Below are 288358 nucleotides of genomic sequence, written 5' to 3'. Positions count from 1 at the left end.
GTACACTAAAGAGATTTATCCTTCTAAACTGACTTCAAGTAAAGCAAATAGTAACAATGAACACTATTCTTTCCTGGATCTTATATCTACATATTTAACGGGACGCTTAATACCAAAAGTTATGATGAATGAAGGCAACAGTAGTATATTTGTACTGTGTGTTCTTAGTGAGGGCCGCAAGGTAGATTAGTGAAAGCTAATTGAGTCACCCTCTTTAAATAAAGTCATTATTTACTTACTTACCGCTGTTCAAAAATCATAATTAAATCGATTGAGAGGAAACGAATAAAATTTGTAAGGGTTCCGCGGAACCCGGTGTCTCGCCTACTTTTGCTATAAATCGCAGGCTTGACAAAAATGAGAAATTTTTTTTTTTGATTGTAAGAAGCCTCTGGCCAAGTTTGGTAAAAATCCAGGATAGTTTATGAACCTTATAAATAATTTTAAAACTTTAACTGCAGACTTTATGTAATGTTAACTGGAAGAAAAACTAAGTCCATTTATAAGTAAAATTCAGATACACAGGTTAAAAATATTAACAAAATTTCCTTTTAGATACTAACTTTTGATCATAAACAAGCTCCTGTCCAAGTTTGGTACAAATTAAAAATAGTATAAGAAAGTTATTATTTTTTTTTAATTAACCACAAAGTGAATGTGTTGTTTCCTGGCAGAATATCTAAGTCCATTTAAAAGTAAAATACCGAAAACATGGATTTATTTTTTTATAAAATTTACTGTTGGATATTATCTTATGATCATAAACAAGCTTCTGTCCGAGTTTGGTACAAACCCAGGCTAGTTTAATAAAGTTATTAAAATTTTAAAAACTTTAGTCACAGAGTGAATGTAATGTTTCCCGCAGAAAATCTTAGTTCATTTAAAAGTAAAATACGGACAAAATGGTTTTATTTTTTTATAAAATTTACTTCTGGATACTATCTTATGATCATAAACAAGCTTCTGTCCAAGTTTGGTACAAACCCAGGATAGTTTAAGAAAGATATTAAAATTTTAAAAACTTTAACCACAGAGTGGATGTAATGTTTCCCGCAGAAAAACTAAGTCAATTTAAAAGTAAAATACGGAAAAAATTGATTTATTCTTTTTACAAAATTTACTTCTGGATACTATCTAATGATCATAAACAAGCTTCTGTCCGAGTTTGGTACAAACCCAGGATAGTTTAATAAAGTAATTAAAATTTTAAAAACTTTAACCACAGAGTGAATGTAATGTTTCCACCAGAAAATCTAAGTTCATTTAAAAGTAAAATACGGACAAAATGGTTTTATTTTTTTATAAAATTTACTTCTGGATACTATCTTATGATCATAAACAAGCTTCTGTCCAAATTTGGTACAAACCCAGGATAGTTTAAGAAAGATATTAAAATTTTAAAAACTTTAACCACAGAGTGAATGTAATGTTTCCCGCAGAAAAACTAAGTCCATTTATAAGTAAAATACGGAAAAAATGGATTTTTATTTTTACAAAATTTGCTTCTGGATACTATCTTATGATAATAAACAAGCTTCTGCCCAAGTTTGGTAGAAATCTAGTACAGTTTAAGAAAGTTATTAAAATTTCAAAAACTTTAACCACAGAGTGAATATTTATGGACGACGCCGATGACGCCGACGACGACGACACTGACGACGACGGAATGTAGGATCGCTTAGTCTCGCTTTTTCGACTACAGTCGAAGGATCGACAAAAAGCAGGGTTGTCAAAACCCTGGTTTTGAGTATTGTCCAGCCCAGTGGGAAATACTGGGAAAACCCCGGTTTTACAGGGTTTTTTGGGCAATACTGGGTAATATTAAATACTGGACTGAATTTTAAAGAGGTTTCATTAATCAAATGCAATGCATTTGAGATATTTATAAACATATTTTGATTTATAAATAAGTTTACTTGTTCAAGAGTCTTATAATACAATTAAGTGTATACATTTGAGAAAGTATTATTCTAAGCAACATTGAGAGAACATGAAGACACAGTAAGCAAATATTACTCGAAAAAATGCCATTCTCAATAATTTCCGTTAAAATCACCCTTCTGTCTAGATTGGTAAGACTGTTAACATTAGGCAAAAAAAACCATTATTTTCAAATGTATATAACTAATATTTAGAATTTACAATAACATGTAAGAAAACTTACTTTTAAATAATTTATATGTACATCGCTAATTAATAAAAGTAATAACTCAGATAAAAACACAGATATGTTTATATAGAAAAAAGTAAAATCATAAAATACTGAACTCAGAGGAAAATCTAATCGGAAAGTCCATAATCACACGGCAAATCAAATGACAAAACACATCAAAAACGAATGTAATTCATCGTGTTTTTTTTACTTTCAGTTTATTTCTATGATTTTGAGTTTAGTATGAGGACCTTTTCATTGAACTAGTACATATGTTTTTGTTCTGGTGACAGCTGAAGCGCACCGGGTGTGGGAGGTTCTCGATGTTATTATTTAAGCTATATTTTTTATCATTGTCATAAAAGCGGGAGGTTTAGCTAGCCATTTAACCAGGTTCAACCAACAATTTTAACATAAATGTCCTGTACCAAGTCAGGAATATGGCAGTTGTTATCAAATAGTTCGTTTCTAGTATATAGGCGTTTGTTTTTGTTGCATTTTAGTATTCCTGATGTTCCTTTGTTTTGATGTGTTTCCCTCAGTTTTAGTTTGTAATTCGGCTTTGTTTTCTGTCAATGGAGTCGACTTTTTAATATAGGTATAATACTGTTCTTTATCTATCTCAGTTCTATTGAAATAAAGTATAAAACTCATATACTCTTTTAAATTTACAATAAGGTTTTAAAAATTAAAAACTTTCCTGTATTCTTTTTTCATTTCTACATTTTTGTGTAGTACCTTTAATCTTGCGATGGGTTATGCCTTTCCAATTGAACACAATATTCTAGAGCTTATCTTTCCAATGACTTTCTGAATGAATAAATATCGGAAGGAGAAACCAATCAAACCAAAGATTTGATATGGACAACTCATCTTTTTGCAATGTTTGCAGATGATATATTAACTGATAAGACATTAGGAAATATGCATGTCATAGATGACAATGCATGTTTAATTTGTCAAAGGGACAACAGTGAATCTGTTTTGGGTGTGTTACGCAACAAAGAAAGTGAACTGTCATCGAATATTGACTTACCATTAGCAACACTCAAGTTGTGAAGTAGAAACTGCTTACCTTTCCTGGGCATCCTTATTCACTCCTACATAGGGGTCAACTTGTACTGTTTGATATAGGTATCTTTATCAATATCGATTTTGTTTTCCCTGGAGGAGTTTTATACAGCCTTCATAATTAAAAGAAAGCAGTCTCTATTTTAAGTTGGACATTGGGTTGAATTAAAAATTGTGTACTGTCTTAAGGTAAAGAAAGGATAATGATCAATACTCTTTGTCATTATAGATATAGGAAGATGTGGTGTGAGTGCCAATGAGACAACTCTCCATTCAAATAACAATTTATAAAAGTAAACCATTATAAGTCAATGTACGGCCTTCAACAAGGAGCCTTGGCTAACACCAAACAACAAGCTATACAATGCCTGTCTTTACTTATATGTTAGGGTAGGGCGACATTGCTTCCTCTGTACTATATATAACCTAATTACTTGCACTTTTACAATTTGACTTTGGGGGTCAGTCTAGTATAACAAATGGTATATCTAAAAAATTGGATATACTTTAAGCCTTGTTCAATTATATAAGATCCTCGCTGTTTGTAATAGATTTTGGATATACCAATCTTTTGAACTTACTATTTACTTAAAAGACATCTGGTACTTCATGAATATAACATAATTTCTTTACATGACCTTATGGTACTACAACAAGCAGGCAATTATGAAACAGCAAACTACAAATGTTAAATAAGGAATTTATTGCACATTATAAATTGAATGTAAAATTATTAACTCCATTATGAAATGCTTTTAACTTTAAGTTGGTGTTAATATAAAAAAAAATTATTATTTTAAAAATACAAAAAACAAAAGAATAAAAAATAAACAAGATCTTATTCAATGAGATTCTTATCAATAAAATACATGTTATTACACACACATAGACATCAATAGGTCATCATACATTATTATATAAAACACAAACAGACGTACCACATAACAAGGTTTGTTCACTTGAGAATTTTATTTCAATTTACAGTGAAAAGATATAAGTGTTCTTTACAATCAATATCAGAAATGTTTTGAAGGTATTTTCAATAAGTTTTACACAAGGTGTTCATTTATTTATTCATATATCTTTTTTGTAACTAATTGGTTTTAATTTATTCAGTTGACCATTTGATTTTAAATCTTACAAAACATTTTTGACAATTGGAGTTGTATGTCAAATAAAATCATCATAGAAACAATATTAAAATTTGTTTGCCACATTCACGTTTCAACCTCAAAAGACTCATCTGTGACACTTAAATCAAACAAGTGAAAAAGGCCAAAATAATGTAGATGGTTGAAGAGCATTGAAGACAAAAAATTCTGAAAGGTTTTTCAAAATCAGCCAAGGTAATATATTCCAAATATACAGTAGTAAATTCAGTCCTATGATATAAAAATTTGGGTGTTTGAATAATTTCTCTGTGTTATTTAGGTCCATGAAATAGAATACAGAAGAATCACATAAAAGAAGAGATATTACATGTTGATGTCAAGTACAGTTCAGCAGTTTTAAAAATTGATGCATGTATATAATTTTTTTTTTTTATAAAAACACTCTTTCAAAATCAATACCACATAAAAACTTCATAGATGGAGAACATTTAACACTGTAAAATTAACATAGAGAAAAAACATGGAGATGGTAATGAAAGAGGCAACAATTAAACAAAAACAGAAATGTGTAAAAAAAATATACATATCTTAAAATTACATTTCACAATCCTAACAAAAACTATACATTGAAGGTCTTAAATAAACATAATGGTCATGATTATTGGTAAGATGCCAAGAACAAATACTTTTTCTTTCCATTTAAGTTAAAAACAACTCTGACATGCATAGTGCAGTATGAATAAAGAAGATAGAAGAAAAAATTGTCAAAATGTAGTTTTTTCAAAAGTATAATAAAAAGAATTGGTCACCATAATTTTTTACAGATTAGCATGGAAACCCCAATTTTGTGTGATAATATGAAAAAAAAACCAGAATTTAAGATATGAAGATATAGCTGTAATAATTTGCTTTCAGATAAGAAACAAGAGGCTCCAAGTTTTGGCAAATTTTAAGATAAATAATTCATAAAAGATTTGAAAAGTGAATATATTTTCATATTAGTCAATATCATATGTTATGTTATGGTATTACAAAAGAATTCATAATATATTTTGTTATATTCTCCATGGTCTACCCTGTTAATAAATGGAATTTAAAACATTTACTTCCTATTTCTACATGTATACATACAGCAACTCTTTGACAAATAAACAACTTGAGTGTAGATTGAAACACAAAACAAAATCAGTTAGACAAATAATTGAGTAGAAATGGTCAGATGAATAATAATGTCATTAAAAGATACTAAAAAATATTGACTTATACTGAAATTGAACAAAACACTGAAAGTCATGTTCATGTTTGCTCCCATTTACTTGTAATACCCATTTCAGAGGGAAAAACTTTAGAAGGTTCTATGTAGTTTAGTATATATATGTAAACTGAAATTCAGAATATTGACCATATTTGAGCATCTGCAGGTTGGGACTATACATTTCTGGATTTCAATTTTAAGACTTTTACAGATTACTATATATGTTGAGCCAATGGTAGGGCTTGGTTAATTATGTAATATATCTTTTACTTTATAACATGGAAAAGACATCCCTCAAAACATTTGATACATTTGGAAACATACAGAAAAAATATCCTATTCAGTTCTTTCTTTAAATTCTATAAGACAGAACAGCCAAAACAGCTTTGCTGAGGATAGTCAGGAGCATGCACTTTCTTGTCTAATCCATACACTATAAAGTCAGAGTCTGTGTCATCCCATTTGTAACGACAAACTGTCACTGGTACTATCCGTACTCTGTGTCTCTGTAAAACATAAAAAAAATGACATGTTTACTTAAAACTAGCCAAGACAGGATATTCCACAAACAAATATCAAACATTAAAAGATACATTTGCATCTGTCTTAATTTAAAAGATGTGCTATTTTATATGATGTATCTTTCACCAGGAATCTGTCTCATTTGTGATATTTAACAAGATGTATCTGCACATGGAATCTGAGTCATTTGTGATATTTTACGAGATGTATCTTGCACCAGGAATCTTTCTCATTTCTGCTATTTTACAAGATTTATCTGCACAGAGAATCTGTTTCATTTGTGCTCTTTTACAATTACCATATTTGTGGCTTTTAAAACTTTTTGTCTATTAAAAGTGAACATGATGCAGGATTTTATCAGATACATGTTTTGTGCATACAAAAAATGTATTGTAAATATTAACTCTAGTAAGTTTTGTTATATTTTGTAAATTAACATCATAAATTTAAATGAAATCAAGTTAGTTAATTATTTATAGTTAAATCAGGTCAGTAATATTTAGAAGGGATAGATCTCTTGGTATCATCCCAGAAATCCTTCAGGACTTCATTTTGATAAAAGATATTTATAAAAAGTGTGGGGTAATCCCATTTGTTCAAATCAAGAAAACCAAAGGTTAGGGAAAAACACCACGTCCTCAAGAAAGAAACAACAAAAAACAGAGTTTGGACAGCTAAAGCAACATGAAGCACATTTACAACTGCTCTTTAGTGTTAATGTTATGGTAGGTACCTGCATGAGAACTCTCTCTGAAGGAACTCAGGTGTTTAGAGAGAAGACAATTTAAGAGTACCTGCATGAGAGCTCTTTCACCCTGAAACTTGTGTTTGGATATAAGAATATGATATAATACTTGCATGAGAACTCTCTCAATGGGATACTTGTGTTTGGATAATAGATAATGATATGTTACCTGCATGAGAACTCTCTCCATGAGATACTTGTGTTTGTATATAAGATTATGATATGTTACCTGCATGAGAACTCTCTCCATAGGATACTTGTGTTTGTATATAAGATTATGATAGGTTACCTGCATGAGAACTCTCTCTACCATGCACTTGTGTTTGGATAATAGATTATGATATGTTACCTGCATGAGAGCTCTCTCTATCATACACTTGTGTTTGGATAATAGATTATGATATGTTACCTGCATGAGAACTCTCTCCATAGGATACTTGTGTTTGTATATAAGATTATGATATGTTACCTGCATGAGAGCTCTCTCTATCATACACTTGTGTTTGGATAATAAAATTATGATAGGTTACCTGCATGAGAGCTCTCTCTATCATACACTTGTGTTTGGATAATAGATTATGATATGTTACCTGCATGAGAGCTCTCTCTATCATACACTTGTGTTTGGATAATAGATTATGATAGGTTACCTGCATGAGAGGTCTCTCTATCATACACTTGTGTTTGGATAATAGATTATGATATGTTACCTGCATGAGAACTCTCTCCATGGGATACTTGTGTTTGTATATAAGATTATGATATGTTACCTGCATGAGAACTCTCTCCATGGGATACTTGTGTTTGTATATAAGATTATGATATGTTACCTGCATGAGAACTCTCTCCATGGGATACTTGTGTTTGTATATAAGATTATGATAGGTTACCTGCATGAGAACTCTCTCCATGGGATACTTGTGTTTGTATATAAGATTATGTTATGTTACCTGCATGAGAACTCTCTCCATAGGATACTTGTGTTTGTATATAAGATTATGATAGGTTACCTGCATGAGAGCTCTCTCTATCATACACTTGTGTTTGGATAACAAGATTATGATATGTTACCTGCATGAGAGCTCTCTCTATCATACACTTGTGTTTGGATAATAGATTATGATATGTTACCTGCATGAGAGGTCTCTACATGGGATACTTGTGTTAAGATAATAGATTATGATATGTTACCTGCATGAGAACTCTCTCCATGGGATACTTGTGTTTGGATAATAGATTATGATATGTTACCTGCATGAAAGGTCTCTCCATGGGATACTTGTGTTTAGATAATAGATTATGATATTTTACCTGCATGAGAACTCTCTCCATGGGATACTTGTGTTTGGATAATAGATTATGATAGGTTACCTGCATGATACTGCTCTCCAGGGGATACTGATGTTAAGATATAAGATTTTGCTACTTTACCTGCATGAGAATTCTCTTCATGGGATACTGGTGTTTGGATATAAGATCATGATGTGTTACCTGCATGAGAACACTCTCCATGGGATACCAATGTTTGGATATAAGATTATGATATGTTACCTGCATGATAATTTATTCCATGGGATACTGGTGCTTAGATGTAAGATTATGATATGTTACCTGCATGATAACTCTCTCCATGGGATACTGGTGCTTAGATATAAGATTATGATATGTTACCTGCATGAGAACACTCTCCATGGAATACTTATGTTTGGATATATATATAAGATTATGATATGTTACCTGCATGAGAATTCTCTCCATGGAATACTGGTGTTAAGATGTAAGATTATGATATGTTACCTACATGAGAACACTCTCCATGGGATACTGATGTTTAGATATAAGATTATGATATGTTACCTACATGAGAACTCTCTCCATGGGAACCTGGTGTTAAGATATAAGATTATGATATGTTACCTGCATGATAACTCTCTCCATGGGATACTGGTGTTTGGATATAAGATGATGATATGTTACCTGCATGAGAATTCTCTCCATGGAATACTGGTGTTAAGATATAAGATTATGATATGTTACCTGCATGATACTACTCTCCAGGGGATACTGATGTTTAGATATAAGATTTTGCTACTTTACCTGCATGAAAATTCTCTTCATGGGATACTGGTGTTTGGATATAAGATTATGATATGTTACCTGCATGATACCACTCTCCATGGGATACTGGTGTTTGGATATAAGATTATGATATGTTACCTGCATGAGAATTCTCTCCATGGAATACTGGTGTTAAGATATAAGATTATGATATGTTACCTGCATGATACTGCTCTCCAGGGGATACTGATGTTAAGATATAAGATTTTGCTACTTTACCTGCATGAGAATTCTCTCCATGGGATACTGGTGTTTGGATATAAGATTATGATATGTTACCTACATGAGAACTCTCTCCATGGGAACCTGGTGTTAAAGGGATAATTCGCGAATTTTTACTTTTCAGCTAATTATGTCCATAATACCATAAAAAACATATTCACCAAGTTTTATCTGGATATGAACAGCAATAAAGGAGAAAATTAAGAATTAATAATTTTATTTCTTCGAACTTCCTGACTTATGTGACGTAGTTTAAGTCTTTAAGCATGCCGGGAGTGGAAATAATCTCATTTTAAATCTTAATCGTTAATCATCTTATAACGCTATTTAAAGCGCATAGACGACGTTTGGTGTAGCTATTAACCAACTAATAATTAAGATGGAACAGCGCTCAGCTTGAAAGTAGAATGTACGATTTATATTTTAATATTTTCTGAAATGATTATAGTGATACAAGTAAATCATATAAAATATTTTTTTATGATTTTTTTTTCAGACGGATATTTTGAACTAACACGTATAACTGGTAGTGTTTTAAACATGCATGTTTGTACTTTTTACCTTTTACGTCAGGCTAGTAAATATGTGCTGCTAGTACATTTGTAGTGTGTAAATACGGCCCCGCAAATACAATGTGTATTGTACTTTGGCACATAGTGACTACCTGTTGAATGCGTTGTTAAATTCAAGTTAATTAAAAGATTAGCATTTTGTATCTTTTGATCTTTACTCAGCGAATTTAAGCCGTCACGGTTCACTTTTCTAGGTGTGAACAAGATTTCTTATGAATGATAAACGGGGGAATCTTAATATTTTCCATGAGCTCAGTTTAATTAAATATATTATTGACGCTGAATATTTTTTGTTAAAAAAAAAGAAATACTGATTTAATTTAATTGAATAAATTTATGAATAATGATGTCCCTATAAACACGAGTAAATGAATTAAAAATTCTAAATATGAATCGGTGACCTTGAATTTTTGAAATAGATAGTAATTACCAATTGCAGTTATATAATTGGGTCGTTCAAAGCGATCTTCTTCTTCTTTTCTTTTTTTTTTTAAATATTCAGGAAGTAATGTCCTTATCAAAATAATTTAATTCTCACCACGTACTAATTCTTCAGCTATTTGAACGAAAATATCAAAAATGTTAACAGAAAATTTTCAACTTTGTCTTACTGGAAGGGAGGGAGGGCTTCAGACGTACTTATTAACAGACAAAGCAGGCTTATGGCTTATCGTCAGTTTGTGTGTTGGGTCAGGAAAGGTCAACCACTTGGCAAGAAACACAGAATAATCCTACCGGCTTGTGTAGTAAACATAATTAGAAAATAGTTTCCATCGTTGGATGGGGTATACGAATGATTCAAAGAATGTGAAAGTGACACTTCAGACTGAATAGTTTCTAAAATCATTTAAACGGTTTACCAATACAGTTTTTCACCGAATGTTTCAGATTCATTTCATTATTTGTGTATTAATAAACCTATTTTAATATGAATTATTTCACTTTCAGGTCTAATGTTATAGATTGCATGTTGTATTAACATGAAGGTTTGGTCTACCACAGTACCACGGAGCGTTGATATGATTTGACCCGAGATCCTCCCGAGATGTTGTTGGGGTTCTTGTTGTGCAATCTAACCAGTTTTCAATGATGTGTTTTTTATCTCTTTGTTTGTCTTTCGATCGTTTATTGGTTATTTTTTGCTATGACGTTGTCAGTGTGTTTTTTAATACTGAATATGACTATCCGTTTTGGTACCTTCTGCCTTTTTACAAACAAGACCATGAAACTGAAAATTGGAAATGTATCATGCTACTACAATAGAAAAAGCACTGATGGATTGTCCTAGAAGCATATTTTATGAGAATAATAATGGTCTATAAGCAGTTACATTTATTTCATGTTTGAAGCGGTGCATTTTTTAAAATTTAATTTGACTTTTACCAAGAAATGCATTGTAGCAAAGGGGAAGAGTAATTGTGGTCTAGTGTCAGATACTCGAATATAATGGAATTTAACAGAAAAGGAAACAAACTAGAGGCTCTCAAGAGCCTGTATCGCTCACCTGATTCTACTTGGGTTTTTGAAATCATATGAAAAAATAAAAAATTTGGCTAAAAGTGACAACACAACCTCATTGATAAGGAAAGGAACATGTTTAATTTCATTCAAAATTCCCCCACTGGCGGCCATCTTGGATGGCGGATCGGCTACAAAGTAACAACACTTGGTCAGCACCTCATAAGGAACATTCATGCCATGTTTACTTTTATTCCATTCAGTGGTTCTCTAAAAGAAGTCATTTGTATGCATTTCCCATAGGGTCCTATGTTAAACTAAGTCCCCTGCTGGCGGCCATCTTGGATGATGGATCTGCTACAAAGTAACAACACTTGGTCAGCACCTCATAAGGAACATTCATGCAATGTTTAGTTTTATTCCATTCAGTGGTTCTCTAAAAGAAGTCATTTGTATGCATTTCCAATAGGGTCCTATGTTAAACTAAGTCCCTGCTGGCGGCCATCTTGGATAATGGATCGGCTACAAAGTAACAACACTTGGTCAGCACCACATTAGGAACATTCATGCCATGTTTGATTTCATTCCATTCAGTGGTTCTCTAAAAGAAGTCATTTGTATGCATTTCCCATAGGGTCCTATGTTAAACTAAGTCCCATGCTGGCGGCCATCTTGGATGATGGATGGGACACAAAGAAACAACACATGGTCAGCACGGCATAAGGAACATTCATGCAATATTTGGTTTCATTCCATTCAGTTGTTCTCTAAAAGAAGTCATTTGTATGCATTTCCCATAGGGTCCTATGTTAAACTAAGTCCCCCGCTGGCGTCCATCTTGGATAATGGATCGGCTACAAAGTAACAACACTTGGTCAGCACAACATTAGGAACATTCATGCCATGTTTGATTTCATTCCATTCAGTGGTTCTCTAAAAGAAGTCAACTAAGTCCCCCGCTGGCGGCCATCTTGGATGATGGATTGGCTACAAAGTAACAACACTTGGTCAGCACTCCATAAGGAACATTCATGCTATGTTTGGTTTCATTCCATTCAGTGGTTTTCTAAAAGAAGTCATTGTATGCATTTCCCGTAGGGTTCTATGTTAAACCATGTCTCCCCACTGGCGGCCATCTTGGATGATGGATTGGCGACAAAATAACAACACTTGATCAACACCTCATATGGAACATTAATGCTTTTATTGGTTTCATTCCATTTAGTGGTTCTCTAAAAGAAATTAAGTCATTTGTATGCATTTACCATAGGGTCCTATTTTAAACTAAGTCCCCCACTGGCGGCCATCTTGGATGATGGATCAGCTACAAATAACAATACCTGGTCAGCACCTCATAAGGAACATTCATGCAATGTTTAGTTTTATTCCATTCAGTGGTTCTCTAAAAGAAGTCATTTGTATGCATTTCCAATAGGGTCCTATGTTAAACTAAGTCCCTGCTGGCGGCCATCTTGGATAATGGATCGGCTACAAAGTAACAACACTTGGTCAGCACCACATTAGGAACATTCATGCCATGTTTGATTTCATTCCATTCAGTGGTTCTCTAAAAGAAGTCATTTGTATGCATTTCCCATAGGGTCCTATGTTAAACTAAGTCCCATGCTGGCGGCCATCTTGGATGATGGATGGGACACAAAGAAACAACACATGGTCAGCACGGCATAAGGAACATTCATGCAATATTTGGTTTCATTCCATTCAGTTGTTCTCTAAAAGAAGTCATTTGTATGCATTTCCCATAGGGTCCTATGTTAAACTAAGTCCCCCGCTGGCGTCCATCTTGGATAATGGATCGGCTACAAAGTAACAACACTTGGTCAGCACAACATTAGGAACATTCATGCCATGTTTGATTTCATTCCATTCAGTGGTTCTCTAAAAGAAGTCAACTAAGTCCCCCGCTGGCGGCCATCTTGGATGATGGATTGGCTACAAAGTAACAACACTTGGTCAGCACTCCATAAGGAACATTCATGCTATGTTTGGTTTCATTCCATTCAGTGGTTTTCTAAAAGAAGTCATTGTATGCATTTCCTGTAGGGTTCTATGTTAAACCATGTCTCCCCACTGGCGGCCATCTTGGATGATGGATTGGCGACAAAATAACAACACTTGATCAACACCTCATATGGAACATTAATGCTTTTATTGGTTTCATTCCATTTAGTGGTTCTCTAAAAGAAGTCATTTGTATGCAATTACCATAGGGTCCTATTTTAAACTAAGTCCCCCACTGGCGGCCATCTTGGATGATGGATCAGCTACAAATAACAATACCTGGTCAGCACCTCATAAGGAACATTCATGCAATGTTTAGTTTTATTCCATTCAGTGGTTCTCTAAAAGAAGTCATTTGTATGCATTTCCAATAGGGTCCTATTTTAAACTAAGTCCCTGCTGGCGGCCATCTTGGATAATGGATCGGCTACAAAGTAACAACACTTGGTCAGCACCACATTAGGAACATTCATGCCATGTTTGATTTCATTCCATTCAGTGGTTCTCTAAAAGAAGTCATTTGTATGCATTTCCCATAGGGTCCTATGTTAAACTAAGTCCCATGCTGGCGGCCATCTTGGATGATGGATGGGACACAAAGAAACAACACATGGTCAGCACGGCATAAGGAACATTCATGCAATATTTGGTTTCATTCCATTCAGTTGTTCTCTAAAAGAAGTCATTTGTATGCATTTCCCATAGGGTCCTATGTTAAACTAAGTCCCCCGCTGGCGTCCATCTTGGATAATGGATCGGCTACAAAGTAACAACACTTGGTCAGCACAACATTAGGAACATTCATGCCATGTTTGATTTCATTCCATTCAGTGGTTCTCTAAAAGAAGTCAACTAAGTCCCCCGCTGGCGGCCATCTTGGATGATGGATTGGCTACAAAGTAACAACACTTGGTCAGCACTCCATAAGGAACATTCATGCTATGTTTGGTTTCATTCCATTCAGTGGTTTTCTAAAAGAAGTCATTGTATGCATTTCCTGTAGGGTTCTATGTTAAACCATGTCTCCCCACTGGCGGCCATCTTGGATGATGGATTGGCGACAAAATAACAACACTTGATCAACACCTCATATGGAACATTAATGCTTTTATTGGTTTCATTCCATTTAGTGGTTCTCTAAAAGAAGTCATTTGTATGCATTTACCATAGGGTCCTATTTTAAACTAAGTCCCCCACTGGCGGCCATCTTGGATGATGGATCAGCTACAAATAACAATACCTGGTCAGCACCTCATAAGGAACATTCATGCAATGTTTAGTTTTATTCCATTCAGTGGTTCTCTAAAAGAAGTCATTTGTATGCATTTCCAATAGGGTCCTATGTTAAACTAAGTCCCTGCTGGCGGCCATCTTGGATAATGGATCGGCTACAAAGTAACAACACTTGGTCAGCACCACATTAGGAACATTCATGCCATGTTTGATTTCATTCCATTCAGTGGTTCTCTAAAAGAAGTCATTTGTATGCATTTCCCATAGGGTCCTATGTTAAACTAAGTCCCATGCTGGCGGCCATCTTGGATGATGGATGGGCTACAAAGAAACAACACATGGTCAGCACGGCATAAGGAACATTCATGCAATATTTGGTTTCATTCCATTCAGTTGTTCTCTAAAAGAAGTCATTTGTATGCATTTCCCATAGGGTCCTATGTTAAACTAAGTCCCCCGCTGGCGTCCATCTTGGATAATGGATCGGCTACAAAGTAACAACACTTGGTCAGCACAACATTAGGAACATTCATGCCATGTTTGATTTCATTCCATTCAGTGGTTCTCTAAAAGAAGTCAACTAAGTCCCCCGCTGGTGGCCATCTTGGATGATGGATTGGCTACAAAGTAACAACACTTGGTCAGCACTCCATAAGGAACATTCATGCTATGTTTGGTTTCATTCCATTTAGTGGTTCTCTAGAAGAAGTCATTTGTATGCATTTCCCATAGGGTCCTATGTTAAACTAAGTCCCCCGCTGGCGGCCATCTTGGATGATGGATCGGCTACAAAGTAACAACACTTGGTCATCACTCCATAAGGAACATTCATGCTATGTTTGGTTTCATTCCATTTAGTGGTTCTCTAGAAGAAGTCATTTGTATGCATTTCCCATAGGGTCCTATGTTAAACTAAGTTCCTGGCTGGCGGCCATCTTGGATGATGGATCGGCAACAAAGTAACAACACTTGGTCAGCACCTCATAAGGAACATTCATGCCATGTTTGGTTTCATTCAATTCAGTGGTTCTCTAAAAGAAGTCATTTGTATGCATTTCCCATAGGGTCCTATGTTAAACTAAGTCCCCTGCTGGCGGCCATCTTGGATGATGGATCGGCTACAAAGTAACAACACTTGGTCAGCACCCCATAAGGAACATTCATGCTATGTTTGGTTTTATTCCATTCAGTGGTTCTCTAAAAGAAGTCATTTGTATGCATTTCCCATAGGGTCCTATGTTAAACTAAGTCCCCGGCTAGCAGCCATCTTGGATGATGGATCGGCAACAAAGTAACAACACTTGGTCAGTACCTCATAAGGAACATTCATGCCATGTTTGGTTTCATTCCATTCAGTGGTTCTCTAAAAGAAGTCATTTGTATGCATTTCCCATAGGGTCCTATGTTAAACTAAGTCCCCCGCTGGCGGCCATCTTAGATGATGGATCGGCTACAAAGTAACAACACTTGGTCAGCACCTCATAAGGAACATTCATGCCATGTTTGGTTCCATTCCATTCAGTGGTTCTCTAGAAGAAGTTCAAAATGTAAATTGTTAACGACGACGACGACGGACGACGACGACGGACGACGGACGCCAAGTGGTGAGAAAAGCTCACTTGGCCCTTCGGGCCACGTGAGCTAAAAACGGACTTTGGCAAAAATGTAGAGGGCTTTTGATACCTTTTCTCCAGACATAAAATCTTTTACAATAAATCATCCTACAAAAGCTTAAAAGCTTGAAATGCCAGCGATTTCGCGGGAGTGTTTTAGTGTTCTCAAAATCTTATATTGATAAAAATGACACTCCTTTAAATAATTGAATGTACATGTACAGGAAGACAAACGATTACCGCACGTTCTAGAGACATGCCACGAACTAAGTATCATCTTCGTTTCATAATTGCGCATGCTTGTCTCTTCACATACAAGTAAACGCAAATTTTCTAACAGGCAAAATATTTCGTAAATGTGCCCGCTCATATCGGAAATAGGACAAGAAAGTATGAAAGATAGTGATCCGTATATTCTCTCGGTTAAATTCTCCAGGATTTACTCCAAACAATGTTGTAAAATGATGCAGTATGTTTTTTCTTTCTTAAATTATTCATCACAAATCTAGACCGCATAACGTAAATTAAACATTTGCTAAGCAAATAAAACAAGCTGACAAAACATTATGTAAGCTATTGTGTACAAAAGCATTGGCGGATCCAGGGGGAGTGGTTCCGGGTGTTGGAACCCCCGTTTTTTTTTTTTTGCCGATCAATGCATTTGAAGTGGGACATATATTTGGAACCCCCCTTTTTTAATATGGCTGGATCCGCCCCCGAAAAGTAAAATTGAAATTTGAAAAAAAAAATCATTTTACATGGTACAGTACCAGATAATCTTCTACACATGAATTTTGAAACAGAAGTCAAAATTAATAATTTACGGTCTTATTATTTCTCTCTTAATTTCATGTTTGGACGGCTTTGTGTATTTCAATCAGGTTAGGGACATACATTGTTAACAGAATGTATAATACACCCGACAGCATTTTCGATGGTACTTTTACCTGTGCACACCTGGGTCAAACAGCTGGGAAGCGATGCATGTACCTGAATTGCGTAATGTCACCAGTTTATTAGCCCGCAGGAAGTCACTAGAATACCCGAATGTGACACTATTACATGACCTCTGGCAATAATTCAAAAGATCGACGGTTTTCATATTAGAAGTACCCGAAATGAATAAAATCTATTACATAAAAAAGATTTTTTTTTTGGCAAGCATTTCGAAAAGTCTAAAGCCGCTACAGATAAGAATATATTAATGCTTTTACAACTTCCAAATTAGTGTCCGCCCCACTAGATGTATTCCTATCTTTTATCTTGTTATCATGAATTTAGAAAGAAAAAATACTCCTACTACGATTGACCATAAATCATTACAAACTTCACTAGCCTAGCTGTCGACATTTTATATCCCGAAACTGCTCAGCCTTAACTTGTAGGACTACGCAACTGCGTTGACCTAGTAGACAGTTATAAAGCATAACAAGGGGGCGGTAAGATCTATTAAGTTTCCACACAAATCGGGGAAGACATATGCTCCCATCTACCTATCACCTCTTCAACCTTTTATATGGCACAATATGGAAAGGAAGGGGGGGGGGGGGGGGGGGGGGGGTAAACAGCATCTGTAATTATACTACATGTAAATAAATAAAGTCTTATTTTTAAACCATTATTATATTAAACAAATGACCCTTTAAATGTTTTACGTAATTTTTTATGTATACTAGGTTTTTTTGCACCTTACAAATATATACTTCATTGAACTTGTGAATTTACGACAGAAAGTCACAGAACAAAACGCCATAATTCAGTTTCGAGTTTATTTTTCTTTAAACGAGAAAACGTAAATTAATTAATTCTTTTTTGGTTTGTTCTTGAAATATTATTTTTAAACCAAGTTTTAAACAGAATTTATTAAATAAATATCAATGACATCAAATAATTGTTATAAAATCAAAATGCCAAAGTGGCTATAGGTACCTTAAATGGCTTCATTGTCCCTAGAAATATATGGTGTCTTCCTCCTATTCCCACTTTTTAAAAATACTATTCCTTCTATTCCCACTTGCAAATAACAATAGATGTTTTGATAAATAATTTGTTTTTATAACAATCAGGGTTAATTAGAATTTCACCTAAGATTTACCTGTATTTTTTTTAAAGCATAACATATTTGGTACACTGTTTAGGCATAATACCTTGTTAATTTGTAATATGTTTCTTTTTTCATCAAATAAATACTTAAAAATAGAGAAAGATTTTGATAAATAGTCTAGATGGGAGTTAGATTTATTTTTAAACTTTTGAATTTGTACTTAAAAATAAAGTAAAAATATGATAAATAGATTGGAGTCAGATTTATTTTTAAATTTTTGAATTTGTAACTTTAAAAAATTGTCTGCTTTGCTAATAAATTATGATATTATAAATAATATTATAACCAAGTATAATCTTATATATATATATATATTATCTTTATTCTCACAAACCAAATTACAGAAAGGTATAGAGATAATTATGCATATTTCAATACAATTTCATAAATAAATAATGTACGAAAGTAGATAGAGGCATTCACAATTGTTCACCCAGAAAAGTTCAATTTGTTATTGATCTCCTTAATAAGTTTACAAAATTCGTTCAGTTGTGTACATTTTTGGAAATTCAATAAGTCATAAAACTTCAATGTGTTTGTTCTATTTCTATTGTAAAATGCAATACATTGTTTTCTACAATTATCGAAAGCTGAACTAAAAATGTAATGGTATTCATCACAAATGGCATCTGAATAACACAATACACATTTTCTGTTTTCTCTTTTCTATGTTTTGCCATCTTCCAGTTTCTATTGGAGATTTCATGTTCAAAGTTCAAAATCTAAGAAATAAGGATATCTGCCGGTCATCCAAAATAAATATTTCTCAAACTCCAAAGTAACTTTAAATAAACGATAATCAACTGTGATAGGTTTGGTTAAACAGACTGGAAATCAGAAATATCATATAAATGATCCTTAGCAAAAAGAGGTTACAGATGCATTAATTCAGCTTATTGCCAGTGATTTTAAAATTACTTCTGTTTGCTACAGTTGAAAGCCAAAACTTTAGGAACTTTGTTGAAAAACTTGACACATTTTTCTGTTTTATCTTTCTATGTTTTGCCATCTTACAGTTTCTATTGGAGATTTTATGTTCAAAGTTCAAAATCTAAGAAATAAGGATATCTGCCGGTCATCCAAAATAAATATTTCTCAGACTCCAAAGTAACTTTAAATAAACGATAATTTAATGCTTTTGGTGATTCCTGTTGGCTTAAAATGTGAAATAAAAGTATACTTTAAAATATAATTACTTGGACCAATAATCAAAGATATAAAATAATGGGTGAAAACTTAACTTTACTTCATTTTTTTATTTTGTTTTAAAAAAAACAGAGTTCATACAGATGCAAAAATAACTTATTACCTGTTCTAATAAAAAAAACACTGGTCAATTAACAGTTGATTAAAAAATGTTTGTACAGTATAATCCTTTGTTTGCACAAGTTTTCCTTCTATTCCCACATGAAATTTTACCTTTTCTTACCAGATTTATAAAAAGTGGGAATAGAGGGAATGAACCGAAATATATATCCTTTGCATGATTGAAATCAAATATCTTTTTATTTTTAAGGCTTGTAAACATGTTCATAAACTTAAAATGTAATAAATGTAATAAATAATGTAATATTTGAAGATGTTTTTCCTATATATATTCAACATTTTTTTGTCTGTGACTTTTCATCCGTGTACTAAACTTCTACTTGTAAACAACAAAATCTGTTACTAATGCATGAATGCAGAAATACTGAACTATATTAATCAAACAATTTCCTTTCAACCAGGCTTGGAACGAAATAGCAATAAAAACATTCATGAGAAAAAAATCATAATTACTATCAAATTTCAATCGAAACAAGATGCTTCAAAATGGTCTGCATACACTTTCTTGAACTTGTTGTGAGTTGGTTGGTGTTATGTTGAGGTTAATCATCCACGTCTGGTACAACTCTTTTTTTTTGAAGGATCTTGGAAAGTGTAAGCTTATGCCATGTGAACTTCGATTGAACATCCGTACGCTTGACAAGTCATTTTGATACTGAATATACGATATGCCATGCTTGTTTTTTGGCTTTGTGGTTTTCAGATATTTTATTCAAATATACTCATCACGTGACAATTTGTATCGGAGATGCCGTCAAAATGGCAATAAGTCGAACAGTGATAGTGGGATTTTAATTATTATTTTAATCACTCATCTAGAAGAATTGAACAATAATTTTAATGAATATATGATTATTTATATCAAATAAACATAATATACAATTTTCATTTTTTTGCGAAGTTTCCCTTTAAGATATAAGATTATGATATGTTACCTGCATGATAACTCTCTCCATGGGATACTGGTGTTTGGATATAAGATTATGATATGTTACCTGCATAAGACTTCTCTCCATGGGATATTGGTGTTTTAGATATAAGATTATGATATATTACCTGCATAAGAATTCTCTCCATGGGATATTGGTGTTTTAGATATACGATTATGATATATTACCTGCATAAGAATTCTCTCCATGGGATATTGGTGTTTTAGATATAAGATTATGATATGTTACCTGCATGAGAATTCTTTCCATGGAATACTGGTGTTTGGATATAAGACTAGCTGATGCGTTATTGATTTCTTGCTCTGCAAAATGCTGGATTGGATAAACCTTCAAATATAAAATGATTTACAACCTATGTGTACATATAAGAATATTATGCCACTTAAGCATGCTTTAAAGATTGACATAAAGACAATTTTCAGTCTCTGTTATTTCACACAATTTGTGCTTCTACATATATTAAGTAATTAATTACACACCAAATCACAATGGCATAAGTTCATTTTTTATGATAGCCTCATTGGTTTCTCCATTATTTGGTGATTAGACTTTTACTTAAGAAATAATTCATGGAAGCCATAGATTGTTGGAAATTTACACATGGCCTGGGCTGTGATATTCGAATTTTATCCTGAGCATTAGCGAGGTATAAAATTAGCGAATATCACGGCCCAAGGCCATGTGTAAATTTCCAACAATCTATGGCTTCCAAGAACTATTTTGATTTTAATAGGACAAATATGGTTATAAAAAAACTGAAGCGATGGTAGGAATGCTATGTGTGTTGCTGCTCTTTTTTTACTCCCGGTTCGATAAAGCTCAAACATTCATAAAATCTGTAGCTTGCATGGATTGTTTCGTGAATAACAGCTAGAAAAACAATTGTTTAATTCTTTAAATTCTCAAACCCAACATTTGCCATTTTTAATTTACATGTTTTTCTCGTAAGATACTGTCAAATCCAAAGTTGACATTTCGTAACTAAGGAGCCGCCATGTTGACTTGCTGAAATCGGTAAATATGCAAAAAATGCAATAGAATAGAAAATAAAACAAAACCTACCTTACAAATCAGTTTTAATACAATATTATACGAATTTCGATGGTACACATACCAGAAAACGTTCAACTGTAGCGTTTTCATTTGTATGACGTCATGTTTTGAAATGACGTAAATGTGTCAAAAACATTAAAAGACTTTCGCTGAATTTTATTTTATTTTTATTTTGTTGATTTCTCCAAGCTCTTGTGCATTACTTCTTTGTATTATGCATCCGAATAAGAATAAAAGTTATTTTGTCTTTATTTAACTACAATTTTTAAAACAATAAAATCGGCAAATGGTTTGTAAATAGGTTCCAATACATGTTGATTTACGTGGGAAGTATATTGTAACAGCCATTATTATGTATATCTCTGAGTCTGGGCTAAGTATAGATATATGGAGAATTTTATCACGGTGTTGTTTACAAAGCGATAGAAGCATGTCATATTAGAATAAATGTTTACTCATGCATCTGAGGTCACACCAACCTTCACTAAGAGACAACATGCTTTGTCTATCATTATAAACTTTAACATAGCCAAAGTGTTATGAAGCTGTCAATTTATTGGTTATTTAGCCAAACAATCTCTTGTTAATAAAATAATACAATAATTAATCTATCAACCAATCTTTTTCATGGCAAAAATTTGCACACAAAAAAGAATCATGTAAGACATATCTATTAATTAATAAAAAATATATAATTAACAATGCATTTTATATGCTAAAAGATTGATTCCGTCAAATATGGCTGAAATATCAAAATAGAAATACACAATCAATGAACCAAAGAAGATATCTGTATGAAGGTGAGCATAATGATAGAATAATCAGCATATTCCTTTTACTACAATAATAAAAAGTTACCCTAGGATAAGTTTCTTCAAATGCAGTCTGTCCTTCCACCTTCTTCACAAGTTTGTCAGGTAAACTGGTTCTTTCTACAATGTGGTTGTCATCGTGCTTATGCCTATCAACATTGTAAATTTATTATTATAATGCATGCTGGTATTTATGACATCGCTTGCGCTGAATTTGAATCTGATTTATAATTAGATGTACAGTGAAACCTGTCTAAACCGAATCTTGCATAAATCCAAAACCTGTCAAAACCAAAAATGTTCTCAGGTCCAGTCATATCAAACTAAATGCATTGTGAACCTGATTAAACTGAACATCTGCCAAAACCGAACAAATCTTTAGTCATGATGAGGAACTTGACATGTTCCACTGTACTTGGAATGGTGGACCATGGGATCCATCAAATTAGGAAGTCATTAATACAGTTATAAAGTGTAAAATTTCCCATAAGGAAAGAAAATGGATTTGTTGTAGTATAACAACATATTAAATATAGTTCAAAAATGTTTATTTAAAGTGATTGACAAAAACAGGAAATTAAAAAAAATCCATGAGTATTACTCAAATGCTGTAAATGGTCAACCATCATCATGTTGTGTGAACACATTAATAACATACTTTTATTTCATAAAATTATCTGTTTGTGTAGTTTTACCCTTACCATTTTGTGTAATGTGTGTCCAAAATTAGGGAAACCCCTATTCTGAGAGTTCCTCCAGTGTCCGGTGAATTCGTGCATGCCTTCCCAAAATAGCTTATTTTGAATATAGGAAAGATTTTCTGCTACGAAATATAGCTGAATTTGAACAAAGCACACTGCCAAGGATGCAGAGCAAAAATTATTTCAACCTGATATAAATTTGACTTAAATAAAACAAATTTCATCCGATGATGTAATTTTTTTTAATGGAAATTGGCCAAATATTGTAAATCACGGGATTGCAGTTATTATTAAACTCTTTAACTTATATAAATTTTATTCTCTTTTACCCCTTCGGAATGCCAAAACAATAACAAGAACAATTTCATTTGTGTTACTGTGTTGATATGACGAAATCAGCTAATACACGGTATCACCAGCCGCGTGGACACCTGGGACTCCTCTGTAACTAATCTATTGGTACTTACCATTTAATGGTCAGTTGTATGAAGTATTTGAGTATTCTATGACCTTGACATATTTTACAAATAACATTGCCTTTACTGTGACAGGTCAAACAACTGTAAATCAAATATTGTTTCTTTATAAAGAATCAAAAACAACAAAAAAGATCAAAGGAATTGTATTGTAATTTACATATGCAAGGTTTTTCATTTTACTGAAAATGTTAACAAAAACCATATACAATTGTTAATTTTTATATAAATTATGGAATACTTTTGTCACCGAAGAAGGCCATTTGTTGAGCCGAAATATTTGCAATTATTGTAAAATTTATATCATCTGTTCAGTTTTTCCATCTTTGTGCAATGATATTCAACACTTTTTAGTGTTTTGTTTTCCATCTATTTATCGGTATTGTTACACAATCTTTCAGACTCATATATATATATATATATATATAAAAAATAAAGGGATTCAGGGGCTTGTGTTACATTCATAAAGCAATTGTCTTGGAAGAAATGGAAAAATATGCAAAGAGTAGCCAACTAAAAATTAAACTTATTTTGTAAATTATGAAATTGTCCAGATTTGAATTTTTCTTCTATATCACTTTATACAACAGAATACAAACTTACTCTCTTTTACCTGTACCATTACAAAATGGACATGCTTCTTCATCATCCATTCTTTTCCCAGATCCAGAACAACTTGTACATCTATTCTGAAATTAAATAGGATAAATATATTTGACTAGAAATCAAGGCAATTTCACTATCTGTACAAATCTATATTCATAAGGAAAACTAATAGACTTAAAATAAGAATGTGTCCTTAATACACAGATGCCCCACTAGCAATATCATTTTCTATGTTCAGGGGACAATGAAAAGGGCATCAAAACTCTTAACTTAGAATTAAAATTAGAAAGATCATATCATAGGGAACATGTGTACTAAGTTTCAAGTTTTTTGGACTTCAACTTCATAAAATACTACCTTGACCAAAAAATTTAACCAAAAAAATTAACATGAAGCTGGACAGACAGACAAACAAACAGGGGATGAACAGAAAAACATGGCACAGACCTATAATTATTATGCCTCAAAGTGGGCAAGTGATTTGAGCCATAAGTAGACTTTCTACATTTATTGTGTCCTAATGCTTACCCATACCTGTCAACCTGTGACGATGAAAATGCAGGTCATGACCTGCATTGAAGAATCAAATCTCAGGTCATAACGCGTACAAACTTTTTCAGCTGAATTTCAGTATTCATGGTACATTTTCTTATAATGTATATCAAAGATACCAAAACATCAATGCATGTTCACTTGGTTAAGTCATTTTAAATCTTATTTATTATTATTTCATTGCATAAGCCTTACCTGCCCTCTACCATGGCAGTGCCAACATCTTATAAAACCAACTGCAAAACAATTGTGGCAAGGCTAAAATAAAAAATAGAGAACATTTGTGAATCATGCCTCAACTATTAATGACTTGATTTCATAGAGTGATGAGTTTTGATTTGTTTATCATATATGTATTGCACCTGAAACGGTAAATGGATTTCAGTACAGAAATATTATCCTCAATGATTTGATTGATGTCAGCCTCTGTTCAATATTCTTGCATTATTATTCTGGAATTTCTGTTGTAACAACCTACTTTGTTTCTGACATTGTTCAATTGATTTAATGCAAAAACAGACAGTCAAATTCACTTTTAAATCCTTCATCTTATTTTTTAGTCAAATCTGATTTTGAAGACCAATTATGTCTATGCTATCTATGCTATCTTTCAACCTAAAAATCTTGACACATATTCATGATGCTATCTATTTCTGTCAAAACTTTATAGTGCGTCTTTCTATGTTGTGATGTTACACTATTGCTTCGGGTAAGGGTGAAGGTTGGTACCTATTAAAACATTTAAAACCACTGCATTTGTTTGCACCTGTTTTAAGACAAGAACCTGATGTTCAGTAGTTGTCGTTTATTAATTTGGGTCATAAGTGTTTCTCGTTTCTCCTTTTTTATATAGATTAGACAATTGGTTTTCCTGTATGAATGGTTTTTCACAAGACATATTTTGGGGCCCTATATAGCTTAATTTTCAGTGTGAGCCAAGGCTCTGTGTTGAAGAACGTACTTAGACGTATAATGGTTTTTCTTTTATAAATTGTGAAAAACATACCACATCTTCTTATATCTATTTACATGATTTTGTAATTTCTCTTCTATCAAAGCAACATGTGTGTCCTCATCCCATTACTTACCTTAGTTGTAGCTGTATGTGGAACTTCTGATTCTCTCTTTTCATCTTTAAACAATTTTTTACACTGAGCAGGAATATCCCATGGTCCAGGGGCTGGTCCGTTCTCTGGTCCATCTAATGGTCCTCCTGAATAGTCAAAATAACTCTTTATACTAAATAAGCAGGTACACTCCTTGGAACAGGGCTAATCTATTATCTGGTCCAGCAAATGGTCCTCCTAAACATTACACTGAGCAAATATATAGCAGGGCCAAAGGTCTATATAAGCTAAAAATTCATAGAAATCAATCCTTCACATGAATTTTCTTCTCCATTTTCAATTTTTAGTAATGAATTTTGTGTTTTTTAAAGGGTAAAGTGTAATCTATAATAATTCTTTAAGATGATATTAAATGTATCCTTAAAACAAATTTTGGTAACAAAACTGTTATCACAGAGATATGTCTCGCCTTTTTGTAATTTTGATTATGCAAATGTTGAAATCAAAATAGCAATACTTTAACATCTCACACAAGTTATGAAAATATTCAAAGTCAATGAACCATGACTGAGTTACATGGCTAAACAATCTCCATGTAAATGAGATGTGCCAATGCTTATACAACTGCATACCAAATACCACCATGACCATTGACTTATTATAAGTCGTTCCCAAATCTAAATACAAACATTAACTTAAGTAAACTATAGAAAAGTTTCAAAGTCAATAAGAGGAGGTGGGGCTATATAATTTCCATGGAAAGGATACTTGCAAATGATAATAAATTTGCATACCAAATATCATTTTGACTTAACATATTATTTAGCAGTTCATCTTAAACTGATCTAATCACAAACTAATACATGTAAACTAAGATAAGTTTCCAAGTCATTAGACTGTGACTGAGGGGTGAGGCCAAATATTCTCCATGGAAATGAGATGTGCCAATGCTTATACAACTGAATACCAATTAACATTGACCTACCACTAATGGTTTCCCTTGAACTGACCTAATCACAAACTAATACATGATAACTCAGTAAAATTTTCAGTCAAAAGACCATGACTTAGGGGGGTGGAGCCAAATTATCTCCATGGAAATGAGATATGCCAATGCATACACAACTACATACCAAATATCATTGACCTACCACTTGTGGTTCCCCATAAACTGACCTAATCACAAACTAATACATGTAAAATAAGCAAAAGTTTTGAAGTCAAGACCATGACTGAGGGGGCAGGGCCAAATAATCTCCATGGAAATGAGATGTACTAATGCTTATACAATAAGTGAATACCAAATATGATTGACCTACCACTCGTGGTTCACCATAAACTAGACCTAATCACAAACTAATACATTGTTGACGCCGCTGCCGCCAACGACACCAGAAACAGCTTACCTATATCTCGCTTTTGACTCCGTCAAGGTGAGACAAAAAGGGTCTTTTACATTATTTTTATATCTATATAATTTTTTTGTCAAATTGTCTTTTATTTTTGATGACAGAGACAATGGACTCAACTTTTAAAATTACCTCATAAAGATGATGCAGGCCATGTTTGGTTTAATTGGCCCAGTGATTGTAGTGTTATACTGTGGATTCATTTATTTTCGTGGGTATCAATTTTCGTGGATTGCTGAAAACTTGCATATTCGTGGATATTTGATTTCGTGGTTTTGCAAATCTCTGTATATAAAGCCTATTGGAAATATGTTATTCGTTGAACATTTGAATTCGTGGTTTACCTTTACCCACGAAACCCACGAAAATTGGTATCCAACAAATAATAATGAATCCACAGTACATGTAGATCTCTTTTTAAGATTGAGAACAGGCTCTCAGTGACAACAAAAGTACACACTAGCTCTTTGGTTGTAGAGCATTAGGAAAACAATCCTTATATTCATAATAACATGTTTGAATTAACCCCTTGCTGTCTGTATCTTATTCTTAAAACTCACTTACCCGTGTATGGTACAAAAGTCCACTCTGTTGATCTGGCTTCTGTGTATGTGTCTAATTCGTACTGTAAAAATGTAAATCTCATAAGCATCTACAGAGGTTTAAAGATACTGATATCACTTTCACTAGGTGTGTATATATACAATATTAGGTCAATGTCAGAAAAATATAAATTTTTTGTATGAGGTTGAGGACTTGGTAAGGGTGAGGTTTTACCGCACCATTCACCAGTTTTGTGCTGAGTACAAAAAAGTTTAAACATTGACCTAACATTGTTTTAATACTGCAACCTAAATAAATACATTGATAGCTATTTAAATGTAAAACTCATTTCAAACTTATTATCACCCCTTAATGAACCCCTGATTGTAGGATAAAGTGTTCCATGATGAAATTGACATTGCACAAAACATAGCTGTGTTACTATATTTAGGAAACACAACTAGTTGCAGTATAAATATATTCTATGTCAACACCTTATGTTTGTGGAAAACATTGTGGCCACAAGTTAATAGACAACTTTCGAGTTCGATGCATTTCCGTCAAAAACTCTGGTTTTAGTGAACGTCATTTGTGCGTTTAGGGGCGTCGTCACTTCCATTCCAATGTTGAGCGAGTGGTTGCAAAACTATAATTCTATATTGTACGAATTATACGACAAATTGAATTCTCAAAATTGACAATCAGCATTGATGTCATTAGGGAATTGTCATTAAGTACCTACAGAACAACCATTATTTCTAGTTTATCCTGCACAATGACGATCACCAAGACGCTTGATGAACGTAAATAGTGCAGGGATACAGGCGACCCCCTCTATCTGGTAAATGACGTCATAAAGGCACGTATAATTGACGAGTTTTTTCCGATGACGGATGAACTCGAAAGTGGTCTATTGTTTTCTGTTTAGTATTAAATTTATATTAAGATCCATTTTGTTACATCTTGTGATCAATTTTATTTGGCAATGGCCAATGGCAGTCAGCAGGGTTAAAGAACATCAGTTGTTCGACCTGTTAATCAAATGCATTTTGTTTAAATATACTTTTTCACTTTTTTGGTCTTTTGGAAAATGTTGTTTGTGCTGTATTTAGACCCTTCTACAACGAAATTTGTTTTACATGCACACGTATAAAAATTGCTGTTTTTATCCAACGCAATCATAGGTTTGAATGTAGTTTTCAATTTAGACTTGTTTATTTCTATGTCATACACAGTCACCGACCTGGTATCACTTTTCCTCCTGAATATTTAAATAGAACGTGTCGAAGTTGTAATAAATTATTCATACGACCTATTCAACCTGTTCTTGTTTCCAATGTATACAACGACTCAAACTTATTTCTGATACAATTTTTAGAAGAAAAAAATATTTCACTTAAATCATTATGTTTTATGCTTATTGTTGATATTTTAGTTCATCTCAAACAATTCCTTCACCATCGATTAAGGGTTTCATCAGGAAATGTACATTTCATTGTGTTGTATATTTCTCCGCCTGCATGATATGAGGCCTTTTTATTAAAGGGGGAGTTTCCCAATATTTAAATCAAATAATAAAATTAACACATTAAACAACAATTGAAATGTTTTTTTTAGATTGCATTATATAGACAATAATAGTGCATTGACTTGACATATCAACGATATAAGGATTCGACACGAAACGGGGAAAATGCTCGGCATAGCCTCGCTTTCACCTTTTCTAAGCCTCATCCTTATACCGTTGATATGTCAAGTCAATGCTCTATTATTGTCTATATACTTATTTATAGGGTTGTAAAATTTGTGTAAACTTATTTTTAATGACAACAACAATTTATCATACTTATCTGAAAAAAGCATTTGTGGCATCCCATCCAGGAATTTCCATTACAACTTTATTTCTCATATTGGTAACATGATTTAGACAAACAGGCTAGTCTTTTAAATATACAGCTTGACTTATTTTTTTCACTCTCAGATTTATTGTGGGAAATAATGTTCGGGCTCATTGCATTTGCGCTAATTTTTACAAAATCCAATCTTTCATTTGCGCCACAGGGTTATATTTCATTTGCAACAAAAGATATAAATTACATTTTCACCATTTCATCTGATTTTTCTATTGTGACATTCTGAAATGAAGTGATCATATGATGTCACATATAAAGAACACAACTTTCTTAAAATCTATCAAAAGGAAGGATAAAAATCATTAGAGAAACAGATTCCACCACTCTTGTATAAAAATATTTCTACACTCTCAACAGTTAAATTTTAATTATTTAAAAGCTCGTCAAATCTCGTGCTTAAAATATTAAAATCTAACTGTCTCCAGTGGAGAAATATTGTTACACACTTGGTGCAGTGATGGAATCTATATACAGTATATATAACCTTACATGAAATGCGTTAGATGACTGTAATTCTGTAAATGTTAATTCTTCTACAGGCTTTTTACCAAAGCAACAGTTCTCTCCAACATACAGTCTCAATGCTTGTCTGGCCTCATCTTCTGATATAACTGATAGACTATTAAAAATAAATAAGAGTTCAAGTTACCATAGCAACAGTTCTCTCCTACATACCATTCTAATGCTTATCTGGCCTCATCTTAAACATGTAAAATAACTGCCAAAAATGATAAAACAAATCCAAGTAACCACAGCAACAGTTTTCTCAAAGTTTATACAAATATCATTCAAGTACCTGTACTGTAAAACTGAATTCCTAACTATTAACTTTAGCAAAAGTGTTTTCACTTTAAACATATGTCTTTTAAGTTTAATTCTTACTGTATATCTCTGATACTGAAGGTAGATATTTTTCATTAGACAAATGGCTCAAACAACATGGGCTAAAAGGGAATAGTTTAGATTGTATAGAGCAATTTGGAGTTATTTTTAAGAATGAATTATGTTGTTTTGACTTGGAATAGACAGTTTGCTGATGATACCTTCTTTATAAACTTTTTTTATGATCCTAGAATAAAGAAATGAACACACAACTTGATAATCATAAACCTAGCTTAAATAAATCTCACAAAGGAATCTAATGCAGATGATATGGATGTTCAGCACTAAAATAAATTATTATGTACCTCTGATGGCATGGATTTTCATCTTACTAAAAGTTGAAAATTAAACAAGTTTAAAGACAAGAAACCTAAGTGAACTACTGCAATACATATTCCAAAGATCAATATATTCTTGTTGAATCTTTTTTAGAAGATTGTCAAAACCCGTTAGAAAAGCTATCAATGGCTGGCACAATTGTTCATATATTCAGCTATGATAGCAAGAACCAATTTTAACTTTAATTATGAGGATACAAACACAATTTTCAAATGACACTTTCGTGTAATCAACAGATATTTTCATGCCTACAGAGTTCAGCTTTCTCCAAACAAAAGATTCAGAGAAGATGCTAAAATTACGGTCTGTAAGAAAACCATTTAAACCATGTTGACTTATTTGTAGACCATGTATATAATAGTTAAATGCCCAAAATATTGAAGAAAAGGACCTTGAAAGAGTGGTCTGACAGTTTTAGTTGAAAGAATAGCATGTAGACCTTGACATTCAGAACATTTTCTGCCCTGTTTAATTTTCTCTATTATATTATGGCTTAAAACTTGCATTTTACCCAAATCTTCTATTTTTAACCATGGCTGCCATGTTTGACAGTTAATAAAGAAAAGACAACAGACAAAAGAAGCCATAACATATAAAGAGCTTACACATATACCAGGTGAGCTAAATTATAAAATTAGGGATTTTCTCTCCCAACAAAACAACAATCATCATAATTTTCTTTCAAAATTGTTTTAGCTCTGGAAACCTAACTTTTCTGTTGATGTAGTAATGTAGATTTGGAGTCAAGTCTGATGTCAGAAATTAAACTCTACCATAGATTTGTAAACATACTTGGTTATATCTTTTCTTTCTTCCGGTGGCTGTACTACATTTTCAAATGGAGGAGGTGGTAAAAAATCTGAACGAAAAATTATAATTTCAATTTTAGTGGCAATAACCTTATTATGAACTGTTAATTGAACATAACTGCTTTTTAAATTTTTTTTAAAGTCTTTAGGGTTGTAACTCAATGTGGAAGTTAGCAGAGAAAGTAGATATTACAAAAATATTTTTGAAATCTGGGCAATGGGAGATAACCCATGCTTAATAAATTTAATCAAGGACAAAATTTTGTCAGGTATTACATTGTCACTATATCTGTAGTGGAATTACATGGTACAATATTTTATCCATTTCCATCAGATATGTTTTTTCTTAAATGTAATATTTTTGATGAGCACTAAAATCAGATGTTGTTTGGTAAATGAATAAAAAATCATATCGTGATAAAAGAATCCTGTATGATTTTCCTGGACAACAATATCGAATCAAATGAAAAATCTTTTGGAAAATGGTATCTTATGACAGCACCTTTAGGTACCATTTTCATGCATAATGTAAAAAAAAAAGTTTTATGGATACCATATTTCACATTTGTTTTCTTCTACCTGTTGTTTTTAATATACTGAGTATTTTTTTGTATCAGTGATCTGTGAAATAAGTATATCTCTCTTAAAATAAATTAATAACAACATGAACAAATAATATTTCATCTTTATATAACAATTCTATAAAAATGTAGTATTATTTTTTTTATGAATTGGTGTTAAAAGATCAAAACACCTGTACATCAGATGAATAAAAATTTAAATATCAATATTAAAGTTTCTTTGCTAATAACTTTTACTGTCTTTTGAAAAAAAGCATAAAATATAGAAATATATATACTTTTAATTATGTTATAAAAAGGCAACATACTATAGCTATTTTAAATTTACCTTTTATAAAAATGACTGATTACTTGTAAGCTGCATTAACTTAAATAATTTTAGTTCAATAGTTTATGTGATACATTTAAATTGAACTTTAAAAGGACTTCAATGTATATAGATTTATTTGCAAATTATCAAAATAGGAATTTAATTCTAAATTACATTTGAAAATTATTTATTATATGGTCTTTGATCATCACTTAAAAAATAGTTCGGTTTTGAAAGCTCAGTGATTATAAATTTATTAAAAAATGTAATAATTTTTTAAAATAAATATCTACATTTATGCATGATAAATTGTATTTTTCTTTTTCATCCAGGAACTTCAAATATGCACACACATGAATAAATCAATATCCATACTAAATGATTCAAATCCATTTTAAAAGATTTCTTGCATAGAATATATCAATTAATCAATATAATCAATCAAATTTTAAAATACTGATTATCTCCCCTTAATTATATTATATGTAATGAATATGTTTGGTCTCTTGTCTATCCAAGGTCATAGGAATCACAAAGAATTGATAAAAGATGTGTTGTTTTCAATTAAAAAAAGAAGAATCATTTGATATTTTCTACAAATTCACCAATATACTTATATTTTATGAACCTGTTCTATGATCATATTATAATTTACTATTTACAAAAGTACATTTGAATTATTAAATTTTACAGTCATCATGAATATTTTCTTATCATTGCCATATATAAAAACAAAAATACACCCCATTCATCCCTTCCCATTATTTAAGTCATGTTATTAGTATGATTTAAATGTCTAAATCTTCAATTTCTGCAGACAAATGATTAAACTGTAAAATGTTCTACAAAGATCTTACCTCCGGAGAATCCAATATTCTGGTACCCAGGTATTGGGCTCAACCCATCCAGAGTAGGTGCTGTAGGCTCAGGGGGTGCTGCATCTGGATTATGATCTACATCTTCATCTGGCATGTCCCCTGCATACTTTGGCACCTCTATTTTAGGGGGTGGGGTAGAATGTAAAGGTAAAACAATTGACATAGCGAACAAAATAAACAGAATATCCAATGGTTACGACAACAATATTTCTCAATTATTCAAAGACTTCCGTCATGAAAGAATTTTTTTACGATACAACAAACCACATTCCATAAATTGATTGCAGATTATACTGATCAGTCACTGCAAAATTCATTAACTGTTAAGGTATGAAGCAATCAAATAAAAATCATGTTTGTGTCTCACATGGGTGGTTGTTATACTTTCACAGAGGATCTTTGCACCATAAAGTAAATAAATAACATTCATACTTTACAAGATGTTTGCAGATGAGTATTTAACTCTACATGAAAGGTCAACTAATTTTAATTTTTATTGGAATACTTTCATTCATGTTTTACTTATAATACCGTTAGTCATAATAACCGCACCTTGATATTTCAAAATACAAATTGAATTTTTTTAATTCTTTCTTAATAAAACTTAAACTTGTGGTTTAATTTATTATTTCAAAATCAATTTCAGCAAATTCAGTTTATGGGTGAGATATTCAGTAGTAATTGAATATAATGATCTTTTCTGTTTATTTTATAAAACATGTTTTCAGGACACAATAGTAAAAAGGTCCCACCCAAGAGACAATACACCAGACAAAAGATCAACTGATCATGAATAATACTATACACAAATCTTTTACCTTTTTCATATTCAAATATTCAATATACAGGAAATTTATATTTTCAAAAAAAAAAAAATTTCATTAATAAAATGTATGCTTCCTTAACTTTTAAAATTACAATGAAAATTTCATACAAAGCAAATATTCCAAACAAGAATGTGTCTCCAGTACACGAATGCCCCACTCGCACTATCATTTTCTATGTTCAGTGGACCGTGAAATTGGGGTAAACCCTCTAATTTGGCATTAAAATTAAAAAGATCATATCATAGGGAACATGTATACTAAGTTTGAAGTCAATTGGACTTCAACTTCATCAAAAACTACCTTGACCAAAAACTTTAACCTGAAGCGGGACAGACGGACGAATGGACAGACGGACGGACGAACAGACGGACGGATGGACGAACGGACGCACAGACCAGAAAACATAATGCCCCTCTACTATCGTAGGTGGGGCATAAAAATACAAACAGAAAATTATTTTATAATATTGAAAATTGAAATTGATAGTAGAGAAAATTTGCCTTCAACAGTAACATGTAGCTCTAAATAGCATTTTAATTTCAATGAAATATGTAAAATTATGAAACAGAAAATATATTTATCCTTCACTTATTCATTTTACTTTTCATAGTATTAGACCAAAGTTAGGTCATATCCAAACTTGAATAACACTGTTTCTCAAAATAAAGAATGGTTATCACAGAGAAATTCATGTTAAAGTGGATAAATTGTACAGCAAATAGTTTTTACTAACCGGGAAAAACTGTGGATTCATGTGTATTTTTTTAATTATTTTCAAGGGTACCAATTTTCATGGATTAAGGAAAATTAGCATGTTTGTGGATATTTAATTTCATGGTTTTATTGTAGTCTGCATATAAGCCTATAGAAAATTTGATTTTCATTGACATTAAATATTGTGGTTAACCTGTACCCACAAAATCCATGAAAATAATATGGTATCCATTTATAAAATTACACAGTTTGAATGTTTTACATTTGTCATTTCAGGTTAATTTATGGCTTACTCTGTGATATGGGGTTTGCTCATTGTTAAAGGCCGTACAGTGACCTATAATTATTAATTTCTGTGTCATTTGGTCTCTTATGAAGAGTTGTCTCATTAGCAATCATATCACATCTTTTTTATTATATCCAACAAATAATAATGAATCCATAGTAGATACTTTTTGCTATAATTTTTTCTTTGCTTTGAATACCTAATTCTGGTGGTGATGTTTCACAGTGAACAAGTTTGATAGATTTAGACTACAACAGAATGGTTTCTGGTACAGGGTTAATATAAAAAGAAAGATGTGGTATGATTGCCAATGAGACAACTCTTCACTAAATGACATGTAAATTAACAACTATAGGTAACTGTATGTGTACTAGTAATACTACTTAAGGTGACAGATCTTATTAGAAACATCCTACAGTTGAAACCAAAGTTACAAGATTATCACTTATCACCAAAACTGACAACTGTCATTTTCACCAACCAAATATACTAGCTGAGTAAAAGCTCAGACAGAAATTAACATGCATGAAAGTAGGTTGAAATAATTACACCACCCACCTAGCCTGCCTAGCATTTACAATGAGAAGAGGGTAAAACTACACTGCACAGACTGCAGTGCATTGGGCCATTCCAGAGCAGTGTTTTCAGTGGCTAGCATTATTTACCTATAAACTTTAATATATATCTCTTAATTTATCACTTATTATAAACAGCGAAAACAAATAAGCTTTGACAAATACAAAATGAATGCTTGAAAAGAGTGAGGTTTACTTTACTCAAGCATTTATTTGGGCAGAGTTTTGCTTACAGATACAGTAAGCTGGTGAAGTTGAAGCCAAATTCTGCCAATAATAAGCTAAAATAAACTAGCAAATTCAAGTGCATATACAGAGAGGGTTGTGAAATGGTGGGTTATAAAGAATGATGGTTTAATTTCTAAATGTCTTTCCTTCATTCTAAGTCTAATCATGACAATTTCCATATAAATCTATAGGTAACTTATGTAAAAATTTCAGAACAGGGATATAAATCAGATTGTTTCTACATAAGTGAAACGTTTCAAATATTTGTGTTTCAGGTTTCTTATCAGCCTGCTGTAAACTCTGAAATTTTTGCTATGATTTTATATTTTTTTTTTACAAAAATAGCACAGAAATAGTTTTTGCCCAAAAATTTTGATTGCATTATTTGAACCATTTTCTGAAATCATTATAATTTAAATATTGCATTTATATTTCTGTCCATTTTTCAAGAATCCAACAGTATAAACAAGTGCACAGAATTTGTGAACTTTACTTTTTTTAAGTTTCATACCTTACATGTGTACATCCTTATCATGAACTTTCTAAACCTTTCAGAAAAAATTAAATTTTGTTGTTGGGCTGCTGTAAGTTTGATGTGAAACTTATCATTATAAAGATATCAAGCTGAGTTATTAATTCCGAAAAAAAAAGGAGTTGTGATGAAAGACATCTACTCAACAACACAAACAAACAAACAAAAAATAATTACAAGTAAATATCACAAAAGGACCTTACCTATAAGAAACCTGAAACACATATACTTACTTGTTTGGCCTATGACCTATAAAGCTATGAAAATAAACAAGTTCTGATGAGACACTTACGCATGAACACTGAAGAGGTAACCTAGGTTTCAACATGGTTTCCATTAATTAAAGAATTAAAATATCTTTTGTAATAACGAAAAAAAATACTTTCCAGTTCGTACAGAAAAGAGTTATACAACAAGAACATATATTACATTTTAAACAAAATTACAAGCTTTTTTATTTGTTGCAGTTGTTATTTCAAGATAAATAGGGTGATTCTGCAAATTAAGGAACAGGTGTTTTACTGAATTTATGAAAGAAAATGTGGAAACAAACAACAAATTATAAGACACAAAATTGGAAAGGTCTGGATATTGTTGCATTTTGAAAGGACTTACTATCTATATTCAAACACATGCTCTCAATGTGTGTTGGGTGGGGTATTAAAAAGCTCTTGCCTTGTTGATATTAGACGGACAATATCTATGATGAAGATTCTTACCTCCTGTCTGTCCACCCTCTGCAGAGTTGCTAAAATATAAAGACAGAGTGGTAGTCAAAATATAAGTTATAGTAAACATGTTATTTAGGTGGTACCTAACACTACAGGGAGATAACTCTGTAAAAATCAGCTAAAACGTTTAAATCATGTTGTATTCCTAAGGAAATACTAAGCGTCTTAATGATCAAAATTAGTGTTTGTCAAACTGCTGTGTATCCAATGATTTTTTTCCGAGAAAGTCTGTGGTTCAATGTTTTTGAAGTTTTTATATTTTTGTCAAAGGGTCAAAGTAAATATTTTGTTAAAATTTTATGAAATTAAACAAACCAAATTTATTTTAGTCCAGGTGTTTGGTACCACCTTAAGTTTCTGACCATGCCAGACCCATTATTGGTAGTCAAAATCTTTTAAAAAACCAGGTGCTCCGCAGGGCGCAGCTTTATACGACCCTAGTGGTCGAATCCTGAACAGTTGGGGCAAATTTGGTCACAATATTCAAGCTTGATACTGTCTGAATTTGGATTGTGATCAAATTTTTGACATAATATATGTTTTTGTCAAAAAATTAATGAGGTCAAAGATCTAACAAATCTATTGCACAATACTGTTCAATTGAAATTTCTTCTTGAAACTTTTCAAAATTCGAAATTTGAAAAAATTTTGAAAAAAATGGAATCCCTTAAAATAATGGTAAACAAAAAATCCATCCCCAACTTATTGAAAACCCCCTTGGAGCAATAACCCTTAAACTCAATCCCATGCTTTCCTTTGTAGTATTGAACCTTGTAGTACAATTTCAGAGAGATCCATACAGGTAAACACAAGTTATTGTCATGATTATTTGGAAACTAAAAACATGCTTCTTTTTGGCCCTTTTTTGGCCCCTAATTCCTACATATTTTGTGCAATTAACCCAAAACTTAAGCCTCTTCTTTGTTACATGGTACATTGTGGTACAATTTCAGAGAGATACATACAATTACACACACAAGTTATTGTCTGGAAACTAGAAAAATGCTTGTTTTGGCCTCTTTTTGGCCCTTAATTCCTTAACTTTGGCCCCATAAACCCTAACATGAATCCAAACCTTCTACTTGTAGTTTTCAACATTGCGGTATAATTTCAGAGCAAATGAAATACTTGAACACAAGTTATTATCCTGAAACTAGAAAAATGCTTATTTTGGGCCCCTTTTGGCTGCTAATATTCCTAAACAATTGGGACCATCATCCCCAAAATTGATCCAAACCTTCCTTTTGTGGTATTGAACCTTCTGAAAAAAATTCATAAAGATCTATTCACTTAAACTAAAGTTATTATCCGGAAACCAATGTGTCTTCGCACGATGACGCTGACGACAACATCATACCATTTTACGATCCCAAAATTTTTTAGGGTCGTATAAAAAGTGATGTAGTTGTTTGATGCTAAATCATTTTATATAATTAATCCAGAGGGTTTAATTAAGGGGGTTGTGAGTTAGAATCCCTCACAGTGCAGGTGAATTTCTAAACGGTTACCTATTCAACACTATAATTAGATCATTGAATATTGTTTTTATTGGTATAAATACTGATTCTGTTATCAGTAAATCAAAAGCAAACTAAATATTATTTTTATATACATATACACATTCATGGATCGACAATCTGTCGATACCTGTATCTTGACATTGCACAAGGTCATGTTTTTCTCTGACTGTTTATGATGTCTTTACATTGGATGTTGGTTATGTACTGATTGATAACTTAGTCTTAGATGCATGATTTTTTTGATTAGTTGTTAGTGGCTTTAAACTAGCTGTGAGTAACTGTCAGTACTTTCAGATCAATATAAAGCATCTTTTTGATGTTGGGATATACAAGTACCCGACCAAGTCCTCTCTGTGTTTTTGTCAGATGTATTTCTATTTGTATCCAACTGATGAGTTAAGCCTTTTTCAACTGAATTTTATAGTTCGTTCTTGTATGTTGTACTGTTACAACACTGTTCCAGGTAAGGGGGTGGGGGGAATCCCGCTTACAGGTTTAACCCTGCCACATTCTGTATATATGTGCCAGTCCCAAGTCAGGAGCCTGTAATTCAGTGGTTGTCGTTTGATGATGTGTTACATATTATATATCTAGCGGATGCTAGGCCTTAAAACTTTCCAAACAGCACAGGCAAGTCTGTACACAGAGTAGTTTTTGAGGTGAAAATACGGCCATATTTGTCAATTTGTTATGATGAACCTTAAGAGTTTTTTTTTTTACATCAATAACTTTGTTAAACATGTCAAACCTTCATGGAACTTTGGCATTTTTATGAAGCATGATAGGAAGTCGAACTTGTGGCGAACAAATTTATCAAGTAGAACGAAAGGTCCTTTTTTCTGTGAAGACAAAACGAAAGTGAAAATAGGTCACATGATATGGTGTACAGGTTACACTAATGACTGGACCGAATGACAGGACCAAATGAAAAATACTTATTACTTTTTCATTTCTCAAAGGATTGATCTAAAATTTGAAATTTAATCAGATTTCATCATTTAGTAAATAGATTTAAGAAAAAAATTCAAAAAAATATGTAAGAAACTTTAGAAAACTTTTTTATTTTTCAAATGAATTATCTCAGATTTGAAATATAAAATGATATGTCATATTTTAAAACCTAAATGTTATAAAAAAATACAGATTTTTTTCAAAAACTTTCGAAAACATGACATGACCATCGCTAACTGACATGACCAACCTCGACAATGACCGGACCAAAGGAAATTGCTAATTACTCTTTTATTTCTCAGAATATTTCTCTCAAATTTGACATGTGTGAAGATTATACCATTTTATACATAAATATAAGAAAAAGGTAAAAAAAAACTTGCTGTTATGTGACTTGGTCAACGTTGTCAATGACAGGACAATCCTTGACAATGACAGAACCAAATAAAAATGCTAATCATGCTTTATTATTTGTCAGAATATTCCTCTCAAATTGGAAATAATGACAATTTAGACCATTTTGCACATCATATAAGAAAAATATAGACAGAGAGTCACAAGAAAAAAGACACAAATTATCAGTATATTTAAGAAAGAGATTTTGAAATATTTACATGTTATTACATATAATCATTTTATAGTTTAACTTTAAGAGATAGTTCATTAAACTAAAGATCAGATTATGACCTGTAATTAAATAAATATACAAAATATTCTGAATGAATGAATGAATGAATGAATGATCTTTATTCTCATAAACCAAATACATAGTTACAGAGAATAAAGATCATTGATATATATAACATATATAACTTAATTCGTTGTATGCTGGTTCATATTCTGGACGCCAGTCTTTTCTCCTTTCTAATATAAACAGGGATGATTGTGCCAGATATTCATATGATGAAGACATAATTTTTCAATCAGTTTAATTGAAGTCTGGAGCTGGCATGTCAGTTAACTGCTAGTAGTCTGATGTTATTTATGTATTAATGTCATTTTGTTTATTTTCTTTGGTTACATCTTCTGACATCAGACTCGGACTTCTCTTGAACTGAATTTTAATGTGCGTATTGTTATGCGTTTACTTTTCTGCATTGGCTAGAGGTATAGGGGGAGGGTTGAGATCTCACAAACATGTTTAACCCCGCTGCATTTTTGCGCCTGTCCCAAGTCAGGAGCCTCTGGCCTTTGTTTAATAGTCTTGTATTATTTTAACTTTTAGTTTCTTGTGTACAATTTGGAGTTTAATATGGCGTTCATTATCACTGAACTAGTATATATTTGTTTAGGGGCCAGCTATAGGACACCTCCGGGTGCTGGAATTTCTCGTTGCATTGAAGACCTGTTGGTGACCTTCTGCTGTTTGCTGTTGTCTGCTCTATGGTCGGGTTGTTGTCTCTTTGGCACATTCCCCATTTCCATTTTCAATTTTATAAGATATAGCATGTGTGAAATATCAATTAATATGATACATATTTACACAAAAGATAAATAAACATATAGTTGTACAATGTACTAACCAGGAGGATAGACTTTCACAGAAATAGATTTAATAAATCTACAAAGTTTCTCAAGCTCAACACTATTTCTACAACTCGGTTTAATACAAAATACCAATAAAAAGTTCAAATATTAACGCGTAGGGCGTTACCAGACCTATCGTTTTTCCCCAAATTAGTTTTTTTCCTTATTTGCTAAAAACTTTTAAAATCATTCAATCTTAATGTGTTTTTAATTATTAATTTCAACCAGGATTTGTATAGTAGGAACTACATGAACTATGGTCATTTCACATTTTCGAAATAAAAAAAAAAAAATTCTTTAATATGTATTAAAAGATGAGATCATATTATATCTTAAATCTGAGATAATTCCTGTCAGTCAGCGATGGTCATTTCGCGTTTTTGCAATAAAAAAAATCTAGATTTCTTATTTAATTGATGTATTAAAAGATTGGATCTTATGATATTTTAAATCTGACATAATTCCTTTTCAAAATAAAAAAAGTAAATAGCATTTTTATTTAGTCCTGTCATTGTCAATGTTTGTACTGTCATTGTCGCAGTGTTGGCCAGGTCACATTACAGCAAGCTTTTAATAGTTTTTTCTATATTATTCCTATCTTTATGTATAAAATGGTTAAATCTAATTATATCTCAAATTTCAGAAAAACATTTTTTATAAATAAAAGAGTAATAAGCAATTTCATTTGGTCCTGGTCAGCGATGGTCATGTCACGTTTTCAAAAGTTTTTGTAAAAATCTATATTATTTATAACATTTAGGTTTCAAAATATGACATATCATTTTATATTTCAAATTTGAGATAATTCCTTTGAAAAATAAAAAAAGTTATTAGCATTTTTATTTGGTCCGGTCTGAGACTACTATAACACAGTTATAGTAGTCTCAGGTCAGGTCATTGTCGATGTCGTATGTGGTCCTGTCATTATCAGAGTTGACATATTATTTTATATTTCAAATCTGAAATAATTCCTTTGAAAAATAAAAAAAGTTATTAGCATTTTTATTTGGTCCGGTCTGAGACTACTATAACTGTTAAGACTACTATAACCCAGTTATAGTAGTCTCAGGTCCGATCATTGTTGATGTTGGTCCTGTCATTATCAGAGTTGGTCATGTCACCGTCGTTTTCAAAAGTTTCTTATATTTTTTTTTTTTTCTTAAATCTATTTATCAAATGATGAAATCTTATTATAATTCAAATTTCAAAAAAATATTTTGAGAAATAAAAGAGAAATTAACAATTTCATCTGGTCCGGTCATTGTTGATGTTGGTCCTGTCAGTCAGCTAGGGTCATGTCAAGTTTTCGAAAGTTTTTGAAAAAATCTATATTTTTTATAACATATTTTGTTTTGTTTTTATAACATATTTATATTTCAAATCTGAAATAATTCCTTTGAAAAATAAATAAGTTATTAGCATTTTTATTTGGTCCTGTCATTGTCGATGTTGGTCCTGTCATATTATCAGAGTAGGTCATGTCACGTTTTCTTAAGTTTCTTACAATTTTTTTCTTATTTTTTTTTCTTAAATCTATTTAACAAATGATGAAATCTGATTAAATTTCAAATTTGAGATCAATCCTTTGAGAAATGAAAAAGTTATTTGCATTTTCTCATTTGGTCCTGTCATTCGGTCCAGTCATTAGTGTAACCCATGGTTTACTTCACGGGTGAAGAAATCTGGTACATCTGACTACCAGCTAATCACTTTAGGCTCTTCAATGTTTGCCCTTATCAATAATCAAGCTTTAGAAAAAATAATAATATTTGTTTCTTGCTACATTGCATAATGTAAACGTCAGCATCTTTTTATGAATCACGAATGCATTTGATTATCACTTTGTAATATACTTTCCAAAACGGAAAACTTTTATGGGCGGGTCTATTTTCGTTTTTGACAAGTCCCCAAATCGCAACAGTATATAGTGTTGTAAATGTATATTAATATAAACGAATGAAAGTATGTTTGTCATGTTTTACCTGTTATCCATTTTACTACAGCTCTTTTTCTGTTGGTTTTCTTCAAAGTGGTCACTCTCCAAAACAAGAAACCGGACACAAAAGTATGGTCAGTCTCAGTACCAGCGAACCACAATTTTTAAAACAAACAAGTAATAAGTTGCTTTCTTAAAAGAAAAAGAAATGCAATCGTGAACCTAATTAATGCAAGTTAGGTTATATAAGATAATTTTTTTTATAAAAATGCATGATTTCACCTTATTCATAGAACTTGTTTATAAATGTACTTTTAATAAAAATATAAGTATCAAATATCATAAAAAGTAAAATCTCAAAAATATTGAACTCCGAGGAAAATTCAAAAAGGAAAGTCCCTAATCAAATGGCAAAATCAAAAGCTCAAACACATTAAACGTACGGGTAACGACTCTCATATTCCTGACGTGGTACAGGCATTTTCTTATGTGAAAAATGGTGGATTAAATATGGTTTTAAAGATAGCTAAACCTCTCACTTCAAGCTTGTTTTACAGTCGCATCAAATTCCATGATTATATTGACAACGATGGATGAACAAAACAAATAGACATAGAGTATAGATAAAAATGTTAAAATAGGGATACAGCAGTCAACATTGTGTTTTAATCTTAATCACTATAAAAACCACCAAATATGTAACAAAGAAGTACAAAATGGCATATACATATATAGACCAAGCATCATGATTAGCTAAAATTAAGGAAGAATACACATATTTACCATAGTACAACACATTAGGATAATATGGTCTTAAGCAATGTCTAGCTTAAAAAACAGGTTGTCAATTTATACCGTTTCCCATATTTGCATATTAAAACGCATATAAATGATGATATTGGAGATGGAAAACTGCTTCTTTTAGCTCAATTCTTTTCTTGGATAAGATGAAATTTCATGTTCACCGACTCCAATTCTCATATTTGATTTATAACCTACTAAAACGTATGTCCAAATTATAAAAAAAAGTCTGCCAAACTAAAACCAATAATTAATAAGGAATGTGCTCTATGACATGTATCAACAATTCGTTTGTATTTTTGTCTAGACGCTGTCTAATTAACCAAAGGATTTTTCTATGTCTGTTAGATTCCATATTAACGGTTAATTATGTTTTGTCACACATTACTGATTGAACAAACACATCCTATTTCGCGTTTTTTTTTATATCTCGTAGCTAATGTCCCTTTAATGTCTTTAACATATTAAAAATAAATCAAACATTTAAACATTCAGCCTTATTTTCATAATTTGAGAAACGCCACTCTATATGATTCTAATGAAGGCAATTGATACAAATGGACAAACATGCAATTCGGTTCTACGAACACGTTACTGATGAAGGCTTTTTGATACAAAATTGCAAATAGAATTGGCTTTGCAGTCAGTAAACTTAACTAAATCTTTGAAGTTTTTATTTTAAATTGCCGCTGTTGAAAAAAATAAATTCAGGATGATATTGGTCCTATACCTCATTGATTTTAAAGTTAAATCTACCTTTCATATCAATACACATTTATGCATTGTACTACGAATAGGCAAACATGTTATCCAGAGGGTGTCTGTTTCACGTTTGCCTGAAATCTTATGTACAGTCACGTACGGCTTATCGAAAGTGCGAACGTTTATTGAGTTCAGACATTGTCATGCACCTTTCTCTTGTGTTGAACATTCCATTCGATGACAATCTCTATGGGCAGGGCGTAATAAACAACTGCAACTTTCTTCTAGTGGTCTACACTGAAATTAAGCTATGTATTCAATTTGATTATTTGCTAGCCATCAGATATTAGGAGTTAACAGTACGAGTGTGCTTTGATTTTTCAAATCACGATTTAAATTTACCGGAATCACTCATGCGAATGTGTGATATAACCGTTTAATAACCTACTTTACTTTACAGTACACAACACTGTTATTGAAAATAAAACATGTCGTAGTTTATAATAAACTTTCGCTCACTTTGGACAAGGACATTATATACACATGGGTCAGAAGGGAAGCAAAGGAAACAAAGGTAATAATTAATAAGACATTGAGTGTCGTCTCTGTTTATATTTAAAATAGGTCAACCGAAACATATTGAGATAATACACTAACATATATTAGTATAGATTGATCATTCTAATCTTATTTATTATATTGACACACCACAACCATATGTTTGTTTGTTGTTTTTACATATGGCTATACGAGTTGTATAATGTGCAAGAAAATACTAATTATAGATGTTTCATGCTGTATTTCTATTTGAAGATTTTTTCCATTTTGCTCTTTCAATTACTATTTTTAACCCCCCCCCCCCCACCCCACCCCCAAATGGACGCAATAAGGTGCTCTGAAATGGTACGTGCGCGAGTTCTATCTCCAATATTTTTCTTTTGTAGTCTTGTCTCTCGATGCAATTTAAAAATACAACGATAATTAAGTCGTATTCGACCGTATGCCACAAACGACAAAAATAAAAAGAATGGAGCAAGATTGACTGTTCTTACGGAAAGTGAAATATATCTTTATAAAAGTCATGGGTGGGTCCAGGTAAGGGCGTAATGGGCGTATGCCTCCTTTTAAAAAATAAACAAACAAAAACCTATCGTAATCTGCTTATATTGTATTGAATATGACAATTTATCATATTCATTAATTTATGGAGAGAATTCGGCATACAAAATTTCAAACTCTGACACTTTAACTATAAAATTTACATGTTCCAAGTCAGGAACCGTTGCATTAGTGCATTTCACTATTAATTTATGTTTTTAGCCACAAAAAAAACGCCCCTGAAAGTGAGGTTATATGTGGTATAATTGCCTATGAGACAACTACGTATATATCCACCAGAATTAAAATGAAGTGGTAGAATAAAGCAATTATAGGCCACCATGCATGACCATTTGTTACACATATAGACCATATATATCAGTATTGATGTGAGATTGATGTCGTCCACAAAATATTCTTAAAGTTGACATATGAACGATTTTACACTAGACAAATTAAAACGTAAAAAAAATTAGAATTCAACAATACGAATCAATACGTATCTGCTCAAAATCCGATGTGAAAACTACCTTTCTTTTGTAGGACCTTCAGTTAATCCACAGAGTGGCCAGTATGAATGGTTTACATTTCTTTGTGACAGTTCAGAAGAGAATATTTTTCTATTTCTCAAAGAAAACTCTTCGATAGTAAACATCTCTATGAGAGTTAGTAAGTTAAATACTGTTGGTTTATATATAACAATGCCAAATATATCCTGTTATACCAGGGAGAACTATACTCATACTAAGATATTTACACATCCATATAAATAAAAAGAAAATCACCAAAGGATTACCAAAGATCTAATTATTTGTAACAGAGACATATATACACATGTATATATGTCTCTGTTTGTAACATATTGTTCGAGGCCTGCTGTTAAAGGAGTAGGTTCAGTAAGACCCCTTTTTGGCCCAAAATATAGCAGTTTTAGAAAATTGTGAAAAAGTAATCTTTAAGCTATATTTTGGAAAGTAAAATGCTTCTGCTACATAAATATGAGCTGTTTTTGACAATACAATGCACACATATCGCGTTCTAGCATCATTAAGTCATGCTAAATCACTGAAATCTTCAAAATCTTAGCATTTTGGTTAATTTTTACACGGTTTCCGTCTAAAATGAAAGTGGCCGCATTCGTGTTCATTCATAATATTGAAATGTAAGTTGTATTTGATAATAATACAAACCATATATAAAGGTTGAGGATGAACACGGATGCGACCACTTTCATTTTTGACAAAAACCATCTAAAAAGTGACGTTTTTTGGCATATTTGATATATTTTTCATATTTAAGCTTGAATCAGCGTGTTTTTAATAACTAAATCAGTTAAAATCTTTCACCTAAACTAATCGAATCAATTGAAATAGACACTTAAGTGTTTATAAAGTTGTCCAAAAACTTTCGTTAGATGAACCTGAAATTTGAGGCCAAAATCGGCCCTTACCGGACCTACTCCTTTTATCATGATAGAGTTATTAATTGCAAGGAAGCCATTGCATTAAAGCCATTCCAACTGACAAAGTTGAAGCTGTTCTTAAATGATTTTACGAACGCCACCATGATTTTGTTGCCCGATTTTTAATATACCGAATGTGACAGTGTTGCCACTGTATTTTTACGCAACACGACTGGTGCTACTAGTGAGAAGTAACTGCTAACGTTTCCGGAACACACGAGTTCCACCCCGTTGAGTGGCATAATTCGATGTGGCATCTGGCATTGGAATTTCCAAAATGGCTGCAGTTACCATGGAAAATGCAAAAAAGGTCAAAATGCTGCCGAAACCTTAAAATACAATTTACTTCATAAAAATGGTAGGTCAAACCCAGTGATGGTTTTGATGGTATGTTCCCTCTCTTGTACAAAAGTGGCATCTGTTATTAAAGTTTTGGAAATGGTTACCGTTGGAAACAGCAAAAAAAAATCAAAAATCAAAATGCTCAAACTTAAGGAAATGAAATAGCAGTTTTAGTTGTTATTGATGTTTGTCTTTTAATTGTATGATTTAATTTCGCTATAGTGTTTTTTTTTCTGTTTTTATCGGACTTATAGCAAACAATAACGATCACCTAATGTCTGGCAATACCCTTTTGAAAATCTTTACTGACCTCCAAATGTTAGGTGTTTCCTAGATCTTCCTTCTTCCTTTCATATATATATATGCTGTAGAAGAAACAGATAACATTTTAGATTTGTTTTATTCGAGCCCTGACCTATAATGATCTATAATAACACTGTTACTTAGTGCTATTATTCAGACGTACGAATAAGACGGTAACATTAAAACAAAATATGCTTTAACTTTCATTATATTTTGTATTTCAGATGTGTATAAAGACTTGTCATCTGGGGAAACGTGTTCCTGTGCGTTCTTCTTAGAGCAAGGATTACTTCCAGAGTCGATGGGTTCCACGTCAGCTATTAGAGTTCTAGGAAAGTGCATTATGCGTGGCATGTGTCCTCATGTTATAATGGATTTGTGTGGTGAAACCGATATTTTGAAAATCCCATCTTTTACAGAAAAGATTTTTGAACAAGATGTCAGAATAAAAGGCCCATTAGAAGAACGAGCTTATGGTGGTCTTTATCTCATACATATACTTGTTATTCTTGGCAAAACAGAAAAATTGAATGAAATTATGTCATATTTTAAGCCCTCATGTTCTGGAGGCTCTATGGAATTAACTATGATAACAGATGCTCATTATTTTACGCCATGTTATTTAACACTTGTACATAACCAAACTAAATGTCTTTTTGATCTCCTACAGTATAACGAAAAGATGATTGAGTATTGGCACTATGAGAAAACAACAGAAAATACTGATCATGATAAACAATGTACATTGCTAGTGTCGTGTGTTAAAATGGACAGACATGACATTTTGGACATGTTATTATCAAGATTTGACCGAAACCCGTCTTTTCACACAAGATATCTTGAACGCATTTATTGGGCAGAGAAAAACACAGCATTGGAGTATGCAGTTGAACATCGAAAAATTGAAAGTATGAGAATTCTTAACAAATATGACACAACAGTTGATACACACAGACAAAATGTACGAACAGCGGCGGATCTATGTGTTATCAATAATGATATGGAATGGATGCGTGCATTTCTTGAGTTAAAGAGTAAAAAAGAGTTAGAAGTATGTTCTATCTTCAACTTAATAGCAAAAGGTAAATTATTACAGTTTGTCTTATCTTAAAACAACTAAATATATAAAAGGTAAATAACTGAAGACAGTATATCCTTTCTTCAACTTAATATTTGTACGTTTTTCGATCTCGAACTTAACATCAGCAAATAAATCACAGAAGTATGGTCTATCAATCTCCAAGTAATCATCAACAGGTAAATTACAGAAGTATGGTATATCAATCTCCAACTTAAAATCAACAGGTAAATTACAGAAGTATGGTCTTTTTATGTATTTTTATGTGCGTATTGTTATGCGTTTACTTTTCTACATTGGCTAGAGGTATAGGGGGAGGGTTGAAATCTCATAAACATGTTTAACCCCGCCGCAATTTTGCGCCTGTCCCAAGTCAGGAGCCTCTGGCCTTTGTTAGTCTTGTATGATTTTTAATTTTAGTTTTTTGTGTATAATAAATTCGGAGTTTAGTATGACGTCCATTATCACTGTACTAGTACACATATGTTTTGAGGGGCCAGCTGAAGGACGCTTACGGGTGCGGGAGTTTCTCGCTACATTGAAGACCCATTGGTGGCCTTCGGCTGTGGTCTGCTCTATGGTCTGGTTGTTGTCGCTTTGACACATTCCCCATTTCCTTTCTCAATTTTATCTATCAATCTCAAACTTATCACCAACAGGTAAATTACAGAAGTATGGTCTATCAATCTCAAACTTATCATCAACAGGTAAATTACAGAAGTATGGTCTATCGATCTCAAACTTATCAACAGGTGAATTACACAAGTATGGTCCATCTTCAACTTCACATCAACAGGTAAATTACAGAAGTATGGTCTATCAATCTCCAACTAAATATCAACAGGTTAATTACAGAAGTATTGTCTATCGATCTCCAACTTAACACCAACAGGTAAATAACACGAGTATGGTCTATCGATCTCCAATTTAAAACCAACAGGCAAATTACACAAGTGTGGTCTATCGATCTCCAATTTAAAACCAACAGGCAAATTACACAAGTATGGTCTATTGAATTAAAACTTAACATCAATAGGTAAATTACACAAGTAGGGTCTATCGATCTCCAACTAAACACCAACAGGTAAATTACACAAGTATGGTCTATCGATCTCCAACTAAACACCAACAGGTAAATTACACAAGTATGGTCTATGGATCTCCAACTTAACACCAACAGGTAAATAACACAAGTATGGTCTATCGATCTCCAATTTAACATCAACAGGTAAATTACAGAAGTATGGTCTATCGATCTACAATTTCACACCAACAGGTAAATAACAGAAGTATGGTCTATCGATCTACAATTTAACACCAACAGTTACACTACACAAGTATGGTCTATTGATCTACAAATTATTTAACATCAACAGGTAAATTACAGAAGTATGGTCTATCGATCTACAATTTCACACCAACAGGTAAATAACAGAAGTATGGTCTATCGATCTACAATTTAACACCAACAGTTACACTACACAAGTATGGTCTATTGATCTACAAATTATTTAACATCAACAGGTAAATTACAGATGTATGGTCTATCGATCTACAATTTCACACCAACAGGTAAATAACAGAAGTATGGTCTATCGATCTACAATTTAACACACAACTGTTACATTACATAAGTATGGACTGGTCTATCGATCTACAATTTAACACCAACAGGTAAATAACACAAGTATGGTCGATCTCCAACTTAACACCAACAGGTAAATTACAGAAGTATGTTAATTCATGAATACTTGGAAAGTACTTTTACTTCAGTAATTTGACCCTGAATTTATTTTGGTGTAAATTAGAACACTTTAGAATTGATTTAAAAAACAAATTAATAAAGTAACAAATGAAAAATAGAAAAAAAGTCCAAAAGATATAATAAGATCAGATTTACTGCAATAGTTAATTGTATAAGGTAATTGACGTTGATCACCAGTTCTTTTTTTTCAGGTTCTCTTGAAATGTTAAAACTTATTCTTCAAACTCTTCAAAAGAAGAACACATTTTTCGGAAGAATAAGTTCTGACGAGATAAATGTTGCTGGAAGGAAAGAAAATGACCTTTTAGTGGATGCATTGTTTCTTCACGATACACAGAAAGTTAAGATACTGTTAGACTACGGTTTCAACAGTAATATATTCTATAATGGATTCAGTTTGTTGTGTTGGGCTCAAATTTTGGGTCTGGATAACATATGTCACCTTTTATATGCCAAAAATGGTAAATGTTTTCGAACTGAACATTCACAAGATTGTTGTTTGTTTCTAGGTGTTATTTCACATCCTTCAAATACATTAGTTCATGTTGTGTCTTTGGTAGAACAAGATTGTGACGTGGATTACTGCAGTCTGAAATGTACATTTCCTTTAATGATGGCCGTTCGTTACAAGAGATTTGATGTGTTCGAGTACTTAATAAAGGCAACAGTAGTATACCGCTGTTCAAAACTCATAAATCCATGGACAAAAAACAAAATCGGGATAACAAACTAAAACCGAGGGAAACGCATTAAATATAAGAGGAGAACAACGACATAACACTAAAATGTAACACATATAGACAAAATCCCACGAGAATAACAAATATAACATATATATATAACATCAAAACCAAATACATGAATTTGGGATAGACAAGTACCGTGACACGTCTTATCGCAATGTGAATTTACACTCAAAAATAAGAGAAAACAAACGACACAACGTTATAATGTAATACACACAGAAACGAACTATAATATAACAATGACCATATTCCTGACTTGGTACAGGGCATTTTTAAAGGAAAAAATGGTGGGTTGAACCTGGTTTTGTGGCATGCCAAACCTCGCACTTTTATGGCCATGTGAAATATAACATCAAAATGACAACACAGGACTACAATATAAATAAATTGGAGAACACAATTGACAAAGAATCACACGAACAACAGCCAACAAAAGGCAACAAGTTCAAAATTTTAATACGCCAGAAGTGTATTTTGTCCACACAAGACCTATGTGTGACGCACAGATACAAAAGTTTGAAAGCCGAAACGAGTACAAAGTTGAACAGCATCGAGGACCAAAAGATCAAAAAGGTTGTGCCAAAAACGGCAAGGGTTTTCCGTTAAGTTACCAGAAAATCCCTATAATTTAGAGTAATTTATACTTTTGCAAACAGTAAATTTAATAAAATGAACATTCAAAAGATGTACATGATAAAGCTGAAGTATTAACTAATTACAGGAAACAACTGAAATACATTTACATAACCAGACATTTGAAACACAAAAGTAGACACATCCGAATACGTTTAAACCTCTACGCCAAGTGACGTCCTATTTGAAACTGAAAAATGACGAAAAAATGACGTCATTAGAATTAGTAAAACAGAGCATCAAAAAATGAAAAATGACGAAAAAATGACGTCATTAGAATTAGGATTAATTTAAGATTATATATTTGAACTAAATACTGATATTGCATTTAATAACAAAGCACATTTTAATTCTTATTAATATAAAACTGAGGTAGCAATTAACTATATTATAAAACTATGTCAGGTTTGTTATGAATCTAACTTCAAACGTAAAATATCGTACTGATTACTTTGAACGAAATCAAATCTGACAAATGAAGGCGGTGATTAATTTTCTTTACCATAACACATAAATATAATAGAAAAGACGTCAAAACATTTGACAAAATCCGATGAGAATTACAAATATAACATTAAACATTTAAACTAAATACATGAATTTGGGATGTATAAGTACCGTACCACGTCTTATAGTAATGCGAGTTCACACTCGGCAAAACAGTCACAATCGGGAATAAGTCACGTTTGGTAATTAAAAGATTAGACGACATTATGACAAAACACAATCTACCATGTGGTAAAAATGTCCTTAGCTAGTTTGGTCAACGAAACATCGTATGGATCCACCAAATCGTGATGGTGTCCATAAAATTTACGGAGTGTCAATTTTAATCTGTCCTCCTCATAACTTTGTTGGAGCAGTTTCTGCGTAAGGAGCACACTCCTGTATATGAAGTCCGTATAGTGTGAACAAGCACGTGAATAACGTATCAATTGTGATATGTAAACACCATACGAAGGGGCAGAGGGTATGTTACTGCTGAGAAATGGGAAATTGATAATTGGGAAGTTGAAATCGTCCCGTTTATCATAGATTTTCGTGTGAAGTCGTCCATCTACGTCAATATTGAGGAAAAGATCAAGGTATGAAGCAGTCCTTCTAGTATCAGTGGTATCCTTAATTTCAAGTTCACTTGGATATATGAGATGTAAGTATTGGCTGAAATATGGGTTATTCAATGATAGAACATCATCAATATATCGGAAAGTAAAATTAAAGAATTTCGCAAGGTGCTTTTTCTTTTTGTCTTTTAGAAGGTTCTGAATGAATTCTGCTTCATACGAGTACAAAAACAAATCAGCCAGCAGGGGTGCACAATTAGTACCCATTGGAATACCGACTGTCTGTTGAAATATAAATCCTCCAAACTCAACAAATATATTGTCGATCAAAAAGTCCAGCATTTTGATAATATCATCTTCTGTATATTTTCTGGGAGATTCAGTGTGATTTTTCACAAAATATGAATTATTGTAACCCAAAACAAGAAATTTGTATCTACGATTTCCATTTTTATAGAAAAAGCTCTGTTTTATGAGATGGTGTAGTCGATCTTTCAACTGAGCATGGGGAATAGTAGTATATAGCGTAGAAAAATCAAAAGTTTTTATGTTGCTGCAAAATTGCAAAGATTGTGATTGAAGGTTAAGCAGTAGATCTTTCGAATTTTTGAGAATCCACATCTGGTTAACACCACTGGTAGAATATATCTCCTCACAATATTTTTGAAGCCCATCTTTAACTGTCGAAAGAATAGTAGTCAGTACTTTAGAAAGATGTTTGGTTGAACATTTTGAAGACCCAGCTATGTATCGTTCTTTATATGGAGTTTTGTGTAATTTGGGTATCCAGTATAATGAAGGCAAGTTTTCTTCGTTTTCTTTGATGTTGATACCAAAAGAAAGAAGGACAGATTTATGATTTTGTAAAATTTCGTCCTTGGTAAATGATGTTAAAGAATATGTAGGATTACCAGTAGTTTTATCAATTCCAAGCTCTGTAGTGAGACATTGCAAATAATGTTTTTTACATATGAAGACAATATTATTGGAGGCTTTATCTGCTGGAACAACGACATATTTGTCATGCAAAAAGGATAAAGCATCCACAACCTCCGGATTCTTGAAAGGGTTAGAAACTTTAGTACTCATATTACATCGTAGTTTTTGAATGCGCCTCTGAATGCATGATCGAATAGCTTTGATCCATTCAGACAAAGTATCCAGTTCTGGTTCGTCTGGTTCGCGCTTTACCCATTTTCTTGCATAGTTCTCAACTGCATCCATCAGTAACTTGAAATTCTTTTTCCAGTTGATGGGCTGGGGGAGACGAGGTGCACTGAGTAACAATCCGAATCTTTTCACCGAGAATCATTTGCCTTTAAGGATTCTATGGAAATTTATAGTAATACTCATTAAAGAAAATGGAGAATTAGATTTAGATGAAAATTTATCACTTTTAAAGTCTAGAAATGAATGTAATGGATATAGACAACTACTTAGGATGGTACTACAGACGACATGCACAGTTTCCTGTGAGACATTAAAGGAATTATCAACCAATTGTAAAGATAAAAAACTTATTGAAATTATTTATGAGAAAGTTCTTCCGCCAAAACTAATGCAAGCTTGTAGAAACACCTTGCGTCAACACTATGGACAATTTTTGTGGAAATACATTGAATATATAGAGAATACTATTCCCAAGGGACTAGTGAGATATTTACAGTGTTTAGATGTCATAGAGGATTTTTGTGAAGAAAACGAAAATACAGTAGGAAAGATTGGATAGAATTATGACATGTTTTCTTTAAATAAATCAGTACTACTTGGAAATCCATTGTTCTCATTTATTATACATATTAGAAGCAAGTACATAAATCTACATCTTAAAATCAAACGTAACTTTCATTTTTTTTTTCCAAATCCCAATTTTGTGATACACTTCATTAATTTTACAAATGTTTATTTTTGTGAATCAGTTGCATTATAAGATTAGATGAATAGAAAGCGTATCATTTAAGGAATAATAAAGGCAACAGTAGTATACCGCTGTTCAAAACTCGTAAATCGATGGACAAAAAACAAAATTGGGGTAACTAACTAAAACTGAGGGAAACGCATTAAATATAAGAGGAGAACAACGACACAACATTAAAATGTAACACACACAGAAACGGACTTAGAATTAGACAAAATCCGATGAGAATAACAAATATAAAATCAAAACCACATACATGAATTTGTGATAGAAAAGTACGGTGACACGTCTTATAGTAATGTGACAGAAGTGTACTTGAAGAATTGGTGCCTTTAAATGGTGATGTCAAATCAAAATTGACAAGGACAACTCTTCAGCTACAGTACTGTTATTCCTGTTGTAATGCATTAAAAAATAAATTGAACATATTATTAAAGAGCTTGTAAAAATATAAAAATCTGGAATAAAATTCCTTGGAACTTCATGAATGATTTTGGCTCATAAATCAAGACAAAAGATGGTGTCATACGAACGAAAATGTTCAAACAGAAGGTTATTTGATTACTAAAAATTGAGAACTGAAATGGGGAATATGTCAAAGAGACAACAACCTGAACAAAGAGCAGACAACAAGTGAAGGCCACCAATGGGTCTTCAACGCAGCAAGAAAATCCTGCACCTGGAGGTGCCTAATCACAACAGGCCTAACCTTGGAAAAAGTTATCTTTGTTTGTTTGTTTGTTGTACTATTCAGATTAAGATGCAATCTTGTTAAACTGACATATTTCAGGTAAGGCAGGTTATGTTGTACTTTGGATCATGTTGTATAAATCAAACTTTTGTGAATTCAAGAAATTCAAAATGGCAACCAAATTCATGTCAAATATGGGTTTGACAGTAAATTTTAGCAAATGTCAAAAGTTGCTACATATGAGATTAGAATTTCCATTTACCCTTTTATTAAGGGGTCATCAAAAATTGTCAACTATTTTCAAAAGTGTACAAAACGTACACTTGGGGGGAGGGGGTTAAAAAATCAACATTTTTACTGTATGCTTTTTTTTCCATCAAATAAAATAGTTTCTTTTCAATGCAAATTTCAATATTAAACTACACTTTAATAGACAGGATCTTCTTTTTATTAAAAATGATCGATTCTTGTCTTGAAATCTGAAAACAGTTGATGTACGCTTTTTGAAGGAGGGTGGGGGGGGGTCTGAAAATGTGTATGTTTTGTACTCTTTGGAAAATGGTTGACAATTATGGATGACCCTAAACAGGACAGATGTTTGATAACATTGTTAAATCCCTTCTATTGGATATTACTTTCAGTACAAACTGATAAAGTAAACAGGATGAATACCCAAGTACTAGTATGCTGGAGAGCCGTGGTGTAGTGGTTAGTGCATTGGACTACTAAAACAAAAATTCCTGGTTCAATTCCAGTTCAGGGATGAAAATTTCAGGGACTGAATTTTCGACTCTCCCATGACACCATTTGCGATTATGGTCTTGAGACACGATGATAGTCTGTTGGATTTGGACAATAAATGGCTGACCTGTATTAAGAGAGAGCCATATCTCTTGCACATTAAAGACACCCTACAAGCAGCACTCGCACCTGCAAAGTGGAAAGGGATTAATATAAGTTGCAAAACTTGTTTCAAAATCCATTATAAATAAATATGTTTAAACTTAAGTATGCTGTGATATAAACCAATCTTTTTCTGCAGTGTATGTAAAGTCAGACCAAATAAAATGTCGTGCTTATGCTCTGGCAATGTTTAAGCATGGTTAAATTAACATTTACTGTGAAAAAATGGTAAAATATGAAACAAAACTGTCATCAGGTAAACTCTTTTTAATAAATAAATACTTTATCATAACAAAAAACTAGTTGTCATGGAAACAGGTGTCAATTATCAATGAGTATCACAAAATAAAGAACACTGACTTCTTTGATTTAAACATTTCTCTGACACAGATTATGTTTTATACAATGTGTGGAGCAAATAAATATCCCTATATTAAAATATATGTACAAAAGTATAAGTGTTTATAATATTAACCCTAATATCATTCAAACATAGTCCCAATTAATATGCATGACTTTTGAACTTCAATCTCATGTAGTCATCATCACAACAATAATACATGCCCAATGCATTCAAACTATTTCATTTCTATGTTATTGATCCACTAAATCTGGGTCCTGTTCTGTTAATCATTAAAGATTCTGATGTAAATGTCTATTTGGAATTTGGAATGCTATATTTATTAAAATATGTAATAAAAGTTATAAAATAAAAGCAAAAATAAAACCATTTCAAACAGTCCTGGGGAAATGTGAGATCTGGTGATTTAAGATAAGCAATGTTTCAAAAACTTTTGTTTACCTTGATTACGGAAGCACTAGTTCAAAATTGCAAGTTAGGCCAAAAAAAAAGTATGTGTGTTTACTGTATTCCTACCTACCCTAATTGTTTTTGCCATTTTTGATTAAGCACTGTTATAGTCAAAATGTTGCTCCCATAGACTCAATTTAAAAAAGAAATCTCTACCTACCTACCCTATTTTTTTTCCAGTATATGACAATAAACACTCATTCTTTTTTGTTTGGTCTTATTATCTCTATCTGTTACAAAGATATGGACATTGGAAACTACATAAATATAATAGACAAAACTGACTTAATTTTGTTGATCAGTTCACTCTGCATCAAACCTTTCATTTATCTTCATAAAACTAAAGTAAGTTTGTCAAAATCTGCACAGTTATTCACAGATTAATATTAGCACAGTACAAATGAATTTGCCATCTGTAATTTGAAATTTTTAAGAATTCATATTTTGGTACCAACACTTACAAACGGTGGTACAAGCTTCGAATTTTTTCAAACATTGATACATTTTAGCTTTTCAGAATCGGGTAAATATAAAACAGATCCATTAAAATCTGGTGACAAAATCATTCAGAAAATTTATATAGGAAATGAAAGGCAATTGGGATCCAATTTCAGTTAATTGATTTAACATTTTTTATTTACATAAAAACTAAACTAGAGGCTCTAAAGAGCCTGTGTCGCTCACCTTGGTCTATGTGAATATTAAAGGAAGCAGATGGATTCATGACAAAATTGTATTTTGGTGATGGTGATGTGTTTGTACATCTTACTTTACTGAACATTCTTGCTGCTTAAAATTATCTCTATCTATAATGAACTTGGCCCATTAGTTTCAGTGGAAAATGTTAGTAAAAATTTACAAATTTTATGAAAATTGTTAAAAATTGACAATAAAGAACAATAACTCCTAAGGGGGTCAATTGACCATTTCGGTCATGTTGACTTATTTGTAAATCTTACTTTGCTGAACATTATTGTTGTTTACAGTTTATCTCTATCAATAATAATATTCAAGATAATGACCAAAAACAGCAAAATTTCCTTAAAACTAACAATTCAGGGTCAGCAACCCAACAACGGGTTGTGCGATTCATCTAAATATTTCAGAGCAGATAAATGTTGACCTGATAAACAATTTTACCCCATGTCAGATTTGCTCTAAATGCTTTGGGTTTTGAGTTATAAGCCAAAAACTGCATTTTACCCCATGTTCTATTTTTAGCCATGGCGGCCATCTTGGTTCGATGGCCTGGTCACTGGACACATTTTTCAAACTACTAACCCAAAAGATGATTGTGGCCAAGTTTGGATTAATTTGGCCCAGTAGTTTCAGAGGAGAAGATTTTTGTAAAAGATTACTAAGATTTACGAAAAATGGTTAAAAATTGACTATAAAGGGCAATAACTCCTAAAGGGGTCAACTGACCATTTCGGTCATGTTGACTTATTTGTAAATCTTACTTTGCTGAACATAATGGCTGTTTACAGTTTATCTCTATCTATAATAATATTCAAGATAATAAGCAAAAACTGCAAAATTTCCATAAAATAACTAATTCAGGGGCAGCAACCCAACAACGGGTTGTCCGATTTGTCTGAAAATTTCTGGGCAGATAGATCTTGACCTGATAAACAGTTTTACCACATGTCAGATTTGCTCTAGATGCTTTGGTTTTTGAGTTATAAGCCAAAAACTGCATTTTACCCCTATGTTCTATTTTTAGCCATGGCGGCCATCTTGGTTGGTTGGCCGGGTCACCGGACACAATTTTTAAACTAGATACCCCAATGATGATTGTAACCAAGTTTGGTTGAAATTAGCCCAGTAGTTTCAGAGGAGAAGATTTTTGTAAAAGTTAACGACGGACGACGACGACGGACGCCGGACGCCGGACGCCGGACGCCGGACGCCAAGTGATGAGAAAAGCTCACTTGGCCCTTTGGGCCAGGTGAGCTAAAAAACAAAAAAAAACACCAGAAGTTCAGTTGCAGAATAAATGATCAGTTCAAAGAGTTGCCTGCATCAAACTAGTGAATTGACTGTTTCAAATACAGAACTGTTATTCCTTTCACAATGTTCAAAATAATATACTGAAAACTTTTTCTGGAGCTTGTTAAATGGCATTAAACATGGAAACATATTATGTTAGTTTCTATTCTAAAGAACTTTTGACATAAAAGACTATATTTCTTTTAAAATTAAATCTTCATATTGAGAGAATTTATATGTAACAAAGACTAACGTTAAATCTCAATATGTTTGGGTTAATTATAATCATCTAAAATAATCTAAATGCTTTTACAAAGCATCTTTCAAAGCAACATTTACATATATTACAAAATAATAAAACAAAAACAGGTTTAAAACAAAAGATAACAACATTTCATTGTACCACAGGGTTAAATTATCATGACCTCATTTTAATGGAAGACTAGCTGGTGACTTAGTCACCTAATAGTTCTGTCTGTTATATAATATCTGAGGTATTATATTTCTGGTGGTGTTTATCTAATAATAATACTATGAAAACTGACTTTTTGTAATTGTACATTATATATGACCTTTAAACCTTTTCGACAGTTGACCAATCATATATTTGTTGAAAGTTCATGTTGCCATTCTATTGATATTTAGTTCATCTGAGTGTCCACACTCATCTTATAAAAATCTGATGACACTTTGTTATAATTACAGTTTTGATAATTGTCATGTAAGGACATGAAATTTGTACCTACCCAATTTTGAAGGTGTGCAACATTACAACAAATTTGAGTATTGTTAAAAGGTTGAAGAAAAAGATGGAGTATTATCAGATCCTTATAAACAAAGTGTGGACACACCATCAATACTTAATGATTAATAATTAATATGATTTATTCGCCAACATCTGCGTCTTTGTCTCCAATCAAATACAATAAATGGAAAGCCACAGCTAGGAATGAAGTTCCTAATAAATCCCCGATAGCTGTGAGGTATGGTATAGCTACGTTGTCTGGATCATCTCCCAGTCGCCATATCAGATGGACCATCCAGTTTGCCAAAAACAACAGAATAATCACCTGTAAGGAAACAATCATCTCTAATTATTTTTCAGGGAAAGTAAAAAAAAGGTTAGACTTTACAAAATAAACAAAACATTCAGAGATAGTAAACAATTTAAATAATATAAAAATATATTGCATTTGTGTACAAACAAAACAAGCATATAACATTTCAAATAATTGCCACGGTATAAGGATTTTTATTATGCAGAAAAGAAATTCAGCTATTTTGATTTGTTGTAAACGTTTATAAAACTTTGACAACTCAATGTTTGTATCTTCAGGAAAGACATTTGAATGACCTCCTGTACATCTACAATAAGAAAGGTATTAAACTTATCTCCATTACATGTACAATAAGAAAGGTATTTCAACTATTTCCCTTACATCTACAACAAGAAAGGTATTAGACTTATCTCCCTTACATTAACAATAAGAAAGGTATTACAATTATTTTACTAACATCTACAATAACAAAGATACAAGAATTATCCCACTTACATCTTCAAAGACAGGCATTTGAATTATCTCCCTTACATTTCAAACTCTTAATGTTTCTGCATAGCAGATTACTGCACTACTGTTCTCAAAACCATAGTATACTTTAATGTTATAGTTAATACCAAAGATTATAATTCCTGTGATAAATTTCAGAAACATTCAAACACATAAATATGTAAATACTTCTTTTATTCATTAAAGACACAAATTAATCATTTCATTTAAATTTTAACATATTTTTTTCTATTAGTTTACCTATATTTTTATATGCTTGAATGTTTTCTTAATTTATCATTATTATAGGAATTTTTATTATTGTATATTAGAGGATGAAGTCTGCATTCAAGTAGAAAATGAATATGATTATTAAAATACAATGTAGTCCAAATCATTACTTTTCTCTTTTCTTCCCCATCTTCCATGAATGCAATGTAATATTTTGCTGTCTAATGGGGACAGCATCTGCATTACAATAAAATCCAATAGCCAAGCTGTTAGCATATCAAAGGAGTAAGTTTTTTCTAGAAAACCATATTAAAAGAGCACATGATTTCCCAATTATTTTATACCAGATTACCTAAGTGAAAAATAATAATAAATTTTAATTTTTTTTAATTTGTACCTTTTTACAGACTTCATACCCTTTTTGGAAAATAAGAGTTCATGTTTGTTATATATACAAAGTTAAATATTGCGTTCCTGCAAGAAAAACACAGACATAATTTTGGTCCAATCTTTGATCTATTAGCTTGACCTAAAAAGATAGAACCATCTTCCTGTCTTGACAAATTATATAGATGTCTGTTTATGGATTTAGTTTATATCATTTGAACCAAAATTTTGTTACAATATCACTTTTGCAAATGTGCAAAAACGAACAAAATATCATGAACTAACCATGCTAACATTTATAACTTTATAATTTAGACAGATAGGCGATGTTTCTTACATTAGATTTCTTATTCATGTTATTCTAGATTTAATTTTTACAGAAATTAAAATGGTTTTCAACAAGTTTGTGACTAAGATAATATTTCCAATTATGGTTCAGAAAATGATGCTATCCTGCAGTGCATGGTTCCTACATCAAATGAGTGTAAACATGGCCTTTATTATGGGTTTATGTCATGGTATTCCTTGTTGTTCTATTGTCAAACATTATAACCTACCCCCCTTTAATCTTTAAAAAAACATACAACATTACTGTATTTATTGAAATTGATGAAAAAAAAAAAAAATGGAATATTGTAGTAGGCATAAAATCATATGACATAATGGCCTTGCAGAAAAAAACCCAAAGTATATACATGTATCTTATTGTCCTGTCTACGACTGGCTTATAAATTAACTAACTTTCAAAAACTCCAATGAGTCATTATTAAATCAGTATTCAGTATATAAAAGATATTGTAAAGTGGGAAAAAAGTTCAATGGTAAATGATCAAAGGCATTCAATAACAAAGTTTTAATCAGGCATTATCTTTTTCTAGAAAACAAGTATTTTTAACATGTTTGCTTTAACTGCATGTAATAAATATTTCAAAATGCTATAGTTAACATTACTTATTCAAGTTGTTGCCATAATTTGAAAGAAAGGTCTAATAAAGAAAGTTTCATGAAAAGCTACACTAGAACATTTAAATATTTATCATGTGCAATACTTAAGTGAAATCTAATTATAATTTAAGAATATGTTAGTACTATACCAAGGTATTCTTAAAAAATTTACAATACAGAAAAACTTCATAGTGAAAGCCTTTGATCAAGTAATTCCAGTATCCCAAATTATAGGAAGGATCATCCAATCCAAAGAGTTCATTAGGAGAAGCTGTAAGGATCACCATATCCAAAAGAAGCCCCACGTTTTTACCAGATAAATATAGCATATAAAAGGCAACAGCTAGGAAAGCTGTGCCAAGTAAATCTCCAATAGCAGTTAAGTATGGGATGGCAAAATTGTCTGGATCCTGTCCCCAATTCCAAAACAAGTGTACAATCCAGTTTGCCATAAACAGTAAGATCAAAACCTAAAATGTGTACATACATATGAAATATCTAATTAGTTAGGCCATATAAAAATAATGATCATCCTCTATCCAGATTTGTATGGAATAAACAGGAGTAAATCTCTTTGCTTTTTGTTTTTTGTATTAACAATACTTTTAAATTCCAATGTTAAACCAGGACAACTATATTCAATAATTCATTGCACGATCAATAATGCTGAAATCTGCACAAATCAATCAAGTGGTTCAACTAAAATCACTCTTGCTTCTAAATACTGACAGATCTATCCAATGATTAGTCACACGATCATTCAATGATTCAACACACAATCACTCTGATGCTAAACCTGGACAAATCTATGACTATGTACTGATTCAACACACAATCACCTTGATGCTAAACCTATTAATCTACTCAATGATTCAACACACAATCACTCTGAAGCTAAACCTGGACAAATCTATTCAATGATTCATCTCACAATCACTCTGAAGCTAACTCTGGACAAATCTATTCAATGATTCAACACACAATCACCTTGATGCTAAACCTGGACAAATCTACTCAATTATTCAATACACAATCACTTTGAAGCTAAACCTGGACAAATCTATTCAATGAATTATCTCACAATCACTCTGAAGCTAAACCTGGTTAAATCTATTCAATGATTCAACACACAATCACTCTGATGCTTAACCTGGAGAAATCTACTCTGGTTGTCTGGATACAACACACAATCACTTTGATGCTAAACCTGGACAAATCTATGTAATGATTCATCTCACAATCACTCTGAAGCTAAACCGCGACAAATCTATGTAATGATTCATCTCACAATCACTTTGATGCAAAACCTCGACAAATCTATTCAATGATTCAACACACAATCACTTTGATGCTAAACCTGGACAAATCAATTCAATGATTAAACACACAATCACTCTGATGCTAAACCTGGACAAATCTGTTCAATCAATGATTCATCACACAATCACTCTGAAGCTAAACCTGGACAAATCTATGTAATGATTCGTCTTACAATCACTCTGAAGCTAAACCTGGACAAATCTATTCAATGATTCATCTCACAATCACTCTGAAGCTAAACCTGGACCAGGGATGGGCACGATTACTGACAAATGTAATCGATTAATAATCGATTACATGAAGGATTTTTGTGCAATCGATTAATAATCGATTACTCAAATTTTAGTATGTAATCGATTACAATCGATTACTTTATCAAAAGTATTTACATTACTTTTCGATTACTGTCAATTACATACTTCAACATTTCAACAAAAAATAACAGGAGTAAGGAGTAAAACACAATTATATTGCTCAACATTTGTATAGTGGAAATTAAGATCTTTACCAAGTTTCTTAATTATAAGTTAATAGCTGGTTTTTTTTTTAGATCAAATCCCTTGATGAAGATTAGAAATATTTAAAAAAAAACTTGAAATTTTGATTTTCAACATAAATGAAAGATGTCATCGCATTGCAATACTCACTTATTCATAACTAATTGTTTTTAAAAATTTAGCTTTCTTACTGACTTAGGTTAGCTTTTTTTGTTTTTACCCTTTAAAATAAAATATTTTAGCATAGTTAATTATAATGTTTAAGGAAATATAAAAAAAAATAGAATAATTAATTAGTTCAGCTAAATTTTAAGATCAAAATTTATTTTTATAATGACATGCATGATTTAAACCTTTTGTTTGGATAACCACCCTAATTACAGATTATTTAACTGCCACTGGAGTACAATTTATAACCTGGGGCTAAATATTGTAAATTTCCTTCTTAATTGGACATAAGATAATTGAAATAAAAACAAAGTATGATTGTTATTGACTAGAAGACTTTGATCATCTCATTAGTAAAGGCAAGAATGTTGTTAAGATTTGTTAACTTCTTTAATCCAATTATATACAAAATATATTTATAGTGTCAAAGAGATACATCTATTTCTAAAAAGAATTGCTATGCATTGCCATTGGTTCATTGTTAAAAGGATTTTGTGTTTTTTTTAATTTAATTTATATACATGTATATCATACCATTTAAGAAATCAACTGTTTATCTATTCTAAGCTTTAATTTCAACTCTGATTAAAAATTATGTTTTCAGGAAATTTAATACAAATAAGCTTACTACTTTTAAAAAATGTAGTACAGAACTTAACGAAAGCCAGACACATTTCTTATTTAAGATCGATTTTATTGTTTCAAATCTATTTTCTTGTTTTAATATTAAAGCTCTTGAATTATTGACAAGCACATACATCCATTTGTTTCAAAGCTAGATATAAAGTAAATTTAGGTAGGGATCTGGTTGCTCATAATGCAGCTTCAGACAATAGATAGAAATAAGGGAGTTGCTTAACTCTCAAGTATTGTTGATGCATAATATTTTATCTGTACTACAAAGTGATAACATACATATTTTCCTCTGAAATAGGTTATTTTTCATCAAACTATTTTACTAAAGTAATCGACATGTAATCGAAAAAGTAATTGATGATTACATTCAAATATTTACTGTAATCAATTAAATTACGATTACATGTAATCGAAAATGTCTTCGATTACAGATTACTGTCGATTACTTGAAAAAATGTAATCAATTACAATCGATTACGATTACAGATTACGATTACCCCATCCCTGACCTGGACAAATCTATGTAATGATTCATCTCACAATCACTCTGAACCTAAACCGCGACAAATCTATGTAATGATTCATCTCACAATCACTTTGATGCAAAACCTCAACAAATCTATTCAATGATTCAACACACAATCACTCTGAATCTAAACCTGGACAAATCTATGTAATGATTCATCTTACAATCACTCTGAAGCTAAACCTGGACAAATCTATTCAATGATTCATCTCACAATCACTCTGAAGCTAAAACTGGACAAATCTATTCAAAGTTACAATACACAATCACTTTGATGCTAAACCTGGACAAATATATGTAATGATACAACACACAATCACTCTGATGCAAAACCTGGACAAATCTGTTCAATGTTACAACACACAATCACTTTGATGCTAAACCTGGATAAATCTATTCAATGATACAACACACAATAACTCTGATGCTAGACCTGGACAAATCTATGTAATGATTCATGTCACAATCACTCTGAAGATAAACCAGAACAAATCTATTCAATGATTCATCTTACAATCACTCTGAAGCTAAACCTGGACGAATCTATTCAATGATTCATCTCACAATCACTCTGAAGCTAAACCTGGACAAATCTATGCAATGATTCATCTCACAATCACTTTGATGCTAAACCTGGACAAATCTATGTAATGATTCATCTCACAATCACTCTGAAGCTAAACCTGGACAAATCTATTCAATGATTCATCTCACAATCACTCTGAAGCTAAACCTGGACAAATCTATGTAATGATTCATCTCACAATCACTCTGATGCTAAACCTGGACAAATCTATTCAATGATTCATCTCACAATCACTCTGAAGCTAAAACTGGACAAATCTATTCAATGTTACAACACACAATCACTTTGATGCTAAACCTGGACAAATATATGTAATGATACAACACACAAACACTCTAATGCTAAACCTGTACAAATCTATTCAATGATTCAACACACAATCACTCTAATGCTTAACCTGGACAAATCTATTCAATGTTACAACACACAATCACTTTGATGCTAAACCTGGACAAATCTATTCAATGATACAACACACAATCACTTTGATGCTAAACCCCAACAAATCTATGTAATGATTCATCTCACAATCACTCTGAAGCTAAACCTGGACAAATCTATGTAATGATTCATCTCATAATCACTCTGAAGCTAAACCTGGACAAATCTATGTAATGATTCATCTCACAATCTCTCATGCTAAACCTGGACAAATCAATTCAATGATTCAACACACAATCACTCTGAAGCTAAACCAGAACAAATCTATTCAATGATTCATCTCACAATCACTCTGATGCAAAACCTGGACAAATCTGTTCAATGTTACAACACACAATCACTTTGATGCTAATTCTGGACAAATCTATTCAATGATACAACACACAATAACTCTGATGCTTAACCTGGACAAATCTATTCAATGATTCATGTCACAATCACTCTGAAGCTTAACCTGGACAAATCTGTTTAATGATTCAACACACAATCATTCTGATGCTAAACCTTGACAAATCTATTCAATGACCCATCGTTCAATCACTCTGATGCTAAACCTCGACATATCTGTGAAATGATTTATGTCACAATCACATACAACTTAGTTACAATGATTTGATTAAATACAATGTCATCTGGGAGAAAATATTAATAATCTTAAAATGTAACTGACAATATATTTCCTAATTCAAAAAGATTTCAATGTTATTATATAAATTTAATTTATTTTAAAAATCAGTCACCACATTGGAAATATGAATTATAAATCGGGTTATGTATTTCACACAAAATCAAATAATCCATAAGCCCAAAATATTTTAAGAAGCACCAACAACAATGAAATAAGCAATTTTGTAAAAATTTACCCCAAAAACTAATCTATTAAAAAAGATTTTCAAGAGTAGTTATACTGTACCTGTAGCATTGCTGCTGTGAGATAAAACGATGCAAATGTCCATGTGATTGATGTGTGACCTGCTTTCATGTAAGCTATAGTATACATAAATATTAAATGCCCTGGTATCACTAATGCTAATAACACTCTTGTAGCTTTTGCTGTTACATCTACAAAAGACAAACATTTATTTATTTAGTTAGTCTGTGTTTTTGAACTAGGAAACCCCCCAAAAACACAATATAAAACCAGATTTTTTTAAAATCTAATGAGTGGTTCAGAAGAGGTGATCTTCTTTTGTAGATATGGCCAAGCACTTGCTTTGCTATGGAAATTCTTGCAGTTATAATATTCTTACTGATGAAAAAAACTTTCACTATAGTCGCTGTCATGTAAAATTGACATTGTGTTGTCTGTCAAAATATTTTTAGTTGCCAGCCGCATTCACTGGAGATGACGTTTTTCAATTAGTGGAATCAAAATTCTTTCCAAAAAAACACTACTGTCCTTTCTTCTAATGTGTTTGCACTGTATAATCCTGACCTTCACATAACCCAAGATTATTTTCAATGATGGAATCTGACATTTTTATTACTGAAAGTGTTGCCGTGGAGTTTCACATGAAGTCTATTTGCTTGGGCCTCTCAGATCTTTTCATCATTTTTATTGTTTACATGAAAAAAGGGAGGGAAACTGTATCACATCAATGACATGTACATAGATGGAGAATAATTTTTTTTTTGTAAATAGAAACCATGATGGCGGATTGACAACGACAAATAATCTTGGATAAATGAAAGTCAGGATTATACAGTGCAATCACAACAAAAGGCTAAGAACAGTACTGGATTCTTGGAAAGATTTTTGATTTCGCTAATTGGAAAATAGTACTTTTTTTTCTTTATTTCATTAGACAGTCTTGAATCAAACTGCTTATTTTTGTTCAGAACATTTCATTATCTTATAAGCTTAATAATGATTAGAAATCTAAAACTTACTTGATTTACAAAATGTTCCAAATACATTTGGACAACCTTTGACATCCTCCACTATTCCTTTTCTCTTTTGTAAATGTAATAATGTAGTAATACGACTAGCTTGAACAGCGACTAAATTTCCTCCCACCCCTGAAATATAACAATTAATAAATACCATTACAACAAAATCATTTATCATCATAAAATTACTTTTCCCAAAAATGCTCTTTAACATTGAGTGAATGTTATTCTGTGAATTAAGGGATATTATTGATCATTACACAAGAGATATGAAGAGACTCAACTTAATTATTAATGAAACAGAGAAAAGACATGAGTTACAAAATTTAACTGGCAGCCACTAGACAACTAGTACTAGCAATTGATAAAACACAAAATGAAATATACATGTTTTTTAAAATTTAATTGTTTAGAACTTACACAGGTTAAAATACTGCTATTTTAACATATAAAGGGATTCATAGTTAATCACAAATTTGTATACTTCTTAAATCAGATATTTTCAACCTCCTCCACAGCAACACCATTGATACAAACAATATTTAACAAATAACAAACAGAAATACCACTTAGACACTAAATTAAAACAATTACATACCTCATACACAAGACAAGTTACTATTTACCACATGTTGAAATAATGCTCCCTTGAGAGCTAAATAGGAACACTTCCTTGTGACTTAGTCACCTTACCACAGGTTGAAATAGTATACATAATATCCATGTGTACTATCTTAATGAATACACTGGAACATAAATCAACACATAATATTAAACCTAGCACCAGGGATACCAAATCAACTCAAATTATTTTTTCTAATAACTAGAACATCATATCCACTTGTAATATGTAATCATTTTCCCAGTACACTGGGTCATCCAACACATAGTGACTTACCATTTATCACAGGCTGAAAAACTGCAATACCATGATAATTCCCTACAGTAAAATCTAATATCAAACCACCTACACTGAAAGAGAAAAAGCCCTTTGTTAAATATATATTGTGTATATTGCTTTCAATATTTAAAAAAAATGTGCTATTCTCCTACAATTTATGTTGTCAATACTTTTTTTTCAAATGAAATAGCTATTGAAGAATATGTCAAATTAATTCATTAGAAAACAAACTGATGCACTTTTTATATGCATAATTATATTCTGGTAAATGATTGTACAAAAGGTTGGGAAAATTAACAGTACAGCAGGTAATTTCAAAATGTTTGCTTTTTAAAACAATTATCATTTTAGTTGCATGTTGTCAAATTTTCTTTACATTTTGAACATTCAAAAAAAGTTAATATAATTTTAGTTTGAGTAGTTTATATCTCTAACTGGGAACTTGTGTCTATTTTTGAATAAAAAATATTGCTTATTATAAACAAGCAATTTATCAGAGAAAAAAAAACCTGACAATTTTAGCAAAACCAGATGCTCCGCAGGGCGCCGCTTTAAACGACTGCAGAGTTTGAACCCTGAACATTGGGGCAAGTATGGACACAACATTCAAGCTTGATACAGCTCTGAATTTTGATTGTGATTAAATAGTTGACACAACACAGGTTTCTGACAAATAATGAATGTGGTCTAAGAACTTAAACTTAAAAACTTTAAATTTTAAATTGGACATTACCTATTATGGTCCAATATCCAAAATCTAAATACATGGTTAGATTCAGCATATCAAAGAACCCCAAGAATTCAATTTTTGATGAAATCAAATAAAGTTCAATTTTGGACCCTTTAGACCTCAATGTGGACCAATTTGATAACCGGGCCCAAACATCAAAAATCTAAATATATAGTTAGATTAAGCATATATCAAAGAACCCCATTTATACAATTTTTGTTGAAATCAAACAAAGTTTAATTTTGGACCCCAATTTGGACCAACTTGAAAACTGGGCCTATAATCAAAAATCTAAATACATGTTTAGATTCAGCATATCAAAGAACCCCAAGGATTCAATTTTTGTTTATATCAAACAAAGTTTAATTTTGGACCACGATTTGGACCAACTTGAAAACTGGGCCCATAATAAAAAATCTAAGTGCATGTTTAGATTCAGCATATCAAAGAACCCAAAGGATTCAATTTTTGTTGAAATCAAATTAAGTTAAATTTTGGACCACGATTTGGACCAACTTGAAAACTGGGCCCATAATAAAAAATCTAAGTACATGTTAAGATTCAGCATATCAAAGGACCCCAAGAATTCAATTTTTGTTGAAATCAAACAAAGTTTAATTTTGGACCCCGATTTGGACCAACTTATAAACGGGCCAATAATCAAAAATCTAAGTACATGTTTAGATTCAGCATATCATAGAACCCCAAGGATTCAATTTTTGTTAAAATCAAAATTAGTTTAATTTTGGACCCTTTGGACTATAATGTAGACCAATTTGAAAATGGGACCAAAAATTAAGAATCTACATACACAGTTTAAGATTCGGCATATCAAAGAACCCCAATTATTCAATTTTTGATGAAACCAAACAAAGTTTAATTTTAGACCCTTTGGGCCCTTTATTCCTAAACTATTGGGACCAAAACTCCCAAAATCAATCCCAACCTTCCTTTTAGGGTCATATACCTTGTGTTTAAATTTCATAGATTTCTATTTACTTATACTAAAGTTATGGTGCGAAAACCAAGAAAAATGCTTATTTGGGCCCTTTTTGGCCCCTAATTCCTAAACTGTTGGGACCAAAACTCCCAAAATCAATCCCAACCTTCCTTTTATGGTCATAAACCTTGTGTTAAAATTTCATAGATTTCTATTTACTTATACTAAAGTTATAGTGCGAAAACAAAATGTTTTCGGACAACAAAGACGACGACGACGCCAACGTGATACCAATATAAAATCACTTATCTCCCATTTATTCATACTAAAAACTTAAAAGTTAGATGTCTTCATAGCAAAATACCAACAAACTGATCAAATAAATAGAAACTATGGATCCATGTGCTAAATAGTTTATAGTCCTGAATATAAACCTTACCTACTTATCACCATTGCGCTCAAAACAGGAGTCCACCCTTCTCGTATTGCTTCATTAGAATATTTATTTTTTAGTGATATATATATCCATATTGGTACTAAAGCTAGAAATAAAACTATTATTGAGGGTGCCAACCAATGTTGTTTACCTGGAAAAAAGAATAAATAAAATATCTGAATTTATTATACCTCAGTTATCATTTTCTGTATAAAATAAGTCATGAAAATTACAAGCGTTTAACTATTTTGCAGGTCAATAGTTTCAAATGTTTTGCCCTTAATGAAAATATTTGACCGTGAGTGTCATTACGTTTCACAGAATTTTCAACTGTGGGATTGGAAGATGTTGAGAATACTGCAGGAGTATCAACATCGCTTTTTACCTCCTTGTATCTAGGGTTGATGTCAGTTTAGGACTTAACCTTATAATTCAGAATATATGTGAAGTTAAACAGTATGGTTGGGTTTCTGCTTTTCATTATTTTTATGCTAGTTACATGTAGCTTAGTTTCGACATTTATTGTCAGTTGTCTCTTTCTGTATAATAAAACAATTACTGACTAGATATTTGTGGAATGGTAAGTTTATTTTCCCCTTGGATACAACTGTTGCCCCTGGCTATGCTTCAGCACAATAGTTGCCCCTCGGAGGACTATAAACTCACTATTTCAATCATACTCTGTCAATAAGTATAAACGTTGTATTAAAAATTCATTTTTTTTCGTTGGTACCAATTTTTGTAGATTCAGGAAAACTTGTGTATTCATAGATATTTGTATACCTGCCAAATCTGCATACAATGGTATATAAAATTGATACTTCATTGACATTTCTGGTTTAACTTTATCCAAGGAAATAGGTTCCCCAGAAAATATACTGAATCCATAGTAAATGAAAATTTACATCTGTCTAAATGAGTATTCCAATATTTACTGATAATATGATGAATGAATGTATAAAACACAAACTGTGATTGATTATTTGTTTAGGTTTAGTATTTCTGCCTATTGTAGGTGTTTTGTTTAAGCTGCATTGTGTAATGGCCCTTAAAAGTGATAAATAAATTTAACAGTATTTAGTAAACAATGCATATGGCTATGTCTTTATTTAAAAGTCTTATTCTTTTGTAATACCTATACATATGGATTATACAAGACTTTTTAAGGTAAAATAATTAAATATACTTCATTTCCTTTTGTTTATACTTAAAAATACTAGAGTTGAGATCTTTTTGTCATGATTGTATTCAATGTAAATGTTTATTGTTATTTGCTTGATGCCCAGTGCATTATATTGAATCTGATAGATATGATAAACCAGTTTTCTTGTTTCAATTGTTTTACATTTTTAAATTTATTTCATGACCTTTTGTAGCTTACTATGAGGTGCAGGTTTTGCTCATTGTTGAAGTCAGTAAGGTGACCTATACTGTAGTTGTGAACTTCTACATCATTTGGTCTATGGAAAATAGTTCTCATTGGCATTCTTATTTTTCAATCAACATTAAGTCACGCTGGCATGCTGACATTATTTTTTATTATTGAAATCTTCTGAAATCAATTTTGTACATTTCATTTAAAGATTCACAAGACCCCCTTCTTTTAGCTGTGGATTTAGCTTCCTCAAATCAAAAACAGAAAAAATAAATTTCTGAGACGGAGACAGTTTAAGCATTATAAGATCATGTTTTTAGAAATAATATTTGAAAATCTATCTTCACATCTTTAAGCCAATATAGGTGTGTGTAAAATAGAACAAATCTTACCTATTGCATTAAATAAAAAAGAACTAACACCTGAAAGTAACGACAGCGTAGTTAAGTCCCCTAGACTAGCAGCAATAGGTGTCGCCACATTGTCAGGATTAATATGAAATCTCCTAGAAAGCAAAACAACAATTACCATCACAGCACCTACAAAAAGAAAAGAAATTATTGTTCCTCAGTTTCCATTTTCTATATAAAATAAAAGTAATTATTTCACTGTTTATACATATTGATAGCTTAATCAAAATTTGATTGGTTGAGACTATCCCACGTGTCATTGAACAAATCTTCATATTCCCTTCTGAGTATCATATTCAACTCTGAAATGTAGGGACTGCATCATACGACGTTACGCGCGATTAATGTACATAACGTTTGGAACTCCTTTTTTTTTGGTAAATAGCGACAACAAATTGTTGAGTTCAAATTTATTTCAAACAATTAAAACAAAAAAGACTAATGATTAACTTTTGATTTATACTGTCGATCAATGTGTGTGTCATGTTTAGTTATAAAAACAAGAGGATAAGACAAAAAAGTATACCAACCAACATTTTATGTTCTGGTCGAAACAAAGCATAGGCAGTGGAATAAAACATTTATTTCCCTTGGCTTCGGGAGATATGAAGATTTGTTCATCCTCGAAAATTCATACTTCCCTCGGGCACAGCCCTTGTGAAATATGAATATTCTTGGGTGAACAAATCTTCATATCTCCCTCAAGCACAAGAAATAAATGTATAATGTTCTTACAATAGTGTTAAAAAGGGAAGTAAAATTTGTATGACAATAACAAAATTAAGGAGGTAATCCATTAAATAAGGAATATATTTGTGAAAATTGTAACAAACAAATGTACCTTTGAATTTCAAGTGCTAAAATTACAAGTCTACCTCATTTAGAGCAAATATTTTCAAATACATTTATCCAAATGAAATAGAAGCATGCATTCACTAGTAAACCAGAGTAAGGGAAGTAATGCAATAATGTGTTTGAAATAGTTTCAAAAATGTATTTAACTTTATGCATCTGTGACGGGATTGCTTCCCTTAGAAAAACTTAGTAGATACTTAGTCAGCCGTAAGCGGTTGAGCTAAGGAAGTACTTCTTTAGCTCAGTCGGTTAGCGCGCTGCCTTGTAACACAGAGGTACCGGGTTTGAGTCCCGGTGGAGACAAGCAATTTTGTAATGAAATTCGTGCTCTCCGGTTACATTGGCGCCCAACAAGAATAACCCACGGTTAGAAGAATTACCTAGCCAGGTTAAAATATAAATATAAAAAAGATGAAAATATCATCATTATAGAGTATAATGACTCTTGAGGTGGGAGAAGTGTGACGGGATTGCTTCCCTTAGAAAAACTTAGTAGATACTTAGTCAGCCGTAAGCGGTTGAGCTAAGGAAGTACTTCTTTAGCTCAGTCGGTTAGCGCGCTGCCTTGTAACACAGAGGTACCGGGTTCGAGTCCCGGTGGAGACAAGCAATTTTGTAATGAAATTCGTGCTCTCCGGTTACACATCCATATATATGATACAGATAATCTATCTTACTTAAAAGTTTGAAATAATCTTGAAAATTGTTGAAACAAATGTACCAATTAATTTCAAGTGCTTAAACTGCAATTCAGCCTCATTTAAGGCAAATATTTTAATAGACATTTATCTAGATAAATTAAAATCAAACATTCTTTAGAAACTTTTTTGTAATGTTATTCTAAGATTGTCATGCTCATTTATCTCTCATTGTTTAATGAAGCTTGTACAAATAGCTTTTAACTTTGACTTGTAAGATAAACAGTTGATATGGTTCATAAAGATTAGGACTGTGGTAATGCAGACATGACCTTCGTAAACAATACCCATTCATACTACCTAGTCAACATCAGATTATTGCCAGTTGTCATTGAAAATGTTTTATTGTGGATCCATTTATTTTCAGGGTATCAATTTTCGTGGATTGCTGAAAACTTGCATAATCGTGTATATTTGATTTCATGGTTTTGCCAATATCTATATACAAAGCCTATTGAAAATATGTTATTCGTTGAACATCTGAATTCGTGGTTCATCTGTACCAACAAAACCCATGAAAATTAGTATCCAACGAATAATAATGAATCCACATTATCTCCCATTAATTTCCTCTAGCAGCAGATAAGTATTCTATGTATTGTTGGATTACTGTCTCAATGAAGAGTACCTCATATCTATTTAATTAAAACAACCAACCTAATACAAAGCTAGCTACAGCTGCTGTAAGCATACTACTGGCACATAACAGCAGGGCATGGTGTAAATTAAATTCACCATCCGGTATCCATCCCATCACCATTGCAACCAGTGATGCTAAAAATCCTACAACTATTGCCTGTGCCTGAAGAAAAAAGAAAATTCAATTTTGTCAGTCTTAATATATACTGTAAAGAAAGCATCAAAACATAGGAAACCAGATGCTCCGCAGGGCGCAGCTTTATACGACCGCATAGGTTGAACCCTGAACGGTTGGGGCAAGTATGGACACAACATTCAAGGTGGATTCAGCTCTAAATTTGGATTGTGATTAAATAGTTGACACAGCATAGGTTTTGGACACAGAATGAATGTGGTCTAATGAACTTAAAATATTTTTTTTGTCTTTGAGCAATCACTATGCTGTTGAATATTAATCCTCTCAAAAAAATGTTTGAAGAAATTTTCTTTTTATTTATGAAATCTGAAATGAGAAAAATTAACCCCCCCCCCCCACCATTTTTTTTTCACATCCCCCTTTCCCTTTTTTCAAAACTGATCTCAATTCAAATTTCTAATGGAGTTTGCAACAATAACTACTCATTTAAATACATCATAAAATATTAAAATGTAACAAAAAGTGCTTGTTATCACTGAATGGTAAAGAGTGTTTTGTGTTTTAATTTATCAGTTGGTAGTAAAAGTGAATATACATTGTATAAAACAATGATTTAAGTTGATTCAACTACTATTCTGGACAAAGAAAGATAACTCCAATCAATTGAAAATTTCTTGCTATTGCACAATATTGTGCAATTAGATATTTCTTGCTATTGCGCAATACTGTGCAATTGAAAATATTTGCTATTGCACAATACTGTGCAATTGAAGATTTCTTGCTATTGCACAATACTGTGCAATTAAACATTTTTTGCTATTGCACAATACTGTGCAATTGAAGATTTCTTGCTATTGCTGAATACTGTGCAATTGAAAATTTCTTGCTATTGCACAATACTTAATATAATAATTTTGGATCCTGATTTGAACCAACTTGAAAACTGGGCCCATAATCAAAAATCTAAGTACATGATTAAATTCAGCATATCAAAAAAGACAAAGAATTCAATTTTTATTAAAATCAAACTTAGTTTAATTTTGGACCCTTTGGTATTTAATGTAGACCAATTTGAAAACGGGACTAAAAATTAAGAATCTACATAAACAGTTAGATTTGGCATATCAAAGAACCCCAATTATTCAATTTTTGATGAAATCAAACAAAGTTTAATTTTGGACCCCGATTTGGACCAACTTGAAAACTGGGCATATAATAAAAAATCTAAGTACATTTTTAGATTCAGCATATCAAAGAACCCCAAGGATTCAATTTTTGTTAAAATCAAACTAAGTTTAATTTTGGACCCTTTGGACCTTAATGTAGACCAATTGGAAAATGGGACCAAAAATTAAGAATCTACATACACAGTTAGATCCGGCATATCAAAGAACCCCAACTATTCAATTTTTGATGAAATCAAACAAAGTTCAATTTTGGACCCTTTGGGCCCCTTATTCCTAAAAACCTGTAGGGACCAAAACTCCCAAAATTAAACCCAACCTTCCTTTTATGGTCATAAACCTTGTGTTTAAATTTCAAAGATTTCTATTTACTTATACTAAAGTTATGGTGCGAAAACCAAGAATAATGCTTACTTGGGCCCCTTTTTGGCCCCTAATTCCTAAACAGTTCATACCTCAACTCCCAAAATCAATCCCAACCTTCCTTTTGTGGTCATAAACCTTGTGTTTAAATTTCATTGATTTCTATTTACTTATACTAAAGTTATTGTGCGAAAACCAAGAATAATGCTTATTTGGGCCCTTTTTTGGCCCCTAATTCCTAAACTGTTTGAACTAAAACTCCCAAAATCAATCCCAACCTTCCTTTTGTGGTCATAAACCTTGTGTCAAAATTTCATAGATATCTATTTACTTAAACTAAAGTTATAGTGCGAAAACCAAGAAAATGCTTATTTGGGCCCTTTTTGGCCCCTAATTCCTAAAATTTTGGTACCAAAACTCCCAAAATCAATCCCAACCTTCCTTTTGTGGTTATAAACCTTGTGTTAAAATTTCATAGATTTCTATTCACTTTTACTAAAGTTAGAGTGCGAAAACTAAAAGTATTCGGACGACGACAACGCAGGACGACGACGACGCCAACGTGATAGCAATATACGACGAAAAATTAAAATTTTTGCGGTCGTATAAAAACTGTTTGGATTACACTTATAATATAACAGATTCACAACAATGTTCGAACCATAATAATAATTTACCAATAAAGAGAAAGAAGTCTATGCAAGTATTCTTTAATATTGTATAATTTGTTATTTGTGTTTTTGTTACATTATTATACAGTTCTTTAAGAGTTCAGTGTTTTATCAGTTATTTTTTGTTTGTGCTGGGTTTTATTGTACTTTTTTTGGTACAGGTGAGCGGACATTTTATATTTTTAACACATGACCTATTTCTTATTGATTTAACATTTTTTAACAAGTAAAATAAGCTGAATGATAGCCGTCTATTATATATCCCATTGTTTGAAATAGCCATATGCTCAACAAAGTTGTGCAATAAAAACTCTACAGGGAGCCTTCAAATTGATTAATTGAAAAACCTATGCCTTAATAATAATTTTATTTTATTTTGATTATAAGTTTTTATACTTTGCCTGAATTGCAATTACTATTTTAATAATTTATAATTTCATCTTTTTACATTTGCCTTTGGCTTTGCACTGTTCCTCTTTTTGAATACTCTTTAAATTTGTGACTTCGTAATATCTAACCTGAACGAGAGCCATATTACCATCTATCATTTTCATAATATCTTACCTGTACAAGAGCCATATTACCACCTATCATTTTCATAATATCTAACTTGTACAAGAGCCATATTACCACCTATCATTTTCATAATATCTAACCTGTACAAGAGACATATTACCACCTATCATTTTCATAATATCTAACCTGTACAAGAGCCATATTACCACCTATCATTTTCATAATATCTAACCTGTACAAGAGCCATATTACCACCTATCATTTTCATAATATCTAACCTGTACAAGAGCCATATTACCACCTATCATTTTCATAATATCTTACCTGTACAAGAGCCATATTACCACCTATCATTTTCATAATATCTTACCTGTACAAGAGCCATATTACCACCTATCATTTTCATAATATCTAACCTGTACAAGAGCCATATTACCACCTATCATTTTCATAATATCTAACCTGTACAAGAGCCATATTACCACCTATCATTTTCATAATATCTAACCTGTACAAGAGCCATATTACCACCTATCATTTTCATAATATCTAACCTGTACAAGACCCATATTACCACCTATCATAATATTTAACCTGTACAAGAGCCATATTACCACCTATCATAATATCTAACCTGTACAAGAGCCATATTACCACCTATCATAATATCTAACCTGTACAAGAGCCATATTACCACCTATCATAATATCTAACCTGTACAAGAGCCATATTACCACCTATCATTTTCCATTTCTCTCCAGGTTTATCCATATTACCCATGTGTGCCTGTGAAGAAAACAGTCAAACAAAGGATAAATCAAAATTTGTGATCAATAATTGCATTTTTGTTTTCAAATAGCCACTTTCAATTAAAAACAGAAAGTTAACATTGAAATACAAAGATATAATCTATAAAGCTTTTTGAGCAAACTTAACAATCTTAATAATTTGATGGAAATAAAGAAATATCTCTATTAAAGTTAATGGTGTTCAGAATTTGTTTAATGATCTTAACAACTATATTTAAAAATATATCAGGCAAGTGAACCAACGTTTTCTGGCAGTACAAACTGGTAAAATAATCCGAATTCAACTTAAATCATTGAAAAATCATATCATTCAGTCAAACTACTTGATAAGAAAAGAACTCTTGTTGACATATTTGACAGAAATTGAAGCAAGATTTCTAGACTTGATTTTATGTAGAACACTAAGTCTTGTAAAATCTAGACTTGATTTTATGTAGAACACTAAGTCTTGTAAAATCTAGACTTGATTTTATGTAGAACACTAAGTCTTGTAAAATCATAAATAACTTAATCTGCTATATTACCTGCGTAGATAGTCTAGATGCTAATGTCATTTCCAAGTTGCCTTTTAAACCAAGGAGAGAAGGAACTAAAATAAATATCTCAGAAACTTTTGTATATACATCCCAATGCTGAAATTAGAAAAAAGACATTGCTTATTAAAACTCACAGATTTTACTTTAACATATTTCATAATTTACTTCCCTTACAATTTGCCATTGTTGAGCTGTTGAACAAATATAAATATAAATGGAAATGGGGAATGTGTCAAAGAGACAACAACACAACCATAGAGCAGACAACAGCCGAAGGCTACCAAAGAAAGTCATTCTGTTCAATAACTTTTTAGAAAAGAGTGACTTAATATTTGTTGAACAAAGGGACAGATGAACAGCCCCTTGGAAGAACACTGTCCCAGGTTTTGGGAAGGTTGGTACCTTCAAACTAGTTTAACCAAGCCATTTTAATATGTGCCTGTCCCAAGTCAGGAGTTTATAATTTAATGGTTGACATTTATAATACATTTGTTTTTTGTTTATTGTTTTGTAGAATGTTTTCTTATTTTGTGCTCTTACATCACTGTACCAGATTAGGGGAAGGGTTTGGCCCCATCTATAAACGTAACTAGTGTAGTAACTCAGCCACATTCTGTATGTGACTGTCCAAAGTCAGGAGCCTGTGATTTAGTGGTTGTTGTTTGTTGCTGTGTTGCATATTTGTTTTTACATGTAGTCCATTTTTTTGTACATAAACTAGGCCATCAGTTTTCTTGTTTAAATTGTTTTACATTTGTCATTAACAGGCCTTTTATAGCTGACTTTACAGTATGGGCTTTGCTCATTGTTGAGGACATACAGTGACCTATAGTTGTTTACAACTGTGTCATTTTGGTCTCTTGTGGAGAGTTTTCTCACATCATACCACATCATCTTTTTTATAAACAAGCCAACTACAATATAAAGGTTTTAAATGTGCACATAGCTCCCAATTGGCTGGCATTGCAGGACTCAGGGACATGCCTAACAATTATGCTGTAGCTATATAGGGTAGACAAAATATTGGCAATTCAATCCAAGTGTCCAATTAACAAAAATGAGTGTCTTTGCTATCCCATAATTTGCAGCCAACATAAAAAACGATTTTAAAGTTTTCCCTGTCATCATCATTATCATTAAACCTTTAATATTGTATTCATTATGATTTAACTTCAAAATTCTGGATTTATAAGGTAGAGGAAAATGCTTATTTCTTTGAAAACATAAGATTAAGCAGTCTATTTCTACCAAGCATGCTCTTATAAGCACTGGATTTAGAGTGTAAGTCAGAACTATTTTATGGAACTTATCATTTTGGTTTGACTGATTTTAGTTATCACATGAATCATTGCTAGTTGTCTGCCCAAATACCTGACAGTCTTTTAATGTCATGATAAAAAGAGGGGCCAAAGATACCAAAGGACAGTCAAACTCATAGATAAAAAAAAATGACGCCATGGCTAAAAAAGAAAAAGACAAGTGGACAAATAAAAGTAGACAATACACAACATAAAAAACTAAAGACCAAGCAACACAAACCCCATCAAATCTTTGGGTGGGGAGGGTGTCACTTGAAAGTCTGTATGAAACATTACACAATTATACATGTAGTACAAAAGTTCTTCATTTACCTGAACTATATCTAGCACCATGCCAGCACCAACAGTACCAAATCCTGCTATGATGAATGGAAAGAAGACTTGAAGACCGATTGTCCACCAGCTCTCGTCAACTTTGACCTCCCTGTTGTCTTCTTCAATCAATACATCTGGTGAGGCACAGATTTCATCTCGAGATAACAGCGGTGTCTGATCAAAAAGTGTGTTCTCTTCATCCTCATCAGAATAGCCTGCATTAACTGTTCCATTTTCTTGCTTTAAAATATCTTTCATTTGAATTGTTCCTAAATCAACTTCCATCTTTGGTCTTTTATGTGTTACAGATTTTTTAATGGAGGGGTGTTGGGTTTTGGAGGGAGGGTTCTTTCTTTGTCGTAATTCATACCCTTTCTTATCCATTTCAGCCGTCACAATACATTTCAAACCTATTTAAGAAGAAGGGTTGTCACAGAACAATCTTGCCTGAAATAAAACAAAATAAAATAATTCTTGTTTTACTTCACGTAATTATATACATGTATATAAATCATGATAATACATCTATCTACAAAAGCAGTTGTCATTAGTTGGTTTTTATATCACTGTCAACTAACTTATTCTCACTCATTTTTTTTACATTTTATCACTTCTTGCCAACTTTGCAGGGAAATATTTTGGCTTGTAAGTCTTGAAATATCCCATGTATTTGTGATTATTCATTTTTACAGATTATTGATGGTTTTTCAAGTGAGAGGGTGTTTTTAAGCTACAAGGTGACAATCTCTCCCGAAGGTGACATTCCTGTCATCACATGTAGCTGAGAAACATCCTCAAGTTAAAGACCATTGATTATCTATAGCTATTAAGGACCTTTATCCTAGGAAAAGTAAGGATGTTATACATTCTCTTACTTGTCTGAGAAAACCACATATCACTTGAGTTGGGCGATATGAAAAATTATCACAAAAAAAGATCAATGCAAAATTTGAGATAATAGCTCTAAATATAATAGAATATAGGTCATGTTGTGTTACAACCAGCTCACTTTGGTGTAGCTATCAAAAAGATAGGGTAACAATTATGCAACCATCACACTTCAGTGTAATCATCACACTTCAGTGTAACCATCACACTTCAGTGTAATCATCACACTTCTGTATAACCATCACAATTCAATATAATTATTACACTATAATCATCACACTTTAGTGTTACCATCACACTTCAGTGTAATCATCACTGTAAGGAGTACCATCACAATCACAGGTCAGAGTCCTACATCATTTTTATTTACTGTCATGACTGAAACTTAAAGAACCAGATGCTCTGCAGGGCACAGCTTTATACAACCACTGAGTTCAAACCCTGAACACTGTTACAGTTAGGGCAAGTATGGACACGACATTCAAGCCGGATACAGCTCTGAATTTGGATTGTGATTAAAAATATGAAACAGCATAGGATTCTGACACAGAATGAATGTACATGTGGTCTAATGAACTTATAAATTATTTTTTTTGCTTTAGAGTAATTCACTATGCTGTCGAATATTTGAAGATATTTTCTTTTTAATTTCTGAAATCTGAAATGAGAAAAATTGTAACCCCCCCTCCCCTTCCAATTTGTTTTCACCCCCCGCTTTCCCTTATTCCAAAAATAATCTCAATTAAAATATCTAATGGAGTTTGCAACAATAACTACTCATTTGAATACATCATAAAATATTAAAATATAAAATGACATACAGTCATGGTTAAAATCAATATTAATCAATACATGTAGTAACGTTTAAAAATAATTACAGCTAATCATCTCAAGACAATCCTCATTTCTTAATACATAATTTTTAAGCAGTGTAAGGGAGGTAGTCAAACATATGTATAACAGTATTCTTAAAATGGAATTTGGATTACCTCCCTTACACTACTTTGTCTAAATTGCCTTTAACCAGAAAAAAAACTTGTTTTTCCCCCTTTTTTGCACCTATTTGCTAAATGATTTGAGCCACAACCCCCCCCCCCCCCCCCCCTAATCATTACTTTGTAGTATGGAAACTTGTGGTATAATTTCAGAGAGATTTAAACACTTAAACACAAGTTATTGACTGGAGACTACAAAAATGCTTATTTGGGCGCCTTTTTTGGTCCCTCACTTATTGAAACCCCCCTTCGAGCAAGAACACCAAAACTCAATTCCAGCCTTTCCTTTGTAGTAAGAAACCTTGTAGTATAATTTCAGAGAGATCCATACCCTTAAACACAAGTTATTGTCTGTTTCTTTATGGCCCTTTTTTGGCCCCCTTATTCCTACATGTTGGGGGAAATTAACCCCAAACTGAATCATGCCTTCTCTTTGTTATGTTCTTGTGGTACAATGTCAGACAGATCCATACAGTTTCACACAAGTTACTGTCGGGGAAACTAGAAAAATACTTGTTTTTGGCCTCTATGGCCCTTTATTCCTAAGCTGTTTGCCCCATAACCCTTAAATTAAATCCCAACCTTCTACTTATGGTATTAAATATTGTGGTGCAATTTCAGAACAATTGAAATACGTATACACAACTTATTGTCCTGAAACTAGATAAATGCTCGTTTTGGACCCCTTATTCTAAACCTTTGGGACCATAACCCCCAAAATCAATCCCAACTTTCGTTTTGTGGTTATAAACATTGTTTTAAAATTTTATTGATTTCTATTAAATTATACTCAAGTTATTATCCGGAAACCATCATTCTTCGGACAACACTGACGCTAATGACGACAAAGTGATACCAATATACGACCAAAAAATTTTTAATTTTTGCTGTCGTATAAAAAGTCAATACATAAATATCTGCTGTCGAAAAAAATAAGTTTACATTATTCAGTTTATTTTAAGAATACCTTATGGAATATCACAATATGTCTTCTTGTACAAATGTACATGTAGGTTAAATTTATTAAAAAGATTTCTTTATACAACAGCCCTTTTCATAAAAAATAGAAAATTACCCGGTAGTTGCTAGTACATTTACATCATTTCAAAAGTAAGATACTTACATTTTCCATCACATGATCCAAGCAAAATGAAAATTACACAAAACTTTTGCCATTACTTACAATGTCAAGTCATAAACAATTATTGATTTACATTATTGGAGGCATATGCAATTGCATGGTTTCATTAAAAAGGTATCGACAATAAAAAAGTTAATTTAGCAATTCTGATAGCATATTTATTCATAATTCTAACCCAGATTAACCTATCAGAAACTTAATAATAATACTTTTTATTTGCCATGAATATCTGTCATCTAAATGAATATCAAGAGATATATGTTATCTATGTCTATGTGAATTATTCGATTGACAAGGCATATTATCTTTTTTTTTTTTATTAAAAACATAAAGTTTAGTAATAAATTGAAGGATCTGTAGAAGCTGTATTGTAAAAATCCATCCTCATAAATAGACAACAGCTGGCGTGTCAAAACATTATATGGTAAAAAATGTAAGACGAAAAGTGATTGAAATTATACATGCATGCACGTACTTTATTTTATACTAAATTCAAGAAGTTTAAATTATTTACACATAGGATAAGAGGGATGAAGTTAAACAGATGCCGTTCATATGATAATAATAGTATAACTGCATTATTGATTATACCAGTATACATGTAAATGGTGTTTATTTAATATCTACTTCTAGTTCTAAATTGTTTTTCATACATATTGTTAAATATTATCATATTTAGTTTTTTGTTGCTTACAGTAAACCCACACTATCTTTGGTTATGTGCTGATTTCTTATAAATTAAATCAGAAACTTGCTAAAAATGAAATTTTAACTAACATAAACTGGAAACAGTAACCCAGTAACACAAATTACCAAAAAAATTCTAACTATATATATGTCGTGTACAAGTTGCGATTTTGTACAGGTTATAACATGTACAAAAATATTGTACATGTTATAACTTGTATAATGCAAAAATACAAGTTATAACATGTACAAAAGTACCCCATACATGTTATAACCTGTACAAAATATTGCTTAAAAATGGTTTTAACTTGTACAAAATAAAAAAATAAGGATATTCTTCTATTAACGCAACAGATGATATTGACCTCAATAACATTTTCATAACTTTTTTATTATTCCTTCATGTTAGTGTGTTTGTCCCTTTTTGCTACAGTTGGGTCAAGATCTTTAATTGTTTTTACATAGGCGGTAATGGTAACGTTTTTTCCTGTAGCTCAGTCCATATCGTAAACTTGGATAGCTCGTTAGTTAGCTGTGACATTTTCACAAATGTGGTTAAATTTTCGGGGTACAAAGTGAGATTACTTTTTCCGTAAAGTAGCATACCCCGAACATCCTTTTGTGATGTGGCTCCTTGTGGTAAAATATCCACCTTTTAACACAATAAGTTCTTTGAAAATTTAATACTTTGAACACATTTTATAGCTCCATAGCTTTTACACATTTATTCTATGTTCTTCTACTTTCCTAATCACCACAAATGGTTAAGTTCAGTCATTTGTATATATATCCAATATCACTACACAGAGATTTTTTCTTTACACATGACTTTTGAGTTCCTCATTTCGAGGCGCATTAGGGATGTTGTCCCAGTTAATGTCCAGGGGTCGGTATTACGAAGCATTCCTAAGACCTGTCATAAGATATATCTTAGGACATGTCTTATGATCTCTTATGACTATCTATGGACATATCTTTATTAAATGAATTATAATTGTGAGTGTCCACTTTGAAGGCAATAGTAAAATACTTTTATTCTAGTCGACACTAAAAGACATAAGATAGTCAGGATAGATGTGTTTACAAATAAAATTGAGAATTGAAATGGGGTATGTGTCTAAAAAAACAACCTGCCCGTGGAGCAGACAACATCCAAAGGCCACAAATACATGCTTTCAAAGTAGAGGATAAATATTTAAAACATATCAAAATGACATTCGCCTCATGCAATGATCTTATAGTTCATAAACAAAAATTGAGTTATAAATTTACATAAGTCATGTTGTAGGCCAAATATGTTGAAGAGTAGATCCAAAGATATTGATAATGAAGCGTGGTCCAATGAAAACTATTTCAGCTCTCTTTTACTTTTACAGAGTAAGCATATAAGACATTGTTTTAGTCTTTGCACACTATAAAATCGAGAGGGAGGAGTATTTCCCAAAATTATTAGGAATCGTTCTTAAATTTTTTGGAAGAATTTAGTTACTAGTAACTTATGTAATTGTCATTGAGGAATGCAAGCTTTAAGTACCGTAAATAGTTTCACACTTATTTAAGCCATGATGGACTGCATAAAACATACAATTACATGAAAACACATTTTGCCAACATAAGTCATGAAACATATATTTCTGAAACTTTGTGATCATTGTCCTCTACAGAAAAAGACACGTTCTGGTCTATTTATTGTTGTTCTTTATGCATTGGTGAATTTAAATGTATATTTTACTTTATTTTAAATTTTGTACAAGTTAAAACCATTTTTAAGCAATATATACAATCATCCTACTAGATTTTGCTAAAACGTTTGATAAAGTGCCACACCATCGCCTACTACATAAACTTGAGTACTACAGAGTAAATCCTAAAGCAAACAGGTGGATAAGATCATTTCTACAAAACAGAATGCAAAGCGTTATTCTAGAAGGAGCTGTCTCGGAGCAAGTACCAGTACTCTCTGGTGTTCCTCAAGGAACAGTTCTTGGACCCTTACTGTTCCTGGCCTACATAAACGACATGCCAGAAACAGCAACATCATCAGAGACCAAACTTTTTGCAGACGACAGCCTCCTCTATCGAACTATCAGTTACCAAGCAGAAAGTGACCTACTACAGAAAGATCTCACATCATTAGAGGATTGGGAAGATAAGTGGCAAATGAGCTTCAATGCAAAAAATGCATTGTACATGTAATTAGAATACAACCCAAGAATCGTCCTGTAATACCAACTAATTACAAATTACACGGACACACACTGGACACCCTTGAAGCTAGTAAATACCTGGGAGTTACTATCAGCAATAATCTAACCTGGGACAGACACATCGACAACAAAGTGGTAAAAGGAAACAAAACACTAGGCTTCATACAACGTAACCTAAAAGATTGCACTAAACCGGTCAAAGCAGCAGCATATTCAACAATAGTAAGACCTTCAGTTGAGTATGCTTGCACAGTATGGGACCCTAGGAAACAGGCTAAAATAAAAGCAATCGAACAGGTAAAGAAAAGAGCAGCTAGATTTGTAAACAACAACTACACAGACCGCACACCTGGCTGTGTAACAAAAATGGTAACATCTTTAAAATGGGAAAGCCTTGAAGACCGCAGGAAACAAAATAGGCTATGCATGTTGTTCAAAATCCAACATGATCTGATAGACATAAGATAGGCACCAATATCTGACGCCAAACGATAGCCGGACCAGAGGTAAAAACCGCTTCTTCCAAGAAAGGGCCAAAACAGACGCCTTCGCACAATCATTTTTTCCAAGGACCATTAGAGACTGGAACCAACTGCCAACATCAGCTGACACAGTTGATGGATTCAAAGCTGCCCTGAAGGCATGCTCTGCTAAAATTTAGACTAACATCCTGTACATAGTTTAAATTGTATATATATAGAGAACGTTTTATCCTGTAAATAGCCAAGAGAAAACTTTCTGTGTTGTCCGACATTGCGTTAGTTTTCGCGGGACCTCATACATTCAAAATTTGAATTCGGTTCCTTACCTGGAAGAAGAAGGGAAGAAAGCACTAACAGAAGACTAGAGCAGTATAGCTTCAAGTCCCTAGAAATAGTCGATTTTTAAATATTATTGACCTATATTTCTCATATATTGCGGTTATATTTGGGATCGAATTTGATTACTACCTTTGTGTTATTATGAAAAGTGATACGGTAACCAAATCATAAATGATATAAACGATTTTGGTTGTGCGTTGCTGTTGTTTACAAATTTTGCCAACTTGTCACTTGTTGGTACCACGTTATTTGGTTAGAGCGATACACAAAAAGTTTAACCGTTATTCTGGTACCAGTTACCAGTCTCTAAAAAAAGCAAAGATTGATTTTGTTAAAATTTAAATATACTTTTGATTTTTTTCCTTATTATTTTGATTATGATTTCTTCGAATTTATTTAATACAAAAAAATCAACCGATAATTCAAATTGATAGAGATTATTTCAAAGATGTCTGCGCCCATGGACACATGAATTGAGTACATTGGAAGGCTTACTCTCAAATTTTGACATTAAATGGCGTCAAAAGAGTTATTAGGAGTAGAATTTAGCAAAAATGGTAACAATTTTAATACTTCTCCTAAAGGGTTTTCATAACAAATGTCTGAAATGGACAAAATTGACTCTGTTTACATAAAAAAAAAACATCTTTTTAATAATATGAGGCAGGCATTAACTGTAAATGGGGACGAAGTCTGTATGAATTTTTTTTTGTAACTTTAATATTTGTTAAAAAAAAAGAAATGGAAATACCGTAACGTTTCCCGGATTTTGGTTCTGTTGTTATGGATTTTAATTGTGACTTTATTAAAGTTATGTCATTAGTCCAAATAATTATGACGTCTGGCAAGGCTATTTTAATTTTTTTTTTGGGACGAGAAAAAAAATAAAATAGCCTTGCCAGACGTCATAATTATTTGGACTATGACGTCATATACAATGTAAACAAAGAAACGCTATCATCAGGTAACGTTTTTTCATATCGAGAAATTATTAAAAATGAAATTGGTATTGCGTTCCTTCCTATTCTATACAAGACTGATAAATATATATTTTACTCAAAGTTTCATACAAACGAGACCGGAAAAGGAAGAACATTGTAGATTTCTGCGCAGATCCGGAAATTCAAAAACGCGAAAAAAAAAAAATTGAATGATTTTGAGTTCATTAGTACAATGAAAATATCGGGAAAATTTTCCCATTTTTTAATTTTTTTTTATTGAATTTTCTACTGTTATTGGGGACTTCGTCCCCATATTAATTCTTTGCGGGAAAGGGTAACAAGAATCGATGCAGGACGTAACGGCCATACTGCCATGACATCCATGGGATAAAATGGCCATGCCCCGAAAAGATGAAACGGCCATACTTTGTAAAGACTTAATTGTCCATGTTTTTTGTTTTTTTTTAGATGTTATATATGAATTATTTTGATACTTATAGATGGTTATTATAACTTTTTTTTAATTAACTATACTGTTTTAACATTATTTATCATGTTTAAATTTGTTATATCATTTGTTTACACATTATATATAGGAATGTGTTTAATCTAATAAAATAATATGAGGCAAGCATAATTTACCTGTGAATGGGGACGAAGTCTGTATTATTTTTTTTAATTCAAACAAAAAAAAATATTGTTAAAAGAGACGGAAATACCGTAACGTTTCCGATATTGATTCTGTTGTAAGGGATTTAGTTGTGACGTTATTTAAGTTATGACGTCATATTCAATGTAAACAAAGAAACGCTGTTATCCAGGTAACGTTTTTTTCATATCAAACAATTATTAAAAATGATTGGGTGTTGAATTCCTTCCTATATTTGTTGATATGTTGATAAATATACATTTTATTCAAAGTCTCATGCAAACAAGACCGGAAACAGAAGTAGATCTAAAAAAAAAGTTAACGATTTTGAGTTCATTAGTAGAATGAAAAATTCGGGAAATTTTCCAGAAATTTTTTTTTTTTTTTTTTTATTGATTTTTGTATTGTAATTGGGGACTTCGTCCCCATATTAAAATATCATACTGTTTTCTAAATGATTTTTTAATATCTTCCGTATAACAAACAGATCAATATGAACAAATATGAATGACTGTATCTGAAAGGGAGACTAATTTGTGTATGCAGTGGAATGAATGAATGAGTGACATGAGTTTATGAGAGAAAAAGTATGAGATGGTTAATTGAAAAAAGATGCCTTTATATTACATTACGATAAAAATGATTCTTCAGAAATTGTTTATAACTGATAATGAAGAAATAATCAATATACTTACATAATATGGCCCCAATGAGTGATGATGATCAAGCAAAGATTACTCTTACAAGAATAAATAAAGGATCTCTTGTGCAGAAAAAAATACTAAAATATCATATTTAAGTTATTAATATGAATAAATTCTTATTTTATTATTATATTTTAAGTTATAATCTCAATAAAAAAAAATTTAAAGTGTGGACGATACGTCTCACAATGTGTGGCCGATATACATTTGTATCCCATGAACAATGTGGTGGTATGGCCGTCACGTCTCGAAAGCACATGAATGACCGAATAACACTGTTATTATCCGAATAACACTTGTAATGACCGAATTACACTTGAAATTTTAATATTAGCACATATTGGTGATTTTTAAACATTGATTATTAAATAATAATATATTATCGATGTATTTATAACTTGAAAATGATTAACAGAAAGCTGATAAGTTCATAAAGAGCCTTTTAAATTTAGTGCGTACATCCAACATGGCGGCCATTGTGATTTCCTTGGTCACCATATGTTGGATGTACAAATGTACACACTGAATTTAAAAAGTTCCTTATGAATTAAAATGCTTTCTGTAAATCATGTTTAAGCTATTAAATACATCTATAATATACTATTATTTAATAATTAATGTTTAAAAATCACCAATATGTGCTAATATTAAATTTTCAAGTGTTATTTGGTCATTCAAGGTACCGTTTTCTATGCTGTCAAACATTTTCAGCTATCAGGTACAATAACACTTTCGGATACCGACCTTACACGCTAGTGTTAAGCAATGGGAATCATACGGTGGACAAAATGTTACAGATAAATCATAATGTAAGATTTCTTTCACTGGAAAAGTATGAGGGTAGTTATCATGGTTATGCCCTTTACCGTAAGCTGTCAAACAATCATATCGACTATTGTAATCATAAAATTGGTTAACATTTTACCGTGATTCAACAAAATATTCTTCTCATGATTTGTCAGAGGTCTGAAATAATTTTCGTTACCTTAATTTTTTTTAAAAGATTTGAGTACAATCAAAAGCCAGAAATTCTGCACCCTTGATGGACACATACTTCAACAGGTCAAACACAATCATTACCTACAAATAACAGAAGACTTAAAATGTAGCTAAGGAAGCAAATTCTAAAATTCGCTTTCTCAGACTCAACCTACAATTCTGCCCAAAAGACTAAGAAAACAGCCTAAATCTCATTTGTCAGAACTACAATGGAAAACGGGGCAATAGATTGTACTCATTATCACATACCACAAACAAGTTAACAACATCAACCAACTAGTAGAGCTAGCATCATTTATGATTACTTTTAATTGTTATTTGTATTTTTTTTGTCAAGAGTCGAAATCTTATTGGAATTTTATGGGCATTTGAGTTTTTGTGATACTACATGTATAAGTATGTAATATGATAGCAAGCTTGATAAAGTACATATTGACATGCTACAAACCAATTTCTATCTTCATTTTTTTAGACAAAGGTTTAGCAGAGTTATTATCTGTTAAACAAACTGATAGAAAGTCCACTACACCTCCAACCATCTGTAAGATGCCTCCAAGTTCAGGTTAGTTATATTGCTATACATTGCAAGGATAAGTGTATCACTATGTATGTATAATTATATGTGCTGAATGGTTTGAAAGGTTTGGAAAGACAAATGATTACTGTATAAAAAAATAACTGATTTTTGTCGAGCCTTCGACTTTAGTCGAAAAAGCGAGACATAGCGATCCTACATTCTGTCGATGTCGTCGGCGGCGTCCACAAATATTCACTTTGTGGTTAAAGTTTTTGAAATTTTAATAACTTTCTTGAAATATCCCAGATTTCTACCAAACTTGGACAGAAGCTTGTTTATGTTCATAAGATAGTATCCAGGAGTAAATTTTGTAAAAATAAAATTCCATTTTTTCCGTATTTTACTTATACATGTTATAAATGGACTTAGTTTTTCTGCCAGGAACGATAACATTCACTCTATGGTTAAAGTTTTTAAAATTTTAATAACTTTCTTAAACTATCCTGGAATTGTAAGAAACTTGGCCATGCCAGAAGCTTGTTTATGATCAGAAGATAGTATCCAGAAGTAAATTTTGTAAAAATAAAATTCCATTTTTCCCATATTTTACTTATAAATGGACTTAGTTTTTCTTCCAGTTTACATGACATACAGTCTGCAGTTAAAGTTTTTAAAACATTTTTAAGATTATTAAACTAGCCTGGATTTTTACCAAACTTGGACAGAAGCTTCTGACAATCAAAAGATAGTATCGAGAGGAATAATTTTTCGATTATTTTCATCATTTTTGTTGAGTGTGTGATTAACAGCAAAAGTAGGCGAGACACTGGGTTCCGCGGAACCCTTACAAATTTAAAGAAAAGAGATGTTGGTTGTACATGTATGTTAATGAACTAGGAAGTTATGTAGATATAAAATCAAAGGACATCAAGCCTTAGGATGACACAACAAAAAAAAGACATCTTGAACCTTAAGTGTCAAGCCATAGGATGACACAACAAAAAAAAGACATCTTGAACCTTAAGTGTCAAGCCTTAGGATGACACAACAAAAAAAAGAATGTGTCTGAGGACTCAAGCTTTGCAATTTTTCCAGTAAAAAAAGCATGCGGAAACTGTCTCACAACCCAAATACGACCTCTGTCTGCTTGTTGTAGTTCTTATCATTGTATATGAGTTTCATAAAATTTTGATGAGACAAACTTAAGTTAGAGTGTGGAAACAGAAAAAAATGCTTTTTTTCCACCTATGTTTTGGCCTTGTTATTGTAATTGTAATTTAATGCATGGTTTTGTCATTTAGTAATAGTTATATAATGCACAACATTGCCATGTAATTCGCACCATGCCTGATACAGGGACATAACTCTAGAATGGCAAGTGACTCATTGCCCAAATTCTTATTCTGTGTGTAAGTTTTCAACTTTTGGTTCTAAGCATTTTGTTAAAGCTTCATAAAATTTGCATGAGGCAAATTTGAGAAAGAGAGCAAAAATCAAAATGGGATGGATGGAAAGAACGACTGTCATGGGTAACACTTAATGTCCCCATTACCTTTAGCTGGAGCAGTAAAAGTAGTGGAAGAATTTAAAGTTGATATACACAGATAAACAAACATCTGCAGTAATCAACACAAAACTCTCATAAAAATAAAGAAATTATTGAACATGACATGAGATAACATTTTTAGCATAAGTGACCTGGGCTGTCAGGATATAATGTATTTGTACTTATAGCATCTAAGATTGTTATTGACAAGTATATATGTAGATACAATGTTTTGCCATTGCTAGACCAAACATACATGTCATTTGAAGATTTAATATCTTAACTTTTAATCTAAATTTGATTACAGTTTTATTATGAAAAACATATGCTTTTTCTTAACTTTTAATCTAAATTTGATTACAGTTTTATCAAGTGTGAAACAATTTCTTCCTTTGATGAAAGATGCAAACAAAGAACTTGACACTATTCCTGCAGATGACCTTGACATAGAATGTATATCTAATGAAAATGATCATGTTATAGAAATGGTAAGAATTCATTTTGCATTCTTTAAATAATCTTGGATATATTTAAAAAAAAAAGAAAAAAAAAAGATATCTTTGTATGAAATAATTGGATTAATATAGTTTAAATGTGTGCATGCCCAGCCCCATGATATAAATGTGCCTGAAAAATATTTTGCATAAAATGTCTATTAAAAATGAAAAAAAAAGATAATAGGTTTGTACTGAACATTTATACATTTGTATTTCTCTATAGTCTGATAGTGGTAAGATATATTCATCTACTAGACCACTACCATACTATATAATAAATTCCAAACATATCTTTTCCATATCAGCTTATAAATATTAATGTTTTTATGGAAACAAATAGTGCAAGCACAAACAAAAATTGCCTCCCGTCACAAAGGAAGTTGTTGCCATATTTATGTGCAATAACTGGCTAAGGCTCATTGAAATCTCTTGTCCTTTAATAATGTTATGAATGTCTATTATTTTTTTCACAGAACATTGCATTGTTTGAACAGAGCTCAGGAGAAGATGATTCAGAAGATAGCAGTGAATCATCTGAGGATGAATTCTATGGTCCAGAAGTGACTGAAGAGAATTTTAGAATAATAAAAACAAATACCAAAAAACCACATATAGTGGAGATGGACAATAATGAAAAACCACCTGGATGACATTTGAACATGATTTGTGATAACTGTCATATCTCCGGTGAAGACATTGCCACATTTATGTGGTCACCTTAGAACATTTTTTTCAGAATGTATAGTATTCATTGTTTTTATCATTTTTTCTGTGATCATTCATATAAATATGTGATTTATGGTACCAGTTTAGTATCTAAAAGAAATACTTCAAAGATATGAGACATTTTAAAATTTAATTACAGGCACTAATTCAATAGAGACAATGAGAAGAGCTAGCTTTGCATATGTGCTGGACATGTCTCATAAATTTTGTAACCCCAACTTTAAAAGCCAGTATATTTTGGTAAATAAAAGCATTTACAGTATTGTACATATATATCATTACATGAAGTAGGGGAATATTATCAATTTATGTTTTCTGGTCTGTGCCTCTGTCTCCCAGGCTGTTAGTTTGTGTGTTTGTCTGTCCTATACGGATTTAAAAAATAAGTTAAGGTAGCTTATTATGAAACTTGCATTACATCAACTTGAAACTCAAAACATGCTCATTTTGAAAGGAAATTTAAAAATAGTATACCAAATTAAGTTTTTGACCAAGTTTTATGCTTCTTTGAACATATAAATGTGAAAGTGTAAAATTAGATCATTCTCATGAGTGTTTGGTTAATATAAAAAAGATTATGTGGTATGATTGCCAATGAGTCAAATCTTCACGAGAGACCAAGTGACACAAAAATTAACAACTATAGGTCATGGTACAGCCTTCAACAATAACCAGAGCATATACCACATAGTCAGCTATTAAAGGCCCCAAATGACAAATGTAAAACAATTCCATTGAAAAAACTACCAGCCTAATTAATGTACAAAAAATAAATGAAAAACAAATATGTTACACAGCAAAAAATGACAACCACTGATATACAGGCTCCTGACTTGGGACAGGCACATGCATACAGAATGGGGCTGGGTTAAACATGTTAGTGGGATCACAACCCTTCTCCTAACCTGGGACAGTGGTGTAACAGTACAACATAAGAACTAACTATAACAAACAGTTGAAAAAGGCTTAACTCATCAGATGGCCAAAATAGATATACATATAAAAAGTGGACATGCACAGCCAGTGACTTGTTGATCCCAACAACAAAAATACCCTAAGACACCAAATACAGATCTGAGAGTATTTTCAGTTACTGACAGCTAGTTCAAAGCCAATAAAAACTAACTCATAAAAGAATCATGCATGATGGCTAAGACTAAATTATCAATCAATACATATCCAACATCCAATGAATTTAGTGTAAAATCGTCATAAACAGTAAAAAAAAAACCATGCCAAGACACAGGTATCAACAGATTGTAATAAAATCCATATGTATATAGCAATGATATTTAGTTTGCTTTAAATTTACCTATAACAAAATCAATATAAATACCTATAAAAAAAAATATTCAAAGATCTAATTACTGTGTTGAATTGGTAACCTTTTAGAATAAAACTCACAATTTTTTATATGAATTTAATAGGAATTTTTAAACAATTAAAATCTCAATTTAGTCTAAAATGACAAAATCACAATAATAAATGCACGCAATAATTTCTGAATTTACAGTTATAAGAATAACATCAAAAGTATACAATTTATTTAAAACATCCAAAGAATTTTTTACACTTGATAGTGGTAAAAGATCTCGTTAATTCACTGAAAGATTAGTTGTAAAACAATTACCAGAGGCCGAGATGAAACAATATTTTACATAAATTTTATTTTATTTTTTGTGTAGTTTAAATAACTAATACATAAAAGGGACCTTCAAAAGTTTGGAAGAGACCTACAGCTGTGATGTGGTTATGATATGTTTGTTTACTTTATGACTCTCTGTGGAGCGCACAGAATAGAATGTAGATGAATTTCAAATTTCATTCTTAAGAACTTCCATGTTGAATTTACTGCATACCACCACCATATTGTTTGCTGCTTTGTCAGCTGGTACAAACACAAACTTCTTTGAAAATTTTTAATTTTAAAAATTCATTGCATTTATGATATGATAAATGACATTTTGGGAAAAAAAATCTTTGGTAAATTGATTGAAGAATTTTGTGGTAGGTTTGATGTTATTTTGTATAAACTAATTTTCTGAATGCGATATATATTTTTTTTTTTATGAAGTGAACTCCTTTTATAAGTTTATAACCTATTTTTATTATAGTCATACCTCATTACATTTAAAGTTGTTGCTATTGATAGATAAGTTGCAGATCTGTATTAGTTTGTGACAAGTAAAAGAAAACATATTTGGAAATTTAAATATATTTAATTATAATTTGAAAATAGATATACATTGCATTACATCATATCTAATTTAAGTAGAGAACTATTAAGCATATCTAATGTTAGAGTAAACCATATTTCTGTTCAAAGGGAAATAACTCCCACTTATTCAAATGAACAAGTGATGATAACAGCAAAATTTCCTTATAACTATTTTTAAAGCAATTGCTTTTATGCCGTCGCGTATGGCCATCTTTGTGACCCAGATCAGAGACTCCGCCCAGATCAAGCCATAGTATTTTGTTAAACAGGCTCCTGGTCAGTCATTCTTTAACACCTATGTATGTTTTCTAATGCAATACATAGCTTGAAACTTTAAAAAAAGTTAGTGGATTTAAGAAGTTTCAGAATATGTTCTTGTAGATGTATTTTTGTATTTAAAGGGCCAACCGTTTGACTATCAAATAACATAGAAGTCCGAGTGAAAAAAGTACATTTTTATAAATGCGATTCCGTTTTCCGCCGTTCGTACGATGTTTCAACAAAATATGGATTCATTTCAGTTGTTGATTTAGTCAAGGATTTGTATAGTGACTATACAAATCCTTGATTTAGTATTGAAAATTTAACTGAATTATCTCCTAATAAATACGGTTTTTTATGTTTAATTTGTGTTTCTTTAAGAGGTCAGGTGCTCTTGTTCATTCATAAAATTATCGTTCATTCATACTACATTTATCGTAAAATCAAAATCACTACACAGGTTAATGCGTAGTGTCAAATTATTACCTGTAATCTAAAAATAGACAAACTTTATTTGCGCAAATAATTCCCCTTGTTGAAAACAAATAACAATAAGTTCGTTTTCCTTTTCTGTCAAAACTCCGTAATATTTATCGATCACCTTACTAATGAAATGGACCCGTCCAAACGTAGTAGATGCCAAGTCGGTCCAGATGAAGAGATATTTACAATTTGGAATTTTCTAGTTTATTAATACATAGATTGAAAAAAAGTACGTCTTTTTAAATATCATGATCAAAACTGGGTTTGCATAACAAATGTCAGATGAAACCATTATCCTCGTCTTTTCAGTGAACAAGTCTACTACGTTTGTTGACACTCGACGGTCCACCGTGTTAGCAATTTTATTTCACATGTTTTCGAAATATTGAAGATCATTTTTCGCAATGTTACCTGAAAATTGATAAATATCAAAGCAACGTAGAGCTGTTTGTTCTTGTTCGTATAATAAAATTGAGAATGGAAATGGGGAATTTGTCAAAGAGACAACAACCCGACCATAGAAAAACATACAACAGCAGAATTAAGGTCACCAACAGGTCTTCAATGCAGCGAAAAATTCCCGCACCCGGAGGCGTCCTTCAGCTGGCCCCTATACAATATATATACTAGTTCAGTGATAACGATTTAATGTCACGTTTGTCTATGATGACCCCCCTTTTCGGGATTGCATGAGAATTGTAGTTATCTCGTACCCACATGCACTTGTTTCTATCCATAGGAAGGTCGACTATCCATATAAAACTATTTATATGGATAATAGACCTTCCTATGGATAGAAACAAGTGCCTGTGCTCGTATCGCATCAGAAGGACACATATCAACTGAGCAATAATGTTTGGAACTTAGTTTTAAAAATGATGACAAAGTAAGGGAGCTACCATTTGATTTTTATGGGGGGGGGGGCTAGGATGAAAAATTTTGTCCTGCCTTTTTTTTAGCTGTAATCTCTGTCCTGCCTTTTTATTTTTCACTCTGTTCGGTCCTGCCTTTTTTTTTTTTTTTAGTTTATCCTGACTTTTTTTTTACCTAAATTGTCGTCCTGACTTTTTTTTTTGCAAGTGTCTCATCCTGCCTTTTTTTTTACTCAAAACTCCTGTCCTGCCTATTTTTTTCAAATTTCATCCTAGCCCCCCCCCCCCCCCCCCCCCCCCCCATTGCTGATAATGCCTGGTCTCGTTTTGAAGTCTTGATACGAGAAATACGGAGCGACAGAGCAGGTTAATATAGGTGTAGGGAAGGACGATAAGTATAGACTATCTGGTTTTCTACACATCGATATTGTAAAATATCAGCCGCGAGTCACAATGTTTGACTATATCTATGCGAAGAAAGCCTGACTATCTGTTTATCGCTGATAACTTCTCCTCTGACATTGTGATGTTGCTGATAATGCCTGGTCTCGTTTTGAAGCCTTTATACGAGAATTACAGAGTGACAAAGCAGGGTGATATAGGCATAGGAAAGGACGATAAGGTATTTTATTTTTGTTGTGTGTGTTAATATTTTATTTTTACATGATCCTGTTTGGGGTTCAGATTTGCAAATATCATTTTATTATTAATAAGATAATATATTTTTTAAAATATTCAATCTCAATTCAAATTCAGGTTTGTTTTAAGCTTAAATGTTGTGTTCATACTTGCTCTACTGTTCAGGGTTCGACTTCTGCAGGAAAATCCGGTTTGCTGTCACTCAAAAGCCTTTTGTTACTTAGGGAGCTACCATGATTTTTATGGGGGGGGGGCTAGGATGAAAAATTTTGTCCTGCTTTTTTTTTTAGTTGTAATCTCTGTCCTGCCTTTTTATTTTTTACTCTATTCGGTCCTGCCTTTTTTTTTTACTAGTTATCCTGACTTTTTTTACACAAATTGTCATCCTGCCTTTTTTTTTTTACCAAGTTGCTCATCCTGCCTTTTTTTTTAATCAAAACTCCTGTCCTGCCTATTTTTTTCAAATTTCATCCTAGCCCCCCCCATAAAAATCAAATGGTAGCTCCCTTATTATGTCTTTGTTTTGTTCACACATCGTTGTCAATATAATGGAATTTTATTCGACTGTCATACAAGTGGGAGGTTTAGCTAGCTATAAAACGAGATTTAATCCACTATTTCTACCTATTCATGGGGTTTTTGATTATGTGATTACTTGGCCGTTTTTTTAATGATTATTTGATTATTAAGCCAAATATTTCATGATTATTTGATTACCTAGGACTGTATTTTTAGTTTATGATTATTTGATTACTAAAGATAAGCAAATATTTAATGATTATGTGATTATATTGGCAAAAAAATGGTGATTATGTGATTACTAGGACCCCCCCCCCCCCCCCCCCCCCCCATGAGGGGCCTCTTTTCTACACAAGAAAATGCCTATCCATTTGTTTGAGTGTTTGATTTTGCCCTTTGATTAGGGACTTACCGATTTGAGTTTTTCTCGGAGTTGGTATTTTTGTTATTTTACTTTTTATCATATCATTGTCCTGATTATAATTTTTATACTTGCCACTTTATTTAACGTTGAGCATCCATCAAAGTATCAACCAATCTTCAGTTTCCATAGCAGAATTTTGATGATTATATATCTAAATAACTATCTTATAAACAAATACATGGTATAATATAAAGTGAAATACTAAGTACTAGCAGTAAAAATTAGAAAATAAACAGGAAAACCACATGTAACAGTTCATATCAGCTAGCCTGCACCAACAGACGAATAATGACTATTCCTAGACACACTTATGACGCACAAGAAGGCAAAAGAAATCCAATTATCATTAAAGTACATATATGTAACAGTTTCCCGGAAATTCATAATGTACTGTACAGGAAAAAAGTATGACTTTGTATTGTGTTAACTTTCTCCTTTACGGCAATAGACTGCAAAATCAGTACAGTAGTACAACTTTCGAGTTCGGTGCATTTCCGTCAAAAACTCTGGTTTTAGTGAACGTCATTTGTGCGTTTAGGGCACAGGCACTTGTTTCTATCCATATAAATAGAAGCCTTTATATGGATAGTCGACCTTCCTATGGATAGAAACAAGTGCCTGTGGTTTAGGGGCGTCGTCACTTCCATTCCAATGTTGAGCGAGTGGTTGGAAAACTATAATTCTATATTGTACGAATTATTCGGCAAATTGAATTCTCAAAATTTTCAGACAAGTCAGATAACCCATTTGTGGGTTGCTGCCCCTGACTTGTTAATATTCGAAGATTTTGCAATTTTTGGTTATTTTCTTGAATATTATCATAGATAAAAATAAACTGTAAAAACAATAATGTTCATCAAAGTAAGATCTATAAATAAGTCAACATGACAAATACAATCAGCATTGCTGTCATTAGGGAATTGTCATAAAGTACCTACAGAACAACCATTATTTCTAGTTTATCCTGCACAATGACGATCACTTAAAGACGCTTGATGAACGTAAATAGTGCAGGGATACAGGCGACCCCCTCTATCTGGTAAATGACGTCATAAAGGCGCGTATAATTGACGAGTTTTTGCCGGTGACGGATGAACTCGAAAGTGGTCTATTGACCACACGTGTATTCATAATCCAAAATACTAGACAGGTTCTCGATTTACCCATAAACTGTTGACTTACTCGAGCAGACATACGTATTTATGAATTAGAGTATATCCATTCTTGTCCGAGAATGCACTATATATTTGCCACTTGACTAAAAGCAATCAACTTAAAATTAATCAATAAAAAATTCAAATATACATGATTAAAGCTTTAGGATAATACCATACAGAAATATTATGAGACGTTATCTGGAACAATAAATAGGTTGTAGGAATAACGAATGGTAAAATTTCGTCCACAAATCTTCATTTTCGGATAAAAAGCAAAAGTTGCAGACAGAAGCCAAAATTTCGGACAAATTAAAGGCAAATGTTGCGGTCTAAAAGTTTTTTTTACTAAAATCAAATTGGACAAAACCCAACGTACAGAAAGCAAAAGATGCTGACAATTAAAAAAAATTGGACAAAAAGAACTATCATACTGTCACAGCCAAAAATAATCTCTTCCATCATAAATTTTGGAATTAGTCTTCCCGTTAAAGATGAAATATGTTTAATATATATATATCCCTCTTACATGTTTAACCCCGCCACATTCTGTATGTATGTGACTGTCCCAAGTCAGGAGCCTGTAATTCAGTGGTTGTTGTTTGTTTATGTGTTACATATTTGTTTTTGGTTAATTTTTGTACATAAATTAGGTCGTTAGTTTTCTTGTTTGAATTGTTTTACATTGTCATTTCGGGGCCTTTTATAGCTGACTATGCGGTCTGGGCTTTGCTAATTGTCGAAGGCCGTACGGTTACCTATAGTTGTTAATTTCTGTGCCATTTTGGTCTCTTGTGGAGAGTTGTCTCATTGACAATCATACCACATCTTTTTTTTTATATAATACTTTTATTTCGACATTATAAACATGATGACGGAAAAAACATATCCTTTAAAATTTGACAATGACCTTTTAGCTACCTTCCTGTGGTGAAATTACTATTGGCTGCAGGAATATATAAATAGGTTGTATGAACTAAAAATCTACTTCAGACATTACTTAGACAATTTACTCTATAAAAATGGAAATGTTTATGTCCAAATTGCTTACATTTCTTGTTTTGTACAACACGTACACACTTTCCATAGCTGTATATTGTGACGATGATACTTGTAACCTTGGAAAAGAATTAACCGCTCTGGTAAAGAGGGAGGTGGGAAAAGGGTTAGCACGTGCAAAACAAGGTAAGCATTACCTAAAATATGGAATAGTATCCTCAAACTAAGAAGATAGGTAAGAATTTATCAAAACAATGTAGGTATCACCTCAAACAAGGTATGATTCATCTCAAACTAGGTAAGAACTAGTAAAAACAACAGAAGATTCATCTCAAACAAGGTAAGAACTTGTCAAAACAACAGAAGATTCATCTCAAACTAGGTAAGAACTTGTCAAAACAACAGAATATTCATCGCAAACTAGGTAAGAACTTGTCAAAACAACAGAAGATTCATCTCAAACTATGTAAGAACTTGTCAAAACAACAGAAGATATATCTTAAACTATGTAAGAACTTGTCAAAACAACAGAAGATATATCTTAAACTAGGTAAGAACTTGTCAAAACAACAGAAGATATATCTTAAACTAGGTAAGAACTTGTCAACACAACAAGATTTATCTCGAACAAGGTAAGAACTTGTCAAAACAACAGAAGATGCATCTCAAACTAGGTAAGAACTTGTCAAAACAACAGAAGATTCATCTCAAACTAGGTAAGAACTTATCAAAACAACAGAAGATTCATCTCAAACTAGGTAAGAACTTGTCAAAACAACAGAAGATTCATCTCAAACTAGGTAAGAACTTATCAAAACAACAGAAGATTCATCTCAAACTAGGTAAGAACTTGTCAAAACAACAGAAGATTCATCTCAAACTAGGTAAGAACTTGTAAAAACAACAGAAGATTCATCTCAAACTAGGTAAGAACTTGTCAAAACAACAGAAGATATATCTTAAACTAGGTAAGAACTTGTCAAAACAACAGAAGATTTATCTCAAACTAGGTAAGAACTTGTTTAAACAACAGAAGATATATCTCAAACTAGGTAAGAACTTGTCAAAACAACAGAAGATATATCTTAAACTAGGTAAGAACTTGTCAAAACAACAGAAGATATATCTTAAACTAGGTAAGAACTTGTCAAAACAACAGAAGATTCATCTCAAACTAGGTAAGAACTTGTCAAAACAACAGAAGATTCATTTCAAACTAGGTAAGAACTAGTCAAAACAACAGAAGATTCATCTCAAACAAGGTAAGAACTTGTCAAAAAAACAGAAGATTCATCTCAAACTAGGTAAGAACTTGTAAAAACAACAGAAGATTCATCTCAAACTAGGTAAGAACTTGTCAAAACAACAGAAGATTCATTTCAAACTAGGGAAGATTGTTAAGAAATAAGCAAAACTAGGTAAGTATCACAACTAACAAGGGTAGATTCATCTCAAACTAGGTAGGGACTTGTAAAAACAACAGAAGATTAATCTCAAACTAGGTAAGAACTTGTCAAAACAACAGAAGATATATCTTAAACTAGGTAAGAACTTGTCAAAATAACAGAAGATTCATCTCAAACTAGGTAAGAACTTGTCAAAACAACAAAAGATTCATCTCAAACTAGGTAAGAACTAGTCAAAACAACAGAAGATTCATCTCAAACAAGGTAAGAACTTGTCAAAACAACAGAAGATTCATCTCAAACTAGGTAAGAACTTGTCAAAACAACAGAAGATTCATCTCAAACTAGGTAAGAACTTGTAAAAACAACAGAAGATTCATCTCAAACTAGGTAAGAACTTGTCAAAACAACAGAAGATTCATTTCAAACTAGGGAAGATTGTTAAGAAATCAGCAAAACTAGGTAAGTATCACAACTAACAAGGGTAGATACATCTCAAACATAAGTAAGAACTTGCAGTTGCAATATGGTCAGAATTTTGAATAAATTGCAATATGTTGACAGCAATCCGCCCAGTTAAGTCATAGAAAAATGCGATATAACAGCATGCTAGCGTGTGCTAATAGACCATGTCTATAATTAAAAAAGAGTAATTGCACGTCTTCGAACATTCTAAACATGTTTACATTGTTCAATTATCTAAACTGCAAAAATGTAAAGTTAATTTTCGACGCATTTTCATTGCCTTTAGAAACGAACAATTTCTATTTTCTGTGAGTATATATTTGATGTGTATTGTGTTTTATCTGATTATTATTGATGATTATGCTATGTTTGATTTTAGAAATCAGACCAGCCTTTACTGCTCATTTCAAAACAGGTGGAATGATACCTTTAGCAAAAGGCCAGATCTTAATTTTTGACAAAGTCCAAATCAACGTTGGAGGAGGGTACAACCCAACTACAGGATATTTTACTGTTCCTAAAGCCGGACTGTACTTGGTGTCGTGCACAGTGAGATCAAATGGCGGCAAACATCTACATGTCTGGCTTAAAAAGAACGACAACAGGGTCACATTAGCATACGGAGGAAATTGGAACGAGGGAAGCTTTAGCATACCAGTACAGGCAGCAGAGGGAGATCGACTTGTTATAGTACATGACACAGGCTCTTATGTAAACAACGAGTATGTTCAAGGGAGTATTATCTCATTCTTCTCTGCCGTGTTCATATCTGACTAGTACTAGTAACTGTAACAAATATTTGTCGCTTTTTTTTTGCATGTTTCCTTTGATCTTTTTTGCGATAATTTTTCAAGTCATGCTACTCGCGTGAGATGGAAAATTATCGCTAAAAATTAAGGAGGCACGTGGCGTTGCTAATGAAATTGACATATAATTGACAACGTCGTCATCGGTAAAATAGCGATAAACAGATTATCATTGCAAATCAATCTCGTTGAGATGATCAACGATAATATATAAGTACATGATGTTATATCAGTCAGAAGATGGATTTTCTGTCAACTTATCATAAAAAGTTAAAATGGAAATAATAAATATACATGAATTAGTTTACTCTCATTATTGAAGCAGATATTAAATTAATTTATTTGAATTATATGTATTACATTATATACTAGTATTTAAAATGATGGGAAATTTAGCGAAATAATTTACGAATGGGTATGTCTGAAAACATCTGAAATAAAATTGAGAATGGAAATGGGGAACGTGTCAAAGCGACAACAACCCGACCACAGAACAGACAACAGCAGAAGGTCACCAACAGGTCTTCAATGCAGCGAGAAATTCCCGCACCCGGAGGCGTCCTTTAGCTGGCCCCATAACAAATATATATACTAGTTCAGTGACGATGAACGCCATACTTAACTCCAAATTGTACACAAGAAACTATAAAATTAAAAATAATACAAGACTAACAAAGGCCAGAGGCTCCTGACTTGGGACAGGCGCAAAAATGCGGCGGGGTTAAACATGTTTATGAGATCTAAACCCTTCCCCTTTACCTCTAGCCAATGTAGAAAAGTAAACGCATAACAATACGCACATTAAAATTCAGTCCAAGAGGAGTCCGAGTCTGATGTCAGAAGATGTAACCAAAGAAAATAAACAAAATGACAATAATACTAAAATGAAAACATATATTAACACAATTAATTTAACCATCCAGCAAACCATAAGTTTAATAACAACTAAAAACAATATAGTCAGTACGTACTAATTACGTAATAATATTAACATTATAACTGTACCGATTGTATTGCAACAAATGCATACTTCGACAATATTAAAGTATCTCCTCAGTGATGCTCCAGCCAAAATATTTGGAAGTCCAAAACCAACTATAAATGTTGATGAGCTGATACAACCAAAAAGAACCAAAAGTAAAGCCAGTTAGTGAAATAACGGAATAAATATTATTTACCATGTTACACACGAAATACGTATATGAATAAAAGTAGATGTGAAGTATACGTCTACTAACTAGTATCTCAACGAAAAAAAATTATCTGTGTCTGTATTATTTGTCTTTTATCGTCCAGAGTCTATATAAATTGAAGCCTGATATCAAGTGGTTGTCGTTTATTGTTGTTTATCACATATTTTGTACTGATATGTACGTTTTTGCATGGCCAATAATAGCCGGAAGTCAAGGTTGGTTATCAGCCCTCAGGGCCGATATCGATATCAGCCCTCGAAATCCATATCAAGCCCCAGAGTTTAACTTCCGGTAACCTGTCAATCAAAGGCTATTTGTAAACAAGTTGAACACAATGAAAAGAAATTTAAAAAGGTACAAATGTGCTGTAGAAGAAAAAAGTAGAAATCAACAGTGAAAATCACAAAAGTTCCCGTAAAATTTTGACGTCATGAGGAATTTAGAAAATACTAGAACACACCCGTGATATCACGGGTACGTGACTGAATTATAGTATATAACTATGCGCAAGCCTTATTTTAGTATTAGTATTGTCATCTGATAAAGTCATGCCGATTATAAGATACACAGTTTTTCTCTGCTTTCAAGTCTTTCTGTTTGAACCCGTCGAACTGAAACAATAATATTAATTATTTGGAAAACAAAAGGTCCTGGAATGGAGTATTTTTTAATCAACAGCATTGTCCTGTATAAGTTATAAATACAGTTGAATTCTTTGCTTCGCTGTTTTACGTCATGCCCACTAACAAATTGAAAACTGTATCTATACGCCTTATTTTTAGTCCAGATTTTTAGCATTCGTATTGTTATCTTAGAAAGTCTTACTAATTAAAATACTACAATAGGTAACAATTTGACAATTTACCAGTGTCAACCCTGTGGTTATGACCCGTGTATATAGCATATTAATCCTGAAAACAACGTTTGGTGGTGCGCCTGTCAGATGCGGAACGTACAGATAAGGTAATAGGTAACAGGTGAATATACTATTGGTATCGGTAGCGGACTCGACCCGGAACTTCTTAATTATTGGCAATATTAATTACATGGAAAACAAAAGGGCCTGGAGTGGTGTAATTTTTAATCTACACCTTTGTACTATATTAGTTATATATAAAGTTGAATTCTGTGATTCGTCGTTTTTACGTGATGACGGCTAACAAATTGGACCTCGTAATTTTAGTATTATAGATATGACGCCACATTGGAATGAGTAGCGATATAGGATTCTTCCTAAGCATTTTTTAACATTTGTAATGTAACACTTTAAAGTCGTTTAATATTTGCAATTCTTAGAATTAGTATATTTATTGTTAATTATTTCTGAAACTTTTCACAAAACGTTGTTAACCTACTGTGATACGAACTTTTTTTTAACTCACAGTGATACATTTATCTTTTTTTTTTGTTAAATATCTTTTTGATTTTTGATGAAATATCAAACATAATTAGGTGTAAGCTATTTGTTTTCTCCTGCTTGAAAATATGTGATAAATAGATTATGACATGTCATTTTCCATATGGTCCATGGTATCAGCCCACGACCCATATCAAGCCCTCGGGCTAAAGCCCTCTGGCTTGATATGGGAGTCTAGGGCTGATACCAGGGCCATATGGAAAATGCCATGTAATAATCTATAAGTAACATATTTGTTTTTTGTTCATTTTTAGCTCACCTGGCAGGGCCGTAACTAGCCCCTTTTAATACTGAGGCAGAATATATTCGCCGAGCGTAGCGAGGCGAAAAATTTTTGGCGAGGGGTCTGGGGCCGCTTAAGGCCCCAAGAAGATCTGAGAAAAATTACGCAAAATCGTGCATTCTGAGCGTTTCCCGGACTCTTTCTTACATAAAGACGCCAAATCATTTTTAGCTATTTTTTCGACAATATTCTGGTCTCAAAGCAAAAACATAGATTCATTGTTATTTAAGACTTTAAAGTTTTAGGGAAATTCAAAAAATTAAAAGACCGATATCTGTAGCATTTATAGCAAAAATCGTAATTCTCATAATCATTAATACCGGATCTGTCTGTCTGTTCTTGTCTTGTATTGTGCTGACTTGAGATTTCTTTTATGACTAGATTTAAATATAGTGACAGTCGTTAGAGCAGTAATATACGTTAAATACTAGTACTGCTCAAGTCGACACTAGGGACCACATCAATCTAATTAAAATATTGATCGTTATACTGCATATGCAGTATAACGTAATCAGAGATCAATATTTTAATTAGATTGGGACCACATTGACCTTGTTTTACGGTATTTATGATTCTCCTCCAGCAACTATCAAGATGAAGAACAGTAATACAAACTTTGACCATTGATAATTTGTATTTTTTTTCTATACATTGACATTGTGTGCGATTAGCTCCCGTACACGTGTACTTCATATTCCTTTGTTTTCTGTTAAAGGGTATGAACACGACTTAATGCAAATTCAGCCCTTGAATGTAAAAGATCATATGGCAATACATTTTTTTTTCTTTTCAACAAATGATTTGATTCCGGGAAATTGGTGGTCTTACTTTAATTTAAACCATGTCAGTATCTAGTTTTATCCACAGGCGCTTGGGTATATGAGACAGTTATTTTTTTTTTTATTTTTTTGTTGATTAAGATATTCAATTTTCTATATTTATAATACCATTTATAATACATATAACTTCTGTGCATATCTTGCCTACAGAAAATACCTAATTTTGCAATCCACACTAAGAAAAATTGGGTATGGTTTTATATACAAGAAAGGCAGTTTCGTATTCTTTGATATCAAGTACAATTCTCCATGCAGAAACGACCACTTTTTTCTGTGTCCAGTAACATCGTATATTCTTAAAATATTTTCTCACATAATGCCTAAGCATCGGTGGACATGCAACATTACCCAATGTGACACGTTTACAACTCAGACTAGTCATTAAGTAGGACAATAATGAACAAAAGACAAACCCGGGACACAGAAGTACAAACAATAGACCATCAACTCTGAAAACCAAAAGTAAAATAGAAACATGGATTACAAAAAATATGCAGGGGCGACATCAGAGAGTGAAGAGAACTTGCTTCTTGCAAGACACTCTCAGTGAAAACAATTTGATATGAAGACAATCATATGAAGACAGTCTTTTGTTTTAGTTTTTTTTTTTTTGAAATTTAAAACATGAGGCATTTGCCTCATTTGCCTCAATGTAGTTACGGCCCTGCCTGGCTCGAAGGGCCAAGTGAGCTTTTCTAATCACTTTGCGTCCGTCGTCGTCCGTCGTTAGCTTTTACAAAAATCTTCTCCTCTGAAACTACTGGGCCAAATTAAACCAAACCTGGCCACAATTATCATTGGGGTATCTAGTTTAAAAAATGTGTGGCGTGACTCGGCCAACCAACCAACCAAGATGGCCGCCATGGCTAAAAATAGAACATAGGGGTAAAATGTAGATTTTGGCTTATAACTCTGAAACCAAAGCATTTAGAGCAAATCTGTAAAATTGTTTATTATGTAAAGATCTATCTGCCCTGAAATTTTCAGATGAATCCGACAACTGGTTGCTGGGTTGCTGCCCCTGAATTGGATATTTAAGGAAATTTTGCTGTTTTTGGTTATTGTCTTGAATATTATTATAGATAGAGATAAACTGTAAACAGCAATAATGTTCACCAAAGTAAGATCCACAAATAAGTCAACATGACCAAAAAGGTCAGTTGATCCCTTAAGGAGTTATTGCCCTTTATAGTCAATTTTTGTAAATTTTGTAAATTTTGTAAATTTTTGTAAATTTTAACAAAATATTTTCCTCTGTAACTAATGGGCCAAGTTCATTATAAATTGAGATAATGAGATAATTGTAAGAAGCAAGAATATTCAGTAAAGTAAGATCTACAAACACATCACCATCACCAAAACACAATTTTGTCATGAATCCATCTGTGTCCTTCAGGCGCGTAGCTCCATATACGCTAACACGCAGTTGCGTGCACATCGATTCGGCAAGCAAAAAAAAAAATGCCAAAATAAAAATTTATAAATTAATTATGGTTAAAGGAAACACATATGTTGTTACTTTTTTAATTGATGAACTTTCATTAAATAACGGCATTTCAAATTAAACGTTTTATTAGGGATCATGTAAAAATTGGACAGTAACTTGTATTTTTTACCAGATTTGAATTTATTATACTCAGTCTAAGACGTGTAGTTTCGGAGCACATTTTACAGAGTACGGCTTATCTGTTTGCGATGCGATGTACCAATCGAGATTTATCGAAACCATTTGATATTATTGAAAATATGCCGAGGCGATGTATTCGACAGACTACCAGAGCCGATCACCCTGAAAACACGCCAAAAGAGCATTGGAAAGTCTCATTATATTTTGCGTTCACACACGAAGACCATATAATAATGGAATTGGAGAGTAGAGGATGTCTGGTATTATCAAAAAATAGCTTCTTTGTGTCGTATCTGCTTCCTCGTGTTGTAGGACATATAACCAACGAATAATTCTCAACATTGTTTGAGACATACAAAATGACCTGGCATGTATTTGGCGGACAATTTCAATCGGGAAGTCGCTCGATGGAGAACACGTACGTTGGTTTATAACATCTCGCGAGTGCTACCATGCAGATCTATCAGTTTATTAAGTCTGTTGAAAATTAACAACGTCAGGTTATCATCGCTAGCATTACTGCATATTGATCGGGATTTCAGTGTGAATGTTGACAAAGTAATAGAGAAGTTCGTTTCTGCTTAGACCCGAAGAGCAGATTTTGGTCAATGTTGAGTAAATTCTGTAATTCAAAAATGTGTTGGTTTATGTATTAAATGAACCATGATTCAAGTATTAATAGTTTTACGTTCATAAATTGTTTATAAGTCCTATCTACATGTAGCTCCTCTTTAAACCGTCCTATGACCGAAAAAAAAAAAAAAATTTCTGCATTAAAGGGTCCCAAATTTTTTTCGCCTCGCTCCGCTCGGCGGTAGTTGCTTGCACATCGTTTTCTTCTGGCTACGCCCCTGTCCTTTGACCAAGGTGAGCGACACAGGCTCTTAAGAGCCTCTAGTTTTGTACATCAATTGGGTCGTTAGTTTTAGTTTGAATTTTTGTCGAGCCTGCGACTTATGTTGCAGAAAGCTCGACATAGGGGTAGTGATCCGGCGGCGGCGTTAGCTAACTTCTTAAAAGCTTTATATTTTATAAGGTGGAAGACCTGGATGCTTCATACTTTGTATATGGATGCTTCATGTTACGAAGTTTCCGTCAGTTACATGTCCAATGTCCTTGACCTTATTTTCATGGTTCAATAACTACTTGAAAATAAAGTTAAGATTTTTTGTAATGTTAAATTCTCTCTTATTATAAGTAATAGGATAACTATATTTGGTATGTGCGTACTTTGCAAGGTCCTCATGCCCGTCAGACAGTTTTCACTTGACCTCGACCTCATTTCATGGATCAGTGAACAAGGTTAAGTTTGGTGGTCAAGTCCATATCTCAAATTCTATAAGCAATAGGTCTAGAATATTCGGTGTATTGAAGGACTGTAAGGTGTACATGTCCACCTGGTAGGTGTCATCTGACCTTGACCTCATTTTCATGGTTCAGTGGTTATAGTTAAATATTTGTGTTTAGGTCTGTTTTTCTTGTACTGTATGCAATAGGTCTACTATATTTGGTGTATGGAATGATTGTAAGGTGTACATGTCTAGCTGGCAGGTGTCATCTGACCTTTACCTCATTTTCATGGTTCAGTGGTCAAAGTAAATTTTTTGAGGTTTTGGTCTTTTTTTCTTATACTTTATACGATAGGTCAACTATATTTGGTGTATGGAAATATTTTATGATCTATATGTCAGTCGCGAAGGTTTTATTTGACCTTGACCTCATTTTCACAGTTCAATAATTGCTCAGTGTTAAGTTTTTCTGTTTTGTTATGTTTTTCTTAAACTATAAGCAATAGGTCAACTATGTTTGTTGTATGGAAGAATTGTTAGCTGTACATGCCTGCCTGGCATGGTTCATCTGACGATGACCTCATTTTCAGAGTTCATTGGTCAATATTTAGTTTTCTTGGTTAATGTTAAGTTTATGTGACAGTTGTAAAAAAGCTTTACATTTAGGACTATCAGTATAATATCAATGATTAGTAAAGAAGGCGAGACATTTCAAATTCAGCGTGTGCACTCTTGTTTTACTTTTGAATGTGATTTCGGGGGCTTTTATAGCTGACTATACGGTATGGACTTTGTTCAGTGTTGAAGGCCGTATCGTGACCTGTAGTCGTTAATTTCTGTGTCATTTGGTCTCTTGTGAAGAGTTGTCTCATTGGCAATCATACCACATCTTCTTTTTTTTATATATACTGACATGAATACAACTATATGGTTTACTTTTTAAATTGTTATTTGTATGGAGAGTTGTCTCATTGGCACTCACACCACATCTTCCTATATCTATAAACAAAAACTATTTTTGCGGATGAATTTTTTTTTAATTTACAAGTTAATAACATGAAAACGACGGATTATATGATACGAATTTTTTTCTCTGAAAGGGATACATATTATAAATTACTTTGAAGAAGTACATGGCTTAGTGCATACAAACCCAAACCACTCCTTTTTAGATATTCTATATGACTATAATTTGAAACAAATCTAATTGAAACTCAAATATCATTACAAGAACCAAATATGTGGATAATTTGTCATAAACGAAAATTAGAAGCAGTGATTCTGCTTTTGAATTAGGGTCTATCAAATATCAAAGAATAATCAAAGTACTGAAGTACTGAACATCGGATGACTGCAAGTCTTGTGGATGGTCACAAGCACTTGTCTTAGAAAAAATCACATCTTTAGTTTATACCTGAAAGTGAGGTAAATGTACAGATGTATTTTTTTTCTGAGACAAGTTCTTGTGTGGAAGATAAATAAATGAAAGGGAATTCAACATCACCGTAATAACTATTATATATATGTAGGACTCAGAGGTGCGATGTGGACGCTGAAGTGCGATGGTCTACGCCGAAGTGCGATGGTCCTTTCGCTGAAGTGCGATGGTTTGGCGTGATGTTTGAATATTGTGGGAATTAAGGCGATAGCAATACACCGGAATGCCCTCAACGGTCACCCGCTGTAAAAATATATTCAAATTAATGTAACGAAACATCGAACCCTCTATACTGAAGTGCTGACCACTTATCAAAGACATACATGTCATTCATCAATAAATACTGATTACAATTGATGTCAAAGTTTGGTCAATACTATCTGTACAAAAATGATGCAGGATGGCAGAAGACAATTTTAAATAAACCACCAAATGCAATGATCTGTTTTCACAAGTGACTTGTCGGTAGCATACATAATACAGTTAATAATTCCATTCAAGCCTTTTACATAATCTTGTATAGATCTAACAAATATATAAACATGAAAAAAAAATATCGATAGAACAACTGCTAGTCAAAGGGTCCTGTACTGCAGATCTGAGAACAACTGCCAGTCAGAATGGTCCTTTACTGCATTTTTTAGAACAACTGCCAGTCAGAATGGTCCCGTGATGCAGATATTAGAACAACAGCCAGCAAGAATGGTCCTGTACTGCAGATCTGAGAACAACTGCCATTCAGAATGGTCCTGTACTGCAGTTTTAAGAACAACTGCCAGTCAGAATGGTCCCGTGATGCAGATATTAGAACAATAGCCAGCAAGAATGGTCCTGTACTGCAGATCTGAGAACAACTGCCAGTCAGAATGGTCCTGTTCCTGTACTGCAGATCTGAGAACAACTGCCAGTCAGAATGGTCCTGTTCCTGTACTGCAGATCTGAGAACAACTGCCAGTCAGAATGGTCCTGTACTGCAGTTATTAGAACAACTGTCAGTCAGAATGGTCCCGTGATGCAGATATTAGAACAACTGCCAGTCAGAATTGTCCTTTACTGCAGTTTTTAGAACAACTGCCAGTCGGAATGGTCCCGTGATGCAGATATTAGAACAACAGCCAGCAAGAATGGTCCTGTATTACAGATCTGAGAACAACTGCCAGTCAGAATGGTCCTGTACTGCAGTTTTTAGAACAACTGTCAGTCAGAATGGTCCCGTGATCAGATCTGAGAACAACTGCTAGTCAGAATGGTCCCGTGATGCAGATATTAGAACAACAGCCAGCAAGAATGGTCCTGTACTGCAGATCTGAGAACAACTGCCAGTCAGAATGGTCCTGTACTGCAGTTTTTAGAACATCTGTCAGTCAGAATGGTCCCGTGATGCAAATATTAGAACAACTGCCAGTCAGAATGGTCCCGTGATGCAGATATCAGAACAATAGCCAGCAAGAATGGTCCTGTACTGCAGATCTGAGAACAACTGCCAGTCAGAATGGTCCTGTACTGCAGTTTTCAGAACAACTGCCAGTCAGAATGGTCCCGTGATGCAGATATTAGAACAAAAGCCAGCAAGAAGGGTCCTGTACTGCAGATCTGAGAACAACTACCAGTCAGAATGGTCCTGTACTGCAGTTTTTAGAACAACTGTCAGTCAGAATGGTCCCGTGATGCACATATTAGAACAACAGCCACTAAGAATGGTCCTGTACTGCAGATCTGAAAACAACTGCCAGTCAGAATGGTCCTGTACTGCAGTTTTTAGAACAACTGCCAGTCAGAATAGTCCCTTGATGCACATATTAGAACAACAGCCAGCAAGAATGGTCCAATTTTTAAAAGTATAAACGATAAATCCCTAATTTGGTTTCATCTTCAATATGCATCAAATATTCTACTTCCAAGACACATGCAAAAGAAAGGTAAGGTTAAGATAACAGATGTACAAATCAATCTAATATCTTCCCAGGTATTTGTTTTGAGCAAAGTGGTAAACAAGTATTAGCAATAGCCTGTGTTTGGAGAGAAGTCGGTAATAGCGTCACCACAGAAACACAGAAGAACTCAAACGGTACCAGTTAAGTCCAAAATGTTTCCAGGTATTTGTTATGTGCTAATGATCAATACACATTAGCACTAGTCTAGCTTCTGCTTTGAGCGATTTTGGAAAAATACTTCCAATATATATCAACCGTTACGGTTTATTTTTCCAGGAACATGATTTGTGCAGCTCTCTTTAAAAAGAAGCACTACTAGTATGTTCTTGGGAAGTTACAGATTCATTGACGCATGCCAGTTTTTTTTTAATGTATGGAAGTAATATAATTATCTTGTGCTAATTTAAAAAAATTTACAAGTGCTAATCTGCACTGGGACACAAAATCGAAGGTAACGAAAAAAATGTGAAATGTGGAATCTTCGGCAGCATATTAAAAAACATCGAATATTTTAAAAAATAATATTTAAAAATAATCGTGATTACCCACCCTTTGAAAATCTTTAAAACTTAGCTTTGGATGCAGCCTAACCTTTTTGTTACTTCCTGATTTATTTTTAAGTTTCGTTTTAAAAAGTCAATATCTTATTTGCTTTAGCAGTGGTGTTGTTAATACGGATATCCCATGACATGTAGCTATATAGTTTAATAATGTGATAACAAGACATTTTGCTGTGTTGACAGATTCTAAAATGTGGCATTTTAGGACATAGCAATGTTTGTATGATGCTGTGATCTTATTACAGTGAAGGTGCATTTTCTTGGTGGAATTGTGTACCCCCAAGTTTGTTCCCATTTGGCTAGGCAGTCTAAGTCATTTTGTAGGATGGTACAATTTAGCTGATTTTTAATTGTTTTGTATAAAAAACAGTCACCAGCGAAGCGTGTTTTTATGTTACTGTTGCAAGAAGGTCATTAATGAAAAGAAGAAGTGGACCCAAGACTGAGCCTTGAGGCATCCCACTGACCACAGGCATTTGAATAGATACCTCCTCATCAAGAACAACCTTGTTGCATTCTATTATAATATGAAGGAAGGCTGATAATCTATCTTTCTTAATAATGTTTTATGAGACACCTGATCAAATAGAAAGAGGAAGATGTGGTATGAATGTCAATGAGACAACTCTCCATGATCCAAGTCACAATGTGTCATTGTCATTTGAAATGCCTTGGCGACTAATATTTTAATATCTTACTAGTTGTTTGCCGTTATGAAGATTACTGAGTAAGTTTTTAACCTGCGTTTTTCTCAGAAGCCATGCTGATTGTCCACTAGATTGCTATGTGTGCCTCCCAGGTGTACTACTTACTACTATGTCGTTTTACCAGTTTGCAGCATATATTACAAGTTAGGTAGACAGGCCCTAATGTTCTGGCTTAGTACGAATTATTCACCTTTTAAAAAAAAATTATGAATTCAAGTGACATTTGCCTGTATCAGTCGATCTCCACTGAGTCTAATGCCAGCGATGGTACATCTCCTTAAAAAAAATGTTGAAATAAAAGTGAGATGTTACGGTGAAAATTCAGATGCAAATTGTTTAAGTATGCATGCTTATATTTTATCTGGACCTGGCTCTGTCAGGCTTTTTAATTTAGATCAAGAAAGTTTTTTAAAAGTTTTTCAGATACCATTTTTCTGACATCATATTGATAGTTGTCTAGCAATTTATATTAATAAATGTTTTGAACTGTGGAGAAAGCTATCAATATAGTACAGATATTGCTTTATCAAGTTAACACGTTGAGAATATTTGCCTGTTAATAATTGATTGATTGATTGATTTTTGGAGTTTTAACGGCGCCACTTCAGAGCACCGCATTATATCAGGGTATTCCCCGAATTAACAGAATATGTAATAAATGTTCTTCCAATACTGTCGAAGATGAGGCTCATTTTCTATTTGATTGTAACAAATTTGAGGATGATAGAAATTGTATGTTAGCTAGTATTGCACAATATAATTCTTATTTTAATCATATGAACAGTCAAAGCAAAATTATCTGGTTATTTAGTGTAGAAAATGTTGAGTTACTTAAAATAATATGTAATTTTATATACAAACATCTTCCTTAGTGAAGATTAGTTAAAGGAAATCTATGTGTGTATATACATTTGATTGGACATAGAAAATTATATTCATCTGAATATCACAAACATACTAGCCGATTAAAAAAAAAATAATAATTGTTAAGATATATTATTTATTCAAATGTTCTCTTATATCCTTGAGGCATCGTCCCCTGGTATCAACTGCATTCAAGTTACCTATGATGCTTCCTTGTTTGCTTTTGATACAGGTAGGAAAGAGACATTTACACACATTTTACATGCCTATGGCCCATAAGGTATCGTCCCCTGGTGTCAGCTGCCTTTAGGAAACCATAATGCTTTCCTATTTGCTGCTGACACAGGATGAGTCATGGACATGTTTAATTTCTACTTTCTTTTTGGCTAATTATTATATATTTAATTGATCCAACTTTTTGTGTACTATACATATGTGGATATCTATTTTTCTTTTCTTTTTTTCTTTTTGGGCTGCTTGTTTGTTATCTATATCAACCACACTTGTAATAAAATGCATTAGTATTAAAAAAAACCAACATACTATAGATTCTTTATCTACGTATTCTTTAAGAACTTAAATAGTTCTCGTTTAACTTTTTTTTTTTTTTATCTCATTGTTATTGTATTATGATGTAATTATTGATGTTGTAATGTTTATGCCCTTTGGGGCCCATAATTGGAAATAAAAATATCTTATCTATCTATCTTATCTTATCTTGTTTTAGGCTATTTCGTGGGTGCCAGTTGTTATTGATGGAGGAAGCCGGGGTGCCCGTAAAAAACCCACCGACCTTCGATAGGGAAACTGACAATCCTAGTCAATTCAGATCGGAGTCGAGTGCACCCGCATGAGCGGGGTTCTGAACTCACAACCTCAATTTTGACTGGCTAGTGATTACAGTAGTAACTACTTAGCATATAAGGCACAAAATGTGCACCATAATTTAGTTACCTTGTTTTGTAACCCCCATTGACATAATGGTTACATTGGTTACATTGGATACACTCATGAGGCTTGTTTAGGGGGGGTATCAATATCCCATATCCCATTAAGTTTTTATCCCAATATCCCTTATCCCTATAATGTTTACCCCTAATATCCCAATAAATATTTTTTACAAATATCCCATATCCCTAAAACTATTTTGAAATATCCCAAAAAATCATTATAAATTCATTCCCAAGCCCATTTTTTTCCTCATCATCACAACGTCAACAATTTTGACTGGGAAAACAGTGCATACTTCCAGTGTTAAATAAGAATATATGTGTCCAAAAGATGAAGTGTTCCATCTTAGAGCCTTGTATAACAATATCTTTTTATGTGATCTTAAACGATAAATTTATTGTAAGGGGTCTAATTTCAGACTTTTTTTTTAATTGTTCAAACCGTGATGCATATGACTGTAAAATTTCATTTTGATAGCATTCTTCTTTCATTGATAAGAAACTTCATCCTACACGTTAACCTATGTTGGAAAGAACAGAAGGACTCAACCCTGTCTCTTCAGGGGCGGATCCAGCCATTTTAAAAAGGGGGGGTTCAAATACAATGATTGTCCAAAAAAAAGGGGGGTTCCAACCCCCGGAACCCCCCCCCCCCCCTCTGGATCCGCGCCTGCTCTTGTCCGAGATTGCTCTGACATCCAACGGCTGTTTTGCCAGACAAGCTGAGACTGGGACGTCCGAGCACGTCCATAAAAAAAGTGGATATTAAGCATGCAAGTTCAATAACTCAAAATTTAACACAAGAAAGCTTTCTGCTAATGTACCTACATTACACTTAACTATTTTTACAGCAGGCAAAATTTGCACAGCCCTTGTTTTGCAAAGAAATGACACAACATTTGACTCTGTGATCTTGAACTTTATGAATTACATAGATCCCAATATTTTTGTTACTTTTTTTTAATTTCCTTCCTCACAACACCAGTAATAGAAAGAAAATATATTAATTTACAATGATTATTTAGTAATTATTCGTTATTAACATAGTTTATACGGCGAAATATCTAATTTTTGATATGGGACGTGCTCTGACGTCCCTCGGCCCCAGCTTGTCTGGCAAAACAGCCGTTGCACATCAGAGCAATCTGTGAAACGTGGAGACCTCTGAAGATCCTCGCCACGTAAAAAATAAGAGGTAAAACACTAGAAAATATCCTATAATCATATAAAGCATCAAAACAAATAAAAACATTGACAACAATAAGGCTTAACTCATCAGATGGATACATCTAACAACAAGAGGCTGTCACAACGACAGCAAACCGGATTTATTAACATTTATTTGTGTCCTGGCAATACCACAAGAACCATTACTGATGAATGGTGAAAGTGAAAATCGTTAATATCAAATTTGACCTCCATTTTGTCATCAGTATCAACATATTAAAATTTGAAAAGCTTAGATTGAATGGTTCATGAGTAAATGCAATAAAGTGAATGGAAATGCCATTTTACGATCTTTCAAGAACCATAACTCCTGAACAGTAAAAGTCAAAATCGTCATTATTAAACTTGACCTCTATTTTGTCATCAGTAACAACATATAAAAATTGCAAAAGCTTTGGTTGAATGGTTCATGAGAAAATGCACGGACACGACTGGAAACACCATTTTTCAATCTTTCAAGAACCAGAACTCCTGAACGGTAAAAGTCAAAATCGCCATTATTGAACTTGACCTTCATTTAGTTGTCAGTAACAACATATTAAAATTTGGGAAGCTTTGGTAGAACAGTTCACGCGTAAATGCACGGACAACATTTGATTGCCGCCTGCCCGCCGTACATCCCCAAATCAATAACCGACATTTTTGTCACAAAAATCCGGTTAAAAATCTATGATTATTTCAAGACAATTATCAATGCATATGAGCATATAATATAAAAAAAAGATGTGGTATGATTGCCAATGAGACAACTCTTCACAAGAGACCATGTGACACAGAAATTAACAACTATAAGGTCACCGTACGACCTTCAACAATGAGCAAAGCTCATACCGCATAGTTAGCTATAAAAGGTCCTGAAATGACAAATGTAGAACAATTTAAACGAGAAAACTAACGGCCTAATTTATGTATAAAAAAATGAACAAAAAACAAATAAGTAACACAGCAACAAACGACAACCACTGAATTAAAGACTCCTGACTTTGGACAGACACATACATACAAAATGTGGCGAGGTTAAACATGTTAGCGGGATACCAACCCTCCCCTTAACCTGGGACAGTGGTGTAACAGTTCAACATAAAAACGAACTATACAAATCAGTTGAAAAAGGCTTAACTCATCAGATGGATACAAATAGAAATACATCTAACAAAAACAGAGAGTGGACGTCACAGAGTACTTGTACATCCCATCAACAAAAAGACACCAAGTACAGATCTGAGAGTACTCGCAGTTACTGACAGCCAGTTCAAAGCCAATTACAACTAATAAAAAGTAATGCATCTGAGACTAAATTATCAATCATTACACATCCAGCATCCAATGGCACGGTAAACAACATCTCCGTAAAAATGAGGATGTGCTATCCCGTTTGAAATAAGTTTTCTACAGGTAGAACCAAACTTCAAAACCAAATCTAGAATTTAGTAAAGATTTTAAGTGATTTGTGGTAACGAAATCCCTGACTTAATAATATACCAGTAATACATAGATTTCGTTCATTAAAATCCAAAACATTACAACAGACACGGGCATAGCGGAGGAGTTGTGATATACAAACACCGTAAGATAGTGCCAAAGGAACATCACCATCCAAAAAAGGAAAATTAACAATAAGGAACAAAGTATGGAAAGCAAAACAAATACTTTTAAAATTATCAGTACATATGAGCATATAAATATCGAAAATAGATCAATACTTTTCGCTTGGGTTTGGATTACTTTAACATAAAACGACCATAAATTCACTTAAAATCAACAAAGCACTAAAATTACCTTTAATATTAAACTTTTTTGGGCAATTTCATCAAGTGATATGTATATATTTCTGTACTTAACTTTTAAATTCCACTTATTGTTTTTTCATGTTAAAAATTCAATATCCTTATAAATGCATCAATATCCCATATCCCATTTACTTTTAGGACAAATATCCCATATCCCTAAAATTAAAATGGCAAATATTCCATATCCCAATATACCCTATACAAGCCTCACTCATACAAACTATCATATATCAACATTATTGTAGCTCTTCGTGGGCCCTTTAATTGGAATAAAAATATCTTATCTGATCTTATTAGGGTTAGAGTCTAGTGCCTCTTAAAATTACCCCCCTCTTCCCCCACCTTTGACTAATAGACAATAGGATGTATTTACGTGAAAATGCACAAACCAAATACGCATGCAATGAAATCGGAAATGTATCGAATATTATAATTCCTTTCGTTTTTACGACATTAATTGACAATTAGAACGATTTATGGCGTGTCAACCTTTAGCGCATGCGTATAACGAATGCATCATCGACTGTGTTTGAAAATAGGGCGGAATGTGAATGTTTTTATAAGATAATTTACCATTGTTTTGCATATTTTACATTAGAAACACATGCAAGAGTTCAGAAACATCAATTAACTATACAATGGCATGAACAGGCAAGTGCGGAGATGTCCAGATCGGACGCAATAATAACAAAAACTCCGACAACTTTCCGAGTGGATTGCGTTGGTCAGTGTCCTCAAATGTCATTTTTATGTGTTTTCCATCGGTTAAAATCATCAGATGTTGTTAAATCTCAAACTGCACCAATCACTATCATATAATGTCACACAATAAACAAGATATTGTACGACATCCACCGGTTGCACCCCCTCCTAAGCCCCAAAAGGATCATAATCAACAAAAACATTGGAGTCAAAGAATACAGGAAACGGTTGTTTCAGCTTTACCTGAAGGGGAATTTGGAATACATCTCAAAGGTGGAGCAGATAATGGACAGTTTTGTTATATATCTGAACTTAAATTATCCCAGTTAACTTTCCATAATGGAAAATTATATGTTGATGATATTATTCTTGAAATTCAAGGACAGAAAATTGCTGGATATACTCTGAGAGATGCAACAATATGGTTAAAGCAAGTTGGTCAAAATGGAGCACCCATAATGGTGAAAACTGTAAAAATTGGTGAGTAAAGAGAACATGAAGTTTACACAATCATGTAGGTTACTAGCTGCCAAAATTCATTACTTCCCCACAGAAAATTCACTTATAATTATTCCAATCCATTAGTTTCTTGACAAACAATGATGACAATCATGAATCTTCTAGGCAAAACGATGTGTTTGGGACTCAGGGTATACAATCAGGACACTTCCTAGGGACTCACATGCACAGATTAAAAAAATTAGGTGTCCAGCTCGATTTTCATGCGTCTAGGACGTGTTTTTGTTAATAATCAAACAAGTACATTGTATATATACTCATATGGTCTGGAACAGATAGATACATTGTACATGTACATACATTTTGTATGTAAGTTTTCACTTAACAAGTTTAAATTGGGGGAGTTAGCAGACCTTTGTTATACATTTATTTATATTCATTATGCATGTAATTGAATTAAAGTCAGAGTGTAAGTACCAAATCACTAAACATTAATGGGCCCCAGGGGCGGATCCAACCATTTTAAAAAGGGGGTTCACAACCCAGGATAATGGGGGGGTTCCAACCATATGTCCCCATTCAAATGCATTGATCGGCCAAAAAAAAGGTGGGTTCCAACCCCTGGAACCCTCCCCCTGGATCCGCCACTGGGCCCACCTTTTCACCAAATCTCTCCAGTTAAAAAAAATTTGCCCCACTTTCAAAAAAAACTTCCCACACTGGTTTCCTAACTTGTCCCACTTACGAAAAAGGGTTAATTCCCATTAACTAACTCTTTCCAGCTTGCCCATTTTGCCCAAATTATGAAAATGGGTAAAATCCCAATGAATATAAATATAATAAAGGTCTGCTAACACCCCCAACTTAGATGAAAACTTATCGTTCTTCCCTGCGCCTATATCACCCTGCTCAGTCGCTTCATAATTCTGGTGTCACAGCTTTGAGACAAGATCAGGCATTATCAATGAATGTCTGAGGAGAAGTTATCAGCGACATCACAATGTGAGAGGAGACGTTATCCTCCTTCCCTACGCTTATACATGTATCACCCTGCTCTGTCGCTCCTTAATTCTCGTATCAAAAGGAGACCAGGCATTATCAGCGATGTCCCACTGTGAGAGGAGAAGTTATCAGTGACGTCACAATGTGAGGGGAGACATTATCAAGCTTGCTTTTGTGAAGCTTACAGGGAAAAGACCAGTAATAGAACAATAAAAAGATAATCAGGTTTTCTTCTTATAGATATCGTAAAATATCAGCCGCTCATGAACATACTGTGAAACTTTTTAGCTCGTTCGATGTGCTCACTCGCCAAAAAGGTTCACATTGTGGATCGCGGCTGATATTTTACGATATCAATGTGTAGAAAACCCGATAATCTATACTTTATATCAAGCTTGCTTTTTCATGAAGCGTAAAACTGTCTTAGGGAGGTGGAAAGATCAGAAATAGAACGATACACAGATAATCAGATGTTCTTTAATTTGTTTACAAAATGTAGATACATGTATCATAAAATATCAGATGCTCGACACAATGTGCAGCTTTTTAGCTCATTTGCTGCGCTCACTTGCAAAAAAGTTCACATTGTGGCTTGTGATTGATAATTCACCATATCAATGTGTAGAAAACTTGTTAATCTTTACTCATCTATACAGAATAAAAAAATAGTGGCAGATACTAATAAACATGATAAATAATGAAAATTTGATATATGATTTTGATTGACAACTGAAGTACAAAAAAAATGTATCTTGAATGTACAATGTAATAAATGTAAAAACATTGTGTGCACTTTACCAAAAGTAACATATATACATTTGTACATGTATATATATGCTCAGTTGTACATGTACATGAAGTTGGTGTTCTTATAAAAAAAGTATTACATGTACAGATAATCAGGTCTTTTTTGTATCTGTCTGTCAAATGAATATTCATACCATGAATGCATGTACAAAATGTAACTAGCAATTGTTTAGCTCATTAATTAGTAATTATATAAGTGACTTTAATAAGTCCAGTTTAAACTAAGGTGTAGGTCTACACTGTAGTGAAGTGTCATTATACATGTACAAAATGTACAGCTTCTATCATCATTGATACTTTATAATTTATGTATTATTTATATAAGAATATCTTTATAAAATATTGATGTTAGTTTATACTGCAAGAGTAAAACATTTTTAAAAGATGACAAATCAATATTACCCGAATCCTTGATTGATTACTGATTACCTGTTAATTAATCATCACCTGTAATCACCTTATTTATACACAGAAAAATGATGACTTCACTCAATACTGTGAATTATTATTGTTCAGAAGAAGGAGTGATCTTTTGTTACTAATGAGCATGCATATATATGGCACTAGCAGTGTACATGTACATTATTATGTAACATAGATATAAGAATTAAAGATGTGGTATGAGTGCCAATGAGACAACTTCTCTCCATCCAAGACACAATTTATTTTAAAAGACTAATACATTTTAAAAAGTAAACCATTATACATTTGTAGGTCAAAGTATGGTCTTCAACACAAAGCCTTAGTTGCTCAATGTTAAGTTTTTGTGTTTTGGTCGGTTTTTCATAATATAAACTATAACAAACTGTAATATGTCAACTATATTTGTTGTATGGAAGGATTGTTAGCTGTATATGTATGTCTGGCAGGTATCACCTGACCTTGACCTCATTTTGATGGTTCACGATCAATGTTATGTTTTCATGGTTAAGTTTGTTTCTCAGATACTATAAGCAATAGGTCAACTATAATTAATGCATAGATTGATTGTAATGTGTACATGTACATTTACATATGTCTGTCTGACATGATTCATGTGACCTTGAACTCATTTTCATGGTTCTTTGGTTAATGATCAGTTTTCTTATACAAGTCTGTTTCTTAGAAAGTTGAATTTCTAAGAAACAGACTTGTTCAAACTAGAGGCAATATATATATGTCACTGTATTTAGTGTATTGAATATGATTGTAAGGTGAACATGTATTTCTCATTTGGTTTATCTGACCTTGACATCATTTTCTTGGATCATGTACATGTTAAATTTATGTGATAATTGTAGTAAAGCTTTATATTTAGGACTATCAACATACTATCAAAATTAAGTAAAGAAGGCACGACATTTAATTATATAAGCTTGTGCACTCTTATTACATGTATATGTATATTGTATTATTTGTATCTTATTGTATCTTGAACATGTACATGTACATGCATACATGTACATGTGCATGTATCACTATGAACTTCAATTGAAGTTTTGAGTAAAATTTGATTGATACTAAAAGCATGTACTTTTATATTTTGTCAGCCACTTCTGTTATCAGTTACACAGTCAAAGGTACATAATTAATTAATAATAACAGTATATTAAACATCTATATTGAATACATATACTTGTACATCAAGTTATACATTTTATTACAAACCCATCTTATAAAACCCCCATACATTTTAGGGCTTTTACCAAGAGATTTAAAGCAATACCTAGCAGCCAGATTTCAGAAAGGTTCAGTTGACCATGATTTACAGCAAACCATTAGAGATAACTTGTATTTGAGAACGGTGCCTTGTAAGTATTCCTGAAAGTTTCTGTTGTCCATGTTCTACATTAGACCACTCGGTGTAAGTATCCCAGAAAAGTTCTGTAGGCCATGTCATGTTCTACATGTACATGAGACCACTATTTAAGGATCCCAGAAAGGTTCTCTACATGTAGGTCTTCTATATGTGAACGCACAATTTAGTTCATGTGAGGTTGTTGCTATGGTGACACATGCAGTTTTGCATAAATCTGTCTACAGTGTAACATAGTTATTTAATCATTATTTAATGATGGCACATATTGATTCTGAATGAAGTAATACTTTGACATTTTACGTCACAGACATCCTGTGTGTTATGGTACCAACAGTTTATGAAATTAAGGGCCAAAAGCAAGCATTTTTATAGTTTCTGGAAAATAACTTGTTTGTATGTATGGATCTCTCTGACATTGTACATCACAAAGGGAAGGCTGGGATTGAGCTTTGGGGTAATTATATAATTGCCCAAACATGCAGGAATTAGGGACAAAAAAGGTGCCAAAAACAAGCATGTTTCTGGTTTCGAAATATCAAAGTGTGTCTCTTTATTGTGCAATATATTTTTAAAATCGTTTACCACATTTATTTTGTGTCAGAAACCTAAATTAGGTCAAATATTTGATCACAATCCAAATTCAGACAGTATCAAGCTTGAATAGTGATTCCAAATTTGTCCCAACTGTACAGGGTCCAACCTATGCGGTTGTATCAGGCTGCGCTCAGCGAAGCATTTTATTAATTTCAACTGAATTAATTTTTAATGAATTGTGAACTGTAGTAATTAAGTTATATTAATTTTCCTGTGTTTGACACCCGAAGCCGTTTCATAGTGTGAACAAGGTATATATTAAAGTATTCAGAAAGGTTCTGTGGCACATGTTCCACATTAGACCACTCAGTGTAAGTATTCAGAAAGGTTCTGTAGTCCATCTCAAATATGTGGGAACTAGACTCGTGCATATTGCGTAGCAGAAAAGATTTTTAGGGGGGGGGGGGGGGGGGGGGGTCATGTCTATATCTAGTTTTTGCCTCAGCAAATTTATTATTTTCAAAGATCTACATTGTAGTTTGATGATTTAAACATGTCAGAATTTACTTTTATAGGTACAACACGTAAGCCTCGTCCAAAAGAAAAAAATGGGGTGGATTATACCTTCTTGTCAATGGAAGAATTTCTACATCTGGAGAAAGACGGAAAACTGCTAGAGAGTGGAGTTTATGGTGGTAAGATGCATGTGCAATGTACAATATACTCACATTTTTACTTTGTCATATAATCACTAAATTAGTTTTTATTGAAATAAACCTTTCAGAGTAATTACACCTTAATACAAAATGTAAGATATCTGCAAGAATATTTATTTGTGTGTGCTTAAAAAGCCACAAAAATACATGTATATGGACATTATATTACTTTCTCCGTCTTTGCTCCTGCATTTATATTATAAATATATGGAAACTAAAAAAATAAATAAAACTAAGAGAAATTTTATGTGTTTTAAAATACTAGTGTTTATATACCATTTTTTAAAATATTTTGTAATTTACAATTACTGGCTGTGTATAACTGATATATTACAAACTAAAGCCTGTTTTGTTGTGCTGCATATATATCTAAGGTGGATTTGATTTTAATAATTATATATCATTTTTGCATCAAAAATCAGTGCCAGTGCACTTAGCAATCATATATTTTTGGGATACGATTGCTTTTAAGCAATCTGTAGACTTTTACCGTTGACTCAGGGCTCATTCCCTCACGTCAACCGTTTTATTCTAAACATTCAGCAACATCTCAGATTCTACTGATTGTCTTTCTTTAAATGGTAAAAACAAGCAAAAGGATTGAACATAAACAACTTTCCTGTAATGTTCTTCTCATAATCTTCATGTTTGATTTTTCCCTTGACCTATATGCGTGTTTTTAACAACACGGAAAATCAGAATTAAGCAGTATTTATATTTAGTGTTTTTATAAATTTAGAAACACATCAGAGGGAATTCCCGAGTTTTGATAAATGCGAGTTCTTTGAATTCCGATAATTCTATTTCTGTCATATAAGAACTGAAGTGGAGTTTTTAATTTATAATTTGAAAAAATTTTCGTCGTATATTACTATCACGTCGTCGTCGTCGTCCGAATACTTTTAGTTTTCGCACTCTAACTTTAGTAAAAGTGAATGGAAATCTATGAAATTTAAACACAAGGTTTATGACCACAAATTGATTTTGGGAGTTTTGGTCCCAACATTTTAGGAATTAGGGGCCAAAAAGGGCCAAAATAAGCATTTTCTTGGTTTTGCACTATAACTTTAGTTTAAGTTAATAGAAATCTATGAAATTTTGACACAAGGTTTATGACCACAAAAGAACGGTTGGGATTGATTTTGGGAGTTTTGGTTTCAACAGTTTAGGAATTAGGGGCCAAAAAAGGGCCCAAATAAGCATTATTCTTGGTTTTCGCACAATAACTTTAGTTTAAGTAAATAGAAATCTATGAAATTTAAACACAAGGTTTATGACCATAAAAGGAAGGTTGGGTTTGATTTTGGGAGTTTTGGTCCCAACAGAATAAGGGGCCCAAAGGGTCCAAAATTAAACTTTGTTTGATTTCATCAAAATTGAATAATTGGGGTTCTTTGATATGCCGAATCTAACTGTCATGACTGTGTATGTAGATTCTTAACTTTTGGTCCCGTTTTCAAATTGGTCTACATTAAGGTCCAAAGGGTCCAAAATTAAACTTAGTTTGATTTTGACAAAAAATGAATCAGTTAGGTTCTTTGATATGCTGAATCTAAAAATGTACTTAGATTCTTGATTATTGGCCCAGTTTTCAAGTTGGTCCAAATCGGGGTCCAAAATTAAACTTTGTTTGATTTCATCAAAAATTGAATAAATGGGGTTCTTTGATATACCAAATCGAACTGTGTATGTAGATTCTTCATTTTTGGTCCTGTTTTCAAATTGGTCTACACTAAAGTCCAAAGGGTCCAAAATTAAACTTAGTCTGATTTTAACATAAATTGAAATCTTGGGGTTCTTTGATATGCTGAATCCAAAAATGTACTTAGATTTTTTATTATGAGCCCAGTTTTCAAGTTGGTCCAAATCAGGATCTAAAATTATTATATTAAGTATTGTGCAATAGCAAGTCTTTTCAATTGCACAGTATTGCGCAATGGCAAGAAATATCTAATTGCACAATATTGTGAAATAGCAAATTTTTTTTTAATTAGAGTTATCATCTTTGTCCAGAATAGTAAGCAAGAAATATCTAATTGCAAAATATTGTGCAATAGCAAGATTTTTTTTTAATTGGAGTTATCTTTCTTTGTCCAGAATCAACTTAAATCTTTGTTATATATACAATATACAATGTATATTCACTTTTTACTACCAACTGATAAATTAAAATAATCTTTACCATTCAGTGATAACAAGCAGTTTTTTTACATCTTAATATTTTATGATGTATTTAAATGAGTAGTTATTGTTGCAAACTCCATTAGAAATTTTAATTGAGACTAGTTTTGGAATAAGGGAAAGGGGGATGTGATTAAAAAAATTGGGTTCAATTTTTCTCATTTGAAATTTCATAAATAAAAAAGAAAATTTCTTCAAACATTTTTTTGAGAGGATTAATATTCAACAGCATAGTGAATTGCTCTAAGAGAAAACAAAAATTTTAAGTTCATTAGAACACATTCATTCTGTGTCAGAAACCTATGCTGTGTCAACTATTTAATCACAATCCAAATTTAGAGCTGAATCCAGCTTGAATGTTGTGTCCATACTTGCCCCAACCGTTCAGGGTTCAACCTCTGCGGTCGTATAAAGCTACGCCCTGCGGAGCATCTGGTCTATATTTTACCGTTATGAAACTGATACTGTACTCTCATAAAGAAATTGAGACGCATTCATCATATCATAAATTAAATAAACGTTCTTGTTCCAAATCGAAGTTGAAGGTTTGTTTATGTATTAATGCGCATGCGTATAGTTTTCTTGATTTCAAGGGGTATCAGATTGAGTGGTTGTTCTGGATTCCCCGCTAATTAATTAATTTGAAACTCATTGGATTCTTTCTATGTCTGCCTGCTATTGAGGGTTTAATGTTGTTGTTGCATAATTTAAAATCATATGCATCATTTAAATTAAAATCAATGAAGTTTTACCTATAACACCCCTTTAGCCGAAATGGAGTCTTCCATATTATCGTTTCGAGTTGTCTCCCTTTCAGAAGTATTTCCCGTCAAAATCGTCAAGAAAAAATTAACTCGTTAGATGTCGATAAACGTCGTATTATATTAAGAACGATCTCAATTTAAACAGAGGAGTGTGTACGGAAGGATTCATGCCCACTGACCCAAAGGAAATTAATAATTAAAGAGTTAGAAATGGGGTTCCTCCTAGAATTAACGGTGATCAGATACGAAGTGAATAGTCCGAGATTACTGGGTACAAGTCAAACAACTAGTCAAATCGGCACCTATTTAAAAGCCAATTCGGCATCCAATAATATTTGATATAATATATGGCCTTTTGGGACTGGGAAATGGGGTTCCTCCTAGAATTAACGATGATAAGATACGAAGTGAATAGTCCCGAGATTACTGGGTACAAGTCAATCGGCAGCCATAGAAAAAGTCAAATCGGCACCTGGTTAAATCGGCATCTAGTCTAATCAGCACCTATTTAAAATTCAATTTGGCATCCAATAATACTTGATATAATATATGGGACTGGGACTATTTAAGTTTGTAATTTAAGTATACTAGCATAAAAGTCCCCCACGGTCCCAGCTTGTCTGGCAAATCAGCCGTCGGACATCAGAGTAATCTCGAACTATGAAGTGAAATACCTTCTCTCTCTCTCTCAGTGACTGCTGTGGAAAGTAAACTTGGAATTGATAGCACAAAAATAAAACACAATAAGTACATTGCTCGTACACTTGTATCCGGGATTAGCTATTTTTAAAGTTGAGTGACTATTCAGATTTATATTACCTTTGCATTTGCAGTTGAATTAGTTTTATGCCTTCAAGGCCATAGTCCAAATAATTATGACGTCTTGGAAGGCTATTATATTTTTTTTCTTTGAAGCCTTACTTCGACGTCGAAGTAAGGCGTCAAAGAAAAAAAAAATATAATAGCCTTTCAAGACGTCACAATTATTTAGACTATCAGGGCCAGGACTGCCAAAAATGCGTGAGACTCACGCATGTTCACATGCTTTTTTGCAGCAGTATCCTTGGATCAATTTTTTCCTCTTTGATCTTTTCTATTTTGGCCAAATCTCACGAATTTGCTTAATGAAAAGTTGGCAGAACTGCTATACATGTGTCAATGAAAACTATATGGCAATCGTATCCCTCAGAGCATTCTGCTCTTTGATTTATATAGTTATAAGAGTAAAATAAAAAAGTCAGGAATTCTTAATAAAATAAATAGAAGCACTTTCTTTGTATATCTAATAAAGAAGTTTTTGGCAGAAACATCATGAAAGAATTAGATGGTTACGTGATAATTGTTAAATAAAGAACAACACCGGGTACCATTTACAAGAATCTTATCAAGAGTTATCTTCCTTACCATTTACAAGAATCTTATCAAGAGTTATCTTCCTTACCATTTACAAGAATCTTATCAAGAGTTATCTTCCTTACCATTTACAAGAGTCTTATCAAGAGTTATCTTCCTTTCCATTTACAAGAGTCTTATCAAGAGTTATCTTATGGTTGGGGCCTGTTATCTAACTCCCATGTGAATAGATATTTTTCTTATCACACCATACGGAGTGTGATATGAAAAAGTGATATCAAAATTACGTTAATTTGATTGACTTATCTCGTAAATTTCCAATATTTTCATTGGCCGTTGATCAGGTCATTATTCACTGGAAAAGGTCATGCCGGGACTACTTTTTTTCTTGACAACTGATTGTTTACTTCCGGTTTGCAACTTAGCAACTGACAGATGACGCCCGTAGCAACAACTCTCGCCACGAAAATAATCATAAAAACATTTGTTTTTTACCATACGTTTTACAGCTTGTGATAATTCAATATGGTTTGAATTAAACTGAGTCATCTCATTTTTAAATATATAAAATCAGCCTTGAGCGAATAAAATAAAACTCTATTAGTTCAAAAAGTATACAGATCAGTACGCGTTGCAAAGAAAAACAGCTGTAGCAACACAACTCGCAACAAATAGGCCACGCACATACAACTTTTTGCCATAAGAGAAATAGGTTAAACAACTTGTGAGAATTAGATATTGCTTGATATCAACTCTCGTTATTTAATTTCAATAATAATAAACTCGCCATAGGCTCGTTTATTATTATTGAAATTAAATAACTCGAGTTGATATCAATCGATATCTAATTCTCACTCGTTATGAAACCTATAATTATCTTCCTTTCCATTTACTCATTTACAATAAAGTATTGTTGCTGATTGTGATGAGGGATTGAGAAAAGAAAGGTATAATGGAGATTTTAATCTGATTAAATTCTTTCTGATGGGAATGTGCAACTTTTTATGTTTCCAGTTTTACATTATTACAATAAAACTGGTCCATCTTCAGGGCTACATAAATTTGTCCTTCTTTATAAAATGACAATACATGAACAGAATAGTATCTGTTGATTTAAATCGGTTAACAATTGCGTGGTTCCACTCTATTGATTCTTTGGTTGTAATTGGTATATCAAATTAAAATGGAGATCAATTTAAAATACAGGTTAATGTTGTTTTATGTAGCATCACCTGGTCTGGTGATATAAAATACCGTAGATTTAGTCACTTAGTATTCATATCATCATGATCATTGTGATGTTTTACTAGATTATTAATTTTTACATGCTTTTTGTTGATCAAAGCTTAAGTCATTTAGTTTAAACACATTTATTTATAGCATGTATAGTGGATTGGGAAACAAGTTAATGCAACTTATATTTATCCCTTTCCACTTTGGGTCATTTATCCTTTCTAAATGTGCGTCATTTAAACAAAATTTAAATATATATGTATGCATTATGTACACATTTAAACTTTTTGCATTTCTCTTTACAAAGAACTCTATTATTCTGAAGGTTGTTGTTCCTTACAGTTGTTTAAAAATATAACAAATTAGAATAAAACAGAAAAAAAGTTATTCATACAAATTTTTAATGTTTTATAGAAAAAGAAATGGATTACATGCATGAAGTATTACACTTCAAACCTCATTTACAATTTGAAAGAACAATGTACAAGTTATCTTCTACATTAAATTTGGAATTGATAACAATATTTGAGAAAAGGACACAAATTGTGTCATACTTGGGTTAAGGACCATGATGTTGGCATGGGATAATAGATAAAAAAACGTTTGTCAATAGATAATACTTCAAACAACTGATCTGATGAATAGGTTCATCATAAACAATACAGAGGTTATCATTGGTTGTTTGTTTAAAGGGGGTATCATATGTCCAGGAAACAAGTCCCTGATATGTAATTCTCCTTGTGTATTCTTCTAAAGCCTCTGTTTTGATATATATTTTGTATTGTTTGTCACATGTTGGGTTTTCAACAGGAAGGATGCCACTGATGTTTTATCTGGTTGGTATGTACTTTTAGTTTCTGTTTAGCTATTGAAGCTAAATCTATAAACTATGCAGTGCTTGATGATAGTTTATATTATGCCAACTTTATTTGAGAATAGTAAATGGTCCTATATATAAATTTGAAGATATTATCTGGCAAAAATCCATTGTTATCTTGATTTGTTGATACATATGTTTTTGTTTTTGTTGGATTGCTGTCTCAATGGTGTATACCATTCTAATATCTCACAATACCTGTTACCAATTCAAAATATGGAGATGTGGTATGATGAAACAACTTTTCACCAAATGAGTCCAAATGATGTGGATGGAAGCAATTGCTAATGTATACATATACATGTAGTTCACTGCACAATGTAAAACAATGAATAGAACACTTACCCAAAAGTCCTGTTATAAAAGACCCACCCGTGACAAAATATAAAACAACTCAATCTAGACTAAATTATCAATCAGATCTGACTAAGTATATTTTCATATGATGAAGACATAATCTTTAAATCAGTTTAATTGAGGTCTGGAGCTGGCATGTCAGTTAACTGCTAGTAGTCTGTTGTTATTTATGTATTATTGTCATTTTATTTATTTTCTTTTGTTACATCTTCTGACATCGGACTCGGTTTCTCTTGAACTGAATTTTAATGTGTGTATTATTATGCGTTTACTTTTCTACATTGGCTAGAGGTATAGGGGGAGAGTTGAGATCGTCCATTATCACTGTACTAGTATACATATTTTTTAAGGGGCCAGCTGAAGGACGCCTACGGGTGCGGGAGTTTCTCGCTACATTGAAGACCCATTGGTGGCCTTCGGCTGTTGTCTGCTCTATGGTCGGGTTGTTGTCGCTTTGACACATTCCACATTTTCTTTCTCAATTTTCATGATTTTATTGTATAATCATGTATTAATATCAGCAACTCATTACAATTAAAAACTACAGTATTGTTTGTTGTTTGGATTTCAATGAAATGTGTTGTAGTTTCGCTTTAGTTCATTGGTAATATATGGGTTATTATTGTCTGCAATAATAGAAGACGTTATTAACAGCAAACAAGAAGGAATTTGAAATACGAATCATTGATTTAGTATATAATTGTTTAGGAAGAATGATTAACTGTGTATTTTGTTTCAGGAAATCATTATGGGACACCTAAACCTCCTCATGAACCCAAAGGGCCACTTTTACGAAGAACTGGATCTGTTGGTCAAGTGGCAGATAAGAGGAAAAGAACCAGAAGCATTGGTGATCCTGGATCAACAAAGTCATCCCCTGTTCCATTCCATGAAGAAATTTCAAGAAAAAAGTCTCTGGAAAGAGCTCACAGTTCTACAGACTTGGGTCCACTGCCACCAAACTGGGAAATGGCCTACACTGATGATGGCCACCCATACTTTATAGAGTAAGTAGAAGTTCTCTCAAGGTTATACGGTTTATAATTGCTCTGCTTGTGAATTTCACAGAGGGTGGTGCTGGTACACTCTGAAATATCTCTCTTTTTAATTTCCATTCTTGATAACTAGAGTGTTATCGACCAATTACATCTCCATTGACAGCTATTTTTAACAGCATCACTTTGTGTCTACTGCACATATCATAACATTCACCATGATTACACCAGTAATAAAAGGGGATTGTGATTGTAACAGAAAAGAAATGGGGGTTCTGATTACAACAAAATGAAAGGATGATATCTTCTCTGACATAAATAGACATATTCATAATTCTTTAATCTGGTAATGTAGTATAAATTACATGTACAACAAGGAGAAATACAATGTACATGTATGTTCACATAATATGCAGGTGCTAGACAACTATTGCTACTTGTATTTGTTGAGTTCAGAATAGGAAAATTAACATCTTTCTATACAACAAAATTTGTAACATCCAGTAGTGTCATAAGTATTAGGAAAACTTTGTTGTGTAAAATTTGTGATTGAATTATTCCCCTTTGATTACATATGAAGATAAGTGAGTACACCACTGTTAAAAGATTTCTTTCTGATTGTATGTTTGTAAATCAATCTTGTGATAATATTAAGTTTGTTTATTTCAGTCATGATACAGAAGCCACCCATTGGTTAGATCCCCGTTTATATAATAAGTTTGTTTATTTCAGTCATGATACAGAAGCCACCCATTGGTTAGATCCCCGTTTATCACATCTACAGAAACAGACTGCTATGGATTGTAATGATGACGGTAAGTGTCACCTTGATCCCTTTGAAAAAAACCCTAATAGAATGGATCATGATTGAATCCATTTTAGTATCTATATTTCTGTTTCGTATGCAGCCAATGAAAAACTTTTAATTGATAAAATGTAAAATATGACTGATGAAATTGGAGATCAATTGCACTGGAGATCAATTGCACTAAGTGTTCATTTGTGTGTAATATTTGTTGTAGCTCCCCTAGAATGTTATTCTTACCTGCTTTTAGTTATGTCCATTGTCTTGAATATAGCCTGTTTACATTTGGTGTGTCATATTTCAGAAGAAATTTTATTTTTCTGCAATGAATCATTTGACTATGAAATGATACAAGAAACTTTTTCAGTCCCAGTGTCTCTCCTTACTGTGAGCTGTAGACAAATCTCTACCTTTATATTAGTTCAGTTTACTGTCATTTCCATACTCTGTGATCATCAAACAATATCTAATAACTTATAAAATCTTATACTAAAATCTTTTTTAAAGTGCACATGGATAATAGAAAAACAATATATGTACATTTTTGGAAATATTGAATTTGATTTCAGTGTCAACCTATGCTATTCAGTCTTTATCTCTATCTCTCTCTTTTACAATTAAATTTAATATTTTCTCATAATGTACATACAATTCATCTTTAATTAATTCCCCCAAAAAGGGGGATATGACTTTTTTTCATATCTTACACCAAATCTTTATTGGTTGTACACAATCCATACTGTATTAAGTTTTCTTTCTCTGCCAATAGGGAGTGTTAATTTAGAAGGTAAGAATTCTGTTGTCCTGTTTTTATAGTTTCCTTGTTTTATCATGTTTATTGTGAACCCATGTATCACCATCACTTTCTTCTTTTATTAGATCAGAACAATATGATTCATTTTGAAGAATATTTTAAAAATGGGGTTTATACATACTGTCTATTTGCAGTAGACATTTCATTATCAAACTATCATCAATTTACTCGTATTCCTGACTTGGTAAAAGAAGTAAATATATCTACTGTTTCCAGCTATCTAGTGGTTTGAACCAAGTGACAATGATTAGCTATAGGAATTTTCTTAGGGTTTCAGCTAACTAAACTGTCTGGGGGTTTCAACTTGAGCAAATCTGTGTGGGGTTTCTTGTTTTCTGTCTCCTTAGTAATCATACCACATCTTTTTTATTACATGTACATGAATAACTTTCATAATTATAAGTGCATTCTAAAAAAAAAAAGTCAATAAATATTAATTTTAAGAATTTCACATGTGAAAAAATAGAAAAGTAGGGATAAATTGTCCAATGTTTTGAATAACAAGAAATCCGCTTGTTCCAAAAGATACATGATATACTTTTATGTAAAACAGATAGAAGTGATGGTGAAGCTTGTTAGTCATTGCAGTTAGCTCCTTTTAGTGGTTGAGTTCACTCCCTTTGCATGCTTTATTCCCTAGCACTATCCTATCTTATATTGTGTTGTCTTCATTGTTACTCAGTTATTGCCTGTATGTTAGATTTTCATTGATGAGAATTCAATCCAAAGACCAATAATGTACATGTAGACTAAGATCTACAGACATGACAGATTCATAGGTTTATAAGGGCAATAATTCTGTAATTCTTAATTGACATTAGGTTAAAATGGGAGAATTATGTAAATAGTGTTCTTTTATGTTGTTATAAGATTTTAAGCTTTATTTTACAGCCTTCCCCGGTTATAGAGTACATATATATTAAACAATGTATTTAAGTTAATTATTGTAAGTTTGGAAATTAATGAGTGCATCAAAGTTAGTGAAATTTATCAATGCATCTCAGATTGATCTTGTATTCCAATGTATATTAGTAGAAAACAGAAACTGCATTGTCAAAAAACTGTCTTAAATTTTCAAAACCTAATTTTTTTAGTAACAATGTGTCAATGTCACCATGGGTGATACTTTGACCAAATATAAAATCGCTTTAATCTCTTTCAACAATCAAAACAATGGTTGGAAAGAATGTAGAATTTTCTTGACCTCTTACTACAGAGGTAATTTTGGCGTAATAATGTCAACTAACATCAGACTAACATGTTTGCAAGGACCATGACAAGTTTGAAAACAGGAATTGAGCACTGTCCAACATTCTAAAAGGGTAAATCTTGCTCAATTTTCATAAATCTTTATTCATATAAAGTTGATGTTTGAAATATTTGAACACATATTGTGAAATTTAATATTTGTAATATATGAACACATATTGTGAAATGTAGTACTTTTTTCTACTAGTATATATATTTAATCAGAACAAATGCAAGTTTTCAATAGTAAGATGCATTCACTAATCACATTAATTTCTGAATTTTAGTGTAAGCCAACTAATTTTCAGGATGGATTTATTTAAACGACTTTTACACGTAGGAAGATTGTGTTATAAAAAAAAATGATCACAACGTCAATTTTCTGATGTTATTACAGAAGCATGGTCAGAAAATAGTATCTGCAAAAGTTAGTTGGTTTACATTATAGGTTTTCATTTATTGATGAATATTTACACATAGAATATACATTATTATAGAATTGTGATAGTTAGAGATAATAAAAATCCTATAGCATGAACACAAAAGGGACAGAGCAAAATTGTTGTTCAAATAATATCACCAGAAACATACAACTCTAAACTTCTTAAAAACTCTGAAAAACACACAAACAAACAGTTTAAAAATATTTTAACCCAGCTGTGTTTTATTGAATGTAACCAATTGATAAACTTTTACTAGCAGATCAATCAATGATCCAAGGTTTTGTACAATAATAATTTCAACTAATATTACAAACAACAATGTTAGATAGTTCAATAGTGGCAGTCATTTGATACAAGTATAAAATGATAATGAAAAAAAAACCCCATCAACTTAAATATACTGTGGATGACCGTTATATTGATTAGTTCAAGGGTAAACATTTTAGTTACAGTAAATCTGTTGACCTTTTATGTATTCCAATAATTTTTATTTACCAATTATGACCTATTAATTGCCAAATTAAATAGAAAATTATTTGGTTATTGATTTCAAACCAAGATTTTGTGAATGGTTGTTAGAAATAAAACTGACTACAGGATATATTATTGATGATTTTGATTCCCATATCTTTAAGATGATACTTTGACATAAAGATCTTGTTGTGATGCTGTTTCATTGAAATATTAATACCCATCAACATAATTCACCCTTCAGGGCAAACTTCTGATAAAAAAATATATAGATGTACAGAATGCTAAACAAGTTTGCTGTAGGTTTAAAAAAATTCAATGTTGATAATGATTAAAAATTATACAATCGCACTTCAAAATCTACACAGAGCATGCTCAGGCCATGATTCAAGCAAATTATTGTTGATAAGCCAGTGTAGAAAGAAATTATGTAGTGAAATTCCAGCGGGGAAAAAAGGGGGGTCTATAGATAAAAGAAAATTCATCTAAAAAAGCAATTCATGTTCAGACATATAAATGTTAATATGAAACTGAAAATAGAGTATATTATAGAACTATTGAATAATTAAAAGTATATCTTATTCAGTCTGTTTCATTTAATCATTTGTTATAGGATAAGTTATGATCATTAACAAGAGCTGAAATGTTTTGAGATAAAACAGTTCGTAATTCAGATGTAATTTTAAACACCTTATGAATCATGGAGTAACCTACATCTGATATATAAATAATGAAATATACATTTGATGGAGGAAGTTTTTAGAAAGGTATATGATAACATGATGATTTATTTTTATTAGTGATCTTTGAGAAGGGTCAGCTTGCTCTGTTGATAGTTAAGATAATAATGTGAAAAAGAAGTGAGATCTTCCTGTTTGAGAATACTTTAAGGTGGTACCTAACACTACAGGGAGATAACTCTGTAAAATCAGCTAAACGTTTTAATTGCGTTGTGTTGTTAAGGGTATATTAAGCTTCTCAATGATCAAAATAAGAGTTTGTCAAACTGCTATATAACCAGTGTAATTTTTCTGATAAAACGGTTGGTTCAAATTTTTTGAAATTTTTATATTTTTGTAAAAGGGTCAAAGTAAATATTTTGTCAAAATTTTAAGAAAATTAAACGAGCCAAATAAATTTTAGTTAATGTGTTAGGTACCACCTTAAATTTGATTATTCCCATTGAGTGAAGAATCTTTTTCAATGTCATATATAACAAGTGGTGTGTAGTTTGTATTACCTCACATGCAACTTCTTCCTTTAGTTTGAATGCTTTAGCTTCTGTATGGAGTTTTTAATACAAGAATGATATATATTTATATATGTGTGTAGTTCATGATGTTCAAACTGCTTTTTCTTTTCTATGTATTGTATACTAGACTATTGTTTTTGTTTCCTTTTGTTATTGTCTCCTTTTGAGTCCATTTAATGGAAATGAAACTTGTTCTTCTCTTCTACAAGTTTCAGTCCTGTTGTATGAATTTCCAAGTTAATACTGAATTCAATATTGTGTTTGATCTTGCATTTCTCAGTATATTTACCATGTTTTTGCACTGCTTGTACAGATATGTCTCAACTGAAGTCACAGTGAATGTGAAATGATAAAATGTGTATATGTTGTAGAAAACATTACAGAAAATATCAGATACATTGTACCTAGCACTAGCCCCAAGTATATTTGTTATATTTTTGGGTCACACATCTTTTTAGACTAATGCAATGAGATTTAAACAACATTAACAGTCCATGTTTACATTAAAAATCACAGATGTACTGTCAGGGTAATATTGTTGTTTATCAAAGGGAGGTAACTGGGTATCAGTTTGAGGGCAGTACCATGTCTGGAGTCTGACACTGTTTATTATCAGTTTAAGACATTATATATCATACCTCTATTGTTATGGTTAGATACACATGGTGTGGAGATCTGTGTTATATAACAGGTGATAATATACTGTTAATGAGCTAACTGCATCTTTTTATGTGCACCATTTCCGTGTCATGTTCAACTCTAGTGTGGGAAAGAAAATTATTTTAATAAGCAGAATCTCTCTGAAAGGTGTCATGATATAATAATACAAGAAACTGTAACAATATTACCAGTACAACCTGTCAATGAATTATATCCTTATACATAGTTTTTTTCTCCAGGATATTGTTTTTTGGTGGTGATGGTTTATGGGAGGGGGAGGAGACAAGAAGGATGCTGGTCATTGAAATTGAGAGATAAGGTTTATAAAGAGGGGCGGTAGGGAATTTTATATTTTAAAGGATGGGACCTAAGTTAATGAAACAGCCCTCCAGGGAAAACTCTTTTTTTTTAAGACTTTGAAATCAATAAAAATGTTTTATAACTCTGTTTCATGTGGTTGCAAGTTCCATTGATGTTGAAAAGTTGCATGAATCATATACTTTAAGACTGCAATTGAGCCTTTGGTCTTAACTAGATCTCTCACATAGAGTATCAGAACTAAGAAAATGATAAAATTGTTATAGAACTGTAGGCTTGAATCCATACAGCAAATATCTCCTTTTCTTAAAAAAAACAACAACGTTTACTTCACATGAACAGCAAATCAGATTTTATTCAGACCTTTTAAATTTAGTTTCTGATGTCAGAAAGGAAATAATCACTTCCATAAATAGATTTTCTGTCATGAAGTTCCATGATTCGGACTATTTTGATATTTTACTTGTTTTCTCTGTTGATACAAAATGTCCAATCAATGAAAGAAAACTTATCTGGGTAATGTCAACAGTCTGTACAATCTTGGATGGTTTTCAGGATTTTTTCATCACCTGCATTGGATTGCTATTTTCTCTAAGAAGATGTTTTGTTTCTTACCTAAGCCTCCCTACATGTATTATGAGCACGACATTAATATCTTGCATGTCTGTAATAAATTATATTCTGTCATCACAAAATCATATTTCTTTCTCAAAATATGTGAAGAAAATGTATAAAAGTGTTGTAAATGTGACAGATGGTCAGTATGGGTTTTTTTTTAAATTTAAATTTAAAATCAGGTTTTGAAATTAATTGAATGAAATTTGAAAAAGCTGTTACCGTTGACTATTGGTCACACGGAACAATAAGTACTATCAATACAACATCAGGCTACCAAGAGAAAGCTGAAAAGAAAAGAGAAAAAAATACAACCAACAAGTCCTCATACTGATGACAAAAAAAGGCAGATGTTAGTATGATTATCATTGAAAACTTTGGGTATAAATGTGTTAGGGATACAATATGATTTGTGTAATTGAATACTGGTTTGCAACAGGTAAAAAAATCCTTATAAGAATGTTACAGTCGGTCACCTGGATATTAAAGCTTTGTGACTTCTATAATAACAGCTGTTGTATACTCCATAATACATTGATTAATCTCAATGTTCAATCTTTCTACGTAAATCCACTTTTACTCTTTTTGACACTAAAAAATTCTTAGTGTTTTATAGACCGCATGTTAAATGAGATTTTTTTTATTAAAAAGCAGTTAGTTTTAAAACGAAAGTTTTTTTGTCAATACTTTAAAAATCATTTTCATCTTAAAATGGTAATCGATTATTATTGAAAGTGACAAGTTGATTCACAATAAGAATTCATTGTTGGATAGCCTTAGGTTATTTAGGAAATAATTGAGTATTTATTTCCAAGACACAGTTACAACTAGTGTCATCCTTTTACATTTATCCCAAAATTCATTTTTTTCACCTGTAAGGTAGGAAGGAAGAAAATAGTGAGTCAGTGTGATCACAAATTAATATTCAATAGTATTGATAAATATCAGTTAGAACAATAAGAAATGACTAAGTGAGGAGAAAAATAAAAATAGATTAAATTGTGACATAAGTATTACTCAGGTCTGAGGGAGGTTTAGACTGCCAGATACATAAACTGTTTATAATTTTTAGTAGACCCAAGACTTTATGGGAGTCTGGCTGAGATGACCTAAGCTTCTGTATGTTTATCTGAAACAGATGGTATCGATCAAAGTTTTAAATGTATACAATTCTACCTTTTATAAAATATAAAGTTGCCATTGATTGTGTAAACATAGAAGAAAATGGTGACAGATCTAAAGGGAAGTTGTATAAAATGTTTTTTGAGTAGTAAATATTGGGTACTCAGTTCTGTCAAATATATAAATGGAAGGATGATGGAAATACATTAGAGGATCTTACTTAGTGCAAAAAACAGTTTCGTTATACAATAAAAGAGGAAGTTATTATACATTTTGTGCATAAAGAAGTGATATTTTAAAACTTTTGACTATTGAAAACTTTTGACCATTGAAATTGGATGAACTTGTAGATTTTAAAACTTTGACTATAGAAACTGGATGAACTTGTAGCTTTTAAAACTTCAACTATTGAAACTGGATCAAATTGAAAAGTTTTTAAAACTTTTGACTATTGAAGCTGGATGAACTTGTAGATTTTAAAACTTTTGACTTTTGAAGCTGGATGAACATATAGATATTTGCATATACTACTATATATAAAGTCTATTCTGATTGATATAACTTATCTCTTCTGGGATTTATAGAAGCTTCAGTTTGGATGGTCATCATATCACTGGGAAAGATATAAACATCTGATAAAGTGGTCGGGGAAACTTTCCATACAATACAAGTTTGTTTTTTGTTCAACTATTAAGCAGAATATCTGAGGCATTTTTGAATAAGACTTTTGAAGTTATTTGTAATTGGATATAAAACATCAAGGTTTTGTGAGTGCACGATCAAATATTTACTGATCAGCCAAAGAGAAGAGGTTTTAGTTCAGTGAGGACACATATAAACTAGAGATATAGCTACTTAAAGCATGTTAAGGGTTTCTTAATCTCTCAAATCTGTGAAATAGCTTGAAAGTTTTAGAAGAAGATAAAATCAAACTTCAGGAGCCATACTTGTATACTTGTGGAGTAATTAATGGACCGACCCTGAAGACTACCTGCGACAGCTGAGGTCATCTAAACACAAATAAAGGTCTTCGTTTTGACAAAAATATTTGACAAAAAGTAAAAATTTAACACAGAAAACACCTGCTTATTATAACATCATCTCTGCTGTATTTAAATTTTCAAGGGCAAACATAAAGGAAATACAGATATTGGAAATTAGTGTCAATTTAGGGTATAAATGATTTATTCATTGAATATGAATAAAGTTCTGGACAGCAGCATGAAAAATAAATAAAGTTTTAATTAGACTTGGAACCAAACACCTCGTTAATTTATAGGATTAATTGAGTGAACAGTGGAATAGATCAGTAACCTAAGTTTCTTTCCTATGATCACTGACAACTGATCAAACCTGGAAAGTTATACTAATTTCAGTTGTAAGAATTTTACACTTAGGAGTATATAGCATTCATTCTCTGATGTTAAATAAATACAAATGATTAGAAACCTGTTTGTTATTAGATAACATGTTAACAACAGTATAGTCACACTTTATGATGAGCACACTGGATCTTAACATTAATTAGTGAATAGCATATTTCTACGCTGTTGAATGATAAGTTGGCAATTTTATGTTGGAAATAGTCATATAAACAGTATTGACTTCAATAAGAATTTCAAACATTGTTGTAATATTGACACTTGTTTAAAACTTAAGTTTTTACATCTATATTCTGTGATTTTGAAACCTTAGAACTTGAAGATTGAAAGTGAAAAACGTGTTAATGATAGGATACCTTTGTTTTTCATTCATCATGTCTATCTGAGGAGGGCCTTATCTCCTCCTATCATTGTCTTAGAACTTGATGGAGATCTTATGTAACTCGAGGTAGTTAAACAAATTATAAGGAGATCTCAGATCCTTACACTTTTAGTATGCAGAAAGGACAACTTTGATCCACGGATCGTAAATTACCTCTGGCATTTTTAGCTGATTTTTTGACAGATTGCACATGTCACATTTGTGTTTAGTTTGAAAAAATAAGCTATACAAATCCATATGGAACCTGCAATGAGTTGATGGAAAATTTGTAAAATTTGCAGACAAATGTGTTCAGATTACCATTCATATTATCATCAAAAAGTGAAAGAATTTTCTGTGTTAGATGTTTGTCTTAATTTAATGCAACTCAGATTTCTGCAGATTAAATGGGAATTATTCACAGATACTAGGTCAAAATGATATTCATCATGCTTTAATAAAAACTGTTTCTGCAGTTGGATATATAGTTGATTATATGATTAAAAACATTCACCCGCCAGGAACAATTGTTGAAAGGGAGTTAAATTATATTAGAGGTGTTCCATTTCAATTTCAATTAGATATAAATTGTACAGACATACTGTGAATACTTGTTATCTTGTTTGAGTAATTACAAACATTGGGACAGGTCTATTGAGTTCGATATATATCTATTATAGTGGACATGTTTCGTGCAGATCTGTATAGATATTTAATCAGATATATATTTTTTATGGAGAAAATGTTTTTGTAAAATTATTAGAACTGGACAGGGATTTCCTATGCACCACACAAGTTAGTAATCACCAATTAATTATAAACTCGTCAAAACTCCACAGGATAATTACCGAACAGTCCATTCATCAGGATCTTGTCAGAGCTTTATCTTATTATTATTATAAGACTATAATGGATGGAAAACATGGAGGTTTAAAAATATGAGGTGATGACACCAAAGACGACATGCAATTTGTATTGATGGCATAGTATGAACTGTTGCCAAACTTGACTAAAGTATCTCTATGCTTTTTTTCGTTAAAAATTCGGAAGCATAACTTTGGGTGACTTTATATACACTCGGACAATGGTTCTTTTACAAAAAGTGAATGGAGGTAGAGGAAAAAGCAGTATTATAGACATGGATAGTAAATCTGATACTTCTAATGTTTCTGGAGTAATAGATAGTGATGAGAGTCTGGCTAAAAGTCTCTCTGACAATAGTGATAGTGTATCCAAAAACAGTCTTGATAGTCTCACTAAGAGTGTCAGTAGTGGGACCAGTGAATCAGATATTACCATGGTTTATAGTCCAAGTAGAAGTATCAGCAGTGGGACCAGTGAGTTAGGTATCGCCATGGTGAATAGTCCTGCTAGAAGTGTTAGTAGTGGGACCAGCGAGTCGGGTATCGCCATGGGGAATAGTCCCTCTAGAAGTGTCAGTAGTGGGACAAGTGACTCGGGTATCATTATGATTAATGGTATAGCAATACCAACAAAGCCAGGACAATTAATTCCGTTAACTGAATGCGCAAAACATGGCAAAGGTGAAGATTGTCGGTGTAAAGTGGTGTTCAAAGTTAGTAAAGGCAAGTATTCTGCCGTTCTTATCAAAGTGGTCATATGTTTTTGAAGGTCTTTCATAAGTATAGATTATAACATGGCCTTTTCCATATTGGCCCTGGTATCATCCCGAGACTCCCATATCGGCCTCAAGGCTTTAGCCGAGGGCCGATATGGGTCGAGGGATGATACCAGGGCCAATATGGAAAAGACATGTTATAATCTATTTATCACATATCTAAGTTCTGCAGAATAGAGACACACAGTTCAATTATACCAATTTAATGAAACATAACAGGTAAAATTTTAAATTTTGTATCACAAGAGTGTCGTCAAGGACGCAATGACGTGACGTCATTTGGAATCAGGGCACAATATTAATATCGTCTTTTTTGCCCCGGGCAATTTTGAGGTTATTGCATATGCAAAACCTAACGTATTCGTAACAAATATGTGATGAGACGAGGGCCGATATGGGTCGAGGGATGATACCAGGGCCAATATGGAAAAGACATGTTATAATCTTTTTATCACATATTTAATTTTCTGCAGAAAAGAGAAAAAAAGGTCAATTATAACAATTTAATGAAAGATAAAAGGTAAAATCTTAAACATTTTATCACAAACGTGTCGTTAAGGACGCAGTGACGTCACGTCATATAGAATCAGGGCACAATATCAATATGCTCTTTTTTGCCCCGGGCAATTTTGAGGTTATTGCATATGCAAAACCAGACGTATTCGTAACAAATATGTGATAAAGGCTAGTATTCTGCATTTCTTATCAAAGTGGTCATATATTTTTGAAGGTGTTTATTGTTGAATGTGTACTGTTTGCATGCCACAGTGTCATATATATATAGACCTTTGCTGAACTTGTATATAAATTAAAGACAAGAAAGGCAAAATATGAATGTACTTAGAAATGATTATAAATCAGTTTCATTTTGATTGAGCTTTAGTGTCAATGATCTGTGTTAATATATTACAGTGCAAGAATTCTTACAATAAACATACTGTTCTTTCAGATAAGATAAACAAATATAAAAAAAAAAGATGGATTTGATGTAAGTTGCAGTTTCTACATGCTTACATAAGTAAAATCATATATGAATCAAATTTAAAATATTTATGAAAATGGCAAATTTTAACTTCTGATATTCTTTGATATAGATATCGTAACATCATTATTATTGTTTTAGAATGGGGATCTCTGAAGGGTACCTATTCTAAGTTTAATTGTTTGATTTAGCACTTTTACATTTTACATTTATGAAAATGAATTAACTACAATACAAGTAAATGTACCTGATACATTTAATTTGAAAGTTTGTTGATAAGATTTTGATTCACCTCTTCATCTCCACCTCTTCATCTCCACCTATATTTAGAATATCGACCCCTTTAATGTAAGAACTAGTGTAACCTATAATATGTATTGCTTATTCAGATGTGGATCTCGTAGTATATATTCTTTAGTTACAGTTTATTATTGAAGACAGCAAAAATGATCAAGAATAGTTTTGATTAGATAAGAGATATTATGCAGTGAAAGTTGAAACCTGGTGAATTCAGTTTCATATAAATTGTTTTAATGGTACAAATAATCATGAACTGATGAAGATACAAATGTTTGAAAAGTTGGTATACAATTCATGTTTCTAGATCACAATTTTAAGTTTTAAATCATTTTTATATGCGCGTTTACAGGACATATTATGGTGGTTTTTTTTTTCTAGTTTTTGGACAATTACTCAAAAATGCTTTCAGCAGTTTTCGTAAAACTTCAGTGCATTGTTTATATCTATTGACATAAGCTCCATTTTGATTTTTAAAATTTTTAGATTTTATGTTTCAGAGATATTGATTTTTATTATTTTAAAAAGCAACTGGCGTATCATGGCTCATGGCACAGCTGTTTATTAGAATTGTCCAATAAAGTGGTGTTGAACCAAACACTGAAATCATTCCACTAAATCTAGCCAGTAAATATGCAAAAGATAGGAAAATACACTCAAATTTATCAAATTTTCATTAAAACTATTTTAGATAGTAACATTTGTAGTAAAATTGACCCAGCAAAAAAATTAATTACAAACAAGTACACTTTGCTGAAATCGTCATTGTTTATAGATTATCGTTGATCATCTCAACGAGATTGATTTTCTCGCTTAAATCGGTATGGCGAATGTGAGAAATACAATCGAGTTGAAATGACCAATGATAATCTGTTTATCTCTATTTTACCTATGATGACGTTGTCAATTTCATGTCAATTTCATTTGCACCGCCACGTGCCTCCTTAGTTTCAAGCGATAATTTTCCATCACAAGCAAGTAGCATGATAGGCAAAATTATCAAAAAAAAAGATCAAAGGAAATATGCACAAAATAGCAATAAATTTGAATTTACAATTGATATACTGAAATATGGTCAAACACAAACCATCAGCATGACAACGATTTAAGATCACACTATTTCCAATCACAAATATTCTTGTTGCATTGTACATGCACAAATGTATCAACTTATGCAAAAATGATTAGGTGAGTGAAACAGATTTCCTTGGAGCCTCTAGTTTCTTCTTTCCTCTTTGTTTTGTAATGATTGCTTCCATTCTGGGTCCAGTCTTATGACATACTTCTTCTGACATGTTACAGACCCTTGACTCTGTTTTTCATTATGATTACAAGAACATTGTTTTTTTGACAAAATTCTTGAAGTTTTCAGCTGAATTTTTGTCTTTGGGCAATGTTTTCCCTCTGAACTCTTCATGCCTGATGGCTTATGTCACAGAACTTGAGTATAAATGGACCGTCATTATCTTTGATGTTTTTTTAGTAATCATCTGAGGTCTTGCTACATTAGTTATGCATGATAAATGGTTTACCATAGGTGTAATGAATTAGGCAATATTACATGCTAAGAATGGTTGTATACACATGGTATAGCCAAGGATTGATGGATGGATTGTTTGTATTAGTTGTGGAAGACACTGTAAGGCTAATTACACTGTGTTGTCAAAGTCTAGGAATTTTAATTGGCACTTAGATTATCATCATAGCTGGTCTTCATTATTATTAAAGGTTGTATAGTGCTCTATGGTTTGAGGTCATGAACTGCATCTCTAATAGTATAGGGTATTTTATGTTTTTTTCATGTTTGACTATCATAAAGATATATATATATACTAAAAAATATGAAAAAGTTTATGAATGGGACAAGGAAATGATGAAAAAATAATCTGTGGAGGAGAAATAGGAAATAACGATTGAAACATAATAGTAGAGAAGAATTTTGACATTTGCCATTTAGTTCAGTTATGTTGATGGACATACAAAATAGAAGCAGCTGTACTAAGACAAACTATTTTTTAACACATGAAATCCAATGAGATCAGAGAATTGGTATCCAGCAAATAATTATGAATCCACAGTATTAAAGACATTTCACCCTACCAGAAACATTATTCTAACAAGCCCACCAGTATTTTTTTTAAAAAGTGGTGTCTCATCAAATACAAGTCTGGTTTGACCTAAGTGTTGGATAAACCTAGTGATTCTCCCTATTTGTCAGATTTCTTTTTATACTGTAGGTTTTTGTAACTGTCTAAAATCTGTCTATTATGTAAACTATTGTTACTTCAATGCATCTCTTGAGTCTCAACTTATGTCTGTATTATAGCTGTTGATGGTGAGTCTTGTAGTGATCAAATCATGTTCAATTACTAAAGTGTCCAAATTATTTAGACTTTTCCAATACATGTAATTATATAATGAATTTGACTGAATCATCTAAATGACCACCCTTTAATGTATTCCTAATGTTTTATCCATGTGCTATGTCATTGATATTGATTCTTCAGATTGAGAGAGAGAGAGAGAAAAAAACATGAGAATGACAACAGCTGACTCAGTGATGGCTATGATGTAATCATGTATCTATAGTGCAAACCCATTGTCAGTGCAAAAGCATCAGAATGTCAAGAAATCTACAAAATAATAAACAACATTCATACAGATGTAGAATAGACAGTAGATAACTTATCAATAGGCAGAAAGTCATAGCTTATTTTTCTTTGCTATTTTATCTTTGCAATGAATCAAAATTCGTAATTGGAAAAAGTTTGGGATTTTTTTTGCCACTGATATTTTCTTTTGTCTTAATGGACTGACAAACCGAGATCAGAAGCTTCAACAGTTCAGTACAAAGTAATGAAATAGAATTGGTTGTAAACAGTATTTTGTGCAAAGTGCAAATTGAAAATTATGTTTTAAAAATTGCAGTGTTTTTTTTAATCTTTCTTTAATATCAACTTTATACTGAGAAAAAAATTTGATTATGTGTAGAATTGAATTAACTGCAAGTAGGTTTTGATTAGAAGTTATTCACATCTTGCATTTTTATGGAAGTGGTTTTGACTACGTTGTATCAACTTTGAAGATATATTACACAGAAAAATCCATTTTTTGTGGTCCTTCCATTTAGAATTCAGTTGAAATTCAATCCAACAAGTAAAGTTTCTTGTGTATCTAAACTCCTATAGATTTTCAAATGTCTTCTCCCCTCAAAATATGTGATCCAAATATATGGTGTCTAGAAGGACATTCTAGATTATATCCATGATTGTCATCCCAGCTAGAAAGATCCCTAATGAATTTTTGGTCACTTAGGTTAGAGACAGATTTACTGGTAACAGTGTTATTGATAGGCTGTAATAATGGTAATTGTCCCCCCTATTGTTTGACATAAGACATAAGATATGTTACAGTGAAGGTGTAATATATAATATTATTCTTATTTAATAATAATGGTAATATAAACCATTACCTGTCAATCTGAATCTGGGCATGTATCTGGTTCACTGAAGCTTTTTAAGTATTAGCTTTCCAAGGATTTACTAAGATATAGAAATATGGTTATCCTCTCGTATGCGGTAATGAAATACTTGCCAAAGTGGATTGTTCACTTAGATATACAGATTGTATTAATTCTAGCCAGGTCCTGTCAGAAGAGGGATGTTAATTATATAAATCCTTTACCTTGTGTAGAGAGAGTCTTAAGCTTTATGTTCAGAACCCTTGAAACATCTGTTTGAGGGGTCTTGGAGGTGGCAGCAAGGGTCAATTTCTGTCTCTATCCAATATACCCTGATTTCTGTCTTTTATTTTCTCAAGGTGATTGACACTTAGTTTATTATATCCTATATTTTATTTGATATTACTGTTTTGCTTTATAAAAAAACTTGCATCCCTTTTACCTATATACATTAGAGAGATATATTGGTAAACATGGTTAAGATACAATGTAGCTAGCAACTTAACACCACAAATAATCAAATGACATCTAGACATTTCTAGCTCTACATTACCCTGAGTCTAGAAAAATTGTAAATAATTGAAGAGACCCCATGAATGATCTGCCCTTTATAAAAGAATGATAAAAACAAGTAACTTTTGTTGTTTCTGACTTGGGACAGGTTCATGAACAGTGAGTGAAATTACAATAGTTTTTTTAAATTCCAATCCCCCCTTTAAACATATAATTATATGCATTAAATAACTACTGAAAAAGACTGAGTCCTTATTTATTAAATTGATCTGATATCTTTTATATCTTACTTGTACATGTACAAATTGTATGTCTTCTATTAGGAAAATTGAAAGTCATTAAAAAAAAAGGATCAATCTGACATGAGTTGGTCATAAAGAGGATTGTACATTGATCTAGAAATATAATTAGTAAAACATTATCCTGGGAAATCATACAAAGATACATTAATTACCTCGCATGCTAAGGATAAACTTAATATACTTATGTTCTATGTCATACATGGTATTGATCTTAACATATCAAAGATCTAAGGTTATGATTGATATAAAGGTTTAAAACACATAAATTTTGTTGAATCTCTTGGAAATTTCACATTGTAACAGAGCTGTATGGTAATGGTATTATAATATCCACCAACTCACTTATGGAAATGTTTATGCTATTCGGTATATATATATATATAAAAAAGAAGATGTGGTATGATATATTGCCAATGAGACAACTATCCACAAAAGACCAAAATGACACAGACATTAACAACTATGCTTACTGATTTAACAAAAATGACATACATGACATAGTCTTTAAACATTTGATATAAGAGAGATAGCTCTGCTTATCCTTACTATATTTTTATTTAAAACCACAAGAGTTATGTACCTTTGCTTATGAATTTGCATATTAATTTGCATTTCAGAATACCGGGGTAAGGGTATTAAATTCTTTCCTGTTTTTGAACCTCAACTGATGAGTTATATTGAAGTATTGATCAGTATAATGAACCATGACTAAGAATGACATTTATACTTGACATAATTTAATATGCTGATACAGCACAATTGCCCCATTTGCATCTTCTCTATAAACTCATGTAAAGTAAAAATTAATAAGTAGATTTTTGTTTTAACAGTCTCTTGATAATTTACAACATGAGGTAAACAATTGGAAGACCAAGTGGATGTCCCCAAACTATGATTTACTTGTTCCTATTCTATATTACCAGAAATATAAGGTTTTTATACTGCATGTTTAATTTTGTAAGGCCTTCCTTGTCAGTGATTGTGTAGAAACTGTCAAGTCAATAATAAACAAACCATAGAGTTTTAATTAAACCTAAAATTAAGGAAATAAATAGTATAAATATGAGAAATTCTCTCAAATGTCTTTGTGGTTATATATGAGGCATTTGCTACTTGTGGTCATTTGACTCACCAATAGAATAGATTTTATTCCTGGTCATTTCTATATCAATGCAGCAGACAAACCAAGTTCACACAGACTTCCTTCACCAATGAAGACTGGCTGCCACCAAGTTCACACAGACTTCCTTCACCAATTAAGACTGGCTGCCACCAAGTTCACACAGACTTCCTTCACCAATAAAGACTGGCTGCCACCAAGTTCACACAGACTTCCTTCACCAATAAAGACTGGCTGCCACCAAGTTCACACAGACTTCCTTCACCAATAAAGACTGGCTGCCACCAAGTTCACACAGACTTCCTTCACCAATAAAGACTGGCTGCCACCAAGTTTACACAGACTTCCTTCACCAATAAAGACTGGCTGCCACCAAGTTCACACAGACTTCCTTCACCAATAAAGACTGGCTGCCACCAAGTTCACACAGACTTCCTTCACCAATAAAGACTGGCTGCCACCAAATAGCACATAAGTCTCCATTAAAGTGTACAGATAATTTGATACAATTTTTCTGTGTCTAGGTCATTGTGGGTTTAAAGCTTTGTAACCTATTGACTTATGGGAGAATGCTTTATCGTTTTACTGGTGAAGTTTAAAACTGTTCATATATAAGGGAGCTTGGTTGTTGGGAGGTTGTTCTCATACAGGGATCTCTATCCTATCAACGTTGAAGTAGTCAGAGTGTAACCCCACTTATTGTGGGTTCACATTGTTCAACTACAATCTTAATTGACTTATTTGACTAGAATTCCAGTTTCCCTGCTGACTGTTGGTGGTTCTCTCTTGGTATTTCAACTTTAGTCTTTAACCAACAATAAAAACTGGCTGCCAGGTGTGCTATAAGTGGAGTTAGACTTCAAATTAAATCAATCAATTCAAACATTAGGATACAATAATTAAGTTACCTAGGAATATAAACAATGAGTATTATAAGACAATCTACATATGTTTTGATGGAGTATTTCACATGGTATTAAGTTAACATCAGTGACTGTGCAAAACTTCACTTCCCAGATTCAATATTTCCTTAAGATAAGTAAGTTATCATGCATCATCTGAAATCAGAGACAATAAAAACAAACTTTTGGAGTAAGTTATTGATATTAACTGATAAAGACATGGAGAAGTGGACAAATAATCTGACCTCCCAATGTGCTGTGGATTTCGGGGAACCCCAGGAGACTCACTCTTACATCACACATCTACTTACAGATAATTAAACATTGTGTACTTCACCCAATACACATAATCACTGCATACTCTTCATGATAAAACGCATCATCATTTGACTGAAGTGAAATATACATGAAATAAACATTCTTCAAGTTGGTAGAAATCTGATAGGAGTGCTATCTTGGATGTTTACAAATCTGTGAAAAGATTCAGAAGTCAAATAAGGTCAGTTAGAAATCTAAACTTTTTGTTTTACTGTTGTAGTTTAAATTTTAGGGATGAATGTTTGTTCATTAAAAGATTAAAAGATTATTTTTTTTTTATGAAAATGCAATTGAAAAGAAAGCAAATAAGACTGTTGTTCTTTCTGTTTATTAATTTCGAATTCTGTGGTGTATTCATTTCTTTTTACTGATTTTTGTTTGGAACTAGAAGTTCTAACATATATATAATCATATATTAACTACATAATGTTAGATTGTGAATTTATTTTAGATTATAATAAATGTAATAAATAGCATGTGATGTGTGAATCTGTTTGAAGAGAAGAAATTGATTAATAAATGGATAGATATAAATAACCATCAATAAAAAGATAGTGCTTTGAGGAAGAAGGCATTCTAAATAATGGAGAACTTATGTTTTAGAGTAAATCTTAAAATTATCCAACAGATGTTTATGATCCTCTAAGACTTTTTTACTTTGATAATACAAACGTAAGTTATTGACTTATTTGACTCATGCAAAATTAAATTATGTTGGTGCAGTATAAAAAATAATGGAGGAGAGAAAAATTTGACAAACTTGATTCAGCCGGGGTTTTCCAAGATAAGAAACTAAATACTAGTAAGTAAAGCCAAACCAGAACTTTCTACAATTCATGACAACCAGTACGTTTGTACAGTTTAAGCCAACCCAGTAATTGTGTAAAGCCTAACCAAACTAGTACTTTTGTACATTTCCAGCCAAACCATAACTCGTGAGCACAATCTTTGGTCAATGGTCAAAAACCCTTGTAAAACAATGGTTGTTTTATGGTTCAAACCAATGACCAGTGCATTAGTATAACTAAAACCAAACTAGTATTTTTGTACAGCTCAGGTCATGCCAGTACCTTTGTACAGTTAAAGTCTAATTATAACATTTTTACTATTCAACCAAACCAATACTTATGTACGATTCAAGAAGACCAGTACTTTTGTACAGTCCAACCCAGACAGTAGGCTTGTACAACTCAAGTCAACCCAGTACTTTTGTACATTTCCAGCCACACTATAGCTCATGAACAGTATCTTATGTCAAAAATCATTGTTTTGAACTATAAAATTGATATACATAGTTATTCTTTTTGTTCACATTATTACCCTTATAGATGGCAAGGTTAAAAAAAAGAAATCCTAGGTGTGATTTTTTGTTTAATCTAGACATGTTCACAAGGGTTGGTTTAATGGTAAATGACACAAAGGTATTTTTCAAATCTGATGACGTGTGCTTTTTATATTTGATATTTAGAAAATTGGTAATGTACAGAATACATATAGAGTTGCTCATACTGTGAAAAGTACAGGATACTCAAAATTATATAGAAAATACACTTAACATGTGTTGGTTTTTTGTGTTGGCATTTTGTAATAATTGCCATTCTGTCATCTGATATTAAATGGGAAATTTAAGTGTTATAAGTTAACAACATAAGTATTAATATGTATGTAGATTTTTCCATTAGAAGTTGAAAGTTTCATAGGCCAAAAAAATGTATACTTTTTTATCAAGAGAACTTATCTTTCTAATGGCAAACAAAACGAACTTTGATGTTTATATTGTATATTTTGTAATTACAAATCTCAGCTTGATTTCATGGGAGAGTAAAAAAATATCAACCATTGCATTAGAAATAAGAATCTTAGGTTGTAAAACTGCTGCCAGTAAAATATAAGCTGGAAATTTTAATGAATATAAACAGTGACTATGTTATTATCGACTCCTAGAAGTCGATATTAAGAATTGAACGATGGACAGTCAGTGCATGAATTTTTCTTGCTACCTGATTAGAAGATATTACGAGACGTGAATAATCAAAAAAGTTTATTGATTGGTTAGGACAATCCAAACCTAGTAAATGTCCTTCTATCCTGTAGAGTATCGGATTTGTCCTCTCTATTTTAGCAATTAGATTTTGCCTGGTCATTAATCATGCATATTCATGATATTGGTACACAGGTAACTTTTCTTTAATCTACTTTATCTATAAATAATCGAATCTTCTGGAGTTTCGTAAACAACAACGTTAAACGATATATACTACTTCATAATGTGTGACCTCACATGTGTGGTAAAATTTGTTGATTGATGCACATGGCTATTCTAGTAAATGAATTAATCTACAAAGCGAGAGCACTTTCCATTTTCATCAGCTTAGAGCCGACTAGCCCTTTTTGAAAGGCTAATGCTTGTTCATTATAGCATAAATATAGAAAATTGGGTTATGTTGGGCGTTCATGTGGCAGCAACCAAACAACACACACTTTAAGATAAAATAACAGTAAGAAAATGTGGAACACTCAATCACTGAGAGCAACCCAACAACAATACATTGCCTTAAAAAAAAAAGAAGATATTGGGTCTTTCTTCTTGCCCTTTGATAGTCTAGTGGATGGTTTTGGCAATGGCAAACATACAATAGGGACACATTCATTATTTATTTAGATTAATTTTGTCAATAATAAGTAATTTGTAACAGATTATTTAGGGTGAAACAAAAAAATAATAAGAATATTAAGGGAAGCCAAACCCAAGTTCACCATCTGAAGGAAAATTGTTCTACTGACCTTAAAAAAGGTAATGTATTGAACTTTAAACTGAAAAAAAGTTCTGTAAATAAACAGATGTCATGAAGGTTTTAATTGATTGGTCAGACAATTAATTGATTCAATTGAAGTACTGTGTTTGAGTAAAATTGACCTTTGAAGCCAACAACACATCATGTCACTTTTCTAAAGCATATGTTGAGGTCACTGGTGTTAATTTACAACAGTAAGAGTGACGAGTATCATTGACAGGGGTACCAGATGTTACTAAATTCCTGTCTGATACTGGTTATGGTTTGACTCTTTTTGTCATCCCTTGTTGTGTGTCTGTCTGAATGTATTACTGTTAAAATGATGGATACATCAACTATAGTGAAAAGCTCCCTGATAACAAAACTTATAACAAAACTTAAAAATTAGAAATCTGAACATTATAACCATGGAGATTCAAAACGTTTTATGACTTCTCCATAAGTTTGAATAAAGATTTTATGTTACTATTAATAGAATTTAAATTGTTTTATCAGATATTTAACATTTCTAATGTTGATATGATAGACATCACTAAATGAATTTATAATTAAAAACAAATTTTATTTAGTTTCTATCTGAATCCACCACGTTTCCTTTGTAACTGATCATTGGAAGGCCGCCTTCTCATCTTGTTAATATTTATCTCCTCTTCGTTATCCTTTTTGGATGAACAAAATACATGTATGTGTTAGCTGATAACAGTAGACGTCTAGGTGATATGTAAACAACTCATCTATCAGTAGCTTTGGGATTATTGACGTTGGAATCTGAATACAGAAATAGTCTCAATATCATTTAAAATATATCACAAGAATTGTGAAAAAACAAAAAAATACTGATTCCTTTGTACATTTAGTTGTATTTAATTAGTGTTTGTTGATTCATGTACAGATGTATCTGTAACTAATAATTGAATATCTGTATTTAAAATGGCTACTGTACTTTTCACAAACTTAGAAAGTAAAAAAGTTGTGTAAAACAATTTCTTTCTTTGTCTCCTCCAGGAAACTGTGTAATAGATTCACCATCTGTATTTATGTGATGATGTAAATATGATAAACACAGCTGTAACTATTTATAAGTGTAAAACACAGAGTTTTTGTAGCCATGATAAGAAACTTCTCTTTTCAAAATTTTGTGTTATAAAAGTATTTAACAAGTGGTAAGTTAATAGATAAGTTCTAAAGTTTATGGCATTTGTCTTGAACAAATGAAACTAAACATTTCAGGACTAAATTTATTATAAAAAAGATGATTTAGATACTCTGCATGTATTTTAACTGACTGAGGGCTTACTTTGAGAAGGCTAATTGACAGCTAAAGTTTAGTAGTGGTAATACTCTTTTTTTCTTCACCTGTTTTCAGTTATCATTGTGAGAATTGTAAGTTAGAATGTTGTATTATTTTTATTGCACTGAGTTTGAGGGAAACAACAATTTAAATAGACATTTAGGCTGAAAGTTTTGTATTTTATATTTCAGAACTTCCATTTGGTTGGGAGAAAGTAGAAGATCCACATTACGGAACATACTACATTGAGTGAGTACACATTTTACTGGCAGCTAGAGATATACATTTATAATTTCTTGTTTTTGAAATGCAATTATTTTTTAAGGATTATTACTTCTGAAATGTAAAAGTTAATTCACTTACAGAAGGTAATTACTGATTTGTTGGATTATATCATTGATATGAATGTTGATGGATTACTCAGTAATATTCTTTGTTAGTTTACACTTAGAAGTTCAGGAAAGTAGGTCATTGCATAATGTAACTTAGAAAATCATAGCTATATAAACATGCAGCTTTCTTCCAAATAATCAACTTTGAGTAACAAAATAGGTTATATGTTACGTACATGAGGTAGGAAAGAAAACTTGACATACAGGGAAATATTCACAGCCCTTTATATGTAAAGACAATTTTAAAATGTTAGAATTTTTTCAGAGGCATTTTTAGGAAATTTCTCTGAAATGTTGAGATTTAACTTCATGGGTAATAATTTCGGATAGTCATACTGAGAAAATGTTCTATTAGTAGTGATTCTTGGATCTGAAGTTCTGAACATATGTAGGGTTTTGGTTTTTTCTTTGCAGGAAGAAATGTTTGTTTTGTTTTACAAAATTGGTTTGTTTTCAACAAGAAAAGTTATATTGATGAATATACAATGTTGGGTACCTACTGTTATTTCAGAGATCAACTTGTTTATTAGAAAGTGATCTGATGGCTGGTTTTCCTCCTTCTAGCTCCTTGTACATTTTCTAAATGTTAAAGATTTTTTATGCAAGTTTTGCAAGAGAAATGACTTTTGTCTTGATTAGAAGAAGTATGTATTATATAGAAATGTATTGTATAACATTTATTTGCATTATAATGGCAATCATGGTTAGTTTTGTTTTTTATGTTTTTATGATATATGTACATGATATGTTTACATATAATATATGTTTCACAACACTTATATATTACAGTCATGTTAATAGAAGAACACAATATGAGAATCCTGTAGCACAAGCTAAGAGAACTCAAGGTAATTTAGCATAGGGCAAAAAATAATTTAGTCTTAACAGATTGTTTCCTTTCGATAACAAATAATAAAGTAACCTGTATTATTAATAAATTTACCAAGTTAACTCCCTTACAGTATAAAAAAAGTTAGTAGATACACATTAAGAGAATAAATTTACAAAGTTATCTCCCTTACATCAGAAAGCAAAAAGTAAGTACAAACTAAGAAAACTCAATTAAGCAAGTTATCTTCCTTACATCATAAAATAATTAATAAGTGCATACTAAGAAAACTTAAAAACTAAGAACTCAATTGAAGAAGTAATCTCCCTTACATCATAAAGCAAATAGTAAGTACAAACTAAGAAAACTCATTTAAGCAAGTTATCTTCCTTACATCATAAAATAATTAATAAGTGCATACTAAGAAAACTTAGCTAATTGAAGAAGTTATCTCTCTTACATAATAATTGCATACTAAGAAAACTTGAAGAACTCAATTGAAGAAGTTATCTCCCTTACATCATTAAAATGATAAGTTACAACAGAGAGAATCAATTGAGTTGGATGATGGATCACTAATATGCGATGTGTTTACATGGCATGTGTCTTAGACAAATCTTAATAGTTTATTTAGATATCAATGTATATGATTTTTTTTACAGTAAACTTTATTGATGGCAGCTTGTCTATATTTTCAGGAAATGATTTAAATAGTACTCTACCTAGAACAAAGAAAAGTCAAGATTCAGCCAAACGTTCTACCAGTGATTCCAATATGATGAACCATCACAGAGGAGCACCTCCAGGTAGGTTATATTAAGGAGGAGGATGCTGATGTTTGGGAGTCTGACACATTGCTTATGTCTTGTTTGCTAAACTGTATGATAACAGCTTTTGAAATAGTTATGATTTAAGTTAAAGAGCACAATTTTAAACCTGAATTGAAGAAAATTCTGATATATCTATATCTATATATATTATATTGTGAATTCAGAAATATTGGTGAAGATTTTATAAATGTGAATGATAGGACTGAATGAGTTTTGCAATAACACAAACTTAAATTATATGATATCGAATACATGTATCTGTATACAGATTTTTCTTAAATCACAATATTCTCAAATAATTGTTTGTCCCATTAAAATGGCAATAATAATTGCTTGCAATAATTTCTGAATTTACAGTATATGTATGTATAAATTTCTGTAAGGGACAAAGGCTAGGTTGATTGCAAGTGAAGCTGGTTAAAAGATGTCTGTGTATGAACTTGGTTCAATGTACCAGATTTACCCTGCTATTATATGTATTGTTATACGTTTCCAATATTTACCTTTCTCTTCTTATATTATTTACCTGAAATCATGATAATTATCTGAAATTCTATCCATTTAATGAGATTTTTTTTCTCTGACATATAAGTAAAATTCTATATTGATTTGAGAATTGCATGTCTAGAACAAAGATTGCATGTTACTTTTACAGACTACAGTCAGCATGGAAAAGCTCTGAGGGGACGCAAAGGTTGGTTAATAATTTATATATTGTCTGTATAAGGATTGTTGGTATCAATAGTTGATTTTCTTAACTAATTATTATCAGGTTGTCTAGTAAAGATAGATTACCTTTTATTATTACTTATGCCTCGTTCACACGAGCATTTAATTCGAATCGAATGCAAATCAAATTTACTTATCGTGTTCACACACTCTTCTTTTTCAAATTGAATTGATTGGAATTGGCTAATTCGAATTATTCAATTCGCATTAGAAATAAGCATTTGTTAATACGAATTAAAAGTTAACGTCATTTGGATAGTAAAGCGAATTTGACTCATATTGCAATTCGAATTAGAATTGACGTTGGGATGTAAAGCGTTTAGAATGCGAATTAAACTAATTCAAATTAGTTAATGCGAATTGAATTCGAATTACGTGTGAACTCAGCTTTAGTATATACATCTCACTCACCTAGTCCAGAGTGAGCTAATTGCTATCACTTCTGATTCTGTTGGCCTTTAACTTTCACAAAAACAAATTCTCCTCTGAAACTATTTGAGCAATTGAAGCAAAATTGAGTAACAATAATCTTGACCATATCTAATTTTAAAATGTGTCTGATGATCTGACTTGTCATTTAACATAGTAAAATGCAAGGCATCTTCTAATATCTTAAAAACCATATTATAAAGATTGGTTATTTGAAATTGAGTATTTGTGTTGTTGGATTACTGTCTCATTAATGAATAACCTACTCCTCCTTCTATTGATATCAATCAAATCAGAGATCTGCTGTATGATCAAATGATGATAATAGATATTATATTATAAATATTGAATAGAATGGTAAATGTATTAAAATATTTCTTTAATACAAAAGAAGAAGCATGTCATGGGAAAAGTATTCATATCTACACTCATCATTCCATTCTGTGAAATTGATCACCCTTCTAGCTGTATACATTTCTTTTGCTCGAGATATTTCTTTAAGATTTAAAAAGTGCAAAAATTAGTGTTTGAAAGACCTAATATGAGTTCAAGGCTATTTTTAAATTGACTGTACATTCATACCTTTCTGTAATTACAATAATTTACCAAATATTTTCTTTGTATAACTATCTTGTCTAGATTTTCCCTCATATTTTTACATTCTTTACCTTGAAATGCTTGAAGAAAATTTAATGTAAAACATGAGAATTGGAGAATAACAGTTTTTCATGGTGAGTCTTTCCATACACAGGATTCTGATACAAAGTCACTAATTGAAAACATTACTTCATTGTTTTAAGGGGTGGTACAGATATAATGGGTGATGTGAAGTGCAAGTTTTAACTGATTTATAAAGATAAGTTTGAAAATGGCGATATCAGTTGAAAGTGATACACTAAAAATTAAAGAACTTCCCATTCTGGATTGTTCGAACTGTGTAAAAATCAATTCTTGAACATGTGAATCATATTACAGCATACATTCAGCTTCATACTGTAAAATCATTTCATGGTTCAATATGTTTTAGTGTTACGTAATATATATGATTTGATAATCTGGATCTCAATGGCAAGATTTTATGAGATATTAGCTGGGAGCAGTTTTATTATGTTTACAGGAACTGATATGCCTATATATTTAGTAATGAAATTATAAGATAAATGAAAAATTAGAGTTTTATCCAATAGTGAAAATTAAACCCAACAATAAAATGAATATTATTTAATCAGTATTTACATAAAGTCTCTTTAGGCTCTGAAACCTAGTCAAGTTTGGAACTTGAATCTTCTCAAATCTGTTCACTGCTTTAACACCCATGTGACCTTACAATTTACAGCCAGATTTTTAAAAAGTTAGAAAAGAACGTTTTTTATTTTTTATTTGGGAGCTATGAATTTAAAAAAAGATTTAAAAGATAATTTGAGTTTCAAAGAAGGATTGCATGATTGCTTCATGGAATGAGCCCTAATATAATGGTTTCTTTTGGTGTTGTATCTTTAGTTAAAAAAATGAAATATATAATGTACACTATTAAAATATTTTTAATGAATTTAAGAAAAAATAAAAGAATAAAATGAATAAATGTTAAGTATGTTTTTGTATCTTAAAAAGAATTAGATGTTAGAAAAGGTAGAAAAGAGATATTAAAAAGAAAAATGTTTAGGAAAAGGAATACTGTGGATTCATTTAATTTCATTGGTTTTAATCCTTGTGTATTGATAAAAAAATATTGTATTTTCGTTGATAATTGATTTTATGGTTTAACCACAAAACCCATGGAAGTTATATTGTATCCACTGTCGAATGGTAGAAATTATACCTTCAATGTACAATAGAAAAAAATTATACCTTCAATGTACAATAGAAAAAAATTATACCTTCAATGTACAATAGAAAAAAATTATACCTTCAATGTACAATAGAAAAAAATTATACCTTCAATGTACAATAGAAAAAAATTATACCTTCAATGTACCGTACAATAGAAAAAAACAACAAACTAAAATGTCACCTGTCATTATGTTTGACAAGATCATCAATTGTTGCCATTAAATAGATATAATTGGATATATAAATTCAGGTGATACATGTAATACTGCATTTCTATGGCTTATACATGTTTTTATGTATGCACATACTGGCTATTATTATGTTTGTTGGTTCATAGTTCCCATGTGGTGACATTGTGTGGTTAGGAGATATAGATACAGTGGTTGTCATCAAGAAAAACATATGAAATTTGCCAAGTTGTGGAGGAGTAATTGCCTTAGAGTATTATAGATAAAATGTTGAAAGGAAACTGGTTAATCGATTGTAATTTATTAATGTTTTAATCTATTCAGATGAATTAACATTTATCTCTTTAACCTGTTTTATCAACCATTACCATTGTACCAGCCTTCGTGCACACGATATTGACATTTGTATAAAGAGGATATATAAAATTATTACTATCAGCTAGGAACATTTTGAAATGAGACAATTAAATTTTTTACAGATCCAAAGAGAGTTTTCACAAAGATTCCTGACGAACTTAGAGGTGAAATAGTCAATACATCTCTAACTAAAAGTATACGAGGATTTGGTTTTACCATTATTGGTGGAGATCATTCTGATGAGGAATTTCTACAGATTAAGAAAGTTGTAGAAAACGGGCCAGCTTACTTAGATGGTGTACTTACGACAGGTGGGTTGATTATCTAATTACAGGTAAACAATGATGATGTATTCATCATTACCAACTTAATCTATTTACAGGTAGGATAAGAATCTGCCAGGCGTTACATTGATACTTGGCAGCTATCATTAATATGTTTATTACTGAAGAGAAAGATTGACATTTCCTTTGGGATGTGTGAGCCAAGTATTCTGTAATGTAGATAGCTCCCTTCCACATTGCTGTGGTGAAGTTCATATAAATATCACCTTTTTAAAAACTATTAAAAAAATAAATAAACAATCAATCAATGTGTACATATATAATATATATCTCCTTTATATTTAAAGGTGAACCAATTAGCAAATCAGTACAATAAATGTTTATTAAATATATAGTGCATGCTGAATAAGAAATGTGAATGTTTTCTGTATTTGTGGTAAAAAGGTGTTTCATTTCCCTAGTCAGTGCTAGGTTGTTTTTAGTTGAATTTAACCTTGTTTTGTTACCTATATTATATTTATGTTTTATATATATATGGTCACTCCTGTACACAGATAAAAATACTTTTGTGTATCATTGTTTGATACCAACAAGAAGGTTTCACCTCCAGAAACAAAAGCTGATTTTAATAAGCTACCGTTTGAGAAGGAGGTAAGCTGGCTACACAAAATTTCCTGTAAAATTTTACAGTCATAATAGAAAATATCTGACGCCACAATGGAAAAGTGATAAGGGGGCTTTGCTAAAGAAGTTCTAGGTTCGATCCCTGGTTATGGAGGAAGTTAGGAATTGGATCGACCCTTACATTGTTAGGCCGATATTCTAAGCACTATATAATTTATAAATAATTAAAATGAATAATTAATGAATATCCTGTGAGAAAAAAAATTTGGTGTTTTCTTAATAGACCACTTTCGAGTTCATCCGTCACCGGAAAAAACTCGTCAATTATACGCGCCTTTATGACGTCATTTACCAGATAGAGGGGGTCGCCTGAATCCCTGCACTATTTACGTTCATCAAGCGTCTTGGTGATCGTCATTGTGCAGGATAAACTAGAAATAATGGTTGTTCTGTAGGTACTTAATGACAGATTGCTGATTGTCAATTTTGAGAATTCAATTTGTCGTATAATTTGTACAATATAGAATTATAGTTTTCCAACCACTCGCTCAACATTGGAATGGAAGTGACGACGCCCCTAAACGCACAAATGACGTTCACTAAAACCAGAGTTTTTGACGGAAACGCATCGAACTCGAAAGTTGTCTATTCAAACATGTCCCTACATAAGAATCCAGAGTATACAGAAGGAAAATATTTGTCTGCATGCCTTTTCTATTGGTATATAAATTAAAACACTCATGAGGTTTTGTCTGGCCTAATATTACCATGTATGATAGAATTAGGGGATAATGAATATTTTTTTTTTTTAGGAGATGTGTTGGTTTATGTGGATGATAAGTGTGTGTTAGGATATTCTCACCAAGATATTGTTAATTTATTTCAAACTATTGAACCTCTTCAGAGAGTTAGCCTTTCAGTGTGTCGTGGTTATTCATTACCATTCGATCCCGATGATCCAAACACGGAAATAATAGTGACGGTGGCTGTGTCACTGCCTTCAGGTGACTCACCATTTGTGCTAGCACCACCAAGTTACGCATTTCATCAGGAAAACCACCCTAATTCAGGTATGAATTTTACCTCAGCAAATAACCCTAAATCATTACCTGATTTAACTAGATCTGTCAAATCAAACTCAGACAATTCTCTACAAGGCAGTGGTGGAGGTGGCAGCTTACGTAACGATAACGCACCAGACGTTTTAGATTCTTCATCTTCCAAAGTGGAAACATTGACGATGTACATTGTGCGCGGTGAAATGGGTTTTGGTTTCACTATTGCTGATAGTGCTTTCGGACAGAGAGTGAAACAGATTCTGGATAAACCACGATGTAAGGATTTACAAGAGAGTGATATTCTACAGGAAATAAACAGTGTCAATGTCAAGAACATGTCTCACTCACAAATCGTTCAGGTTCTAAAGGAATGTCCTAAAGGGGTGGAAACTAAGATAGTCATACAAAGGGGAGGTAAGAACTCAATTATATGTAAAATTTATAGAAAAATATAATGATAAGATGATGAACTGCAATAAAAACATTTGATTGATTGGAGGTGTTTAACTCCACTTTCAGCAGTTTTGATTAGTGGTGGTTGTTTGAGAACCTGGAGAGAACCATCAACCTTTGGCTAGAACACCTGTGAATCTTCCTGAAATTTGGTGTGAAGTCACAAGTTAGGGATCACTCTAAGGAACTTCTAACCTGGAGAGAACCATCAACCTTTGGCTAGAACACCTGTGAATCTTCCTGAAGTTTGGTGTGAAGTCACAAGTTAGGGATCACTCTAGGGAACTTCTAACCTGGAAAGAACCATCAACTTTTGGCTAGAACACCTGTGAATCTTCCTGAAATTTGGTGTGAAGTCACAAGTTAGGGATCACTCTAGGGAACTTCTAACCTGGAGAGAACCATCAACCTTTGGCTAGAACACCTGTGAATCTTCCTGAAATTTGTTGTGAAGTCACAAGTTAGGGATCACTCTAGGGAACTTCTAAGACCAATCAACCATCATGACCCCGTCAATGAAAGCACTATAAGTATGATAGAAAATAGCCATTTCATTGGGAGAGATACTTGCTCTTCAATCAGATCTTTTAAATTCTTTAACATGTTTAAGGAAAAGTTCCAAAACTGAAAATTCCCAATAAATCCAACGACGAACATCCTGTGAGTGATTTCACCCTGGTTTCAAAAACTGACAGTTTTTGTTTTAATATATGGGTTACAAAATGAGAAATTTATTTGAAGTTTATCATGGTTTTGGGTGGGCGAAGTTTTAATGTATGGCATTTCCTGTAAAATTTAGGCTAAATTACATCAGCAGCAAGAACAATTGTAAATCTACATATATTGGGACTACACTAGCTGACAAAATTAACGGGTAAATTAAAAGTCAGTTCATGCATACCATTAACTTGATAAAATGACATTTTAGATTTCCTAATATGATAATGATGCACTAGTACTCCCGCACTAGGGAAGTATGATAATCAGGATGATGCAAGTTCATTTATGTTGTCATCAGACTGATGATCGATCAAATTGGAAACATATTATTCATATTTAACACTTGCACCTCATAGAGGTTTCATGCACATGTATGGCATACATGTATAACAAAGGTATTAATTAAGCTTTTAAAGGCCTTTTATTGGCCCTGAACAGAAATTTTGGTATTCAGGTTTTAATGCAGTCTTTTACAAATGTGTATTATATGTTGTATTAACTAATATATTTGTCATGTTTGTAAACAAGAGTTTGAAGTATACATGTACACTATATATATATATATATTGAGCTAGCTTATGATTTATTTTAAAGATACATGTATCTAATTTTAGATATAACAAGCAAACGAAAACTGCTCATAAATTCATTAGAATTTTCATGACTTTTGAAAAGGAAACACTGAAAAAACAAGCTGGGTGAAATCTGGGCGTTTCAATCTAATTTATGTTGCAAATATAAATTGTTTAGATTGAAATGTACATGTATTAGACAAGTATAGGTGTAGTTCATCCCAGTATAAATTACTTGTAATCAATAACCTGGGGATACCTGTCAATTAGTTGATTAGATGTACATTTCCTACATTCCTGTATACATAGTGTAGTTAGAAAGGAATACAATTCTTAATCTTCATAATTTCATCAAATTTGCCTTAGCGATATTGTAAATGAAATCAATTCATTTGGATTCATTCCAAAATGTAAGGTAAAGGTCAGTCATATTTAACATGATTTACATAAACAATTATCTTGATTTTCATGCTAGGATTTGTTTAGAAATAGTCATGATAGTCAAGGCAATTGATTGCCAAATGAGAGCTTTTATGTTTCCTTCCTGGCTTTGATAAAAAAAAAAATAAGAAGATGTAGTAGGAAACTATCCACTACCAAAACCACTTTTAACACTTCATGTAGGAACATGATGATGCTGCAAGCCCCTTTTCTCTGCTTCTCTGTTTTTTTCTTTGGCTAAATTGACTTAAAGAGTACATTCTTCCAAAATAAAACTTCAGTAGTTAATAGATAAATATAAAACACACTTCCTGTGTAAATATACAACATCTTTTTTGGCATGGTTTTGCCTTCCTCATTGTTCCTTCTTTATGTTTCTTCCTACCAAACATGTGTCAAACATTCAAGAATGTGTATTAAGATGCTATTGAACTGAATTCACCATTATCAGATTATCACACGACAATTATTTCCAACGATAAGAATATATTTTACACTAAAACTGAAGAGGTTTTTATGCCCCACCTACGATAGTAGAGGGGCATTATGTTTTCTGGTCTGTGCGTCCGTTCGTCCGTCCGTCTGTCCCGCTTCAGGTTAAAGTTTTTGGTCAAGGTAGTTTTTGATGAAGTTGAAGTCCAATCAACTTCAAACTTAGTACACATGTTGCCTATGATATGATCTTTCTAATTTTAATGCCAAATTAGAGTTTTTATCCCAATGTCACGGTCCACTGAACATAGAAAATGAAAGTGCGAGTGGGGCATTCGTGTACTGAGGACACATTCTTGTTTTCAACTAAATCATTGTAATACTACATTTTTGACCACGTGAAATTATGAATTGATTTTTAAGGTCATATTTTACCCAGATAGTACATGTACCTTCTCATTTGGTTTTCCTACTTTAATGTACATGATATATATTAAGCAAAGCTAATTATAAAAAGATGACACTCACCTAGTCTCTGATAAGTGTTTAATTGTAGTGATTGAGACATGAAGTGGTCAGCGTAAGATAAAGTTAATTTAGACATATGTGGAGAGTTACGTATGGTACAAAAGTTGCAGCATTATGTATATCCTTTAATTTAATCAATTATTATATCTCTTATATTTTTAAAACTTATAAACATTTGTCGTTATTGTCCGATGAATTTCTTCATAATAGAAAATAAAGAGGTTGTTTTCTACTGTTTTTAAACATGTTTTTCCTTTATTATAGGTGTTCCGCTTAGAAGTAGAAAGCCTTCAAACCAAGGGGTGAGTAATGAATATTGATATTAAAATACTGTGGATCTTTTTATTTTCGTGGGTACCAATTTTCGTGGATTGAAGAAATATTGTATTTTCGTGGATATTTGATTTTGTGGACTGGTTTTACCAAAGTCTTCATATAAGCATGAAGAGATTTTGTATTTCGTTGAACATTTAAATTCGTGGTTAACCTCAAACCACGAAATCCACAAAAATGAGTATTCCAAGAAAATAAATGAATTCACAGTTCATGCAGTAGGGGTAAATCATGAAATGTAAAAATAAAAGTTTTAAGTGTACCCCTCCAGAACATTAAGATTGTTTGGCAGTCTGTTTGAAGTGATACAGGAGTATTACCTCAATCAAACCATTCACTTAGTAAACAAATAAGAAAAGATGTGAAATGATTATCAGATAAATTGAACAGGTGTCAAATAATAAAAAAGGTACCAAGTGAAGAAATTGAATGGTGAACCTCTTTCATATGTCTATGGCTTATAAGATTCTCAATTTTGATCAAATGAAAATGCCTCTTAGTCTTAATGTTTATCTGTATTTAGAAATAATACTATAGTGGCCTTTGGCTGTTGTTGTCTCTTTGACATATTCCACATTTCCATTCTCCATTTTAACCTTAGTTATGACGGTATGTCTATTCTACTCTACATTTAACTACATTGTATGCTGATAAATCATATTAAATTGTGAACCCAGTATAACCAATTTCTAGGGGTGTGACATCCCAGCATAGGAAAACCAAAGTAATTTTTTGCCTACCACTAAGTGTGAAAAAGAATGGAGCTTGCTGTAGAACCCATATGAAAGTTTGTTTGAGTACAAGTGTAAGGCAGTGTGATTTTTGCTGCAGAACCTGTATGAAAGTTTGTTTGAGTCCTGTGTAAGGCAGTGTGATTTTTGCTGTAGAACCCGTATGAAAGTTTGTTTGATAAGTGTAGGGCATCATAGTTTTTGCTGCAGGACCCGTATGAAAGTTTGTTTGATAAGTGTAAGGCATCATAGGTTTTGCTGCAGAACCTGTATGAAAGATTGTTAGAGTACAAATGTAAGGCTGTGTGATTTTTGCTGCAGAACCCGTATGAAAGTTAGTTTGAGTACAAGTGTAAGGCAGTGTGATTTTTGCTGCAGAACCCGTATGAAAGTTAGTTTGAGTACAAGTGTAAGGCAGTGTGATTTTTGCTGCAGAACTTGTATGAAAGTTTGTTTGATTAGAAGTGTGAGGCAGTGTGATTTTTGTTGCAGAACCTGTATGAAAGTTTGTTTGATAAGTGTAAGGCAGTGTGATTTTTGTTGCAGAACCTGTATGAAAGTTTGTTTGATAAGTGTAAGGCAGTGTGATTTTTGTTGCAGAACCCGTAAGAAAGTTTGTTTGATAAGTGTAGGGCATCATAGTTTTTGCTGCAGAACCTGTATGAAAGTTTGTTTGATAAGTGTAAGGCATCATAGGTTTTGCTGCAGAACCTGTATGAAAGATTGTTTGAGTACAAATGTAAGGCAGTGTGATTTTTGCTGCAGAACCCGTATGAAAGTTTGTTTGATAAGTGTAAGGCAGTGTGATTTTTGTTGCAGAACCTGTATGAAAGTTTGTTTGATAAGTGTAAGGCAGTGTGATTTTTGTTGTAGAACCTGTATGAAAGTTTGTTTGATAAGTGTAAAGCATCATAGTTTTTTGCTGCAGAACCTGTATGAAAGTTTGTTTGATAAGTGTAAGGCATCATAGGTTTTTGCTGCAGAACCTGTATGATAGATTGTTTGAGTACCAGCCTAAGGCAACATGTATTTTGCGGCAGAAGTTGTATGATAAGTTTATTATAGAGTGATACTTGTTCTTGCAATCGCTACAGAAACTGTATAATAGTTTGAGCACAAGTGTTCAGTATCATGGTTTTTGCTGCAAAAGTTGAATGATAGTTTATTATTGAGTATGTAAGTGATACCTGTGCTTGCTACAGAACCTGTTTGATGGTGTTTGAATACCAATGTGACTCAGCTTAAAGATTTTCTCTTTAAGATGTTCATTTCTTGGTTTATAACAGATATATGATATGTTAATATTTTATTCTGCTGTCTTATTACACTCCAGGGCTAAGTCAAATTACTGATATGGATTATATTTCAGACAAAGACAGAAGGAAATACATCTGATACCAGCTTCACTAGTAATCCAGGTGCTTTCTTTTTTAATGAAGATAAACAGACATCAGGTAAGACTAATATTGTATGAGGAGGGAAGGATATTGTGGGTTTTGCTGTCTGATTAAGAGGGGGGAGGTATTCAAGGGCAAGGAACCTTGTAAAAACTTCAGACTTTGTTATCAGTGCTGAGACATAATCTTTTAAGATGTATTGATTGATTGCTGTTTCTTAATGTCCTAAAGTATGACTAAAAACAGGTGAAATTGTCAAAAAAACATGCCATTCATACTAAACAAATGGCAGGCTAAATGGTTATGCACCCGCCGCCCATATATATATATATCTAGAGCCCAGGTGGTCGTGTGGTCTAGCGGGACGGCTGCAGTGCAGGCGATTTGGTGTCACGATATCACAGTAGCATGGGTTCGAATCCCGGCGAGGGAAGAACCAAAAATTTGCGAAAGCAAATTTACAGATCTTACATTGTTGGGTTGATGTTTAGACGAGTTGTATATATATATATATATATATATATATAAAATGACTGAATAAATAGTCAACGATCAATCTTACAGGGCGATGGATCATGTAATATGATTCTGTACACTACAAAATATAATATATAACAAGTCAAAAAGGGTACAACATCACCATTAAATAACTATAAAATATACAAATATTAGATATTTCGGATAACAGATATCCTTCTTCAATAATAGCACGATGTCAAATGAATCATGTATATAACATCTCAACTGTCACAACCTTTGGAAATCTAGAGTTGTGCCAGTTCACAACGAAAATAACTACTTTCATTTGGCATATCTTAGTAATCTTTGCGCCGTGTTTGGAAATTTTAAAATTGTATCAGCGTCTGTGGTGTTCGCTTAAATTGTATATGAAAAAGTATCTCAGTTTGAATATATTGAGTCAGTCATGAAATTAATATTTCATCAATAAGAAATATAATTTGGCAAAGAAGTGTAAATACTGTTGCAAAGGAATGTTGTTTATATATACTGTTATGATGACAATGGTCACAAATTAGAAAATACATTACAAGGGTAATTATTGTCACATTTATAAAAGAGGGACGAAAGATACCAAAGGGACAGTCAAACTCATAAATCTAAAACAAACTGACAACGCCATGGCTAAAAATGAAAAAGACAAACAGAAAAACAATAGCACACATGACACAACATAGAAAACTAAAGAATAAACAACACGAACCCCACCAAAAACTAGGGGTGATCTCAGGTGCTCCGGAAGGGTAAGCAGATCCTGCTCCACATGCGGCACCCGTCGTGTTGCTTATGTGATTACAAATCCGGTAAATAGTCTAATTCGGTAGGTCAAATTCATGAAAGGGAAGGGGATTGTAGTTACGACGTGAGGAACATATCCGATATCATTTGTGAAATGGTTATTCCATAACGGTCAACCAACTCGTGATGGCGTCCGTAAAATTTACGAAGGGATGATTTCAACTTCACCATTTGGAACTCTTGATTTAATAGCTTCCTTGTGAGCAGTAACCCTCTATCAAGAAAATCATGATAGGAAATGCAAGCACGGGAATATCGTATCAATTGAGAGATATATACCCCGTATGCAGGTGCTGCTGGAATGTTGCTACTTAGAAATGGAAAGTTCACAATTGGAAAGCTGAAATCATCTCTTTTGTCGTAAAGTTTTGTCTTCAACCGACCCTCATTGTCAATTTCTAGATGTAAGTCAAGATATGAAGCTGACTTAACTGTATCTGTAGTATCCTTTATCTCCAATTCGATGGGATAGATGCGTTCCACATAGTCACCAAATTTTGAATTGTTTAGTGAAAGAACGTCATCTATATAGCGGAAAGTAGAGTTAAAGGATATTGCTAACTTCTTATCTTTCTTCCTAAGAAGTTCCTGCATGAAGTCAGCCTCATAATAATAAAGAAACAAGTCAGCAAGTAGAGGGGCACAGTTTGTTCCCATTGGTATGCCGACAGTCTGTTGAAAAACATGTCCTCCGAACGTAACAAATATGTTGTCAATCAAGAAATCAAGCATCTTGATAATATCGGTTTCAGAGAATTTTTTGTTTGAATCAGAGTGATTCTTTACAAAGTAGGATTTATCCCTCCCTAAGACAAGATACTTGTATCTACGTTGGCCATTCTTTTTTATGAAGCAAAGTAATACCAACTCTTTTAATTTGTCTTTAAGTTTGGAATGTGGTACTTATCAAATCAATGGTTAGGGGAAATGAAAGTTATCTTTGAACGGAGTTAAAAAATATAAGAAAGTATAAGTGTATCCCTTAATAGCCTCGTCTCATTGATTTACCATGGTTAATCAAAAATGTATTAATTTAATACATTTTTTATTAATTTAATTTAATTAAAAAATTTGTTATCAAGGCTATGCATTTAGTTTCTGCGCAAAGTCTCGAGAGTTCCCTAGAGCCCACTATAAATGAATAATTTTACAAATAACGGACATATGTTATTACAGATTTTCGAAAATTTAAGGAATAAAGAGTAGACAACTCATGAAAGTATCTGTAATAACACATGCAAGATATTTTCTGTAATAACCCTATAGAGTTATATCTCTGACTGTAAGAAGGAATAAAAGTTGTGATGTTTAAGTATATCAACCTTTGATTCTTTTTAGATTTTGAAAATATATTATGAAAGCTTGCCTCTCATATTTGTCAGCTTGCAACAATTTATTTCAACCTTTTAGGCTCAGGCTGTGCTTTAAATTATTATACACATTTTAAAATAACTCTGTTGAAAGATATGAAAGTTTGAATGTTATATATATGACAAGGAAAAGTATTAAAAGAAAGACAATCTGGCTTATACTTAAATTGTCACAAGAATCAATACCTCTTGGCCTATTCTCATCTTTTCAAAAATGTTGGCCTTCATATTCTCAATAGAATCAAAAATACATGTTGGCCTACACTCATCATGCTCATATTGTCTCTAGGATCTATTCATTTTGGATTAAAAAAATATTTCTTTAGATTGCATGGATGGAAAGAAGTATTATATGAGCATTATTCATAAGGATTATTTGATATACATATAGATGCAGACTTTAAAAGAGTTTGCATGAAACTGAATTCTAATGATCATAAACACAAAACAGCTTGTCCTTGTAAGGAGTTTATGTTCACAAGACTGCATTGATATTTCACAAAAATCAATGGTTATACCCTGCAAATATGGCTATGAGAATAAAAGAAAAAAGGTTTAGTTTTACTCGCTTGATTTTGCTACCTGGAAATAGCTGTCAGGTAAATTTTATGCATAGCTAGAATTGTTAAATGGTGAAAACAAGAGTTTGTTAAAAACAACAGAAACTTTAATTTCTCAAATTTTCTATTTGTTAGTAATCTTTGATTGGAAAAAGCTATATGATGGAGAATAATATGCTGGTTAATTATGTTTCAGGTCATAATCGGTTTATGAATGGTGGAATTGACAACAATAAAGGTAAATAGCATTACAAGTACTGATAAGGTCAATACATCAGGTCTGGGGTCATGTAAACATGTCAAGGTTACTTGTTTATAAAGCTTTTTAATTGTGTAGATCCTACTTGAACTGGCAGTATATTTGTATTACAGAATTGGTTACAGGAAATCTATTCTGTAAGTAAAAGCTGAGCAGGATTTTTTCTATTTTGAAAATTCTGGAAGATAAAAACCTGTTGTTCAACTATCCAATTTCCAGTATAACTTCATATGATTTCAATTTTAACTAAATAAAAAATAATTGGTTATTGCCTTGTGTAAATATCTATAATTAATGTCTGTTATTTTATACCTCAAATGTGTAGTGACTGATCTAAAATCTACTAATTCAATTATGTATTACATACACCTTATCAATCAATAATCAAGACAAGAAAGCTGTGTAGTTATTATATAGTAAGGCTGAAAAACTAGTTAATTCAAGGATGATATAACAAGTTAAAGCACAAGGCTGACAAAGAACAATTGTTTGGTATAAAACTTGTTATTGTTATAATTCACACAGTATATTGATGTTGATAGGAAAAATATGGAAAGAATAAAACTGTCTGTGCTTTAGTCATTTAGTTGTGATGAGATTTTTGTATTGAATTGTAAAAATATGTTCATGTAGTTATCTGCTTTGTAATTTGAATATCTTCAGATGAATTAATTTGAAATGGATTTCAATCATTTGTCATTTTCTGAAATTTCATTATGAAAACAAAAAAGAATGGAACAAGAACATCAAACCTGTGTTAATCCGATTATCCAATAAAAAATTGTATAGAACTTCAATCATTCCTTGAACATCAAAGTAGCTGGGAATATGTAGCTCTTAAGGTCCTTTTGATGATTGTGATATTTGCAGACTGCCACTATATCACAATATTTTCAAAGGACAATAGAGCTAGGTTTTCACAGCTAACATCAAAGTGACTATGACAATCTGTTCTAGTCGTGGGGATGTTTTTGTAACTGGATTAAATTAATAAATTAAACAATTTAGAAAAATAGGTCATGCTCTAGTCTTTAGCTGTCCTGAGTGCAGTATAAACCTATAAATATGTTATGAAAAGTATAGACTAAAAATGTTTTTACACATTTCAATTACAGAAAATCACGACATGATCGATGGATCAAAGCCAGCAATACCAAGTAGACCAAAAACTCCAAACCAATCAGATTCTAGACCAAAAACACCAATAGACCGACCTAAAACACCAACAAGGACATTAATTGAAGATCATGGGAAACCACCTTTAGGCAATAGACACATGGAAATGTTTAGTACTCACAATGATTTAAGAAGAGATAATGATGAAATTCGTGATTTAGGGAGTCAGGGTCAGGACTTAAATCAGTCACGGTCATCATCAGAATTTTATGACATTAATACCAGGCCCCCTCCTGGTCCTAGACACGACCAGTATCGTAACGAACAACGAACATTTAGACCCGATACCTTTTCTCGGAGTAATAGTGCTGCACAATTTAATTCTCATGATAGGGAGAGGGAAGTGACTAAGCCAGGCATGTTCAGGAGTAGAACCCCTGGTCCAGATATGTTACATCGAGGTCATGGGCCGGACTACAGAGGAGATCATCAAAGACCTAAGACTCCTACAGCTCAGGACATGAGGAGTAAAACACCTTTACCTGGATCTTCTTATAATTACAGTGATAGAGGAGGATATCAAAACAATACGTTTGGTATGAATGGACCTTCACGACAAGGGTTTGGACAACAGAGACAATGGGGTTTCAATAACTACCCTGGATCCCCTCCTACAGTACGGAGGGGTGGGGATGATTATCAGGATCCTTATCAAAATAATTTTAGTACTTTTTCACAAAAGGGTGCTGGACACCCGTCTCGTCAAAGCACATCGTTTGAGGATGTCAATCCTGCTCCTAGTAACTTAACTCGTGTTCCAAAACGTTTACCACTTCAGTCAAATTCCTCATTCAATAGTCAGTATTCAAGTTCTCCACGTTTACCTCCTCGTATGAGTAATCGTGAGGAAGCAGTACGGGTGGCAGAATATTCTGTCACATTAAGTAGACAGGACAGTGGATTTGGTTTTAGAATTATAGGAGGAACAGAAGAAGGTTCACAGGTAACTTTATATTGTATGCACTATGGAGTCATGTTCTTGTGTTTCATATATGCAATACTTTTCTTGAGGGACTGTCTCAATGTTTTACAAAATATACTTCTCATTACATACCTGCCAACTGTCACTATTTGCGGGGGATTTCCCCCATGGAGGCTCCCAAATTGAAATTTTGAAAGAGCAATTTTGTCAACAATTTTAAACAAAGCTATTAGTTTTACAATGACTTAAAGCTTATATAAGTATAAAGAAGCCAAAAAACAACATTAAAATGTATTTAAAGACCCCCTTGAAGGTTTTTTATGCCCCACCTACGATAGTAGAGGGGCATTATGTTTTCTAGTCTGTGCGTCCGTTCGTCCGTCCGTCTGTCCCGCTTCAGGTTAAAGTTATTGGTCAAGGAAGTTTTTGATGAAGTTGAAGTCCAATCAACTTCAAACTTAGTACACATGTTCCCTATGATATGATCTTTCTAATTTTAATGCCAAATTAGAGTTTTTATCCCAATGTCACGGTCCACTGAACATAGAAAATGAAAGTGCGAGTGGGGCATTCGTGTACTGAGGACACATTCTTGTTATGACTATGACAGCCATCTTGCACGCAAAACCCCCATGGGCATTTTGAAAAGTTGGCAGGTATGTCATTATTGTGATTAAAGCAGAACTGCAGTTGCAGATTCTAGATTGACTGTTTTCTGCCATTCCAGATAATCAATCAGTCTAAATTTTTAAAGAAATGAGCAAGTTTTGAGAATATAATGTAATTCTGTTGTATGAATGTTCACCCATATGAAAAACCTATGTGCTTATCATATATTAACAACAGAATATATTTTGTTTTATTAAAAAAAAAAGTCTTGGCCATATAAGGGGAGATAACTCAGCTGATATAACTTTTATAAAGAAAGGTATCATGAATTTTACCTATTTTGGTTTGTTGCAAGAAAAATCATATTACTTAATGTATATTAAAGAGCTATTTTCTGATATTTTATCTTGAAATTCTATCATTTACACATCTTTCTATTACACTAAATTGGGTTTTTCATGCTAAAAAATCTGACAATTTTACTCAACATGTAGTTAAAAATAAAAAAAATAAAAAACTAGGAGCTACACTCTTTTATATATTTTAATAGAAAAAAAACTAATAATATACTATATTTGTAAATCTGTTTATTTTAAAGTCATATGAAACGAGTGACCGGTGAAAAATAATATTATTCCAATTCTTGAACCAATGCCAACAAACATCACAAACTTAGTCTTCTGTGCACGATTTTATCATTTTTAGCTCACCTGGCCCGAAGGGCCAAGTGAGCTTTTCTCATCACTTTGCGTCCAGCGTCTTCCGGCGTCGTCTGTTAACTTTTACAAAAATCTCCTCCTCTGAAACTACTGGGTCAAATTTAACCAAACTTGGCCACAATCATCATTGGGGTATCTAGTTTAAAAAATTTGTCCAGTGACCCGGCCAACCAACAAAGATGGCCGCCATGGCTAAAAATAGAACATAGGGGTAAAATGTAGATTTTGGCTTATATCTCTGAAACCAAAGCATTTAGAGCAAATCTGACTGTGATTAAATTGTTTATCAGGTCAAAATCTATCTGCCCTGAAATTTTCAGATGAATCGGACAACCTGTTGTTAGGTTGCTGCCCCTGAATTGGTAATTTTAAGGAAATGTTGCCGTTTTTTGTTATTATCTTGAATATTGTTATAGAAAGAGATAAAATGTAAACAGCAATAATGTACAGCAAAGAATGACCTACAAATAAGTCAACATGACCAAAATGGTCAATTGACCCCCTTAGGAGTTATTGTCCTTTATAGTCAATTTTTAACAATTTTCATAAAATTTGTAAATTTTCATAAAATTTGTAAATTTTTACGAACATTTTCTACTGAAACTACTAGGCCAAGTTCATTATAGATAGAGATAATTGTAAGCAGCAAGAATGTTCAGTACAAACACCATTTTGTCATGATTCCATCTGCGTCCTTCGTTTAATATTCACATAGACCAAGGTGAGCGACACAGAGCCTCTAGTTTTCGCATAAATTTTGTGTAATCGTCAATTTTTTTTCAATCAGTCAGTGATGTTGTGAAAATATGTCAAGTAAGTAAAGTTCGTGTTTGAAGCCTAAGTTTAACGATTGTCACCTGTTTGTCAACAATGAACAAAAAAGCATGGATATTGAGCACGTGTTTAACATGTACAATCAGATAATATTTTATTTTAAGGACATCCATGCGTATTGCGATCACCGTATTTTTACGAGATGGGTCACACTGAGGTCACTTTGCATACGGAAAATATGTCGGAAAGTTGCTTCCTGGAAGGAAGTTAGCAATTAAAATAAAGTAAACTTCTTCTAAATATGAACAAATTAAAGAACTTTCTTCAGAAAAAAGTATATGTTCATAAGTTTTATAATGAAAACTATCCATTGAGTTTAAAAAAACATATGCATTATTTTTTTTAATTTAAGGTTTCTTATGACTAACTTCAATTTAGACCCCACATCAATCTATCTTAAATTTTCTTTTAAGTGCTTCAGTTGCATTGTAATTTCTTTCTACATCAAATATGTCATTAGTATGTGATACAGTATCCTCAAATCATTCATATCATATTAAGTAGATTTGTGAATGTAGGTTGGTATTTTCATCATTAAATTTTTCTTCTTAATTTTTGTAATATAAAAATAAGAAGATGAGATATGATTTCCAATGAGTCAATACTCCAAAAGAGACCAAATGACACAGAATTTAACAGTGTAAGGTTACTCAACTTACTGTACGGCTTTAACAATGTGCAAAGTACATTCCACATAGTCAGCTTTAAAAGGCCCTATCATCACAAACGTAAAACAATTCAATTGAGAAAAAAGCCTAATTAATGCACAAAAACATGAACGAAAAAAAAAAATTGTAACACAGCAACAAAAGACAACAATTGTATGTTATTGAAATTTGTCATTACAAGATTTATAGAATTCTTTTTTTACTAAATATGTTTTAAGAAATGTATGTTTTAAGTGGTCATAGGCCATAATACTGTATATTTTATCAACTGTTTGCTTAGGCCATATTATAAGTTATATGGTTTGCTATTGAAACCCTATGACTATTGATCCATAGAGTAAGTCAACTCCATAGTTGTGAGGCTGAAAATATATTTGATCAACTGTCTGTTTTCTGTAATCATAGACCATATTATTGTACATCTTAATGATTTTCTTTTTTAGGTGTCTGTTGGTCATATTGTCCCTGGGGGTGCTGCTGATTTAGACACCCGAATTAGAACAGGCGATGAAATCACTCATGTAGATGGCATTTCAGTACTCAATTCTACACATCAGCGAGTTGTACTGCTGATGACAAATGCTGGTACCACAGGTCGAGTAACACTGGGTCTAAGGCGCAGAATTTTGGTCTCCGGTAAGTAACACTGGGTCTAAGGCGCAGAATTTTAGTCTCCGGTAAGAACTTCTTAGGAAAAAACAATAACATTCATATTATGTTTCTTTGTACTTGTATATAAACATGCCTACACATTAACTGCTTACTTAAAGAGGATAGGTAGAAAATTCCTATGGTGTTTATATTAAAACTATTTCTGGTCTACAGGGTTCATTACTAGACCAGTGCCACTAAATATACTTGTAGTTCTTTGATAAATGTATTCCTTTTTTTGGTTATTTGAATTTAGTTAAGGTATATGCAAATATTTTATTTCAGTTATCTTCACATTCTTCAGGGCTTCAAAAAAAATTCTGTCCATCTTAGATATTACAGCTTCTGTTTTCAGATATTACACATCTGTCACTTGAAAGACTTTATTGCAGCTTATCTTTTTTTTTAAAGGATAACTTCTAGTTATAAATTTCTTATGAAACTTTTTATTTTCAGGAGAAACATCCTACAATGGAATGAGTGAGGTATACGACATCACAGTAAACCGACGAGAGACGGAAGGCTTTGGTTTTGTCATCATCTCCTCTGTAACCAAATCTGGGTCGGTTATAGGTGAGTTCATCGGTATGTGTCACCCTAGGCAAGGTTATATAGTATATAGATTACACATATAGAACTGTTGAAAATTTGGTATCTCAGTGAGGGTTGAGGGAACAATTTATATACTTAATGCTGTTGATTCACGATCATTTGTAGGGTACTAATTTTGTGGATTATGTGGGTAAAGATTAACCTCAGAACTTGGTATGCAAAATTTGATAAAACCACAAGTTCAAGTTTCCAAGAAAATACAATATTTTCCTTTCCACAAAATTGATTGCCTTACATATCTTTATATCACCAGTTCAGAAATACCTATAGTGTGCTAGTTTTGAAATATACTTTGATTGTATGCTCATAGAATTGATAACTTCTCTGAAAAATTACAGATAAATCTGAGATACCAAGTTTTTATAACTATAATAATTTTTAGCAATATTATCATGATTTTTTTTATTTGAACTAATCTAGAAAAAAATCATTTACCAAAGTGATAGAATGATATCAATGTCTGAACAGAGAAGATATTGAAGATTAGATATTAAGATGATTGTTTATTTATAGTGTTTGTTTATAATGTAGAGTGGTTTTATTTTACACATGAGCTGTTGAATAGTTTGCTACACTGAAAGCAATCCAATCTTTATGATCAAAAGAGGGTTACACTGTTTTCATGGTTTAAATGGAAGCACACTTGTAAACGTATAATAATTTGTTGTAAAAGTTCTGTAGAATTTGTTTTAAATTCCTGTATGTAATAAAACACCTGTTACAGCAGGCGTACATTTATAGATTGAGGGATTATAAAATATGAGCAGATTTACAAAGATAAATCATGCATGCAGAAGATACGTAAAGGAAAATAAATATTTATTTTGTAAAGAGAAAAATGATTGGTTGTTTCAGACGGTGTCAGTGATTGGTTAGATAGGATAAATCTTTATCCTTGGATTGGTGAGATTTTTCACTGATTTTTTTTTGCATCCCTTCACATCAGTCCATAGCATTGTTGCATACTTATTTGTAAATTTGTTACCATTTAATGGTATTGTAAAATTGCCTCCCTTTAATGGTGTACCTAGATGTTGAACCAGCATTTTAGATTTAAATGCATAATGTTTGAATGTAGTGAAATGTGATGGATCAGATTTATAAGGCAATTTGATGATATGTGTATAGAGATGGTAGTTATGTGTGGTGGCATGTATCAATTGAGGAATGCATGTTTATAGGATCTTCTGTTGTAACAAAGGTCACACTGGTGTTCTCAAATCTAAAACAAAATGTCTCTTGTGTCAAAAATAATTGTCAGGTCTGTTTCAAAGAAGGTTTCTTATTTAGATTTACCATTAAATGATCTAAAAAGGCATGACAGCAACCCAAAGACACAACTGGTTAAAATCTTGAGGTAAACCTATGCAATAGACAAGTGTCTATACAATATCTCAAGCTTACAATTGTCCCTAGTCTATGATAGGTGTGAACTTATCTAAGAAAAAACTTTTTAAGTTCAGCCCTTAGCACCCAATTCTCCAAAGAATAAAACACGTTAAGATATGACATACTAAACAGCTACCTGACTTAGGACAAGCACATGCATATGGTAGACTATATCAATATGATGTTGTCTAGATGTGATGAGTTCAGATATGATATAAGATGTCCATGTTTAATTTGAACATAGAGTGGTCAAGATGACTCCTAAATATACTGATGAGCTTCCCAAATTTCATTAGTAACTGACCACACATTTATTTTTTACAGTGTCTACCTTTTTGCATGGAGATATGAATTTAAAATTTTATTATGGTCAATTTGGCTTTTTTTTACTTTCAATCTGAATTATTTTCCTATTTTGTATGAACCAGTGTGATCTTGGCATGTAAAATAGGCCAGTTCAACTTCATGTGAAATTGTATGATATGTCACAACATTAAAGATACTTCAATCACAGATTTTCAATATTTCCATATCATGAATTCCTTTCCAGTTTTTGAAAAAGATATATTCTTCCTCACATTGTTTGCCATTTATATTTCACTGACACACCCATTATGTTATCCCCTTTTGTGAGTTTGCTTAAGAGAGAATATTGTGTGTGACTGTATTATCCCAGATATGTTTGCTCTTGTGTGAGGAAATTTCTATTTTACATTTATTGCTTGCTCTGTTGTTGACCATTTTTTAGTGTTTTTTCTGTTCATTATTCACTTAAATCTTGTATTACCAGAAAAAAGTTTTAAAAAATCTTGATTTTTGTTGCATGAAAAAAAAGTGCTACATTTTGTATTATTTTTTTGTGTGTCCAAAAGTTCAAGTCGAAATAATAATATACCTTTATAGTGAACTTATACATGTCATTTGTATTGAAAAAATACAACTACATTTTTGGCATTTTATTTTTTATCAAGAAATTTTACTGTAAACAATTACCGGTAAGAAAAAATCATATGGCCTTATACCTTCAATTTGTTTAAAAATATTTTTTTTAAAGCACAAACATAAACAAAATCTGAAAGTTTATATTTTCAATCACTTACTGTACAATTATTCATTTACACTAATCTGAAGCTATTTTTTTTCAGGTAGAATTTTAGAAAACAGTCCTGCAGAAAGGTGTGGGAGGCTTCATGTGGGGGACAGGATACTGGCTGTTAATGGAGTTGATATCTCATGTATGCACCATGAAGAAATTGTTAACCTGATTAAGGAAGCTGGATATTCTGTAACACTGACTATTGGGATTCCCCAGGGTAAGTTTAATATATAGGACAATAACACCTCAATACTTCAAACCATAGGGATTCCCCAGGGTAAGTTAGATATACAGGACAATAACACTTCAATACTTCGAACTATTGGGATTCCCCAGGGAAAGTTTGATATTCAGGACATTGATACTTCATTACACAAACCATTGGGATTCCCCAGGGTAAGTTTAATATTCAGGACAATGATACTTCATTACACATACCATTGGGATTCCCCAGGGTAAGTTTAAAGGGAAATTCCGCGATTTTTTACTTATCATCTAATTATGTTCATCTTAACATAAAAAACACATTTGCAAAGTTTTAAATTTATATTCCTTCTAATAACGGAGAAAATCAAGTATCTGTAACTTTTTTGGTTGAATTCTCGAGTGGGTCGTGACGTATTAGCCCGATTTATTGAATTCTGGGAAAAAATAAAATCTGTTTAACTCTTATAGCTTATCGACAATATACGTAATTAAAAGCGCACAGCTGACGAATGGTCGTAGTTATTAACCACAATATAATAATGAACGAAAATGAATGTGCATATACCGTTTTGTATTGATTGAATTAAACTCCTATAAAATTATCTCTATTAAATGTTTTTGAATAAATTTAATTAATTATTGTTGAGATTTTATTCATAAAATATTTATTGAACATTTTTACTGATATTGAACTGAAAATATTTCAGTTCTATTTACCGTTATTGTTTTGATAATCATTTCAATGCAACTAATGTGTGAGCAGAGTGTATATATTATTTTGTAAAGGTCACTGTATATTTCTCGGCTTGAGGTCAATTCGTTTACCTTGTAGCTATTTAGCCGCAGGTGTGAGTTCAAGCGTACACAGGTATAAATGTTGTTATTTGGAAAGGATAAACAGAAAAGATTAGAAAGAGTATGATGTCACGATGTTAATACACTAAGATTTAATACACGATGAGAATAAAGATTCAATAATTAAATTGTGTAAATTAATTGAAAATAAAATTCAGATTCGTAAATCCGAAAATGTATAAAAATAAAAGGAAACAATTTTTAATTACTTTTTTTTAGCGGCAATTGGCGTAAAGATTCAAATATGAAGTAAAAAATAGTAGTTTTAATCTTTAATAAAAACTAAATGCAATATTACCCAATTTGATATACCATTGTACATCTGTTTGGTATCATTGACTTTACCTGAACTTCTTAACTTGTATTCAAATCTGGCTGTGTTTAAATGCTAATAAAACTATTGCAATTTTAAAGTTTTTAATTGACAAAAAAATACAACATACATGTTTGGTTTTTTTTAGTTTCTTTTTAACATTTTATTCTTACATAATTAAATTCATTTGACAATCATTTACACGAACTTTTTGTGAAAAAATGCCAACTATCTAAGCTAAGGCATTATTTTTTTTTCATGATTTTTGAGGATTTTTTTTTTAATTCTATGATAATATTTGTGCAATGTTGAACATGATAGCCGTCATTAATCCAAATAAGTCATACAGTAGTTGTAATAAAAGTTATATTTTAGTCATGCATAACTGATATTGACGAATTTGGAATAGTTCGTCCATACATCGTTGTTCTTGAAACAATCATTATTAGTATACATGTAAGTTTCCTGACGTATAAGAGCCATTCAGGATGAGCTCCAGGGAAAGCAGACTAGTAGCGTTTCGTTCGTTTGTTTGTTGGGAAAGGAGAGGAAATGCAACCGCTGGTACATATAAACGACAGAATTACCATACAAGCATTTATAGTCAACACAATCAGAAACAGTTCCCATCGTTAGACGGGGAATATGAAGGCTTTCAAGAATGAACAAGTGACATGTCTAACTCGAACAGTTAGAAAACGGACTATCGACATCGACCGCTTGTTCTTGATATTTGAAATTGTATGCATATATACGTATACGTTTATGATAGTGATGACTTCGTGTGTCTGACAAAAACTAAATTCCTTCATGGTTATATCTTGCCATACGTTTATATTGGTTTGTAATGTAATTACTCAAAATCGTTATTTGAAAATCATGTTTGTGAGATGTATATTCATTTCAATACAGAAATTTCGTCTATATATTTCACAAGTGTATAACACGGAGAAGCTCTGAAGGTCCATTACTCCCATTTTGTTTGGGTGTGAACCATCGATGTTGACAGCAATATCAAAGAATAAGATAATGATGGTAGAAAGAACTATGGGCGTCATGTGGCAAATATTACATGCATATCGGACAATGAGTTGTCAATCTGTATGAAAAGATTTCCAATACCACCATATTATTGAGAAGGAATGTTTACATGCTATACTCTCGTACTAGTATTACAGGGTTCTTGTGGTGTTCACCCTAGACACACATCTTTTTAACGATGTTTAAAAAAAGGCAGAACCAATTTAATGTCATATTTCCCTATTTTTTAAATATAACTAAAAGTCTTTCATCTGACAAGAATATCCCTATTTAGCGGACAAGTAATGTATTCTTTTTTCTGTTATTGAATACCAAGAAAGAAAAAAATAATTCCGAAATTAATTTGAAACTTTGATACTCAAAAGTTTCCCAGCAAAATATTCACATCCCTTCGGGATAATTAATGTTCATCCAGTGGCATATATAACAATTGTGATGACGAATTCCTTCCTTTGTTCGAGAACAATCTTATTGAAATATAAATCTGTGATTTTACTATGTCCACAACTTCAATGAACCAAAGCAAAAGTTATACATCGACCTGTATTTAAATGAAATTGGTTCTCTTCTTCTTCTGGTATACAATAGTCTATCGACATTCGATGATTACATACTGTTGGCATACGTGGACTAGTCTATTTAACTTTTATCCCTATTTATTCAAAATATAAAATTATGTTTTTTTCTTATGTTCAATGTATACATGTATATATTTTAAATTGCGCTATAGTTCCGTAACTTTCTATCCAGTCGTATAAACGAATCGTCGGCAAGTGCGTACATTTTTTTAAATCAATCTTTCTGGTATGTTCCAATCTGTCCTTCACTTTTGACAATGAGTATATATTACATTTACATGACTAGTATATTATATCACTTTCGGACACGCAAGACAGAGATGTATATTACACATGCACCTGATAGTTCAAAATGGAAAGTTATAAGTTATCGGCCGTGTACACTGATCAACACCTACAGAAGTGAAACGATGCATGAACGGGCCGGCATGAACTTGCAAGCCATATAGGAAATCGCTTGAATACCTGGACGTGTCACCTTACACCCCTCACAATACCTTTGGGAGTAATACCTTTAGCCATGCGGGTGATCAGTGGAGCGAAGATCCTATTTTTTTTTAATTAAGTGTATTACTTTAAAGAATTATGAACGAATTAGATTTTCGAAAACAATTTTCATGGAACATTTATTTATGACTTTGACTTTTTAACTAATTCCAATATCAACAGTTTAAAAATAAACATGACCATGACTATATGGTTATTAAAAACAAAATAAGAACATTTTCCGTATTATTAAAGTTAGTTAGTCAGATAAAACAACCGTACGATTGACAAGATATCGACACGTAATTACGACTACATCGGTTACTGTAGTTTTGTTTCTTTGTGGTTTATAGACATATCGTGATTTTTATTCGTACACGATAACAAAATGGCGGAACGCAGAGAACTGATACTCAAAATTTAAAATCGATGGTGATCTCTTATCTAGCGGAATAAAACTGTAATATTTATAAATTTGAGCATTTTTATACAGAATGGACATAATATCAATTTTTGATTTTTTTGCGAAGTTTCCCTTTAATATTCAGGACAATGATACTTCATTACACATACCATTGGGATTCCCCAGGGTAAGTTTAATATTCAGGACAATGATACTTCATTATACATACCATTGGGACTCCCCAGGGTAAGTTTAATATTCAGGACAATGATACTTCATTACACATACCATTGGGATTCCCCAGGGTAAGTTTAATATTCAGGACAATGATACTTCATTATACATACCATTGGGATTCCCCAGGCAAAGCTTAATATACAGGACAATGATACTTCAATACAACCATAGGGATTCCCCAGGGTAAGTTTAATATTCAGGACAATGATACTTCATTATACATACCATTGGGATTCCCCAGGCAAAGCTTAATATACAGGACAATGATACTTCATAACACATACATTGGGATTCCCCAGGATAAGTTTAATATACAAAACAACGATACTTCAATACAAACAGGGATTCCCCAGGGAAAGTTTAATATTCAGGACAATAATATTTCAATAATTCAAACCACAGGGATTCCCCAGGATAGTTTAATAAATAGGACATTGATACTTCAACACACAAATCATAGGGATTCTCCAGGAAAAGCTTAATATACAGGACAATGATACTTCATTACACAAACTATTGGGATTCCCTATGATTAATTTAAATAAACAAGACAATGATACTTTATGAGTAACTTTATTACACATACCATTGGGATTCCCCAGGATAAGTTTAATATACAGGACAATGACTGGTGAACCACAAATTCAAATGTTCAACAAATAACATATTTTCAATAAGTTCTGTATATAGAGATTGGAAAAACCAAGAAATCAAAAATCCATGAAATTGCAAGTTTTCTACAATCCATGAAAATTAAATTAATACCCATGAAAATATATGAATCCACAGTACATTGAATTATTTTTTTGAGAGTTGATGTTCCTTGACATAATATCTTAGTTTAGATTTTGATGTTACATGGATGTTCCATGACTAAAGACAATTCAACTTCAATGTTAGATAACAAAACAGTTAAACAGAATTTGAATCTTAATTATTTGCTTTGTTTTCAGATGATGCTTCAAGTACTACATCCAATTCTCAAAAGGTAAGATATCAGATATGCAGTTGATTCGTGTGGCCTGAGAACACTATTTTTTTATAGTGCATTTCTTTTGTATAATAAATTCAAATTAAAATCAAGGACAGAACTCCTTACTGACATTGTCTTGTAATGTTTACATGTACAATTGGGTGTTCCTAACCTCTAGGATAACTTCCAATCAAATTTAAGTATAAGGTATACAGGTTTTAACTCCGCCTTTTCTGTATTGTTTTGCAGATGTCAATCTTAATTACAATATATGCTTCATCAAATATTAATACAAAAAAGGCAATCAAGCCAACCAAAGTATTAATTTACAAGCATGAGGAAATTAGCTTTAACTAAACCAAATCACTACCCTACCTAAAAATTCATATCTGAAATTTTTATTCCCTGTAGTGGAGGGGAATTTAGTGGTGCCCTTCCCTGTCTGTATGTCTCAAAATAGTTTCCTTTAACTAACTGAAGTTTGCTTCAACCAAATGTTCCTTCTTATGGAATTTTATTAGCAATTTGTTTTCTCGACTTTAAAATATACTGATAACCAATTAAATTATGTGAGCGATATAATTTCGCAAATTTTGAGAATTTGAAAATTATCATGACAAATATGTAAAATGTATATCAAGAAAGATTATAATGTGAAAATGACTTCCTGAAAATTCAACTAAAAAGGGCTAAATTAGAAATATTGTATCCTCGAAAAAATAAATTGGTTTACAGTATGCGATAGAGAAAAACGCTTCCCTTGTGTTGTGAAGAGGAAGACTTCTGCAAAAATCATGTTCTCTCAAAAAATACTGGTCAGCAACACACTTAACAAAACTTATAAATATTACCAGTATATGAAAACAATGTGTAAGTGGTAATGTAACCACCATTATTTATTGTGTTGGAAAAAACGAGATTTTATTTTTAAAAAATACATTGTAAAAGGGAGATAACTCAATAGTAAATCAATACAGTAAATTGTGTTAAGATGTACAATACAAGGAGATATATGGTGTAACCCATCAAGACTTGGATCCTACAATACGTAAAAGACAACTGGTCTTCATTTCATGCTATGTTTGAATTTCAAATGTTAATTCAATTCATTAACAAATAGAACAGGTTTAATGTTGATTGAAGTTTGTGCAACTCAATCCTAGAGGTTAACATACAGACTTTCAACAATATACAAGTGTTTTTGTGTGTAATACAGAAAAAAATTAATGCAAAATAAGTAATGGCCAAGGAATACTACTGAACAAAAAACATTGAATTCTGTGTTATGTAAGGAAAATTGTGAAATATAGGCTTGAAATATATTGTTAATTAATAGATATTTATATTTATTTCAGGGTTCACAGGGCTCAATGGTAAATGCAATGGCTTATCCAACTTCTAATGATACTGATATGAGGAGGTAAGATGATCTGTCCTGATAAGGCTTAAAATATGAACACCGCTTAGGTATTCAATGTTGATAAAGACCACACAAATGAATTCAAAGGCAATTGTTTCCCTTCTGGTTAAAAACATATATAATGAGGGTTATTTTGTTGTACATTGTCAAACTTAATAATATTTTGCTACTTCTTGGTCTACCGGTTCTTGTACTCACAATGCAATGGCTGTGTTTAACAGAACAGCATCTTTATTTTAAGTTTTAGAATGTGTATAGTTGATGAAAAAACAATTGAATTTTCATTATTATTTATAATAGTAGCATATAAGCTGCATAAGATATATAGGTTATATATAAAAAAACCATTTAACAAAGGGATATATATTTATCATTAATAGAATGTTTGCTATGTAATAAAGATTATTTCTGGGACACCCCATACATAAAGTGGTTGTAAAATTAAACAAGCATGTATTATTGAAACATTTCTTTGACATTTAAAATATTTACATCACCAAACAAAAAGATAATTTTCTAACATTAATGTAAAATCACTTGATATATTACACCCTAATTTTAGATTGTTATATAACTGTTGTTACTTTTAGGTATCCACCCCCACCATTACCAGGGGATAGAATGAAGGAAATCAATAGACAGCGTAGTATGTCTAATCATCAGGTAATATATTGACCTATAATGTTAAGTCATCAGGGGTTCACACCCTATTCCACATACTTGTAGGTATCCACCCCCACCGTTACCAGGGGATAGAATGAAGGAAATCAATAGACAGCATAGTATGTCTAATCATCAGGTAATATATCGACCTAAAATGTTAAGTCAATAGGGGTTCAAACACTATTTCCCATTGTAAGATGATCAAACACTATTTTCCATTCTAAGATGATCAAACACTATTTCCCATTCTAAGATGATCAAACACTATTTCCCATTCTAAGATGATCAAACACTTTTTCCCATTCAAAGATGATCAAACACTATTTCCCATTCAAAAATGGTCAAACACTATTTCCCATTCTAAGATGATCAAACACAATTTCCCTTTCTAAGATGATCAAACACTATTCCCCATTCTAAGATGATCAAATACTATTTTCCATTCTAAGATGATCAAACACTATTTCCCATTCTAAGATGATCAAACACTATATCCCATTCTAAGATGATCAAACACAATTTCCCATTCTAAGATGATCAAACACTATTTCCCATTCAAAGATGATCAAACACTATTTCCCATTCTAAGATGATCAAACACTATTTCCCATTCAAAGATGATCAAACACTATTTCCTATTCAAAGATGATCAAACACTATTTCCCATTCTAAGATGATCAAACACAATTTCCCTTTCTAAGATGATCAACCACTATTCCCCATTCTAAGATGATCAAACACTATTTTCCATTCTAAGATGATCAAACTCTATTTCCCATTCTAAGATGATCAAACACTATTTCCCATTCTTAGGTTTTCAAACACTTGTTTTCTATTCTTAGGTTATCAAATACTATTTCCCATACTTAGGTTATCAAACATTATTTCCTATTCTTAGGTTATCAAACACTATTTCCCATACTTAGGTTATCAAACACTATTTCCCATACTTAGGTTATCAAACACTATTTCCCATACTTAGGTTATCAAACACTATTTCCCATACTTAGGTTATCAAACACTATTTCCCATACTTAGGTTATCAAACATTATTTCCTATTCTTAGATTATCAAACACTATTTCCCATACTTAGGTTATCAAACATTATTTCCTATTCTTAGATTATCAAACACTATTTCCCATACTTAGGTTATCAAACACTATTTCCCATACTTAGGTTATCAAACACTATTTCCCATACTTAGGTTATCAAACACTATTTCCCATACTTAGGTTATCAAACACTATTTCCCATACTTAGGTTATCAAAAACTATTTCCCATACTCAGGTAATCAAACGGTATTCCACATATTTATGTAATGAAACACTATTACCCACACTAAGGTTATCAAACAGTATTTCACATACTTAGGAAATCAAACGCTTTTCCCCATACTTAGGTCATCAGAAGCTAATTCACATGCTTAGGTAACCAAATGCTCTTTCACATACTAACGTAATCATATGCTATTTCCCATAGTTTCAAATTCATGCTTTGACCAAACATTATGAAACTTATGCACTATGCTTATTACCCAATACAAAGATTAAAAATGGTGGTGTCACTTTTACTGTCAAGAGTTTTGACCTTGTTCAAACGAAAAAATTCAAACTTAAGTTTGTCACAACCAAATGCTTTGAAACTTATACACAATGCTTATTACCACAAAACACAGACCAAGCTCGAATTTGGGTAGCATCACTTTTACCGTTCTTGAGTTATGTTCCTTTATAACGTTGTATGCAAGGGGGCCCATCATCTGTGTTCCATGGACACATTCCTTATTTATTTGGTAACTTTGTTAGGGGCAAATGATGGAACAAGGAATATAGGTAATCAAGGAAAGTAGATTATCTCCATCCACACAAATTGATCCTGAGAAAAATAAAGTCCACACAGTAGTTAATAAGTTGTATAGAGTCCTGTATTTAGGTATACAGAAAAGACTTAAGTAATTAATTGTATAGAGATTAAAGATTCATATTACAAACTTTATGTTGTTTATGATTATAGCATTCAGATGAGGAGGAATATTTAGTTGTTGAACTACAGAGAGGCTCCAGAGGGTTTGGTTTCTCAATACGTGGAGGGACAGAATTCAACAGTATGCCTCTGTTTGTATTACGGATAGCGGAAGATGGCTCTGCTGATATGGATGGAAGACTTAGGGTAAGTAACCGCTTATGGTCTGAACTTTAGAAGGGATCAAACAAGATCCATATCTCTTCTCCATATTTGAGAGGAAAACAATACACCTTATAGCTATTTGTTTGCAATTACTGGACTTTAGAAGTTTCCTGAAAATTTTGACATCATAATAGAAAACATCTGATGCAACAATGGAAAATTGATTGTTGTATGACATCAATTGTTCAAAAGACGCAGATTCCCATACAGCAATTACGTCTATATGCAATGCATATGTTATATTTAGTAATGTTTAAAATCTTTACTAAGCCAGTTAAATTTCATGAAATTACTATACATAAATGTCAGTGAGACTGCAACCAAACAACAATAAAACAAACAAAAAAAACACACCAACCTACACTTATTTCAAAACAACAGACAAGTATAAATGCCATATCACAAACTCTGATTAATCCAGGGTTTAAACAAACTATGAACTCATCAAAGGTGACCAACAATATCACATTCCTTAAACATAGAAATTATTTAGAAACAATGACAACCAGATATGAGATGGCACAAGTATATGAGAGGGTAATAGTTTTATGATTATAAATCCCTCCTTTATGCTCACTAACAAATTATCTGAATAAAGGAGATAGATATTTTATATGAAATGTACAGTATAATACCTTTATTGATGTTTCAGGTGGGAGATCAGATTTTAGAAATAAACGGGTTTAGAACAGACAATATGAGTCATTCTGATGCTATTGATGTTATACAAAATGGAGGAACAAATGTTAGGTTACTTATTAAACGAACAGGAAAACTGCCTCCAAGTTTTGGTTAGTATAGCAGGATTATCATTATATAAGAACAAGAACTCTTTTTACATACAGTATTACCCCAGTGTTTTAGTTCGACCACCAACAGCATCTCTCATAATGAAGATAAAAAACCTCCTCATCAACAGATATAAATGTGAAATGACCTCCAATGTCAAAGATGGGTTCCTAATAGAAAAATCAACTGTCTACAAATTTCATTTATCTTATCATTAGCTTTCCATAGATCTGTTAAAGCGTTGAAAGTGGAAGGTTATGTCACAGGCTAAACCAAACCAAAGCAAAGACTCTTTAAAAATTGTTACTTGATACTCCTCCACAGGGCACATGACATGTAGGGGAAAGTGATGGCTAATAATTCTTTTAGGAAATCATTACGTAAAACTTCCATTTACCAATGGTTATAAAAGTAAATGTACATCTGAACCTTATAATGGATATACAGTTAAGGATCGTTGTCTGGAACTTGGTTGACTCCAAATTTTGGATGAGTAGTTGTTTTCCCATTGTCTTGAACTATGTTCCTTTAAGATATGTATTTGGACTCCTGATGATGCATTAAAACTGCATTATTTATCTCAAACTAATACACATATGCCACAACATGACTTCTGGGAGTTAAATGGATTGATGATTCCACCTTAAAATACACTTGTAATTAAATTTCAGGTCACTGAGAATGAAAAAAAATTGGCAACTTTAAATAATACTTAAATGGATTGTAATTACTCTATCAGCTAAAAACTACAGGGGGGAAATGTAACTTTACAGAGAAATAGATATAAGCTGAAATTTCATATAGTTTTATTGCTAGATATATAAAAAAAATATTTCAAGACCTTTAAGTTAAGCAATATTGTATCCTTTGATCTGTCAAACTTCTGTATTCCTATTGAGTCAAATTACTGGTATCATAAAGTATTTCTTTGGTCCGACTGACTTTGAGATAAGGAGAGTGAACTGTTCTGTAAAATGTAATCTGTAAATAATGTAATGAAAAATAAATATGTTATGTATAAAACATATCTTATATTTTTCCATTGTCAAGTTGAAGGTTGTAGTCTCATTGTTTTTTTATTTTGTTTTTCAGAAAATAATCCTGTCAGCAATCGTTATGGACCTTCAGTGACAGCACCAATGTCAAATGGACCAATAGGTCAAAGTTCACCTTATCTAGGTCGCAGGACTTTTGATCCTCGTGATGAACAGCAATTCTACAATTATAATCGACAGTATAATTATTAATACTCTGGGTCAGTACGGGGACATTAACAATCTGTGATAAATCATGTTTGCATCATTTGATTCAGTCATGTGACATTTTGTACACAAATCATGTGATTAAGTCATTAAATGTATATTGTCTACACAAATAATGCATCATTTTACAAGGTCATGTGATAAACTAAAACAAGATCACATGATTTTGTCATGATATTACAATGTTTTGTTTGTTGATTATCATTCATGTTATAGTATTTTTAATCATTCAAATGGCTGTTATTTTTTAACTAGTCTTGTTTGGAATTTGGTTGTAATTTTTAAATCTAGTTCATTTACAACTAGCTTAAGGCATTTGTGGGGGGATTGTATTGTGTTAGGTTTTTAAATGAAACTGTTAGTGCTATTTTTATGCAAATGACTATGCAATTTGTGATTATTATTTTGTATTAGATTTGCTTGAGGTTGTGTTTTACAAAAAGTTATAAGGTTGTCAAATATTGTGGTTACATCAAATTTTTACAGAATATTTTATAATTTTATTTGGATACTCTTCTGTGACTGACTCGAAATTAACTTGAAAAATAATCAAAAAACAGCATATACTGCATAACTGTGTTTAAAAATCCATTCAAATTGTGAAATATGTTATTTCTCTTAGTGTGCCATTTAACAATAGCATTCCAGATTTTGACCTGATGTTCCTTTATTAGTCATTATTTTTCTTTGTTAATAACTTAGTTCTTAGTCAATAACAGTCATTGTTTAGATTCTTGTTCTTCAATACACAATTGCTCTTCCTTGTAATTGTGATATATAGTTAATAGTTATAATCAAAACATGTTTATTTACCATTTTGCATTTACAAATTTTATTTTTTCATTGTAAAGTTTCATATATATGCATATTTATAATGCAGATCTATGCATGAAAAAAACATATCTATTATTATTATTCTTAAAACAAATGTTTATTTATATATATTTGTTTTTTATTTACTGTAATAATTGTATGAGGTTTAGGATTTACTAATGTGAACAGGGGAGTTAATAATTTATAAAAAAAAATATCTGTACTAAAATGTATTTCATAAATTCATTCAAGCAATTAAAATGAATACCCAGAAATGATTATGTAGCAGACTTTATACAAGGAAGTATAAAACATCTTTATAAAAATGTTGGATTTTCAGGAGAACTGAGTGATGATAATTTAAACTTACATGATACACAGGGATACCAATCTGCTAATGTTGGACAATAGAAGTATTTTCTTCTGAGTAATGTTATGATTTCTGTCCCTGGATGTGTCCTGTAGGTTTATGATTTCTGTCCCTGGATGTGTCCTGTAGGTTTATGATTTCTGTCCCTGGATGTGTCCTGTAGGTTTATGATTTCTGTCCCTGGATGTGTCCTGTAGGTTTATGATTTCTGTCCCTGGATGTGTCCTGTAGGTTTATATGTATCAGTCAGATTTACAGTGTAAAGCAGCTATACTATTTATGTTATGGTAACAGAAAATGATGGGTTTAAATAATACAGGGGGGTAGGGAAGCATTAGGAATATTCCCGAATTTAAAAAAAAAAAAAAGGCACTTTTTTATGACCCTGACCACATATAAAATTAACAAATAAATTTTCATTTTTCTTATTTCTTTTACCAAATAAAGACTTTACTGTGGATTCATAAATTTTCTTGGATTGAGGACAAATTGTATGTTTGTGGATATTTAATTTCAGGGCTTTACCAAAGTTTTCATACATGCTTATAGAAGAATTGTAGTTTTTTTTTAAATTTTAAATTCACTACCTTTACCCAAGAAGTCAAGGAAAATTAGAATCCCACGAATAAAAATGAATCCACAGTACCTAAAAAGCATGGGCATTCTTATGTTAAGGACATTAAACTGATTTTTTTGATTTTTTAAATCTGCTGTCTGGATTTAAGATAATACCAAAAATAAAATTTTTGTACCTTTCATTCAGAAGATGGGTAATTTTTTTTTTGAATTTCGACAAACCTGTAAATCTAATTACATACATGACATATAAATATATGTTCTTTAATAGACTGTGTAGTTCTGACAACCTACCAATATATGTTGGTAATTTTAAAGACTTGTTGGTCCAGCTATTTACTAGTATAATGTGGTATTTAGATAGATTTGTAGATCTGACTACTTACCACAATAAATACTATCTTGCCAAAACCTGACTGTGATGAATAGATTTAGTCTGCTTCGAATAGAAATCACAATAAGTTGTTATTGCACTAGAAATGCATGTATAGATTGTTACATTCTTTTCAATTATGTCAATTCTTTTTCTTTGCTACTTAAACAATACAAATACAGATTCACAAATATGTTGTGTGAAGAAAATGTATCAATTATTCAAAGTTACCAATACCAAAACTTGTAATCCATAGTTTATGATACTGTATCAATTATTCAAAGTTACCAATACCAAAACTTGTAATCCATAGTTTATGATACTGTATCAAAATTAGGAGAATACCATGTGTTCAGAAAAAAACAAATAATTATATGTATGTGTATAATTGTCAATATTATGTGTTTTATTTACAACACAAATCATAGGAAATTAATATTAGTGTAGGTGTAACTAAGGATAGACAAAAATATATTTATAACCAGATTACACATGGAGCAAACTTATATAAATCTTTTTTGGCACATCTTATAAAAAAAATATCCATTAGAAAATGTTTAAAACAAAGGTCTAGATTTAGATTGATTGTTGCTTGTTCAATAACTCCAGTAAAAGATATGTGCTTTATATACAATTTTGACACATGATAGGGGAGATAATTGTTGTTAATCAGGACTATTCTTCTCTGGGAAAATAACTCTTGTAAGTCAGTCTTGTAAACACCAATGAAGGTAAACTCTTGCAAATCTGTTCTTTAAACATCCAGGTGCCCTCTTCTGGGTTTTTGTGTGGGGTCGCTGTCTGGTATCTAATTTCCTTAAATTGTTCATTTAAAATATTTATTCTGACTCCAGATTTATTTTCTAAGAAATTGAGATTTTGAATACAACCTTTATGCTATTTTTTTTTAAGAACTTTTGAAACCTGATCAACTACATTGAAATTTTTGTTTTTTAAGAATTAGAAATAAGAAAATGGTGGCATATAAATATTTATAACCAAATTAAGATACATTGTTGAATGTTCTTCATCACCATTGATAAGTTCATTGGTTTGTTGAATGTTCTTCATCACCATTGATAAGTTCATTGGTTTGTTGAATGTTCTTCATCACCATTGATAAGTTCATTGGTTTGTTGAATGTTCTTCATCACCATTGATAAGTTCATTGGTTTGTTGAATGTTCTTCATCACCATTGATAAGTTCATTGGTTTGTTGAATGTTCTTCATCACCATTGATAAGTTCATTGGTTTGGCAGCAATTATTTGTGCAATGTCTTCTGTCTTAACATCATCATCAGCTCATTACCCAACATGCTACATTTTCTGACCTTGAATTATTCGCGCCGTCCTTTAAAAAAGTAAGTGCCTATTTCCTCACTGTACGAAAAATTTCATTTTACAAAAATGTAAAGAAGAAAGAATAGCAGTTTAGTTTGTTTGCATTTATAAGTGAACAAAACAGATGAACTGAGGTCACTTTCTAGTTTCAGTCCTTTAGAGGATTAAACGATATTTTTGAGACTCAGACAATCAGTCAGACTAATTCATTTACATTTGCTGTATACTGAGCATATAAGCTGCATTGAATACTTTCTCCATGTTATCATTATTTAAAATAAATCGAGGAATAACAGTTTTGTCAGTGAAAACTTGCCTGAGTCTGAGTCATTCTGTTTTAACTGTCACATATTCATTTTTCTAACAACATACAAAATAACCATTGAACAATCTGATCTGAAACACCTATAATAGCCTTATCTATAACCTACGTCTTCTGCTTCAGTTTGTTAGCTGGTAAACCTGTTTTATCCAGTAGCTTTTAGAAGTTGTGTATTATATTGTATATATGATTAACATGTATAGTATCAATTTTGTACATTGTACAGAGAAAGATATTAAAACAGTTTTAAAATGATTTTTGTTATTCTTCCTTCCTTAAAATGCGTATATTTTAGTCCCCTCTTTTATGACCTAAAGTTGGGGGAAATATTGTTTAATCCCAGTCCACCGTCAATTTTTTCATCTGTTCTTTCCAGATGAATTTGAGTATGAGTATATGGCTATGTATAAATTTCAAGGTTTCATACCTTAAGGGAATACGATACAGTAGCAGGTGCAGATAATAACATTTTCAAAACTTTTCGTGTTGTTTTCACGACGTTGGTAACCAGAACGTTGCAAATTTGCTATGTTCCTAATAAGAACCATAACATTTCCCGGAATATTCACCGACGTCATAACTCTGGTTGAGCGAACTTTAAAAAAGTACCTACTCAAAAAGCTGTTTCATAAAGATGGAGAAATCCGCCGAAGAGCAGGGAGATCAAAGGAAATACTGGAGATGAACAAAAGTTAATCAAATACAACTTTGCAGGACTAAATTAAAGAAATAGTAATAGACACAGAAGAGAGTATTGACAGTGTAACATGGAAAGACGGAAGAAAAATTGTGGAGCTATTTAGTCTGGAAAAATCACTGAATAACTGTCAAAACTGCACGGCCCAGCTGAATCTGCTCAACGTAGAGAAAGACAAATTGCAAGGATGTGGGACGGCTATCTTTCTATTCCTTACTTAAACTGTAACATGCTGAACAATATTTTAACAAATAAGACACATTACGGAACAAAAGGACCTGCTATTTTTGACATCAACACAAAGCTGCAATAGCTAATTATGAGTATTGCTACATGTAGCTGCTTAACGTCCAGCGGCAAATATTTAATTGCACATTTATGACATCAACTTGTTTTTAGCTCACCTGGCCCAAAGGGCCAAGTGAGCTTTTCTCATCACTAGGCTTCCGGTGTCCGTTGTCGTCTGTCGTCGTCGTCCGTCGTCGTTAGCTTTTACAAAAATCTTCTCCTCTGAAACTACTGGGCCAAATTCAACCAAACTTGACCACAATCATCATTGGGGTATCTAGTTTAAAAAATGTGTTGCGTGACCCAGTCAACCAACCAAGATGGCCGCCACGGCTAAAAATAGAACATAGGGGTAAAATGCAGTTTTTGGCTTATAACTTAAAAACCAAAGCATTTAGAGCAAATCTTACATGGGGGTAAAGATGTTTATCAGGTCAAGATCTATCTGCCCTGAAATTTTCAGATGAATCGGTCAATCGGTTGTTGGGTTGCTGCCCCTGAAGTGGTAATTTTGAGGAAATTTTGCTGTTTTTGGTTATTATCTTGAATATTATTATAGATAGAGATAAACTGTAAACAGCAATAATGTTCAGCAAAGTAAGATCTACAAATAAGTCAACAAGACCAAAATGGTCAGTTGACCCGTTTAGGAGTTATTGCCCTTTATAGTCAATTTTTAACCATTTTTCGTAAATTAAAGTAATCTTTTACAAAAATCTTTTCCTCTGAAACTACTGGGCCAAACTAATCCAAACTTGGCCACAATCATCATTGGAGTATCTAGTTTTAAAAATGTGTGGCGTGACCTGGTCAACCAACCAAGATGGCCGCCACAGCTAAAAATAGAACATAGGGGTAAAATGCAGTTTTTGGCTTATAACTCAAAAACCAAAGCATTTTGAGGAAATCTGACAGGGATAAAAATGTTTATCAGGTCAAGATCTATCTGCCCTGAAATTTTCAGTTGAATCGGTCAACCCGTTGTTGGGTTGCTGCCCCTGAATTGGTAATTTTGAGCAAATTTTGCTGTTTTTGGTTATTATCTTGAATATTATTATAGATAGAGATAAACTGTAAACAGCAATAATGTTCAGCAAAGGAAGATTTACAAATAAGTCAACATGACCGAAATGGTCAGTTGACCCCTTTAGGAGTTATTGCCCTTTATAGTAAATTTTTAACCATTTTTCATAAATCTAAGTAATCTTTTACAAAAATATCCACTGAAACTACTAGGCCACAATCATCTTTGGGGTATCTAGTTTGAAAAATGTGTCCAATGACCTGGCCATTCAACCAAGATGGCCGCCACGGCTAAAAATAGAACATAGGGGTTAAATGCAGTTTTTGGCTTATAACTATGAAACCAAAGCATTTAGAGCAAATCTGACAAGATGTTAAATTGTTAATCAAGTCAATATCTATCTGCCCTGAATTTTTCAGATGAATTGGACAACTGGTTGTTGGGTTGCTGCCCTCCAATTGGTAATTTTTAAAGAAATTTTGCCGTTTTTGGTTATCTTGAATACTATTATAGATAGCGATAAACTGTAAACAGCAATAATGTTCAGCAAAGTAAGATCTACAAATAAGTCAACATGACCTAAATGGTCAACTGACCCCTTAAGGAGTTATTGCCCTTTATAGTCAATTTTTAACAATTTTCATTAATTTGGTAAATTTATGTAAATTTTTACCAAATATAGTTCTCTATTACTAATGGGCAAAGTTCATTATAGATATAATTGTAAGAAGCAAAATTTTTCAGTAAAGTAAGAACTTCAAACACATCACCATCACCAAAATACAATTTTGTCATGAATCCATTTGTGTCCTTTGTTTAATATGCACATAGACCAAGGTGAGCGACACAGGCTCTTTAGAGCCTCTAGTTTAATCAAACTAGAAGAAATGAGAAAACGTATGAACCCGTGATTAATTAGAATATTTAACAAAATCTATGGTGCGTACAGTGGCTGAATCGAGTCTGGTGTTGGAAGATTTGAAATCCATACACAAAAGTCATGTACAGCAAGTCTTCACTGAGAAGCGTATAAATGGCAGTCCAAGAGTAACAGACAAAACAACTACCCTCAACAAATTTGTGCAATATTTTTCATTACGAGAGTAGTTATTTTCATTCACTGATAATGAAGTCTATAATACTATTTTGAATTGAAAAAATTAGAATCAAAATATTTTGTGTCTTTATTTTTATTTTTCTTGTATAGCATTTGGCAGACTCTAAATTGTATGGAGAATTGTCATTGTATGGCCAAATTGAACAGACTATTAATAAAATAAAAGTCCTTATTTATGAAATTTCAGGGATTTTCTTCCAAATATGCAAATTTCGAACTAAATTATCACAAAAAGTAAGTCATGAAGGTAATTTTTTCTTTACATATTTCAAAAATACACATTCAAATTGACCTACCAAAATTTCAAGAAAAAATCAACGAGGGATCTCTACTGTATCGTATGCCATTAAAAGAAAGGTTAAATTGCAAGTAAATAAATTGAATTCTTGGTATACTTCGATATGCTGAATCTGTGTATTTAGATTTTGGATATTGGACCATACTAGGTAAAACGCCCAATTCAAAATTTTCTGTTCTTTAACCATATTCTTTCTGCTTCATAAAACCTATGCTGTGTCATATATTTAATCACAATCCAAATTCAAAGCTGAAGCATGCAAGTTTGAATGTTGTGTCCATACGTATTCTTAACGTGAAAAGTGCCATACCCTTTAACGTCCCATTCTGACCGTCATGGCTGCGAACTTTTATATCCCGTGTCTTCGATATGAAATTTGAAAAGGAACAGCAATTAATTGTTCTGTATAATATCATAAACCATACTGATTGATCATAGGAATGATATGCATTAAATGTTGTCGTTTTTGTCTTGCTAGCGTCGAAAGTCGTAGAATGCAAGACATAGTGATTACAACTCAGCGGCAGGGGTGTAAACTAATTAATATTTCTATTTCAGAGTCTGAGGGTAAAAGACCTGCAGGAGTTATACTTGACATTTTTCCAAGGTTCAGCAACTGCGAAAAAAAAAGTATTTTGTCATGTAAATTTCTCTTCCGTTATGAGTAATAAGATAACCATAGGTTGCACTTTGTAAATACAGCTGTTTCTCAACCCACGCCTCTTTTGGGGATATTCATAGACAATTAATTTTGTTTACATACTGGTTCCCAGTTATGCTCTCTGTGTTTCATCTCATAGAGACATAACTTGGGAATGTTACCAGTTATACATGTGCATATTGCATATTGTTTACATTGAAATCTGTAGTAACCCTTCATTCGAGGTAAGGGTAGTTAAGAAAATTAGTGTTAGTTTAAACTCTGAAAAGTTCAGGGGCATACAAACGTTTAAAATATGCCGCACAGCCCTATATTTTGACCTTAGAAAAAAATTGTAGTGCATACAAATACAAAGTTTTTTATTGTCAATTCGCCGTTTCAGAATCTAATGCATCCTGGGTAATATGTTCAAAAGTGTACACCACAACGTCCTGATTGGTTAAAAATGTCATAAACAATGGAAATTTAACCAATGACGTGGCGTTATTTTCATTTTGGGGTACGAACAATGAAATTTCCCATGATTCTTTAGATTCTGAAACGGCTAATTATGACGCCCAATAATTTGAGCAGTACAATTAAGTTCAATTTCATACAAGTGATTACATATTGATTACATTGATTATTTAACAATTAAGCAAAGTCAAGTCTTTTTCAACCAGATATATATATATATATATAGTTTTACAATATAATAATATATAGATGGACAAACTACTGGTGACTAAACTGTATCTAGAATTAATTTTCTCTCTTTGAATAAAGTACACAATAATAAACTTACTTTTTTAATTATAACATTATCCTCAGATGACATTAACCATATTAAATTTGATTTATTTGGGAGGCTTTTAAAGTTTTTGTTAACCTTATTTAAGTAATCTATATATTCAGATCTTTTATTTTCTAAAACAGGACACTGAAGAAGAAAATGAATTTCATCCTCAACTTCAGTGTTACATAATTTACATATTCTATCCTCCACTCTTAGCCCCACATATCTGCCTCTTTCAATTTCTAATTTATGTGCACTGACTCTGAACTTAGTGAGCAGTCGCATTTCATCCGCATTTAAAATTAATAAGTACTTTTCCATATAAATATTTTCTTTAAATAATCTGTAAGTTCTTAGTTTATTTCCATGCTGTTTATTTTGTCTATCATTGTAAAGTTCAGATTTCCAGATACAAGAATATTTCTGTTTTAATTTCCGGTAAATTAGTGATTTTAAATCCATCTTTGAATTTTTAACAAGTTTAAGATCTATATCAAGATATTTCATAAGAATAGCAATACAACTATACCAACTATTTTTGTTTAAACTATTTAGTGATCTAGAGACATTCAGGGCTTCAGAGAGAATGATAGCATCAGACTTTAATATATATTTATAATATCTAAACATATTTAAAATTACTTCAAGAAATAAGGGATATCTTACCATTTCACCCAATACAGCTATATGTAGATTTTTTACCTAAACCCAAAGAAAATTTACAGATTTTGACATGAATACTTTCTTGTTTCATGTCCTTGCATAGTGTAAAAAGATTATGTTCATTTTTATTTAGTTTATTTATTACTGAAGATCCCCATGTTTCACTCCCATATAACAACACAGGTTTCACAGTATGATCAAATATATGTGAAAGTGTGTTAATTTTAGGTTTATATAAGTTAAAACTTTTTTTATATTTAAATAAAGCTTTTAATCCCCTTTTATATAAATCATCTTTAGCCTCTGTAAAGCTTCCACTTGCACTCACATAAATTCCTAAATATTTATAGCCCCTAGCCCTTTCAATAGGTATATTATTAATATTAAATATTTTTTCATCTAGTTTTCCTGTTTTATTAAAAACTACTGATTTAGTTTTCTTTATATTTATTTGGAGTCCCCAGTTGTCACAGTAATTATATAGTTTATCAATACACCTCTGTAGACCATCAGCTGTTTCTGACATTAATACTAAGTCATCTGCATACAATAAGCAATTAAGCTGTATTAAAGGAATTTAAAATAGCAGGTTTACAGGTCTCATCAAAAGAGTCAAGAATATCATTTATAAAAATTTTAAATAAAGTGGGGCTTAAATTATCCCCTTGTTTGACTCCTATGTTAGATGTAAAGTTTTCAGTCATAGAATATTTGTCTACCTTTACATAAAGTTCAATATTATTATACATATATTTTAGAGTGTTATAAAATAAATCACTGACTCCAATATTTCTCAGTTTATAAAAAAGTCCATCATGATTAACAGTATCAAAGGCTCTTCGTAGGTCAACAAAGCATGTAAAGAATTTTTTATTGCCTTGTTGAGTATACTTTTCTATAAGAGTTCTCAAAACTAAATGATGATCGCTGGTGCGCTTGCCTTTACAGAAACCAATTTGTTCCGGTTTAATAATATTTCTATTTGCCAAAAATTTCTCTAAACGAATATTTAAAATTTTCACAAATAACTTGCCTAAACAACTCCCAATGGTAATTCCTCTATAATTTGAAGGATCATCTTTTAAACCACTTTTAAATAAAGGAACTATATATCCTTTTGCCCAAATTTTGGGAAAATTTCCTGAGTTTAAGATACTATTAAACAATTTTTGAAAACAAGAAACTAAATATATTTGACTGGACTTAAACATTTCATTTAAAATTGAGTCAAAACCACTGGCTTTTTTTTATTTTTAAGTGTACTAATCGCTTTTTCTATTTCTGCTTTTGAAATTAAATTATCAAGTTCAGTAAATATTTTTTCTCTTTCCATGTCTTTTATCTTATCTTTTAAATAATCACAGGATGCATTAGTGTCTTTTTCATTTAAATTTTTAAAATAAGAAAACCAAGCATCAGTTGACACATCAGATGTGGTATTCTCCCTATTTGTATCTGATAACTCATGAAGCAGTGCCCAATATTGACTTGGATTTTCGTCTTTTAAATTATCTAATTTATCTATTAAATCTTGTCGAAAATCCCTTATTTTTTTCTTTCTTGTTTTTCTGTAATGTTTTAAAAGACTGAAAAAAGATTACCTTATTACTGGATCAAAAGGATATTTTTGTAATAATTTTTCTTTATCATTTAAGTTATTTTTTAATTTAGATAATGAAGCATCTAACCAATTGGGTTTTTTCTTTACATTTTGTTTTAACTTGCTTGTTGATTTTTTAGTAGGCTTTTGTTTTAATGATAAATTTGCAGCTTCATAGAATAAAGTATTAACATCTTTAATCATGTTATTTATATCAGAATGGACATATGAACTTTCAATTCTAGGATAAGATTTTTTTCAAAACTTCATAGTAAAAGTGGTACAGTTTTGGCCGTAAAAGGAATTTCTATGGGAAATTGCATTGTCAATATTTACAGAAATGCAACCTATATATGTTGCTTGCAAGTTCTACCGTGATGTCCATCAGCCACGGATAACCTGACTTCAATCTCAATTCAGGGTTCAGAGATCAAGGTTAACGTTGCATAAGTATAGGTCCGTTTCTAAGATATTCGAAACAGAAGGTCAACAATATTTGGTGTATTAATCTGATCTTGACCTCATTTTTAACAGTTCATAGATCCATGTTATTTATAATGTTTTTCTAATAAAATAAGACATAGCTCAACTATATAATTGGTGTATAGAATGATTGTCAGGTGTTCATGTCTTTCTGACACATCAGGTATCGTCAATCTTTGCCTCTTTTGTTTTCAAAGTACTATTGGTTCATTTGTCAATGTAGAGTTTTAGCAGTTATATTCTCTGTTAAGATACTATATAATCAATAGGTTTAATATATTTTGATGTATGAATTGATTGTAGGGTGAACATGTTTATTGGCAGGGTCCATCTGGTCTTGACCTCATTTTTATGGTTGATTGGTTATTACTAAGTGTTTCTGCTTAAATCTATTTCTCAGATACCACAATCAATGAAGTCAACTATATTTGATGATTTGAATGATTGTAAGATTCACAACTCTGTCTGACAGGTTTCATATGAATTTATTATAACCTCATTTTAACGGTTCATTTGTGCATATCAAATTTTCTTAGTTTGGTCAGTTTCTTGTATACTATAACTAATAAGCTTAAGGTCATCTATATTTGGTGTATGTAATGAATTTAAGGTATACATGTCTGTTTGGCTTGGTTTAGCTGACCTTGATCTTATTCATGATCATTGATAAGATAAAGTTTCTTTTTGCTGGAGGGGTGTCCAGACACGAAAACATTTTAAAGCGTACTTTTCATGCCCCTCCCCCACCCCCAGTAGCGGAGGGGGCATTAAGATTTACCCTTGTCCGTCTGTACGTACGTCCCAACATTTGTTTCCGTTTTCTAACTTTAGTTTGCTACAACCGAATGTTATGACACTCATACAAAATGCTTATTACCACAAAACACAGATCAAATTTGAATTTTGGTGGCATCACATTTACCATTGTTGAGTTATGTACCTTTGCAAATAAAAACGAATGCTTATTTTTTTTTGCTTCCGATCTTGATGTTATTTTAAGTGTTATTAAACTTGTACACAATGCTTATAACCACAAAATACAGATCAGGTTGGACTTTTGGTGGTGTCACTTCAACTGTTTAATAGTTGTGCTCCTTAAAAAGGAAAAAAATCGGAATTCAATATCTGTTCTAAAAATATCAATAATGTAATTGTTAATATTAATTTTCAACTTCAATTATGGACAAATGAAGATAACTCAGATTTAATTTTTTTTTAACCAACTACAATTATGGACAAAGGAAGATAACTCTAATTTTGTAAATCAATTTTAACCACAATTATGAACAAAGGAAGATAACTCCGATTTCAAAAATTAATATTAACCAACGACAATTATTCTTTAGTTTTCTATGTTGTATCATGTGTACTATTGTTTGTCTGTTTGTCCTTTTCATTTTTAGCCATGGCGTTGTCAGTTTATTTTCGATTTATGAGTTTGACTGTCCCTCTGGTATCTTTCGTCCCTCTTTTATGGACAAAGGGAGATAACAGCAATGTAAAAATTAATTTAAAAAAAACATCAACTGCAACCAATGCTTTATACAATGCAATGTTCACTTAAAATATGAAAACAATATTTAAATAATTAAACTTCGGTGCATGCACTTTGATTAAATAAATGTTCTTCAGTTTTGTCCCTTTATAACCCTTTATGATATTTTGTTTTCGTTCTCTAACTTAAGTTAGTCTAAACTAAATTTAATGAAATGTATATATAATGCTTATTACCACGTAACCCAGTTTAATTTCAAATTTTTGAAGCGTCACTTTTAGTTCTTGAGTTAAGTCCCTTAATAATGTTATATGCTAGCGGGGGCATCATCTTTGTCCCTATGAACACATTCCCCATCAACTTATATAACCATAATAACTGTTAACTGCACTGTATTCAAGACGAACAAATCATCTTTGTCTCTTTAAATACATGTAATGATAAAACTGAGACTTACGATTTCTGTTCTCAATTACAGAACTTTTTCACTTTTGAACACACTTGCATCCTCGACTACCCTACATTTTATGTTGCAGAATATTCATTTCATCCTCTTTTGTGCAAAGTCGTTTATTTTAAGACATACATTTTTAAAAATAAAATTCAAAAATCGCTTCCAGTTACGAGTGTTCATCAGACTTGCTTTTATTGATCATTGGCAATACTGATCAATACTCGTTTGTTGTAAACCCTATAGGATCACCTCATTTTCGAAGACTTTCAACATAAAACTCAATGTTCATTAAAGCATAGCAAGATGATTCAGTGTGTGAGCCATGTTAAAAATGTAATAAATATCTTTTATCCTTTTAGGAACTTAAGTGGAATAATTAGGTTTTGAACCCTCCTAACTTGTAAGTGTTGTCTATGCTTGTTTTATTCTTGGGAACAGCTGGTGCATACCATGCATGTCATATTGTTGGTTGATACATGTTGTTGTGTTCCGAGTATAGTAGCGTGTTGTATTCGGTGTAAATGAGGATATATCGCATATAAATATTCCACTGAAGCAAGTAAAGAAAACAATGAATTCATCCTATTTTTTTTATTACAATCATATCATACAGTAAGGTCATTATAGAAAACTTCTAGATTCACATTCAGCTTCTTTGTATAATCGAGATGGGCGATTGTAGAATTATTCTCTTTTTTTAAACCACTTCTGGTAAAACCTCAAGCAAACTGAAAGAAAATATTTAGGAATAAAACTTATTTTTTTGTCGGAAAATTTTTGGATGGGTTTATGAAAATCTAGATTTTTTTTTATTATGACCTCAATTACCTGTCTTACATATACCTATAGCTTAGGACAATAACAAACTTAGTATAAAGTTAAATAAATATTTGTGTAGAAATACATAATTCTATATTAAATAATTAATATCACATGTCCTTACTATTATATCTATTGCACTAATCGTAAACATCAACAAAACACAACTTATAAATTAATATTAATAAAAGCAAACATAAATAAACAATAAAGAAGCACAAATAGTATATCAAGTGTCAACAGAAGCAGGAAAACCCATTTAGGAATTTTTCAAAGCGGTCAAATAGAAGTACAAACGTAGCAAAAAAGGCAAGAAGACCAGAGCTTGCATGACCCGTCCGTATTGATATCTGCTCGAGACTGGAAAAAAATGATTTTGACAGGAATATTTACCTAATTTCATCTTAAAGTATAAAGCTCTAAATTTTGTAAATTATACCTATAAACGATTTAAAATTAGGGATATAATAATTTTAACCAAGTAAAATGCACATTTCAGGACCCTGGAAATTTCCATACGGAATGTATCAATTAAGGGTCAATATTAAAACAAACTATTTTATTCTGTCATGGATGGCACAAAGATTCAGTGAAATATGATGGCACAAGACAATTACAACAATGTACTTTATGCATGAAGAAAAAGATTCGATTGGTTGTTTGATTGTTGTTTTTTAACGCCACCTTCAGTAATATTGGATTTAATCGTGGCGGCCATTTTTTATTGTTAGAGAACGCCGGAGTGCCCGGAGAGAACGACTGACTTCCGGCTATATCAAAAACTGGCAATACTAGGGAAAAGATTCGAAAGTCAATTGGTTTCTACTAAAATACAAACTACTAATATACCTTCAGTGACTAGAATAATACTCATCCGTAATAAATACAGTTAAGAAAACATTTTACACGCATAATTATTTATCACAACTATTAAGGCCAAAATATGAATGTTCAGTTGTTTTACTAAAGTTCACATTTTAAAGAAAAAAATCAGATCCTTTTACCGACTCAACTAAACAAACAAACACATGTATCTTTATCCAAGTTTGATGCGTTTAATATAATGGAGATAGTCCGTTATCTGCGAACACAAGCAAATGACGAAAGGGACCACACATGATTATTGATCGAAACATAATAATCTGTACTTAATGATAAAAAATAAGAGGCTTTCATAGAAGACACGTGTTGCTTGCTGTCATCATATAGTATAGGCAAAAATGGAAACGTCCATGTTATGGTTAACACAATAATCAACAAGATGTAGAATAACATGTGAACAATGGCTGCAGATGAATCAGTGCAGGTAATTTTGAAAATATGACAAGCTATAATTTTTTCAAGAGTTGCAGATAGAAAAACTTTGACAGGAATGACGAAAAAACAAATCAACATATGTGATACTTTAAAATGTGAAGAGGTGATCATAATGTGAAGAGGTGATCATAATGTGAAGAGATGATCATAATGTGAAGAGATGATCATAATGTGAAGAGATGATCATAATGTGAAGAGGTGATCATAATGTGAAGAGATGATCCCTTCGTCGCTAAAGCTTTGCAGTCAGGCGACACCAAAATTTGACACTAACGGTTGTGCTACCCTTATCTCTCTTTATATTTAAATATAAATATGTATATGTTGAACTATTACATATAAAAATATGTTTCTTAATTAAGGAAGATGCTGAGTTTCAATTTTAAGATAAGTTCATTTGTGTGTTATCCTAGATAACATGGTTTCATAATATTAAATAAATATTCTCTTAGACTAGGATAATAAATATGCTCTAGGATAATAAATATCTCCCTGATTTACAAAAATAACCAGTTAAAAGTATTCTACTTAGACAACACATTACAAAAGATGGCAACTTTTGATTCGTCAAGACGGAATATCCGCAGTTGTGTATGGTGGTGGTTGTTCAGAGTACGCCGGCGGAGGTTCACCGTCTTGTATTGGCACGGAATGATATCCATCATGTCCATAGTCCTGCACTGGGGGAGCTAGAAAAAAATAAACAATTCTGTGTAATTCAAAATTTCAAAATATTGTTTAATTATCATACAGCATACATAATAAATTGGTTAACAGTATGTCACAAACGGCAATGCAAATTCAAATAATACCACAACATTAATATTCATTTAAGGAATAACCGAAATAATTCAGGCCTCTCCGTGATCCATATCTACTTGCAAGAAGTCATCGTAGAGCAGTGAAAACAGGGACTAGACACCCTTTTACTTTCCATGATAAGGAAGTTGGATACCCGGGGTTTTACCTTAAACTGCATTGAAATTCGTATTTTTTTATCGCCTGTTAAATTAATGGTTATAAAGATAGTTTATATCCATATCTAATATGTCCGAAGGTTTGAAAAATCTATCTCAAACAAAAATGTAGTGATTCAACCTGAAAACAATTATAAATTGTGAATGTTCAAATTATGACTATCAGGTATCTATAATAATATGGTGCTCCCTTCTTTGCAGGTAAACTGATGTTTTGTGTGTATACAATCATTGTATTTTGACATGATCATTAAACAACTATTAAACAACTCATTTCAAGGCAGATTAATCAAAGTCATTGTGTTTCGGTTAGTTGAATAATCTACTTGCCCGAGAACACAGTTAAATCGTAGTGCATTTCAAGTTAGACAATACATTCAAGTTAAACACAATCGCATCTTTACAATGTAGTGTACTAATTTTGGGACAAATAATATCAAAATTAAAGAAGAGTCTACAAGCTTTAACTAAAAATACGAATTTTATTTGTGTTCTTAATGCTTGGATTACTTTTAGTGCTTTATAATTGCTATTGCATGAATGTTAGTTTATCTGCATTTTATGTTTGCTTATATGCTTTAATTGTGCTAATTAATTGTTGTGCTTGATAACATTATTTATTTTGCATGTTTTATGTGTTTTATGTATTGTGCTTGTCTTATATGTATGTCGGATAAAAGCTCTACAGAGCTTATGTTGTATTGTTATATGTATAACCGACTTTAAATAAATCTTTTATGCTTTTTTATGCTTTATGCTCCTATACGAATGTTAAGGTGGTTTTTTTTATAGCTTAACAACTTGTGACATACTAGACTAGTAATTTTTGACATTTTTGACTGGACCAAATCAGTACTTAAAACACCTAAAAATTCATCACCTGTTTATATTTAAAAATGATTTCATCCCCTTACCTAATATTCCATGTATAAAAAATAATTAAATAAAATTGGAAATTGTATTAAAAAAGTTATACACTGTCTACACTATGGACTAAATGTGTGTCAAACTTGAAAGACACGCACTTGTGTCCAAATGTTGCTTTATAGGAGGATTGTTGTCATGTTAGCAGTACACCAAAACGACCACGTGTGTTAAAGACACGCACCTGTGTCCAAATGTTGCATTATAGGAGGATTGTTGTTATGTTAGTAGTACACCAAAACGACCACGTGTGTCAAAGACACGCACCTGTGTCCAAATGTTGGATTATAGGAGGATTGTTGTTCTGTTAGTAGTACACCAAAACGACCATGTGTGTCAAAGACACGCACCTGTGTCCAAATGTTGCATTATAGGAGGATTGTTGTTATGTTAGTAGTACACCAAAACGACCATGTGTGTCAAAGACACGCACCTGTGTCCAAATGTTGCATTATAGGAGGATTGTTGTTATGTTAGTAGTACACCAAAACGACCACGTGTGTTAAAGACACGCACCTGTGTCCAAATGTTGCATTATAGGAGGATTGTTGTTATGTTAGTAGTACACCAAAACGACCACGTGTGTTAAAGACACGCACCTGTGTCCAAATGTTGCATTATAGGAGGATTGTTGTTATGTTAGTAGTACACCAACACGACCATGTGTGTCAAAGACACGCACCTGTGTCCAAATGTTGCTTTATAGGAGGATTGTTGTTATGTTAGTAGTACACCAAAACGACCACGTGTGTTAAAGACACGCACCTGTGTCCAAATGTTGCATTATAGGAGGATTGTTGTTATGTTAGTAGTACACCAACACGACCATGTGTGTCAAAGACACGCACCTGTGTCCAAATGTTGCATTATAGGAGGATTGTTGTTATGTTAGTAGTACACCAAAACGACCACGTGTGTTAAAGACACGCACCTGTGTCCAAATGTTGCATTATAGGAGGATTGTTGTTATGTTAGTAGTACACCAACACGACCATGTGTGTCAAAGACACGCACCTGTGTCCAAATGTTGCATTATAGGAGGATTGTTGTTATGTTAGTAGTACACCAAAACGACCACGTGTGTTAAAGACACGCACCTGTGTCCAAATGTTGCATTATAGGAGGATTGTTGTTATGTTAGTAGTACACCAAAACGACCACGTGTGTCAAAGACACGCACCTGTGTCCAAATGTTGCATTATAGGAGGATTGTTGTTATGTTAGTAGTACACCAAAACGACCACGTGTGTCAAAGACACGCACCTGTGTCCAAATGTTGCATTATAGGAGGATTGTTGTTATGTTAGCAGTACACCAAAACGACCATGTGTGTTAAAGACACGCACCTGTGTCCAAATGTTGCATTATAGGAGGATTGTTGTTACGTTAGTAGTACACCAAAACGACCACGTGTGTTAAAGACACGCACCTGTGTCCAAATGTTGCTTTATAGGAGGATTGTTGTTATGTTAGTAGTACACCAAAACGACCACGTGTGTTAAAGACACGCACCTGTGTCCAAATGTTGCATTATAGGAGGATTGTTGTTATGTTAGTAGTACACCAACACGACCATGTGTGTCAAAGACACGCACCTGTGTCCAAATGTTGCATTATAGGAGGATTGTTGTTATGTTAGTAGTACACCAAAACGACCACGTGTGTCAAAGACACGCACCTGTGTCCAAATGTTGCATTATAGGAGGATTGTTGTTATCTTAGTAGTATTTATAGTTTGACCACGGGTCAAAGACACGCACCTGTCACGATCTAAGATTTGATAACCTCTGATCTTCAGATGCTCATTATTTTCTCATCATTTAATTTCTCCTTACATGCTGTAATTTATTTCATTTTTGTTTGTGTAAATTTTTGCACTACTAGTTATTATACGTATACATAATGTTTAACATGATTGAAAGCTTACATGTATTATATAGATCACTTATATAAAAAATGCCCGCATATACAGATTCGCAAATAAATGGCCAAATAATTGTTATTTCTTTTTTTCTAAAACCGTTGTGTACGCCTCCCCTTTCCTAAAGGCCAATAGAAAATCTAAATTATCGTAAACTTTACATTTGAATGAAATAACACAGATAAAACACACTAAGATCATGCAGTGAATAAAAACATGCAATGTTAGATGCACTTTTACCAATAAGTCTTATCTACTTACTAATGTAAAACACACTAGAAATAAATAGCACAACATACAACTGCAAGGTCCAACACAAACTAAATAAACAAAAACAATTATGCAACTAAAATAAACAAAACAAGAGGCTTCTCAGAGCCTGAATCGTTCACCTTGTAAAGTTATTATCTGTTATAGTAGTATGCAAATATAAGATTAATTTCTAACTTTATTGTAATTGGTTATTTTTCTTTTCCTAAATCTTGTATTGTGATCACTTTAGTAGTGCAGTTTATCCCTAGGCTATCTTTAATGCAAATTAACATGAACACACATGTAAGTCAAGAGTCTTCCTTCAAGGGTAATAACACGTTAAGGAGTCATCCAATGGTTTCAGCAATAGTGGCAATTTGGTAGCTGTTGTTAATCTGATCATTAAGGCTGTTTACACTTTTTACTGATTTATAATAGTTTTCAAGATAATTTGCAAACTAATAAGAATTATTAAGAGCAACAACTCCTTAAGGACCCATCTAACGGTTTTACCTATATTGGCTTTTTGTATACCGGTATTGCTGATCATATTTGCTGTTTACAATTGATAGTTCTTGAGATAAATAACAAACGCATCATCATCTAAGGACCATAACTCCTTTGGGGTCATCCAATGGTTGATTCGGTAGTTTTAGAGGGAAAAGTCTTTGGTAACATAATTTAAACGATGACGGATGCCAAGTGATAGCATTAGCCCGCATGGACATTTAGGACTCCTGTGAAACAAACATAAAATACTAACATAAATGATGCAGCGAGATAAAAACACGAGTGCACACGCTGAAATGTCTCACTAGTTTTAATTATTATGATTACATTTAGATAGATATAAGAAGAAGTGCCAATGAGACAGCTCTCCATCCAAGTCACAATCTGTAAAAGTTAACCATTATAGGTAAAAAGTCTATTAAGATCAAGGTTTAACTGTAGTTAATTACTTATTACAATCATTCCATACATCAAATATAATTGCCTATTGTTTTATAGTATCTGAGAAAATGAAATTATATGAATACTTAATATTTGTGAAATTGAGGTCAAGGACCCATTTATCGTGTCAAACAGACATGAGGTCAAGGTGAAATGAACCAAACACGACAGACGGGTACATCTTACAATAATATAATTCTAAACACTAAATGCAGTTTACCTATTGCTTATAGTTTTAGAGTACTATAGTATCTCAAATACAGACAAACACTTCTAAAAGTGCGAATCATGAAAATGAGGTCAAAGACAATGGACATTTGGCAAATGAACATTTCATAACATTATAGCATCTGTAAACAAAATATGAAATATAAAGGTCTTCTGCTTTGTGAAATATATCTTATACAATCAGTGCATGTTGTCTACTACACCAATTATTGAAAATGTTTCACTACTACAATAAGTGCTTCAAGATTGATAGGTTAAGAGAACTTGAGATAAATACTGTTTATTTGTAATTCTGAGGATATGTTATAAATTTACATGTATGTTATCTCGACCTACTATTTTTTTGTTATATTTTTTGTCCGTTACTGCATTATTTAACTGGTTAGGAGCCTTTAAGAGATTGTACAAAAAATGTCTTTTTTGTCGGTTTAGTTTTTATCACTTTATAAAAAAACAGGTTTCTAATGGCAACCTACAAGTTTGCATGTAAGAAACTATAATACAATTTAGCAGCTTCAGTGACCTTCAATGTAATCTTAGAACTGCACATTTGCCAATTAGCCAAACAGCAATACAAATGAAGTCAATGTCAGATGAACCCTTCCAGATGGAGAAGTACATCATTATAATCACTCCACATATTACTTATAGTAACTGAGAAATAACCCTTACCACGAAATGAATTTATGTTGCAAGTCTTTGATTTTTCCCTTTAAAACATTGCGTTATAAATTTCATTCATTTTTTATAGTAAAACACAATACAACTAGAATGATCTAGACTACCAAACGTTATACGTTTATGAATGAGTGGTGTTTTGAGTGTAACAAACGAACAGAACTAAACTGAAGCATCACAACAAACGGAATGGAAATGAAAACGGAAAATGGAAACGTTAAAAACCGGTTTTTGTGTGGAATATCAGGGAAAAAAACGTATTGTAGGGTTTTATTTTCAAAGCATGCAAAGGTATAATCAATATATAGAGAATAATACATGGCAAAATCCGTATCATATGTCGTATCATCCCGAGACATCAATATCAGCCCAAGGGCCTTTAGGCCCGAGGGATGATATTGGTCGAGGGTGATACGGCATGTGATACGGATTTTGCCATGTATTATACGCTTTATCATATATTTCAACAGAAGAGTATTATATTTTATGAACTGTTTTCTGATCCATAGCACTGGGTTACCATCAGTCCTGCTTTTGTCTTGTTTCAAAGCCTTAAAATAACTGCTCAGTTAATTATACGAAGCACCTGGGTTACCTAACAATCTGTTGTTTTAAAAATATTTTGTTTATTATTGTATTTATTTGAGTGTTTTGTATTTTTTATAGTTGCACTTAGTGTGCCCAAAAATATGTTGTGAAAACTTGATGTTCGTGACGTCACATACAATATGAAAACTTGACGTTCGTGACGTTACATACAAAACAATGACGTCATTAAAAAAAATATTTTGAGGAAATTTTTTCTTAAGCCAAAAAAAACAACAAAAAAACTGACTTCATGTAAAAAAAAAAAAAAAAAGGTATGCGATACGGGTTTTACCATGCGATACGGGGTATGCGATACGGGTTTAGCTATGCGATACGGGGTATGCGATACGGGTTTAGCTATGCGATACGGGGTATGCGATACAGGGTAGGTGATACAGACTGGAAAAACGAACCTTTATTACATATACAAAATAGCTGTATTTTGTACTAAATATATGATAAAAAAATGTAATAACCTGATGGAGCTGGACGTTGAGTACTACACCCTTGTTGTGGTCCTGATTGTCGATTCATCTTTATTCCTTTAGACTGGTTTATCCCGCCTGTTTTACAACAGCAACAGACGATAACAACGGCAAAAACTGTGATCAGCACCACAACACAAATAATGATAGCAATTATTACTCCAACAGACATCACAAAACCATTTAAACCGTTTATTAAACCATCAGCTGAAATACATCATAAAAATGTGAAATCGAACCAGACTTACTGATAATAGCTAAATATATATTAAGTATACATGCATTTTGTTTTAATTAAAAAATAAATAAATCATATTTTCATCGTTTTTAATTTTAGCTAATTAGTGCCCTTTTAATATGATGAGGTTTTTTTCAAGTACCAGATGGAGAGATGATTCAAAGATCAGAAAACATGTATCCTGAATGAAGCTTACTGGGCCTGCTGAAGACAATATGGTACCCTCGCCTAATTTTCCTTCACATTCGAACCCCAAATCTTAGACATACCCCTGAATGTAATTTTACAATTTAGCGATTTTGTTTAATCTATCATTGCATATGATATTCTAAATATGTATTCTTTAATGACAGAGTTGTCAATGTACTTCACGTGTTGGTCTGCCAATAATTTGGGGACACATTTCATGACACCATGGCAAAATATTAAATACAGGGCGGTTCTAGGATTGGGGTTCCGTAATAAACTAAAAATTATGTTTTATTTAAATTTTCTCATTATTTTACAGCCAAGTGTCGTTCTAAGCTACATACATGTACATGTACTTGCAGTTCTAAATAATTTACTAGTCTGCTTCTTACTTTGACTTTCCTCTAAAATTCTTAATTTAAACTGAAAATTAGTTGATTTGTAATTTTCCTTCTCCAGTTTTACTGTAAGGTATCTTCCCGTACTACACAAACTAGAGGCTGAACTCCGCTGTCCGAAGTTGTACTGAAACATAGAAATCATTATTGACAATGTTAATATTACTAAAGGATATTTTTACAAACTTGTTACATAATCATTCAGATTTTTCTTCATACCTGCATTGTTTTAAATAAAGTTTTAGGGTTTATAAAGGTACAATAGGATTGTATATATATAATGATGTGGGTATGGATCTTCCAATTCTCCTTTTCAGTTGATGATTTACAAATACTATCACATTTTTTAAAATTCATTGTAGCTCAGTTCATCAAAGCATATCTAGATATAACATTCAAATTCTTAAGAAAAGATAAACAGTGTTAAATCAAATGATAACATAAGGTCACAACAATTTTATTCTTGGTTTTGAGGAGACTAAAGAGGCACAAGGATACAAAATTTCAGTTATTTTCTTCTAAAGACAATGCAATTCGCCGTTTAGGAATCTAATGCATTATGGGTAATATATGGAAGCGTACACCACAACGTTGTGCTAGGTTAAAAATGTTCTAAACAATTGAAATGTAACCAATGACGTAACGTTATTTTCATTTTGATGTACGAACAATGAGATTACCCATAGTCCTCTAGTTTCTGAAAAGGCGAATTATGAAATGTCTTTGACAAACACAGGAAACACAAGCTCTCGATAATAAAACAGTTGCTTTAAAGTAGGTAATAAAAAAAACAATATGGGGACATATTTTCTAAACGTTTTGATTATGAATAAAAATATCAATGCATTAAAATTTTGCATATAATTTTATAAAACAGTAAAAGATTAAATTATAATGCAGGATTATCATTCTAAAATTTAGTTTTTTAAAAGTGTCTGAAAATATCATCTATATATTCACTTATGACACAAAACGGCCTTAAATATCAACTTTATCATAAAACACCAAAAAGGTCACAATTTGGTTCGTAAATGGGTCTATTTAAAAAGTCGTAATGCTAAATACACCAGTTCTTTTCATAAAAGTACACAATATTCTCAAAAGTAAGCCCATTTTGGTCATTTTGTCAAAATATGATGATTTTGTGCAAAGTTTCAGACCTTAAAGCTTTAGAAACATCTTGGTCGCCACCTACGATCCAAAATGTGTTGTAACCAAAAGATTCCAATTTTGATATATATAGAATTCATCAATATTAAAACATTTTGGATCGTGGATGGAGGCCAAGGTTAATTATGTTAAAAACAATTAAAATTTTGGGAAAAAAGTACCAAAATTGACCTTTAAATACAAATAATGTTTATTTAAGTGGTCATAGCTTCATAAATTGTAAAGTAAAGTGCCAGAAAAATATATTTTTGTCTTAATAGTATTATCACAGGTATTTCTATGTGAAATTTGTAATTTGTTTGCCTAATTTTAAAAACATAAAAAAAAAATCAGGGCCAATTTTAACCCTTCGTGAACCTTCTCCTTTGTCACACGCAGAGTGAGCAGGTTTAAAAAAAACCAAATCATACGTACGAATTAAGACAATCTGTCATAAAGAAGTGTCTGTATGCCGAATGTAGTAACATTCAGCTTATATACGAATAAGAGGATAATATACCTTAGGTTTACCACTGGATAACTGGCCGTCAAAGATCGAGAGATGAGTTCCTCTTTCCTTGATACTCATTTCATCAAAGATGATGCAGATTTGTTCATCTCTTTCAGCCCTGAATTTGATAACACAAATCATTGTCTTATATGCCTGTCCCCCTCCCCTGCCGCTCAGGGTAACGGTCTCGTCACTGATTGGATAATATCCATCCATATTGCAATGTCCATAGGTGTCCATGTATAATGCTGTAAAATAGTACAACATATTTGTAAGTATCCATCAGGGGGAGGGTCTCTCTTCTTTTTGAATGGGGTGGGGTGTAAGGATCACTAATTAAAATGTCCAATTGAAGAAGCAATGAAACTCATTTAATCGGGCTCTGTGTGTTCTATTATTCTATTTATTTTGGTGTCCTTTTCTTTCAAAAACCTTTAAGACATATTGATCAAGGTTGAGAAATCAATGATACCTTAACAAGAGTGCACACGCTTTTTGATGGAAGTCTTTCAGATAAAGGATTTACACGTGTCACAAGTGTCATAACCTTAACATTATGGATGATACAGGTAAATGATGAGGATGATGACTACGTTGATGACGCTAGATGGCTACATGTTTAACGTCCAGTGGCAAATTAAATGCATATTCAAGACGGAGCACATGTTAAAGTTATATCATATTAACACTGCTTTATCCTACGCCGACACTCTATGCCGGATTTTTTTAAATGTGCTAGTTCACAATGACACATTCCGATGGGAGACATATTACCTTACTCTGACTCCTAGCCGACCAGTCTATGGTCTTACTCCTTAATGTTGCTTGCTGCATGATCGAAGAAGCAGATGTTACAAATTCTAAAGTCTTTGGCTTAACCCGGTCGAAATCGAGGAGAACATGCTACAGCTAGAAATTGAGTTATAATTGCCAGTGACCGGATTGAGAAACTAAAAGTATATAACGTAGACAGCAGTTACTATGTATTGTTAACCCTCTAGATGTCTTATGTTTATTTTGGCATTGCAAATGTTACCGTGATCTCATTCGCGAATATATAGGCCACATCCCATTTTTTTCACACTAGGTGTGTTATCATTCATCAGTTCGAATTTCCGTTTTTTTTATAATTATGTCTCCCAACAATGACAACTTACCTTGATCTGCAAGAGCTGCCCATATTGGGAGTAAAATAATGACTCCCCACAATGAAGCATTGTCCATTGTGTCCCCAATGTGTTACATCTTTTTAAGCTCTGTTAATAAATAAAATGTTGTCAATTCATATTTAATCATTTTAAACCATATTTCAGTAATACTATTTCAACTTTATGATGATGAGCTTTTTTATCCCTGTCTAACTAAAGTGATAGTGTTATGTTTTTTTCTTTGCTTCCTATTTCTATGGAGAGGTAACTGTAATTGACAATGAGACAACTTTCCACCACAAGGAAATAAACAACAATAGGCCACCATACGGTCTTAAATATTGATAAAAAACATGTATAATACAGTTAGCTATAAAACGTCACATGCAGGGAAAAAAAGAGAAACATTTAAAAACCAACGTCCCAAATACATCTTTTGACAATCAAACAATGTTAAGAATACCGATATATGTAATATATCCATAGATCTGACTGCCATGTTTACTTTAATTGGTAACCGGTGAGAATAATGACTTATAAGCCAACATTGATCGTATTTTAAGTTACGAACGATATCACCGCAAAAATTTATGGTAAAGAAATCCCGGACTTAAAAATAGTTTACCGTTATAAATAGATTTCTATTACGTTCATCGAAGTGGTCAATAGCGAAAAGGGCACAGCGAAATATTTGGGAAATACTAACAATAGAGAACAAAAAGAAATAGTCTCCTTTTAAGCTGTTTTGCTCTTGAATAAAGTATTATTGTATGTGCTATTTTAAATTTTAGTATAGAGTTCAACCGTGTTTAAACAAAAATATTCCCCAATTCAGGAAAAGAAGACTCATTATGGCAGGATAGTTGGAGAAATGAATAGGAAATGAAAAATTCTTATTGCTGTATAGTTGGAACTACGGGAAAATGAAGAATAATTATTGCTGTATAGTTGGAGAAATCAGGAAAAGGAGAATCATTATTGCATATTGTTGGAGAATTCAGGAAAAAGAGTATCAGGACTGCGGTATATATAGTTGGAGAAATTAGGAAAAGGGGAATCATTATTTCAATATAGTTGGAGAATTCAGGAAGAGGAGAATCATAATTTCAGAATAGTTGAAGAAATCGAGAAATGAGAATCATTTTTGTAGTATAGTGGAGAATGCAGAAAAAGGAGAACCATTATTGTTCAAGACAAGTTTAGTTGGAGAAACCAGCAAAAGGAGAAGCATCATTGCAGTATTGTTGGAGAAATCAGAAAAAGGGAGAATTCTTATTGCAGTCTATAGTTGGAGAAATTAGAATATAGAATAACGATTGCAGTATAAATGGAGAAACCAGGAAAAGGAGAATCATCAAAGAGGTATAGTTGGAGAAATCAGAAAAAAGGAGAATTATGATTGCAGTATAGTTGGAGAAATCAGGAAAAAGGAGAATCATTATTGCATTTTAGTTGGAAAAATCAGGAAAAGGGGAAACATTATTTCAGTATCTGGTTGGATAATTCAGGGAAAGAATATTTAGTATAGTACAAATAGAATTCAGGAAGAGGATAATCAGGATTGCAGTATAGTTGGAGAATCCAAGAAAAGGATAATCATATAATTTCAGAATAGTTGAAGAAATCAGGAAATGAGAATCATTTTTGTAGTATAGTTGGAGAATGCAGCAATAGGAGAATCATTATTGAAGTTTACGGGAGAAATAAGAAAATGAAGAATCTTTATTGCAGTATAGTTGGACTCAGCAGAAAATAAAGAATGATTATTGATGTATAGTTGGAGAAATCAGAAAAAAGGGAGAATCCTTATTACAGTATAGTTGGAGAAATTAGAAAATAGAATAACGATGGCAGTATAGTTGGAGAAACCAGAGAGAGGAAAATCACCATCGCAGTATTTTTAAAGAAATCAGGAAAATGAGAATCATTATTGTAGTATAGTTACAGAAATTAGAAAAAAAGAGAATCATCATTGCAGTTTAGTTGGATAATTCATAAAAAAGTGAATCTGTATTGTAGTATAGTTGAAGAAATAAGGAAAAGGAGAATAATTTTTGCAGTATTTTTAGAGAAATCAGGAAAATGAGAATCATAATTGCAGTATAGTTACAGAAATTAGAAAAGGGAGACTCATCATTGCAGTATACTAGTAGTTGAATAATAACTTGAGGAATAGGAGCATATTTTTTCCAATATATGCAATCTATAAGTGGAGAAATCAGGAAACGAGAATCATTATTGCAGTATAGTTGAAGAAATCAGGAAAAGTAGAATCATTATAGCAGTATTGTTAGAGAAATCAGAAAAAGGGAGAATTCTTATTGCGGTATAGTTGGAGAAATCAGGAAATGAGAATCATTATTGCAGTATAGTTGGAGACATCAGGAAATAAGAATCATTATAGCAGTATAGTTGGAGACATCAGGAAATGAGAATCATTATAGCAGTATAGTTGGAAAAATCAGGAAATGAGAATCATTAGAGCAGTATAGTTGAAGAAATCAGGAAATGAGAAACATTATAGCAGTATAGTTGGAGAAATCAGGAAATGAGAATCATTATAGCAGTATAGTTGGAGAAATCAGGAAATGAGAATCATTATAGCAGTATAGTTGGAGACATCAGGAAATGATAATCATTATAGCAGTATAGTTGGAGAAATCAGGAAATGAGAATCATTTTAGCAGTTTAGTTGGAGAATGCAGCAATAGGAGAATCATTTTTGAAGTTTACGGGAGAAATAGAAAATGAAGTATCTTTATTGCAGTATAGTTGGACTCAGTAGAAAATGAAGAATGATTATTGATGTATAGTTGGAGAAATCAGAAAAAAGGGAGAATCCTTATTACAGTATAGTTGGAGAAATTAGAAAATAGAATAACGATGGCAGTATAGTTGGAGAAACCAGAGAGAGGAGAATCATCATCGCAGTATTTTTAGAGAAATCAGGAAAATGAAAATCATTATTGTAGTATAGTTACAGAAATTAGAAAAAAAGAGAATCATCATAGCAGTTTAGTTGGATAATTCATAAAAAAGTGAATCTGTATTGTAGTATAGTTGAAGAAATAAGGAAAAGGAGAATAATTTTTGCAGTATTTTTAGAGAAATCAGGAAAATGAGAATCATAATTGCAGTATAGTTACAGAAAATAGAAAAGGGAGACTCATCATTGCAGTATACTAGTAGTTGAATAATAACTTGAGGAATAGGAGAATATTTTTTCCAATACATGTAATCTATAAGTGGAGAAATCAGGAAATGAGAATCATTATTGCAGTATAGTTGAAGAAATCAGGAAAAGTAGAATCATTATAGCAGTATTGTTAGAGAAATCAGAAAAAGGGAGAATTTTTATTGCAGTATAGTTGGAGAAATCAGGAAATGAGAATCATTATTGCAGTATAGTTGGAGACATCAGGAAATAAGAATCATTATAGCAGTATAGTTGGAGACATCAGGAAATGAGAATCATTATAGCAATAAAGTTGGAAAAATGAGGAAATGAGAATCATTAGAGCAGTATAGTTGAAGAAATCAGGAAATGAGAATCATTATAGCAGTATAGTTGGAGACATCAGGAAATGAGAATCATTATAGCAGTATAGTTGGAGAAATCAGGAAATGAGAATCATTATAGCAGTAAAGTTGGAAAAATGAGGAAATGAGAATCATTGGAGCAGTATAGTTGGAGAAATCAGGAAATGAGAATCATTATAGCAGTAAAGTTGGAAAAATGAGGAAATGAGAATCATTAGAGCAGTATAGTTGGAGAAATCAGGAAATGAGAATCATTATAGCAGTATAGTTGGAGAAATCAGGAAATGAGAATCATTATAGCAGTATAGTTCGAGAAATCAGGAAATGAGAATAATTATAGCAGTGTAGCTGGAGAAATCAGGAAATGAGAATCATTATAGCAGTATAGTTGGAGAAATCATCATTGCAGTATAGTTGGAGAAATCAGAAAATGAGAATCATTATAGCAGTTTAGTTGGAGAAATCATCATTGCAGTATAAGACGTGGAGAAATCAGGAAAAAGATTTTTTTTTTGGTTCAAGCACTTGATAATTAGGTAATGGCAGCTATCTAAATGTGTCTGGAATGTACTTATATACGATATAACTATGTACCATAACCTATCTCTGATCATCTCTGTTTACTTATAATAAATATCGACTAAATACTTATTAATTAACCACGGTAATTTAATATCAGTAGAAAATGTCGATTTATTGATCAACAGTTGTTTCCCTTGTTGAATGATAAATTGAACTTATTAAATGCTTATTGTCACTGCACAAATACCATTGATTTTACCCTTTCGTCCATTGAAATGATAATATATATACATACAAGATTTAATAAGCGTTTCCCTATATAAGTTAACAATCAATTATCGATGTCATCTGGGACTTGTACCTATAAAGTCCAAGTTGTCAGGAAAATAAACTACACACAAACAACACCTTTCACTGGTCCAAGATTTGACACAGGCTCACGTAAAAAAAGGATTTGCATCTGAATATTTTTAAAGTATATATTTATTTTATGAACAATAAAATAGATGTTAGATAGTTTCATGTGTTTCCTTAATATTTTTTTTTAATTTAAGTATAAAAGAAAACAAAATGCATAGAAATATTCTTGCGGCTCACCTTAAAACCTCGATTTAAACCTCCTTACTTTCATTTTTATATCTATGTATAAGATAAGGATAAGTTGCATGCGTCCAAGACGTAAATTATATTTTTTGACAAATATAGAAAAAAAGTTCAAAGAATAAAACACAGAAGATCGTGATCTGCAGAAATATAAATTTTAAATTATTGATCTTTGGAACAAATATGTGGGTTGTCGTATTATGCTCTATTTTCCAATTATATATGTTAATGTATAAATCTATTTCAATTTTAATACCAAACCATCTGCAAACACATTAGTACTGTAACAAAGGATAGTGTTTTCATGTATAATCAGATAATTATTATCATGTACCAAGATATGTTGATGAGTCAGAATATTTCACGAAACAATCCAATAATGTTCCAATAACCAGTTTCTAATTGTAATTAAGATTGTTTCCTCTATTTCAATCTATAATTTTACTTTCAAACATTTAAATTAAACCGTTAAAATGATAATTCATTTCATGTAAATGTATAAAATACACACTTACCGTAATGAATCTACATCTTGTAATCAGCTGCTGTAACCGTAAGATGATAGGTGGCGCTTCCAACACACGCATGCAAATCAATAAGGTAAACAATACATTACAGATATTGATTACGAAGTATTATTAACCCATTAATCAGAAAATCGGAATTTACAATAAAAAGGTAACACATCATCGACATTCAAATCTTTCTAAACCAAGGATAAAATTGGTAGACAAATGAAACATTGGAAGAATTACAGAATTAAGACTTCATTAATTTTATTCCAAAATTCAGTAGGCTGCATATAAACATTAATTGAGCACACCAATAAATTCTCTAGTAGTCATAATATTGTTTTATTAGCAATTTCCATTATTTGAGTGATGTCTTTTGCCAATTCACATGTAAAAAAACCAGTCAGGCCGAATAGGAAAGCACAAAAACTATATAAAACAGTCAGGCCGAATATGAAAGCACAAAAACTATAAAACAGTCAGGCCGAATAGGAAATTACAAAAACTATATGAAACAGTCAGGCCGAATAGGAAATTACAAAAACTATATGAAACAGTCAGGCCGAATAGGAAAGCACAATTTAAACAACAAAATCATGTTTGTTCTACAATTTTATCTAACACACTGTTACAGTACATCAGTATAATAATATGGTCATAAATGGGAATTAACAGTTATAATTATAGTTCATCATAATGAATCTGTTCACTCTTATAGTTTTATTTTCGTTAACTGAAAGATAACTTTATTGTCACAGAATTTTTCACTTTTTGCAGTGCTTATCGTTCCCCTTCAAAATGTGAGATTGTATAAATCATTTTAGGAAAGAAAATAATTGAAAATGGATGAGAATTAAAGAAAGTGTCATATATGCTAAGTGAAATCTGTACTGAGTCTTCTTTGCTTTGGCATTGGAAGCGCTGCCACTTTTCATTGATATACCGTGTTATCAAAGTATTTGCCTAAATGTTAGTACTTATTTGACATTTCATTTTATACCCACTGCATAAAACGGGGATATAAAGATCGCGTTACCCGTCGTTCATTCTGTGCATGGTCCTGTTCGCGCATGACTTTGTATCCCAATTTAATTTTAAAATCAGTTGAGACAAATTATCAAAGAAACTTGCAAACAATTTGAATGCAATTAATTGTGTTTTTCATACGAGCCATATGTTAGACAAGATATCCATTTGAAAAAGCCTCCTGTATATGTATATGGTTATTCCATCAACCGATCTAGAGGCTTTTTTTATTAACCTAAAAGAAATATTTTTATAGTTGTTTTGCAGCATAACAAGTAAATGTGGTTTGTGTGATCCTTTTACCCACAGTTCGCATCAAACTACTCTCTTGATTTCAAGGACATATGAATTCTAGCCTGTGAATCTTTTCTTACATAATGCCACTGGCGGTTACATACTGCAAATTATTTTGGGGGTTTGCTTTAGAAAAACGTGAAATGCAGTCCTGAGACATTTGGGATGAATTTCAATTTAATTTTTAAATTACACAATTTAAGGATGAAGGAGAGAATAAAAATTGAAGCCTTTCTACCGATATAGACCAAATTGAATCATAATTTTCAGGATCTAATGAATAATATACCAAAATGCAGAACAATTTTTGCAAACTAATCGGGGCTTAAAAACAAAGGAGTGGACTACCCGGGTAACGCTGTTAGCATTTATATAACTATTATATTCATATATCTTTATATTTTTTACACGAGCAGTGAAATCTCTTCAAGTTTGACTATTGTAGATCAAACATTCGTATCAATTCTGTCATTTTTTTTATATTCTAAGTGTTTATATAAAGTTCCCGCTGTGCCTATATATGATTTGAATCAACACAGGTTAAACACAGAAAAGAACAGGGGGGCTAGATCCTAGCGTTTGTAAACCGTGAGATCGCTATGGTTTTTTTTGGAAAAAAAAGTTTGTTTCCAGTTTTTGGAGAAAAAAATAATTTGTTTTTGATTTTGAGAAAAAAAAATTGTTTGTTTCACCCTCAGCTGCCACTATATGTAATGCTAAAATTGAAAGAAAAAAATATGTTTTCGACTTGTCGCGAAAAAAATTAATTTGTCCAGAAAAAACATAGCCCCCCCCCCCCCCCCCCCCCCCCAGAAAATCAAATGGTTGCTGCCTTATGCGTAATATTTTACCCCGAGCGACAGCGGTCATATATATATATATATATATATCGATATTGTCTATGTTTTATCACATGAAATGGCAATTTAATTTACTATTTGAATTTTATATTAGTTTCAATAATTAAAAAATATCAACAATGTTAATTAAAAAAGCCCATGTTCGTTAAATTGGAAAATATTATTTAAATTACTTATAATCCGCAATTCATATTTTTATTTTTTTTATTCAGACTTATAATAGACCATAACAATAAATAGATATGTGAACCTTTAAAAATTCAATGACGTTCAAAATCAATATTTACCTGTGAGAAATGGTCGGTAGATGTCGCATGTAAGGAAACCATAGACGCCTGGGACTTTTGCCAATAAAAATGAGGTATTTCCTGTACGATTATTGTTAAAAACAATGTCGTGACCCTCCTCAAATCTACAGTGTGCGAAGGGGTAGGACAAGCCATGTCGGATGTCCAGCCCCTTATCGGACTGCTGGAGGTCCTGTTGCAGTTATCATGCCCCAAGCCTCGAGTGAAACCCGGAGGGTATAGTGATGATATATTTCTTGATCTCACAGAGGAAGAAAAGGAAGCTTATGAATGTTCAATTTGGTATGTAAAGTATATAAAATAATTAATGAATTCCCAATTTGGTATGTAAATTATATTTACAAATGACAGTGTATACAGTATATCATTGATTAACATATTAATTATTTCTATAAAATACCTATATATGTATAATGTGGCAATGTTAACGAATGGTGTTACACATTTGACAGATGACCAAAAAAATATTAAATAATATGATATAATCCATAGGCCCTTTGGCCAAGGACTCGCTTTAATTATAGTCTATGATTTAAAGATATATATGTGCTTTTGTAACAAAAAATCATCTTCCTTTTTAAAGCATGCACTCATGTCTGATATAATGAAGTGAAGTGCATCTAATCATTTATTCTTATAGAGTGCAAGCTCAATGTGCTTGAAAATACAAAATCAGGAGATGTGGTGTGATTTCTTATGAGACAACCTTCCAGCAGAGTCAAAATGGCGTGGATTTAAGCAATTAGCATTCATAATATGAGACATATTAAGGCCGTTTTGTACTCAGTTTTCATAACAAAATCAAAATCAAACAACATCTCCTTTACGAATCATACCACATAACATTTTGGAAATAAAATACATTTCCTTAAAATGTTTTTATTTTTGCAAAGTGAAAAGAAAAATCTGTGGTTCTCGTTTTGGCCGCTTGAATATGAATATAACTAATTTATAAATCTATATGAAATGTTTTTGAAGTGATCTTAGATTATTAAAATTCACAATATTACTTAAGTCGCACCTCTATAATATGGCATTTTATGCTGCCAAAATCTGCAATGAAATTTGATTAAAGCGAAAATGTATTTTTTTTATACTCCTTATAGACTAGTTGTCTTGTATTTGTATAATATTCAAATATTTGTTTTATAGTCTCTCAGAACTCTTTATAGATTGACTCTTGTTTTACTATGCTGTATATTTTACATGTAACAAGTGGTGTGTTTGTCTAGTCTAATTGCTGAACTTTAGGAATTCCTATAAGTTAACAAAAGTAAAAGAAAAAATCATGACAAATTAGTCGACATAATTAACAACAAGGAGTTTATTTTAATATATATATACACACATTAAAATAAACTCGTTGTTGTCAAGGTATCTATCGATGAGTTTTAAACAAAAAAATATTTACTACTTGAATATTGACATAAAAATGAATCATGTGCAACATGAAGTAAACGTACAATGTAAGGGCTTGTATGAAACCAGAGTACATACACAATCCATCTTATAATGCTATAGATTACCAGACGTTTTATTCGCTCACATTTGAAGTTTTAGCCACTAATACACTATATATACTACTTTTCAGCTACCAAGTCCTAAAGGAACCACAAAAATGTCGGAACAATCATCAGTATTGCTACTCATGTATCTACACATGGACCACGAGTTCCCCGGAAGCCAATCATGGACGCTGTCCCGTGTGTCGAGTTGACGGTCCGTATCGGAAACACAATGAACTAGACGAAATAATTGGAAATAAACAAGTTAAATGCAATTTAAAATCTTGCAACTGGAAAGGAAGTTTAAAGTCACTTGGAGGACACCGACACACCACATACACAAGGACTGGTCTGCCATATAGACCGACAAATAGGGTACGTGTTGATGAAGATTTACCGGCGATTACAGACAGACGAACACCGTCGGTTAGTGACACGCCTAGATCAATGACAAACGCTCGTGCAAGTGGTGTTGCACGTAGACATAACTCAAATTCTAGTAGGAATAGTATAGTTGAATCGTCTCCTTTTACGCCTAGACCGCCATCTTCGTCACGCCCTCAAGGACAGGGACAAGGACAAAGGCGCATTCCTACTCTTCCAAGTATAGTAAATCAGAACTCTGATAGGAGAACTGCACAGGGTAGAACAACTGCCGCCAGGCGGAACACTGGTACAAACACTCAAAATGGCAGCTTTCAAGGAGGAAACATCAATATTCGAGATAGGTTAAGGGACAGTAGAAATCGGTTGGATGCAATGATGACCAGTTTTGCATCAGAACTTGACAGAGGTCGTAGAGACATTGCTGATTTCCAACATGAGAGAGAACGTCGGAGGCAAGAACAATTACAGGAAGTTCGAGATCTAGGCAGACGTCTTGGTCATGTGGCACAGGAACTGCGCGGACTTTTAGAACGCAGACGACAGATGAGTGGTGATTCGTCTTCCTCCGATGATGAAAACTTTTGAAACTGGAATTAAACGGAAGAAAAAATGCATTCTATACATTCTGTGATAAATTTTGTGCTATCAGAGTTTCGTAAAATTAGTTTTCTGCATTAGTTAGTAAATCATTTTTTTTAATATCTAACAGTAGTTATTTTCATTAATTGTAATTTATGTGTTGTCAAGTCTCTGTTTAATATGCCAGGGAGCAACAACATAGAAGACAAAATAGAATTTACAAAAACGTGGATTCAGAATAACAAAGATAAAAAACTGAGAAAATTTCAATTCAAATTTCAAATGTCAATTTCAATCCAAAGTTTATGTCAAACATAAAAGTAAACATTAAAGACTGGATAAAAACAGAAGTGACTTGAAGAATGTTTGCTGCTCTGTTTCAAATAAACAAGCTTTTTAAAGGGCTGTCATAAATAAGTAGTTAAAATTCTCTAGGTATAGTTCATAAATTTAACATTGGCTCTATTTTCTTGCTAAAACTATTAAAATAACAAGAATCGATAAGATTTTCAAAAATGGACTTTTAAATTTAAGCAACATCAGCAATAGAATGTGAAAAAGATTGAAATGGCACTTCATGTATAAAACCAGAGAATTCCGATTAACTGATTTTGAGTAAAAAAGACAATTATTAAAGCGAACATTCTTAAAGCTAATTCTGTTGGTTATCTGTGCACAATCAATAACTTACGCATACAATTGGAACAATTTTTTCCTGTATGTACAAACAAAAGGATACATTGACTTCATTTTTTATTTATCTTTTTTTTGCAGTAGTTGTTTAATCTAAAAATCATCCAGTGCTTGAACATTCGTGTATAGTTGCATGATAAATTTACAACTTTTGCTTGTTTGGAAATATTATGCAAAAAGGAATAGTTGATAAATTATTTGATGAGTATTTGATTTTTGTACACATAATCATCGCTTTACAATGCCGCATGTTTTGTAATGGGTGAGCGGTGAATCCAGTACTAATGCACTGTACCGGATACATAACTTTATTTTTCATATTTTATTTTCCCATATTTTGTACATGTATTATATATACATATTGTTTTATTTTGTTATAACTTATCAATAAACATTATTTTTCGGTGAAATAGAGTTTATTTTCAATGATTCTTTTCCTGTATTTTTCTAAATTTATGCATCTTACAGTATATTTTTGTGTGGAGGAAAACGATTAAAATCGATGAAAAAATTAGTCGTTTAAAATATAATTTGAAAACGTATCTACCCTAGAATAAGAAGAAGGCAGATGTCAGTATAATAATGGTAATCTCCTAGTAATAGCAGTAAAACTGTTAAAGAGGGGCATAAAAGGGGGGGGGGGGTATCTGCACGGAAGACCGCGAAATAAAATTGCCATTTCTCGATGAACGAACAATTAAAAATGTCTTGCACGTTGATCTTTTTACCGATTTCACGAAACACGGTGAATAACAAACCTTTTTCACGGCTGCACGTGAAATAAAAATGGCAAAACACGTTGCACGAAAATAACCCTTTACCACCCTCGTTAAAGGGGCAACATTGAAAAAAATACATAATTAGGAAGGGACATGTAGCAAGTCTATACAAATCAGTTTGGCGACTATTTTAAGGCCCTGCCTCCTCTAGGCCAATTACTAGTAACTTTCAATCAACAGTGTTCAATGTTAAGTCTTATGATAAAGCTAGTAAGTTTGATAGGAACGATACTTTCTATAAATCTACATTGCTGTTAGTACATCTCAATTTGTCAACCATTTCGAGGCCCTACTCACTAGTTGGTCCAGTGAATAATAAATAAAATATCAAAGCTGTTTATCAAAAACTATTGGAGGAGATAGCCGGACAAACCATTATCTCTTTATGCAGCAAGTACCATTAACCAAATATCCGACATTTTATGAAAATAATATCCTATGGGCACGCACACCTCTATTACGTGTAGAAACATCCTACAAAATATAAAATACCTGAATTTTTTAGAATATTAAAAAAAATCAAAAAAATCTGTTGACATGCACACCTCTATCATGTGTAGAAACATAAACCTGTAGGAGTAGATAGCCGTACAAACCATATATCTATATCCAGACGAACAGACAGACAAGATCAAATTATAATACCCCTCGACAGGTTGTTTCGGGCACAAATAAAATCACCAGTACCTTCTTGTTACATCAGTGACTACCCAAACAAATCCATATATAAGCAGTAAACAGAACAGTAGTTTACTTTTAGTGGCATTCTGCTCCTAAGTATGGGATACAAAGACACAGAAGGACACCAAGAAACTAAAGAGGTACAGAAAAGAGAAAATTATTTTGCCTTTGGAAATTACTGGTATATAGGTTTACCAAAAGTGTACTATCGATGCAAGAATAGGATACTAGGCAAAAAAATAAAAAAACTTTATTGTAAACAGACTTCTCACTGTAGCCACCACTGAATTTAATACTAACAGTTTACCAAGTAACACATTTGGGTCACTAGTAGTATTATCGTTTATTTCATATCGGTTGAGAATAAGCTTCTCTTATTGGATAAAAAGGGGCCACATGACATTCATTATTCTTCAGCAATTAATTCAATCGGTCATCAACAGAACAAAACGGACCAGAAAACAGGTCGTTAACAAACTTTTACATGATAATGACCGGTGGGGCGTGGTTTCAGTCTGATAATGACCGTTGGGGCGTGGTTTCTCTGTTAATGACCGGTGGGCGTGGTTTCTCTGTTTAGAAGAGAGATGTCCCTCTAATAAAACATTTTCCTGTTTTCAATATTATATTTAAGTTGTTGAATTGTTTATTTACGGAAGCGTATTAGGGACATAGAAAAAATAAAAGTAGTAGTGAACTTTTTTTTCAAAGTCGAAATTTTGACATTTCAAATCTTAAAATTTCGACTTTAACTCGAAATTTTAACTTTTCTTATCTTGAAATTTTGACTTTCTAAAATCTTGAAATTTCGACTTTTCAAAGCGTCGAAATTTTGACATTTTTAGAATTCGAAATTTTGCCTTTATAAAAAGTCGAAATTTCGACTTAAACTCAAAATTTCGACCTTTTTTAAAACTGGAAATTTCGGTTTTTTCTAAACTCGAAATTTCGACTTCTTTTTAACTCAAAATTTCGACTTGTTTTAAACTCAAAATTTCGACTTGTTTTAAACTCAAAATTTCGAATTTTCCTGAGTATTTATACGTTTGCGATTACCACATTTACACAGTCATTTATATCAGCAAGCGGAGAGCCATATACATCATAAACTTAATAAGCACATTTTAATAAACTAAACCATTTTAAAGAGGTTATTTTCGATAGAAAATCTTGCTTTTGCCGAAGAATAAATAAAATATTTTTTACGTTCAAATACATATTTCAAATCTGGACTTCAGATATGTGTATCAAGACAACCCCGTTATTCCGATACACCCATGTTACGACATACTTTTATTCAACAGTCTGATATATGAAGACAAGGGTTAATAGTTGTGTCATAAGAATGTCAACTTGTAGAGTTTAATCAATATTCCAGAAAAAAAGAACCATTTATTTATTTCAAAATTCAAAACTAGAAAACCGAGCAGCTCATTTGTCGTCCTGAATATGCATGGCATTTTTGGCTACTTGATTTACCATTGTTTAAACAAGGCAAAGTCAGTGACTTGCTATAGGGAAACCAAACAGGCCTTTGAAACTGCGATGCTATATGTTCTCAGATATGACGATTCTATGACAGTGTCGTGGGAACTAAAACATGGAACAGAACCTATTTCAAAATATAAATTGCCAAAATGTGTTGATGACGCTTTAATAATTTGCCTCCATGTCTACTCCTTCTTAAATTGTAATAACTATGTTTGAATACTAAAATCAAAGTTTTAAAAGAGATCAAAGTCGAAATTTCGATTGTAAAAAAAAAATCGAAATTTTGAGTTTACAAAATGTCGAAATTTTGAGTTTAAAATAAGTTGAAATTTCGAGTTAAAAAAGTGAAAATTTCGAGTTTTAAAAAAAGTCGAAATTTTGAGTTTACAAAAAGTCGAAATTTTGAATTTAAAATAAGTTGAAATTTCGAGTTTAAAATAAGTCGAAATTTTGAGTTTTATAAAAGTCGAAATTTTGAGTTTAAAAAAGTCGAAATTTTGAGTTTAAAAAAGTCGAAATTTCGAGTTTAAGCGAAAATTTCGACTTTTTGTAAGTCGAAATTTCGAGTTTCAAAAAAGTCAATATTTCGACTTTTCAAAAAGTCGAAATCTTGAGTTTAAAAAAGTCGAAATTTCGAGTTTAAAGCGATAATTTCGACTTTTTGTAAGTCGAAATTTCGAGTTTCAAAAAAGTCAATATTTCAACTTTTCAAAAATCGAAATTTCAAGATTTTTGAAAGTCAAAATTCAAATTTATGTCAAAATTTCGGGATTTGAAAAGTCAAAATTTCAAGTAAAAGTCAAAATTTCGAGATTTGAAAAGTCAAAATTTCGACTTTGAAAAAAAAGTTCACTGCCAATTTTATTTTTTCTATGTCCCTAATACGCTTCCGTATTTATTATATGTTTTCGTTAATTATAAAATTATAGGGAACTTGTTTAAGTATTTATATACTGAAAAATTGCACTAAAATTAATGGCAGTATTACTACGACTGGTCTTCACTCTTTGCCATAAAAATAATACAACTAATCGAGTTTGCTTTAGGCATTTTGAAATTATGCGAATTTTCCAAAACATGGTTTCTCAATGAAATAAACATAATAGTTTTTGAAAAACTGGTCATTATCGTGATACATTGACTGTCCGTAGGACAGTGGTATTGACTGCGACAGCGATAATGACCTCGCCTTCGGCTCAGTCATTATCACTATCTTAGTCAATACCACTGTCCTGTGGGCAGTCCATATATCACGATAATGACCAGTTTTTCAAGAACTATTATATAAGTACCTACCTATAGAAGTCAGTGTCCTTATACTAGTATAACAGGTATTCTTACGTCTGTGAGTACCGTGTTTGAGACAGTCTAGGCACCTGCGATGATCGAACCTCTGTAGCAGAAACATCACGAAGTGTTAATAAATATATAATGACATATGTTGTGTGTTTAAGCATTTAGTATCATGCGGTGCATGAAAAGTGGTATGCAGCCGTTGTGGATCCGGGGGAGGGGCATGGGTTGGAACCTTGACGATCAATGCTTTTGAATGGGGACATATGGTTGGAACCCCCTTTTAAATGCATGATTCTGACCTTTGTAAATATTTGAAGTGATATAGTTCTGTTTAAGTCGCTTTGTTTTTGGTTCTCGCCAAAGTGCTATATTTGGCTTTCTAAACGGTTGCTGGCCAGCTTTCTGATGACTGCTATTTTAGAAGCACACAAAAATGATATCACCAATTACATGTTTAGTATTCCAATTAGTGGCCATTGATGGGCACAAGATATTGGTGATATCAACAAACATTATACCTATATGTTTAGCTAGATGTAAATTTGAGAAAATCTAAAAATCTTTTAACTAAATGCCGAAATAACATAAGAAGAAAAAAATAACAACAAATAAGTGACGTGAAGACATCTTATCATAATCACTATGCACTATTCCCCTTGTCTTAATTTGAAAGATTGTATACACTCAAAAATAGAATGCTTTTTTGTAGATTTGTTGGGGTGAAAATGAGAAGCGAAAACATACCAGAGGGACATTCTAACTCATAAGTCGAAAAAAAAATGACAACGTCATGGCTTAAAAAAAAGAAACAGACAAACGATTTTAGTTCTTAAACACAACAGAAAACTAAAGCATTCCGCGCTTCATTCTCAAATGTGTGCACGGTCAACGCTTTCACAGCCGTATAAAATTACCAAAAGAAGCATTCAATAACATTTTTTTGCCAAGAACATGAATACACAATTTCTATCAAGTTTTTCTTTAATAAACCTGTGCACTTTTATAGTGTTTCTGTTACCTAACTCGTGTCATTAAGAATGTAACTTGTATCTTGAATTTAATTGAAGGTTAATTTCAGAATGACGCGAGATTGCTGTTAGCCAATCAAAATAACGTATTATAATGAAACGTGCACGTGTAATGTAAATAGTTTCTCATTAAACACATTGGTTCCTCGATAAAAAAAAAAAAGTAATCACACATTTAAACAAACTTAGAAAAAAATACCAGTTTTTGTACTTCAAAAAGTTAGCGCGGTAACATACGACGGAAAGTTTTATGTAATGAATTTGAAAAATCTTCCTGTGATCACGACCTCTTCCTGTAATCACGACCTCTTCAGATAAAGGTCAACATACGATATCTCAACACCAATTTTCGTTGAAAATGTCAAGCTTGGAATCGCTGGGAGTCCATGAAAACATGAATAATTACACAGTTATAGACCAATGAAACTTGTGTATCATATGACGGACATGGGAGTCCATTCTATACATTAGAACATTTGTACCGAGAGAAACTCCTTGAAAGATAACGTGAAATAACTCGCCAATCTTTTGTTTTAAATGCACAATTGCAATATATTTGCAGATACATTATCAAATTATCATGCAAATTATCGAAACCCGTAAACTTTATGATAACATAGGTTAAATGTCAATGTTAAAAATTAAAAGGTGCGCTTTGTCCTTCTGTTTTTTTGTCTATAGTTAAGTTTAAGCTAGATTGTACTGCATCACTAAAATTGCTGAAACATCGTTTAACTTTTTGTTTGTTCTGAACTTCACATTGACGGTTTAGGCAAACCAAATGAAAACATCTTATAGAAGTAGTACATAACCGAAACTAGTTATGTCAAATTGTCATTTATCTATATTTCAAATTGCTGGAAACGGAAATATGACAGAGGGAAAGGACAATGCTCGTCATTGAATTAGTACTAAGCCTTTGGATTCAATTGTAACGAGTTCATGTAAAAAGTGCCGCTGATTCATTACGAGCTCATGTAAAAAGTGACCCTACATAATGACTAACTTTTCTAGAGAGATACTAACACTGAAATATCGGAGGATTTATTGTTATATAGAATCAAGCAGTGATCGTCAAATGTTCTACCATGTTTGCCGGTTATTGGATTCATATATTTGTATTTGGACGACTGGGGTGACGGCTTAATAGCACCAGAAAAAAATATTTTACCACTAGAAACTTGTTTGAGTTGTCAACGGGGCAGTATCGACTATTGGCCGTTTATTTTATCTCTTAGACACGGTTAATGGATTTTGCCCGAAAATTTGCTGAATGAAAGAAATTCATGTGTAGGTAAATAATTTTACAGGAATCTACTCATATCCTAATAAAAGAACCTGAATAATACTATCTGCACGCAGCTTGTGTGACGAATATAAATGAAAAACAGACGGAAAATACTTCTGTTAAATATTTACATACCCTCCCTATGCATTTATGCCTTAACATTCTTATCCTAAAGTTTTAATGCCATTTACTAATGTTTTACAAATTGCAGATGACTGTGGTCTCCCGATCAAGTCAAGATAAATACAGATAAGCAAAATTCGTTTGCCTGGATTATCATATTTTGTTTCGTATGTGTTCGTTTGCCTGGATTATTATATGTTGTTTCGTATGTGTTCGTTTGCCTGGATTGTTATATGTTGTTTCGTATGTGTTCGTTTGCCTGGATTGTTATATGTTGTTTCGTATGTGTTCGTTTGCCTGGATTCATATATGTTGTTTTGTATGTGTTCGTTTGCCTGGATTATTATATGTTGTTTCGTATGTGTTCGTTTGCCTGGATTGTTATATGTTGTTTCGTATGTGTTCGTTTGCCTGGATTATTATATGTTGTTTCGTATGTGTTCGTTTGCCTGGATTGTTATATGTTGTTTCGTATGTGTTCGTTTGCCTGGATTGTAATATGTTGTTACGTTTAGTGTCCGCCTTCCTGGATTATTATATATCGTTACACATGTATCCGTTTGCCTGATTGCCAAATATAGTCCCTAGTGCATGTTGACAGTGTGTTACTTGCCATTTTTTTTTATTACTAATCCTTATTTATTTCTTCATTATTTTATGCCTCAAATGGCAAGTAGAGAAATGAAACTGCACTGTAAAAAGAATTGGGTCATGCAAGGTTGAATTAGCATTTCGGAAGCTGTCAAAAGATTTCAAGACCTCCTTCGTCTTATTCCGAATACGGGAGTAAACTTCTTAGTAGGAGTGTAAAATTTCCTGGAACATGTGTGCTATGTACATATAGACTTAATATAATAAAGAAAAAATAGTTAACAATAACATATTTACATTATGTACAGTGGCTTGGTACAAGTTTGTTGTGTGTCCTTCAAATGTTAGAGTGGACATGCCACTTTTGAAGGATTCCAGGGTGTCAGACATACCTAATAGGCTATTGCTTCAGATAGTGAATTCCAATCAGAAATAGTGTGAGGCTAGAATGAAAATTAGTAAAATCTTTATTGGTTGCTATTCAAGTTGCCTAAATGTATGTTTCCCCTGTCTGATTTTGTTAAATTATCCTTTTGAACTTCAACTAACCCCTAATTAATTATCGACTCCTAGTTATCGATATTAAGAATTGAACGATGGACAGTCAGTGCGTGAATTTTTCTTTCTACCTGATTGGAAGATATTACGAGACGTGAATAATCAAAGTTTATTGATTGGTTAGGACAATCCAAACCTAGTAAATGTCCTTCAATCCCGTAGAGTATCGGATTTGTCCTCTCTATTTTAGCAATTAGATTTTGTATGGTCATTAATCATGCATATTCATGATATTGGTACACAGGTAACTTTTATCTATAAATAGTCGAATCTTCTGGAGTTTCGTAAACAACAACGTTAAACGATATATACAACTTCATAAAGTGTGACCTCACGTGTGTGGTAAAATTTGTTGATTGATGCACGTGGCTATTGTAGTAAATGAAATTAATCTACAAAGCGAGAGCACTTTCCATTTTCATCAGCTAAGAGTCGACTAGCCCTTTTTGAAAGGCTAATGCTTGTTTTATATAGCATAGTTAATCTGGCCTTGTTTCTTCTAATTTGTAAACTTTCGCATTCCAAAGAATTTATCAAGATGGAGACTACTCCAGGTGTTCTGTCTTTATAATCGTTAAAGACAAATCTGGCTGCCTTGAATTTACACTGTATCTGCTCAACTGATTGATGTGTTGCTATTTGTATTGATATAAAACATAAAATTGTCTATATTTTAAGTTATTAAGAGCTATCAATAAAGTTTTTATAATTTGAGTAATCAGTGGCGGGTCCAGAATTTTTCTTTAAGTGGGGGCCCACTGACTGTCTATTCAAACGCTTCAGTGATTCACTATGTACCAATCAAACTTTTCGCACAAAAAGGGGGGCAGGCCCCCTGAGCCACCCCCTCAATCCGCCTCTGAATTTAATTTGTCCCTATAGTAGTACAACACTGTAAAAATATTATTGAGAAAGCGCAGGTAGATTTTTTTATATTTTTTTTACTCGACTAAAATGAAATGCATGCACTACGAAATAACTGTGTTCTCGGGCCATATCTCTTTTATATATTAACGAATTGTCTACCTTAAGCTTTCACTTGTCAATGAACATTATTACTGACAGATGTCGCTTTATGTAATTATTTACCTGTGACCGCCAGGTGTGTCAATGGCGGAGGTGATCTCATTCATGACCGTTTCCGATGTTTGAAAATTGTTTATATAATTTCAGTTCTGTGATTTAATTTGTTTGTTAGTTAAGACAGCTGTTACTGATTTATGATATTATTTTGATTCGGATTGCTTATTCAGAATACCTGTTGGTAAATCAAAGGAGCATACTTACAGAAATTCAAAAAACATATCAACTTCCGTATTTTTCAAATCAAACCATGACATGATGTGTAACTTTTCACCGGGAATTTAATACTTGGCGGAACAACGAATTTATTTTCTATTAGGAATTAACGTTTTATATTATGGAAATATACGAGTTTTTTGTTGTTTTATTTTATGACCATTTGTCAGTGGTTTTGTGATCTGTGGAATGACACAGGTAACTCATTGTTTACCTCTCGCAGTGTGAACTATATTGAATTAACCGTTATTACCTGAGGATTACCTTAACAAAGGTCACTAATTAATATCAAACTAGAATGAAGACAATGTGTAACACTTATTTATACCTGTTGTATTTATTTATATCATCGGTTACCTGTTATGATGGTAAGTAAATAAGAGTCGAATATTTCATTGCGTAGATACAAAGCTATGAGAAAGTTTTAAATTTATTGTTTTACTACTAACACACGACACATTTGAAATGTGTAATCCAAAATTACATAACACACAGGTACGGCATAATAAGCTTACGATCTATTATGCATTCAAGACGAGTTTTAAAAGGGTTACAAAATTACACGCTCCATGAAAACTCTATGAAAAATATCTACAAAGGGTTGGGTTATTCGTGGGAACTAGGTCGTTCACAATTATTATTCCTGTGATCTACATGTACATGAACTTCTGATGGATATGTGTCGATGCTAGCATGGTTACCTGCTAATTTTAAAAGGTTCTAACGGTCAAATAAATATTCCAAATATATCTCTGAATATTCCTTAAAGTTATTATTACAAGATACAATATATTGCATTTGGTAACTAGCAACGAGATTTATATTTTTATTTTGACTATGCAGTGAATCTTTAGAGAAGGAATCAGTTCACAGATATATAAAAGACAGAAAAATGCGACATTCTCAATCTGAATAGTGCAATGTGAAAAAGAAAACGTTCCCTGTACATAATTAGTTACTTTTTGACCGCCAGTATATTATCACACTTCTCGTTTTCAAAATACTTGTAATTCGCTTGACAAACTGTGTGTATATTGTTTGTCCTGGCGTTTGTACATTTTATGTAACCACCTTCAGGCAAACATGTTGTGTAGATTGTACCTATAATCTGTCATATTTATGAGCTTAATTGTCAGTCGCTTACAAATGGACATCATTCTTATAGGATTTAATAGTACGGTACTTTGAAGTCTAGCATTATAATATTTCATTTAATATTTCAGATGCTTTAAATCTTCACTTAGGTATTTTGTCGCTTTTGTGTATTTTGAATTAAAAAAAAAGAATATGTACTCTCTGATATATTTTTGGAAACAATATAAAAATGTATATCATTAGCTATGTATTGAGTACTTTTTTTTCATGAAGAGATAAATAGATTTGTCAAAAATTAAATGCATTTACGATGTGAAAAATCGACATCTGATTAGTTTCTGATACATTGTACTAATGATTTAATCAGAAACCTTGTAAAGTATTTTCTTCATAATTTCTCGGTCCTTGTCAATATCATGCATCTACAAATAGTGACGCATTCCTGCGGAACATTCCTACCAATCATTTCATTTTAAGCCCCCTTCCCAAAAATGTTGATTTGTAAAGTCGTCAACTACATTTTTTATACGCATACCGACATTTATACTACAAGATACTACCACATACATATACATATACTGTATACATGTACATGAACCCTTGCAGACTCCCTGTTATATTCATCGGAACTTGTAGACGGGACAATGGATTTCGCGTTTTCTGTACACTACACATGTATATGTTCCAGACCATATGAGTATTTGGACCGTACGCGTACGGTCCGACCATACGCGTACGGTCGGACCGTATGAGTATACGCGTACGGTCCAGCTGATGTTTTGGGATCATATGGGTTTAATTTAAACAAACATTTAACAAAATCTTTATTTTTAGTTATACAAGTTGTTATTATTACATGTATATGGATAAAATGATTAAGCGAACAATTGAAATTAAATGTGTGTTTATTTGTATATCCGTGAATCCTATTTTGGTACTCAAGGTGACACTGACTTCCACAAAGAACGTCATATTTTTTTTTTATAGTAACATAATTTGTTCATGCACGTTCCTTTGCATTTCTTTTTTTTTGTAAAGTTCCTAAATATTCTAAAACGATTGTCCTCCCACTCTAAGTTTACTTCCGATAACTTCAATTCCAATGAGCATACTTGGCTTCAATTTATGAATTACTGACATGCTAAATACAGGAGATTAACAGATTGAATAAACGTGATTTTTAAATAGTTATAATATATATTTTTTTTTATTTCAATTACTATTGTAATTTTTACATTAATTTGAGATATAAGTTATGTTGATCTGTTATATACATTTGTATCTGATAAACGTAACCAACTTCTTAATATTAGTCAGACCGTACGCGTACGGTCCGACCGTATGCGTATTTTGAAAATGTACGCATACGGTCCAGACCGTACGCGTACGGTCCAAATACTCATACGGTCTGGAACATATATATATATGAACATACATTTTTGTAAATGTATATTATAAATAACTTATATTAGCTATTTAGTATGTTCCAAATTTACTACCCACGGACAGGACCAGTAACCAACAACCACAATTAGTCGGTGTTGATGCATGATAATGTTGACCATGGCAATGACAAATTAAATGCAAGACGATACCACTGTCCAGAACGTTGTTTGGAGAGTAGTGGACTAATGGTAATTACATGTACATGTATACAATCATGTATATATAGGGTACAAATGTACATGTCTATTTGTAGACTGTTACAATCGGACTCAGCGTGACTAGACTTCACAAACATTTTTTGTACATGTACAAATGTAATAACCATTACTTTACTACTCTCCCCACAGGGTTATGATTCTATCCGACGTGTATTCGCCCTAGTTCGGGTTCGCCCTAATACCTGTTCGCCCCGAGTCCGTTCGCCCTGTTGCATAGTGTGTATATAATTGAATATCTTGAAGTCAGTCTACAATTTCGCCGAATATTTACGATGTATTATGTTGTCTATAGCTAGCTGCTACTAGGTTATAAGTTTCTGTATATTTCAGGACTACAAGATATTGTGATTTTAAGGTATTGAGGACTAAGTTTGTATATCTGTATGTAATTACCTTAATAGGAAATAAGTTTGTATACATTGTATTTTTAAATGTAAATTATTTGTATGTAATTGAATATGTTGAAGTTTGTCAAAACACACTTGAGATCGACTTGGCGAACGAACCCTGGGTGAACGGACTGTCAGGGCGAACAAACTCAGCGCGAACGAACCTAGGGCGAACATGTAATCAGGGCGAACATCCCGATACCCTTTGCAAAGACCATTTTGATTTTAAATACAGACCTTAACCGATATACAATGTATTGTTTTCATTTTGGATGTGATGACAATCATGAAGTTAAAAGTATGTTTGTTTGTTTTGACTTTCCTGCTTACAAAATACTAGGTTTAAGGGTAGAGATTTTGAGGGATTGGTTAGGAGTTATTTATCCAATGTGATCCAAAAGATTGAAATTCTTCATCGTATACAAATAACATAAAAACTTCAATTTTTATAAGAACTATACACATTTTACATTGCATTACCTTATTGAGTGGTATTAATCGGAAATATGCATGTGAAGAAGGCTATATATTTGAGTTTGAGATGCACATATTTCAGTCGGGTTAAAAATTCTTACATTGGTCGGTTTCTTTTATAACATAAATTATATTATACACAAATGCAAATTGATGTAAATCCTTTCTATTAATGCTAAAAAATGCAAAAAAAATCCAAGTTTACCTACAAAATGTATGTAAGTCAATTTTAAAGTGTTGACGTAAGTTTATAAGGTAGGGGAAATATACAATATCCGGGTATGACAAATCGTAGTAAGGTTTGAAAACGTCTTATTTATTGAACGATGACTCAATGTATTCATGTACATATATCGTGGTACTCGTAATTGTTCTTACCAACTGTATGTTATAAAAGTATTCGTGGCTTTGTTGAATGTAATCCAGTGTCTTAGCTAGGCCTAACTAGAGGGACACATATTCCTCTGTCTCCTCTGCCCTTTGTCTTTTTTGTCTACCGGGTCCCTCTACACTTTTAATGCTGCCCTATTCAATTTTGTTTTCTGAACGAAACTGAATTCTCTTAAATACAATACAATCATTTTAACTACTTGGAAGCTTTTTACAACTCCAAATTACCATAAAGCCATCAAAATTCAATGACTTTATTTAATTATGTGAATGTTTGCCCCTATAAATATGACGAAGTTTGTTCCTTTCACACGAGAAACCGCGCCAGTGTTCTTCCCTTTTCTCCCTTTAAATTGTGGCGCTCTGCTTTAAATCCTATCTATACGTATATAACACTAAAATCTATTAGGAAATACGACGGCTGACATAAGAGCTTTGAAAGGTATGATTTATATATGCCAATAACTTGCTTTGAGTAATTGTTGATATTCTGAAGCAGTATTAACAGTGTTAGTTGTACTTGTACGTTCATTATCAGTAATATATTGAAGGCTGTGTGTAACATGTTTTCTTTTCTGGTTTTCTGGCTTATTTGAGTTGCCGTCTCATTGACGCACACCCCTATAATGTACATGGATATGTTCTTATACATCTGTAATTGAAATAGATTTTGACCTCAAATACATGTATGTATATTCACGCTACATTTGTAATACCTTTAAGTCTGATTTGTGGTAGTGTCTTTGACCTATTATGCTAAGTTAACAAAGGAAAATATGTGAGTCGCATGGCTCAGTTATTTATCGTCATACATTGTAAACCAAAGCCACTTTTTTCTTTAAATTCTTATCATCTGCTTTAAACGTGATTGAAAAACTAAATATAGAATTAAACGGGTATTTAAAATGAACTACATTTTAGTGACAAGTCAAATGTTAAAAACAATGTTTTAAAATGATGTTTTCTCAAAATTTTCTATGGTCATGTTTCCGATCGAAATAACTGACTTATGCTTGAATGTCATTCTAATGGAAGGGATGAATATGATACGAAATCCTTCCAATATTCACAAAACCAACAGCAGATAAACAGCGCTTATATTGCTGTTTTCATTTGAAGGTCCCAATAAATAAGGATTTCAGCCTGGGGGACAAGTACACACCTCATGTCTATAGATAAAATTGAGAATGGAAATGGGGAATGTGTCAAAGAGACAACAACCCGACCAAATAAAAAACAACAACAGCAGAGGGTCACCAACAGGTCTTCAATGTAGCGAGAAATTCCCGCACCCGGAGGCGTCCTTCAGCTGGCCCCTAAACAAATATATACTAGTCCAGTGATAATGAACGCCATACTAATTTCCAAATTGTACACAAGAAACTAAAATTAAAATAATACAAGACTAACAAAGGCCAGAGGCTCCTGACTTGGGACAGGCGCAAAAATGCGGCGGGGTTAAACATGTTTGTGAGATCTCAACCCTCCCCCTATACCTCTAACCAATGTAGTAAAGTAAACGCATAACAATACGCACATTAAAATTCAGTTCAAGAGAAATCCGAGTCTGATGTCAGAAGATGTAACCAAAGAAAATAAACAAAATGACAATAATACATAAATAACAACAGACTACTAGCAGTTAACTGACATGCCAGCTCCAGACTTCAATTAAACTGACTGAAAGATTATGATTTCATCATATGAACATCAGGCACAATCCTTCCCGTTAGGGGTTTAGTATCATACCATCATAACATATATGAGAAGAACATAACCCGTGTCATGCCAACAACTGTATTTTAGAATAAATGTGTTTAGTTCCGATGCAAAGACCTTATCAGTGACTCAATATTAACGTCAAAATATGCAATCTTTAATGACTTGACAACAGTATCGTAATTATATCCCTTCTTAATAAGTCTATTCAAAGGTTTTGTAAGTTTCTGAGGTGAATACTGACACCTTTGTGCTTTATAAAGAATATTACCATAAAAAATTGGATGTGAAATACCTGAACGTATTAGAAGTCTGCATGTTGAGCTATATTTACGAATGATGTCTTTATACCGATGATAAAATTTAGTAAATGTTTTGACTAGTTTGTGATATCGAAAACCCTGGTGTAATAATTTTTCAGTAATACATAAATTTCTCTCGTTAACATCTAAAACATTGTTACATACACGAGCGAATCGTACAAGTTGAGATATATAAACACCGTAAGATGGTGACAAGGGAACGTCACCATCTAAAAACGGATAATTAACGATAGGAAATGAAAAATCATCCCTTTTATCATAAATTTTAGTATTCAGCTTTCCATTAGTGATATAGATATCAAGATCGAGAAAAGGGCAGTGGTCATTGTTAGTATTAGCTTTATTTAAAGTAAGTTCAACAGGATAAATTTCATTAATATACATACTGAAGTCGTCATTATTGAGAGCCAAAATATCATCCAAATATCTAAAAGTATTATTAAATTTGTTTATCAGATGTTGTTTCGATGGGTCTTTGCTTATTTTTGTCATAAATTGTAACTCATAACAATACAAAAACAGGTCCGCAATAAGTGGTGCACAGTTAGTCCCCATTGGAATTCCGATAATCTGACGATATACGGAATCTCCAAGGCGAACAAAAATGTTATCTAGTAAAAATTTAAGGGCATATATAGTATCAAAGCATGTCCAATTAACATAGTTTTTTTGTTTATTGCTACTAAAAAATGACCTAAAAGAGTTTGAACATATATATTCACATTCTGATTTTTTGAATGCCCATTTAATTAGGTGTGTGAATTTTTTCTTAATGAGAATGTGAGGCAATGTGGTATACAGGGTAGAAAAATCAAAACTTTGAACAGATTCAAAATCACCAATATAAGCATGCAATTTATCAAGTACTTCCAACGAGTTCTTGACACTCCAAAAGTAATTTATTCCACTATTTTCGAAGGCCTTATTTGAACAATTTATTATCAGGTTTTTAATTGTACCAAGTGTGCTGGTAAGAAGAATAGACAATTTAGTAGTTGAACAATGGCTTGAAGACGAAATAAATCTATATTTGTAAGGGGTTTTGTGTAGCTTCGGAAGCCAATACATAGTTGGGACTTTCATTGTATTTGGCTCTGCTTGTAAAGCGGTGGCTAACAGTTTATGTTTGTTACAGATTTCGTTTTCTGAAAATGGAGTCAGTTGGAATGTTGGTGAATTGGTGATTTCCTTTTTCAGAACCTCAATGTAAAATTTACGTCAAACAATAATAATATTATTAGCAGCTTTATCTGTCGGGACAAAAACAAATTCCTTGGCTAGTTCTTTTAGTTTATGTTTGATACGAGAAATAGGTTTATTGTGGTTATTGTTTATAGTAAAATGTTCTTTAAAATGTTGAATACGTATATCAACTATCTTCATTACTGAATTAAAAAAAGAGTCCAAAGATTTTTTGTCAGCTTTTTCCCGTTTTATCCATTTCATACAGTAAGTATGGAGTGAGTCGTGGATGATACTACGACACTCATTCCAATTAATAATTGACGGGGGACGATATTTAGGTCCTTTACTGAGGAATAATTTTAACTCTCGGTCTTGAACGATGTTAAGATCTCCTGTAATAACATGGGAAATGGGTCCATAAATATATTCGGAATTACTGCAATTACATGAAGTAGGTGTATTTTCACTGATATTAACATCTTTACACAATTGACTATAATTAAACACAATTTCCGGGTAGATTTCTTGTAAATATAACAAATAAGAGGTAGCTCAGTATTGTCAAAATATCCAGGAATTTGTTCTTTAACAGAATGGTCGTTAAATATACCGGCAATATTTACAAAATCAAAGGCTTTATTGACATACTTATTTTTAATAAAATGTTTTTTATGATCTTCAGGGCGATCAATTTTGGGAAATAATTTAGAATAACAATATGCCATAATAATTTGAACAATTTCATACTTAGGACTGCTATATGAAATTGTGTTGCAATCCTCCAAAATTTTATTTAACTTATTAACCGGTAACGAACAGAGTTTTGTTAACAGATAATGTCTGCCGTTGTTTTTTGAAATAGAAATTAGGTCCGAAATATTGGTATGATTGGCCCGAAATTTTCTTTGATTGCGATTTGTTCTACGACCGTGAGAACGTTTTTTACGAACAGTTTTAGAAACTATATCCAAAATGTTAACGGAATTGGTTCTAGATATATTACCAATTCCCATGATATTATCATTTAGACCGAGAGGGTAAACTGTCTGTAATTTTTTAATCCAATTTAATTCAATTATTTTCCGTGATCGTACAAACTTTGAATGCGATTCACCAGGCTGCTTATTTACAACTTCTAAAGGTTGAACTGCTAAATATTTAAAAGGATGGTTGTGCTTCTTAAGGTGTTGGTAAATGATACTTTTGAATTTATTGGGTCTTTTAAAACGATACAGATGTTCTTGAGTGCGTTTAGATAAATATCGTCCAGTTTCTCCTACGTACTGAATACCACACCCCGGTTTGTTTCATGTGAGTAAATAAATAATACTGTTTGTTTTTCAAGTTATATCAGTTTCAAAATTTAAAGAAAATGTGCGACCATTAAACGTGGACCTTACCGTATTGTTGGTGGAAAGACGGGGACATGTAAGTCATTTTTTGGCATGACACTTATCGATAGAAGGGTAACCACGATTTTTATTGTTAAAAATGTTAGCGATGGTAGTATTTTTAGATAACCGATTTTGAAGATTGAGACGTGTGGATACCCTTTGAACAAGTTTAGTATTTAGTAATTTTCCATTTCTAAGCTTCATAATTGTTTTGTTAGTGAATTATATAATAAAGGAGCAAAGATTGGCGTCCAGAATATGAACCAGCATACAATAATTGAAGTTACATAAAATGGATAAATTTGTTCGGCTAAAAATGTCAAACGCTATCAGTATTAAATAGTAGAATGGGGCTGAATATTGAAATACTACTTTTTGATAAATATTCCTAAAGTAATGAATTAGAGCAGTTCTCGCTCGGACACACACTCCATAATCTAGTATATTATAAGAGCATAAACCTGAAGCACGGGGAGGCACTCTACTGCCTCCACACGGCACTAAAGACAAACTCTGTAAAAAATAAAATTGAGAATGGAAATGGGGAATGTGTCAAAGAGACAACAACCCGACCAAATAAAAAACAACAACAGCAGAGGGTCACCAACAGGTCTTCAATGTAGCGAGAAATTCCCGCACCCGGAGGCGTCCTTCAGCTGGCCCCTAAACAAATATATACTAGTCCAGTGATAATGAACGCCATACTAATTTCCAAATTGTACACAAGAAACTAAAATTAAAATAATACAAGACTAACAAAGGCCAGAGGCTCCTGACTTGGGACAGGCGCAAAAATGCGGCGGGGTTAAACATACATGTATAAAAAGAAATGATACATGTATAAAAAGAAATATACTATAACTACCGCCGGTATATCCATATACATATCATAAAGAACGAGATGACTATTGAACTTCATTCCAGTTACTATAAAGAAATTAATGATTGATTCATTGTTGCTTGTTTAACATCAAGTGGTATTAAAGTATTTCATACATATTCTGTATAATTGTTTGATACTATAGGTAGGTTTTGAAATAGGAAAGATCGGAATTTTGATCAGTGTAAATTATGGTAAAGATTTCAGTTCTTATTTGTTCAGTGGCAAATATTCTATGTTATATTTCAAGACAATAATCAAATTTCCACAAAAAATGTATTAAGCAGCTTCTGTAAAATAGGTCAATAGAGGTTAAAACGGAAAAGGGTGGGTCATTTAGACTTCACCTTGAAAAATAGGGTATGGTAGATAGGATGAGAAATGTTGACTTGCAGCATGCCATTGAAGGAATTCTGGTTCTTTTAATGTCAATGAACATTTCTGTAGGCCTGTAGATTACGGAATTTTAAAAGTGCAATAGTGATCCCGACATTTTCACTACACATGGCAACCGATTTAACGACCGGAGTTGTTTTTAACATATAGAAAGATATCTAACTGTATGCTGGAGGATATCTAGATATATGTAGAAAGATTAAAGTATATATTTTAGGAAGATATCTAGGTACACGGAGGAAGATATCTATGTGTACGTAGGAAGATATCAATGTTTATGTAGGAAAATATCAATGTTTTGTAGGAATATATATCAATGTTTACGGTGGAATATATCAATGTATATGTAGGAAGATCTACTTGTACATGTATGTGCCTCTTACTTATCATGATAATAATTGCAAATATTCAAGAAATACCTTAAGTTACTATTTTTTTCTCAATCCTCTACAACTATGACATTTTTACTTTTTCAGTAACAAACAGTATAGATTTTGAAGGGAATGGTTGTAATACCCAGTTAATGATAGGAGATAATACTATTGCTGAAGTTATTGCCACACCACAAGCTGGTGTCTTACCGGATTCATCAAAATGTGAAGCAAAATTTCAAGCAATACCAGCTGATAGAAAACTAAAGATATACATAAAGGATTTTTTCATGGGCCCAGGAGCTTGTGGACATAAACTAAAGATATATGATGGTGTTGAATTCGTCAGTCAAGACCCAAAGGTAACTACATGAACCTCCACAATCTTATCTAAAAACAAATGACTGGGTCAAGTGTTCATAAATTCTTTCAAATGTTTATTTATTGCTGCATGTTTGATTTCCCTCTTTTTGTTTAACGCTTTCAAGTTTTAAAATTGGAAAATTGATGAAACCTAGTGGATGTAAAATGTTAAAGAGATCAAATGATATACTTTAAAGATTTGAAAACAGTTTTACAAATGTCTACGAGATAAACCCGTTCTTATTTACTCTAATCGAAGAATTCTACTTCCATATGTTTTCTTGTGAAGATGGGGAGTAAAGTTTTAAACTTCGAGTTTCGCCTATTGAATTCAATCTCAGTATATTCGTTCATGTTTTCATTTCCTTATAATTGTCATAATGAATGATCTGAATATCGGATTTTATGAGAAGAAAACAAAACAAATTTGCCTTTTTCTTTTTTTAAACAGTTGCTACATGAAATGTATGTTTTACAATGTTTAAAGGGCTTCTTACTTCTACGTATTTCAGTTATAGAATATTGTTGAATTTTTTTAAATTAAAAACATATTTCACGTTTTTGTTTTGTTTTATTTTTAATATTTTTTTAAAAGGCTGAAAAATAACCCATTTTTTGAGAATAAATACTCTTATAGGAACTATTTCCAATTCCGCGTAAAATTTGAACAAAATGCACTTTACAGTGGAACAAAACATGTCAAAATATTGCTTTGCCTTTATCCTTTAGTGGGAGTTTAGTTGTAACACAGAAATTCAAGATGTATACACCTCATCAACAAATCTGGTCATCATAGCATTTACCAAGCCATCAGTAGATACGTCACAGCTTTACAGATTTAAAATCCATCTGACCACAGACAGAGGTAAGTTTGTTTGATAGAAACACACATTTGCATGGCAGGGGGACGTGGTAATATTATTGTCACATGTAAGAGTGGGATATTTCCACGCCCCTGTCTTGTAAATGAGTTACATTTTCAAAATACATTTTGTAGTATTGTCAATATAACACAAAATGGATCAGTCAATATACTGCCTGCATTTGAAGAAGGGTTTGATTTGCAATGACAAGAAAGAGAGCATTTTAGAGACACTATGTCTGGGCTATTGTTCACGAGAAATGTCCCAGAACGAGAGACACATGCATGCTAAATGTTTGTAGAAAGCTTTAGATTTCAGAAGGTTGGACAATTTTCATATTGTATACCAAGGTGTTTCCGTCTGACACAATTCTGTTGTCCTTGACCTCATTTTCGTGGTTCAGTGATTGCTTGAAATGTACAGTTTTTCATCACGTGGTTTTCCTTCAGTTACCATGAGTAATAATAAGACCATAGATGTAATACGGTATTACATCTATGATAAGACTATAGTCATTAATAAGTTCATAAGACCATAAGACCTTTTCGAGGTATTCAGACACGATTCATCGGACATAGTTCCGTTTGTCAAGGTTTAGGATCTTGAATGATTGTGTACATATTTGTATGACAGGGTTCATCTGACTGAACTATTTTTTCACTGTATTGTATAAAGTTAGTTTTTCTTAGATACTATTTGCAATAGTTCAACTAAGATCCAGACTATTCAAAGCCTACTTTATCACATGAAAAGTAATGTGTGGACCACTCACTCAACCCCGACATCTAGGAAGCCGTATAGGTTTTACTTCTCCCTATTTATTAGGTTCGTATAAGTTCGGTGACCAACTAAAAAATGTGAGTTCCTACTTTACAAATCATCTATATATGTATATGACACCAACTTATAAGGTAAAAAATAGCAAAAAATAAGGAACACATAAGTAACGATTTGACAACGGAACTCAACATCTCTGTTGAACAGAATTACTTCATACATTACTAGGTGAGTAGCTTGGCCTTCTGCCTTTTTATCTCTTTGGCATGGTTCTCCAGACCGCAACCGTATTATTTTCTTGTCTTGTCAAAGTCGTAAAACTATGAATTGCAATTTTCTGTAGCATAGCAGAGTGATACAGAAAAAAGGGGGGCAAAGAGCTATCTTGACCATTTTGTTGTTGCACGTTTTGTTTTCAAAGAAGTGAAGTATTTGGGGTTTGTGTGATCTGTTGTACTGCTGTCCAATACTATTGGTCATGGCTGTTATCTTTTTGTCGACCCTGCGATATTGCGATCCTAGATTCCGTCGGCATCGTCGATGAAGTCATTTAGATTCAGTCTGTGTATTAGTAATTTTAAAAACATCAATAACTTTGTCAAACCTTCATGGAATCGTATGGAACTTTGACAGAAGCTTTTTATGATAAAAAGCCAGTATACAGAGTGATAATTTATGTTATTTTATTTTCTTTATTTTTTCGTATTTATTGATGGAAATAGTTATTTTTTGCAGTTTACAGTATAAGATAAGACTCAGGTTAAAGTCATCCAGACATCAATAAAACTTTTCAAACCGAATTTTATGAAACTTGAGCAGTAGTTGTCTTTTGTATGTTTACAGAGGCAAAATATTAAACTTGTTTGTTCTGTCTGCTGTAATGAATTTTGCATTTAAACACCAAACATTGTTCAGCTCCGTATTAAACAAGTGAGATAGGAGTGACAACTGAAATGAAACTATAAAAACCACTCGTTTGAGTGTTTATGATAGAATGAGGCGTAGTCAAGTACAGTTGGGAGCATTTCTAACCTCTCTTAAAATATGTTAGGAGATCTATTCTAGATTAATTATCCTGACAAATTTAGAGCAGTTCTAGAGTCGAACAGATTCAGAAAGTCTCTATCTGTAGGACAGTTTTGGGCAGCTATCTAGCTCCATTTATGAATTGCATCTTCTTTCTCTTGCTAATTTGTTGTTTAAAGCGTATTCAGAAATTTACCTAATAATAAACACAAAAGTTACTATAACCAGAGACGTCCTCGAACTGAATTTATCTTTCTAAAGACTTTGTTCATGTCTCACAAAGTTAAGTCGAAACAATGTTTAGAACAGTACTTGGAGTCTCTGACAAGATTATCCTGATAAATCTTAAGAGTGGTTAGAATTCAACTCAATTGTACAAACATAATTTAAAGGAAAGCACTAGTATCTAAATCTACGCAACTAAAGATAACTTTAAATATTTACAAACCTAATTTGTTATGTAAGACCAAGACGAAGAACTGGACAATACGTATAGCAATGGAAATATCTGATTCATGAGTACCACAGACATAATCTCACAAAAACGAACGTTATCTTTAATATATCATCATTCAAACTTGGTGTTACAAGTAATTTGATTAATTTAAATTTATTTAAATTGCAGAGAAACCATACTTATTCTTTGAAGCTTTAAATAAACCAGACATAGCCTTAAATTTACCAGACATCATCCTACAACACAGGAAGCGCCGAGAAACTGTCAATCAACCCAGCTATAGTAAGTCTGCATGTATATACTTGAATCAGATATATCCAGTAGAACTTTTAATTATAGTATATACCCTTTCTTCAAATCAGTTGTCACTTAACTATGCCCCGGTGATGGTACCTAGTGTCCCAATTGAAGGGTCAGAATTAAATCTATGGCTTTTAACCTGGTTGACAAACAGACCTATTAACCGCTCAACCAATGTTTTTTGGGACGTTGGTGTTTCTACTCCGTCGCCATGGTTATCATCAACACTATGTCCTTAACATAATAAGTACCTATACCATAATACATTATCGGTATATGGTATACTGCTGTTACAACAGCACCCATAGATATAAATAACACCTAAATTTTTGTAAGAATTTGAAACTCTGTTATGATTTAGTTTCTTTTCAAATGTTTTTTCTTTATTCTAAACAATGCTGTTGCATCAGCATCCGCGTGCATTTTATTTTATGATGGCATTATGAAGCATCCCTTAGTGGCTTACTTTTACATTGTTCTGGTGTTGATTTCTGATTAGACGTGTTTGTAAACAAAAATATTCTCTTGTCTGTTGATATTTGATATGCTAAAGCATTGTAATCCACAATAATTTAAGGCAACAAATTGTGTAATGCTCACATGGTCGAGAGTTTAAAATTGTTAAAATACCTAACTTTAATTATCTACAGTGGTGTTTTTTTGCAACAGACTATTGTTGTTTTTGTTAGAATGTCGTTATAAACAAATCAATATGTACATGTATCTCATTTGGTAGGATATTATTATGGCTCTTTTTGAGTCAAATTCTCCCCAATTTGTAGTTGTTACATTGTCCGACAAGGGGCATCTACTCCCATAATCAAAGTTAAGCCATTATACTTTATTTTGCTATGAGCATGATCAATAATTGATTTTAACATGAGATATAATTGTTGTGTTTCTCTTACAGCTGCCCCGTTAACCGGAGGTGCCGGAGGTGGTGGTGGGGAAGGAGGGATAACCTCGGGTGCTATAGCTGGGATAGCCGTCGGCGGTGTTGTAGGTGTGGTAATTATAATAGCTATATGTATTTACCTTCTATGGAAGTTTATGCGACAAGCTGAGGAGAAAAAAAGATATGTTGCCGAGCCACCGCCTGCTATATCTGTTATATGTAAGTATTACGCAAAATATTTTGATATATGTAAACTGAAGTATCTAAGCTTCCTTTTTTGGAGTTTGTTTTATAAATATTTTAATTACTTACACTTCATATGTGATAAATCGTGGATTTCTTTTTTTAATTCTATTTTAAATTATAATAAGAAACGCAGTTTGGTGATTGATGTTTGTTTTGTTTATAGCTTCAGGAGGATCTACTGTGAATGGCATTCTAAAACATCCGGGTTCCGGTGGAAGTACAAGAAAGAAGCGTGGATTTGACAATGATGCATTTTCAGATACCAGCGAAACTAAAAATTCAAGATACAGAGAAAGACCTGTCGATGATTACGACGCAGAAAAAGGGAGAGGGTCACATTCACGTAGGGGAGGCCGAGATAGGGCAGAGAATGACCGTGGCCACCAAAACTCTGGATTTGAGGATGATTTTGTCCAGAATAATAGAAAAGATAGGTATGATGGCAATAGACAATCGTACAAAGATGCCACTGAAGAAAAGGGGCACATGAGTCTAGCTGATTTGTCAGCCAATCGCAATGGTACGTTTGGCAGGTCCAGAAGAAACGGGGATGAATCAAGAACTGAAAGTAGTTTTAATACAGATACTACAACAAACAGAACATATTCAGACAGTAGTGCAGACGGGGACAATTCTATATCATATAATCCTAAAGGAAAATACAAAAGAAATGAAAGGGAAGGAAGTATTCGCAGAAGTCGTAACAGGACTCATAGCATGTCTTCATCTAAGTCTGGAAATACGAGGCGAAGTCAGCCGCGATCATCCAGTGCTGACAGAGCAGGTGACCAGAAGAGTCAGCAGGGTAGCCAACATGGCAGTCAACACGGTAGTCAGCATGGCAGTCAACATGGCAGTCAGCATGGTCATGGCCAGCATAATCATCACAGAGGATCCAGTAGAAGTTCTAGAAGAAAGAAACAAGAACAACCCTCTCCTTATTTACCCATTTTCGCAGAAACAAAGAAATCAGCAAAATCCCATAGAAAGCACTGATAAAATCTATTTGTTTGATGTAGCATTTACTTGGTGATGTCATATCATTATGGATAATCATGATTCAATGATCAAATACATCGGTAACCATGATTAGATATTGCGGGTCAATCATGATTTAGCAGCAGTGATCTGTACTCGAATTGTGCCTTATCATGATTAAATACAATGGGTAATCATGATCAAAAGGGATGTGTGATAATATTGTAAGAAATCAAATTTCTCTATGCAAAAATATCAGATTTCAAAGGAACACTCAAATAGTGAACAGACTTTTTTTATATTAATGAACTTATGAACATGACAATGGAGAAATTACATTCCGAAATTTTTTAACAAATTTTTAATAATTTACATCAATGTGCTACAATTTTTTTTTAACATTTGTACAAATATTCATATTGATTTATTTTTATATAGAAACTGTTGATTTATATTTATCATATTAACCTCCTGTTCTTAAATGCTTTTATATACTCTATGAACAAGGTCATGTACATTTGATCTATTTTATATATAATTATGAAAATTTATTTCTGTATATAATCTGGGTCCCAGATAAGAGAAAAGGAGACTATACGGAAAATATTATTCATATCAGTACTCGCCGAAGCTTTACACCAAAGTAGCACATACATTATATATGCAGGACCATATTGAGGGGTTCGTTAGAGCTAATTGAACACATGAGGTTACTTCAAAAGATACTGTATAAAAATATATAAAATTTATCAAAGACATTTTTTTATCTCATATATATCTGAAAATTAGGAAAGTCACTGAAAAGTGTATGATCAGGAAAAGTCACTGAAAGTTATATGATCAGCCTATGTCACGATTACCTTTAATAGAATAATAGGATATTTAAAAAGCCACTTTTCATTTTGTATTGTTCTTCTTTCGTTTGAAAAAAAACACATTTTTGTACAAAAAAATATTGTTTTTATAAAACAATTAACTGTATAAAGTGCCAAAATTAATTTGATATATAATAACGAATATGACCAGGTTATTCATACCTGTATCGTACAGATACCAGTCTCCATTGCTCTGACACAACAGTACAATAACTATGTTGTGTCTAAATTCGAACAAAATTAGAGTTCATGTACATTATTTCTCTTATCTATATTCATCATTCTGGTGTAGATTAAGATGTGATTCCCTTCCATTACAATAAATTATTTCAGAGTAGCTTGTGTTAATTAGAAAAAAATGCATTTTTTCATACCTCCAAGTTTGGTTTTGGGGTTTAGAGTTTGATCACCATTTTCCAATTACCTGCAGTTTACTCACATATATCAAAAGTTCATGACCAATTTTTTCTTTTATGTTTTGAATAAAAAGAAATAGAAAATGAAATTTATAGGATCAGTGATATACTTCAAACCCTACTAATATTATTTTCCCGTAATCACATACTAGTATATAGCATGATAATCTCCAGGTCGTCATAAAGCAGTAGTTAGCCAGAAAGGACAAAGTATAACCTTTGTCTCTTAAGATCATAAGAGAGAAAATGCTTGCATTGTCTACTTACTTGGCAAGGTATAATCGGATAGAGTGTGATGGACAAGTGAAGGGAATCACATTACACCCATATTGTTATCTTTACCTCAGAGTATTAATTCAACCTGTTTAATAATTAAGGAAATCAAATATTTCATAAAACTAGGAAATAAAACATTTTTACTATAATTTGTTTTCTTACAACTTTCTCTCTTGATAAAAAATTGCTTGTCTTTTATTTGAGAAATGAATATAACATTTCAAAATTATGGTAAATATCAAACTGCTGAACGTTGTTATTGTCTTGACTAAATGAGGAAGGACTTATCATCTACCTATTGCGAACATATAAATAAAACATGAATAGTTTTGTCGGTTTTTGTCGGACATTTGTGTGGAGGATGGTAGTTTCTCTTTATTGTAAAACATTACAATTTTGTCTTGTTGAAAGAAGTGTTAAATATAAAACAAGGAGAAATTTGTGACCTTTTTCAATTTTAAACCAAGAGTTCCAAATGGTGAAGTTTTAATCATCACTTCTTAAATTTTACGGAAGCAATCATGTAGTTGTATGAGTTGGTTGACCGTTATGGAATATCCGTTATGCAGATGATATCGGATATGTTCATTATGTCGTAACTACAGTCCCATTCCTTTTTCACGAATGTGACCTAACGAATTAGACTATTTACCGGCTTCGTAATATAAATGAGCAACACGATGGGCGCCACACGTGAAGCAGGATCTGCTTACCCTTCCGGATCATCTGAAATCATCCCCAGTTTTAATGGGTTTCAAAATGTGAAAAAAAATTGTTTAAAGTGAAAAGATATAGGAAGATGTGGTACGAGTGCCAATGAGACAACTCTCCATCCAAATAACAATTTATAAAAGTAAACCATCAGGGGCGTAGCTACCCGGAGGCACGACAGCACGTGCATCCACGTCGTTTTCACAAAAAAAAAAAAAAAAAAAAAAAAAGAGAGAGAGATGAGTTGGTCAATCGGAATCGGAGACTTTTGGTGTCTTTTCCGTCTATCCCGGATATTAGTTTGACAACCTAGTTACAAGTGTTGATGAAGCTGTTCATTCAGAAATAATTACATTAGATGTATGTTTCATTATAATATTTTATTCTGATTGGCTAACTGCACATCACGTGTTATTCCGTAAGCAGTTGCATTGCTCAATACAACTTTTCATTCATGATAACACGTGCTCCAACAATAAAGTGCACAGGTGAATTAAATAATAAAATATATAAAATTCGTGTTTTCATGATCATAGCTAAAAAATGTAATTATAAGTATTGAATGCTTCTTTTTGTAACTTTATAGGGTTGTAAAAGCCTTTGACCGTGCGTACATTTTTAGAATGAAACGCTTCCGCGCTTCATACAAATTGTACTTCGGTCAACGCTTTTACACCCCAATAAATTTACAAAAAGAAGCATTCAATTCTTAAAAAGATCCGAAGTTGCGTGCACATTGATTCGGCATGCAAAAAAAGAAATGGCAAAATAAAAATTTATAAATTGAATGTTAAAGGAAACAACTATGTTGTCACTTTTTTTAATTGATGAAATATCATTAAATAACGACATTTGGTTTCAAAATAATTGGTTTTTTTTTGGAGATTATGACAATTCGGAAGGTTACTTGTATCTTTTACAAGATTTTTACTTTTGAATTTGTAATACTCAGTCTAAGATATGTAGTTTTGGAGCACATTTTACAGTGTACAGTTCATCAGTTTGGAATGAGATGTACCAATCGGCATTACATTTATCAGATCCCTTCGATATCGTTGAAAATATGCCGAGGCGATGTGGTTGACAGACTACCGGAGCCAATCACCCTGCAACCACGCCAAAACAGTATTGGAAAGTCTCATTATTTTTTGCGTTCATAGACCATATGATAAGGCAACTGGAGAGTGGGGTCGCGTCAAGTTATCAGAAAATCGCTTCTTTGTGCTGTATCTGCTTCATCGTGTTGTAGGAAATATCACAAACGAACAAATCTCAATATTGTCTGAAACATACGAAACTGACCTAGCATGTAATTTTGACGAATTCAATTTGGAGGTCGCTCGATGCCGAACACGTACGCTGGTTTATAACATCTCGCGAGTGCTACCATGCCATGATGGTCCTGAGATCTATCAGTCACGGTACTACGTATGTAATTGTAAACAAATGTACGATCAACAATGAACAACGAAAGTTACATAGCATTACTGTATATATATTCATCGGGATTTCAGTGTGAATGTTGACAAAGTAATAGAGAAGTTTGTTTCTGCCCAGACCCGAAGAGCAGATTTTGGCCACAATTTTGAGTAAATTCTGTATCACAAATATGTGTTGTTTATGTATTACTATATTCAGAAGATTTATTAATAGTTTTACATTCATAAATTTTTATCTACATATAGCTCCTCTTTTAACCGTCCTATGACCGAAAACCGAAAAAAAATTTGCTGCATAATAGGGTCCCAAATTTTTTTCGCCTCGCTCAGCTCGGCGGTAGTTGCTTCCACATCGTTTCTTTCTAGCTACGCCCCTGACCATTATAGTAGTGATTTGACCGAAATGAAAGTAGGATAGAAAAACAAGCCTACGTCATTTATACAAGATTCAAATCCTACCATTGGCCTGGTGAACTTAATAGGGCACTCAAAAGAAAAAGCACTGATGGATTGTCCTGAGACAAAGCATTTTTATTAAAATAATAATGGGTTATAAGCAGTTAAATTAATTTCATGTTTGAAGCGGTGCAAATTTTTTAATTCAATTTGACTTCTATAAAAAAAAAAAAAAGCATTGTAGCAAATGGGAAGAATAATGGTGGTCTGAGACCAGAATTGTTTATCTTAGGTTAAATGGGTAGTTGATTGTTATGCGCATTTTATCGTTCATTTTAAAAACGTATTTATGATTCATTTAAGGTGATTTTAATATCTTTGAGAGGAACCAAAAACGGAGACGCCAGAAAATTATTAAGAACTCGTAACTTGAAAACTATTACGATGCAACTTGAGGGGGAAATAAGACCGATCTACGAACAACCCGAGGGAGCTTTGATTTACACTCTTTGAATGATCTTATAATTATCTTATCTTCCCATTAATTCAATACTTACGACCTCTCTTTAATAAAATTTCTTATTACCGGCCCACCGCTATCTCAAGTCAAATAAAATTTCTCGGAAAATGTGCATGGAGTGTTGCAAAATTTAATGCAAACGAACAACTGCTCAATATCAGTGGTAGATACATATGATAAAATATTTGCTTGCGAAACAAGACGTATTAATTCCAAAAATATCACCAATTTTGTTTTTGAGATAATGAAACAAGACCTCCAATTGAAATGCTCCAATATTTTCTTTGTTAAAATACTGACACTAGACCTCCAATTGAAATGTTCTCATATTTTCTTTGTTCAGATACCGACACACAAGACCTTCAGTTGAAATGTTGTTACATTGTCTTTGTTAAAATTCTTTCACCTCAAATTGAAATGTTTCTAATATATTGTGTTTGTTAAAAAACTGACACGACCTCAAATTGAGATTCTTATTTTTTCTTTTTTTGAGATACTGACACTCTACCTCCAAGTTGAATGTCCTTATACGGTCCATGTTCAGATTCTGAGACTCAACCTCAAAGTGGAATTTTCTTATGTGGTCTTTGTTCCGATACTGACACTCAACCTCCAAGTAGAATGTTCTTATGTGGTCTTTGTTCAGATACTGACACTCAACCTCCAAGTAGAATGTTCTTATACGGTCTTTGTTCAGATACTGACACTCAATCTCCAAGTGGAATGTTCTTATACGGTCTTTGTTCAGATTCTGAGACTCAACCTCCAAGTAGAATGTTCTTATATGGTCTTTGTTCCGATACTGACACTCAACCTCCAAGTGGAATGTTCTTATACGGTCTTTGTTCAGATTCTGAGACTCAACCTCCAAGTAGAATGTTCTTATATGGTCTTTGTTCCGATACTGACACTCAACCTCCAAGTGGAATGTTCTTATGTGGTCTTTGTTCAGATACTGACACTCAATCTCAAAGTTGAATGTTTTTATATGGTCTTTGTTGAGATACTAACGCTAACCTCAACCTCCAAGAGGAATGTTCTTATGTGGTCTTTGTTGAAATACTGACCATTCATATGATCCTCGTTGAAAACAAAAAACGACACTTTTATGAACCAAGATAATTTCGATGGCATGTAAAAAGAAAGAGAAGTTGCGAATACATCCATGAGACAGCAACCTAACGAGATATGGTACATTTTACATATGATCCTCGGTGAAAACAAAAATCGACACTTTTATGAACCGAGGTAATTTCAGTTTCATGTTAAAATAAAGAGAAGTTACTTACACATCCATGAGACAGCAACCCAACGATATTAAAACACACCTAGAGGTTGACATGTGGTCTTCAATAGCTAACAATTGTCCATACTATATATGTCAAACTATTTCTCGTCTTAATTTAAAAATTGTGAGTTAATTGAAAAGTGAGTATTACTGATACACTATTGCTACGCATATTTCTTCTAAATAGTCTTAAAAATGAATAAAAGATACATAAAAAAGGGGAATTTACTGAGGCAAATCAATCCAATATATAGTGAAAAAGAAAGACGGAAAAATAATTGTCAGCAGCAACCCAAACAATTTTGTAATAAATAGTTATGGTATGATAAATTAAAAATCATCTTGGTCGATAATAAGAAAAGCTCTTTTTTTTGTATTTTACACACGCATTTCGGTATCATCAGAATTGACATTAGTGTAAATATAGTAATTATGTAAGTAATAATAAACGGGCACATTATACATTGTTTTAATGTACATATATAATAGGATCACCGCAGCCTACATAACACATTATGTGACTAAGGTGAGAATTAAAATGTTCAATGAAGGACCACGTGATGTTGACGCCAAGCATTTCTGCAATTCTTGCTGCTGTCTATAGAACATTGTAGTGTACACTTTCAATATACTAATGTGTTCGATCCGTTTTCATACGCCCGTTTACGGAACGTATAATGGAATACCGTTGAATCTCTGTCCGTCCGACCGTCAGTCCGATGTCAACATGGCAGACATTAACTCAAAAACCCTTAAACTGGTGAATTGTTTATATCTAATTTGGGGGTTTTCCTGTTTTCCGACAATACCTCAAGAATGCTTTCACCAACTTGCAAGACATTTTGGTGAATTGTTTATATCTATTTATATGAGCTCCCTTTAGATTTTTATAAGTTTTAGATTTTACGTTTCCGCGTTGCAGGGTTTTATTCATAAAAAAGGGGGATTTTCCAGTTTTCAGACAATAAAAATGCTTTCAGCAGCTCATGAAACTTTGGTGAATTGTTTATATCTGTTGATGTAAGCTCCCTTTAAAGTTATATAAAGTTAGATTTTACATTTCTGAGTTATGTTTTTTTTTTCATTAAAAAAGGGGGTATTTTCCAGTTTTTGGACGATAACTCAAAAATGCTTTCAGCAGTTCTCATGAAACTTTGTTGAATTATTTATAGAATCATATTCAAAACAGTGTGGCTGTGGCCATTGATTGACGACCTAAATTATCCCATTGACTGGGACAGATTATGTGAACGTTTGTCTGTAACGACCACTGTTCACTATGTACTTGTTAAAGACACTTAAACTGTGGGGTCACCAAAGGTTCTCAACACCAAAATAAAGTAATTCGAAAAATTAATCAGGAATAACACGATGTTTTGATTTATATCAATAATATAAATCAAAACATAAAGGTTATTTCTGATTAGTTTTTCGATTTATTTTATTATTAAAGGCGTTAAAAACCTTTGGTGACCCCACAGTTTAAATTCTATAATAAGTAAGTAGTGAGCAGTTTCTAATTGCTATTGGAACAGCACAGCAACGACAATACGGGAATGTATTTTTTTGTAACATAGTTTAGTTAACTGTAGCGAAGTCGAAATTGGCTCATAGTTTGATAAACGCCACCGGCAGTAGTGTGGGATTTCTGGGCATCCGACTGTCATCATCAATTTGGGTTCAGACAAAATCCTTTGCGTTTTATAACAATATCTTTAGCAAAGTCGGTTTGATTTTATCCAATGGTATAAGGGTGACTACTTATTACATTCAGATCATAAGGTCAAAGTTCAAGATCACAACAGAATCAAGACTGAAATTTAGGCTAAGTTTTGGATAATTTGAAAGGATGTCATAATTTGAATCATTTCCAACGTGTAACACTTTTGGGTCGATAATTTTCCAGAAAGAATCCTGCTATTGTTTTATCACTAGGTCGAAAGTTTTCAAATGATATCTTTTGAAACGTATGTCTTATCTTTATCGTATTTACCGTGAAAATGTATATCCTACAATAAGTAGTTTATTTTATATATTACAAACTTGGTTTGACAATTTACCTGTAACCATGTGACGGAGAAGGCGCCCATACATTGATTTTTATGTCAACAGAACAAGGTCGCAATTTATACTTAAATTTGGGCACATTGCTTGATTTTTGAGGTAATATTGTGAACCATCGCCCGACTTGTACCAGACTTTTGATTATCTATCTTTGAGTGGGAGCGACCCATATGGATTTTGGAGTTAATATGTCACGGTTGCAAGAGCGATGGATTGACTGAAATTACCTTCCGGATGTTAACATATATCCAACTTGTACTAACATTGTGGAATAATGCAATAGGTTGAGTAAAACCGTTTGATTTTTAGATCATTAGGTCACAGCATCAAATATTAATTTAAAGTCATATGAAACGAGTGAGTGGTGAAAAATAATGTTTTTCCAATTCTTGAACCAATGCATGTATATATCACAAACTAAGTCCTCTGTGCACGATTTTATCATTTTTTACGCAAATATATCGTATAATCGGCAATTTTTTTTTCTCTCTGTCTGTTATGATTTAACAAATATGGCTGCTCATTAAATGCCGTGTTATGAAGCCGAAGTTTACCGATTGTCACCTTATAGTAAATAAATAACAAAAAGCATGGGTATTGAGCACGTGTTTAACATTTACAATCAGATAATTGTTTATTTTAATGACAGATTCATGCGTATTGCGATCACCGGATTTTTACGAGGAGGGTTACGCTCAGGTCACTATGCATACGGAAAATATGTCGGCGAATTGCTTCCTGGAAGCAAGCAATTAAAAATAAGTAAACTTCTTCTAAATGTGGACAAATTAAAGAATTTTCCTCAGAAAAAAGTATATGTACAAAAGTTTTATAATGAAAACTATCCATTTAGTTATAAAACAGATGCATATTTTTTTTTAATTTGAGGTTTCATATGACTTTAATAGGCTTTAATTAGGGCAAAATTGTGGTATCATAGAATTTATATAAATGATATATTCAAATTATGCCAAACGTGGGCTTAATATTATAAGAAAGTATGTTTATTTGTTATTTCTTTAATCTAATTGACTACCAAGATGACATTCGAAGACTACCGCCGATATAAACATACACATACAAATAAATAGATAGCGACCTCGTACAATGGTACTTTCCCGTCTAAAAATAATCTTGCATTGCCTTTAGATAGTTATCTAATTGCCTATTATCAGCTTTTGTAATAAAGCATATGAAAATAATTGAGTTTACTGTTTTTGGAATGTAAAAAAATCTTCAGATGTTTAAGATAAATTAAGTGCTTTTGATGGTCTATTTAACTCAAAAAACAATGTTCATTTTTCGACTCTTTACTTCGCTTACACACAAATTTATCAAAACAACATATTGTTATTTAATCAAATGGTTGTTTGAAAATTCCGAGTTCTAACTAATCTGCTTCAACTCAATCAAAATGTAATGAAAAGGTTAAATATGCTTGATATGCTTACTGGAAGTGTGATTACAGTTGTAATTTGTCTCCTTGATTACATATAAAAAGATGTGGTATGAGTACCAATTTACTAAAATAAACCATTAAAGGCCAAAGTACGATCTTCAATACGGCTCCTTGGCTCACACCGAACAGCAAGCTATAAAGGGCTCCAAAATGACTAGTGTAAAACCATTCATTGACAACATATTAGATGAACGTTTAGGCAACACAGTTTTTCGACAGGCTGAGCGTATTCCAATGGTCACAAATTGCACACATCCAATAGGCGATGATGTTAGCAATCACAGTTTATAGTCAAACTCAGTAAATAACCATATTAATTCCATTCAATTGATAAAATTAAACGATACAGTCATTGCCTAACCTGTATTAAACACTAACAAGCAACATATAACATACATATCTTACATGTACACCTTATCTGCTTTGTGAGTTATAAGTGATAGGCTGAAATATATGTACTAGCTAGAACATTGTAATTGCCAATCAAATACTAACTAGTACATTGTAATTGCCAATTATATACTAACTAGTACATTGTAATTGCCAATTATATACTTACTAGTACATTTTACTTATCAATTATATACTCACTGGTACATAGTAATTGTCAATTTTATACTTAATAGTACATTTTACTTTTCAATTATATACTTACTAGTACATTGTAATTGTCAATTATATACTGCTTATACATTTTACTTGTCAATTATATACTGCTAATACATTTTACTTGTCAATTATATACTTACTAGTACATTGTAATTGCCAATTAGATATTTAATAGTACATTATATTTGCCAATTATATACTTACTAGTACATTGTACTTGTCAATTATATACTTACTAGTACATTGTAATTGCCAATTGTAAACTAACTAGTACATTATTTTTATCAATTATATACTTACTAGTACATTGTAATTGTCAATTATATACTTACTAGTACATTGTACTTGTCAATTATATAATAATTATTTCATTGTACTTGTTATTTATATACTTTCTAGTACATTATACTTTTCAGTCATATACTTTCGAGTACATTCTACTTGTCAATTATATATTTACTAGTACATTGTAATTGTCAATTATATACTAACTAGTACATTGTAATTGCCAAATGTAAACTAACTAGTACATTATTTTTATCAATTATATACTTACTAGTACATTGTAATTGTCAATTATATACTTACTAGTACATTGTAATTGTCAATTGTAAACTAACTAGTACATTATTCTTATCAATTATATACTTTCTAGTACATTATACTTTTCAGTCATATACTTTCGAGTACATTCTACTTGTCAATTATATACTTACAAGTACATTGTAATTGTCAATTATATATTTACTAGTACATTGTAATTGTCAATTATATACTTACACGTACATTGTACTTGTCAATTATATACTAACTAGTACATTGTAATTGCCAATTATAAAATAACTAGTACATTGTTCTCATCAATTATATACTTAATAGTACATTGTACTTGTCAATTATATACTTTCTAGTACATTATACTTTTCAGTCATATACTTTCGAGTACATTCTACTTGTCAATTATATATTTACTAGTACATTGTAATTGTCAATTATATACTTACTAGTATATTGTAATTGTCAATTATATACTTAATCGTACATTGTACTTGTCAATTATATACTTACTAGTACATTATACTTGTCAATAATATACTTACTAGTACATTGTACTTGTCAATTATATACTTACTATTACATTGTACTTATAAATTATAAACTTACTAGTACATTCTACTTGTCAATTATTTACTTACTAGTACATTGTACTTGTCAATAATATACTTATTAGTACATTCTACTTTTCAATTATATACTTACTAGTACATTGTACTTGTCAATAATATACTAACTGGTACACTGTAATTGCCAATTATAAACTAACTAGTACATTGTTTTTATCAATTATATACTTTCTAGTACATTCTACTTGTCAATTATTTACTTACTAGTACATTGTACTTGTCAATAATATACTTATTAGTACATTCTTGATCAATTATATACTTACTAGTACATTGTACTTAGTATTGTCAATTGTGTTCAATCATATACTTTCTAGTACATTGTAATTGTCAATTATATACTTACTAGTACATTGTACTTGTCAATTATATACTTACTAGTACATTGTACTTGTCAATTATATACTTACTAGTACATTGTAATGCCAATTATAAACTAACTAGTACATTGTTCTTATCAATTATATACTTTCTAGTACATTCTACTTGTCAATTATATACTTACTAGTACATTCTACTTGTCAATTATATACTTACTAGTGCATTGGACCCATTAAGTTAACCATTTATGTCTATCCTCTGAATCGTGTTCTGATAAGGGTATTTTTTTAGGGTCGGCTCTTTTCCCCATAAGAAATTCTTTTAACATTTTTCTAAAAATTCGTGTGAAGAGATATTACGGAATTTTTTTTTATATGTATGATTTCTGATAACAATACTGGTCGATGAACCTAGGCTAGTTAGCCTACAGTGAACCATGACAGCAAATTAATGCAAAATTTTGAAATAAATTTTGACAAATCAATCAATTAATTCAAAGGTCGAGTCTCGTGACTTGTAATGAGAAGTAAATGTATTAACTTAAGTTACACATTTACAACTATCATTAGGATTAATGAATGATAACATGGGGTGTCATCAAACATGACTGTCGCCATTACTCAAAATAGAAAATTGATAACAAATTGAATTCAATACTAAATTCATTCAGAAAAATCTTGTCATGGGTCAACTGAAATGAAACATTAACGTTCCTCGTCAATTACGTTTTGGTTCATATTTTGTCCTCACGTTTCAAAGTAGAGACCGTTGGATGTAACGTTGTTTTTTGGTCAAATAATGTAAAACAATTTAATGATTTTTAAATTTACTTTTCACTTCACATATTATCTAACTTTAGTTTGCCTCAACCAAATGTTATGAAACTTTAAACACAGTGCTCACTACCAAAAAAAACCACAGATCAATTTTGAATTTTGGTGGCGTTTAATCAACTGTTCTTAATTTATGTCCCTTATAACTCTATGTGATACACAAGCGGAGGCATGATCTATGTCCCATAGACACTTTTCCTATTCATTTTATTTAATGATGTCCTATAGCAATCTTACAAACAAAAACACATCATTGTGTTAAAACATACCAAATCTTTTCCACAGAATGCAGGTTCTTGCTCAAAAACACAATTGTGGCCTTTATTTTAAAGCAGTAGCATTAGTTGTAGATAATCGGCCAATCGGTCTAACACCCTAATGTTGCTCATACTTAAAGTTGAAAATTAAATAGTATAACTTAAAAAAAAAGGTGTCAGTTTCCCCTACAGTCCCTTTCCAACCCACAGTGTCAGTTTCCCCTACAGTCACTCTTCATTACAGTGTCAGTTTCCTCTACAGTCTCTTTCCAACAAAGTATCAGTTTCCCCTACAGTCCCTTTCCAACAAAGTATCATTTTCCCCTAAAGTCCCTTTCCGTTATAGTGTCAGTTTCCTTTACAGTCCCTTTTCAACAAAGTATCAGTTTCCCCTACAGTCCGCTTCCCACACAGTGTCAGTTTCCCCTACAATCCCTATCCCACAGTGTCAGTTTCCCCTACAGTCCGTTTCCCACAGTATCAGTTACCCCTAAAGTCCCGTTTCCACACAGTGTCAGTTTCCCTGTACAGTCCCTTTCCCACACAGTGTCAGTTTCCCCCTACAGTCCATTTCCCACACAGTGTTAGTTTCCCCTACAGTCCATTTCCCACACAGTGTCAGTTTCCCCTACAGTCCATTTCCCACACATTGTTAGTTTCCCCTAGAGTTCATTTCCCACATATTGTCAGTTTCCCCTACAGTCCCGTTCCTATGCAGTGTCAGTTTCCCCTACAGTCCCTATCCCACACAGTATCAGTTACGCCTATTGTCCCATTCTTAGAATAGGGCATCTACTCTTAGAACAGGGCATCTTCTCGAATATCATCACCAGGTACCTTACGGTTCCGTTCCCGTTCAGTAACTATCAACATAAGACTGATGTATTAATAACATCGTCAGTTACCTTTACAGTTCTGTTCCTATACAGAGTATGACTGTCATTTACATATAGGATGCCGTAATTCTTGGAATAGGACTGATGCCTGAATAAGATCATCATATCATTCACATACAGAATGTCAGTTATCCCTACTGTTCCGTTCCCATTCCATAAAACTCAAATTTCAAGCTTAACAATTGCAATCAATATACACTATACAAGACACTTGATCTGTCAAATAGAGTACCATGCAGTATATACCATTGTCTGTCCAATAGAAGTTCCCCTGCGAGCCATTGTATGTCCAATGGACTTTTACCCTACATGAAACATTTCTCATGGACGTGTATCCTTTAAACCATTGTCCGTCTTTTTTTACTTTTACCCTACATGTCATTGTATTCCTTGTGGAAACATACCATATGTATACCATTGTCTCTGCAATAGACGTTTACCTTACACGTCTTTGTCTATAAAATGGACGTTTATCCTACATACCATAGTCTTTTCAATGGACGTTTGTCCTTCATGATATAGCCTGCTGTCCCTGAGACGTTTATCCTACATAATATAGCCTGTCCCATGAAAATTAATCCTACATGATATAGCCTGCTGTCCCTGATACGTTTATCCTACATAATATAGCCTGTCCCATGGAAATTAATCCTGCATGATATAGCCTGCTGTTCCTGAGACGTTTATCCTACATAATATAGCCTGTCCCATGGAAGTTTATCCTACATGCTATTGCCTGTCCGATGGACGTTAAACCTACATGCTGTTGCCTGTTCCATGGAAGTTTATCATGCATGCTATAGCCTGCTCCATGGACGTTTCGCCTACATGCTATAGCATGTTTCATGCATGTTTACTCTACATACCGGTACTATATATAAAAAAAGAAGATGTGGTATGATTGCCAATGAGACAACTCTCCACAACAGACCAAAATGACACAGAAATTAACAACTATAGGTCACCGTACGGCCTTCAACAATTAACACAGCCCATACCGCATAGTCAGCTATAAAAGGCGCAGATATGACAATGTAAAACAATTCAAACGACAAAACTAACGGCCTTTATATTTATATACAAAAAATGAACGAAAAACAAATATGTAACATATAAACAAACGACTACCACTGAATTACAGGCTCCTGACTTGGGACATGCACAAACATACAGAATGTGGCGGGGTTAAACATGTTAACGGGATCCCAACCCTCTCCCTAACCTTGGATTGTGGTAAAATAGTACAATATCAGAACGAACTATAAAAATCAGTTGAAAAAGGCTCAACTCATTAGATGTATAAAAATACAATTGGACGTGGACGGGTACTAGTACATTCCAACAACAAAAAACACTAGGTAAATATCTGAGAGTACTCTCAGTTAAAGGACAGCAAGTTCAAAGCCTCTAACAACTAATGAAAAAAGCATGCATCTAAGACTTAATTTTCAATCCGTACACATCCGACATCTAATGGATTTCGAGTAAAGACTGTTCCATAGACGATTCGCCTACATGATAAAGACAGTCCCTCGGACGTTAATCCTACATGCTATATATAAAAAGAAGATGTGGTATGATTGCCAATGAGACAACTATCCACAAGAGACCAAAATGACACAGACATTAACAACTATAAGTCACCGTACGGCCTTCAACAATGAGCAAAGCCCATACCGCATAGTCAGATATAAAAGGCCCCGATATGACAATGTAAAACAATTCAAACGAGAAAACTAACGGCCTTATTTGTATAAAAAAATGAACGAAAAACAAATATGTAACATATAAACAAACGACAACCACTGAATTACTGTAACAGGCTCCTGATTTGGGACAGGCACATACATAAATACTGTGGCGGGGTTAAACATGTTAGCGGGATCCCAACCCTCCCCCTAACCTTGGACAGTGGTATAACAGTACAACATAAGAACGAACTATAAAAATCAGTTGAAAAAGGCTTAACTCATCAGATGGACAAAAATACAAGTGGACGTGGCCGGGTATAGCCTGTCCAATAGAAGTTTATTCTACCTGCTATAGTATTTTGTTATTTTACTATTCCCCATGGACGTTTCGCCTACATATTATAGCCTGTCCCTGGGACGTTAACCCTACATGCTATAACCTGTTCCATGTAAGTTCAACCTACATACTATTGCCTGTCCCATGGAAGTTATCCTTACATGCTATTGCCTGTCCCATGGAAGTTATCCCTACATGCTACTAGTATATCCTGTCCCAATGACGTTCACCCTACAGGTAAAAGCCTGTGCCTTGGACGTTTCCTCATCATGATATATCATGGACGTTACGCACGGTATTCGGTCTATTTTTCATTTGACCAATTCTTGATGCATAAGTAGGACAAAAAGAAATCAATTCTGCGTATTATTAAATAATTAATGGTCTTGATTCATCATTCGGATCGAAATTAAATAAAACCTGATTTTAATAAATTTAATGTTACATATATGTATTATTACATAATTAAGCAATGATTCCGTGTTCATAATGCCATTTTTGCCGTGTAAGACGTAACAACAATAACTAACCATCCAAATATAAACGAAGAAAACATACAAACTACTGAATTGATTTCGATGAAATTTGTACAGATGGGATATAATATGATCATATTTATGATGTGAAACGGTCGAGATAAATATCCTGTCAGTTCGCAATCTAGCGGCTATTTACGAAATTCAAAAGAGCTGTAAGATTTGAAAATTCGAGTATACAAAAGTGAAAGCAAGCACTTTGATATATCAATATTTTCACATAAATAATAGAAAAGGTTCGCCATCTCTACATGAAAATGTGATTTTATTTAATATTACGTACACATTTTTATTTCTAACACAGCTTCTCTCATTTTTATTTTTTTTTAAAGTATTTTCCGTGTCTCCCTTAAATGTTACCATAGAGTAATTGTTCAAGATTTTTCAGTACCATGACAATTAAGGGTATTTCAAATTTGTGACAGACAAATAAACTATGAAAACAAATGTTACTACTGACATGTGATTTTTTTTAAAGATTTATTTAAGCATTCAATATTAAGGAAATGCTAATTTTTTCCATCAATTTCCACCAAGTTGTCCGTGTCTCCCCAAAATGTGACCACGTTCGAATTGAACGTTTTTTTGCACGGAACGTCAATGTAACGTAATATATATAATTTTCCTCATCATGATATAGCATGTCCCTATGACGTTCACCCTACAGGTAAAAGCCAGTGCCTTTGACGTTTCCACATCATAATATAGCATGTTCCTATGACGTTCACCCTATAGGTAAAAACCTGTTCCTTGGACGTTTCCTCATTATGATATAGCATGTCCCTATGACGTTCACCCTACAGGTAAAAGCCTGTTCCTTTGACGTTTCCTCAACATGATATAGCATGTCCCTATGACGTTAGGTTGGTCCCCTCCGTAAAACATTCAGTATGCCTTCGGAATATACAAATATTGTCAAGAATTTCAATAACGGCCGGGAAACAGACTACTATGACGTTCACCCTACAGGTAAAAGAGGCCCCTCATGGGGGGGGGGGGGGGGGGGGGTCCTAGTAATCACATAATCACCATTTTTTTGCCAATATAATCACATAATCATTAAATATTTGCTTATCTTTAGTAATCAAATAATCATAAACTAAAAACAGAGGCGGATTTAGGGGGGGGGGCCCAGGGGGCCCGGCCCCCCCCTTTTTGGGAAAAAATTTGGTTGCTTATATAGGGAATCATTGAAGCGTGACTGGAGCGGGCCCCCTCTTAGGTCAGTCAGTGGGCCCCCACTTATGAAAATTTCTGGATCCGCCACTGAAAAATACAGTCCTAGGTAATCAAATAATCATGAAATATTTGGCTTAATAATCAAATAATCGTTAAAAAAACGGCCAAGTAATCACATAATCAAAAACCCCATGAGGGCCCTCGTAAAAGCCTGTTCCTTGGACGTTTCCTCATCATGATATAGCATGTCCCTATGACGTTCCCCCTACATGAAAAAGAATGTTTCTGGGACGTTTCCTCATCGTGATATAGCATGTCCCTATGACGTTCCCCCTACATGTAAAAGCCTGTTCATGGGACGTTTCCTCATGATATAGCATGTCCCTATGACGTCACCCTACATGCTATAGCCTGTTCCATTGACGTTCATCCTACATGTAAACGTCTGTTCCGTGGACGTTTGAGCTCTCACCCTATATGGTATTTACTAAACCCGTTTATGTTGTATTAGGTCACTAGCACACTATGTATATTATCTTTCCGACTATTTTTATTTGTTAAATTTAGACTGGAGTTGTCTTATTTGCAATCATACCACATCTTCTTATTCCTTTATTAAAGTGTTCAAGTGTTCAATTTTAAGAACCTACTTCCATTGGTCTGCACAAAAAAAAAATAATGTCAACAATAACAATTTAACATTAACATCTTCCTATATAAAGGTATATACATATGTGCCGCTGGAATGGGTCCCTTTTTTGATCTGTCAAATATATCAATGGGGTGCAATTTTACCGAGGAAATATATCAATAGGTAGTAATTGACCGATTGTGATATATCAATGGGTCATAAATATATGAATGGGTTATGATTTCGCTGTGAAATATATGTATAGGTAGGGATTTCACAATTATTCAATATATGAATGGGGGGTGGGGGGGGGGGTTTAAAATCCCAGCTGCACACCTGTACCCAAAATCCCATGTTGAGACCCCCCCGTGACAACACAATATTAGACCATACAATATTAGACAATATAACATTAGACAAAACGACATCAGATAATAGAGAATTAGACAGTGCAACATTAGACATTTCACAATTAGAAAATAAATCATAAGGCAATATACCATTAGATAATAACGATTAGACAATTCAACATTGGACAATACAACATTAGAAAAACGACATTAGACAATACAACAGAAACACCAACACGACAATCTAACTATTCCTGGAAAAGGCGTAAAACCGAAAAGCTACATTTTCGCTAGTATAAATTATTGCTAGTGGCCAGCTAAAAACCCGCCTCCTGGTCCGGAATTTTCCTGCTGTGTTGACGACTGATTAGTGGTCTTGGTTGTTTTCTGCTGTTTTGTCGGTTTTTTTTTTCCTTTGACATTTTCCCATTTCCCATTCTCTATTTTATATTAAGTTTTTACAATATATGGTGCCATAATATCATTGGCTCATTGACGTTTATCTTATATATAATAGTCTGTCTCATGGACTGTTATGTCAGTGTCTGTCTCATGGACTTTTAAATCAGTGTCTGTCTCATGGACTTTTACGTCAGTGTCTGTCTCATGGACTTTTTCCTTTACGTCAATGTCTGTCTCATGGACTTTTACGTTTACGCAAATGTCTGTCTCATGGACTGTTATGTCAGTGTCTGTCTCATGGACTTTTACGTCAGTGTCTGTCTCATGGACTTTAACGTTTACGTCAGTGTCTGTCTAATGGACTTTTACGTTTACGTCAGTGTCTGTCTCATGGACTTTAACGTCAGAGTCTGTCTCATAGACTTTTACGTCAGAGTCTGTCTCATGGACTTTTACGTTTACGTCAGTGTCTGTCTCATGGACTTTTACGTTTGCGTCAGTGTCTGTCTCATGGACTTTATGTCAGTGTCTGTCTCATTGACTTTTATGTCAGTGTCTGTCTCATGGACTTTTACGTCAGTGTCTGTATCATGGACTTTAACGTTTACGTCAGTGTCTGTCTCATGGACGTTTATGTCAGTGTCTGTCTCATGGACTTTTATGTCAGTGTCTATCTTATGGACTTTAACGTCAGTGTCTGTCTCATGGACTTTTATGTCAGTGTCTGTCTCATGGACTTTACGTCAGTGTCTGTCTCATAGACTTTAACGTTTACGTCAGAGTCTGTCTCATGGACTTTTACATCAGTGTCTGTCTCATGGACTTTTATGTCAGTGTCTGTCTCATGGACTTTTATGTCAGTGTCTATCTTATGGACTTTAACATCATTGTCTGTCTCATGGACTTTTATGTCAGTGTCTGTCTCATGGACTTTACGTCAGTGTCTGTCTCATAGACTTTAACGTTTACGTCAGTGTCTGTCTCATGGACTTTAACGTTTAAGTCAATGTCTGTCTCATGGACTTTTACGTTTACGTCAGTGTCTGTCTCATGGACTTTTACGTCAGAGTCTGTCTCATGGACTTTTACGTCAGAGTCTGTCTCGTGGACTTTTACGTTTACGTCAGTGTCTGTCTCGTGGACTTTTACGTTAGCGTCAGTGTCTGTCTCATGGACTTTACGTCAGTGGCTGTCTCATTGACTTTTATGTCAGTGTCTGTCTCATGGTTTTTTATGTCAGTGTCTGTCTCATGGACTTTTATGTCAGTGTCTATCTTATGGACTTTAACGTCAGTGTCTGTCTCATGGACTTGTATGTGAGTGTCTGTCTGTCTCATGGACTTTACGTCATTGCCTGTCTCATAGACTTTAACGTTTACGTCAGAGTCTGTCTCATGGACTTTTACGTCAGTGTCTGTCTCACGGTATTTTACGTCAGTGTCTGTCTCGTGGACTTTTATGTCAGTGTCTGTCTCATGGACTTTTACATCAGTGTCTGTCTCATGGACTTTTACGTCAGTGTCTGTCTCATGGACTCTTTCGGCAGTGTCTGTCTCATGGACTTTTACGTCAGTGTCTATCTCACGAACGTTTTCCTATAAGACATACATTTCATATTCTTATATATATCTATTATGTTTTACCTTGATAAAGACTATTACTCCTCTTCTCAAAGTCTAGGTTATGATATTTAAACGTTGCCTTAATTTGAAATATACCCGGTAGATGAAATTTAAGGGAATTATTTTACTTGATGCGTGGATGACAAACAAAAAACGTTGATACAATATAAATGTTACAAACTATTATATACTGTTGTAAATACTTGAAAAAAACGTATACATATATATCAAATATCTATCAAGATAGTTTTATAATAATAGGTTATAGATTTTCGTTTAAACAAATGTTATAATTGATTTTGGTGTTGTATATACTTTTGTACATCCCATTATACGTGTAACATTTATGCCGATGTACAACAAGGTTTTTCAGTTGTTGAGATTGACATATAACTAGTACCAGCAGGGAGAATCGATGAGATAGATTCGGTGCCAGGATACTTTTAAATACATGTATCGAGATGATGTCAACTTTATACTTTTCCAAATCAGTTGACGGTAAGCGATACGAAGACACCAACTTTCTCCGTTCGAATGAAATGATCAATTCATTCACTCGTAAAACTTGGTATGCATGTGAATTGATGTATTCATACACAGGGGAATGACATACGTCGATATGTCCAAAATTGATACATGTATCAATACAGGACATAAGCTGATCACTTCATCATTTATTTTCAAAAAATCGTATGTTGGAGAAAAATATCATGTTAATTAGTAAAATATTCTACAGAAATTATAATTGGACTAGATTGGATAATCAGGAAAAGAGGACAATTTCATCAATTATTCAAAATCCGGCCATAAATCAAGGAACGTCAGCAAGCTTCATAATATACAGACAATGTAGATATCGGAAACAACACAGCTCTGCGCAATGCGATGTAATTTTTTTCAAAATGTTACTATTTTTTCAATTTTCATTTCAGAACTAACACCTCTCGAAAGGACGGTTTCAATTGCCTTTCGAACAAACAATAGCAGAACATTTGTTACCAAGATTTATAAATATATTTTTTTTTTACACAGATAGCAAGACAAATATTAAAACTCATTATGACATCTATAAACAGATATTTGATATTATATTGACGTTATATTTCTTTCTTTTGCAGCTGCTCCTCCTTTATCGAATTGTGGCATTGCTCCAGGGAGTAGTAGAAGATCTTTTCGTTCACAGTCACATGTTGCCTTTTCTACAGTTTCTAAGAAAAGTGACCCAAGTGATAGCATTTCAAAATCTCGATCACAAAAAAGTTTTGACAATCATGGATTTTCGCAAGATGGTACTAGTGTTTCATCCAGTCACACTCGTACTGAAAATTCAAAAGACGGTGAAGGTGCCAGTAACGCAAATTACAAAAGCGAATATAAAGAAGATCTGAAGATGAATCATAATCTTAGAAGAAGCACTGGAAAAGATAAGAAGGAAGAAAAGATAAACTATCCGGACGTTGTTGATTCGGCTAGAAAAAGTGAAAAGAATAGGCCAACAAAAAACTATGACGATGACGATTTTAGAAATACAAAAAGTCGTAGTGATTCTGTAAGAAGATCCGAAAAAGAAAAGGAAAAATCGAGACACAGAAGTGATTCAACGAAGAGAGGTGACTTTAGGGAACAGTCTGAATCGGCAGGGAGAGATAAAGAACGAGGTATGTATAGACTACACAAACATCGAGACGATAACGACTGCAGTTCTGATGAAAGAGACCGTGAAAGATTTTATGAACGCGATGAAAGACCACAAAAGCATGAGAAAAATCAAAACGATAGACACCTAAAGTATCGTCAGAGTGACAAACATAAGACAGAAAGTGTTAACACTGATGACAGCGGTAATACTTATATTTCATCTGTGTCAGATCGTTATCACGAAAGAAACAATCGACGGAGCAGACAAACTGATAAACAGGAAACTCGTCGATACCCAAACGATCGAAAATATCGCGATGATCGACAAAACGAACATCGACATCGTGACGAACGATATGATGATCGTAGATACGGTGATGACCGTAATTATCGGGATCGATACTCAGAAAAATCATCTAGTCAAAGACAAGGTCGTGTTGACATGCAAAGTAGAAAAAATCATGTCTTTGAAGAACGGGAGTTTGACAGAAGACGTTCTCGGCGTGAAGAATCTGGTAGGCAGCGAAGTCATTCTTCATCTCATCAGGGAAAATATTCTGATCATGATAGATACAGGGATAGAGACCAGAGAAGTCATTTTGAAGATGAACGGAACTCGGGTTTAAGACGACGTGAAAGTTCGAGGTCCCAAAGTGGGCGACATAGGAGTAGATCATCATATAGATAGCCTCATTTTATTTAGGTCTTTACTTTTTTAATCTATTTGATTTTCTACAACCAATCAAATTTCAGCAATACAACTATTTCATTACATTTTGTCTGCCTCTCAATTAATGTATGTCAGATTCTTTACCACCAGAAAGAAAAGTAATTCTTTTCTCAATATAATATAGGTTTATTTTACATATATATATTCGAGATGAAACGATTCACTTAGAATTCATAAAGTACGAGTAAAATTTGTTGACTTCCCTTTATAATAATATTTCTCAAAATTATATTTTTCTTCCTCGATTTATTGTCCAATTTGGTTCTACTTTAAAAGATGAAAAGCAACACATCGTAAAAATGCTAAACCTTAAAGGCAGAACATTACCGCCTAATGCCTTTTTTCGACACGCAATAAAGTATAAATCAATCATTTTCCTAAACCAAATATCTTTGACAATGTATTATATGTCATTATCTTCCAAGTTTACAAACAAGTAGGGCAAATCCCTCCACGAGTATTTCACATTTGAGCTCGATCTATTTTACGTCTTTCAATTTTTTTTTTTTAAAGTTTTCAAGTATTACAGCTTTATGTTAGCACAAAGGGTTCTACCATTAACATTTTTATAATTTAGTACTAACTATCTAGATGCATCTTCGAATTCTTGCAGCATTGATGGAAATTAAGACGCAATTTTTATTGCCATCATCTTGTTTATCTATCGTCTCACTCTGTATGCAAACAAATTTGGTTTTACTCAGAAACTATCTAACCACCCAAACGTTAAGGAGAAAGCATGAAATGCTATAAATATCGGTTGAGATGCAGTATTTCTAACTTATCGGAAATGATTTTCTTTTTACATGTTTGAGGTGTATGTTTAAAAAAGAACCGTAAACTTCAAGATTAAAGTTTAGACAAATGTTGTTCTTTATAAATAGTAAAACAATTTTAATATGTAAATACATCATTGATCACCATTGTACTTTTTGTATATCCAATGTGAAAACACAATATTGTTTTAGCTATGTAGAAATAAATATATAAAATGTTGAAAAGAAAAGTCAAATCAATCTGGTCAAATAACCTTATCCGGAACAGTAATGGTGTCAGACCACCAATTACTCCCTTCAATTTAGAATGTAGAAAATAGCTCTACTCTGATACAAAATAATGCTTTTGGTGTCATTGTTTACTTAAACTCAACAAAAAATTTCAGAAATGAAACTTTTGGTGAAAGAGAATTTCTCGCTTCATTGGAGACCCATTAGTGGCTTTCGGCTGTTGTCTGCTGTTTGGTCGGGTTGTCGTCTCTTTGACACATTCCCCATTTTCCATTCTTATTTTGTTAGACCATTTTGAGCCAAAAACTTGTCTATGAGTTTGCATTAACAATTCAGGATTAATGCGATCTATAGTATACAAATTTAAGATTTCCAGAAAAACAGGGGTTATTTTGGTAGTACCTGTGTTCTCAAGGTCAAATTTTCTTTTAAGACTTCAAAGGTAGGTTGAAAATTGGCATGTAGAAAGGTAATACATGTACAATTCAGGATATACCTGGTTTCTATGAAGTTAAACTTAAGGTAAATTATTTAGAAAGCTGTGAAAATTGCAAAATTAGGTTGAACAGTTAGGGATTATTAATTTGTGGTCTGACACCTAATGTTTAAGTGTATGCCTGTCAAGATTTGATATAAGATCTTACAATATCAAATTTTACAGGTATTTTTACAGTTTGTCTCGAAGACAATGCACGGGCAGTCACTTGTCTATTTATGTAATATTATAAATAGAACGAGAGTGGGGATACGCCTTTGGGACAACACTAAAACAAAGCCACCAAAGACCAAAAAAAAACCCACCACAAAATCATATCTAGAGATGAACATATGATACTGTCTTCTGCACTGAACCGGTGTCTATACAATTTGTCAATCTCTGAACCGAGTCTAGAATAGTATCGGATAGATTTAACTGAAACCATCAAAGATTTGCCATAAACATAATAACGATGATGATGGGTAAATGTTAACGTCCAGTGGCAACTATCACACACACACACACACACACACATATATATACATATATAATAGGATTTGTACTAAGGTCAACACGCTGGGTTTGATTTTCAACATGCTAGTTCACAAAGTATTAGTCTGCAAGAAGACTTATAATGCACCATACAGGGATACAAAATTCTGAAACTGAGACGGCTATGCAGTCTTTTGTTTAAATACGAAGTTCGGGTGTTTATCAAAGAATAAGCCATCATCACTTGCCATGTCTTTAGTTTGACGCGACGCACACTCGAGGCCAGAAAGCTACAATGAAATACCGATGTGATTCTCTAAGTTCCGAAGACATTTTAAAAAAGACCATCACTGGTGAAGTTCTTCATGTTTGACAGACACTTTAACATGTGATAATTTTCTATATGTTAAAGTAATATAAAAGAAGCAGAGGATACCAAAGAGACAATGACAAATCATAGTCGAAGTAAGACGACATTTGTACTTCATCCTAAATTGTTTTGAAAAACAGTAAAAGCCTTTATAAAATTTTCATTACTATCAGTTAGTCTTAGTCTGTTGACCATTCGAGGCTCTGTCATCTAGTTCATAGTCCATCAACTTTGAATTGATAAGCAATATTGCTATCCATTAAATTGTCATTTTCTGAATTCTCATATAACTCTGTTCAAGGTTTGATTTGTCTTACGATGACCTTTGTTTTGCAGACCTATGGCCTTGAGTACATATGTAGCGCGCAAACAAGACACTAACTTATGAGTTAATTATATATGGTCTATTAGTACATCAAGGTTTCCAAGTGTTAACATCCAAAAATTCCCGATACAAAATTATAGAAGGATTGTTAATGTTATGCATTCAGTGCCTTATTTGTGATTTGATTTCCGAAATCACTTTCAATATATTTCCAAATGGCATCAGCTTATAACAAATCAACAACTAAAAACAAGAGACGTATCTGTCAATGACACAGGCACATTTCCATCTATTATAGTACCATCACAAACACAATAACAACTATGAATAGAGGACATATCTGTCAACGACACAGTTACATTTTCATCTACTGAAGTACCATCACATACACAATAAAAACTATAAAAAAGAACGTCAATTGCACGGGTACATATCTAACTAACATCACACACACAATAACAACTAGAAGCTATTAGACAGTTCTGTACCACAGCTAGTGAATTACAAACCCTCAAGGGTAGCATTCGCCTTGTAGATAGTTCTGTACCACAGCTGGTGAATTACAAATCCTCGAGTGTAGCATTTGCTTAGTAGATAGTTCTGTACCACAGCTTGTGAATTATAATTCTCCGAGGGTAGCATTTGCTTAGTAGATAGTTCTGTACCACAGCTTGTGAATTATAATTCTCTGAGGGTAGCATTTGCTTAGTAGATAGTTCTGTACCACAGCTTGTGAATTATAATTCTCCGAGGGTAGCATTTGCTTAGTAGATAGTTCTGTACCACAGCTGGTGTATTATAAATCCTCGAGTGTAGCATTCGCCTAGTAGATAGTTCTGTACCACAGCTTGTGAATTATAATTCTCCGAGGGTAGCATTTGCTTAGTAGACAGTTATGTACCACAGCTGGAGAATTATAATTCTCCGAGGGTAGCATTTGCTTAGTAGATAGTTCTGTACCACAGCTTGTGAATTATAATTCTCCGAGGGTAGCATTTGCTTAGTAGACAGTTATGTACCACAGCTGGTGAATTATAATTCTCCGAGGGTAGCATTTGCTTAGTAGATAGTTCTGTACCACAGCTTGTGAATTATAATTCTCCGAGGGTAGCATTTGCTTAGTAGATAGTTCTGTACCACAGCTTGTGAATTATAATTCTCCGAGGGTAGCATTTACTTAGTAGACAGTTCTGTACCACAGCTTGTGAATTATAATTCTCCGAAGGTAGCATTTGCTTAGTAGATAGTTATGTACCACAGCTTGTGAATTATAATTCTCCGAGGGTAGCATTTGCTTAGTAGATAGTTCTGTACCACAGCTTGTGAATTATAATTTTCCGAGGGTAGCATTTGCTTAGTAGACAGTTATGTACCACAGCTGATGAATTATCATGCTCCGAGGGTAGCATTTGCTTAGTAGATAGTTCTGTACCACAGCTTGTGAATTATAATTCTCCGAGGGTAGCATTTGCTTAGTAGATAGTTCTGTACCACAGCTTGTGAATTATAATTCTCCGAGGGTAGCATTTGCTTAGTAGACAGTTATGTACCACAGCTGGTGAATTATAATTCTCCGAGGGTAGCATTTGCTTAGTAGATAGTTCTGTACCACAGCTTGTGAATTTATACTCCGAGGGTAGCATTTGCTTAGTAGATAGTTCTGTACCACAGCTTGTGAATTATAATTCTCCGAGGGTAGCATTCGTCTAGTTGACAGTTATGTACCCCAACTTGTGATTGATAAATCCTCGAGGGTAGCATTCACCTACTAGACAGTTCTGTACCACAGCTAGGGAATTATGAATCCTCGAGCGTAACATTCACCTAGTAAACAGTTCTGTACCACAGCTAGTGAATTATAAATCCTCGAGGGTAACATTCACCTAGTAAACAGTTCTGTACCACAGCTAGGGAATTATGAATCCTCGAGGGTAACATTCACCTAGTAAACAGTTCTGTACCACAGCTAGTGAATTATAAATCCTCGAGGGTAACATTCGCCTAGTAAACAGTTCTGTACCACAGCTAGTGAATTATAAATCCTCGAGGGTAACATTCACCTAGTAAACAGTTCTGTACAACAGCTAGTGAATTATAAATCCTCGAGGGTAACATTCGCCTAGTAAACAGTTCTGTACCACAGCTAGTGAATTATAAATCCTCGAGGGTAACATTCGCCTAGTAAACAGTTCTGTACCACAGCTAGTGAATTATAAATCCTCGAGGGTAACATTCACCTAGTAAACAGTTCTGTACAACACCTAGTTTATTATAAATCCTCGAGGGTAACATTCACCTAGTAAACAGTTCTGTACAACACCTAGTTTATTATAAATCCTCGAGGGTAACATTCGCCTAGTAAACAGTTCTGTACAACACCTAGTTTATTATAAATCCTCGAGGGTAACATTCGCCTAGTAAACAGTTCTGTACCACAGCTAGTGAATTATAAATCCTCGAGGGTAACATTCACCTAGTAAACAGTTCTGTACCACAGCTAGTGAATTTTAAATCCTCGAGGGTAACATTCACCTAGTAAACAGTTCTGTACCACAGCTAGTGAATTATAAATCCTCGAGGGTAACATTCGCCTAGTAAACAGTTCTGTACCACAGCTAGTGAATTATAAATCCTCGAGGGTAACATTCGCCTAGTAAACAGTTCTGTACCACAGCTAGTGAATTATAAATCCTCGAGGGTAACATTCGCCTAGTAAACAGTTCTGTACAACACCTAGTTTATTATAAAACCTCGAGGGTAACATTCACCTAGTAAACAGTTCTGTACCACAGCTAGTGAATTATAAATCCTCGAGGGTAACATTCGCCTAGTAAACAGTTCTGTACCACAGCTAGTGAATTATACATCCTCGAGGGTAGCATTCGACCAGTAGACAATTGCAGGGCTTATTTTTCGGTTTAATCATGTAATATTTTTGTCCGTTCTTTTTCTTTATCTTGTATCATGCATGCATTCATACTAGATGTATAAAAATAAAATTGAGAATGGAAATTGGGAATGTGTCAAATTTGAACTTTCATGTTCTATCGTTTATGGACTACCTCTGCTATTGATATGCGAGTCCCGGTGCATGCTATCATCAGCTCAGAATTCAGTAAGTTGCCACGGACATAATTTAAATGTATAAAGTTCAACTTTAGTGTTCCATCGTTAGGATATACCTCTGCTATTGATATGAGAGTTCCATGTCCTATCATCATAGATATAAGAAGATTTGGTTGCAGTGACTATGAGACAACTTTCCACCCATGTCACAATTTGTTTAATTAAACCATCAGCCCAGAAGTCAGTAAGTCGCCACAAACATTATTTAGATGTATAAAGTTCAACTTTCATGTTCTATCGTTAGGGTATTCATCTGCTATTGAAATGTGAGTTCCCGGTGCTATGATCAGCCCAGAAGTCAGCAAGTCGCCACGTACATAGTTTAGATGTATAAAGTTTTAACTTTCATATTCAATCAAGGGTGTATACCTCTGCTGTTGATATGCGAGTCCCGGTGCCATCATCAGCTCAGAATTCAGTAAGTTGCCACGGACATAATTTAGATGTATAAAATTTAACTTTCATGTTCAATCGTTAGGGTATACCTCTGTAATTGATATTCGAGTTGCCGGTGCTATCATCAGTCGTCACAGACGTAATGTTAGATGTATAAAGTGTAACTTTCATGTTCTATCGCTAGGGGTGTGGGTCATAGTCATGTTCTATCGTTAGGGGTGTGGGTCATAGTCATGTTCTATTGTCAGGTATATCTCTGTTATTGATGTGAGTCCTCGGTGCCATTATCAGCTCAGAAGTCAGTTAGTCGTCACAGACATAATGTTAGATTATAAAGTGTAACTTTCATGTTCTATCGCTAGGGGTGTGGGTCATAGTCATGTTCTATTGTCAGGTATATCTCTGTTATTGATGTGAGTCCTCGGTGCCATTATCAGCTCAGAAGTCAGCAAGTCGTCACAGACATAATGTAGATGTTTCATGTTCTATCGTTGAGAGTATACCTCTGCTATTGATAAGCGATTTTCTGGTACTATCATCAGCCCAGAAGTTAGTTAGTCGCCACGGACATTATTTAGATGTATAAAATTCATTTTTCATGTTCTACTGTTAGGGTATACCTCTGCTTATGATATGTCAGTTTCCGGTGCTATCATCAGCCCAGAAGTTAGTAAGTCGCCTAGGACATAATTTAGATGTATAAGGTTTTGAATTCTATGTTCTATCATTGGGTGTACAACTCTGCTATTGATACGCGAGTGCTCGGGACTATCAATGGATAAAGGCAACAGTAGTATACGGCTTTTCAGAAGTCATAAATCGATAGAAAAAAAAATCCGGGTTACAAACTAAAACTGAGGGAAACGCATCAAAAGCCCAGAAGAAAGAAGACAAAACTAAATCTATTTACTTTACGAGAAAAAGTAATGGTGATGTTACATCATTATGAACGAATAATGCACATCTAAAAAAATAAATATCAGAACATAAACATCTTAGCATAACCCTACCATATAATGCCAGATGGGCAGGTCACACAAAGGATATTTATACTAAAGCCTGTAGAGGTCTTAATATTATGAGATATTTAAAAAATAAGATTGAAAGGCAGTCTTTAGAAAGACTTTATATTGCCTATATTAGACCTACTTTGGAATATCGGATCATAATTTGGGATAACTGTACAAAAGAAAAATCAGATCTTATGGAGTCCGTACAATCATCTGCTGCTTAAATTGTATCTCGGCTTCGAAGGTGGACACCTATAGATGAAAATTATACAAGGAATTAGGTTGGGTTCCATCCAGGTTAGGCGACAGAAAAAAAAATTATTCTTTCTTCATAAAACCATTTTTGAATATATTACTAATTACATTTGTTTGCTGCCTTCTTGTCGTATGCAAACACTTATGTTCAGTATGGTGTGAGAAATAAAAGGGAATTTAAAACTCCGCAGACTTAAATGATTGTATTTTCATAATTTATATGAATTTCCACTACGAAACTGCTTCTAAACGCACATCTTATGGCATTTTAATGTCTCCTGTTGACATTCTAGTTTGTTTAATTTTATATACTGGAAAGATCTCTTTAAAAAAAAAAAATTGAGAACCATTTTTTTATCGATAAAGATTAGACAGTTACTTCAAAAATGAAGGTACAACTCTTGTTACGTAGTGGACATTTTGAGTTTCGTAGTTGACGAAAATAGTTTCGTAATGGACAAAAAGTTTCGTAGTTGACATCAACCCTATTCTTTGTTTATAAAAATATATGGAAAATTACATTAAACTAACAAATATTATTGAAAAAAGAATAAAAATACGACTGTATGGTAGTGGTCATCTTCACTAGCCGAGGGTTACAATCCACTCCCGAGGAGGGGAGGGGATCGTAAACATTGGCTAGCGAAGATGGGTAGTGGTAGTGTCCACTACGAAATGTTTTTCTCCCAAACTTGTTTCGTAGTTGACCGTTATGTAGTGGACATATTCACATGTTTTATTTTTTCCCCACACTTTCTATATTGCAATAGTAACAAAAATAATTATTTTCATCAAAGCTCATGCTTAAGCTGTACACTGATATTTTTTTTCATAATTTTAAAACCAGATACTGAAGGAGATTTGACCCATTTCGTAGTGGACATAAGAAAAAAATTACGGTATCACTCGGGTCCATTTGATGCGCTCATTGTTTTTTGCCAACAATTTAACTGCCGTTATAAAAGCATCACTTCTATTGTAAAATACCCTAATGTTTATGTCTCTTGCAAAAATTGATTTTATAAAACTGTTGATTAGCAAAATTTAATTACTTCGTTTCGTAGTTGACATTTTGTCAGGAATGTCAGGGACACA

At 32.5% G+C, this 288358-nt stretch overlaps 9 protein-coding genes across 35 annotated transcripts; 6 read left to right on the top strand and 3 right to left on the bottom strand.

Moving 5' to 3' along the window:
• Window positions 1–3909: 3909 nt before the first annotated feature.
• Window positions 3910–43433, bottom strand: LOC139511307 (protein SSUH2 homolog). Of its 15 annotated transcripts, XR_011662011.1 has the most exons (16): window positions 42907–42971; window positions 39568–39658; window positions 37288–37316; window positions 36802–36825; window positions 33386–33523; window positions 31621–31687; window positions 30097–30226; window positions 27716–27776; window positions 25764–25888; window positions 24871–24933; window positions 24121–24206; window positions 23509–23601; window positions 22387–22489; window positions 20704–20802; window positions 5652–6096; window positions 3910–5594 (listed from the first exon to the last, which is right to left on the bottom strand). XR_011662011.1 is itself a non-coding variant. In XM_071297999.1 (15 exons), the coding sequence occupies exons 5-15, from the start codon at window positions 33498–33500 to the stop codon at window positions 5950–5952; spliced, it is 1089 nt and encodes a 362-aa protein (XP_071154100.1). In that variant the 5' UTR covers window positions 33501–33523; window positions 36802–36825; window positions 37288–37316; window positions 39568–39658; window positions 42963–42981; the 3' UTR covers window positions 3910–5949. The 15 variants fall into 15 exon arrangements, 8 of the variants coding, with proteins under 8 accessions (XP_071154100.1, XP_071154091.1, XP_071154053.1 ...); XR_011662002.1 differs by lacking the exons at window positions 39568–39658; window positions 42907–42971 and adding an exon at window positions 43280–43395; XR_011662008.1 differs by lacking the exon at window positions 36802–36825 and having other exon boundaries at window positions 42963–42986.
• A 1713-nt stretch (window positions 43434–45146) lies between these two features.
• On the top strand, window positions 45147–55000 carry LOC139511293 (uncharacterized). 2 transcript variants are annotated; one of them, XM_071297926.1, is made up of 6 exons: window positions 45147–45310; window positions 46378–46503; window positions 48166–49023; window positions 49727–49815; window positions 50976–51445; window positions 54494–55000. In XM_071297926.1, exons 1-5 carry the CDS (start codon window positions 45280–45282, stop codon window positions 50991–50993), a joined length of 1122 nt encoding a protein of 373 aa, XP_071154027.1. In that variant the 5' UTR covers window positions 45147–45279; the 3' UTR covers window positions 50994–51445; window positions 54494–55000. The 2 variants fall into 2 exon arrangements, with proteins under 2 accessions (XP_071154027.1, XP_071154020.1); XM_071297919.1 differs by lacking the exon at window positions 49727–49815 and having other exon boundaries at window positions 45148–45310.
• A 1991-nt stretch (window positions 55001–56991) lies between these two features.
• LOC139511280 (solute carrier family 41 member 1-like) lies at window positions 56992–88585 on the bottom strand. Of its 2 annotated transcripts, none has more exons than XM_071297907.1 (12): window positions 88415–88585; window positions 81544–81993; window positions 79901–80008; window positions 79282–79353; window positions 75716–75860; window positions 73488–73634; window positions 71724–71871; window positions 69612–69685; window positions 68714–68842; window positions 67737–67885; window positions 59513–60609; window positions 56992–58203 (listed from the first exon to the last, which is right to left on the bottom strand). In XM_071297907.1, exons 2-11 carry the CDS (start codon window positions 81928–81930, stop codon window positions 60424–60426), a joined length of 1545 nt encoding a protein of 514 aa, XP_071154008.1. In that variant the 5' UTR covers window positions 81931–81993; window positions 88415–88585; the 3' UTR covers window positions 56992–58203; window positions 59513–60423. The 2 variants fall into 2 exon arrangements, with proteins under 2 accessions (XP_071154008.1, XP_071153999.1); XM_071297898.1 differs by having other exon boundaries at window positions 59505–60609; window positions 88415–88546.
• A 114-nt stretch (window positions 88586–88699) lies between these two features.
• Window positions 88700–95126, top strand: LOC139511365 (NOP protein chaperone 1-like). Its single transcript, XM_071298031.1, has 4 exons — window positions 88700–88842; window positions 92051–92140; window positions 94005–94129; window positions 94612–95126. Exons 1-4 carry the CDS (start codon window positions 88800–88802, stop codon window positions 94786–94788), a joined length of 435 nt encoding a protein of 144 aa, XP_071154132.1. The 5' UTR covers window positions 88700–88799; the 3' UTR covers window positions 94789–95126.
• Window positions 95127–102358: 7232 nt separating this feature from the next.
• Window positions 102359–105413, top strand: LOC139511272 (complement C1q-like protein 3). The gene is made up of 2 exons (XM_071297885.1): window positions 102359–102619; window positions 104684–105413. The coding sequence occupies exons 1-2, from the start codon at window positions 102457–102459 to the stop codon at window positions 105079–105081; spliced, it is 561 nt and encodes a 186-aa protein (XP_071153986.1). The 5' UTR covers window positions 102359–102456; the 3' UTR covers window positions 105082–105413.
• A 16305-nt stretch (window positions 105414–121718) lies between these two features.
• LOC139511247 (membrane-associated guanylate kinase, WW and PDZ domain-containing protein 1-like) lies at window positions 121719–198923 on the top strand. 4 transcript variants are annotated; one of them, XM_071297848.1, is made up of 28 exons: window positions 121722–122410; window positions 125875–125988; window positions 127106–127225; window positions 134751–135018; window positions 135739–135821; window positions 136581–136598; window positions 158308–158365; window positions 159298–159356; window positions 160036–160143; window positions 160823–160861; window positions 163823–164011; window positions 165421–166080; window positions 169077–169114; window positions 171246–171330; window positions 174717–174758; window positions 175895–176898; window positions 180151–180343; window positions 180815–180931; window positions 181826–181873; window positions 183505–183672; window positions 188529–188563; window positions 189904–189968; window positions 190559–190631; window positions 192648–192803; window positions 193474–193612; window positions 194703–196150; window positions 196287–197287; window positions 197342–198923. In XM_071297848.1, the coding sequence occupies exons 1-26, from the start codon at window positions 122047–122049 to the stop codon at window positions 194855–194857; spliced, it is 4398 nt and encodes a 1465-aa protein (XP_071153949.1). In that variant the 5' UTR covers window positions 121722–122046; the 3' UTR covers window positions 194858–196150; window positions 196287–197287; window positions 197342–198923. The 4 variants fall into 4 exon arrangements, with proteins under 4 accessions (XP_071153976.1, XP_071153967.1, XP_071153958.1 ...); XM_071297866.1 differs by lacking the exons at window positions 136581–136598; window positions 181826–181873 and having other exon boundaries at window positions 121721–122410; XM_071297857.1 differs by lacking the exons at window positions 136581–136598; window positions 181826–181873 and having other exon boundaries at window positions 121721–122410; window positions 180815–180943.
• Window positions 198924–208799: 9876 nt separating this feature from the next.
• LOC139529025 (uncharacterized) lies at window positions 208800–228737 on the bottom strand. Of its 5 annotated transcripts, none has more exons than XM_071325269.1 (7): window positions 228641–228737; window positions 221006–221104; window positions 219858–220096; window positions 218183–218315; window positions 217355–217570; window positions 214443–214501; window positions 208800–211048 (listed from the first exon to the last, which is right to left on the bottom strand). In XM_071325269.1, exons 2-7 carry the CDS (start codon window positions 221070–221072, stop codon window positions 210884–210886), a joined length of 879 nt encoding a protein of 292 aa, XP_071181370.1. In that variant the 5' UTR covers window positions 221073–221104; window positions 228641–228737; the 3' UTR covers window positions 208800–210883. The 5 variants fall into 5 exon arrangements, with proteins under 5 accessions (XP_071181370.1, XP_071181364.1, XP_071181377.1 ...); XM_071325263.1 differs by lacking the exon at window positions 228641–228737 and adding an exon at window positions 226177–226301; XM_071325276.1 differs by lacking the exon at window positions 228641–228737 and adding an exon at window positions 226177–226301 and having other exon boundaries at window positions 214443–214456.
• Window positions 228738–228740: 3 nt separating this feature from the next.
• On the top strand, window positions 228741–232235 carry LOC139529014 (uncharacterized). The gene is made up of 2 exons (XM_071325252.1): window positions 228741–228943; window positions 230253–232235. Exons 1-2 carry the CDS (start codon window positions 228795–228797, stop codon window positions 231136–231138), a joined length of 1035 nt encoding a protein of 344 aa, XP_071181353.1. The 5' UTR covers window positions 228741–228794; the 3' UTR covers window positions 231139–232235.
• An 8462-nt stretch (window positions 232236–240697) lies between these two features.
• Window positions 240698–280810, top strand: LOC139511226 (uncharacterized protein DDB_G0283697-like). 4 transcript variants are annotated; one of them, XM_071297827.1, is made up of 6 exons: window positions 240705–241327; window positions 251345–251601; window positions 252332–252467; window positions 254894–255007; window positions 255936–256139; window positions 256330–258860. In XM_071297827.1, exons 1-6 carry the CDS (start codon window positions 241258–241260, stop codon window positions 257160–257162), a joined length of 1614 nt encoding a protein of 537 aa, XP_071153928.1. In that variant the 5' UTR covers window positions 240705–241257; the 3' UTR covers window positions 257163–258860. The 4 variants fall into 4 exon arrangements, with proteins under 4 accessions (XP_071153919.1, XP_071153928.1, XP_071153911.1 ...); XM_071297810.1 differs by lacking the exon at window positions 256330–258860 and adding an exon at window positions 278555–280810 and having other exon boundaries at window positions 240736–241327; XM_071297818.1 differs by lacking the exons at window positions 254894–255007; window positions 256330–258860 and adding an exon at window positions 278555–280810 and having other exon boundaries at window positions 240698–241327.
• The last annotated feature ends 7548 nt before the right edge of the window (window positions 280811–288358 follow it).

This window comes from Mytilus edulis, chromosome 1 (assembly GCF_963676685.1).
Source record: "Mytilus edulis chromosome 1, xbMytEdul2.2, whole genome shotgun sequence".
NCBI lineage: Eukaryota > Metazoa > Mollusca > Bivalvia > Mytilida > Mytilidae > Mytilus > Mytilus edulis.
The sequence above is the reverse complement of the archived record's forward strand: the minus strand, read 5'-3'. Positions and strand labels throughout refer to the sequence as shown.

Coding starts and splice junctions, on each gene's coding strand:
- LOC139529014 (XM_071325252.1), top strand. CDS start 228,795: ATGTCGGATGTCCAGCCCCTTATCGGACTGCTGGAGGTCCTGTTGCAG. Junction 228,944..230,252: donor GCTTATGAATGTTCAATTTG/GTATGTAAAGTA, acceptor ACTACTTTTCAG/CTACCAAGTCCTAAAGGAAC.
- LOC139511307 (XM_071297940.1), bottom strand. Junction 31,688..33,385: donor GAATATTGGATTCTCCGGAG/GTAAGATCTTTG, acceptor TTTTTCGTTCAG/ATTTTTTACCACCTCCTCCA. Junction 30,227..31,620: donor GAAAGAAAAGATATAACCAA/GTATGTTTACAA, acceptor TATTTTTAATAG/TCTATCAGTTATATCAGAAG.
- LOC139511293 (XM_071297919.1), top strand. CDS start 45,280: ATGGGTCAGAAGGGAAGCAAAGGAAACAAAG. Junction 45,311..46,377: donor GGGAAGCAAAGGAAACAAAG/GTAATAATTAAT, acceptor TTTCTTTTGTAG/GACCTTCAGTTAATCCACAG. Junction 49,024..50,975: donor CTTCAACTTAATAGCAAAAG/GTAAATTATTAC, acceptor CTTTTTTTTCAG/GTTCTCTTGAAATGTTAAAA.
- LOC139511272 (XM_071297885.1), top strand. CDS start 102,457: ATGGAAATGTTTATGTCCAAATTGCTTACATTTCTTGTTTTGTACAAC. Junction 102,620..104,683: donor GTTAGCACGTGCAAAACAAG/GTAAGCATTACC, acceptor GTTTGATTTTAG/AAATCAGACCAGCCTTTACT.
- LOC139511226 (XM_071297810.1), top strand. CDS start 241,258: ATGAAGACAATGTGTAACACTTATTTATACCTGTTGTATTTATTTATA. Junction 241,328..251,344: donor ATCGGTTACCTGTTATGATG/GTAAGTAAATAA, acceptor TTACTTTTTCAG/TAACAAACAGTATAGATTTT. Junction 252,468..254,893: donor CCATCTGACCACAGACAGAG/GTAAGTTTGTTT, acceptor TTTAAATTGCAG/AGAAACCATACTTATTCTTT.
- LOC139511247 (XM_071297848.1), top strand. CDS start 122,047: ATGTCACACAATAAACAAGATATTGTACGACATCCACCGGTTGCACCC. Junction 158,366..159,297: donor TACGGAACATACTACATTGA/GTGAGTACACAT, acceptor TATATATTACAG/TCATGTTAATAGAAGAACAC. Junction 189,969..190,558: donor AATGATACTGATATGAGGAG/GTAAGATGATCT, acceptor TGTTACTTTTAG/GTATCCACCCCCACCATTAC.
- LOC139511280 (XM_071297907.1), bottom strand. CDS start 81,930: ATGGATAAGAAAGGGTATGAATTACGACAAAGAAAGAACCCTCCCTCC. Junction 80,009..81,543: donor TGGTGCTAGATATAGTTCAG/GTAAATGAAGAA, acceptor TTCTAATTTCAG/CATTGGGATGTATATACAAA. Junction 79,354..79,900: donor CATCTAGACTATCTACGCAG/GTAATATAGCAG, acceptor TTTTCTTCACAG/GCACACATGGGTAATATGGA.
- LOC139529025 (XM_071325269.1), bottom strand. CDS start 221,072: ATGGACAATGCTTCATTGTGGGGAGTCATTATTTTACTCCCAATATGG. Junction 217,571..218,182: donor AATTTTAGAGGAAAGTCAAA/GTAAGAAGCAGA, acceptor GATGTATTTCAG/CTGATGGTTTAATAAACGGT. Junction 211,049..214,442: donor TTCTAGTGTGTTTTACATTA/GTAAGTAGATAA, acceptor ATTTTTTTCTAG/CTCCCCCAGTGCAGGACTAT.
- LOC139511365 (XM_071298031.1), top strand. CDS start 88,800: ATGGCGTCAAAAGAGTTATTAGGAGTAGAATTTAGCAAAAATG. Junction 92,141..94,004: donor TAAGATGCCTCCAAGTTCAG/GTTAGTTATATT, acceptor ATTTGATTACAG/TTTTATCAAGTGTGAAACAA. Junction 94,130..94,611: donor ATGATCATGTTATAGAAATG/GTAAGAATTCAT, acceptor TTTTTTTCACAG/AACATTGCATTGTTTGAACA.